The sequence below is a fragment of the Crotalus tigris genome, unplaced genomic scaffold (genome assembly GCF_016545835.1).
Source record: "Crotalus tigris isolate CLP2741 ecotype Arizona unplaced genomic scaffold, ASM1654583v1 scf7180000024277.1505481, whole genome shotgun sequence".
Classification (NCBI taxonomy): Eukaryota; Metazoa; Chordata; class Lepidosauria; order Squamata; family Viperidae; genus Crotalus; species Crotalus tigris.
Window position 1 is genome coordinate 776550 of NW_024100449.1, and position 255951 is coordinate 1032500.

Consider the following 255951-nt stretch of genomic DNA (forward strand, 5'->3'; position numbering starts at 1 on the left):
CAGTTGTGATTCTGCCATTATTGGTCTAGAGTCTGTGGTTCGTGCGCTGTTATATTGGGGCATGCGAGATAGTGCATCTGCCAGGAAGTTCTTTCTTCCTGGTAAATGTTTGAGCTTAAATTGGAATTGGTGAAAATGCTGGGACCAGCGGGCTTGTTTGGGATTGAGTTTCCTGGAAGTTTTCAGGGCTTCTAAATTTTTGTGATCAGTCCATACCTGGAAGGGGATTTTGTTGCCTTCCAGGAACTGTCGCCACGTGAGTAATGCCCAACGTATCCCATAAGCCTCCTTCTCCCATACGGGCCAGCGCTGTTCTGTTTCCGTGAGTTTCTTAGATGTATATGCACAGGGTTGCAATACTGCATCATCATTTTCTTGTAATAGCACAGCCCCCACTGCCACATCACTTGCATCTGCCTGTATTATGAAGGGCTTGTCCATGTCTGGGTGCCTTAGTACTGGTTCGGCAGAAAAAAGTCTCTTTAGTCTCTCAAACGCTGCTTGGCACTCCATTGTCCATGTTAGTGGCTGGCTAGGTTTTACTGAGGATGTTCCCTTCGTTTTTAGTAAGTTGGTGAGGGGCAAGGCTATCTGTGCAAATGAGGGGATGAATTGGCGGTAAAAATTTGCAAAGCCCAGGAAACTTTGTAGTTGCTTTCTTGTGCGGGGTGGTGCCCATTCTAATACTGCTCTGACCTTCTCTGGGTCCATTTCAATGCCCTGTGGGGATATGCGATAGCCTAGGTAGTCTATCCTTTCCTGGTGGAATTCGCATTTTGAGAGTTTGGCATATAGGTGAGCGGCTCGCAGCTTCTTTAAAACCGCTCTGACAAGTTTGACGTGTTCTTCTTTTGTTTCGGTAAAGATAAGAATGTCGTCCAAGTAAACAAGGACCCCCTTAAACAGGTGCTCCCTTAGAACGTCATTGATTAATTGCATAAAGACTGCAGGGCCCCCTTGTAATCCAAATGGCAAGACTTTGAATTGATAGCACCCCATGGGGCAGTTAAATGCAGTCTTCCATTCGTCCCCTTCCTTGATTCTCACGCGATAGTAAGCTTCCCTTAAGTCTAGTTTAGAAAAAATTTTCCCTTTCGATAGGTGTGACAGCATGTCTTTCATGAGGGGCAGCGGGTATAGGTTGCTTTCACTGATTGTGTTCAGGGCCCTATAATCCACGCATAAACGTAAAGAGCCATCCTTCTTCTCTCTAAAAAGGACCGGGGCAGCCACTTTAGGCTTAGCTGGTTCAATGAAACCTCTCTCCAGGTTTTTTTTTATAAATCTTTCCATTTCCTCCTTCTCCTTTGGGCTCATGGAGTATAATCTGGGTTTCGGGAGTTTTGCCCCAGGCTTGAATTCAATGGTACAGTCTGTGGGTCGGTGGGGGGGAAGCTCATTCGCCCTCTCCTCACTGAAGACTTCAGCAAGGTCCCTATATTCCTCTGGTATTTCTGTTAATCTTTTTTCCTCTCCTATGGATGCTTTTTCTATTCTTGATTCTGGTAGCCTCTCTTGGGGTTTTAAGTCCATAGGGTCCCCCTTCGGGAATTTGATTTCTGTCGTCCTCCAATTTACCCAGGGGTTCCATTTTTTCAACCATTCCATCCCTAGAATCATTGGGCATTCCATACCTGGGGTCACCACAAACGTTAAGTCCTCTTCATGGTTGCCCAGGGAGAGGTGTATTGGCAGAGTGGCTAGGGTAGCTGGCACCCCCCCTGCTATGGATCCATCTAGCTGGCCAAATGAGATTGGTTGTTCCAGTCTCCTGGATGGGATGCCCAGATTCCCCACTAGTGTTGGGCTAATGAGGCAGCGGGTGCAGCCAGAGTCTATTAAGGCTTTCACCTTCACAGCTTCGGGCATGGGGGGGATTAATATAGTCACTGTTTTGAAGATGGGTGTGATGCGTCCACTTACCAGGGGTTCGCCTTCCGAGCTGTCATCTGAGGCATCCACCGTCCCTGTGGTGTAGGCTGGAGTTCTTTCCCCTTGGTGAGCAGAGGTGGGGTTTTCTGCAATTTCCATCATTTTCATGGCTGTTTCTTTTGGCTTAGCTGAATACCCTCTGGGTTTGTTGATTGGGGATCTGTCTGGGTTGTGCTGGGGGGCCTTTGAGCGGCATTCTACAGCTCGATGCCCTTCTCTTCCGCACTTGAAACACCCCATCTGCTTCTTGGCTGTATCCGATGATTTCACCGGTTGGTGTGTCAGCTCAGGCGGGGGGCGGCTCCATTGTTTTCCTCGGCGATGCCTCTTCAATATGTCGATCTCTGCTTCCTCTGCCAAGACGTACCATTCCTCAAGTCGATGTGGGTCTCCTCGGGGCAGGCAAGCATCATATAGATCATAGTTTAGTCCGTCTTTGAAACGGCCAAGGAGGATGTCTTCTGGCCAATTCAGTTTGCTGGCAATGGCTCGGAATTCTTGTGTATACTCAGCCACTGGGCGTTTGCCCTGCCTCATCGTTGTTATTCTTTCACGGGCTTTGCGATCAGCCAGGGGGTCTTCAAATCGTCTTCTCAAAGAGGACATGAAACGGTTGAAGTTACTGAGTTCTGGGGCATTGGAGTCATGCAAGTTCACTACCCAATCCGCAGCTGGTCCATCCAGGGCAGATTGCACGATCCGGATGCGGGCTTTGTCGCTGGGGATGTCCTGCCCATATTCCTCCATGTAGCTGAGGACTTGGGTTAGGAAAAACCCCAAGCGTGTTGGCTCCCCTTTGAATTTCACCTCCAACGGTGGACGTCTTGGAATGGATCGGTGCCTCCATTGTGGGTGGTAGTGTCTTCCGTCCAGATTTCCATCTGTGGTCCGGTAGGGGGTGGGAGCTCCTGGATCAGTAAATGTCCCTGGGGTTGCAGGTTCCACGTCCCCCTCGGTGTCTCTCCCTTTGTGGCTCCAGGAACTGGGGCGGGCGTAGGGCTCAGGAATCTCCTCTCCTAGGGAGCTGAGAGTTCTCTTCATCAGGTCAATAGCTCTCTCTAGGATCCAGTCTGAGTACGGCATACAGCTTCCTCCCTCTTCACTTGCGTGCAGGGATTTCTCCATCTCCTGCTTCCATTCTGGTTGCTTGGTCCCCCGTCTCAGGGTCACTTTTCTTGATTCCTTTCCCCACTCGCTTTTCTTTCCAACGCCCATCGACCAGCGAGGCTTGTGGTCCTGTGTCTCCACCACTTCTTCTTCTGAGAAATCTGGCCTCTCGGATCCCAACATCTGGCAAGGTTCCAACTGGGTCAGCGGCTCTCTTTCCAGGGAGTTTTCTCCCTCTCTTGCTTCGTTGTCTGACATGGTAAATTTTTGCAAAATCCCCCGGCAAGGGTCTACCTTCCAGGTGGATTAATTTTGCAAGTCCTGTCTAATGTAAGGACCCACCCCACTTTGCATCTTAAGAAGACAGAACTCTTGGAATAGCTCTTCCAACAGGAATCCTTTATTAAGAGAAAATGGTTGCAGGCATGCTAGACAGGACTTGGGGTTCAAGCTCTCCCATTCAAGGTTTTAAGGGGTTCCCCAGTAGTCCCACCCAATCAACCCCCCTTCCAGTGATAGTTTCAAGTATCACAATTCCATCCCCTTTCTTCTTCCGTCTGGATGGAGACTTCAGATAACTACATGAAAGGCAATTACTCTTCTTTGATATGTTAACGCTTAGAGGCCACAATAAACACACATTCAGTCCTTTGAAGTGTGCTGAAGGAAGTGAGGGCCATAAAGCCCCTTTGCTCTCCCCCTTTTCTCCCTCTTATGGCAGAATCCAGAGAAGGCAGAATTGGGAGTTTCTATGTTTGATAATTAAAGATGAAATATAATTGGATTCTGACAAGAACAAAGATTGAAGTCATTAACAACAAGCTGAATATAAGCCAGAAATATGAGACATTTGCTAGAAGGGCTAACACAATTCTAAGATGCATTAGAAGAAGTATTTTATCAAAGAATTGATAGGTAGTCCTCAACTTATAGCCACAGTTGGAAGTGGAATTTTGGTCATTAAGTGAGGTGGTCATTGTGTCATCATGTGAAGGGAACCAATTTTATGACCATTTTTACCAAGATCATTAAGTGAATCATGTTTGTTAAGCGAATTACATGATTATTAAGTGAATCCAACTTCCTCAAGTGACTTTGCTTGTTAGAAGCCAGGTGGGAAGCTTGCCAATTGCAATCATGACTGCAAAATGCTGTAACTGTTGTAAATGTGAGTCAATTGCCAAGCATCTGAATTGCAATCATATAAATGTGGGATGATGCAATGGTCATGACTTCATGGATGGATCATAAGTCACTTTTTCTGAGACTATCATTACTTTGAATAATTGTTAAGCAAATCGTTGTAAATTGAGGACTGCCTGGAATGAAGTTCTTATTGTCCTTTACTCTGCACTCCTAAGATCACACCTGGTGTACAGTGTATGATTCTGGGCATTATGTTTCCATATTGATAGGACAGGTTGAAAGGAAGGCAACAAAATTGGTACAGAGATTTAAGGATGTGCTATCTAAAATAATCTGAAAGAACTGGGGAATCTTCACTCTGGAGAAATGAGGGCTAAGGAAGATATGATATCAGTGTTGAGATACCTAAAAAGTGTCATAGGAAAGATGTTAAACTATTTTCCACTGCCATCGAAACTAGAATCAGAAAAAAAAATGGGCATAGTGTGTGGTTATTTAGCTTTCATTTTAAATATAAGGAAAAAAATATTGTCAGCCATTTAAGGTAGATAAAACTAACAAACCAATGCCACATAGGTCAGGAGCACTTTTATTGTAACAGCTATTGAAACAGAATCTTGCAAGTCTGAATGTGTGTTTCCCCCACTTCAAATGTACATGTGAGTGCCCAACTCACAACTTGATGTATTTGCCTTACAATATTTTAGCATCACATCACATTCAGGTCCCATCAAACTCAAATACAAACATGTCCCTTGAACCTAATTCAAAGCACATTCCATCTCAGGTCTGATTAAGCTTAAACTGCTTATCCAGTGAAATAAGATAACAAAGATCTCTGCTATATATTCAAAATGGACAGTGATTAATACACACCCACACACATAGCATGTGTATATGTGAGTCAGGTATGTGTATGGATAGATATATACTTTCTTTTGAGAGCAGGAACAGAATTTCATTTTTAATGTGGGCCAGTGTGCTCATAGTAAAAAATGACAATAAGGGTTATCTTATCTCTTAAAATTATGGTGGGATAAATTGCTAAAAACTGTACTCATCTGGAGATTACCAGATTGGGAATGCTACTTCATAATGACAATTAGTGCAGGAAGAGCTGTATTATCATAACAAACCAAATCTCATTGACAGGCAGGTATAATTTACACAAGAAGATACAATGCGGAATTTCAGAGAAGAGAACCTTGAGATTTACAATATAATTTCTTACAGTCCAGCAATTAGAACTTGTATTTCTCTATAGTATATGCTTTCATGTGCTGAACTATCACTTATATCAAGATGTGAACTTTCTTGTAGGTAGTTGCTGCACTTTTCTTTTAAAAATATCTGGCCTCCAAAGCCAAAACATTGTGTCAAAGAAGTCTAAGCACATTTTTCTCCTTTAACCTTCCCCAAATGAGAAAAAAAATGAGTTTGTTTTGAAGGATTTCCAAGTTGTTTTAGTAAAAAATAACACCTTGAATCTCTGCAACGCTTAACACACACATTTTGTGACTTTCTTCAACATAAAAGAAGCCATGTATACGATCCCTAATTTTTCCAGGGGTGGTTTGAGCTACAAAATGGATCATGGAATATTAAGTTGTTGCTTGTGGTCCTTCAGCCATGAATGATAGATTTATGACTTAGATTCACCATTTGATCAGAACAGATCAACTGTAAATGGCACTGATTTATATCATAAAGAAAATGAAGAAAAACATCACTGATCCAGAAGGAGCCTACGAAAGTGAACTAATCTTTACAATGCAAAGGTTATTTTTAAGCCTACTTTGACCAAGTGATTCATCTGGCAATTGTCAAACAGGTACAGAATATAGCACCTAACCTGATGAACAGTTTAGCGTAATGGAACAAATTGTCTATTAAAACAAAAAGGTTATGCTGGGACCTGATCTCATTATTATATTTGGACATTCAAAATGCACAGAGAGAGATGTATTATTGTGAGACTATACAATATGTATATTAGGAGATTATAATATGTTCTTTCTAGGCTGGGAAACATGAGGCTAGATAAGATTGCAATATTCTCTGTTTTCCTTGGATTTGCTTCTCTTGGAAAATATCATTTCATAAAAATTGCATTCAGAAATGTGCATGATTCAAAATATAAATGACAGCAAAACATAATATCAACACAGATCCCGAGTTTGGTATTTCAATAGCTGCATGGATTCATAGAACTGGAAAGAGAAATTTAGACAATCCCCTTCTCAGGGCAAAATCTTAATTAAAACATCCATGAAAGATGTTGTATACTTCGTTCGCGTGCGAATGATGAAGACACATGGCGATGCTGAACAAACACTTTATTCTCCTTCTACAACAACCAAGCAAAAGCAAAAGGCACGCAGGCCTTTTTATATGGCCAGAAGCCCGGACAGTGTCAACCAATAGGAACAGAGCGTTTTCACACCTTGCGCATGCGCACAAGGCTGGCGCCGCTCTGTCTGCTCTCGGGCAGCTTTTGAAATGCCCGGGACCAATGCAACATCCCGAGACTGCTTTTGCAGGCTCAGGACACAACACCCCTCCCCCCTAGATGGAACATACTTCGCGTACACACATGTACGTCGTGCACTGGGAAGAGTGACATACAGCTGCATTATTCAAATGCAAAAAGTGTGGAATCTCAAGTCTGCCCTCAGGCAAACCCTCTTCAGTATTTATTAATACAAATAATGTATCTGAAATCAAAATAATACAAAATAATCTATCCACGAATTACTCCCCTTATTCAGGGGCCTCATGAGCAGGTCCCTCATGATTTGACAGCAAACTCACAAAGTTTCTCAGATGTTTGGGTGGACACATGGCCCGCTGCGACCTTCTAAGGCCCAGAGAGATTGCCTGGCCCACCTGCTCACCTACCAGGCTAGGCAGGCCAGGATGTTGCTGCCTTAAATCCCCAAGTGTCCCTGGTGAGGGTGCCTGGCCTACCTGCTCACCTACCAGGCTAGGCAGGCCAGGACTTTGCTGCCCCAAATACCCGGTTGACCCACCCAGCTGCTGGCTGGCTGGACCCTCTAAGTCCTTGGAGGGGTGGAAGTCCCCAAGTCCACAACGGACCCCTCTTGGGAACACTGTCCCTTGAGCCCAAGGCCAGCAGATAGAGAGGGCTGGGTAGCGGAAGTGCCCCAGTACTCTGTGGCCCCCAAGCACATGCCAGAGGTGCCAGAGTCAGGAGTTGCCTCCATGGCAACCCCCTTTGCTGGTGACTTCCTTTTGGGAGCAATTGCTGAATTAGGCAAGCACCCCTGATGGAATTCCTTTTCTCTTGCTGCTTGTGATTTGTGTGGATACCCCCGGTCAGTCTCCCTGTCTGGAGTAATTTTGGTTGTGTGGGATGACCCCCTATCCAGTGAATTCCTGTTTGGAGCACTTGTGGAACCTTGGGATGAATCCCAAACAGCCTCAGTAGCAGCTAGCGAGGGCCTGTTTGGCATGGGAAACTGACCCAGAATGCATATTATGGTCCTCCTCTCCCCCCAGAGCAGAGCCAGGAGCAGAAGGGTGAGAGTCCAGTCTCCAACGCAGTTGGTCTATGTGTCTGCGAAGAATGCGGCCATCACCCAAGGCAACTTTATATGACAACAGTCCCAAGATCTTGCAGACCACAGCTGTGACCCAGAAATGTCCAGGCCCATAGTTTCTTGCCCAAACGGATCATCCACCTGGAGTCTCCTAGGTGCCTGCGGTTGTGACACCTGTGAAGCCACCTGATCAGGGTGCAGCCTGTCTAGTTTAGTGATGAGGCGGCGACCCCAGCAGAGTTCAGCAGGGTTCTTCCCTGTGGCTGTGCATGGTGTGGTGTGGTGTGCAAGAAGGAAATCAGCTAACCTGTGATGCCAGTTAACTTAGTCAGTTTCTTGAGAGCATCTTTGGTGGTGCGCACCATTCTCTCTGCCAGTCCGTTGGAGGATGGATGGAAGGGAGCCGATGTTGCATGCTGGATCAGGTTGGCCTGAAGAAAAGCCTGGAACTCAGAAGAGGTAAATTGAGGGCCATTATCTGAAACCAGAACATCTGGAAGACCGTGGATGGTCCTGGCAGTAGTAGTGGAGGAAACAGGAACAACCTCTAGCCACTTGGAATGGCTATCAACAACAACCAGGAAAAATTGCCCCTGAAAGGACCCAGCATAATCTATATGCACTCTAGACCATGGGGTTTGAGTTTCCTCCCACCTATGTACTGAGGCCTGAGGCATTTCAAGCCAAGACTGTTGGTACACTTGACACTCGTGCACCTGGGCCTCGATGGCTTTATCGAGCCCAGGCCACCAAAGATGGCTGCGCGCAAGCACTTTCATCCTGATTATACCAGGATGTCCCTCATGCAGAGAGATCAAGATTCTAGACCTCAATGAGGCTGGGATCACTACCCTGCTACCCCATAACAGGCAACCCTTGAAAGTGAAAAACTCATGCTTCTTGTGCCAGAAGCTTTGGAACTCAGTATCTGGGCACTTGTCAGGCCATCCTGACAACACCCATGTCAGCACGTGTGTAAGCGTGTGATCAGTGGCAGTTACTGCAGCCACGTCCCTAGCATTGAGGGGAGACTCAGGCAACTCCTGAATGGAAAGAATATTAATGTCTGGAATAGGATCTGGCTCTAATTGGTTCAGGGGTAATCTGCTTATTATGAACTAATGTGTAATCATATGCTGACAGGAAAATGGAGCATCTCAGCATACGAGAAGAAATGATATGTGGGGTCTGTTTGTTAGTGGTAAACAAACCCAGCAGAGGCTTATGGTCAGTATAGACTGTGAAATGGCAGCCATATAAGAAATCATGAAATTTCTTAATGCCAGCCACTATGGCCAAGGCTTCTCTGTCAATTTGAGCGTAATTTCGCTTTGCAGAAGACAGAGTCCTTGAGTAATAAGCCACAGGGACCTGTGTCCCATCAGCCTTCAAATGGCTAAGTACAGCTCCCACCCCATAAGGAGATGCATCACATGCGATGCAAACAGGCAGTTGCTCATTGAAATGAGCTAAAACAGCATTAGAAGTGAGCAAGGCCTTAACCTTATTGAAGCTCTTGTCATGGACTTTAGTCTACTGCCAAGGAGCCTGCTTGTCCAAGAGCTTGTGTAATGGCTCTGCCACTGCAGCTTTATGTGGGAGAAATGCATGGTAAAAATTTAATAGCCCCAAGAAGGCTTGCAGCTCACTCTTAGACTTAGGGCTTGGGGCCTGCTGGATAGCTTGCAATTTGGTTTCAGCAGGGTGAATACCTTGAATCCTAAGAAGTCAGTAGAAGTGACTCCTGTCTTACATTCATCCTTCTTTAGTTTAAGACCTGCTTTTCGAAAACGAAGCAAGATAGCCCTTAATCTTTCTGCTAAATTTTGAGATGACTCCCCAGCAATGAGGACATCATCGAAGTAGGGACAGACCCCAGGAATACCTCGAAGTGTGCTCTCCATGACACTTTGGAATATGCCAGGGGCTACATTTATCCCAAATTGCAGTCTCTTGACCTTGAAGGCCCCCCTGTGAGTTACAATAGTCTGGGCCTCTGCAGCTGCCTCATCAACAGGTGGCTGTTGATAGGCCTGTGCAAGGTCAAGCTTTGCAAAAATGCGCCCCCCTGAGGGAGGCCAGAATGTGACTTACCACAGGCACTGTATAAGTGTGCTCTTTGCAGCACCTTATTCAGTGTGCACTTATAGTCTGCGCATATACGTATGCCCCATTAGCCTTTAGAGGCATTACTATGGGGGTTTCCCATGGACTAGAATCCACAGGTTCTAGAATGCCCTGCTGGAGCAATTTGTCCAGCTCAGCATCAATCTTACCTTTGAGGGCAAAAGGTACCCTCCTAGACTTAACCCTGATGGGCATGATGGTTGGGTCTAACCGTAGCAAAATGGGAGGCCCCTTGTAGGATCCTAGCTCTGAACTAAACACATCTGCAAACTCCTTGCAAACCTCTGCAAGGCCCAGTGTTTGCAAGCTGTGCAGCCCAGTTACCTGGATTCCCAGAGCCTCAAACCAATCGAGTCCAATAAGACTCATATGTTCACCCCCAACAACCACCACATCTAGGGAACCTTCAAAATCCTTATACTGTACCCTAAGGGTGGCCTCCCCTTAACACACACCATTGAATTTTGAAAATCAGTGAGTATTAGATTCGATGGCCTGAGTTTAACTCGAAGGCCACTACTGCTGCAAATCCTTTTAAAAGTATTAATTGAAATAATGGAAAGAGCGGACCCTGTGTCCAACTCCATCAGTAAGGGAACCTCTTGCAACCTTACGTTAATGGAAAGTTTCTTCTTAAGGGGCTTGTGTGTCCCTGTTCCTAGAATGCTCCTGCGCGATGCGCAGAAACCCACCCTGTTTTGGCTGGGGACCTTGGTACCTTTCTGAAGCAATCCTTCCCGAGATTGAACCTTCTGGCAACCCAAACAGATGGATGCAATGTGGCCCTGCCTGCCACACGCCCTGCAAATGGCAGAGCGAAACCTGCAATCAGCTCGCTTGTGCCGTTCTCCGCACCCAAAGCATTGAAGAGATGCTGGGGCCTTGACCGGACGTCCCTTCTGCCTCCTGTCAGCTGGCTGGTGAAGTCTGTTGACCTCCTCTTCAGGATCCACTTCTGATCCTTCTCGAGTGTCCTCTTGATGGACGGTAGCTGTGTCTGGAGTATTCCTGGCGAAGGGCAAGGCTTTCACAGCCCTGCCTGCTGCTTCCTCAGCTGCCACACAACGCATCTTGGAAGGAGACATCTTCTTTTGCAAAAATCTTTTGTTTTAAGTCTCTGTTCCTTAAGCCACAGACAAAATGATCTCGCAGCCTCTCTTCCAGATCCTTGAACTCACAAGGTCTGGCTGCTTGCCTTAAGGCCACAATAAAGTCCGCAGCAGATTCACCCAGCCTCGGGTCTTTCTGCTCGAATGCGTGCCTCCAAGCAATGACAGATAACTTCGGCTGGAAATGTTCCTTCAACATTTTCTTCAAGTCAGCATATGTTACCGAATCCAGAGGTGCAGAGGCTACCAGATTTTCTGCGATGTCAAAAGCTTCTTGTCCACAGGCACACAAAAGAGTTGCTGCCTTCAGGCCATTTTCTCTAATCTGATTTACTCTGAAGTAGTTCTCCACCTGAGCTATGTAGGAATTCCATCTCTCTGGGTGGGAGACATCGAAATCAGTCAAGCGGCCAATCTTCGACATCGTAAACTTTACGACCTTTACCACTCGCTTCCTCTGCAAGCTGCTGTTTGGGGAAAGGGTCCTTTAGCTGAGCTCACCCTCCAGTGACGCTGTACTGGCAGGCTGGGACGCTGATTTAGACGCCGTCTTCCCCTCTTCAGGACTTCCTGGGTAAGTCCTTAAATCTTTTGTTTCAGCTTGCAAAGGATCCCACCTTTGTCGCCAGTGTTGTATACTTCATTTGCATGCGAATGATGAAGACACATGGCGATGCTGAACAAACACTTTATTCTCCTTCTACAACAACCAAGAAAAAGCAAAAGGTACGCAGGCCTTTTTATACGGCCAGAAGCCCGGACAGTGTCAACCAATAGAAACAGAGCGTTTTCTTGCCTTGTGCATGCGCACAAGGCCAGCGCCACTCTGTCTGCTCTCGGGCAGCTTTTGGAATGCCCGGGACCAATGCAACGTCCCGAGCCTGCTTTTGCAGGCTCCGGACACAACAAAAGATGGTTGTCTAACTCCTGTCTGAATGCATCCAGTGAAGGTGAGACCATCTAATTAGATAATTGGGTCCACTGTTAAAATACTCTTATTACTAGAAAGTTTTTTCATACATTTGGTTAGAATCTACCTTCCTGTAACTTATAATCATTATTTTTTTATTTAAAAAGTTTTTTATTTGTAATACAATTAAAACAAAAATGGACAAGCGTGACATTCCAAAATAATCATTATTTTTTGTCCTGCTTTGTGGAATGAAAGGCATCCTGTCTTTTTATGGTGATGCAATTCAAAATTATATCTGCCTTTTTTGCAGCCATGGCTTATTGCTAATTAATATTCAGTTTATGATCAACAGTAATTTCAAAACAGTTTTAATTAATTATCAAGCTAGATCTTTCCTATTGTAAACTTGTGCATTTGATTAATTTTTCTCTAAGTGAAGGAGTGCATTTGTCCCTTTCAAATTGTTGTTTTCAGTTTTTAAAAACATTATTATTTTTAGGCCATGACCAATCTTTCATTTTGATTTTGAATTTTGTTTCTGTCTTCTAGATATACATACTCTATTAATGATCTAGATAAACATAATATACCAATTATGTATTTGTTGTTATGCTGTTTAGGTTGTATTTTTAAATTGTTGATGGCTGTTCATAGCCATGACAATGCAGCCATATACATTTAAATAAATAAACCCCTCCAATTTTATTTCACTTGCAAATTTCTTAAGCAGATTCTCCAAAGCTGGCTGAGGAATTCTGGGAGTTGAAGTCCACAAGTCATAAAAGAGCCAAGATTGCCTACCCCTGATCTAAATTATTAAGAAAAAATGTTGATATGAAGAGAGCTAGGTAAAAGCACCTTCACATTAGAGAAATCAACTAGTTATTTCAAGTACCAAGAATGCAGATTTTTTTTCTAATGCTTTGACTGAAGCTGTGTGTACTTTTGTTTGAGAAATCCTAGAGAATGTGAAGTAGTACATGAATAAATAATCAAAAACACTGTCCCTATTATCAGGAAGGGGAATTACTGACAAGTGAAACTAATATTTATGCCTGTGAAGATTCTGGATAACACCATAAGGGGGTTGATCTGACACCCTGAAGATAAAGCAGTAAATAGGAAAGAGTCCTATAGATACATTTCCACTAACCTGAAGCTGCAGTCCTACATTTTCAAACTACTCTTCATAATGGCAATGGGATATATATGCTACCATTGCTAGAGAGAATAGAATAGCATTTAAGTAGGTTTGAGCTTTCCTTGTTTTGTGTTAGCCTTTGGTAATTTTTACTTAATAATTAGATTGCTGATTTGTTTCCTTTTATTTTGAATATATATATGTGTGTGTGTGTGTGTGTGTATGTATGTATGTATATGTGTATATGTGTATATGTATGTATGTATGTATGTATATATATATACATACATACATACATATATATATATATATATATATATATATATATATATATATATATATATATAGGTCTTTGGTTGTTCGGGTTTTCTCCCGCGTAAAATTGGAAGTGTCTTGGCGACGTTTCAACGAAGTCCCATTCGTCATCTTCAGGCTGGTGTTTTCAGCTTGCTGCTCGAAGCACGAAGCTGAAAACACCAGCCTGAAGATGACGAATGGGAATTCGTCGAAACGTCGCCAAGACACTTCCAATTTTACGCGGGAGAAAACCCGAACAACCAAAGACCTACATACAAACACCCGCGAAAACCTCATATATATATATATATATATATATATATATATATATATATATATATATATATGGAAGTACTTTTTGTTGCTAGAATCCTTCACCAAACTCTGAATTTAGACCTTTCTGACACAATCTCTACACAACTGAACTACTTGTTTGCATTATACTTGATGAACTGTCTCTCTTTCTACATCTTGTATGTGTCCTTTTTTTGATTTCAATATTCATTAAGCTTTTTGTGTAGCCATACTGTTTTTTTTCTTCTGTCCTTCATTTTTCTGCTCATTGGAATTGTTTACAATTGTGCTTTTAATATCTCTTTTTAAATAATTTATTTGAATTCATTTTTCTTTATATGCCTTACTTTTTGAAGTAAAAGATGATATTCAAATATAGTTTTAGTTTTCCTTAAAAAAGAATTCCAGCATTGCTCCAATACTCCTGCTATTTCCATTTAATAGATAATATCTTTTTTATTGGTTAGCAACAAGTCAAGGACTGCTGATACTCCTGATCTTCCTTTCTGAAGGGCAGCGTTGTCATCAACCCAGATCAATAATTTTCTTGAAGGAGCATCTGCTTGGCAGATCTCAAGCTAATTAATGTCCCTTATCACTACTACTCTGTGTTGCTTTGAAAGATGTATTGATTGCTCCATACCAGCAGTGTAATATATGTAGACTTATTTGTTTGTTTGTTTGTTTGTTTATTGGCATCCATCTTACCACAGAGTAACTCCCATGAATTCAGAATTTAAATATGCAAATTTCAGCTTTGGAAGTGAGGTATCTAAAAATATTTTTAGTTTTATAAGGATCCATTTGTAACTTTTACAAAAGTTACTTTCAGAATGATACTTTCAGAATGATACTTTCTACTGATGAGGAAATTAATTGTAAGGTAATTTCAAAGAAAACCTGGAGTGAAAACCTAAAAAATATAGACTGAGTGAAAAGTCTTTGAACAAAACATTCATAGACCTTGAGCGATTACTCTTTGTCTACCATCAGAAGCCTTCATTGTTACAGGTGCTGAACTTCACAAGATGTAAGCCATCTGAGAATGTACCAGTCTTCTCTTTAGAGATCTTAATCTTGATAATTCTACATTTTATTATTCTCTTCTGAGGTGTTCTTGACATGTTTGATTTCAAAAGTTGTAAGGGTGTCACTTATCAACCACATCTCTTTGTATCCACAGACCCGGATCTGGAGAGAGATCCAGCCTCTTGTACCAGATAATTACTACATGGAAAATGACAAGAACTGATGAACAGTTCTTGTTGTGTCCTGTCAGGGTCAAGATGACACAATGGTGTTCCAAGACAATAGTTGTACATCATACCCAGCAATCTCCTCCCAATCAATTTACTGAACCTTCTATAAATGCTGAGCTTCAGAGCACACTCCTCATCTGATCTTCCAAGGGTCTTTCCATTCATTGGAACATCTGATCCCAAGACTCACTAAGTGAGATCCAAACCAAGCTCATCATGAGGATTGTTTTCCTTGCCTTGGCAGTGCTTCTTCTGGCTGCTGTGGTCTCTGGAGGTAACAGTGAATGGGAAATTACTGTCATGGTTGGGACGTGAGGGTTGAGAACTTGACCAATTTATCCTAAAATGATTTCTGATTTAAAAATTATGTGGCAATTATTTTTTTGAATAATAGCAGTTGGTTCTTCCATGGTGCTATAGCCATAAAGAAATGCAATGAAGGGAAGATAAAGTTGTGCTAAAGCTATGGAGGAGGCAGCCTTGTTGTTATATTAATGCTTTTGTGGGTAGGGAAGCTTTTTAAGACACTGCTTGTAAATTAGAATAGTACTTTAAATTAACTAATGAGAAAGAATATGCAATATCAGGGTATCAGGGTAGGAATGGGTTAGCACAACATGCTAGATTAGAATATTATACAATTGGAAGTTGCATTTAAGATATTGTAGCTATTATTTTATCTTGTTGTAAAAATCAGACCATCAGGTTAAACCACAATTTGGTGCATATATAGCTGGCCTAGCATTCTATGAGAACAGAGAATTGTGTTTTGTTAACTAAAGTTTGGAATGTATGTGATTACAGTTTGTGTGCTTATTATTGTTAACAGCCAGCCTTTACGAACACTCTTAGCAATTAATAACTTTCTAAAATAATTTGAAATCATATGTGGTAAAGGAAAGATAGCAGTGTGCTGAGTGTTATGCTACTTAATGGAAGCCCATAACTGAAAAATAAAGGCAAACTGCATATCAAATGCATATACTGAATAATTTTGATGTGATGTCCACTATAGATTGTAACTAGTTTGGGATTTTCCCCTGCATCTTAGCAAACTTTGGGAATACTGAATGCTGAATATGTGAAATAAATGACAGAATCATTAAAAGACCTCAGCTATCCCAACATTATGTTTGGAGGAAAAAGAAGACTTGTCCTTCCCTATAGAGATTCTGGCCAATAATGGGAATACTAGAGACAAAGAAAGAGTTTCTAAGGATATTTCTTTTTAACTTAACAGTGGAGGCATGGAAAAAAAATTCTGCATAGTTAAAGCCAAAGGGTAACCTTCTCAGCCTTTATTTCCTCCCTACAAGTTGGACTACAATTTCCATTATTTCCTGGAGGGACTGTATATGCTAACAAGGGAAACCAAAACTGGTGCTCCACTACTCAGAAAGCAACAATTGTCCATTGTTGTTTTAATTGTATTATGAATAAAAATTTATAAAAAAAAATAGTTGGATATAAAGTAGTTGGATATAAAGAGTGGAGAAATGCTGAATTATATATGGCTGGCAGAATCCTGGGCACTGGATGTTGTTTTGAAGTACCAGGGCAGTGGTGCCAATAGATTATTTTAGGCTCTGTATTCTTGGGAGGCAGTTATTTGTAGCCTTAGATGTCCAAGACCTATCTAACATAACTCAGCTGGCAATCAAGTAAAAGAAGGAGCCCTGACATGAAGCTAACAAGCAGCATCAGGGATGAAATATAGGAGAGCCTATTCATATTTTCATCCAGGAGGAGGGACTGATCTTAAAAGAGATTGAGAGCCTTAAATATTGACAGTATGCTCAAGTATTTGCTTGAAAAACTTAGAGGATTTAACCATCAGGTTCTGTTCCTAGACTGGCCAACAGAGGAGAACAACTCTAAGATGGTTGAAAATTTGAGACATCTGGGGTTTCTGGCTGTAATATAAATGTAATATAAATGAAGTTAGTTCACAGATTAACAAGGATTACCCATATTTCTTCTTGCAAATCTTTCATAAGATTTATCACTAGCTAACTGTTGAATTTCTCTTCTACAGACTACAGTCATTGCAATGCCCGTTGTTATGGTAACTGTGAAAAACATTGCAGATATGGTGTGAACCATGGTGCAAACTGTGATTGCGCTGCTATGTATGGAAGTAGATATTTTTGCTGCCATTCACCTCCACCGCCTCCACCACCACCTCCGCCGCCGCCTCCTCCACCACCTCCTCCACCACCTCCACCACCTCCTCCACCACCTCCTCCTCCACCTCACCCAAAATACTGGAGACCACACCACAAAAAAGGCTGAATCCAGAAAATTGAAGAAGAGGAGCTTCAAATGTACAACCTTTTCTTTAGATCTTGAGAAGCAAATATTGCTGATCTCCCCTTACTAAATAAACAAGTGCTGAAATTTCAATCTTTGGAATGCAAACAGTGTCTGTTTTATATATATATATACATATATATATATATAATGTTATTCCTCCAAAGTTTTATACCTTGAAAATGTTGGAGTACAAGTCTTAGTATTTTCTTTCAGTGTAGCCAATAGCTAGCCTGGCTAGAATAAGTGGAGCTAGGGTCACTCATATTTAGAAATTATCCAATTGAAAAAGGTAATCTATGTAGAACTGTGACCAGGGACTCTCTTAATGCCTTTGGAGTGTTGGAGAGTTGCAGTGAGCAGGATGGTCATGTGAAAAAGTGAGTACACCCTCTTTGAGTTCTATGGTTTTATGTATCAGGACATAATAAAAATCATCTGGTCCTTAGCAGTCCTTAGTAGATAAATACAACCTCAGATGAACAACAATACATGACATATTACACCATGTCATCATTTATTTTACAACAAGAAAGTCAAAATGGAAAAACCATGTGTAACAAACCAAGTACACTTTATGATAGCTGGTAGATCCAACTTTAGCAGCAATAATTTGAAGTAATCATTTTCTGTTTGACATTATTAGTTTCTGGCACTGTTGTGGAGGAATTTTGGCCCACTCTTCTTTATAAGGTTGCTTCAGTTCATTGAGGTTTATGGGCATTTGAGGTCCTGCTACAGCATTTCAATCAGGTCGAGGTCTGGACTTTGACTGGGCCATTGCAACACCTTGATTCTTTCCCTTTTCAGCCATTCTGTTGTAGATTTGCCGGTGTGCTGGGGATCATTGTTCTGTTGCATGACCCAATGTCAGCCAAGCTGTAGCTGTTGGACAGAGGGCCTCACATTTGACTCTAGAATACCTTGGTATACAGAGGAGTTTATGGTCAACTCAACTCAATGACTGCCAAATGCCCAGGTCCTGTGGCTGCAAAAGAAGCCCAAATCATCACCTCTCCACTACCATGCTTGACAGTTAATAAGTGTGTGCTGATCTGTTGTGTTTGGTCTTCACCAAATGTGGCACTGTACATTATGGCCAAACATCTCTACTTTAGTCTCCTCTTCCAAACAGAAGTGGGTGACAAAACTCACAGATTTCATATATCTGTAGGCTACCTTTGGTTTATCTTGGATTGGATAATAAACTCAATTTCAATCCACAGACTCCGGGGAATTATTTAAACCTGCCTTACTGATGGACTGGGACAGCAATGCTGGCAGCCACAGGACATGGGACATAGTTTTTTTAAAAAAACAATTTTTATTGGTTTTTTAATTTCTTAAAGCAAAGTATTCAGGACACACCGTGGTGCTGGGGTAATCAAACATCCTAAAACAAAACATATATACATAGTACAATCAATACATCAATTATTCCCTCTCTTTTTCCCTCGAATAGCATAGTATATTTAAAATATCCAATTCTAGCTTAAATTTATTCAACCTGAACCTTTTTTTAAGCTTCATTAATTTACAATACCATAATCAAATTAACTTTAAATAATAACATTTTCAATTCAAATATCCCTTCCAAGTATGTTCTACTTTCTTAATTTTATCAAAATCTTATTTATTTCTTCTTCCACTAATCTCCCCTATCTAGAGTAAAATATTAATCTATCCTATACCTATCTAATCCATCAGTTAATCAATCTCTTTAAGCTGAGAAGATAATATCAGACCTTAAATCATGTCAATCCATTAAACAGAAATCAAAGCTCACCAGTCAATTATCATGACTGATAACATCCATATTATCAAAGAATCGTATCATCTTATTAAATTTCAATTGATTAATAATTCAATTCAAATCTAAAACATCTCTTCAATTTTCTTCATTCCATTACATAATAATTTTCATAAAAATAAACCTAACATTCTAAAAAGAACATTCTTAATATTCTAGATTGCCTTTAGTCCATTATATAAAAAATATCCCTTTTTTAAGAAAAATATTAGACTAGTATCATACCTTAAATCATTTCAATCCATTGAGTAGAATTCAAATTTCAACCAGTTAATTATCATAGCTAAACGTCCATGTTATAAAACAAACAAGTCATCTTATTTAATTAACATTCAATTAATTATTAATTCAATCCAAATCTGAGACATCTCATTACTTCATACTCGTAATCTTAGTCCTTACATCAATCCATAGTTCTAGGTTGCCTTTAATCCAATTTATGAAATTTTAAATTTCATTTTTCAATCTTATTCTAGCTTTCCTCTTATGCCAGCAAGGCTTCCCTTCCAGATGATGAATCTCTTTTTGTTACTTGTAGTGTCACTGATTCGATAAAAACCATCTTGATCTCTGATTAGGTCCTCTGTTTCTCTTGTCCATAAAGCCTCGTTGCTTCAGAAGTTCAAAATTCAGTCTTTGTTTTTCCTGGTCTTGCTTGTAGGGCAAAGTAAAATTCTCTTTATTCTCAGTAAAATCCTCTGACAATCTGTCTTGTAGAGTAGTCAAGTGTAATCTGAGAGTCAGTTTTAAGGTTTAAAGTAGGAGTTCTGGCTCTTAGTCCTGTAGTAAACTCTTTTATTGTAGTACATATTTCTTCTTTGGCCTCAAAAGAATTTTTCTTTTTCTTTTTTTTTTTCCTTTTTAGTGAAGGTTACAATTGGACATTATCCACCCCCACAGATCACACAGCTGGCTCAAATTATCTTTTCTCTTGAAAAGCAGTTTGAAGGACAAAACCACCTCATCTCCAAATAGTCAACAATCCAATATTAACTTTTGACCAGTAGGTGTCCTCAGTAAGCTAAAAAGACTTCTTCAAACACCGTTTTTTCCTTTTTTCTATTTTTTAAAGGAAGAATGGAAAAAGAAATACTCTGCCAATATAATACCGCTCCAAAAAAACAACAACATTTTTTTTATAGCTCAACGTAAATAGAGATAAAATATAGTCTTTAAATGAATATTTATTTACTTATTTTCTGTCCTTTTATAAAACGCCTTTGTTTCCACAATTACAAAAGCTGCTTTCTCCAGATGGGGAAATAATTCCAAGGACAAGCTTTTACAGGCAAAAACAGCATGAGGTGAGGAGAGGAACAAAAGGGGTCTCACCCGGATCATCCACAGTGGGTCTATAACGCTTAGATGACGATGTGACTTTCAGCTGGTGCAGCAGGGTGATCGACCATCTTGCAGGCCAGTCTTTGCTCTGTTGGCCCTAAGGAGATAGCTGGAGACACAGGGGAAGCTGCCACCCTCCCCTATCTACCAGCAAGCCTCCTCCTCGGTGGTTACCCCTCCAGGGCGACTTTTGACCCCCAAGGGGGTCTACTGGCGAAGGAAACTCCGGACAGCATGGAGACAAGTCTCTAGGAATGACCGGCATCACCATGTTCCGGAACCGGAAATCTGGACATGGGACATAGTTGAAAATAATTGCCAGGGCAAGTTAATGCTGTGATTAAGTGTAAATAAAGATACAACCTGAGAGTATGGTCATGCTTGCTGCTCATACTTATCCTGATCCAAGCAATATTTTTCAGTTGGCTTTGCTTCCAGCAACCTGATAGTGCTCTTTTTTAAGGAGGGAAGAATATCTTTTCTTGCAGAGCAAAGAGGATGTCAAATCTTTCTGCTCTTAATTTTGAATCTGAAAGCGTAATTTCTTCCTGGAATTTGTAGTTGTTCGTAGTCCATCTTTTGAACAGTAGAAGGGTTTTTATTTTTGTTTTGGCTTGGCAGTGAAGAGGAAAAACATATAGGATTTATATAAAACTTAAAAAAAGTTTTTTTTAAAAAAAAAACCTTGACTATCCTCTTCTCAATATTTGAAATTCTTAAGTATATGTACCTGTGTGTTATATATCACAGTTTTGTAAATGAATTATTTCACTCCTCTGTGTGTATCTTCTTTAATCATGTTAAGGAAATCAACATTGTCTAATTAGGCAATAGCTTTACTAGGATAAATTTAATTGGCACAAAAGAGTGCCATATTTTCCAGAAAGATTGTTACCTAGGTTTATTGGAGCAGATATGCCATGGCATAAAGTATGCCATAAAAGGTTTTTAAGTGTTCAAGATACTCTTCAGGATATTTATATAGCTTGCCAGTTCATACACCCATGCAGACAAACATACTCCAACAATAAAACATTACCAAAAATCTTCTGCAATTACAGTCTAAAACACAAATTGCAACACAATTTTTGAGCTAAAAAATTTAGTTTCAGGGATATTTTAAACTCCTGGGTGACAATAGAAGTTTTCATGTAAAACTGGAAAGACCGTTAAGAAAAGACCAGAAAAGGCTTTTCTGCTGGGTTATTCCACTACCAACAAGCCTTCCCATTAACAGCTATATATGTCTCTGATTTATGAATTTGATGTTTAATCAAGGGGCTGAACAGATTTCTGTGTAACACTAAGAAGGCAGTATTAGTACTCTGTGTTTTTATAAATCCCCAAAGGTTGGGGGCCCCTGCTCTAGATCAGTGGTTCTCAACCTGTGGGTCAGGACCCCATTTGGGGTCAAACGACCATTTCACGGGGGTCGCCAAACAACGCAGTCTGCCATTTTTTCCCCTTTTCCTTAGCTGTGCTACTCCCTTTTATTCTATTGGCTTTTGAAAGCCAATAGAATAGACTCTCTTGAATAGAGTCTAATTCTATTGGCTTTCAAAAATCAATAGGAATTGTCCAGGCTGTCTCTGCCCTGCTGAGCCCACCAAAAGTCCCATTCTGCAAACGGTGCTGCACCAGTTGGGTAGTCCTCGACTTACGACCAGTTGAGTAGTCCTCGACTTACAACAGGTTGGGGGTCGCAGCATTAAAAAGGTTGAGAACCACTGCTCTAGATGGTGCCATAAAGCACTGCTGCAGAAATGAATGAGAACAATCAGAAGGTTCATCTGCACAGCCACCTGAATATGCTGTTCTTCAGTGCAGAAGCATAAAAATATGGTAGCGGAAAATTGTGCTGCTCATACTTCCCAGCAGATGAGCTGCTCTCCCCATTTTCTCCTCCCACCATTTTTTTACATAGGTGGCAGCAGAAGTCCAGCAGGGGATTATGGGTCCTTGCTGCTGTCTGAGTTTGGATGTTTTCTTGCAGACATTTCATTATCCAAATGAGCTAACAACATCATGCTACCATTGATGATGCTTACCTAGTTTGGGTAATGAAACCTCTGCAAGAAAACAACCAAGCTCAGAGAGGGCCAAGGACCCCTAATTTCAACCCTGAGCTACAAATATTCTCCTCTACCAGAATATAATTCTTTTATTGCCAGTTCTTCAGTCTGAAGGAGCAGAGCCATCACCTTTGGGCCTTCTGCTACAAATAACTGGCATCAAACCAGCCATTCCCCACTGTGCCTCTCTTTCCCCTGATGCTTCTCATCATCTCTATTTTGATTCACTCTCAAGACAGAAGAGCAGTCAAATGATGGGTAACATGTTTTATGCCACCATCCTTTTCTGCTTGGTCCTATACCAGAGGATAGCATTTTTAATATTGCTGGGAAGATGATCCCCCTAATCAAAAGTAAAAAAGAAAAAAGCTGCTGCCATGCTCCGCATCAATTCATACTTCTTTACACCCTCCTTTACAATCTCATTTTACAGGAACAATGCCTTGTTTGTTCTCCACTGTAATATATACAGGACTTGTTGAAGCCTCAGGGCAATTAGGTTTAAACTGAGGCTTGAACAATACATCCTTACACTATGTACTGGAGCAGACAAAATTGCAATTAAAGATAGGAACAAGTAAGCACAATTATAGTGAGCCTGCTCTCAAACTACAGTTATCCAGGTGGTAGTTTGGGTTATACATAGGGACTCTATTCTCTATCATAGACACCCAAAAATTCATTCAGATTCATTGTACCCTATCAACATCCAACTAGCAGGCTCCATATTGTAGATGACTGCTCCCCTCTTTTCACTGTTGCCTCTTAATCAGGTTTCTTTTCACAAACTCCTATGGTCCTATTTTTGCTTACCCAATTTCCAGATTTGTATAGGCATTTAAGAGTAATGCACACCCAGATGTTTCACTCAGGAGATGAGACTTCCATCGAGTCAGTCTTTTCTCACGACTTCAGATGAGGAATATTGTAGTTTAACACTTTTGTCAGCCCTCCATGGTTGACTATACTTGGAAACCACACAAACTACATTCATTATAAGATTATAATGACAGAACTTTACAAGTGTGAATGTGCTTTCCCCGTCCCTTCTTTTGTCTTCATGAGAACTAGGGATGGTAATGCCTGAGATGCTTTCTCAAATTATGTTTTTGTCCTGCTATTATCTAGGTTGTTGGTGAAAACAGAATGGCAACATAAGGTTAGTGATAGTTGTATATTCCAATGCTGAGTTAGAAACAGGTTATAATAAAATGCATAGGATTAAATTATGGGATGTCTTGTGCAACTATGGAGCTGAAATGTGTAAAAACAATATATAATGGAAGTTAAGCATTTGTGAAAATAAAATACATAGTAAGTATTCAATACTGAGCAGGGAATAGATTTGGATATATGAAATCCCTTTAATGATTTGATGCAATATTGGAGAAATATATAAGGCATACTAGTTATGGTTGGAGATGTGAATGTGCATGTATTTTTATATGCATATGAAACCTTGTTGTTGGTTAAGCACCCAAATGATTGACATATAATGTTCATTTGCATGATCCAGTGAAGAATAAGGATTTGAAAAACAAAGATAACATTTGAAGATGGAGTAAAGAATTACAAATGGCATAGATGGCAAAAACAAAACAAAACTTTACAGCAAGTAGATAAGTTGGTGCCAACTTACTATAACATTTACTAAAGATGAGAAAATAGATGAGAAAGATAGTGGCATTGCACTGTATATGAATTGATGTGAGGACCTGAATGTTGAATGAAACTGGAATAGTTATGTATGAGAAGGTACTTCTGTCCATTTTATTATATGAACCTCCAGATAGTCCTTGCTTAAAGACCACAATTGGGACCAACAAATTTGTCAATAAGTGATATAGCTATTAAACAAGACATCATATGACCATAAATTATTTCACTGCCAACTTCTCCATTGACTCTTGTTGTGAAGTACATAAACGGTGATCCTATAATTGCAGAATGCTATGATAATTATAAACACCAGTGTTAACGCTGCAAATATTGTATATTCTTGCTTTGAAAATAAGCAGAACTGTCTGGTATTTTTGGGGTTAATACAGAGCAGAAGGGGGTGGGTTAAAGCCCTGGAAAGAAAGAGGAAGGAAATCTTTGATCTTCACACTAATTGGATAATGTGATATATGACAGCTAATTTAGGGAGGGAACATGCTGATAATTTAACTGCTCAGAGGAAGAGAACTTAGATCTTAGCATAAAGACTCCATTATGCCTGTGCCAACATTTTGAATCAATACAAGACTTTTAGGGAAATTAATGCCTGGAAGTTCTTTGAAGTGTTTCATTATAGCCAGAACCATAACAACCAGCTGGTTGGAAAATGCCCAAATGTTGATCACAGGGTGTGGCAGTTGTGAGTATAAAGACTAGCCATAAAGTAATTTTTTTTAGTGCCATCGTAACTCTGAACAGTCACTAACGAGGGCAGTTGTTAAGTAAGCTCTACCTATATTGAGAATTTAATAAATCAGGAGAAAATGCATGCTGTAAATTACTTAAGAGGTGAGTGCAGTGTCAGATCTTTTTTGTGATCTGACAAAGAACTGCTGCAGTAAAAATAGAAATAATTAAAATTAACTTTAAAAGCATACATGGAGGTTATGCTACCTATTATCATATTTGGTGGTCATGTAAAAATATAAAAGCTTTTTGGATTAAGATATGGTGGAATATCCAAAGAATTTTTAGAAGAAGGATAAAATTTATTCCACAATTGTTTTTGTTAGGTATTGTTTCTGATTGTGATAGTAAAGAGACTATATTGATGTTAAATTTAATTACAGCGGCCAGGTTGTTAATAGGGCAATGTTGGAAGAAGGAATCTTTGCCTACGTTGCAAGAATGGTTTCTTAAAGTTTCTTATTTGGCAGAAATGGCAAAGATTTCGGCTTTCTTGAAAGATCATTTGCAAGAGAAGTATCTCCTGGTATGGAAAAGATGGATAGATTTCATACAATATAAGTTGGATATAAAAAAATATTATTTAGTTTTTGAATAATTCATATTTAAAGTTTAAGATATTTTATAGATATTTTTTTTTAATTTTTAATTTTCCTTTTTTATTTTATCTTTTTTTCTGTTTCTTTTCTTTCTTTCTTCTTGTTTTCCTTATATATTGTTGTTAACTATTTTATAATTTGTTTAATTAATGTATTTAGATTTGCTTATGGTTTATATATGTTTTAAGATTTTTTTAAAATTTTAATTAAGCCTGTATTCAGCTCTGGGAAGGTCGGTGGAGGGTAGGGGAGGGTTGGGAGGGTTCGGGGAAGGGAACTTTTTTGTAAAATTTAAAAAATTTTCAATTAAAAAAAAAGCATACATGGAGGTTGAGCAGTTTATAAGCAACTTTCAGCTCAATTTTTAGTGCTTAGAATGTCAGAAAGCTATTGAGCACCACATAGTGGCACAAAAATGTATTTAAAAATTAAAGCAAGAACAACCACATCCCATGCCTATTTTGTTATTTTTATAAAAAAATAATGGAAAAGTCCTTTTCTGCAAATAATTTTAAAGGAATCCCTCCCATAAATATGATGATGGTAAATCATGATTGTTCACAAAATCAGCTATTTATACTGGATTTGGCATTTTTGTCCACTTATTAATTCTTTTCCAAGGATCTGGAATAGGCAGATGTTATTTGATGATGTTAAAGCAGTGCTTTTTTTGTAAAAAAAAAAAAAAGGTACTGGAACTCACACATGTCATACAACCCACCTTGTCTATCCTGTTTCCAATCCAAGGTTCCATCCAAAAAAGGTGCCGGAACTCTGTTCTGAGTGTTCTATGACAAAAAAAGCCCTGTGTTAAAGAATTATTAAACACCCTTATAAATAATCACTACAACAGTGAGATGGTTGGCATATACATTTAATAAATAAATAGATACTAAAAAATGTGAAATCCCAATTGCCAGATCTTTAGCTACTGTTGGCCTTCACATGCATCACGTTTGTTCCAGGGAAGCTATGACATCATCATGTTTCTGCAGTGTAGCTTTATCATTATGCATTTTTTCTAAGTGCTATCATTATTATGTGTGGGTAATCTACAATTAAATTCACAATCGAAAACTGATGTAAACTTAATAAGTCAAGCTTTAACCTAGGACCTAAGAATTATTAAGGCTGCATCTAAGAATATACACTATTCCAAGCAGGGCAGTTTTTGGTTTTTTTTTTTTTGTAAAATTAGGCTCTTTAGGTCCAATAAATTCAGCATTTTCAGGTATCAAGTATGTTCTTTATGTATCACTCTGAAGATTCCAATCCTGGTTGATTTAAAAGAAATTTTTCCATAAGCATTCAATTTTGATCTGCAAGTCCCAGTATTTCACATATTTTTTTCAACTGTTTTTCCTCAAGTCTAGCATCACCCAGAATAGCAATATTAATAACTTTCTTCTTTTCAGAAGTTATATCGTTGTCATATCAGGCATATTTTGAGCAAGATGTCTGTCTATTTAGATCTTAAAGTCCCATAAGATCTTAACCCATTCATTTTCCAAAGCCTTCTCAACTTGATGGTTCCAGTAGTTCTCCAGCATGATTGGATGGAGAATCCACGGATGGGTTGTCTTAATCTTCCTGCTCCAATCAGACTAAGTCTGAAGTGTAGTACCGCCTCTGCTGTGCCATTTGCACCCCAGTTTAGACTTAGTCTCTTTGCTCTAAGGACGTGTTTTTCTTCAGCTCCCAGAGCAGCAGATTACATAGTTATTCTTATTCCTTTCCCTTTTGATTTATATTATTCTGATCATCCTTGGAGATAAGCTAGTTTTTTTCTTGTCCAAGACTGCCTGCCCGGCTGGGCTGGCAGACTCCACACGTTCCTACGTGCCCTCTTCTTTCAATTATGATCCCCCAGAGGCTTTACTCACCTTCTTGAGGACTTCAGCACCAAAGCTTTGAATTGCCACTGAGGCAATCCCCACCAGCCAGCTGATCGTCGGAGGCTTCCGATTATGAAGGCAAGCTCCGCTGATCTCCAGGGAATCCGGAGGCGAGGGTAAGCTCCGCTGATTGTCGGAGGGATCCACAAGTGGGCGACGGACGTCGCACAGGCCTAGAGGGATCCTTTCAAGGACCCTCGGCCACACCGATCGTCAGAGCGAAGGGGGGATCCACAAGCGAAGCACAGGATTCGCTCAGGCCTGGAGGCCTCGCTTAGAGACCTCGGCCTCTCCGTTCCATCGGGAACATTGTGAGTTGACTGCTGCCTCTTCTAATATTACCGCCGCCCAGCTGATCACCGCAATTGCTTTCAGCCTCCAATAGGCCTCGTAGGCCTCTGCTAGGTAGCTCGCTACCTCTGAGGCTTCCCTAACAGAAATTTTGGCGCGCATACAGTTGCGGCCGCCATTTTGAATCAGTTGCGGCCGCCATTTTGAGTCAGCCACCATTACTTAACTGCTTGCAGGAACATTCTAAATGGCAATTCTGGCACACGTGGAGCTGTGGCCGCCATTTTGAGTAACTGTTGTGGCTTCCATTTGAATCAGCCACCATTGCTTGATTGACTGCAAACATTCCGGCTGAACTTGGGGAGGGCAAGCTCGTTCCGTAAGGATGCACTGCCTATCAATTGACCCCCACTGCCCCCCCCTCACCTGGGCCTGACTGTCATCCGACTGGGCTCCTTCAGTGAAATTACAATGCTGAGGGGGGGCGCTTTTCGCTGAAGTTAAGCCCTCAGAGACCCTTATAGCAGCTTGCAAGTTCATCACCATGGCAGAAAAATCTTCCATTGAACCTGCCAAAATGAAGCACACTACAGAGGTGGGGGGGAGAAGTGTCTCAAAACGAGCCAAATCAAACAAAGAGATCACCAGTCAGCATATATTGGAGGAGGAATCCCACAGATTGAGGTCAGTCTCCCCAGGCCAGACAGGCACCAGCACAGTAGGAAGGTCTATCTTTGAGCCCTTTTCCTCATACTATGCCTCAGTTCCAGGGGCCTGGTCTCCCCCCAAGGGAAGTTCCCAAACTGATTTAGTCATTGCAAGGGCAGTTCCAGGGGCACGGGGCAACCGGTCAGGACACTGTTCCATTGGGACCTCAGGCTACTTTCACTCCCACTGCAGTGGGCCTCTGCTCTCCCGAAGCTCAAGTATTGAGTCCTGAGCAGCTTCAGACCATGATAGCCCAAGCCGTGGCTCAGTTAATGGCCTCTTCCACTACACAGCCACCCACAGCACCCCCACAGTCCCTACCTCACTCCCAATCACTAGGTCTCATTGATGATGTCTCATCTGACTCAGAATCAGCAGGTGCCGAACCATCAGGCCTGATCATGTCAGATGATGAAGGCATTTTCCATCTGACCCTGTTCCTCCTGTTGGTCTCTTTGACCACTCCCTTTTTAACTCTCTATTGCTCAAGACCTGCACAACTGCCAATCTTACTCAGGAACAGGAGACCCCACCTACAACTTCATCCAAGGGTCCTAATCCCTATATGCTGAACTGGTGGTCTCTCAAAATCATATTCCCTGCCCTCCATTTTTTCTTAACACAGTACAGAAGCAATGGGACAATTTAGGATCTGTTTCCAATCCTGGAGCCATAGAAAAAATCTTGTTCAATGTGGCTCCTTCCCTGGCCTCCTTATTGGAAATTCCTCAGGTTGATGAACCTCTAAATTCACTGTTCCCCAATGCTAGCATTCCAGGGAACTTAAACAAGGCACTTAAGGCAGAGGATAAAAAAATTGAGGCTGCCTTACGTAGGTCCTATCTGGCATCAGCCTGGGCAACCAAGGCATCAACATCCATGGCCTTCTTTGCCTGGGCCTCAGTCTTATGGCTACGTGAACTCCAGGACATGATTCCTCCGGACCAGATCAGAGTTCACCAAAATCTGGGTAAGTTGGTGGCTGCATCCCAGTATCTGGCTGATGCCTGCTTACACACAGCCAGATATACTGCTTGGATCATCGCTGCGGATATTTCAGCACGCAGACTTCTGTGGCTCAGGAATTGGCGTGCAGACACCAAGGCCAAGTGGCGTCTCACCTCTAAACCTTATGCAGGTGGATATCTTTTCGGTAAGGCCTTCGATCCTTACCTAGTAGAAGGTAAGGACAAACGCAAGGCTCTTGTTAACACAACAAGGAAATGAGATAAGCGTTCGGGGGCCAGTCTATCACAGGGCAGTTACCATAGGCAGCCCTTTCAGCCAGCTTCATCCTGGGACTGAGCCCAGACATCTCGCACTTCCTTCCAGAGACAAGAGTGGCAGCAGGACTGTTCGGCATACAGGAATTGACTACAGGCCCAGACCAAGCGGCCCTTTCAAGATGCGGGGGGGGGGGGCGGTCCTTTAAACGAGGCAAGTGATCTCACAGACTCACCTCCCATAGGAGGCCGGCTGACCCTTTATTCCAACACCTGGGCAGCTACTACTACAGACTCATGGGTATTAGACACCGTCACTCAGGGTCTGAGGCTGGAGTTTTGGTCCAGCCCATCTGACAGGTTCCGCTCTTGCCCTATTCCCACGAGCAGGACTAAAGCAGCTCTCATGTCAGAGGCCATAGCTCATCTGTTACAAATACAAGCAATTGAACCGGTACCACAAGACCAAGAAAGACGAGGATTCTACTCAAGCCTTCGGGGGGCTGGAGGGCAATCTTAGACTTAAAAGGTCTAAACTTTTACCTGATGTATAGGAAGTTTAAGATGCAGTCACTGCAGTCAATCCTGGCCAGCATCAGACAAGGGGATTTCCTTACATCAATAGACCTGACTGAGGCATATTTGCATATTCCTATTCTTCCTGACCACCGCAAATTCCTCAGGTTTAGCTATGCCCAACGCCACTACCATTACAGAGCCTTACCATTTGGCCTCTCTTCCGCACCTAGAGTATTCACAAAGGTACTGGCAGTGCTGGCAGTCCACCTTAGACAATTTCCAATCAGGGTTCAATGCTACCTAGATGATATATTAATACAGTCATTCTCATTCCAGAGTGCTCAGTCAGACCTTGCCCTAGCCATCAAGACATTTCAGGAGCACGGGTTTTTTGTAAATTTCCAGAAAAGCCATACCATACCAACAACTCAGCTTCTCCATCTGGGCACCATTATAGACACAAACAATTGTACAGTCTACCTATCACAGGACCGATGGGACTCCATTCAGGCCCTTGTACGTCGGATCCGAAGGGACAAGGTAGTCACATTGGCTTTGTTATCACAGCTCCTGGGGAAGATGGTGTCCTGCGTGCAAATTGTGCCATGGGGACGTCTCCATGCCAGAGAATTACAGTGGCTTCTCCTTCCATTTCAGAGGCTTCACACCAACGCATCCCACCAGAAGGTCTGAGTTCCGCAGTCAGTGTTGAACTCCCTTCGTTGGTGGGACTACCCAGGGCTGTCACAGGGAACAGAATTCAAAGAACCACCCAGGATCACCCTCACCACGGACGCCAGCCTATTTGGGTGGGGGCACACCTCCAGTCACACTGGGCTCAAGGTCGGTGGTCCAAAAAGGATCTAAAAAATAATATAAACTGGCTGGAACTCAGAGCCATACATATGGCCCTAAAGAAATTCAGCAGCATAGTACAGGATCGGCATGTCCTGCTTACCGACAACATTGCAGCTAAGGCCCATGTCAACAGACAGGGGGGAACAAGGTCCAGGCCTCTCATGCAGGAGGCCCAGTTGCTGGGGTCTTGGGCAGAATTGAATCTTGCTTCCATCAGGGTGGAGCACATATCTGGAGTGACCAATCAACAGGTGGACTCACTGAGCAGAGCCACTGTGGACCATGCTGAATGGCAACTGGACCTGAAAGTGTTCAGAGAGATCGTGGACAGGTTTGGTTCCCCAACCTTAGACCTTTTTGCCTCCCCAACCAACTCCCAACTCCCGAGATTCCTTTCCAGGTTCCCGTCTCCATCAGCGGAAGGGACAGATGCGCTCTGCAATCCCGGGCCCAGGAAACTGCTCTATGCCTTCCCTTCCTTACCACTTCTTCCCGCCACGATCTGGAAGATTCTTCACGAACGGGCAGATGTCCTCCTGGTTGCACCACATTGGCCGAGACGTCCATGGTTCGCCGACCTGATGGAGCTCTCCATCTCCCCTCCGTGGAGAATCCCAGCAGGTCATATCTCCCTCATTCAGGGGGAACTACATCATCCGGACCCTCAGTGGCTCCAGTTAACCATTTGGCACTTGAGAGGCAGGCCTTAGGCCGAGACTCATATTCGTCAAGGGTCATAGCCATGATTCAACAATCCAGGCGACCCTCGATGAGTAGAATATATGATGCCACCTGGAGGAGCTTCTGTAATTGGTGTTCAGATCACAAAATTGACCTCTTGGCTATCTCTGTGCCAATTATATTGGAGTTCCTGATGGATGGGCTGGATAAGGGGCTTTCCACAAACACCATCCGTAGATAGGTAGCAGCACTTGCCATGGTAATTACTTGCGGCAATGACGTTCCCCTGACACATCACCCCATGGTGCGCTCCTTCCTAAAGGGAGCAAACAACGCCAGGCCACCGACTGTACACTGATACCCCTCGTGGGATCTTCACCAAGTTTTACAGGCACTCGTTTCTTCGCCATTTGAACCTACTGACACTTGTTTGTTTAAACAGTTATCGATGAAAGTGGCATTCCTTGTTGCTGTAACTTCGGCCAGAAGAATTTCTGAGCTGGCTGCTCTTTCAGTGAGAAAAGACCTGTGTATTTTCCATAATGACAGGGTAACCCTTAGACAAGACCCCTTCTTCGTGCCCAAGGTAAATTCCTTGTACCATAGATCACAAGAAATAAGTTTACCGGACTTCTGTCCTAACCCTTCCAATGACATAGAGATGCATTGGAATAAGCTGGACGTGCGCAGGGCCCTGCATTGTTACATACAGAGAACCTCATCCTTCCGCAAATCTGAGGCTCTGTTTGTGTCCTTTCATCCTTCGTCATTAGGACAAAAGGTTTCTTCATCCACAATAGGCAGATGGATTAGAGCTTGTATTTCTGTGGCATACCAGACTCAGTCACTGCAAGCTCCTAGACATATCATGGCCCATTCCACCTGGGGCACAGCTACTTCAGCTGCTTGGGCGACCCAGGCTTCCATAGAGGAGATTTATAGAGCAGCGACATGGTCCTCGCCCTCTTCCTTTGTCTATCACTATAAGATGGACAAATATGCCTCCTCTACTGCTTCATTTGGTCGCAGGGTATTAGAACACGCATTAACATCTGACGGGACCCAGGCCCAAACTGCTTCCCCCCTATAGGGACACAGGGCTTTGGTATGTCCCATCCATGGATTCTCCATCCAATCATGCTGGAGAAGGGGCGTTGTCTTACCTGAACGCCTTTTCTCAGTATGATGATGGAGAATCCACTCCCTCCCATTAAGATCAGTTGGCCCTGGTTCCAATATCAGGAAAGCAGACGCATTGGACTAAAGTCTGAGTATCGCCTTAGTCTAAACTGGTGTGCAAATGGCACAGCAGAGGCGGTACTATGCTTCAGACTTAGTCTGATTGGAGCAGGAAGATTAAAACAACCCATCCGTGGATTCTCCATCATCATGCTGAGAAAAGGCGTTCAGGTAAGACAACGCCCCTTTTTACTACATTCAAATCCAAACCTCTTGTTCAGGTTTCCAAGGAATAATTATGGCAAATTAGTCATGGTGCTGCTTTTAATCGGTTTCTGAAATACTACAGGGGAAAAAATGTATATTTGATTTGAAATTTTGTCTGTTAGTAGCTTGTATGTTGTTGGCAAACAGGTTGTGGGTCTGTTCTTTCCAGGTTCATTTCCCTTCTCCTTGTGAATTTGTTAGCCCTGTTTCATTTCATTCTGATCTTTCCAAAACCCAATTCATCTGATCTTCCAACCTTGTGTAGATTTATCAATGGTTAGTCCTTTCCCATTTTCAAGGCTTGTAGAATTGATGCCAATTTGCTCTAAATTGCAAAATCTGGTGGAACTGAATTATTTGATTACTATATTAGTTGCTCGTCTCTGCAATAGTCATTTCACTTTATTTCAATTGTTCTACAATCTCTGTAATTACTTTACTCTCCAGATTAGCTCAGTCACTTAGTTTTGATTTTCTTATTTTTCAAATTTCCTTCAAATTCTTCAAATTGCTATGTAAATTTTCTTTATCTTCAATTCCAATTGCATTTGCCATTTAGATTTTTCCTGTTTAATAACTTAATTCCTTCATATTTTAAGCCTCAATTTTTCAGTGGTTATATAGGCTGTAGCGTACATCTACTAGTTCATTTGTGCTAATGTTTCAGCTGGAAGATTCTTAACATCTTCATTAATATTCTTCACTATTTTCTTGTTAATTTGATTCAAACATGTTCTTTCAGCTCCTTTCATTCAGTTCTTAATTATTTCAATTAGTTCTTGATAACCAACAGTGCTTGAAGTTCTTTAGCAACTCTTCTGGTTTTTCATTAACATCAATAATCTATTCACATTCTACTGTTTATTCTCACTGTGAATTGATATTATTACTATTATTATTATTATTATTATTATTATTATTATTATTATTATTATTATTATTGATCATCGCACAGTCAGCCAGATGTTCAGACTGGATTTTGCATTTTTGTCCACCTATCGAGTCCTTACAAGGACCTGGGATAGGCAGATGTGGATGTTTGATGGTATTACAGATATCGTTACAGTATGGAAGCAGTTCCTAGTAAGGCCGCCTTTTACAATTGACTAATGGCGAATTTGTCAATGACTAAATTATTATTATTATTATTATTAGTAGTAGTAGTAGTAGTAGTAGTAGTAGCAGTAGTAGTAGTAGTATTCTGAATAAATCTGAATTTTGAGTTGCTCGCTGTACCGTTGCTTCCAATTTATTGCTAATAAAGAGCTTGTATTTTAAAATTATGTTTTTTTGGTCCAGAAATCTCTTCTTTTTATTACAGTACTATTCCTTGGGCAATTAAAAGTATCCCAAATAGATACATTTATAGAGCAAAATGGTCTACCATTCTTTTTTTTTTTTCTAGTTTGTTTTATGGAATAAGGCATTGCTGATTTTAAAGTTTCGACTGAGTCTTAAATCAACACAAAGTAGGTCATCTTTATAACTTAATGTTTAATGTGGCTACAATGAAACAAAATTAAAGTATAAGAGTACAGAAAAAATGAGTTTATATAAACTTGATAGGATTACTGTAGAAGGGAAATCCTACCTAATCAGTCTATTTGCAGTAATATTACCTATTCAAATGAGAGTACCATAAGAACATTGTCACTTTTTCATGTTAGGGAGAAGATATCAACTTCTAAACCTGAAATGCAAAATATTATGCAGTCTAAAACACCAAATTCCAAGACCATGGCAATTGGCATTGCTCATTTTGGTTTGAAGGGCCTAAACACCTCATTCTCTTTTCACTCCAAAATTTCACAAGATGTCAAGTGAGATTAACAGAATCTCATGAGATGTCAAAATTTGAAAAAAATATTTTATTTCAGAGAGGGGAAAATGAACCATGATCCCTGTCCAAAGAATTTCCATTTATTCATACCCCGATTCTAATAGTACCCAAAATCCCAATCTATATAGCCGGGTATTTCAAGGAAAGAAAAGAAAAAATGTATAAAAGGGAACCACTAACCGTGATTTCTTAGGATTGGAAATGGACCATGTCCAAAAAGTAAGGGCTATAATTCAGGATAATAATAATTTGTTTGTTTTGGTCTTCATTTCAGTTTTGAATCTCAACTCTCTAGGAATCACAAATGCCATTGTGCCTAGCTTCTTTGCCATTTCTTTCATACAGTGATTTCCTGTGGCATTCACTAATGTGCAGATTAGGAGATGGGATATACATATATGCTTTTATTCTTTTCTTTCTTTCAAGGTGTGTTTGACATTTTTGATCTCACAAACTGTTAAGACACCATTCATTTATCAGTTTCATTTGTTTAAAACTATGATCCGGTTTAGGAGAATAGCGAGTTCCGGCTTTTGAAGATTAGTAAAAAATGGTAGGCATTCTTCCTGTATCCAAGATATGATCGGGAGCAATGAATAGTCAGTCTGTCAAGGTCAAAATGACACAAAGTTCCAAGATAATAGTCAAACACCATCTACCTGTTACCTCTTCCTCATTTCATCAGATCTTCCATAAATACTGGGGCTCCTGACCATGTTCTTCATCTGACTTAGCAGGCATCTTTGCCTTCCTCAGATCATCTCTCATCAAATAAGAGCTGAACCAGCCTCTGACCATGAGGATCATTCTCCTTGCTTTGAATGTGCTCTTGCTTTTTGCCATAACTTCTGAAGGTAATGACATGGGAATTCAATCATGCGTTTCTAGAGAATAGAGGAGTGGGATTAGATCAGAGATGGGGAACTTTAATTCTACTAGATGTTATTGAATTATAACACCCAAATTCCTCACAAGGGTTATGCTGGTTAAAGCTGCTGAAAACATCTGAAGGGACAAAAGTTCCCTTTTCTTGGATTAAATTACTCTGTTACCTTTTGACTCAGAGATAGTTAAATGATAACTGTGCTTCCTTTGGAGGCAGGAATAGCCTTATGGCTACGTGCTTATCTTTATAAAAGATGGAAGAAAATAACTACATTCTTCTATAATGAATGTTGCCATCTTGCTAGAATTTTTCTGGAAGGGGAAGCCAGTGTTAGAAAGTCTAGAGATGGAGATATAGATATACAGACTTCAAAAATAGCTGGAGAGAAATACAGTGATGTGACAAAGTCTTGAAATAGGAATATAAGGAGAGCCATGTTGGTTCAGAACAAAAATCTGTCTTATCTTGAATTCAAAGTGCTAATTCTGGAGAAAGGGGTGAGACTAACATTTAAAGAATCTGAGAGAGCTCTAAAACAGTGGTTCTCAACCTGTGGGTCGGGACCCCATTTGGGGTCGAACGACCATTTCACGGGGGTCGCCAAACAAGGCTGTCTGCCATTTTTCCCCCTTTTCTTTCGCCACGCCCCTGGCACCTGGTGATGTATAAGTGGTTGGGGGTCACCACAACATGGGGAACTGTATTATGGGGTCGTGGCATTAGAAAGGTTGAGAACCACTGCTCTAAAACAATTCGGCACTGCTAAGTTTGATCCACACATGCCACTGGATGAAATAGTCCGAGTTGTAAATTAGCTGAACTGAACTTTTATATTACTTAAATAGGCAATACTCTTGAATGTTCCTCCCTATGCAGAAAAGTTCCTGCAAGATTCTCACAAGTAATTTCATTTTGTATTCTTTTAATTCCTTATTTGAGGGGAAATTTTCAAGTATATTCAGGAAGATTCAGGAATGAGATTTCTCAATAATGCATTCTGAAGGGGCATCTCACCCTTGCTTCCCAGGAATCTCTGTGCTCATTGATTCCTCTTTCTACTTTTCCAATTCTCCTCTTAGCTGACAAATTATGAATAGCTTAAAGAAACAAAGCCACAACATGGGATGAAATTAACAAGGTTCATGGACCTGATTACAGGACAACCCCTCTGTAAACTGTGAGTTTATTAGAGGAGATGTAAGAGTCTTGGGAGGATATGCTGAAGCTGGGGATTTGGTTCCTATATAAAAAACCCACCCAGGTCCACCATCAGGTTCTCCAGCTTTTGCTGGAAAACAGGAGGATTCTCTCGGACCAGATCTCAAAGCTGCTCAGGGACTGAGGAATTTGGGAGAAAAACTTATCATGATCCTTCCTGCAAAAGTTCATTTTTCTGACAGTTTAATGACTGAGACCATCCGAGTCACTTGATTGCTAAATGAAATGACTAATGAATGAATAATTAATCCATTTTCTTTTTCCTAAAATGCTTTGATTCCTAACATATTGCAGCAGGTGGCAGCACTTGGCTGGCCTATCTAATGAGCAAGCTAAAGAGAATTAGACCTCACCTGTGGAGACACTCAAAAAAAGCTAGGGATGTAGCTTACTAGACCAGTAATTGATATTTAAAAAACAACAACAATAAATTATTTCCATTTTGGGGCTAAAATAGGAACATGGATGTGTCTATATAGTCATTAGAAGTCAAGCTGAAGATAAGAAGGAACTTCATCTATTGCTCTTCTTCCTAAAGAGTAGAAATTTTAAAGAGAATGGGGTGCTTTGGGACAAATTGTTCATCTATCCTAAATAGTTTTTTTTCCCTTGTTTTTCCATTGAAGCCAGATGAATTTCTCTATGTGGAAATAATTTCAAAATGATGACATTATATTTTACCTGATTAGATGCTTGAATGGAAAATACATTTGACCTCACTGAATACCAGATCAAAACTGGCTGTAGCCTACTCACATAAATACAATTGCCCAAATCCTTCCTTTCCTTTCTAATGATTCAAAACTATGTTTATGGTCCTTGGAGCTCTCTGAATCTGGTTGTTTTCTTGCAGATGTTTCACTATCAAACTAGATAACCCCACAGTTCAAACGTGAGCCACAAATATTCTCTTCTATCAAAAACTACTTAGCCTAAGCCACAAATATTCTCTTCTATCAAAAGCTACTTTAGCCTAACCTTGGATTTCCTTTTTTACAGCTTATCCAGTGCAGTGTGTTCAAGATTGCTATGGGCGATGTTTTAAAAGGTGTCCACAAAACTGGCTTCCTACATCAAGCTGTGCTTGTGCACATTCATCGAATATTTGCTGTCAACCACCTTTACCAGTACCTCTAGTAGCACCACTGCTACCACTGCCACTACCACTACTGGCTCCTCTTCCTCCACCACCACCACCACCACCACCACCCCCCCCTCCTCCTCCTCCTCCTATATGGCATTACCCACGTCCACCACCACCTCCTCCTCCACCCCCACCACCTCCACCACCTCCACGTCCACCACCACCACCTCCTCCTCCTAAATGGCATCTTCTACCTCCACCTCCTCCTCCACCACCTCCACCTCCACCACCTCCTCCTCCTAAATGGCACCATCCACCTCCACCTCCTCCTCCACCACCACCTCCACCACCTCCTCCTCCTAAATGGCACCATCCACCCCCACCACCTCCACCACCCCCACCTCTAAAATATCATTGGAGGACTCACTAGAAACCTGGAGTTCTGGAAGACCAAAGGAAGAGTGGCATCATATTCAAGAGCTGTTTTTTTAACCCTTGAAAAAAAATTCTCTTGTTGAATAAAAGTATGTAAACAATCAATCATTTTCTTCTTTCATGTTTCTTTTGCATTTTGCCCATCTAATGTTCAAGGAAGGTTTAGGTAAGAAGCAAACAGTTCTCATTAACTGGTCTTCCACTGACTATTTATTTGCTATTATCCGTCCACTCAGGTAAACTACGACAATAAACACAACTAGATGAGCTCTTATTGTTAGGCTATATTAAAATAATTGTGCAAGTCTGAATGTACAAACTTCCCATCACTACTTTTAACTTCTTGATCCATTAGGGTGGATTCTTCCTAAATTTCTTTCTCCATTAAACCACTGGGGGCTCCTGCCTCTTTTGTCTGATTGTTTCCTAGGCAGCATCTCTTCCCCTCACTCCCCAAGGTCAACACACATTCCATTAAGTTATCTCCTTACTTCCAGAGTCACAAGAATAATTTGCTTTTAGCTTCATTGAATTTAATATACTTCTAATGATCTTCCACGGCTATAGTTTATCAGCATGTACTAGATATAATAAACACTACGACACCTAAAGATCAGGAGCATAGAATTATACTTTATGTAGGGGATATTATTGTTGTTTGAGGAGAAGGAGGTGGTTATGGAATGAACTTTCTTGTCCTTACAGAAAATAGTATATGCAGATTTTCAGGTTTATATTTAACCAAAGTTCAGACTGAAAAAAATATCTCACAGGATTGAGACAGCTGGGATTAGAAAGGAGGATGCAAGAAAAGGATGGATTAAGGTGTTATACAACAATTTTTCAAAAGTCATCATGAGAAGAGAGCCTGGGAGCAAAACGGGCTTAACTGCACCTTGCCAAGTCTGGTTCTAGAGGCCATAAATGGACCAACAAAGTATGATTTCTTATGAACAAATTGGTATGGTGCAGTGCAATTGTTTGATTACTCATAACAAGGGAAAGACAAAGGCACAAATTCAGAAGCTTCTCAGAATATCCACTGTATTTACTGAAAAAAAGAGTAAGTTTTCGTGTGGACATACATATGGCCTTAATATTCATTTGACATGTCTGTCAAATATGATTGCTTGTCAAGTCTTCCATTATCAAGAACAACTGAGAATGTGAAAACATCTGAGTGATTCTATACTACTGGCAAACAAAGATTTCTCTGATCAGAATTAAATCATGAGAGTTACAATCCCAAAATTCTAGAAGAGATCAAGTTGCCTTCTTTTGCTTTACACATCCCATTTTGTTTTCTATGTTTTGACAGAATGGTGTAAAAAAATGAACAAGGTCTCATTTGAACAGGTTGTCATTAAGTTTCACAGAACTGATAGTGTGTGAGAACTGTTTACTTTACATTGGGATAGCTTTATATTTTTCTTTTCAGGTTTGTCTTTGGTGGTAAAACACAAACAACACTTTTAAAACAAATTATAGTCATCTGTGGCTTCATCTACTACAATTGTTTCTTTTTAAAAAGAGAACAGGATACCTCTCAACAGGCAGGTGTTAACACCAATGGAAATTAGCCTCAAAGAAAGGAGGATAACCACCACAAAATGGTGCCCAACACTCCCAGACCTCACAGCTTATTCAAAACTGAATACCAAAAGCTGCTGAGAAATCAAGAAACACAAGGATAAGTGCACTACTCCATCTTGGCTCTATCAACAAACATGACTAATGCTGTCTCCATGCTATGACCTCACCTGAAAGCAAAATGAAATAAGTCTAAATGATCTATCTTCTCTAAGATGATATGAATTCAAAGCTCAGCCAAATTCTCAACAACCTTTCCTAAAATTGGAATGTTGGAGATTGGACAAAAATTGTCTAGAATCATTGGATCCAGCTATGGTCTCTTGAGGAGGTAATGCAGCACAACCTTCTTCAAAGGCTGAGGAACAACATACTTCTCAAAGAAATAGATATCATGGATTGGACCCAATAATAGATAATCTCCCAGGCAGTCTTGATCAACCAGGAGTGACCTGGATCAAATAGGTGACTGAGTTCACAGTCTGGACAACTATGTCCACTTCCACAGGTAGGAGTCACATACATAACTTTGCTCCAGATAACCCTACAAGAGTCTATTCCAGGCACCTCCATTTGGGTCTAGGACAACTTAGTGCAGTCAACTCAGGGCGGCTATCTTGCCATGGCCAACTTGCAATGGCCAACTCGCTTCTGGACAACTCATCACGGCCAATTCGCCATGGAACAATTCACTGCAGGACAAGAGTACTGCAGGCCACTTTAGCTGACTGTGTTCAGCAGGTCAGCGGTTCAAATCTCACTGGCTCAAGGTTGACTCAGCCTTCCATCCTTCCGGGGTAGGTAAAATGAGGACCCAGATTGTTGGGGGCAATGGAAATATATATATACATTGCTTACTGGTGTACACCGCTTAGAGAGTGCTTGCACTTAAAGCGGTATATAAGTCTCATAAATAAATAAATAAATAAATAAAGAGTTACACTAATATCAAAGAAATCGTGGAATAGTATCATTTTTAAAAAGGTTGCAAAAGGAGGGACAAAATGAAATGTGAATGACAGAAATTAAAATATTTTGTTAATTATTTTAAATACTTAAATTGAATTGTTGAATTGTCCCACAGCAAGTTGGCCATGGTGGGTTGGTTGTGCAGAGTTGGCTGCACTAAGCTGTTCCGTTCCGCCTCCAGTCCAACTCCAAGCAAATATGAATATTATATCTTCTAGATAGCAATGTAGTCCTCATAATGTTCCTGTGGCTTGTCCCTCTCAATAGGGCATGAGTTACCTTGTCATTCGGCAATTTTCAGTAGATGTATTTAAGGGCAGAAAAATAACGACTTGTTACTTTCTCTTATTGTTGTTGTTAATTGCGAAGTCATGTCCGACCCGTCGCGACCCCATGGACAATGTTCCTCCAGGTCTTCCTGTCCTCTACCATCTTCTGGAGTCCATTTAAATTCACACCTACTGCTTCAGTGACTCCATCCAGCCATCTCATTCTCTGTCGTCCCCTTCTTCTATTGCCCTGTCTCTTATTACCATGATGTAATCCTGAACATGGGCTCTTACTCATGTTTGGTCAGGCTTTCACTTTGTCTTCCTTCACTGATGTTTTATAAATAGCTGTAAAAACTGTCATGGGGGCAGAGGCATTCTTATAAATAGAGCAAATGTTGAAAGTTGGCATTTTGTCTTGCAGCGTATTGGCTTTATATTTAGGAAAAAAAACCCTTTTCCTGCCCCTCCCACACATCCAAAAGCAGGACAAACAAGGCAGCCTAGCAGGCACTAAAGGGAATGGCATCAGGCACATGTTTATTCATAGGATGACAGTCAGCTGGGCACAACATATTTATGGCAATGACTTTCATAATCTCAAGCAAAAGTCTTCCCTACTAGTTATCTGATTCTTTTCAACTGGGAATGCTTGAACCCAGGGTTACCTGCATTCAAAGTATGTGCATTTAGCCAAATTATGCTCCCTTATCTCTAAAAAAGAAATTTAAAAAATTGAACACAAACAACAAAATTCCTACAAGCAATGCTAAAATTTTCTTTGAAAGATGCTTTTATTCAACTCTGCTAAATATATTAGGGAGAAAATTCTATGAGTAGTTTCTATTGCCCAATACTCTCATCTCCCAAGGATACCAGCTCTGTAAAAGCTGACTGTTCACCTTGCACCATTCATCAGGCATGCAGAGAGTGTGAGACAGCAAAGTGTTGCTTTAAACAAGTGATGTCATGAAGTCTCCATGCTACTGCATCATGGCCCCTTTTCTGCTGTGTAGAAACTGAAAGCTTTATCCCTGAAAATGAGTGCTAAGAATTTGGGTTCCCAAATGATTCCAGCACATTACGTATATAAGGCACAAGAGGTTTTGCATTAGTATTTTTGACTCAGGGAATCACAATGTCAAATTGCAAGAAAAAAAAAATGATGCACCTGGAAAACAACAGTGTCAACTGAGGTCAGGAGATGATCTCTCCAGCATGGCAGGCTTCATCATGGCCTTTCCTGCCAGAGAGATCTGCAGGCAGGCTGATAAATGGAGGGCATTTGTACTGGCTTTTTATAAAGGATATTAAACAGCATGGTGCATTCTTTGTACATATATCTTTTTAATATGAAATCAGGCCTCAAATGTAAGTCTTTTCTCCCACATTAGGTGCTAAATTAACATGCTTTCCCACCTGTCTTTGAGTCAGCAGATTGTATTCTTTTTTGACCCCATTGCTGAGTCTGTTTTTTGAATTATATACATTTATATTTTTATTAAGCATTTGAAGAAATGAAAAATCAAAATGATATACAAAAAAAAGAAAATAGAAAAAATAAAGTATTAAGTAAATGAACAGGGAATTTACAAACATCCTAAAATTAAATTACAATTTTCAGTGTTTTATTGATTAGTTTTAAATAATCGACTATACTATAGTGTTTTAAAAGCCACAAATCATTGTTAAAATTCAAGCAAAATATGAGTATTAATAGCAATAGGCACAGTGCAGCAAATGTCATAAAATGAGATAAAATTTACAGTAATTTCTATCTGAACAATTGAAGAATTTATGTTAAGAAAACCCAAAATGTGGATGTGGTACCTGTCCATACATAGTGTTATAATCCAACAAATGCTTTTTGAATTGAATTAGCCGATTAGATGAAAAAGGAGGAAAGCCAACCTGACACCCTACTGAGGTAATGGGACGAGGTTTAATTTTATGGTTTAAGGTTGAACTTGGTCTAGGACACAGGTGTCAAACTCACCATGTCACGTGACGTGTCGCAACTCTTTTTGCATTGCCGGCAATTGGGTGGGCGCAGCTTTGGTATAATAAAACCGGCCCACAGGCAGGCAGTTTGACACCCCTGGTCTAGGAAGACCTAAACCATATTTAATAGAAAAACAGACTTGGAAGGGTCATTAGAGGTCTTCTAGTCCAACCCCATGCTCAGGCAGGAAACCCTATACCATTTCATGCAAATGGTTGTCCAATCTCTTCTTAAAAACCTCGTGTTGAAGCATCATCAACAACTTCTGGAGGCAATTTGTTCCACTGATTAATCGTTCTAACTGTCAGCAAATTTCTCCTTAGTTCTAGGTTGGATCTTTCCTTGATTAGTTTCCATCCGTTGCTTCTTGTCCTGCCTTCAGGTGCTTTGGAGAATAGCTTAACTCTCTCTTCTTTGTGGCAGCCCCTGAGATATTGGAACACTGATACAGTATCACCCCAGTCCTTGTTTTCATTAAACTACACATGCCCAATTCCTGCAACTGTTCATATGTTTTAGTCTTTAGTCCCCTAATAATCCTTGTTGATCTTCTCTGCACTCTTTCTAGAGTCTCAACACCTTTTTTATATAATGATGACCAAAACTGAATGCAATATTTCAAATATGGTGTTACCAAGACATTATAAAGTGATACTAACATTTCACATGATCTTGCTCTATCCTTAAAAAAAGTTGTCCGCCAGCCTTCAAACTAACTTTTCTCAGGATACCATACACCACACTAAAATAATAACCAAAATGCAGTATACCAACTATAGATCTTGCTATGTGACAACTATGCTTTTTTTTTTTTTGGCCTATGTTATCTCAAAGAGTTGCTGTGGAAAAACTGCAGGAGGGAATGATCTGTATTTCATCTTGAGTTCCTGGAATGGTACAAATCTAACAAAAGAAGACTGGATGCACAGGGCAGCACATATCTTTGTGGTGCAACTCATTAAGGAGAAAAGTAATGATTTAGAATAGAATAGAGCTAAAAGGGACGATGGAGGTCTTCTAGTCCAGCCCCCTGCTCAAGCAGACCAAAATTTTACAGACCAAAATTTCAGCAAGTAGTTTGATCAAGTAATTAGATAGAGATGTGGCTGAGATGCCCATGGTTGCCATTGTACATTACGTTAGGGTAAGCTCTCCAGGAGAACAATTAATCAGTGGAACAGCCTGCTTCCAGAAGCAGTAAATGCTCCAACACTGGAAGTTTTTAAGAAGAGACTGGGCAGCCATTTGTCCCAAATTGTGTAGGGTTTCCTGCCTGAGTAGGGGGTTGGACTAGATGACCTCGAAGGTCCCTTCCAACTTTACTACTACTATTATCTATAGCAGTGATTCTCAACCTTTCTAATGCTGTGACCCCATAATACAATTCCCCATGTTGTGGTGACCCCCAAGTGGGTGTGGCCACCAATAAGAGGGAGTAGGACAGCTAGGGAAAAGGGAAAAAAATGGCGGACAGCATGGTTTGGTGATCCCCGTGAAATGGCCATTCGACCCCAAATGGGGTCCCGACCCACAGGTTGAGAACCACTGATCTATAGGTACCATCCTAATGCTTCAACATCTCCTGAATTTCCTAGGATCATAGCATTAAAATTTTATGGCATAGTTTTTCGCTAATTTTGGGCTGGTCTGGGAAACAAACAAATGAAATGTATTAATTCTTCTTTGCATCAGGCTTGATTCCTGGTGACCGTGGAGATAAAACCCATGTGATTTGATTGACAATAACCCCAAACTCATTTGCCATTGCCTTCTTCTGAATTGTCTCCCTTAGTTGCTGTTAAATATGGGTGGGTAGGTGTGGGGGGAAGATTCTATCCCTACTCTAACAATAGTTTTTTTTTAGCTCTGTCTCCTGTAACCCTTCACTTTCAAAAAACAAAATATTAAAACTCCACTCCCCACATTAATTTTTTTTTGCAAAAAGGGATTCGAAGTTCACTATAAATCACACATTGTTTTGTGTTTCATGATATTGAAAAATATAAGAAATGCTGCTACAGAAGTGGCAAGAAATGTCAAAATAGCAGGAGACTGTGAGTTCAAGTCCCATCTTAGCTCGGTAACTTTGAGCCAGTCACCCTTTCTCAGCCCAGCTAACCTCACAGGGTTGTTGTGGGGAAAGTAGGAGGAGGAAGTTGGTTGGATATGTTCACAGTCTTGAGTTATTTGTAAAAATAATAAATGTAGAATAGAACCAAACAAGCAAATAAGATTTGTTTCTTTCTGCCCCAAAGCTAATATCCCTTATAGGGAATGTTCCAGTTTTGATTTCCTAGCTGAAACAGAAGAACGGAAGTAAATAGCAAGAATCTTCCTGATCACAATTCTTGAATGACCACCAACATGCATAACAGAAATTCCCCAGCTGACTCGGCAACAATCTGTTCTGCAGAACTGCAAACCATAAGTACAAAAAGGCTACACTTTACATCAGATTGAGGAGACTTGGTGGGGACTTGACCCCAATGTCTTATCTGTCCCAGTTTGCCACATGTTGTGGCTGATTCAATCCAGCTAATTGGAGGCCCATGCCTGAAAATAGCATTGTCTTCCATCTCTCTATTAAGTTCAATGCATTCAATAGGCAGAAGCTAACATCAGATGTGTTGTGTTTTGACTAAAGAAATATGTTCTTACTCTGTTCTTTCAACAACAAATACTTGATGCAGCATATGGCTGTTTCCAACAGGGTTGAAAATCTACCACCACCCACAAGCCCACCCACTCTTCTATGTGTGTTTGCTAAAAAGTGTTGCTGTAGCAGGGCACTGATCCAGATTCTTGGTAAAGATGCAAATCATCCTTCTAGATGTAACATAAGCCAAAAAAAGTCTGATCACTCAAAGGACTAACTATTTGCTTGTTGGACTACATTCCTAGTTAGCATTTATTCAGAGGACACAGTTATCACAGTAGGCAGTTGATAAAAACCTCTTTGTTCTCCTTTTACTAAAATGATTTTAAAAACAAAACATCCCACTATCTTTAAACGAGAACATGATGGAACATAGATAAGCAATCTGGTATCAACAAATGATTGGAACCAACTTTGATCAACCACAGCCAGCATGGTCAATGGCAAGGGGCTATCCTAACCTAAAACTTGAGTACACAGCCTTTTTTTTTTTGCCTGACATAAAGGTCCAGTAATTTCTCTCCACAGTCGTGGATCTCTCTGTGGGTGCACGGGACTATTTGAAGTTGCCATATATGCATGCCAGCACAAGCAATAGAGAAACAAATGTGAGGAAGAGGGGTAGGACTATGAGGAAAAGTGTAGAGAGGATTGGGATAACATCGAGCTGTTCAGATTTACTGGTAATCAGAGTAGGTCAAAAGAAGCACTTGTGAGGTGACAGACCACTCTTTGCTGAGATTAGTTCAGATTCATCTCTCTGAGATGTTTTAATTGGATTCTGGCTCTGAGCAAGGATTAGACCAATGGGATAAATGGTCCTTTCTAACTACATGATTCCATGATCCAAAAAGAAAATGCAATGATACTGAAATTCAACAAATGCCTGGTAAGGACTTTGGATAACCCCACAGTCAGAGGTGTTAGCTTTGGGAGCTATTTTATTGTGCAAATCTGGGAATAAGACAAAGCTTGATATATTTTACTATAGGGAAGATATAAGATTACAAATTAAGATTATTTCATATTGCAATAGAGCACCATCTGTGGTCAAATCTGTTAGAAGGATCTATTTTGAAAAAGACCTTGTAGCTGCCACTTCTACTCAGGCTAACTTTGAGAATATCTCAGTGCTAGCAACAAGTCCTTCCTGGTATTTTTAATTAATACAGGTAGTTCTCAACTTACAACAAAAATTTAGCCCAAAATTTATGTTGTTACATGAGACATTTGTTAAGTGAGTTTTGGCCCATTTTATGACCTTTCTACCCACAGTTGTTAAGTGAGTCATTGCAGGTTGTAGCACAATTGAGTGAATCTGGCTTCCCCATTGAGTTTACTTATCAGAAGGTCACAGAAGGTGATCATGTGACCCCAGTTGCCAATAATATGAGTAAGTTGCTAAGCATCTGAATTTTGATCACATGACCATGGGAATGCTGCAACGGTCATGTGAAAAATGGTCATAAGTTACTTTTTTCATCGCTGTTTTAATTTTGAACAATCACTAAATGAACTATTGTAAATTGGGGATTACCTGTATATGTAGCCCACTTAATGCCCAGTGCATACAATAAATAGTTTTAAAAATGGTCCAGAAGCAAAACTTAGATGCTTTGAACCATTCACTATTTTCCTTTCTTCATGGACACTTGTGGCTGGATCATTTTGCCCATTTATGTCAGTTGGGTAAAAACCTCAGCTAGTAAACTGTGCTGTTGAGTTTTATGGCGATCTTTCTCTTGTCTTTTCAATTACTCCAGCTCTTTGTTTCCCCTGATTTGAAACTGCCAACATTTGTTATTTGCTCAGATCCTGGAACCTCAGCAAAGTCTGCAGGTCAATGCTACCTCTTCCCTTTTTGGAAATTATTCTATTATTTTCTTACCCACCTTCTGACTCTCATTTTCCCTTTTTATTTTTCCTACTTCATCAGGATAATCACTATTTCAGAAGAAGTAATTCACGTAAGAATTTTCCTCTACAATAATTCCCTGCCATCATAAGCAAGAAATAATGAAGGTCCTATCTATCAGGAGATTATTCTTACAAGGGCAAGCCTTGATTCCATTTTCTTAACAGTTCATATATGAGAACAATGACCTTTCTTTTTAAGCAACAAGCAAAAAAACTAGAACAGCTTACCATATAACAGGTATCACAACTTGACTCTTAATATAACTATGGAAGTAAAAATAGGGGAACTCTCTTTAATATGATTTCACTCTGAAATATTAAGCTATTCCCAAATTGGGAACTGGGTTAACAAATTTCAGATTCAATTCAAATTTGGTTTTGCTATTCAGGGTTAATTCCTGCACCCCCTAAGAACTATTCCACCTCATTTACTCTAAACTACAAAGGCAGCACTCTGTCTCTAAGACATACTTGCCTGGTGGATTGAGTGGCAGTGGCAAGTAAACATGAGGTGAAAGAAGCAAATCTCATGAATTACTCCTGGACAGAGTATTCAGAAGTCAAATAGACTGTTTTTCAAACCTTTAAAGACTTCAATCTTATTTTATTTCATATCAGAACAGACTCATACTCAAGAGGCTATATCTGAGTCTTTTTCTTATACAGCAACTCTTTTTGTGGGTGTGTGGGTGTATATCTGTGGAGAAGCAGATACCTAGAAAAAAAAAGAAAAAGGATTGAAGAGTAGTTTCCATAAAAGATCCTCATTCTTTGAAAAAAAATGTTTTTCTAAGAGAATGAATACTCATAGAGCAAGTAAACAAAAAAAATCATTTTTTTTCTTATCTTCTTTCATCTTCCTCCATTAGATTTGGTTTCTTAATCAAAAGAACAAGTTGCCTCCACCTCCAGATAGTAGGCTTACAAGAACAGATCCTACAGCTCACTCCAGTTAATACAACATGGGTCCTGTTGAAGTTGCCTTCTCCACTTTTGTAATATCATTGTGACTACAGACTGTACACTTAAGTTCATCATAAGGAACTAATACTTGCAACAAATTTCAACTTAATAAAAAAAAGTTTCTTTCAACATGTAAGAAACAAGAACAAAATCAAGGAAATGATCACTCCACTAAGGCAGGGGTGTCAAACTGCCAGCCCGCGGGCTGGTTTCATCATACCGGAGCCACGCCGACCCCATTGCCGGCAATGGCAAAAAAGTTCCGATACGTTGCGCGATGTCACATGATGTCGCGAGTTTGACATGTCTGCACTAAGGGGAGAAGATGGCAAGGTGGTAATGGGTAGGAGGATGAAAGTGGGACTGCTTAATTCATTCTCTGAATTTGTCTTTACATGAAAGGAAAAAGTGATCCAATTATAAAAAGCAGTACAGTTGAAGACAGAATAGGAACACATGCAGTGGTGGGATTCAACCAGTTCACACCAGTTCGGCAGAATCGGTAACTAATTTTTTGTTGCCCAGGCCCAGAATGGACTTCTGGAAGCGGCATCCACACAGAGAACTGGTTGTTCAATATTTGAATCCCACCACTGAACACATGTCTAAATAGGAAGAAAATGATAACAAAACACTAGTTTAATCTTGATGGCTTCAAATCACCAGGCTTCAGGTAGATTGCATTCCAGGATTCTGAAGAAAGCAGCATGTGATCTCAGAACCACTGAACAAAATCTTTCAAAATTCCTGGAGCACCGAGGAATGACCAGAGGACTAAGAAAAGAGCTGATATGGTTCCAGTCAAGATAAGAAAAAATCTTATCCCAGAAATTATAGATTGACATCAATCAGCCTGACATCAATACCTGGGAAAATTCTGTAAAAGGTGATTATGCAGCGGATTTGCATAATGAGCAGAGGGATTACTAGAAATGAGCAAAGGGATTACTAGAAGCCAGCATGGGTTTGTTAAGAACAGATCATGCCAAACAATCTTATTGGCTTCTTTGACAAAGTGAGTAAATTAGTCGATTGGGGATATGCTATAGATACAGTTTACTTAGACTTCAATAATAAACTATAGCTTACATCTTGGTAAGATAGAAAAATGTGGGATAAATAGCATCACCTCCAGATGGATTTTTAGCTGGCTGACCAACCACGCTCAATGTGTAGTCCTCAGTGGAATTACATCTACATGGAGGTAAGCATGCAGTGGAATACCCCAAGATTCTATTTTAGGCCCAGTATTCTTCAACATCCTTATAAATAATTTAGATGAGGGGATAGAAGGAGAACTCATCAAGTTTGCAGAAGACACCAAACTGGGGGAAATGCCAACACATTAGAAGATAGACCGAAGATTCAGAAGGCTCTTAACAGACTTGAGCATTGGGCTTATCCAACAAGATTCAGTTCAATGGTGAGAAAAGTAAGGTCCTGCAGGAAAAATCAAATGCACACATTTAGTACCTGGCTTAATAGTAGTAACTGTGAGAGGGAATCTAGATGTCCTAGTAGATCATCACTTAAGTATGCCAAAAAAAAGGTTATGCAATCCTTGTTGTTGTTAGTTGTGAAGTTGTGTCCGACCCATTACGACACCATGGGCAATGTTCCTCCAAACCTTCCTGTTCTCTGCCATCTTCTGGAGTCCATTTAAGTTCACACCTACTGCTTCAGTGACTCCATCCAGCCATCTCATTCTCTGTCGTCCCCTTCTTCTATTGCCCTCAATCTTTCCCAGCATTAGGCTCTTCTCCAGTGAGGCCTTCCTTTTCATTAGGTGGCCAAAGTACTTGAGTTTCAACTTCAGGATCTGGCCTTCTAAAGAGCAGTCAGGGTTGATCTCCTCTAGGACTAACCAGTTTGATCGCATCGCAGTCCAGGAGACTCGCAGGAGTCTTCTCCAGCACCATAGTTCAAATGCCTCAATTCTTTTGCACTCAGCCTTTCTTATGGTCCAACTTTCACAGCCAGCAACTGGGAAAACCATGGCCTTGACTATACGTACTTTTGTTGGCAGGGTAATGTCTCTGCTTTTTAGTATGCTGTCTAGATTTGCCATAGCTTTCCTCCCCAGGAGCAAGAGTCTTTTAATTTCTTGGCTGCAGTCCCCATCTGTGGTGATCTTGGAGCCCAGGAAAATAAAATCTGTCACTACCTCTGTTTCTTCCCCATCTATTTGCCAGGAACTGAGAGGGCCGGATGCCATGATCTTGGTTTTCTTAATGTTGAGTTTCAAGCCAACGTTTGCACTCTCCTTCTTCACCCGCATCAAGAGGCTCTTTAGTTCCTCTTCACTTTCCGCAATTAGAGTGGTATCATTTGCATATCTTAGATTGTTGATATTTCTCCTGGCAATCTTAATTCCAACTTTTGATTAATCTAGCCCTGCCTTTCTCATGATGTGCTCTGCATATAAGTTAAATAGGCAGGACGACAGAATACAGCCTTGCCAGACTCCTTTCCCAATTTTGAACCAATCAGTGGTTCTGGGTCCAGTTCTCACTGTTGCTTCTTGATCTGTGTATAGGTTTCTCACGAGACAAATAAGATGGTCTGGTACTCCCATCTCTTTAAGAACTTGCCACAATTTGTTGTGATCCACACAATCAAAGGCTTTAGCATAGTCAATGAAGCAGAAGTAGATGCTTTTCTGGAATTCCCTAGCTTTCTCCATGATCCAGCGTATGTTGGCAATTTGATCTCTAGTTCCTCTGCCTCTTTGAAATCCTGCCTGAACTTCTGGAAGTTCTCAATCCACATACTGCTGGAGTCTAGCTTGTAAGATTTTAAGCATAATTTTACTTTCATGTGAAATGAGTGCAATGGTGTAATAGTTTGAACATTCTTTGGCATTGCCTTTCTTTGGAATTGGAATGTAAACTGACCTTTTCCAATCCTGTGACCACTGTTGAGTTTTCCAAATTTGCTGGCAAACTGAGTGTAGCACTTTTACTGCATCATCTTTTAAGATTTTGAATAGCTCAGCTGGAATACTGTCACCTCCACTAGCTTTATTGCTGCTCAGCTTTTCTAAGGCCCATTTCACTTCGTATTCTAGGATGTCTGGCTTGAGGTCAGTGACCACCCCATCATGGTTATCAGGGACGCTAAGCTCGTTCTTGTATAGTTCTTCTGTGTAATTTTGCCACCTCTTCTTAATCTCTTCTGTCTCTGTTAGGTCCCTGCCATTTTGGTTCTTTATCATGCCCATCTTTGCATGAAATGTTCCCTTCATATCTCCAATTTTCTTGAAGAGATCTCTGGTCCTCCCTATTCTGTTGTTTTCTTCTATTTCTTTGCACTGTTCATTTAAGAAGGCATTCTTATCTCTTCTAGCTATTCTCTGGAATTCTGCATTCAGTTGGGTGTATCTTTCTCTTTCTCCTTTGCCTTTTGCTTTCCTTCTTTCCTCAGCTATTTGCAAAGCTTCCTCAGACAGACATTTTGTTTTTTTGCATTTCTTTTTCTTTGGGATGGTTTTAGTTGCTACCTCTTGTACAATGTTGCAAACCTCCATCCATAGTTCTTCAGGCACTCTGTCTATCAGATCAAATTCCTTAAATCTGTTTGTCACCTCTACTGTATATTCGTCAGGGATATGATTTAGTTCATACCTGAGTGGCCTAGTGTTTTTCCCTACTTTCTTCAATTTAAGCCTAAATTTTGCAACGAGAAGCTCATGATCTGAGCCACAGCCAGCTCCTGGTCTTGTTTTTACTGACTATAGAGCTTCTCCATCTTTGGCTGCAGAGCACATAGTCAATCTGATTTCTGTGTTGGCCGTCTGGTGATGTCCATGTGTAGAGCCTTGGATTGTTGGAAAAGAGTGTTTGCTATGACCATCATATTCTCTTGAAAAAATTCTATCAGCCTATGCCCTGCTTCATTTTGTACTCCAAGGCCAAATTTGCCTGTTATTCCAGTTATCTTTTGGCTTCCTACTTTAGCATTCCAATCCCCCATGATGATAAGGACATCATTTTGGGGTGTTGATTCTATAAGGTGCTGTAGGGCTTCATAGAACCGGTCAATTTCATCCTCTTCAGCACCAGTAGTTGGGGCATAGACTTGGACTACTGTGACATTGAATGGTTTGCCTTGGATTCGCACTGAGATCATTCTGTCATTTTGGGGATTGTATCCCATTATTGCTTTTCCTACTCTTTTATGGTATGCAACCATATGAGGAATGGTTGCAGGAACTGGATATGTCTAATCTAATGAAGACAAGGAAAGGGGTGACATGATAGCAGTCTTTCAATATTTGAAGGGTTGTCATGAAGTAGAGGGGATCAAACTGTTTTCCGAAACACCTGAAGGCAAGACAAGAAGTAATGGATGGAAACTTATTAAAGAGACATCCAACTTAGAACTAAGGAGAAATTTCCTGACTGTGAGAACAATTAATCAATGGCATGCTTGCCTCCAGAAGTTGTGGGTGTTCCATCATTGGAGGTTTTCAAGAAGAGAATGGACCACCATTTATTTGGAATGGTATAGGATCCCCTGCTCAACCAGGGGGTTGGACTAGAAGGCTTCCAAGGTACCTTCCAATCTGTTATTCTATATCATTCTATGCTTCCCCTTCCTTGCTTTATCTTTGTGTGAATTAAGAAGGGTCCTGGCATAAGATGTTTACTCAAATTATTTTTGAGGGATAGGCTCAAGTTTCACATCTCACCATTGCCTTGGTAGCAACAATTCCCCCTGTCCTTCAGTGCTGTTCCTTTTGCACTCTACAAGTTGGAATTAAAGGTTAATAGCAGAGGAAAATCTATGAGAAGAAACTAGGAAGACATAAAGCCTTAGAAGTCTTGAGAAATGAAATTAGCAATAGCCTTTGGATAAAATACATTTCTCATGGGTGACTGCAGTTCTGTATCATGGCTCACCCCCACCCCCAAAAAAGACAGAGAGGAGTAAGCCCAATTAAGCAAAGCAAGAAAGGTTTTTTTTAGACTCAAAGTCAAGTTTCCTACAGCTAGGTTTTCAGCACCTGCTTAGAAATCAGAAAAGAGGAAAGGATTTTTCTTACATAACAGAATGAATCTGTATTAGCAGCTCACCATATCTGTACAGAATTACTCTGCTGTGCAGCAACATGTCTCTATTGGAGGGTTTTGTTTGTGGAAATGGGACATTAGAAATAGAGACTTGTGGTGCTATTCATGAGTTCCACATGAGCACCTGCAAAAAATGCTCCATTGGGGGTCTAACCGAAAACTTGAGTATGTTTGATTGAACTGATGCACAACTGATGCCTTCTATACGATACCTTTAAGGCTGTGGGTATTTGTGTGTGTGTGTGTGTGTGTGTGTGTGAGAGAGAGAGAGAGAGAGAGAGAGAGAGAGAGAGAGACAGACAGAGACAGAGACACAGAGAGACAGAATATTGTCTTCCAGCCAACCACTGCCCAATATGTTACTTATTTTATTTGCATCCCACCTTTATTATTATTTTTTATAAACAACTAAAAGTGTTGAACATATCTAATACTACTTCCTACTCTTATTTTCCCCACAATAACAAATCTATGAGGTGAAATCAGTTTTCATACCTAAGGCAGGACTAGAACTCACAGCCTCCAGATTTCTAGCCTGGCACAAACTGGTTTTGTCATCTATGTGATTAAAAGAGCTTATTCATGAGGCTTCATTAAACAACAACACTTTGCAGTGATGGAAGGAAGGAAGGAAGGAAGGAAGGAAGGAAGGAAGGAAGGAAGGAAGGAAGGAAGGAAGGAAGGAAATTCAGAGGAGTTAAGCAGAATTATGAGTGCTAAGAGCATTACGATATTTTAAATTTTAGTTACATGTGTTTTTTTTAATCCTTCAGATTACTAAAGGATTATATCTGTAGGCTATGGTAATCTCTGCCTATTTACAATATACGTGAAGAGCTCCTGAAATGTCCAACATTTTTCCCTTTTCTGTCCGGATCTGTCTTTAGTGGCCAAGACTTAATTTTGCCGGAAACATACAGAAGTGCATCCATTCTTGCTGCTCCTGCTGCTACGTCGGCAGCTGTAAAGCTAAGATTTTTCTGCCTAAGTGGTTTTTGAAAGAAGGAAAGCAAAGCAAAGCGACGCTGATTCGGACTCTGCCGCGTCTTCTACATTGGTAAAATCGATGAGCGAATACGAAAGCTTCCCTTCCGCGTGCCTCATGATAAACAAACCCAGATTCTGAAGAGCTGAAGACGCTCAAATTAGCGGTGATGAGACAGTCATTTGGTGAGTGTTGACGCAGCACGAAAGCAGCCAGCCCCTATTTTTAATGAGTAGTTAATTACCAGCCGTTTTTAATTAGGGGGCGCGCGGAGCCAGGCGCGAGTTTACAAACTTGCCACCCGCTAAACAAACACATGTGCCAGGCTGGAAGCGCTCGGCTGCCTCCCTCGGTGCCGGCCTCTCGTGCCAGCGGAGGAGCGGGAAGGGAGGGGGGACTGCGAGTCATCTCAGTTAGTGCCAGGCGTCCACAGACACGCGTCTCCTGCGCCCTGACCCAGGGATGGTTTCTAAAGGAATAACGGGGATAAGATCCAAGAGAATAGAAAAGCGGGCGATTCCTTTCTTCCCCAAGAAACTGACTTCCAAGAACAATTTTCCCTAGAATTAAGAGACCAACCTGTGTAATAAGTGAGGGAGAGGAAGGATGGGATGACCGACCAAACTGGAGGCACAGAAGGGTGCTGGGAGATGATATCCTAAACCAAGTCAGTTGCAGAACTGACAGCATCAACCTTAATTATATAAGGGGATTTTTATTTTTTATTTTTTGGAGTTGAGGGTATTATTCTACAATCTAGTTGATACAGTTTAAATTTCAATGCATTGTGCACATCCAGAAAATTGATTAATTAAGTAACTAGATTAAGTGCATTGTGTGAATGCAGCTAAAGTCTAATCTCACAATATCCTGGAGCATAGATGTCAGTTTTGGCCTGGAGACCTTTTATAACTTACCTATCAAATTAATAAGGTTGCCCAATTCCATAAAGACTCTGAGCAGTACAACATTAAAAACAGCAGGAGCAATCAGTGACATTAACTAAGAATGTAACATCATGTGTCACTTTCAGTATTTCTATTCCATGCATTGCAAAAACATATGAAGAATGATACAGCAGCAGATCTATCATTGCATGAGCATGAACAGTTTTCTCAGATGGACGTGCTGATTACACAGGATTCCTAACCATGGAGTGTTGATTACAGACTGCTTGCACACTGTATTAAACTGTGATTTACTTAATCATTGTTTACTGACTAAGCTATAATTGGCTGGGCAGTGATCACATACTCTTAAGCCATAACCATGACTAATGAATTATACACGATAATTTTCATGTGATATTATGAAATCAATTTCATACAATGATGCTGTCCTCCCAAAATAAGCTGTTCTTTTCATTGCAAGGTTAAAGTGCACACCAAGTCTCCTCTACTTTAATTTCACCCCATAAACCCCCCCAACCAGGCCCTTAGGTTGCCAACTTCCTTGAAGAGAAAGAAGAGCTAATTCTTTCTATGATGATTTTTTTCCTCATCACATAAAGATTTTTATCCTTGAGTCAGTGTATTGCTGAGGATATTACATTCCCTGAATGTTTTGCTTCCCTTTCCGCATCTCTCTTCTGATCTTTTGTTCCAAGCTTTGTATTTCTTCTTCTCTTTTCTTCTTCTATTTTAACTTCTGTTTAACTTATTATATTTTTATGGGTTTTTTTTATTATCTATCCCAGTGTTTCTCAACCTTGACAATTTTAAGGCATGTGGACTTCAACTCCCAGAATTCCACAGCCAGCGTTGCTGGCTGTGGAATTCTGGGAGTTGAAGTCCACATGCCTTAAAATTGTCAAGGTTGAGAAACACTGAATTCTATCCTGAATGTTCTTTAAACAGAAATGCAGGGCAGGTGTTTTTCTCCAGGAGTGAAAAGGGTTGGTCTCTGTACTCTACCTGGACTGAGGAACTGGCTGTCTGAAAGTGAATCAACTGAAGGTACCCTCGTTAGTCATAACAGATCTTCTGGATCTGTGGAGTTTCTCCTTTGCATTGTCTGTTGGAGTAGGGTACAGGTAGTCCCCGACATACAACAGTTCTTTTAGTGAGCGTTCAAAGTTACAACCACAGTGAAAAAAGTGACTTATGGCCGTTTTTCACACATACGACCATTGCAGCCTCCCTGTGGTCACGTGATCAAAATTCAGACGCTTGGCAACCGGCACCTATTTCTGAGGGTTGCAGTGTGTCCTGGGGTCACCTGATCCCCTTTTGCAACCTCCTGACAAGCAAAGTCAATGGGGAAGCCACATTCACTGAACAACCGTGTCACTAACTTAACATCTTCTGTGATTCACTTAACAACTGTGTCAAGAAAGGTCATAAAATGGGGTAAAGCTCATTTAACAACTGTTTCATTTAGCAACAGGAATTTTGGGCTCAATTGTGGTCGGAACCTGAGGACTATCTGTATTACATAGTCATATATTTAAATGATTTAGGGCCCTAAAATGCAACAATACCTTTTTTGGTCAGTAAAGGAAGATATAACAAAACCAGGTGTCTTCCAAAAGCACATTGTGGCAGCACCAATAGTCCTCAGACTATTTCCTTACAGCTTTTAAAGGGAAGTCTTAACATGACAGAATTAACACTATTCAAGAGACTGGATGGAAATTTTTTCCCAAAAGGTCATAGATTTAGCTGACAGTTCTAGATTTTCAATTTGGCTCTAAGCACTTTCAGATAAGGATTCTGCACCAGTTCAGAGTTTGCTCCAGGTAATGTAGGCTTGGCTACTGTCAAAATTAAGTATCCTGTCTTGTCTGATGGAGATATAGGAAAGAACTGTAGTATGGAAGAACAAGATCATGGCATGATTCACACTGAGGAAAAGGATCAACATAGCCAAAAGGCTGACCAGAGATCAAAAACAATTGAAGCAATATTGTATTTGAAAGAATAGGTGTAGAATATAATCAAGAAGCAGGCTAGAATCCAAACATTTGGGTAACCCGCCTTCCCCCCTCCCAGCTTAACATTTAAACATACAAATAAAAATGGAATATTGTGAGTGATGTTGTTGCTGGCCTAACCAATATTTTTAACAGTCAATAGGAAAGAGTGCTTGAGGATAAATTTTTCCCAAGAAATTCTGAATAAACTTTGAATTGTACATAGCTGTGTCACTCTCACATCACTCTCTAGTGATGCCATTCTTATGGATTTAATGATGTGGAATAATTTCATAATCAAATGATGGGAATATGTCTTCTAAAGGGGTAGAAAGAGATAGCTTTCTCATTAAAACCCCATTTTGTTGTGAGAATTCAAGAGAAAAAATGTATTCCCCTGGCTTCATGGGTTCTTCCTCTTTTCCTGATGAGAACTCATCTGAGGAAACCATTGCAGACCTGATTAGATGGTCCTGGATTTTTCATTGGCCCTATTATGCTTATATCCCATCACACGGTACCTGGGAGCTTATTTCTCTTCCAAAAATGACCAAACCAGAAGGTCCACATTTAAAATATGTAATCACTTATTTTCTAGCAAATTTTACCTTGCAAGGCCATTGTGTTTTAATATGGGACCATACATTTCTTCAGTGTTGGGAAATGGCCAAAAAGTAATAGGATGGGAAGTGTTTGCATAAATCTGAGTGCTACCTCTGTCTAAATTGCAAGCTGGATACAGAAAGGAAATATTATTTGTTTAGGAATAACTTCATCAGAGAAAATAGTTAATATATAGGGCTATGATGTAGTTACATTTGGGTTATATACAGTAGGTATATTTCTAGTCTCTGATTTTCTAGTGATATTGTTTACCTTGGGATTAAGTAATCTGGGCATGATCAAGAAAACTAATTCTAGTTCCTGGCAAATTATTTAAACTAAATAACAATTTCAGAGTAGAATTAGCACCACTATCTCCTTGCTTTTAGGAGCCACAAATAAATGTAGTTATGGAGAGAGGAACCTCTCTTGTTTAGTCATAACTGAAGAGGAATACCAAAGGGTTTTTCCTTTTTCTTTCAGCTAGCGAGACTCAGAGTCCTTCTAAATCTTTGGTTTGAGAGTCACTCTTCTCAACCCACAGCTGATCCCTTGGTTGCTTTCTTTGCACAAAAGAATGCCTCTATGAATCTGTATGAACCTCTTGCTGGATAATAGTGGGATAAGTGTGGAAGCAGAAGCATATACTGTATAGGATAGAAGGCAGTGATGGAATATTGTTAAAGCTAATGAAAAAAATAATCCTGTGAAGCTGCATTGAGGAATATTGAGCTATTCTTGGTTGTATTCTACATTTTGCATCCACCCACAGTAATTTTATGCTACAAATACACTACATTCTAGGATCCCAACCTATAGGGTGTGGAAGTATCTAGTCAATTACAAGAAATAAATTTAAAAACATTGCACCAGAGTGATTGCATCAAGAAGATAGCTTTTGCATAATTTCAGCTGTTTCATGGTGGCTTCAGTGCAATGGAGAAAGTCTAGGGCAGTGAATCTGGCATTAAGGTCAGCAGCAGAGATGTATGTATTTGGCCTTGAGTGTATTACCAATATATAAAATCCGTATTAAATTAATCATTCAATCAGCCATTCAGTCAGTCAATCAGTTTCCTGCAACCAAAACACTGTTCTAAAGCTGCCCTTTGATTATGCAGAATGCTCATACTTATCTCCCTAGCTTTGAGAAAAGTCATCTAGAATTTAATGCTACACTTTAAAGGACAGATTGTTAGGCTAATTAAAGTTATTTATTTATTTGGTAGCTAGTCTTTATATTAAATATAGGACATAACAGCCTAAGAATAAAATATATATGCATTTTGACTGTTATAATTAAAACAGGTTAAACATATACATATGAGCTATCCTTTCTGGAAAAGCAATGCTGTTGTTTGCCAATAGATGGTCCATGGGGATGAAGCTATCTGGGCCTGCATTGTCAAGATAACTTTCATCAATTTTTTCTCATCAGTAAGGAAGAAGGAAATGCCTCTCCAAGCACTTTAAACTCGAGTAGGTCCAGGTGGTAGATTGTGGTTTTCCAAACATCTAATCCCAGAACAATAGTAGAGACTTATAATATAACTGATAAATTAATTATGTGTCTCTCAGTCTGTCTATCTTTAATCCACTCAATATTCATAGCTTCGGGATCCTGAAATCACTGAATATCCAGGATCCGAATAATCATCCCTCTGCCTCACATAAAAGTTACATTATGCAATTCCAACCAAGGTATAATTATTATTGGGTCTAGATCAGAATCAGATCTGAGTGACGTAGAATTGATCACAGCTTAGAAAAGACCAAAAAAAAAGTCAGAAAATTCTGTTCCTTTTCGCGTAAAGGACTCTTGCCCATTTTGCCTGATCATTCATTCTGTCCACTGCGGTGCTCATCCTTCCCAACAAAATGGTAAGTGCACGTCCCCTGCCACCAAAGAGATGAGCACAACATTCTTTTTAAAATTTGAATCAGTTTTAAGGAAGTATCTCAAGTTATAGCATTATGGATTGGCGAGCAGATAAGATGTATCAATGTGAACTACTCTCCACTATGACAATTTCATGCATATTTTTAATAAATCCCAATACCATCACTTAGTGGAGTTTTTTTAAGGGTGGCTGGGTAGAATATTAGTACTCACTCCTGTCTATCGGTCCCAGGCATCCCATAATACAGGAGAAAAAAAACCTCCAATCATACCGGTAGTAGATTCTCAGAATTCAATACAGGTAGTCCTCGAGTCACAACCACAATTGAGCCCAAAATTTAGGTTGCTAAGTGAAACATTTGTTAAGTGGGTTTGTCCCATTTTACGACTTTTCTTGCCATAGTTCTTAAGTGAATCATTGCATTTGTTAAGTTAGTAGCACGATTGTTAAGTGAATCTGGATTCCCTATTGACTTGGCTTGTCAGAAGGTTGCAAAAGGTGATCACATGACCCTGGGACACTGGAACCGTCATAAATATGAATCACTTGCCAAACATTGAATTTTGATCATGTGACCATGGGGATGCTGCAACAGTCGTATCTGTGAAAAAAGGTCATAAGACACTTTTTTCACTGTGGTTGTAAATTTGAACGGTCATTAAATGAACTATTGTAAGTCGAGGACTACCTGTAACCTCTAAACTAGTGAGATAAACCTCACTCATCAGAAACAACATCACCAACTAATATAACAGTCATTTGCTTCTGTACCTTACTTTCAGAAACAGAGCTCAGAAACTGGAGTATTTCAAGAGCTACTGCTGCTTCTTTTGAAACTTCACAGAATTTTTGAACTCCCTGCAAACCATTTATTAAAGGCATCTCCCTCCATTCAGTTCAGCTGCTGCTTTTCATGTTTGGTGCCTTTGCACTGTTCTTTTGTCTGCCTTCTTTCAGTGCTTTTCGCCATACTTGGGTATGACTAAATTTGAGCCACGGCTTGAATGTGGAACTTGTGTAGTTAGAGAGAGACTTTGCTAAAGATGGAAAATTTGACCACTACGTTAGGTGGTAATCCAAAGCTGAAATCTTTTGGCTGGGAATATCTTTTGTTTTAATATAATGTAGAAAGCTATGTTGCATTTAAGGAAAACACTTCCGTAGTATCCCTAACATTTTGGAGAGGTGAAGATGTTCTGTTGTGATACTGATGAATAGATACGCTTTTTCTGCTTTGGCTGATAGCCAATTGTGGTGTTACAGCTACCTGTTACACTGCAGCTCAGATCATAATCTACCTATGGTAGAAGAAGCATCTGTTCAAATTAGGATTATAGGAATGAAGGGCAGCATCATTCTGTTTTGATCCTTATCAAAGAACAATATATATATTGGTCAGCCAGGAAGGATGGGCCTATCACACGAGCAATGAGTAAGCAGTTAGGCTAGCAAGTAAAAAAGAACTCTCCACCCCCTAACCTTCACCCTGAAGTGAATCAGCGAAAGTTGTTTTTATTGTTTTATAATTCTTTTAACAATAAACAACTGGTTTATATCTCTCCTGGAGATCAAGGATTGTGTTATTGAATATATATACATATATACATATACATATACAGTGCTTCTAGGAACAATACATACATATATATTCAGCAGAAAAAGCAACAACTTAGTGGCTGGATTTACACAAAACATAAAATCTGGATCAACATAATCTATTTTTATATAGTATGTTAAAAAAATCCCTGTATAATATGACCCAGTTCACATACAGTATTGTGCAAGTGGCATATTGAGTGACCCCAGATAATATGTGTTAAAGTCTAGTGCTCTCCAGGATTGATCTCTTCCTTTTGGCTCATTCTATTAGTAGCAAAGTACAAAAATGTTTTAAGTATTGTGCTTTCTGCTTCCACTGGTGTTGACTTATTGTGCTCACTCAGAAAGCTTGCCATTACTTGCAACACAAAAGATAAAAATTCTTGAGGATTGGACATCGAGAGCTTGTCATTCTATCTGAAAATGATATTATCAAGTTCAGATAGTAACTGTACTAGTGGGTAAATTTTAGCTTCCTGAACAAATATTAACAAAATAAGAAGAACATTTCTGGATCTATCTATTATATCATTTGCCTCTCACTCTAGCCAACCCAATGTCACTCAAAACACAAGTCTTCTCTTCTTTGTTTCACCAGTAGCTGTTATGTAAAAGTATAATGGTAGTTCTGGAAGGAGCAGATGGCCCTCATGATTATGCCCACTACTAAAGAGATTCTTGTAAGATAAACATTTGTTATCTTTTTCATATGGGTTGAACATTTGTTGAAATTATAGAGATGAAAACTTAATAAAATTTTTTGAATGAAGCCTGTTTCTGATGTTGGAGCAAAGGAAGAACATGTAAGATTGAAGAGTTGATCAGAAAAGTTTGGCTGCAGATTAAAAACAATTAAAATTGAGGCCATTCTGGGTCTAAGAATTTCAAAATAAGACTTTATAACAGCAAAGGAAATATTTGTGGAAGGAATGGCTCTGTAAATACCTCTTGTAATTTTTTTTCACAAGGGCAACAATTAAAATTATGAATTAGATATACATAGCCTCTCCTTGCTCAAGTTTGCTCTGATTTGAATTGTGTTTCTGAGCACTTGCAGTTAAAATTCACTATTGCACTCCTGGCAAAAACAAACTTCCCCTTTTCAATTGTTACAATAGTTAAGTGATGTGTACTAATTGGCTCATGTCTATGTTATCAAGGATAGTGAACATTCTATTTCTTTGTTGATTCCTTTCCCACCCAGAGGTTTTTATACTTATTATCTATATCTGTTTGAAAGTAAAGAGTCCCGTATGGTTGTTTAAAAATTTAATAGAAAAAACATTTAAGACACTGCTTTGTCAAGCTTCTAGTGGTCACTTGCAACCAAGCTAGATTCTTGCAGGGTCTCATTAGTTGTTGCTGTTTTTTAAGGAAAAGGAATTAAATTTCCAAATATTACAAATTAGGTAACTAGGCTTTGTTTACATGGCCTCTTTAATCCTTCTGATATTGAAGGAATGCAAACGTTAATGAACCAATTCTCACAAAGAAGTCCATTACACATTTGTCCCTTTGCACTGAGAGCAAACAGACGTCAGATGAAAATCTGGGGATTGTAAAAAGGAGTGAAAGTATTGTCATAATAATGCCTAGTATTAGTTAAGTCAGTGAAAAGTGAGTGTAGTTGGTGAAAAAAATGGAATTTTTGATTAGAACAAGAGATAGGTTTAGATCTTCTCACTAAATGACCTAGAGTCTATTGCAGTGGTTCTCAACCTGTGGGTCGGGACCCCATTTGGGGTCGAACGACCATTTCACGGGGGTCGCCAAACAACGCAGTCCGCCATTTTTTCTCCCTTTTCCTTAGCTGTGCTACTCCCTTTTATTCTATTGGCTTTTGAAAGCCAATAGAATAGACTCTCTTGAATAGAGTCTAATTCTATTGGCTTTCAAAAGCCAATAGGAATTGTCCAGGCTGTCTCTGCCCTGCTGAGCCCGCCAAAAGTCCCGTTCTGCAAATGGTGCTGCACCAGTTGAGTATCCTCGACTTACGACCGGTTGAGTAGTCCTCGACTTACAACCGGTTAGGGGCATTAAAAAGGTTGAGAACCACTGGTCTATTGTCTCTCAGACTAATCTACCTTAGAGAATTGTTGTTTTAAGGAAAATTTGAGGAAGGAATATTATGTATATCAACTTGAGCTTCTAAAGGAACGGAAGGATATAAAGGATGTACATCTCATTGCTAAAGAAATTAATTTGATGTTGAATTTGATAACAGCTGCAAGGTTATTGGTAGGGCAATATTGGAAGAAGGATTGTTTGCCTATTATAGAAGAATGGATGCTTAAAGTGTCAAATTTAGCAGAAATGGCTAAGATTTCTGCTTATTTGAAGGATCATTCACAAGAAAGATACATTTCGGTTTGGAGAAGATGGATAGATTATATTCAGAATAAATATGGGACTAAAAAGTTCCATTTACTTTATGAGTAAATTTTAGAGTATTATTATTATTAATAGTTTGTTATAGTGGAATTTTTATTAGTTTTATTGTATTGTTCAAGAATTATGATATTAACTTGTTTATATTATGTTTATTCTTAATTTGTTTATTTTTATGTTAAAGGGGAGTTAAAGTGCATTATGGACTTGATTATTTACATAGTTGGTTAATGTTAGTTAGAGTATGATTATTATATTTGTTACCCTGTACTCAGCTTTGGGAAGTGGGGGAGGGAGAGGGGGGTTTAGGGTGGGTGGGTTTTGGGGTGTATATTGTAACTTTTATAAAACTTTTCAATAAAAAAGGATGTACATCTCATAAATAAATTAAAATAATCTCCTAGTACAAGAAGGCAAATATAAATTAATAGACGTAACAGAGACCTGGTAAGATAACTCCAAAAATTGGACAATAGCAATTAATCTATATAATTTGTTCACAAGGAAAGATGCAATAGAGAAGAAGGGGGAGTTAGTTGTTTCCACTCCTGCTCATAAATCTGAGTGAATGGACTTAGTCGTAATGTATAGAATATCTAGTTCATAATAAGTAAAAAAACAAATAAAAACATTATCATTGATGATGTCTACCATCATTCAACCAATCAAGGAAAAATGTGAATGATGTATTCCAAAAACAATTTTTTGATCTTTCAAAGATGTATGAAGTAGTAATTGGGGAATTTGACTTACCCCAACATCTGTTGAGAGACAAACTCTGCTGGGAATGTTCCTTTTAGTGGATGGAGTAAGGCACAAGAGAACCAGTTCTGACTTAAAGCTAACTAACAGAGAAGTCATCATGCAGGTAATTGAAGTAGTGAAAACACTGGGGTAAAGTAATGCTACAGTTCTTGATTTAAAAGAAAACTAAAATGGAGTATAGAGAAACATGTATTTTGCACATAATAAAGCAGATTTTAATCAGAGCAATAATAAGCAGAATCCCACGGCAGCAGACATTAATGGGAAAAGGAGCTCAAGAAGTGTGAAAAAAGCAGTTATGAATGATTTCAATGAGAAAAAAAATGGAGGTCATCAGAAGAAGCCTGGATGCAAGCTAGGCAACCATCTGTCAAAAGTGGTTTAGTCTGGATCGCTGAACTGGGCAAGAGATTGGATTTGATAGCTTAAATGGCCTTTTCTAACTCTATTATTTTATTATCCTATGATTCTATTCTATAATGCAGACACAAACATTGTGATAATCTAAAATGGCCTCTTTTTTCCTTCTCATTCATGGATTTTCTTGTTGATTCTTTTAATTAAGGATTTTTTAAGTCTCAATGCTTTGCTTCTTCAGAGCACTTTTCCTTTGTTATTGAAAGGAAAGAAATGATGGATGTGAGAAAGGGCAAATCTATTGACAAATCTTTTCTCCTCTCATGAGCTTGTACTTAAGAACAATGCAAGGTTAATTTGCTGGCTGTTTCTGAAGAATAACATCACATCCATAGAAACTAAGAGTGGAGAAGCAGCAGATGGGGAAGATGTGTTTAACACTTTGCCCAAACACTGCCTATTTTCCTTTAAATTGCCACTGTAGAGGCTTAAAAAGACTAATTTTGAATGGCCTGATGCCTATCTGTAACTGGGGACTGTAAATCTTGAACAGTCTGTGGAGTAGCTGGGAGACTTTTACGGATTCTTAAAACACTGCCACTGTCACTTCCAAGAGAAGTAGGTCCTGTGTGTGAAGCAGGTACATTAACAAAGGAGGTTTCATGGGGAATGCAGGGCCAGTGCCCCAAAGCCCTGGAAGAATTTGAACCAGTAAGATTAGCTATCTAAGAAATTGCTCATTTATCTTTAGTGCTGCTTGCTCAGTTTGGTATAATTTTATATTTGGTCTAATTTTCTCTTTGTTACTTTTTTTTTCTGTTTGCGTAAACAATTTACTGGGTGCAAGTTACGATCTGCAGATATCAGCTTTATATAACAACCAGAAAGTTTGCCTTTGTAATGGCAGTGTCATGTATGTTTCATATTACATATAAACAAAAAAGAATCCGTTCTTACCTCTATGGGTTATATGTGTCTTCCTTAATTGTGGGTCCTCTGTTGGGGGCCTGGGAGTATGAGGATTCTTCACAGTATCTTAGTTGTTCCTAGCACTGCACTCTTCTGGACAGAAAACTCTGGTGTTGTCCTTGGGATCTGTTGGAGACAGTCTCCCAGTTTAGGAGTCACAACTAACTTCCCCACCATCACTGGGATCACTTCAACCTTTAGTTTCCACATTTGACCTCTATAGTTTCTCTTTTAGGCCCTGGTACTTCTCCAGCTTCTCATACTCCTTCTTCCTGATGTTACTGTCACTTGGCACTACTAGATCTGTCATCACAGATGTGTTCAAATTCTTTTTACTACTACAATGTCTGGTTGATTGGCCAATACCTCATTGTTTGGATCTGAAAGTCTTTTAGGATCTTAGCCTTCTTATTTTCTACAACTTTTGTGGGATCCCTTATCTGGACTTGGGAGGGTATGGCCCATACACTGTGCAAATGTTTCTGTCAGCTACTTGGTTGCGCCATTCAGTGTATGCTGTTCCTGCCTGCATCTTATACCCTACCACTATGTGCTGGGCTGTCTCTGAGGCCTCTCTGCATTGTCTGTATCTTGAGTCCTGTCTAGCATGGCAAATCCCTGCTTCCATGGATCTGCTGCTTAGTGCCTCTCTTGTGCTGCTAGTTTCAATGTCTCAATGTTATCTTTTTAGTCTAACTTTTACCAGCCACTGGTAGAATTTCCCAGTGTCAGGCACCTGAAGTATCTGTTGATGGTACATCCCAAGTGTGTCTTGCCATGGCATTTCCTCTGCTTGATCTTCCTTCCATGTCTGCTGCTGCCTTAGGCATTCTCTCAGCAGCTCACCTTTGGGTGCCATACTGATGTACTCCTGGATGCTCTGGGTTTCATCCAGGATAGTGATGAGTCTCACCAGACTCTGTCCATCCTTTTTCTAGCTGGTGTAGTTTCTTGGGGTAGAAACCTCCTTACATTGTGAGAAGCTTCTGGGTCTTCACATCAGGAGCTGCATGTCCTCCTTTGGCCAGTTCACTATATGACAGGGTATCTGATGACTGACAAGGTATACACATTGCTGGTGAGGATCTTGTTCTTACCATTGAGTTGGCATTTCAGGACTTTTTGTCCTGAAATGCCAGTTCAATGGCATTTTGTGTATGTCCTTAGGCTTTTGGCTAATGCTGTGAGCCTTTGTTTAGTAGCTCCTAAGGGCTTCAGATGGAGTCTGAAGCCCTTCTATTTTTTCAATAGCTGAATCTTAATCTCAACATCCTAACTTCTTTTTGAATTGCCTTGATCTTAGCCCCCAACATCATTTTCGGCGGGAGAAGTGGTATGCACTGCTGTTTTTGACTATGTAGCCAATTATCTCCAGGATTCTAGTGATCATAGCATTTATCATTGGTTTGAGTTATGGTAGTAGTAGGGATTGTTGTGAGGGTTCTATTGGCGTCTTCTAGCATACTGTCTGATATACTTCTCCACTGAGCATTGGTAACCTGTCTTGAGGGGTGATTATAGCTAGTTTATTCATGATCTTATATCTCAAATCAGCTGCAGTGCTCTGTAATAGAGGAGGTGGCAGTGACATTCCAGCTTCAGGTGTTGGCTGTGTATCTAATTGTTCTTCTGGGTCTTCTTGAGTCTAAGATGCAATGTGTAGTTGGTCCATCTCAAGTTGTGAGAGAAGCTTCTTCTTCACTGTTTAAACATTGTGTAATTATCTGTTCTTCAATTAGTGTGAATGCAAGTCTTCTGTCCATCCATAGTTCCCTCAAACGTTTCATATACCTCTGTCAATAGATTTACTGTTGTACTGGTAGTAGCATTCCATCACCCGGGTTCTCTTGTCTGATTTTTGTATATTTGTTCTAGTACCATTTGACATCAAAATTATCTTGGTTCACTGACATCTGAATCAGAATAGAGCTGGAAGGGACTTTTAAGGTCTTCTAGTCCAACCCCCTGCTCAAGCAGGAGACCCTATACCATTTCAGACAAGTGACTGTCCAGACTCTTCTTAAAAACCTCCAGTGATGAAGCACCCACAACTTCTGATGGCAAGCTGTTCCAGTGGTTAATTGTTCTCACTGTTAGAAAGTTTCTCCTTAATTCCTAGTTGCTTCTCTCTTGATTAGTTTCCATCCATTGTTTCTTGTCCTGTGCTCTAGAGCTTTGGAAAATAAGTTGACCTCCCTCTTCTTTGTGGCAGCCTCTCAAGTACTGGAATACTGCTACCATGTCCCCCCTCCACCCAGTCCTTCTTTTCTCTAGATTAGTCAAACCAAAATCTTGCAACCATTCTTTATATGTTTTTGTCTCCAGCCTTATTCATCTTAGTTGCTCTTCTTTGCACTTTTTCCAAAGTTTCAATATTTTGTTTGTAATGTGGTGACCAAAACTAGATGCAATATTCCAGATATGTCCTTACTAAGGCTTTATAAAGTGGTACTAATAAACATGATTTTAAATCTATGCCTATGTTTATGCAAGCAAGGATTGTATTAGCTTTTTGGGCTGCTGGTGCACACTTCTGGCTCATATTTAAGTGATTGTCCAATAGGACCTCAAGGTCCCTCTTGAAGATTACTTCAAGGTTACAATTTTTGATCCAGGTTTCACCTAATCATATCTTTGGTTTTTCCTGCCTACATGTAAAACCTTCTTTTTCTCCACATTAAATTACATTTTGTTGGATAGGGCCCATTGTTCAAGTCTGTCAAGATCTTGTCTTCTGGGGTGTTGGCTATTCCTGCCAGCTTAGTGCCATCTGCAAATTTGATTAGTACCCCTTCTATTCCCTCATCTAAGTCATTTATGAAGATATCTGGTGGTGATGTTGTCTATCCCACTTTTCTAGCTTATCAAGAAGTAGGTTGTGGTCTGCTACAGTATGTTGAGTGCCTTGCTGAAGTCTAAGTAGACTATAACAATAGCATTTCACTGGTCTACTAATTTAGTCACTTTGTCAAAGAATGAAATAAGATTGGTTTGGCATGATTTATTTTTTGAATGTACACATGCTGGCTTTTAGTTATAATTTTATTGGTTTCTAGATGTTTGCAGATCTGTTTTTTGATTATCTTTTTCAGTATCTTCCCAAGTATTGATGTTAGGCTGATTGATCTGTAATTTCCTGGGTCTGTTTTTCTTTTTTCTTTTTTGAAGATGGGAACCAGATCAGCTCTTTTCCAATCCTCAGGTAATTCCCCACTGTTCCAGAATTTTTGAAAGATATGGTACAATGGTTCTGAGATAACATCTGCCAGTTCCTTCAGAACTCTGGGATGTAATCCATCAGGCTTAGTAGCAGTAACTGTGAAAGGGATCTTGGAGTCTTAGTGGAAAAAAATTAAATATGAACCAACAGTCTGCAGCGGCAACCAAAAAAGCCAATGCAATCCCAAGTTGCATTAACGTAGGGATTCAGTCAAGATCAAGTGAGGTACTAATATCACTCTATAAAACCTTAGTAAGACCACACCTAGAGTACTGCATTCAGTTTTGGACTGCACACTATAAAAAGATGTAGAGACTCTAGAATATGGGTGTCAAACTCGCCACGTCACATGATGTTGTGACGTATCGCGACTTTTTTTGCATTGCCGGAGCTGGGGTGGGCGCAGCCCCTGAATGATGCAACCGGCCCGCAGGCCAGCAGTTTAACACCCCTGCTCTAGAAAGAGTACAGAGAAGACCAACAAAGATGATTAGAGGGCCAGAGGCTAAAACATATGAAGAACGGTTACAGGAACCGGGCATGGCTAGTCTAGTGAAGAGAAAGACCCGGGGAGACATGATAGCAGTGTTCCAATATTTGAGGGGCTGTCACAGAGAGGAGGGGATCAACCTATTTTCCAAAGCACCTGAAGGCCAGACAAGGAAGAACGAATGGAAACTGATCAAGGAGAGATTCAACTTGGAAATGAGAAATTTTCTGACAGTGAGAACAATCAACCAATGGAATAAGTTGCCTTCAAAAATTCATCACTATCTTCCATGTTTTAAGTGTCTATCTCTTTTTCTGTGATTTTTTATTTTTTCCTCTTAGATCATTAAGAATTTTAAAAAGTCTAAAGAATTAAAATAAGTAAACTGTTTTTTAAATGTTTAGTTGAAAAAAGAAATTGAAAAATTGAAAAAAATTGAAAAAAGAATTTTAGAATTGAAAAAAAGATTTAAAAATTAAAAATGGAATTTAAAATTTAAAAAATTGAAAATTGAAAAAAGAAATTGAAATTTGAAAAAAGAAGTTGAAAATTGAAAAAGGAAATTGAAAAACTTGCATGGCTGTTGTTCAGGGTCCACCATGCTCCTCTCAGCCACTGGTCTGCTGCCACCTACCTCTGTTTCACTCCTGCTCAGTAGCCTCTGTTTGTACCTCACTGCCACTGCTCATATGCTAGGCTGGGTCACTGGGCCACCTCTACATCTCTCAGCTGGGCTGCTGGGCTCTCAACTGGGACACTGGGACACCTCACAACTGAGTCACCTCTCAGCTGTGCCCTCTCTCAGTTGGTACACCAGGCCACCTCGTTAAAGGATATTTTGTTCCCAAAATTTTAAAAATTATAGAAGTTTATTTTCATAATTCCCAAAATTTAGAAGATTTTTTTTAAAAAAGAAAATTTAAACTGAAATTTCTATTCTTCGATGTCAGTCTTCTAGAATAATAGAGAAACAGAGCTGAAGGGACTTATAATGTTTTGGACAAATGGCTGTCCAATTTCCTCTCAAAAACCTCTGGTGATAGGGCACCCACACTTCTGAAGTCAAGCCATTCCACTAATTAATTGTTTACACTGTCAGGAGTTCTGAGTCCCTTTTGGTCCCTTCTGTGGTTAATGTTGATGTTGCCCTCTTGATATAGTTTATAATCTACAGATGTATTTAAAAAATGACAGATGAATAAAGTTTGAAAAGGAAAACATAATCCCAGCAGAATAAACTTTGCATCCAAATAAATGTTTTAATTCCAAGTTTTATGTTCTCTCCAAGGGCAGATTTTTCTTCCATTCATTTTTTCCTCCTGTGGGTGCAATTCTGTGCAGTCCATCTGGTGTGGACCTTGGGTAACATCCAAGCTGGCATGACCCTCTTAGTTTGTGTCATTCTCATACCCAAATTGGGCAAGCAAAGTATTAGGTTCTTTGTCCAAGGACCCCCTACTGTTCAGGTAGGTATCAGCCAGGACTTGCTACATTAATTCAACAGTGCAGGACAAGTGAACTTCTCAATTTACTCTGAACTTTTCAATTTACCTCTGACAACTAGCCAAAAGCAGTGAGAACAGATCTGATATGGTACTAAATCCTTCTCCTCCTCCTCCTCCCCCCCCCTCCTCCTCCTCCTCCTCCTCCTCCTCCTCCTCCTCTTCTTCTTCTTCTTCTTCTTCTTCTTCTTCTTCTTCTTCTTCTTCTTCTTCTTCTTCTTCTTCTTCTTCTTCCTCTTCTTCTTCTTCTTCTTCTTCTTCTTCTTCTTCTTTGCCTTCACCTTCTTCTTCCTCCTCCTCTTCCTTTTTCTTCCTCCTCCTTCTCCTTCTTCTTCTTCCTCCTCCTCCTCCCTTCAGCCAGATGTTTTGACTGGATTTGGTATTTTTATAACCTACTAAGGACTCAGGACAAGCAGATATTGTTATTTGATGGTGTTAAAAACTATTGTCACAGGATGTAAGTTATTTCAAGTAAATCTGCCTTTTGCAATTGACTGATGGGAATTCTGTCGATGCAGATGGTTCAAGTGGTTATTATTATTGTGTGGTTATCTGAGAAAAAAAAATGCAGAACTAGGACCAATAATGTAAAAGTTTATTCTAAAAGGGGGGTATTGTCTTCTACCCTATCTAAATTCCAGGTCAGTGAGCAACATTCCATTTAAAACTACTTGCCCCATAGAAACTTTTTCTCTGGGAAGAATTGCCATATTGAACAAACTCAGGTAGCCAGATTGGCAATCTCAGGCAGCAGTCTGGCCAGCTTCTGGTACTGTTGGTAACAGGCAACTCTCCACCTTCTCTATAGAGCCACCCAAATATTTTCTGCTATAACTGGTTTTTCAAATCTGTGTACAGATTTGAAATGCTACTTGCTAGGGGAAACTGCTTGTACAGGCAATTTTTGAATGAGAACTAATTTAGTGGGGAATAGTTAAGATGCCTATCCCTATTGCACATCTCCTCACTACTTGCTTTTGAGCAGCTTTTTCTAAAATAGGAGGAGAATACAAATTAACTTCACACATAATATATACGCATATGTTCTTACAAATGTTGCAGATTCTTGGACTTGGTTTCTAGTTAATCAGCCAGTTACATCTAGTTTAGATGACTCAAAGAAGAGCGCACGACATGCCAGAAATGGGTGTTCTAGCATGCAAAAAGCAGCAGCAATTCAGGTCAAGATCCCGGAAATGGCAGGCTAGATCTCAGCACCATGGACAGAGATCAAAAGAATTGCGGACTGAGGGAGGCAAGTGGTACAAGGCTGAAACTAAGGCTGAAAATGCAGCAACAAGTGATTCTGTTGCAGACGGGAGTTGCAAGATGCTTTTCATCAGAATCATTGTTGATTTATGGACTCCATGGTGCTTCTTTGTGGGAGATCCTTCCAGAAGGCCAAGGTGTGGCTAGGACAAAGAAAGAGGCATAGTTTACACAACACTGACTGTGAGTATCTTTACCCCAATTGTTGATGGGCGGTATTAGGGCAAGATAAAGAATGCAAGAAAGCAAAGCAGCCAGAGAAGCAAACTATGCACGTGGATGAGGTGGGGAATATTTCTTTGAGAGAGAAAGCAGAAATTCATTGGTGAATGAGGGTGAGAAAGAAGGTGTCTTTGAGAAACACAGGGTAGTTTATGCAAATGAGAATCTTTCTCTTCTTTTCACTTATCTTTCCATTTTTCTTTTTATAGATGGACCTCTTGAATTCCATTAGAACTTTGATCCCTTTTAAACCCTGGGTTGCATCCTCCATTTTTCAACTCAGTGTGTCCTAACTTTCAACCTGGTCAGTTTCTCTCCTGGTACTTTTCTGGCTCCTTTTACTCCTTTTTTTAAAACTCCTTTTACTGCTTTGTTGAAACTCCTGATAAAAACTTGCCCTCTTCAGACTAGCATCTTCTAATTGATCTGACACATCTTCCTTTTTCTTTTTCTTTTTTTCTTCACTCTCCCAACCTCCTTGAGCACTTTGCCTTGCTCAAATGGTGTGCCTCAGGCAGGGCTGGCATTCTGTGTTTGCACCACACAAAGCACCTCATTTTAATAAACACTTTAGAAATACTATCATTCCAGCTCAAGTGTCACAACGGTCCCCATTCACCACTCTGTCCAACTTCAAATGATCCAAGATGTTACATTCATTATAGGAGGAGGTTATTAGGCTTGATTAATGAGCAGAAATAATGAGACCTCATATGGGTGGTAAGAACTTAAAAGAGCCCTAGACTGGCCAGTTCCAGGGAAGTAATAAACACATTTGTCTGTCGTAGAGGAAAAGTGGATGGGCTTTTGGAGTAGAAGGAATAGAAATCTGGTAGCATTCTATGAGGTGATCTAAGAATGCAAATGCAGAATTGTAGGAATGTTTCAAAAGAGTCAATGCAACCTTATCCTAAAGACTTGCAATTTGTATCCCACCCAACCAGCTTTAAACTGGGACAACAGTTTGCAGCTGCCATAGGTGTGTGTGTGTGTGTGTGTGTGTGTGTGTTTCTGTGAAGAGCGAGGAGGGAGGAGGAGGAGGGGGGGGAGGAGAGGAATAATAATAATCCAGTGGTTTGCTACTTTTGCTGCAGAAGAGCTCAGCCCTGAGAGGCTACTATGATGAGGAGTCAGTGCAGTTTTTGCCCACTAACGTCGTAGTATGCAAGCTGGGCAAGACAAGGGCGGGCAGGCGGAGGTGTGACATAGCTCACAGGCGTGAAAGTCGCCCAGGCGCATCACCTCCAAGGGAAGCAATGGGGACCTCTCAGGGAGGGGGCTCTATGCTGAGACCAAGGATGGCGGATGGAGGCTAAAAAGCGGACGCGGGGCTATGTGCAGGTGGAAGGGAAGTGGAAGCCAGTTAGTAGAGGCTATGCTTGCAGGAAGCCTCCAGTTCGGTAGATTCCGAGCTGAACCAGCGCCTGTGTAAGCTGGAGAGGGCGTTCGGGAAGAGGTGGGGGTGGGGGGGATGAGCCGGGGATGCTGGACCTTGGCAGGGGGAGACCGGGTCGATCTGGTCCAAGCCAGCCAGGCAGGCAGGCGAGGGTGTCCCCCCTCCTCCCCCAATGCCAGCCGCGGTGGCGTGGGCGGACGTGCGGGGTGGTCTCCTTCTCCTTCCCCCTCAGTGGAGCGCTGGTTCTTCCCCGGCGCTGGCACTAGGGGTCCCCCAGCCCCATCCTTCCTGTGCGGCGGCGGCGGCGGCGGCTGCTGCTGCTTGCGGGTCTGGAAGGAGGAGGAGGAGGGAATGGGGGCCCCGGTTGGTCTTTAGCGCCTCCCTCCTCTCCCGGAAGCGGAGGGGAAAGGAGGAGGAGGAGGAGGCGGCGGTGGGTGGTGGGGAGGGCATCCCGAGCCCTGCGGCCGGAGGGGCCCGGGTGGAGGGCGGGAGGAGGGCGGGCGGGAGGAGGGCAGGCAAGAAGGAAGGGAGGACGGACGGGAGGGCGGCGGGAAGCGGGCTGCCGGGCCGGGCAGCAAGGGGGGAGCCTGGTGGTGGCGGTGGCGGTGGTGGTGGTGGCGGCGGCGGCGGCGGCGGCAGGCGGCGGAGGTGATGGCGGCCAAGTCGGACGGCAGCGGCTTCTCGCAGCTGCACAACCTGGACGACCTCCCGCACCATCATCCGCACCACGCCGCCGCAGCCGCGGCCGGCCCGGGCGGCTGCGGCGGCGCGGGGGACGAGGCCGGGGGCAGCAGCTCCATGCACATTTGCCATTGCTGCAACACGTCATCGTGCTATTGGGGCTGCCGGAGCGCCTGCCTACGAAGCTTGCTGGGCCGGGCCGGGGGGTCGGCCTCGGGGGGCCCGGGAGGCGGCACGGACCCGCTGGAGCCGGCCGACGGGCAGCCGCCCTCGCCCTCGGCGGCGGTGGTGGCGCTGGCGGTGGAGCGGCCGTGGCTGGACTGTCTGTGGATCGTGCTGGCGCTCCTGGTGCTGTTGGGCGATGTGGGCACCGACCTCTGGCTGGCCCTGGACCACTACGGCCGGCGGGACTACCTGTGGTGTGGCCTGACGCTGGCCTTCGTCCTCCTGCCTTCGGTCTTGGTGCAAATCCTCAGCTTCCGATGGTTCGTGCAAGACTACACCGGCGGAGGCCTGGGGGCCGTGCAGGGCCTCACCAGCCGCGGCCCTCCCATGATGGGCTCGGTCGGAGGGGGCCGACGGGCTGGCCCGGGACATCACGCCGCCCCTCCCGGCGCACAGCGCCTCTGCAGGCTTTCCGTCTGGATCTGGCAGACTGTTATCCACCTGCTGCAGATGGGACAGGTCTGGAGGTAAGGCGGGAGGGGCAGGAAGGCAGGGAGAGCGAGAAATCAGGCGGCGGGGGGGGGAGGGCTGCCTGCAAGCGATGAAAGGGGTACGGAGGTCTAGGGCCCTGTCGCGCCCCAGGCGGTGGAAGGGTGACCTCCAAGACTGGCTGAGTACACTCAAGAAATGCATGGCTGCTAGAAAGGTGCAAGGCCCCGTCCCCAATTTGCAATGACGAATTGTAAGTGTGGCTACCGGGCGGGGAGATGCCTCCTTTTTCTAGATTGGGGGGGGGGAGAAAGTCTGCGCTCATTTCCCCTACAGAGATTTTGCGGAGGGAGAGGGAGATCGGTGGCAAGGCGAATCGAATCGTTCCAGATGTCCTGTGAGGGAGGATGATTCCTTGGAGAGTGGTCTCTCTCCAGAAAGACTAAATGCATATGCAGGAATGGTCAGGGAGGGGGAGAAGAAGGCTTCCAGTCTCCCAAATCTCAGGCAGAGCTAGGCAATCTCATATTCTTATTCAAAAGCTTATGCCAAGTGACGTAAGGGAATGCTCAGTTGCGTGAAGCAAAGAGCCAGCCACTGAGGCCAAGACAGGATTGCTCTTAAAATCTGGTATGTTGGGGGAGCAGCATTGCATGTGTATGCTTTCTGTTCACACACTGAAGAAATAGAACAATTTAGTGCAATCTGGAGCTCTTTGGATTTATTGGACTTCATCCTCATAATTCTCAGAGAACTTGGACTTACTGGATGATATCTCTGTGTGTGTCTCTCTCTCTCTCTCTCTCTCTCTCTCTCTCTCTCTCTCTCTCTCTCTCTCTCTCTCTCTCCCTCCCTCCCTCCCTCCCTCCCTCCCTCCCTCCGTGTGTGTGTGTGTGTGTGTGTGTGTGTGTGTGTGTGTGTGTGTGTCTGTGAAAGAGAGAGGAGGTGGAGATGTAATCCAATAGTCTGGGTTAGGGAAGTCTCAAATAGAGAGGAACAACTTGTAGTCACTTCCAAGAATGCAGTTGTATTATCCCTGTTTTGGTAAAGAAAACATAAACACATACATATGCACAAGCCAGCCAACAGGATGCTGCAGAAAAAAAGGGAGCTTTCTTGGAGAGGTTTGCCCATTCTGATCTTGTCTACTCTCCTAGGAAACTAATAAGATCATCTCTCAGAATGAACCATGCAGTTGGGACATTTCACGAAGAAACAGTAGTATGCTCTTGTACAGTGTTTTTAGGTCCTAAAATATTTTTCATCCCTGTGGAAAACCTGAAGTCACTCCCTCAAAGCAATCCTGTGGTCAGAATGCCCTTAAATTATTATGGAGAAAAGAAATTTCAATCTGGAATAATTGAGATGCTCAAAGCATAGTCAAAAAGAAATCACAACACTGAGATATTGGCCGAGGCTTACATTTTAATCAGAAAAGATGGTCTGGTTATCCTCTAAAATAGATTTGGTTCATCTTGTACCTTCCAGATGTCCTGGACTCCCCTTCTAATTAGAGTAGCTTTTTCCAGCCTGGTATCTCTAGATGTTTTGCTTACTCTTTACTACGTTCTAAAATTGTTCTGCTAAAAATGAATATGAGGTAGAAAATCTGAATGTTCTCCAGACTCTGGGATGACAAGATAACATAGAATATAATGCATTAGGAGAATATAATCTTAAATCCTTTATAATTGAAAAATTTAACATCCTACATTTTTTTCCTTATATGATCAAGGGAGTTCTCCTAGGACTACATCTCCTAGGACAATAATGTTTAATTCTGGATCACCTTTAACTGAAATGTGCATTTGGGACCAGATCTTACCTTTTTAAATTGTAGGCACACATGTCCCAATACTGATGTAAACTGAGATAAGACCGAGACCTAGTGATGTTCTCCAGACTGGTGTCCTTCAGACATGCTAGGACTGGAACTGCCAAGATGCCTAGGAGTTGTAATCCCAACATGCATGGAAGGCATTATATAGGAGAAGTTACCACATTAAATTGAGCTGTTGACAATCAATAATCCTAGAGTATGTTGGAGAAAAGCAAGTTCTCTTTTTCTTGCTCTATCAAAAAGAGCATGAGATGAGATGAGAATGCAAACTTCCTTCCTTCCTTCCTTCCTTCCTTCCTTCCTTCCTTCCTTCCTTCCTGAGAAGAAGCCCCCATTGAACACAATCTGATTTGTAGTCACTGAATAAATGAGCACAGTAGATAAGGATACACAGGATTTTTCATTGTAGAAGACAATTCTAGACCCTGATACTGAAAGACAGGGATAGAAAGAGAAGATGTAGACATGTATTTGCACTTCTAAAAATAAAAATGAAGAGTAATAAGTGGGGTGGTGGTAGGGGCAGTCTTCCTCAAAAGAATCCATAAAACCTGAGGTGGCTAAATTAATTTTCTAACCTAATATAGGACCAAGTGAAAAGCAATGACTTCCACAACATAACAATGGATAACAAAGTAGAGCCACTGATGAACTTGTTTCCCCAAAATAGTTTTGTTTAATGACAGAAGAATGTTTTTTCATCTGCTCTACATACAGGACTGGCAAAAATAATGGCTTAGGGTTGGGTCAAATAAACAAGATTTATGCATCATTTCCCCCATATATATCAGGTGATGGTCAGGTTGTACCTATGAGACAACTGTCCTGTTTAAATTGATTAGATATATTGTGAAGATGACATTAGACTCCCTCCTCCCTTCTCTTCCACCCAGGCTTCCTGAAGGTAGAATATTGAAAAGAAGGTCAATGCCCATGCCTGGCAGAGGGGGAGCTCTAGAATAACTCTGGTTTCTTTTTCAAGAGAGGAACTATGGGAAAAGATGCAGAAGGTGTCCTGGAGAGACCTTTGCTAAGAGAGGAAACCTTTGCAGAAAAAAGGCAGCTGGGAGAGCCTTTAGCTGCCTCTGAATCTGCTCGATCTGCATGTATGTGCACCTCTAAACATGCACACATGTGCATAGACCATCCAAAACATTTTGCAAAAAGGGTTCACAGCAGGATACCAAAATGAACGAGTATTTTACTTAAGTTGATGTGAAGCCATCAAAGTGCATAAGATGCCTTGGGGATGGCATCAATCCAAAGAGTGGATTGGCTTATATAAGCTAATCAAACAGGATTAAAAAAAGTTTGAGAAAGGAAAGGATTTTAAAAGGATTTAAAATCTCCTTTTGAAGATAGAAATGTGTATGTGTGTGTTTATGCAATGTGCATGTACCCTTGTACATGTATGAATATGCTTATATATATATGAAACTAGCAACAGGAATAAACTGGATCTTTGCAATATGATGGGATTGGTGTTGTATGTGTGTGTGTGGGGGGGGGAGAAATTAAATGGAGTGTGAAGAGAGATATTCACTTAATGATGACCCTTTTCAGTGAAATCATGAGGGTAAAACAGGCCAGGTGGGGTTAAACTGCACATGAGTTGGACCAATTTTCTTCCTCTGAAGACGGGGAGGGAGGAAAGGCATTGCTTTGATGAAAGATGATGTTCAAATGAGTTGGAAGGGTTAAAGCAGTTCCTGAGGAATTTGCTTTGAACCAATTTAAAATGGAGGCAACCAATATGAGTAGCTGGGGGGGGTGTAAAATCAGCTTGATGCTGGTGGGGAAAAATATTCAAGAAAAAAATTGAGATATACAGGAAAGATCAGGGAGGGGGGAATAAGGGGAAGAAAACACCCGCCTAAGCATGTGTGGGTAGCTTGTATGAAACTGCAACCTGGGAAATACGCCGGTGAAGTCATACACTGCAACAGAATAAATTTCTTGCTTTTTCAAAATGTCATTTGCACTGCTTTATGGCAGGCGGTCTCCTCTCCCCCCCCCTCTCTCTCCTCCCTCCCTCTCCCTCTTGCATGTTCTAGCACAGAACAGGATGTATGCAAGCAGGGCAAGGTTGTAACAAGAGATTTCAGTTTTGCCTGTACCATGAAAGATGGATTTGTGCCCAAATCATTTCTCTCCCTCCTTTCCATATACATCCAAGTATCAGCCATATAAGCTGAGGCAGCTGTTAGAGGGAAATGCATGTGTGCCTGGCAATTTACCCATCTCTTTTGGCAGCTGTGTATTGAGATGAGAATTAGAGTGTATTTTCTAAGGGTGGGGGGGGGGTTCTTATACTCACTCTATCACTAAATAAACATATCCGACATACTGGAAGATGCTGAATCATTGGGAAAAGTGGTCTTGGAATGGAAAGAAGCAACTGATTGTATTTGAGAAATAAAACTGCACACATCTTATTCTGCCAAAACAGAAAAAAGGTAGGGTCTCACTTAACCCTTGGCCATTTTTGAAGCTCTAAATGTTCTTTGGAGCCAAAGAAAGAGCTTTGCCAAATCTTGCTCTCTGTAATGAGGCTTTGTATTTAAAATTGGAATATGTCAAACATTTCCTTAAGGATTAAAGCAGAAACATCTGTTCGGGGGGCCTCACACAGCTGTCAAAAGCCTATTGAACAAATACTTAATCACCAACAACCTTTTGTGAGAGTCATTTAATATATTCTTCTTAAATAAATAAATAAATAAATAAATAAATAAATGACACTGTTCCTCTTGCTGCTATGGCCGTCATTTGAATTAGTCCTGAATGCTATGGTGGATTAATCCAGCAAGACAGCATGCCAGAAGCTGAAATATTGCTTGTTGGACTGGTGAAATGTTTACGTTTGGAAGGATTTATTGGAAGGGGGAAGTAACTCACTGTAAAATGGCCCATATCAAGTTGGCTTCCTTTCATAAGAATGGACATAGATGTGGCTCTTATAGTAAGACATTTATGGAATATGTCCTCTGGTCTGTAAAGTTTTTTTGAAAAGGAATAATTTAGAACTGGGGTGTTAAACTCGCAACGTCACGTGACGTGTTACAACGTATTGTGACTTTTTTTGCCATTGCCAGCAATGGAGTGGGCGCGGTTTCACTATGATGCATCTGGCCCATGGGCCAGCAGTTTGACACCCCTGATTTAGAAGAAAGAACAAAAAAAACGAAGTATGTAATAGTGGTCCTACCAGGTGGTAATATTTAGCTGATTTTGACTGATCTCAAAAGCTAAACAGAGTAAGACCTTATTAATCCTTGGATGGAAAACCATAATACCAGGCTTCTAGGCTAGAAGTTGAAAAATATCTTGGAATAAAACAGTGGCAAACCATATACTGTTGTCACAAAAAATTAATTGGATACATCTATTTAGTTCCCAGGGTCAAGTTTGCTCAAAGGTGTCCTTACCTAAATGATGCTAGAGAAAAACTAATGGAACCTTCCAATTTGACCTTGGTTTATTTACTGTTTCAGCAAATGCAAAAAAATATAGCAGAATAGTACTGGAAATTTTTCCTATTCCTGACGCTGATAAGTTAATTGCATGAGGCCAAGGAAAGACCTAGGTAAAAAAAGATAGGCTTTGCACAACATGCCATACAAGGCTAAAATTAGATTGGATAATTTGTATTTCAACATATTATGGGAATTCAACTATTGTTTTATAATGCTATGTAAACCAAACCATCATGTAAAGTCATAATAAAGTTTATTTAGGTACAAAATGCACACACAGCAATTCTGAGCATTAAATCCAGCTGAATATTTCTCACTATAGTTGAAGCATTGTGACTGCTTAGTTTTGGCAAGTAATTTCATTTGGAGTGGAGTGGACAAATTTATGCAAATAAAAAGATCTTGGCTTCAGATCAGACAGTGTCTGGAGAAATTTGAGAATAATTACATTTTATTTTGTGATGCTAACCCTGATTGGACAAAGTGATTTTTCATAATTTTGTCAACTACTTGATTTAGTTAAACTTTTTTTTAAGGTTCTTGGGCAACTACTAGATGGCAGCAAAGATTGGGATGTTGTGCATCTCAGATAATCCTAGTGAATAAGATTCAGAAATGAGATCTGAATGATGCTGTAATTCAGGTGTGTCTGAGACATGCAACCACTTGACACTACATCTAGCAGTCTACTTATTGGAAGAGTTCAGCTGACTTTGGATGAAGTAATGGAAAGAGACAGGATGTCAACCCTGGCCCATGATGATCCTGTTGAACTTGATGGGCTGTAGTTTCCCCTCTATCCCTATGATTTTATCATTTTGCTTCAATCCCAAGGACATGTTTTGGTCATCAGCAACTGTTTCAAATAATCATATGCAAGTTTTTGCAGTTTTGTGTCCTGCTTCTCTGAGGCAACTTTCCCTTAATAAATAGGACTTTGTATATTTATACATTGACTAGAAATATTTTAGTTACAAGTAGTAACTTTTCCCAGCTTTTCCATGAAATCCTGGGATCATTTGCATAAATTTCAGCTTCTTTGTCAGTGAGTTACAGCCAATTTCAAATCTAAGAAGTATATATTGAATCGAATCATCTCAGTGTTGCATAAAAAAATGTAGTGCTTTCCTAGGTTGATAATCTCCAAATACATTGGGCTATAACTTCCATCATTTCCAGGGAACATGAACGTATGGATGTGGCTCCAAAATTTACAAGATACCATATGAATGAAGATCAAACCAAATACAGTTGAAATAGAAGTCTTTCCCACCCTGAGATGGAATGCTACTACCTAAATCTGAGATCTTTTGCTTACAGACACAAGTTCAGCTACAGAACACAGAACTATGACTACAATTCTTGATTCAACTGGCTTTTACTTTTCAAAAGAAGCTTTCTGGTTTTTTGTAATGCTGGAAGGGTTGTTTTTTTTAAATCCTATAGTGGAGTACTCGGAAGATATGTTGCCTATCTTACTTGTGTACCTGATTCAAGTATGTTAAAAATAGATAGGAGAAACCCATCCAAATACTTCAGGCATTTTGTAAATGAGTGCTCCAAAGTCTAGACAAAGATGGAATTATAAGGGATCACAAGGGAAATTCTACTTATTTTTTCTAGATTATGAGATAATTGGAATATCTACTTCTTGCTTATTGACATTTACTTGTTGAGACTAAAAACTCTTTGGATTTTCAGCACCTCTGTGAAGGTTCCCCAGTTTGAGATAGAAGTAGGAGGAGGAAGTTACTGCAGAGTTAAGAGAACACCATGGCCAATTACATGAAGTGAAATAAAGCAAGAGAGTGTATGCATGAATGAATGTACATATGCTGCTTTGGGTCTTGTTGATACACAGGTAGTAACTTGGGGAGCAATTTTGTCAGCATACTTTCCAAAGGAGCAGGCCCACTGGATGAGTCATTTTCCTTTCTGAGATAAAGAAAATATTTCTTCTCCTTCTGCTTGGATTAATTCTGTGTACAAAAAGTGATCAAACCAACATTGCTTTTACTTCAACATGGGAAAACAATCTCCATTATATCTTTAGAAAAAGAAGGTTGGTTTGGAGTACCCAAGACTGGTGATATGACAAGGCTACTCAGTTCTGCAGTGCATCCCTACCATGGCACTCTTCTCAGTGTTTGCCTCTAGTTGCAGTGCTGCATTCTGTCTTAGCTTTCGGAATGGGACAACTCACCACAGCCAACTTGCAGTGGGACAACTCACTGCAAGACAATTCAACAAATACAAAAGTTAAATTAATGTTGACAAAACCATAGACAATGATAATAAAATAAAGAAAGTCAATCCAGAATACAAGTGTTAGAATAATTTTGACAAAAACGTGGTCACCAATAATAAAGGTAACTGAATGAAACAATACAGCATTGTTGTCCCGCGGTGCGTTGTCCCACAGTAAGTTGGCCATGGTGAGTTGTTCCGTGCTGAGTTGTCCTAGACCCGTTTATTTAGGGCCAATCTTGTTCAGCAGTAAACCACAGCAAGCTGATATGGTGTAGCTAAATCAAAATGAAGTAGATAATGTTGAGCCAGAACTAGAAAAGTTAAGGCAAACTAACAGACAGCATAGGGGACAAAAAAAGGATCAGTCATAAGAGCAGAAGGCAAAGGACTCAGCCCAGAATCACTTTGAATGGCATTAAATTAGGAAAACAAAAAATAAGCATGAATAAGTTCTTCTAGCAAAGGACTTCTAACAGGTGATAGGATTGGCCTGTCAGCAGCTTTTCTCTACTTTCTTTTTAGAAAGCTGCTGGGAAGTTAGAGCCAAAGATAGCACAAATGATCAAGGAAATGTAGGTCTGAATTCTGCGTTTAGAGAAGTTTACTAAGGTAAAGGATGGCCAGCTGCCACCACAGAGCTGTATGAGTGGCCTAACCTCTCTCTTTATAGAGAAGGGGAGCATCAAGAGATATAGTGGGCGAGCAAGGTAGGGACGTGCCAGAAATATAAATAAAAGAAATCTTCCTCTTTTCTGCATGCTTGGGAGTTTAAGAGTTTTGAGTGATACTAATATTTGGCCTACTCAAGGATTCATAGTAACATTTTAGATGCTTCAGTATCAGCCTGCTAAGAAACTGTATACTCAATTGCTGGCAGTCGGGCGCTGAAATTCAGCTGCATGGTTATGGCAGCATCTTGGGACTTCAGCAAAGGGATTTGTGACCAGGTACAACTTTAGGAAATTGGATTGCCCACTTTTGAAATGAAAGATGAGCGTAACAGTTTCTTATAAGCAATAAGCAGTACAGGTAGTCCTCGGCTTACAATGGTTTGTTTAGTGACTGTCCAAAGTTACAGTGGTACCAAAATAAAAAGACTTATGACCATTTTTCATGCTTATAATCATTGCAGCATCCCCCAGAGTCATGTGATCAAAATTCAGATGCTTGGCAACTGACTCATATTTATGACAGTTGCAGTCTCCCGGGGTCACCTTTTGCAACCTTCTTACAAGTCAAGTCAATGGAGAGCCCAGGTTTACTTAACAACCATGTTACTAACTTAACAACTGTAATGATTCACTTAACAACTGTGGCAAGAAAGGTCATAAAATAGGGCAAAACCTATTTAACAACTGTCTCATTTAGCAACAGAAATTGGGGTGGTAAGTCAAGGACTATCTTTAATGTGTTTGGGCTTTGTGTGATTTTAGTTGCCATCCTCCATTTATTTGCTCAAAAGTGAACATGTCACATATTGGACAGTTAAGGATGAGACCAAAAAACTCCTTCTTTGTTGAGTATAATTTTGCTTAAGCTGTACCCACAGTGGGCTAGTGGGTCATAATTTGCTTCTGGAAAATGTAAAAAGTTTAGCTAGGAACCAAGATTATATAATGTAATCCTTGTTGGAAAATGATTGCATTGTGGGATATCTGGAGATAGATTCCTAGTTATTATTGTGGTGCAAAACACTGGAAACAATTGTACAAGCTCATGTTCAAAAACTGTAAAGTTCTTATATGCACCCATTTTATGTGCTTAAATCCAGCTTCAAATTGAAATTAGGTTCATGTGTTGATTCTGTTTTATTGTCTCTTACCAGTTATTTACATGCAGGAGTAAATAATTTATCTATACTTTAAATGTGGGCAAACAGAAACTTGTACAGTTTTTCAGTTGCCTTTTCCCATAAACTGTTTCTTCCTTGTTGACAAATGTGCAGAAAGATTTATAAAGTCTAGTGGTACTTTTTCATGCAGTGCAATATTAACTTGTGGAACTCTCCATTGCAAGATGTTTATGGCCACAAATATGAGCTTAAAGTAGAGCATTTATGGAGATTAAATGAATCTTCATGTTCTAATGCAGTTTACCTCTGAACAGAAGCCATTGCTTTGGCTTCCAAACCAATTTTTGTGCCTCTCAGTGATGATGAGATTCTGCACGTTCACTCTGATTCAGCAGAAATTTTCTAATATAGGATTAGTTTGCAAATAATTAACAGGTTTATTTAGGCAGATGAAATTAAAATGCATCAGTACATTATGCAGTATTCCAAACTTTTCTGGACCTCTGTCTTTGCAAGTTTGCTTTCTGATCCAATAATGTTCATTGTATATGGAAATGTACACATATAAATGAAAAAAAAATCCATTATGGAGATTCATATTCAGCATGATCTACCTATAGATGAAGAGCAACTGAAGCATATATATGTATGGATGTAATTTTGTTAAAGAAACATAGAATTAATTATGAACTAAGCCAGGGGTCTTCAAATTTGGTCCTTTTATGACTTGTGGACTTCAGCTCCAAGAATTCCTCAGCCAGCGTGTCTGGGAGTTGAAGTCCACAAGTCATAAAGGGCCAAATTTGAAGACCCCTGAACTAAGCAATGGGGGAAGGAAGAAAATATTTTCTAAGAAACAAAGCTGAGCCCAATGTCTATGGAGATTCTTATCCAAGTCATCCAAGTCATGGTTGTCCCAAAGGTGCTTTTTCAAAAGACAACTGGACTTTCTTTGTTTTTCCTTGAAGACAGAGAGGAAGGGATACAACACTACCTATCTTCTGTTTGCAACACAGTCCTTTCAGCAGTTCCAAGAAGGTTCCACACCCATTTGAAGTATTCAGATGACCGTGAGGGCACCGATAAATCTCCAAGTGGCCTCAACAACTCTCAGGGAGAATGCCCACCACCAGATGGCTACAAGGAATATAAATCCTTCCCCTGTCCCCCATTCAGACAGAAATGAAGATGCTTCTTGGATGAGAAGCAAAACATCTTCAAGGGAAAAAAAAGAAAGTCCATTTGCCTTTTGAAAAAGTACCTTTGGGACAAAGCTGAGCCCAATCTCTCTATGGCTTTAGAGATAATTCAGGCCTTTCAACTGGTCCTGGGTGCAATTAGAATCCAGGGTAGATGAATCAGGATTACCGAAAATAAGACTGGGTTTTATATTAATTTTTGCTCTAAAAGATACATTAGGGCTTATTTTCCGGTTAGGTCTTATTTTTGGGGAAATACGGTGATAAATGTGTCTGTCTGGCTGACAATCTTAACTGGGGCTTATTTTTGGGATGGGATTTATATTACAAGTATCCTGAAAAATCATGCTAGGATTTATTTTCTGGTTGAGTCTTATTTTCGGGAAAACACGGTAGTACAATGTGCTTTCCCTTAGTAATCCTTGTCAATTGATGACTTGTAACAATTGGTGCTTCAAGAAGAATATGGAAATGGACATGTCGCTGTAATCCAGTTGATATAAATTCAATTTGGGAATGTCCATTTGTCCAGGTTAAATGTTGTCCTATATGGCTAAATCACGATGCTGTTTGATGGCTATAATGAGATTGGGGGAAGGTGAATGAAGCATTATAAAAAGTTTTTGAAATAGATTTGAAGAGGGTGAATAAGGAAAAGTGATTCTTTCTTAAAATGGAACAGCATATTCTTAAAATGCTGCTATGGCAGAACCAAATAAATATTTGTTCCCACTTCAAATCATCAACAAATATTTTCATAACTAAAAATTATGACAAGTATAAAATTTTCCTATATAGTATTTTTATGCATTCTTATGTAAATTTTAATAGTATACCAATGGACCAAGTAAGATGCATAATTAAACTGTAGAACTGCCAACAGTATGAATTGCTTTGGAAAATAATTAGGTTTCTTGGCCAGCTAGTTATTCATGGATGGCTACTAGCCATCGTTGGCAAAAATGCAACCTTCATATTGAGAGGTTTTGGCACTCTTACTGCCAGATGTTATTGATTAATGGGACAGTTGTCACTACCTGCACTTCCTATGAACTTTTGCCTTAGTTTTGCCTGCACTTCTTGGAGACAAAATTCTGAGTTGAGTGGACTACTAATTTTGCATGGAGAAGTCTTTTTTCAGAAATAGAATTTGGAGAAGCAATCACAGAACCTACTTGAATACTGTTTGTGTGCAGAGAACATTGTCTTTTAAAGTCTCTGTGTGGCTGTTTTGAAGCCTTTTTTGAACTTTTGACTCTGCAGGTGTGTACATAGAAGGCCTTTCCACTGGGACTGTTGCCACAGCAAAGTAGCTGCATTGAGTTTCAAGAGATTCAGCTCCTTGATGCTCTGAGCAACAGGTTCAGAAAAATGAACACTTAACCAGTTCTTAACAACAATACTACACTGGTATTCTCTGCTGGTGATCCTTTTAATCTTGGGATCAAATGGGAAATTTGACCAAATGGCTAAAAAGGTTTCCTTCCATCTGCATTGTTTGATATTAAACCCTTGAGTCCACACTGGATTTTTTAGCTAACTTAATTTATTTCACCATTGCCATGAGATTCAGACAGATTTTTTTTCCCCACTGGCTTAAAAAAATCAATTTGCATTGGAGGAGAAAAAGAATCTGGGTGTAACAGTGTCCTAGGTAGTAAATGCCAGGCAGTGTGCATAGCAAATCTTCCTCCAATTCTTTTTGTTTTTCCATCATAGAAATGGAACCCTATGAGATAGGACAGACTGAAAGTAAGTGGCTTTACTTACTTACAACTTAATTTAAATTTCATCTCTGTCAAATAAATCTAATATAGTTGTCCCATAAACTCCTATCCCATCCACTTTGGGGAATGTAGCTCCACCATATAAATAGGGTATCAAGTGTGGCCTTCAGGCTGATAAATGGTGTAATTTTCTGACTTTTAGTTTTAATAAGTGGTCTGAGGGTTGCTCTAACATCTGTTACCATTTTCCTTCAACAATTATATAGTAGTTTGTAAGGGATGAAAATGTTTTTCCAGAAGCATCTCAAAATGCTCCAGGATAGTATATTGCCTTGTACCATCATAGAAGACTATGTCAGTAATTATACCAGTAAAATGTGGTTGCCACAGTCATGTTTTAAGAGTTTCTTCCTTGGTACATTCCCAATCATTGCTTTAAGACTGGATTTACTAATTTGAATGTGTGAATGTGTGAGACATCTATCATGTGTAAATTCCTTACCAAGGATATCCAGGAACATGATCAGAATTTATAACATTAGGAGGAATAAATAACCTATTTACCTTGTTAACAATATCTAACATTCTTTGTTCAATGTACAGACATTTTTAGATTTTGTTGTGTTTAAGGTTCTTACTTCATTATCTCACTTGTTAAACTCACATGGTTAATATATAGCTGGGGTCGCACTTTCCTTTTTCAAAAAGTCCAGATATAGGACATTTATATCTCTGATATAAGGAAGATAGTGCAAAGAGAAACTGCCATTTATTTTAGTAAAAGAACCTGAATCATTTATGTATTTTATTTTTATTCACTTGAATTGCAACATGCCCTTTCCCTTCGAGTTCAAGCCTTTGTGCCTCTTGTCTGCATTTTATTTTCATACCAAGACTCTGCAATACGTTAAGTTGACAGATGATAGCTGACCTTCATAGTTGAACATGGGTTTCCCCAGTTCTTGTCCAGTCCTCTTGCAATTAGGCAGGACACCTGTAGTTTTTATTGTAATCTGGGTAACATGAATTAATCTTCGCGTTCATGAGAGATGTGTGATGTGATTTACATTTTAAGGCACAGCTTAGAGATGGCATCAAGATGCTGTATTACTTAACAGTATCTTCCAACTTCATGTTAATATATGGAGAGGTAATTTGCTTTGAAAAGAGAAAGTCCATGGTGAAATTAATGTTCAATAGCTTTGAAACTGCATTTTCTAAAAGCTTGTTTGCTGGTTTGCCTGTTTTGTATTTGAGCCTTGTTATGTGATGGGTGATCAATTGTATTTCGTTCTGATGAAGATAACAGCCAAAACTACAGGGAATGTGGTTACATTTAACCCAGATTATAGCATGACAGATTGACAGCATGACAGATTGGCCCAGGGCAGAGGCTATGTGAAATATAAAATCTGTTTAATCATACAGTAGATATGAAAAACGGAGTTTACAATCTTTTCCATAGAAGGCATGTGCTTAACTTAGTTTCAGCCTTTTCCTGTTGGCTAAATTGCCTGGCTGATATAAATGTCTCCCTTTGGTCAGTCTAGACTCCTGGCAACTTCATAGACAAATCCATGCAGTTTCCTTGGCAGCACTTTTGCATGTGGTTTGTCACTGCCTTCTTCCCAAGCCTGAGTAACTGGTTCAAAGTCACCCAGCTGGCTTCCTGCCTAAAGCAGGACTAGAACTCACTGTGTCTGGGCTTCTATTCCAATACTGTTAACCCCTACACAAACAGGCTCTCATGCTCATTTAATTCCTGTATCTGGGCAAACAGGCTGTAGCTGAGGGGTAATTGTTTGTTTCATGATTACATTTTCAAACAAAGCACAGAAATAAATCATATTAATATGACAATCTATTTATGCATTGTGCTAGGCCAGGATTTTGTTCCTACCATATGCTGAGTCATAACATAATCCAATTCCTAGGCAAAGCTTTGGAGTTTATAGGCATACTGAGAATTTTGAGAACACTTGAGAACTTTCACAAAATGATTGCCAAGGGAGAGAGCTTCTAATGTATTAAAAGGCTGTACTCACTATCCATTTACCAGAAAGCAAACTGATGGGACTAGTATTATCTCTAGCCTTCCTGCCCCCCATATAATCTTTCTTGTCACCCAGTTTACTTCTTTTACCCTTTCTGGTCAGATGTTATACCTATAGTACTGCATCATATTGTTTTTGAAGAAGGTTTATGGTGTTTCTTTGGGCCTAGAGGCATTCTTGATGAAGACACTTCAAAGCTCCTGCATCTGATACTATATCACCTTCTACCCTCATTTCATTTCCAAAAATATTAACAGAATTTTAAAAATATCATCAGAATAGAGCAGTGGGACAATGGTTCACAGAAATACAACAGTCTACCCCAGTTCAGATCTTTGTTCCTTCTAGCACCAAGCTTTCTATTTTGTCCTTCTAGAGCAGTATTCTCAAACTTGGCAACTTTAAGATGTATGGACCTCTATTTCCAGACATGGAGCTAGCTGGGGAATTTTGGGAGCTGAAGTCCACACATCATAAAGTTGCCCAGATTGAGAAATACTGTTCTAGATCATGAAGTCCAGTTTGCTGTGGATGCCAGGACATCTCAATCCAACTCACAAACTCTGTTGCTGGCTACTGCTGTTCTTCCCCTTTTTAAAGGCCAGCTGTAGTAGAAGGGGATACGTTAAAATTTCTCACCATTTTAGTTGTTGTATTTTTTTTTAAAGAGACAGAGGATCAGAGGATCCATTTTCAATAATGCAGAGCTGAATACCCAAGAAAAGCATGCTTCATATAAATGTAATCAGGTTATTTATGGATTTATCTCTCCCCAATTATCTCTACCCATCCGACCTGATCTGGCAGGAGTTGTAATGTTTTGGGTACCATTGGCTATGGAATACCATCAGAAGAAGTGCCCAGAAGGAGCTCCTGCCTTTTGGAACATCATTTGAGGTTAGATTAGCCTTGTTCCTGCTGAAAACTTGGTTTTATGCCCAAGCCTGAGACCCTAATTCAGTGCCCCCCCCTTTGGGCACAAGGGACCAGTTACATGGAGAGAGGTTTTTCCATGGACTGGAGGGGGCATGGTTTAGCTTGCAGCCTGAATCCCATGGATTGGGCTTTGCTTATTTACATGGTGCAGTTTCTGGCATGCTACAGCCTGGTACCAGTCCACGGACCAGGTGTTGGGGACCCCTGCCCTGAATGCTCAACAGAGCCTATCTCCTGGCTGTGTTGATAGTTGGTTTTTGTTGCTTGTCTGCTACGTGTTTTATTTTTTTATGCTATATATTTTATCTATTTTATTGTAAGCTGTCTAATGTATGTAAAGTAGGGGGCTATATAAAATGAATGAATGAATGAATGAATGAATGAATGAAAACATTAACCCACCTTCCATTGCATGTATAAATCCAACTCACCTATTCAAGCTTGCAGTATCATAATTAGCAAGACTAGAAATCAAAGAATGGGCAGAATTATCAATATTATGTTCTCCCACTTTTATGTATTCATCTGTTTGTTTATTTATTTATTTGAAAACCTTTACTCCCACTGTATGAAGAAATTGGCTAATTAATTATTTGAATTCAGTGATAAATTTGCTGTAAGCCATCTGTTGATCAGCTAATTAATTGGAAAAGTAAGAATGGATAAGAGTTACATATAATTGAAATTTACTTGGACTAGAGTGGAACTGCTATTATCTGTGCTGGGGAGCCTACATTCTCCATGAGAATCTCCACCTTCCATATTTCAGAGGACAGAGCATCTGAAGATCATAATCCTGAAATTTCAGCTGCATTAATTTTTTTATAATCTTAACAAAAATGGCTGGAAATTTATATTTGATTTCTATTCCGACTCCTACTGAGATGACCACACATAGCTGGGAATATCATTGGATCACCACACATATCTCTTGCTCCACCAAATTATAAAAACATGTAACAGATGCCCTCCCCTGAATTAAGTGAACCTTCAGTCTGATTGATGAAACTGTTATAATTACACTCAGATGGGTAGTTACTATCTAAAATAGTCTTGCTTTTAGTAAGTGGATCATTCCAAAATTCTCAGCAATGGTCTTGCTGGTTGGTGAATTCTGGGAGATAAGGTCCACACATCTAAAGGACACATAGACTGGGGGAAACTGTGTGAAACACTGTGGGCATAGTATACTTAGACTTCAGCAAGGCAGTAAGCAGTGTGGTACCACCAGGTTCCATCTCAGGCCCAGTATTCTTCAATATCTTCATAAATGACTTAGGCAGGGAATAGAAGAGTAACTCATCAAATTTGCAGATAACACTAAGCTGGCAGGAATAGCCAACACCCCAGAAGACAAGCTCAGGATCCAAAACGATCTTGACAGACTTGAACAATGGGCCCTATCCAATAACATGAAATTTAATGTGGAGAAAAAGCAAGAATTTACACCAAGGCAGGAAAAACCAAAGGTACAAATACAGATTAGGTGAAATCTGACTCAAAAACAGTAACTGTGAGAGGGAGCTTGAAGTCCTAGTGGATGATCATTCAAACATGAGCCAGATGAGTGCGGCAGCAGCCAAAAAAGGTAATACAATCCTTGGTTGCATAAACAGAGGCATAGAATCAAATTCACATGAAGTATTAGTACCGCTTTATAAAGCCTTAGTAAGATCACACCTAGAATACAATTTTGGTCACTATATTACAAAAAAGATGTTGAAACTTTGGAAAAAGTGCAAAGAAGAGCAACTAAGGACCTGGAGACAAAAAAATTATGAAGAGCAGTTGCAGGAATTGGGTATGGCTAGTCTAGAGAAAAGGACTAGGAGAACATTCCAGTATTTGAGGGGCTGCCACAAAGAAGTGGGATCAATTTATTTTCCAAAGTACCAGAAGGCAAGACAAGAAACAATGGGTGGAAACTAATGAAGGAAAAAAGCAACCTGGAATTAAGGAGAAACTTCCTAACAGTAAGGACAATTAACCAGTGGAATAGCTTGCCTTTAGAAGTTGTAGATGCTTCATCAATGGAGGTATTTAAGAAAAGACAGCCATCTATCTGAAATGGTATAGGGGGTTGGTCTAGAAGACCTCCAAGGTCCCTTCCAGCTCTATTCTGATTGATCGACTACTATGAAATCTCTGCTGTAAAAAATCTGTTGAGATAGTTTGAACCATTTTTCATCCAAAGGTTTTCTATTGTGGCCATCAACTCAGTTTTATTTCTTAGTAGTCACTTAAGTAGAACTTATACAAGATGATCTATTTCCAGCCTGGTTTTCCAGATCTTCCAATGGTATATAATTGCCACAATAATGAGATCATCCATGTTGCTACTACTTATCCTCTTTTTCCTCTTCCCTTTCACCTTTCCCATCATTATGGATTTCTCAAGGGAGCTGGTCTTTATATATCCAAAATATGATAATTTGAGCCTGGTCAATTGTATCTCACATAAAACTCTGAATTGATTTGTTCTAGGCCTCATTTGTCTTTTTTTTCCTTGGCTATCCATGGTAATCTCAGTCTTCTCAACATGAAAGCTCAAAAGCATCTATATTTTTTCATGCTTTTTAAACTTTCACTTTCATTGTGTCACACAGAAAATTCATCTCCTGCATTATTTTGATCTTTATAGGTTTATACTCAACACAGCATTTAACTGCATTTTCCAAGATGTCCATTGCTATACTATTCAGTGATGGTCTACAATGTATTTCTTAACTTCTGCTTCCTATTATTGTTGATAGTTCACCCTAAAAGGCAGAAGATACCCACCACTTTGATATTTTCATTGTCAGTGCTAAGGCTGGTTGCTGAACTTGTTGTCATTACTTTTCTTCTTTATATAAAATCTTAGTCCATTTTTTTTCAATGTGTTCCTTGACTTTGATCATTACAGCTTTCAGAGCATTTTCAGCTATTAGAGTAATGTCATCATCATAGTGCAAGTTATTGATGTTTCTTCCTCATTGGCTATCATTGGCTACAGCAGACCTTCCTCCCTTACTATAGGGAATTGTCAACTTGCAGAAGGCTTTAATGTGTTCTATTATAGATTTGAGAAGAGATCACCAACCATAGCCAAATCTCCTACACCTACCTTCAACTCTCTAGCCCCCCCCCCCAATCTCTGGTGATCTTAGAAAAAGATGTGCAAGACCTGTTTCATAGATAGAAGATTGAAAAGGCACCAGGTCTATATGGTGTAACTCCTTCTTGCTTGAAAACCTGTGCTGATCAACTGGCCCCTATCTTCACACACATTTTTAATAAATCACAGGAGATATGCTATGTCCCTTCTTGCTTCAAATGCTCTACTATTATCCTGGTTCCCAAGAAACCCTATATCAAGATGCTGAATGACTACAGACCAGTTGCACTGATATTTGTAGATATGAAGACCTTTGAGAGGTTAGTGCTGATCCACTTGAAAAGCATCACAGATCCACTGTTAGATCCCTTGCAGTTTGCCTGCCAAACAAACAAATTGGCAGATGATGCTGTCAATATGGCACTGCATTACATCTTGCAACATCTTGAATTCCCAGGGACTTACGCGTGGGTCCTTTTCGTAGACTTCAGCTCAGCATTCAATACCATCATTCCAGAAAAACGTCACTTCAAATTGATTCAGCTGTACCTGTCCATACTCATAAGGGGATTATTAGCTTTTTGACAAATAGGAAGTAACAGGTGAAACTAGAGGAAATCACATCAACACCCAGCCAATTAGCACAGGCACCCTCTAGGACTGGGTGCTGTCTCCATTGGTCTTCTCTCTCTACACCAATGACTGGATTTCTAAGGATCCATTTGTTAAAGTACTGAAGTTTGCAGATAAAACAACAGTCATTTGTCTCATTCAAGATGGTGATGAATCTGGATATAGGTGGGAGGTTGAACAACTGGTGCTATGATGCAGCTGGAATAATCTGGAGCTGAACATGCTTAAAACTGTAGAGATGAGAATGGATTTTAGGAAGAGCCCTCCTGCTCTACTGCCTCTTACTATATTTGACAGCACAGTATCAGCAGTAAAATCCTTCAAGTTTCTCGATTCTATAATTTGAAATAGACACCTAACATTAGAACACACCAAAAAAAAAAAAAACCACAACAAACAATGCTCTTCCTGCATCAACTTAGGAAGTTCAGACTGCCCCAAGAGCTGTTGATACAGTTCTACAAAGGAATTATTAAGTCTGTCATTTGTATTTTGATAATTGTCTGGTTTGGTACAGCAAGTAAATAGGACAGGTACAGGCTCCAATGGGTAGTTAGATCTGCAGAAAAAAACAATTGCAAACAGCCTACCTTCCATTGAGGACCTGTACATTGCACAGACCAGAAAGAGGGCTGAGAAAATACCTACGGACCCCTCACATCCTGGACATAATCTATTTCAACTACTCCTCTCAGGACAGCACTATAGGGCATTGCATGGCAAACATATAGACACAGGGATAGTTTTTTCCCTTGTGCCATCACTCTGCTGCTGAACACCTAATCCTCACAGTATTGTTTTATGTCTAAATATATTTATACATGTTGTATCTTTTCATCTTCTCTACTACCCACTCTTATTAGTATTATATTATGATTATTATTACTCTGTGGCTTTGCATGTATTTTGCATGTACTTTCTGCACTGGAGACAAATTCCTTGTGTGTCTAATCACGATTGGCCAAATAAAGTGTTCTGTTCTATTCTGTTCTGTTCTAGTTTTAAAACCATACTCATCCTTTTTACCTTTTACTCCCTCAATCTATTGTCAAATTATAAATAAGAGAGTTTGGTTTGCCAATATTCTATCTGGACTATAGCTCTCTATCTATGTCCCCACAGATCACAAATGAGGTCAATGAGATGTCCTCGGACTCTCATTTATCAAAGCACATTCCACAATTTGACATGGTCAACATAACTGAAGGCCCATACTGAGTTTTCCTGGACTTCTTTGAGTTTTTAAATTAGCCAGTGTTTATTAGCAGCAATGCTTCTTGTTTCCTGGTCTTTTCTAAAATCAGATTGAATACCTTCTTTTCCATATAGAATTAATCTGTGTTGGATAGCTTTAAGCATTAGTTTGCTACGACCTGAAATTAAGAAAATCCTTAATGTACAATATTTTGAATATTGTCTTAAGTCTCTTTTCTATTATTGCTATACAGACTGACTTCTTCCAACCTGTTAATCACTGTGTTATGTTGTAGATTTTCTGGCATAGTTTTTGCAGCTTTCCAACTTAAAAACGACTGGAGAACTGATCTAACTTCATTTTCTAGTACTAGAGAATCTTGTAAGTAGGAAACATTTCCTAAGGTATCTTTGAAGTTGATCTCTCTACTACCAAGTTTCCTTGAAAATATTTATTTATTTTTTGTTTCCAAAAGAGACACCTGGTCTTATTTTCGTGGGGCGGTGGTGCCTTTTCCACTCACTCTGGCACCAACAGCCCCGCCCAGCCAGCCCACTTGTTCTGCAGCAGAAGGAGCAGCTTCATTCTGCAGGTGAGAATGGTGCTCTGGCTTGCATTTCACAGTCAAAGGCTTTTTCGGAAGGCCACTGCAGCTGAGTACCGAGCTAAATCCATAGCTTAGTTCTCAGCTGCAGTGGCCTTCCAGAAAGGCCGCTGACTGTGAAATGCAGGCCTGGGGACATTGCAAAAGAAGTAGGCTGGTGAGGAGAGGCCTGAAAGATAAGTGAGTACGGGGTTGTGGAGCTACACAGCCCCACCCTGCCCTAGCTTGATTTTTAGGTGTGTGCCTCACCCCAAAACTAGGGCTTATTTTTGGGGTAGGGCTTATTTAGGCCCACCCCCAAAAATCAAGTTAGGGCTTATTTTCAGGGTAGATCTTACTTTTGGGAAACACGGTACATAGAATTTCAGTGTATTCCTTCCATTTTTGTTTGATCTTCTTTAAATCAGTTACTATCTGTACATTAGTGTTCTTTAGCATATCAGTTCGAGGTTGGAACCTCCTGAATTCAGAATACTTTTGGAAGATCTTTTCCATGTCTGTTTCCCTTTTCAATGTTTTTACAGATTGGATTATAATATTGCTTCTTGTCTCTTCTAACAGCTCTCCAAAATCATTTGTTAAGTTCCTTCTTGAGACCTTGGCCACAGTTTCTTTCAGTTTCCTGGCAATTTTCACCATTTGTTCTGATATCCAATTCTCTTTCTTCTCTTTCTTCGCCTTTGGCAGTCTCTTTTCTCATTCATTCTGAACAACTTCATTGATTTCATTTCAGAGTTCTTCTAGTTTCTTATCTGTGAGGTTCAGGATATAAAAAGAATCCCCGGTGTTCTACCTGAAAAATGCTGGGTATATGTTCAAGATTATATTGTGAAATATGGTTTTGTTCTTCAAATTTAGTTTGATTTGGAACTTAAACATGACTAGTTTATTAGCTGTTCCACAGTCAGCCCCTGGCTGTTTAGCAAAGAAGTTATAACAGATCTTTTATCTCTTTATATCAATAATGTGATCCGTTTGATTTCTGTATATTTCATCTTATGATTCCCATGTGATATACTGACTGTAAGAAGGCTATGTTACCAAAGAAGAAATCAGAGGGCTGTCAGAATCTGATAAGTTGTTCTCCACCTTCATTTCTGCTCCTTGGGCTTAAGAATAGTCCAATCACCTTTCCTGTTTACTATTTCCAACATTGGCATTCCAATCTCCAAACATAACAGCAAATCTTGTTGCATGTTCTGTTGATTTCAAATTGAATTTGACTTTAAAACTTGTCAACCTCCTCTATGTTTACATTGATTGAAACATGAACTTCAATAAATGTCATATTAAAAGGTTGTCAGCAAAGTCTAATTAATATTATTCTGTCATTGACTGTGTTGTATTAAAGCCCTGTCTTTGCTATATCCTTCCTGGCTATGTAAGCAATGCCATTTCTTTTTTGTTTTTCACATCCTGAGTAGTATACAGTATGGTCTTTTGATGGAAAATGTTCAGTTCCAGTCCATTGCATTTTACTGTTGTCAATGTGTAGTCAATTCATTTCACCTTTCATTGTGTTGAACTTTCCCATTTTTACTCTTTTATATTGCATAACCCCAGTTTAATTCTGTCTTTTCATCTTCATATTTTCTTTTCTTAATATTTTTGATCTAGTTGTGTCATAAACACCATTAATGTCAAGTGCCCAGGAAATCAGGCAGTTCAAATAAGTATAAAGATTTATTACAAGCTTAAGCTTTCTACAAGAATCTGTCCAACTGGCTGTTAAGGGAAATGCGCAGGTGATAAGAAAGGCATTCAAGGTGGGCCAGACTTCGATCTCTTGCGGGCATGCAAGGATTCGTGACTTATAACACATTTGACCTCTCCCTCGGGCTCAGATTAGCCATCTCCTACAATTAGCACTCTGAAATATCATCATCTCTTCCTCAGTTATCATCCAGCACTGTCATCAATCTTGTCTCTCCATGTGTTTTCCTTGGTGAAATACTGGAATTTTCCCTCATTGTCTTCTATCACACAACATAACATGAACCTGTTCCCACGATCAGCTGCTTTCAGCATTATCCTGTGCAATCTATGTGCCTTCCTGCTTTATCTGGGCAGTTTGGATACCCTGCACACCTTGAGTGAACCTTCTGAGAATATATACTTCTCCAGCACTGGAGATGGATAATCCACGCAGTGGGTTGAGACTGTATTCCTGGCCAATCAGATTAGTCAGCCAAAGTTGCCACGCCCCGTCTTGGACCATGATCCTTAGTCTTGACTGATCTGGCCATGCAGACAGACCTACAACTTTGGCTCCTGGGCAGGTATAGTTCCTTTCCATTGGGGGGGATTTTTTCTAGTAGCGGAAATTGCTTAGTTTAAAAGTTAATTAGAGATAATTTAATTCAATTTAATTGATTACTCAAAAATTTCCTTGCTAAATTGTAAGACTCAGGAAGTCAGATTCCTACAGGGGATACCACCCCCACTTAAAAGGGGGAAATCCCTAACTCCCCTCCCTAACCAACCCCAGCCACCTTCCAGCAGCCGGCAGCCGCCTTAAACAAACGGGGAGGCTCGGGCAACCCCTTGTGTTTAAAACAAACAAAACAAAAAAGACAGAAAGGCAAGCAGTTAGCGAGGGAAGCGGAGGACAAAGGGGACGCATGCTGGGAGGGAGATTGATTAAGGGAAACAGCTGGCGTGCGAAGAAGCAGTCTTTTTCACTCCAGGCTGCTCAGGATTTTTTAAACGAGGCGCCATTGTCTGCACAGCTGGAAGCACGCGCAGCTCTTTGTTACAACCGCATGTGGCATAGGCAGCCTTGTTAACACATGCGCAGTAGTCTCCTGGCAGCGGCGGCCATATTTTTTGTCCAAACAGGGGAGTTAAAGCTCCCTGAGAAAGCTAGGTTCAGCCGCTGGAGTGAATTAATAGGCAAGCAGTACTGGGGTACTAAAGCATCTATTATTCATTCAAAGACATTCAAATCAGACACATAGCTACTGGTTCCAGGACTTGGTGTCTTCTACCTAAAGTAAATAAGAACCTTTCATAACTAACTGTGTTTAGTTGCCTTTGGCTCCTTCCAGACTTCGGGTCCCCCATTAGTGGCCCGTACGCTTCTGGATTTAGTGGTGGGTTCCAGGCATCCCCAGTCGCGTGCCTGTCCTTACCCACCATAGTCAAGCCGGGTTCCAGGCATTCCCATTAGCGTGCCTGTTCTTATCCGTGCACAGTGACTAACTCTGACAATTTTGCAGAGTCTGCTCCTGAGTTCCAGACGCCCCCAGTAGTGCGCCTGTCCTTACTCAAAGTTGGAGCTCTCCTACTACCTGGGTCCCCCCTATCGCGGCCCAGCGTTAGTGGAGAATGGAGGAAGCAATCATTCCCTCCACTGGAGCCCTGCCTTCATCCTCTGGAGCACCTGCTTCAGAGGATTCGGAATCCTCTGCAGCCCCTAGAAAGGCTGCAAGGAAGTCATCAAAGAAGGCTGACAAACAGGCAATCAGAAGACACCAAGCCCTAGAAAAAGAGTTCGACAGAGCCCAGAAAAGGGCCAGAATTGAAAATAGGCAGAATGGGGGAATAGGTCCTGATCTACCGCTGGGTCTCCCTTCATCCCCACGGGCCATTTGGTCATTAGGGAACTCATCACAGTCCCAAACAGAGGGTGGGATAGGCGAATTCTCATCGCTCTCCCGATCCCCCTCCCCACGGAGGTTACAGGAAACCCCGAGGACCATGCTAACCACAGCACCTGCAGGGTCGCAGGCAATGGTCACTCCTCCTGCATTGACAGGGGATCTGCTAGCTACCCTAATAGCACAGGCAGTGGACCGTGCATTTGAGGCCAGGGCTCAAACTTCAAAAGCCAAGCCTCTAGGACTTAGAACGAGGCATCGGGAGGAAACGGAGGACCATCAGGACCTCTCCTCCGTCTCAGACTCGTCGGTCTCTGAGGAAGCTTACCTGGACCAGCCAGGTACGTCACAAGGGATTCAAATGTCTGAGGAGGAGGAGGACACCTCACCTCAAGGGCCGTCCTTCAGCGGCCTGTTTAACCCTTCTCTTTTTGTTACTATTCTGCGCAAGGCTGAGGCCACAGCCCATCTGGGGCATGGGACACCAGCGGAGCCTGTCACAGTTGACACGGAGGCTGAGCCGACGTTCGCCGAAAAGGTAACCACTCAACACCGCATACCATGCCCGACCATGTTCCTAAACACAATAAGGAAACAGTGGGCAGCGCCAACCTCCCTACCGCTTCCTAGCAATGCGGAGAGGAAGCTATTTAACGTAGCAAGGGAGCTAGAGGGAACATTGGAGGTGCCGGTGGTGGACGAACCCATAGGTCCCCTGATATCGGACACGGCCATATCAGGAGATTTTGCTGAGGCTCTTAAAGCCGAGGACCGAAAGAGTGAGTCCAACTACAGGAGAACGCACCAGGCAATAGCTTGGGCTACCAGGGCATCTACCTCCGCGTCCTTTTTCACCAGAGCCACACTTTGTTGGCTCCGTGAGTTACAGGGCCGGGTTCCCATGGAGGATATACGCACTCACCAGGAACTCAGCAAAATGGTAGCGGCCACGGAATATGCGTCGGACGCAACACTTTTAGCGACCAAGTTTTCAGCCAAGGCAATGGCGGCAAACAACACGAGCAGGCGCATCCTCTGGCTAAAGAACTGGCAGGCGGATACCAAATCCAAGTGGAAATTGGCTTCGGCTCCGTACCAAGGGGCAAAGCTGTTTGGTGAGGCACTAACGCCATACCTGACAGAGAACAAGGACAAGCGCAAGGTCCTTAAACACATGCTTAAAAGGCAGGACAAGAGACCCGGCTCCTGGGGAAGGAAACAATCCTTTCGTACGGAAGCCAGGGTCAACTACTTTCAAAATTCCCAACCCTTCCAAGCTAGACAGGATAGGGAAAGACAGGGGGACAGACAGAACACAAGACATAGGCAAACACAGGGAAGACGGCCCTTTCGGGGGAACAACCGCCCCTTCCGCCGTACCAGATGACTCCCGCCCAGACCTTCCCATAGGGGGCAGACTAGCAGGGTTTGCTCCCCAGTGGGAAGAGACCACCACGGACGTATGGGTCAGGAACACCATACGTCATGGTCTATCTCTAGAATTTCTCTCAAAGCCCCCGAACCGCTTCCGCCCGTGCCCCTGTCCCACAAACCCAACAAAGAGAAGGCTCATGAACGAGGCCGTTCAGCACCTTCTAAACATACGGGCCGTAGAGCCGGTGCCTATGAACCAGAGAGACCAGGGGTTTTATTTATCCTCTTCGTGGTCCCAAAACCCTCGGGGGGTTGGATAGCCGTTTTGGATTTGAAAAGGCTAAATTTCTACATAAAATACCGCAAATTCAAAATGCAGACACTACGCTCCATCCTTGGAAGAGTAAGGAAAGGGGATTTTCTGGCATCAATCGACCTCACGGAGGCATACTTGCACATCCCTATCTCTCTGGCTCACCGCCGCTTTCTACGGTTTGCCTACAGGGGGCACCATTTTCAATACAGGGCACTTCCATTCGGCCTGTCATCAGCGCCCAGGGTGTTCACCAAGATTCTGGCGGTTCTGGCAGCACACCTAAGAAACGTACCAGTCAGAGTCCAGTGCTACCTGGACGATATTCTAATCCAGTCATCGTCCGCCCAGCAGTCTCGGGCGGACCTAAAGTTAGTGATAAAACTGCTGCAGGACCACGGCTTCTCGGTGAACTTTCCAAAGAGCCATCTAACCCCAACTACGAGAATACTCCATCTGGGAGCGGTCATAGACACAAAGGAATGCAAGGTGTACCTATCACAGGAACGCCTCAGCAGCATAAAGAAAGCCGTAAAACAGGTAAGCCGCGGTCAGTCAGTGACGCTGGTCTGCCTCTCCCAGCTGCTAGGGAAGATGATATCGACCATAGCAATAGTTCCTTGGGCAAGGCTGCACTCAAGAGAACTGCAGTGGTTCATGCTCCCGTTTCAGAGACAACAAATCAGTGCATCCTGGAAGAGGGTAGGCATACCTCTGAGAGTACGACACTCCCTCAGGTGGTGGCTATCTCCAGCTCTCCTCAGGGGGTCCCCCTTCAGGGAACCAGACAGAGTAGTAGTCACAACAGATGCGAGCTTATTCGGCTGGGGAGGCCACTTGGGGACCAAGTGGACACAGGGCCGCTGGTCAGCGGTGGATCTCCGACACAACATAAACTGGCTCGAGCTGCGGGCTATTCACCTAGCGTTAAGGCATTTTCACAGCAGCATAAAAGGCAGGCACGTACTGGTCCTGACGGACAACGTGACAGCCAAGGCCCACATAAACCGTCAGGGGGGCACACACTCTCGCTCGCTCTCGGCCGAGGCCCTCCTACTGGGGGCCTGGGCGGAACAAAATCTGGCCTCCATAAAGGCCGACCACATATCGGGGGAGGCAAACATCCAAGCAGATCTGTTGAGCAGATCAACAATAGATCACTCGGAGTGGCAACTACACCCGAGGATCTTCAGGGAGGTCTGTCACCGCTTCGGGCTTCCCCAGGTGGACCTTTTTGCCTCTCCTTCCAATGCCCACCTAACTCGCTTCTTCTCCCGATTCCCATCCAAGGGAGCAGAGCAGACGGACGCGTTACGGAGCCCATGGCCAAGGGGGCTCCTGTACGCGTTTCCACCCTTACCTCTCCTTCCGGCGGTAGTACGCAAGATTCTGCGGGAAAGGGCCGAGGTAATCCTTGTGGCCCCTTATTGGCCAAGGAGACCTTGGTTCGCAGACTTGAGGAGTCTCTCCCGCACGAATCCATGGCGGATTCCTCCGGAGAGGATCTCCCTCAAGCAGGGGGAGATCTCCCACCCAGAGCCACAATGGCTACAACTAGCCGTCTGGCTCTTGAACGGTCAATTTTAGCCAAGGGGGCTTGCTCACAGGGTGTAATTAGGGTCATACAGGCATCAAGGCGCCCCTCCACGAACCGTATCTACGAGGCCACGTGGAGAAGCTTCCAATCATGGTGCTCTAAACAGGAATTGTTACTCGAAGGGATCACAATTCCCAAGATCCTAGAATTTTTACTAGATGGCCTAGAGAGGGACCTCTCGCCAAACACACTGCGCAGGCAAATCGCCGCCCTCTCAACTATACTTTCTGCCAGCCCCGGTGAATCCTTGGGCAAGCATCCCTTAATACGATCCTTCCTCAAGGGGGCTGCAAACATCAGACCGCCAACCGTGCACAGGTATCCATCGTGGGAACTACCACGAGTACTACAAGCTCTTACCAGAGCGCCCTTCGAACCACTCAAAACATGTGACATTCGCTATCTGACCCATAAGGTAGCATTCTTGGTAGCCATCACGTCAGCTCGGCGGATATCCGAGTTAGCTTCTCTCTCAATGAGGAAGGACCTGTGCCATTTTCACAGGGACAAGGTAGTCCTAAGAATAGACCCTTCATTCATTCCAAAGGTCAACTCCCTTTTTCACAGATCACAGGAAATAGTCCTACCAGACTTCTGTCCAAACCCAGCTCATCCCCTGGAGCAACAATGGCACACCTTGGACGTACGAAGGGCACTAAGACATTACATTTCGCGCACAGCGGAATTCCGACGCTCGGAAGCGCTTTTCATATCCTTCCACCCCGCTACTAGGGGCCGGAAGGTCTCGTCCTCTACCATCGGTAGGTGGATTAGGGCATGCATCACTGGGGCATACCAGGCGGAGTCCTTGCAAGTCCCCAAGCATATCACGGCCCATTCCACAAGGAGTGCTGCCACCTCAGCAGCATGGGCCATGCAGGCTTCTATTGAAGAGGTATGCAGGGCAGCCACTTGGGCCTCGCCCTCTCCATTCATTCGTCATTACAAAATCGACAAGTACTCCTCTGCAGAGGCCTCCTTCGGTAGGAGGGTTCTCCAGCAGGTTCTAGACCAAAGTTGCACACGGGACCAGTCTATTCCCCAACCCAAGGGACAATAGGCTTTGGTATGTCCCACTGCGTGGATTATCCATCTCCAGTGCTGGAGAAGGGGCGTTGACTTACCTGAACGCCTTTTCTCAGCACGGAGATGGATAATCCACACCCACCCTTATAGACTAGGATAGTAGGGTATATTTAGTGGAGCCAAAACGTCTTACTGTCAGTCAATGGCTGCGCTCGAGTCAAGACTAAGGATCATGGTCCAAGACGGGGCGTGGCAACTTTGGCTGACTGATCTGATTGGCCAGGAATACAGTCTCAACCCACTGCGTGGATTATCCATCTCCGTGCTGAGAAAAGGCGTTCAGGTAAGTCAACGCCCCTTTTGGCATATACTCCTGGTATTCTTTGCTCATCTCCCCCAGGAACACACCATCATTACTACAATGAGGCAGCATAGCAGGACCTGAGGGATTATAGTTGTCTCACAAATATGTATTAATAGCCTGGCTTTTTCTTTATGGTCTCATTGGATGTGCATGTGTTCCTCTAGGAGAAAGCACACATGCTTAATCACATCAATTAAAGGCAATGTGCAAAGCCTGGTTGGTATTAATTGTGAATAGGATTTATGTGTGGGTGGGGGAGAGAGAGAGAGGGAATGAGAATATGGCTTAGCATGCTACATGAGCAAAATCTGTTTGGTTATTTTATGGTTCAATATATTGCACCCAGCCACCCACCCAATTGATTAATTCAGTAACTTTTGAGTATAGTTAATTATATATTCTCTCCCTGTCTTCCCCAACACAGTACCTTACAAATATATTGGGATGGTATAGGAGTGGAACATGCCCCTCATTTAAAATCACAGTAAAATGAACTTTGATTAACAAAAAAATTGAAACACACGAGGGTTCAACATTTTGGATTTTTGAGTGTGTGGGTGTGTGTGTATGACACTGCTGAGAACAGAAAGCAATCAGATTTGCCCTCTGTAGCACCTATATCAAGTTAGCTAGCAGTGTTAGAAACACCACCAGCCCACAGAACGGCAGCCCTACCAACTATGGATGTCTTTAGGCTCTGGTTGGACGCTATCCCAGTTCTTTCTAAGCTGAGGAAACACTCAACAGATTGTTTATAAACAGAAAGCTTTTGACAAAATGCACACACAGTCTGACGCAAATGAAGAGGTGGGAGTTGTTCCAAGAATAAAGTATAAAGTAACTTTGAAAAATAGAGTAAGATCCAACTGAAATCAGTTGATATTTCAATTCCAGATGAATTTCTAAAGAGCCACAGGATCCAACCAGCAGCCATTGTTTTGAATGGTCAAATCCAGGATGCCTTGGTGAAGATCATAGGGCTAGAATATGAGATCTTCTGCTTGCAAATGCTATCGCTAATGCTTGAGTGTAAATACCTATTTAAAAGCAACAATTCAAGATTCAGAGCTTTTTTATTAAAATAGAAAGGGTTTGGATAAGATTGGTGATAAGTTGTGTAAGCTTCAGTGCTACAAGAAAAGAAACAAGATTATAGTTGATACCAAGTTCAGCAAGGTTTGATATCATATGGAAAGAAACAATTCACTTAAGATTGTTACTGAATCCTGGAAGCTTTTGTGCCAAAGAAAGAAATTATTTAGATGCATTGTATTTTGAGTCTCATAAGTTTTTGATTTTATAAAGAAATAGTTTTGATATATTTGGTCCCATGAGCATTTGACAGTCATAAAGAAAGAAACTGTTGGTTGGTTTCCTTTTGGCTCTGTCTGTCAAGGAGAAAGGAACAATTCAGACAGGACCAGTAACTCTTACATACTCTGAGGAGAAAAAATATTTTAAGAGATGATTGGTGTTGTGTTTTCTGAACTTTCAACATTAGGCTTTGGATTGAATGCAAAGCTTCTGCATTCCATACCCTCTCCTGTGTTCTGGGGCCTCTTGTTTTCATCAGATATAATTTTATCAGATCATATACCCAGCTTCAGATATAGTTTATAGCAGATAACAAAATCAACAAACAAAGAAATGCTAGTTTTTTCTATTAGAGATATGCCCCTTGCAGTCTCACTGCATCTACAACCCTTTCCCAGTGCCTCCTTCAAAGTTGTTGTTGACCTCAGGAGGAGGAGGAGACTGTTTTCAATAACCCATTGTAGATATTTAGGTTCATGGTAAAAATACTTGCCTACCTTCCTCATATCCAAAATCAAGAAGCTGAATCTTGCACCTACCCTTATTAGATACTGAAACACTAGAAAATAGATATATATATAAAAAATAAAAATCCAGTGCATAACTTTTTGATAAAAAATGTTTGCTTTACAAATACATCCCTAATTACAAATAGATACCAATTGCAAGCAAGATAATAACAACTCTGCAGATTTTCTGATGCAAACTATCATTTCTTACATAAAATAACATAATTTTTATCTGAACATTTTTAATATGAAATTTATCGTAAAGAAAAATAGCATTATATAAGAGGAGGTTTGGATTTACAAGATATTTAACTCACTCCACTACTCTTCCATTAATTTTTTAAAATATTCTGTAGTTTAGATAACTAGAGCCTGTTTTGTTCTGGAGGTCTCACACTACAAAAATTGCTAGAATATTTTTATAGTAAATACATACTCAATGTGTCATGTAGATCCTGCTTTTGAAGAAAAAAGCAAGATAACTGTTTTCATGGTATTTTGCTTAGTATTTTCTCTTCTCTTTCCTTCCTTCATTAGTACTATAATTAATGGTATCTGAAGCTAAAAATGGAGTATGGAGTGTGATGTATTGTTTAGAGTACTGGATGAGGATTGGGGTCACTTGGTTTTTAAACCATCATCAGTTATAAAAATCAAATGGTAAGTTTGACCAATCAGTAGCTTTCAGCCTAATTGCAAATTCTAGTGGGATTAAAATAGATGAGTTTATTTGTCATGAAACTAACTAAGCAACTAAACATTCAGTTCATCAGTCCATAAACTGTCCTGTTTTAATTTGATAGTTTGCAAAGACAGCAGATTATATCTGAACCCACAACTATATCAGATAGCACACTCACTTCCTAGTCTGCTGGAAATAAACTGCACTCCTCTCCAAAGACTCAGCAGAATGTGTGGAAAGGTTGGGTTTTTTATGATCAACTTGTCCTAGCCACTGACCAATTCTTGAGGCCTGGAATGTTGTCCTCTACACATACCCAGACCACCAGGAAGGCAATTTATACTATTTTTCAGCTACATGTCAATCATGTTTCCTGACTTATCTGAAGTTATGCTGTCCATTTTGCTTGTTGAGCTTCATTTCATTGTAGGCAAACTACTGCAGTCCTATTGAGTACTGTATATTGTAGAAATAATACCCTTTACTTTTTATACAATAGTCATTTCTCTCTATGACCATATTCTTTTCAAATTTACCAGTAAAACATCTTTTTTGTAACAAGTTCATTGATAGACCAATAAAATGATGGACTTGTTATTAAATCCTCTTCTAGTCCATATGATAGGAAAAATGACAAAACTGTGGCCTGTCTTCCTTCCTTCCTTCCTTCCTTCCTTCCTTCCTTCCTTCCTTCCTTCCTTCCTTCCTTCCTTCCTTCCTTCCTTCCTTCCTTCCTTCCTTCCTTCCTTGTCAGTCTAAGAGGAGTAAAGAAACGGGGATCCTGTTTGAATGCATTTTGTACAGAAGATTAGGCCATTGTTGATACTAAAAAAGAACAAGGGGTGGAAATCCAGGGATGTATAGGATGTATACTTCCTTCTATCAAATCTGCTCATTGTTCTCAGATAGATTATCAAATTACTTACCCAGTAAAACTGCTAAATATAACAAAATTCCACTTAAGCCATAAACTGGGAGATATAGCGAGTAGAACTTTTGCAAGTGGAGAAGCAGCTGTTTAAAGATCACAACTCCATAGTAGTTTTTAAATAGAAAAAAATAGATTTAAATGAAAGGATGCCATTTTAAGTACATTGCAACTAAGCCAGAAATAAAGTAATTCAATTTTCAAATATAGCTGATACTGTGCAGTCATAGAAACTAGAAGCTCTTTCTGAAATGGTGCAAACCTGTAGTTATCCTATGTACACACAGATGCATGATGAAAGAATTACAATTAAAATATGTAAAGCAAAGACATATTTTCTGGAAAAACATATTCTGGAGTTTTACAAAATTATGAATGATTTGGACAAAATAGACCACAGGACATGGCCGTTGTATTACTCAGAAACATCTGGCTGGCCATTACTGCAAACCAAATACGGAATGAAACATACCACAAGATGGCTAGCGAAGCAATTTTAGATTTGCCTTGATTTGCTTCTTTCTTTCTACTGATGTTTCATTTATACCCTATTGGGCCTTTGGTGAAGAATATTAGTATGCATACTTTTGAGCTGTTGGGAAAGATAGCACTTTGTTTGCAGCTTGCTGATTGAAGATGGTTAACAGATAATGATGTCCAATGATTCATGTGCTTTGATTTGGTTTGATAAGTATGAATATGCTTTTTTTTGCATCACTGAAGCATAAGCAAAGATACTTAACATATCTTCTTTAGAATCTACGTAGAATAATAAAGAACTCAAATGTGTATTTTTCTTCTATAAATACAATTTTAGACTTCTGAGAATGGAACATTGTGATATGGCTTCAATTTGAATCCTTATTAAATATCTTAGGGACACTGATTGTAAAGGAATGTAAAATCTATTTTCATATTTGAATCTTTTCCTTATAGTATACCTTGTCATCAACAAAAGGTTTCTTAACTTGGTAATAGAGTGTCCTTTGGGAACATCATTAATTGGATATGTGAATTAATTGTGGACTAAATTTCATTAAGCTGCCATTATCATTGCATTTATATTCTTTCTGTCCTAAATCCTTCGTTGAAATATCTGTTCATCTGCTTGAACAAACTATTTTTCAAGAAGCATTTTCATTGTTAAAAAATTTGAATTCTGCTCTTAGATATCCAGGTTGCAAGTGATTGATCTATCTATCTATCTATCTATCTATCTATCTATCTATCTATCTATCTATCTATCTATCTATCTATCGCGAGAGAGAGATCTCCATTCCTTCTGCCACTACTTGGAGGCAGCATAATTTTAATACAGTAGGAGGGGTTCAACAGCACATTCATTAATATAAATGTACTATCGGCTTTTGGAATAGAGTAATAAGATTTTGCAGTCCAGATACAGTTTTCATGATTCTTTACCATTTTGGATGTGGTTGAGGATGGTCCAAAGACCTGTGGATTATTCAGTTCCAATTTTAATCAAGCAAATAAATGTACATTTTGATGCAGAGACTAATGTTAAGGTCATACCGGTGATCAGAATATCATATACTTGTTTATTTCTTTAAAAGATATTAACCTTATGTCTTCTGAATAGTTCAACACAAATCATTATAATCATAACATAGACACATATTTTGAATCCTATACATCTCATTAGCTCTCTTAGGATTTCTGGAATCTCTGCTTTATTTTAGTCCTTAGTTTTTCCATTGATACACTTTAGGGAAGTATCCACAGGATATGATCAAAATATAAAGGAACACACATGAAAAACAGATGGAGTTTGATAGCACTGTGTAACTACCCTCTTGATCTTTCTGACCATACCCTATGGATATCTCTACACTCTATCCTTGATAAAAACTTTATTAGATTTACTAAAACCTTTTTAATTTAAATCTATAAGTTGATTCAAATCCTACATTTTCAGACAAGCAAAAAATGGACAACTATTCCAATGAAATATTCTTAACTTCTACAAAATTCAAAGACCATAAAGTAGACATAAGTAATCTTTTGCCTGCACTGATACTATATGCAAAGTAGGCCAATGTGAGGTTATTGTTGAACTTCAGTCCCGTTATTACTGGGTTACAGTTTCTTTCCACCCTAGCTATTACAGTTGGGAATAATGTAACCCAACACATTTGGAGAGTGACACATTATGAAAGACTAATTTGTAGTATCTATCATCAGCAGAGGTCTTTGGCAGAACATCTGGAGAACTCAGGGGTTATGGCTGGCTGGAATTTAGTGTTCCGCCACTAAACAATCACCCTTTCCTTTCAATGTATTTTGAAGATACCAAACCCACAAATATCAAAATAGGAAGAAAATAGCAGATTCATGCAAATATATATTTTCTGCAAAATTTGCAAATAGTGTTCATGTTCCTTGGGAATTCCTAGGTTTGTCACTTCTTTTGTAAATCTAATTTGATATGAGGGTTTTTTATTACTTTTTTCTTCATCATATTATGACCACTTTTTGGCTATCAATTATATTAAATTATTAAATTATTATTAAATGGTTTGATAAATTGGTACTCTATCTTTCTGCCAACTGTTGCTCATGGTTGGTAATAACAATAATTTAAATGCTTTTAAAAATACAATAACACTTAAATAAAAGACAAAATATGTAAAAAAAAGGCACATAAACATCAGTTCAAAAAAAATGATGTAAAACCAATTTATGGTCCTAATCAGCAATTTGGATTGTGTCTGGAAAAAGATCAGCAGCCAATGTAACTGGCATAAAAATAGGAATCCTGATATTTAACTTCAGTCAGTAATCTGATTTCGGTATCTTGGAGCTGATGAAGCTTCTAAATGTCCTTGAAAGGCTGTCGCACATAATATAAATGAGATGTAACTCAAGCATGTGTCATGGTGGCCAACTCTGGTGTTTCTAGGATCAGGCACAATTTGTGCATGAACTCTGCTTTATATACTAATCATTATTTAACAAGATCTCTTAGCTACAAACTTTGTTGCTTACAGAATACAATGTACATATTGTTCTCTTTTAATATCATAGATCTTCTCATAATTCTAATGGAAAAATGGAAAGGATAATATTGTTTACCTTATTGAATATATCCTCCATGATTTGAAAAAAAAAATGCCATGAAAGTCATAATTTTATCTCATGACCTCCTGTCCTGTCCTAAGGATCAGAATATTTTTTACAAGTTATGTAGGTGCATTCATTGATATATTGCAGCATGTTTTAGACAATTGCAATATATCATGTAGTAGCTGCCCTTGAAGACTATTCAAAGTTCAAATAATAGAAAGTACAGTTTTCCAAGTGGGTGTGAATTTGAAGGACCTTATTCCCTCTTATAAAAATTGCAGTCCTATTTGATTATTTCTGAACAGGCTTTTAATTAGATACATTTCATTTGATTTATTTCCTATACTAAGTTAATGGTCACACAAAGAGAAAGAATTAAATACATTTTTCTGCCTAGTGTGTTATGTTTCTATTTGCAAAAACTATTATTTTCTTTGTGGTAAAGCATCCCCCATTCATATTTGCAAGCCCTCTTCCCAATCCTATAGTTTAAAAGAGTCCTGACCAAGAACACTTTCTTGCTTAGTTCTATTAATTTTTTCAAGTGACCTGAAACTATTTTAGATATCTTAGTTGAAGCTATCCTAGAATGATCTGTAATGAGTTAAGCTGTCCCACTGAATAAATGGATATATTAATAAAAATTATTAAAAATAAAATGAATGAGGTGGGAAGCTTTAGGTCTGCAGTGACAATCACAACTGAAGCAAATCAGCTCATTTGAATTAATAATGTGGAGATTCACTATAACAGTGCTTGATTATTTCATTAGTAGTGAAAATGCATTTGCAAGCTTGTAGTTGAGTGGCACGGGATTCAACATGAATAAGGTAGAGGGATGTTTATATATGATCTGGGACAAAATAAGGGGGCAAAGGACAGATTCCAACAGTTTCTGAAGTGCCTATTTTTATACCCTTTTTTTTTTTTTTTTTTGCAAATGCTCTCCTCATACCCTATCAACTTCTGTCATTATATTATGCTAGGCCAAGGGTAGGCAACCTTGGCTCTTTTATGACTCATGGACTTCAACTCCCAGAATTCCTGAGCCATCTATGAGTCATAAAAGAGCCAAGATTGCCTACTCCTATGCTAGGCATAATGTGTTTGTGCACATTATGCACACATTTGTGCAATTTTGCTTTATGCTTAGCATTTTGGGTGATCTTAGTCTGTATATGTTTACTTTTTAATAAACTTTCCTGCCTGAACTGAAAAAATCTAAATAAATTTTGTTCTTTCAGTTAAAGATGTAATCAAATAAAAAACTTGAAGAATATATCAGATTGTTCAGATTATTAACAATTCAAAATAAACTACTGAGTGTCTCCTTAAGTCTCAGTCTCCAGGTGTGTCCTGTAGAGAGGGGCGGGATGCTCTCCTCCCTAGTAGTTGAGCCTGCCTGTGTTGTTCTCTCCTTCTCTCCACTCTCCCTGCTCTAGGATCAGGAGGGGGTGGCCCTTGCTCATCACCTGAGCTCTGTCTCTCATGTTCATCCTGTCCCAATCCTGAAAGGCCCTAGCCTGCCTCGGCCTGCTCTTCCCCACATTCCTCTGAAGCCACAGACACTTCTCCCTCAACCTCCATAGGATCTCGTTCCAGCTCAGCTCATTTTCCTCAGCAGATTCAGGCTCCGACAGAGGCATGATAGAATGCTTAGGTGGCTATAGTTGCTAAGAGTGTCCTTTATCAGTTTTAGCAGATATTACACCTTCACCTTTTCCAGCAGAGAACAAATTTAGCATCAGCTTCTGTGCTTTAGTTATTATAACACACTTTGTATGGAGCTGGTTTTGAAGAAATGCTGGGAGCTTCAGGAAGATCTAAAATGAAGCAAGCACATTTTTATCTGACAAACCTCACAGCATGTAACTTCCATCCTAACAGAAACTCCCAATAGTTTTCCGTTTTGGAACAAGTCTGAAGTTTTAAGAGTTCAGTGGCTTGGGACCAGGCTACCCTAGCTTACTTGGAAATTAAAGTCTATGTCAGCAGTCATATTTTCAGAGGCACTTCAGACAATTCAGTGAGGGTCTTCTCTGTGATGGTGTCAAGAGACTAAAGTGCCCTTCTATCTGAGACTAATCAGCTTCCTTTTGGCAAGTGTTTCACCAGATTCTTATAATAGTTTAACATGTAGGTTTTCATATGTAGCATTCTTACTTTATTAGCTGCCCAGAGTAATCTTGTAGGGTAGATGAGCAGGATAAAAATATAATAATAAAATAAAGTATTATTTGTTTTAACATGTAATGTCATTTGTTTCTACTATTATCATGAAATTTAATTTTGCTTTGCTATAAGTGTTGGTTGTATTTATTTACAGCTTTAAAATATAACAATATTTCATTATATAATTTTACAATTATGTTGATCACGAGTTGAGGTTTTTCATATTCTTTTTTTTTCTTCCCTCAAATGATTAATAAGACTGTTTTCATAAAATGTGATAATATCTATTTTTGGTTTTGGATGAAGTACTCTGTCTGCTTTTGCCAGTTAAGTGATGTTATTTGTTTGTTTCCATAGCTTATTGTTGATATATTTCCGAACCTTCATTTTTGTGGCGATCTCATTAAAAGACTCCAGTCCACAAAATATGGAACTTAGGGTTTTGTTTTTGTTTTATTGGAATTATGAATGCTTTCTAAATGTTGGAAAAAATCTGTGTATATTGTATATAATTGTTTGTAAGTCATTTCTTATAGTACTTATAGTATGGTCCATGTTGTTGAGTGTTCAGTATGCCACTATAATTGCACCAAGAGCTAGAAGATCCGGTATTCCATTAATATTTATCTAAGTCTAAGAAACAAACTCATTCAGATAGTACAGGGGTAGGCAACCTTGGCTCTTTTATGACTCGTGGACTTCAACTCCCAGAATTCATAGAGCAAAGGTATAATGTATGCTCTCCTTGGGGCAGACATAACTGTTGATGCACACTCAGTTAAAGCTTCTGGATGCTCTTCAAGGGCAACTTCAGGTAGAGTATATTAAAACTAATCCACTCTGGAAGCCATGGATGGGGCCCTGGGCACACAGAGAAAAGAGTAGAATCACTATAGAAAATATTACTTCAGGGGAGGAAGAGTAAAATGTGAGAAAGAGACTCAGAACAACACTGCCTTAATTATACCAGGTATATGTTGATCTGGAGAATTGCTTTGGCAGACTCACAAGATTCTGTCACATTATGTTATCCTACTGGCAATCAAGTTTGTTCCAGAAATCCAAACAGTCCTTGTTTTGTGAATTTCCCAATTTTGAAGGATGTGACACACAACAACCCCCTCCCCTTATCATATTGCTATAAAAAGGTAAGAAGAACTGTGTGGATTAGATAAAAGGTCAATCTAGTGACTAGACTGTAGTCAAATAAGATGCTTCAGGAAGGCTAGAAGCTAGGCCTAAAGGCAATAGAGCTCTACAGCTATTGCTTCCCATCAGGTGGTATTCAGCTGCAAGCTAGTGCCATTGATAGTTTTATCCCTCATTAGTTTAGTTCTGTTTTGAACAGCAAATGACTGGAGACCTAGAATTATGGGTATATTGAGATTGGAGAGCTGTCATTAAAGGCCTTTGTGTATTGTACTTGGGAATTCTTGGAACAAAGGAATTTGGGATAACCTCATTAACCTAATCAATAAAAGTAAGAGGGCAAGTGGAAGAGGAGGATATACAAGTCTATTACAAATCAGACTTGCTTAACCTGGCAAGCTGTTGTGTCAATTATATTGGAGATATAGCAGCGGTGAGGTAAAGAAAAGAGGATTTAATTGCTGAGGAAAATGTAATTTACATAGCATTAAAATCAAGGATAAACAGTTCTCCAAGGAAGCAGTTCTAAATCTTATGAGATGATTCTGGCTCTCCTCTCTCTTCCCCCATTCCCCACAACTTGTGTTTGATATACTGATCACTGAAGCTTTGTTCTAACATGTTTAAGTTTCATCCAAGTTACAACTTCTGTTACACTGCTCTTCCATGAGTTGCACTGGCTGCCGATTTGCTTCCGGGTGCACTTCAAGGTGTTGGTTATTACCTATAAAGCCCTGAATGGCATGGGTCCAGGTTATCTGAGGAACTGTCTCATCCCAACGGGATGATGGGATCTGCAGCAGAAGAGACATGCTGCAGATCCCATCAATCTAGGAATTTGGGCTGGTGGGGTCCAAGAGAAAAGCCTTCTCTGCCATGGCTCCTCCCTTTGGAACATCTTACACACACACACACACACACACACACACACACCTCCCGGGCTGAGATCTGCTCCCACCCTTCGGACCTTTGGTAAGGACCTGAAAACCTGGCTCTGCCCAATGGCAGAAAACCACACTGGAGATGGTGGATGGACTAATAGCAGATCCCACCTCACCCCCTGCATACCTTCTTCCCTCCCCATCTTTCTACCTTAACTGATAATTTTTGCTATATATATATATTTGTATTGTTTATTGCTTTTAACTTTGTAAGCCACCCAGTCACCTTGTGGTGAGGTGGATGGCAAATAAATTTAATTAATAATAATAATAATAATAATAATAATAATAATAATAATAATAATAACTTCTATGCATGTGTATTGTCCGTTGTGTTAATTTTTTTTCTAGAGAAATGAAATCTGTCATTTCAGAAACCTATAATGGGTTGCTTGTAAAGACATTTTGGCCATTTCTCCTGCTTTTCTTTCTCCTTTCTCATGTGAAGCCTACCTAATCTCACATGATATACCTTTTCCTTTTCCTAATTGTAAGAAAATGATAAATCAAAGATCTGTGATCTAAAAATGTGGATATATTGTTTTTAACAATCATGAAAAAAGTGATTCCATATAACCAGTATAAATAATATTGGCATACAGCTATAATATTGTCAGCATTTTACATAACAACTGTAAATATTCAAAATGATTCACATATCCCAATGTGCTCCATTGCCATCCAGATGTATGCATTTGAATGAGGGGAATGAAAATTTAACACATCTAAGGTAGCAGAATATAAATTATTTGAATTGAACTGTTGGTAGTATCATATGTAAAATATTTGCATCTTCATATGTAAAATATTTGCACCATTTCTGAGCATTTTCATAGAATCATAGAGCTGGAAGCAACATCAGAAATCTTCTGGTCCAATCTCCTGCCCATGGCAGGAGTCCCAGTAGCATTTCAGGCAAATAGTTGCCCAGTCTTTTCTTGAAAACCTCCAGTGATGAAGCACCCACAATTCTGGGAGGCAAGCTATTATACTGCTTCTGACAAGACTGGAATCACTGTCTGGAAATCCCTCCTTATTTCCAGGTTGGATCTTCTTGCCAGGTTGGATTGCTTCTTGCCAGGTTGGATTGCTATGGAGAATAAATTGAGGCCTTCGTCCCTGTGGTAGTCCCTCAGGTATTGGAAGACTAATATTGTGTTTCCCCTCAGTCCTATCTTCATTAAATTAAATATGGCTAGTTCCATTAGAAGTTCTTCATAGGATTTAGTTTCCAGATCTTTTATCAGCTTTTTTATTCCTCTCTGAACTCTCTCTAGGGCCTCAGCATCTTTTTTGTGTTATGCTGATCAGAACTGGGTGCAGTATTCCAAATGCCTAGTTTTCATGCATGTTTTCCTGACTAGCTAGTATATCAGCAAGACTATAGTAGTCACATCCCTACTGCTCTTGATTAATCTCTGTAGGGTAATTTGGGAATAGAGGGCTCAAGGATAGCATAGGTTTCATATAGGCGTATGCCTACATGAAGTTTATTCATATAGACTTCATTCAGACTGAAGAAGATTTCTTGCACTGTCTATCTCCAGCTAAGTAAACTACTGGGATTTATTTTGGGGGTGGGGTGGAAATATAAAGACCTTTGCCCTAGAAAAGTTGGATTACATATTGGTGTGTGAGAAATTGCACTTGCTGTGTTTTATTTGCAGGCACATAATGTAAAGGTGCATATTATGCATTTCTGTAAGACTGCATATCTGTTGCTAAAGCTGCTCAACTTATATAGCTGCAAATACTATTAGTACAGTATAGGTTTGATTGCTTTGTTTTGCTTTGCAGATATGAGCATACCCTGTGACCTGGTGATGTTGAGTCTCAAGATTCATTTAAAGGTGTAAAGCTTCTCTCTTATTTATTTATTTATTTATTTATTTATTTATTTATTTATTTATTTATTTATGAGACTTATATACCGCTTTAAGTGCAAGCACTCTCTAAGCGGTGTACACCAGTAAGCAATGTATATATATATTTACATTGCCCCCAACAATCTGGGTCCTCATTTTACCTACCCCGGAAGGATGGAAGGCTGAGTCAACCTTGAGCCGGTGAGATTTGAACCGCTGACCTGCTGAACAGAGTCAACTAAAGTGGCACGCAGTACTGCACTCCAACTGCTGTGCCACCTCGGCTCTTGGTTTGGGCTCATTTGTTCAACTTTGGTACATATGTATGCATACTCTGCATGGTTTTATATCCTATTATTGAGCTTTCAGGGTACCTTTAAAAATGAGAAGATTGATTGATCTCTGTTACCTGGGATTGTCAGAGTTCTAGTTCTCTCCTTTTGTCTTGTGCTGCCTAGAAATGTGTAATTATTCCATGAGATCTTCAGAATATATTTTGTTTGTTGATTGTAATACAGTATATATTATACTATCATATCATGGTACAAAGTTATATTAATGCAACAATTGCATTAATAGAATAATTCATAACTTGCACTATTAATTAATACTTAATAAATTGCATTAGGTGTCATAGCAGCAGAATTAAGTTATGTGTAATCTTAAAAAAATACAGAAAAAGTACAAAGAGAAAATAATTGTGCTGCTTCCTTCCAGGAAGGATATAGTATTTTATTTATTTATTAAATTTATATGCTGCCAATCTCATTCTGCAAATTGATTCTGGGGGGCTGAAACACAACATATATTAGTATACCTGATACTCTTTAAATTTCTTATTTTAAATGTTAATATAAAGGATGTTGTAGATAAATTAGCTTTTCCTTGTTAATGTGTTGGTTCAACACTTTAGGGGTTTACTAAACAAAATGAAATACTGTTGACCACAGGGATGGGAGTTTTAAATCTTTGCTTCGATAAATTTTATTTCAGAGGATCTTTAATATTTTAAAATTGTTCTCTTAAAAGCATACCATTGTCTTTTTTTTTTTTTTTTTTTTTTGCAAGCTGGGAGTTTAATGGTTATCAGCATGAATTGCTTTCCCATCTATTCTTGATACTTGGGTGAAAAACAAGGGAGCAATAGACTTGCCTCAAGTTTGCATTGTTCCCTATGGAATTTTTCAATTATTCTGATGGAATATGAACAGTCAAACTGTTTGAATGTTGGTTTGTTGCAACGTTGCAATACAGGTTCCAGTAGCATTATTTTCTGAGCTCAAAACATGTTTTCCATTTTGGACACAGTGTTATTATTAGTTTATCTTTGCACTATAGAAAAGAATCAGGGAGTCTTTACCATCCCTTGAAGCAGAGGCAGAGAGAAGAAGTTGGATCTGAGCTGATATGATGTAGGGTCAGTTTTCTTCCTCACATGAAACTCTTTGGGTCAGAGTTTAACTCTATGGCCATTATCAGAAGGAAACAAGGCTGAAACATCACTAGCATCCCCATTTTTACACACACACACACACACACGTATATGTATATGTATATAAAGGAAACTAGTGGAGAGAAATCCAAGCTAAAAGTATTTTTTCCTGTTTTGTATTTTTAAAGGTCTATTCAGCTCAGATTATAATAAGAGAGGAGGTGGTAGAAAAAGGAGCATAGAAAGAAGCTTAGAGATGACACCAAGCTGGCAGGAATAGCCAACACTCTAGAAGATAGGCTTCTTGACAAGAAGGATCTTGACAGACTTGAACATTGGGCGCTATCTAACAAAATGAAATTCAGTGGTGAAAAAAGTAAGGTTCTACATTTAGGCAAGAAAAACCAAATGCACAGGTATAGTATAGGGAGTACCTTGCTCAATAGCAGTAACTGTGAGAGGAATCTCGGAGTCTAGTGGACAATCACTTAAATATGAGCCAGCAGTGTGCTGCAGCTGCCCAAAAAGCCAACACAGTGTTAGGCTGCATTAACAGAGGATAGAATCAAGTTCACGTGAAGTGTTAATACGACTTTAAAATGCCTTGGTAAGGCCACACTTGGAATACTGCATCCAGTTTTGGTCACCATGATGTAAAAAAGATGTTGAGACTCTAGAAAGAGTACAGAGAAGAGCAACAAAGATGATTAGAGGAGGCTAAAACATATAAGGAAGGGTTGCTGGAATTGGGTATGTCTAGTTTAATGAAGAGAAGTGTTAGCAGTGTTCTAATATCTCAAGGGTCGCCACAAAAAAGAGGGAGTCAAGCTATTCTCCAAAGCACCTGAAGGCAGGACAAGAAACAATGGATGGAAACTAATCAAAGAGAGAAGCAACCTAGAACTAAGGAGAATTTTCCTGACAGAACAATTAATCAGTAGAACAACCTGCCTCCAGAAGTTGTGAATGCTCCAACACTGGAGGTTTTTAAGAAGAGACTGGACAGCCATTTGTCCGAAATGGTATAGGGTTTCCTGCCTGAGCAGGGGGTTGGACTAGGTGACCTCCAAGGTCCCTTCCAACTTTACTATTATTATTATTATTGTTATTGTTAAGTTGCCAGACTCTTGCATTGGTTGACTTCATGGGATTCTTTTAATTAATAAACATTTTATCTTGCAGTGAAAGGAGTAATCAAATTCTCCCCATTTCAACCATTGCTTGAAGTCATTTTTTTTTTTTAAAGAACCTGAGTGCTGGGAAACCAACAACTTGCAAAGTGGAAGGAAGAAAAGCTTGTTGAGAACAGGAATTGCCATCTTTCTGTGTTTCCCCATAGTAATTGCTTCTAGCATTACCTGTTTCTCCTTTAAGAAAAGAATAATATCAAGGAGTGAGCTAATTTAGACTCAAGGAGAGAGGATTCAGTGATTATAAATCAGCTACTGATCAAAATATGGTTCGTGGATGCCATAGAAACATTTATTTATGAACTAACTACATATACTTTAAAATGCACAGGTGTTCCAGAAGTAGTAGGCAAAATGTTTTTACCCAGGGAAATATTTCAAGTTAGCATGGGCATTTGGGAAGATTAGAATAGTAGAACTGCAAGTATTTTAGGCAATTGACTGACTCATTTCTATATCTAGATAATTTTCCTAAAGAAATGCTGTCTAGTGGTGTTGGCCAGCACATTTGAAAGGAACCAGCTTGGGGAAAACTGATCTAAATATTTAATTCTAGCAAGGTGGTAGGTTAATTGTAGGTACAGTAATGTTATTGTTAAAAGTTAAAAGTCCTCTGCCCTCTGATTCTGTTATAAACTACTCAGATTCTATAAGTTTTACTCATAAAGAAGGCTTATATACTCATCCTGGACACAATAATTCCAAAATCCTGGAATTTTACTTGATTCATTTAATAACAGAGTTTTATGGCATTCCTATGCATTTTGTTTCTTGCATTATCCCTTCCTCCCCCCCCCCCCATTCTCCATTATCCAGTGTATAGAATTCCTTTTTTTTCTGACTATAGTAATACATTAGGATCACTATATTCTCCTTGAGAATAGAAAGCAATACCAATTAGCGCAGAACAACTCTGTATGTTAAACCCTGGTAATTGTTGGAACAGAATGAATCCATCATGCCTTGATGGAGTGTGGAGTTGCCAGTTTCCCTTTTTCCTCTCCAGTTTTTCTGAGCATCTAATAAATTGTTCATCAGCAGAGTCTTGTAAAAATGAACTGTGATTGCCTTTTATCAGTCCGTAATGTAGCTTTCATCATCCAGAAGAAATGTGTGATTCTGATATTAAATTGGTCTCCAGAGAATTCTTGAAAGATTGTTAGTGTTTCTGTATTTAACAGCACCCTGAATTTCCCCTATTAAAAGATATGAACCCCTTTGTTAAAGGAAGAAGACAGATGGGTAGCATCCTCAAAATGATATTGGTTATAGTGAGCAGAATTCTTTTATTTTAAATTATTTCTCTTTGGAATTTTCATTGTGGTCATTACTGCTCCAAAATATGTTTGTGAAATTTTGAGGTAGGTGTTTAAACAGAACAAACATGTTGATTTTTTGCAATGCCACAAAATCAGGTATGAATAACTTGTAAGTATAAGGGTCAATAAGGTAGCTATGTTCAAGTAATCAAAGATCCCATGTAAGTGATAGGATTGTTATTCTAGATGTTGACTCCAAATCACTGGAATCAAATGTTAAAGAAAAGAATCTTGCCTATTTTTAAAAAGAACTTTGTTGTTGTTGTTTTTTGAAAAAAAATTATTTTTCATTTTTCAATACATTTGATACTTTCAATACATTATAAAAAAAATACCTTTGAAGTAAATACATATAACCTTAGGTGTTGCTTGTCCATCTCTCCCCCGACTGCATCCGCCCTCCCTTCCTTACTTCCCTCCTCCCTCTCTCCTCTCTTCATCTCTCTCCCCTCATCCCTTCCTCCCATCCTACTTCCTTCCATCCCTTCCTCCTCCCCTCTCATTCCTCTTCGGATACAGTTCAGGGGAAATACCTGAGCGGCACCTCTCTCTAAATTACTCTACCTATTTTATACATTAATATTTCTGTTTATCTAACCTACTTAATCCCACCCATCCCCCCAGCCCCCCCACTTCCCAGAGCAGAATACAGGGTTATTGTAAACAAAACAAACACAATCTATAACTTTTAAAACAAAAAAATTATACAATAAAGAAATTCATACTTAACCCTTAACTCCCTCTAAACTTTAAGATCATAATAATGTAAACAAATCTATTATAAATCATTTATTATAAAATTCTATAAATAATAATAATTATTTCTTTCAAGAAAAAATTTAAGAACTTTGTTTTTAATTAGATTTTCAAGCAGTTTTATTGGTTACCTGCCAAAGATGTTTTTGCATGAATACAGGTTAGACTAGCTATTTGGGGGGATTTCTTCCAACTCTACAATTATATCCCCAGTCTTTTTTATGTTTCATATCGTATCACTCTAATGCTTGGAGTAATATTTATTCTAATATTACAAAGAACTAGGCAATCCTGGTTTACTTGTCTTTTAAAAATAGGTATAGTGGAATGTAACATAGCAATTTGTTTGATATGGCTATAACTAATAATTAGATTACCAAGACCTGAATTCATGTTTTGCTCAGCTGTAGAACTTGAACCACTTTCCATGTTCCTCTTCTCTATAGCCTAAGGTGGTTGGGAGAATAGAGGAGGAAAGAAACCATGTATGCTTTCCCAGAAAGACCAGAATAAAAATGGAAACATATTAAGATATCTCAGAATGCTAATAGCTTGGAAGAAAAAAGCAGGCATAGGTCAATCAGATGTCAGTCAGGTGATACATAGTAAAAAAGAAAGCCAGAGATTGGCCAGGAGGTCGATGAGAGTGGAGGACATGAATAGTTGAACTATTTTATAACATTACAAATTCCAAAAAAACATACAGTGTTCTTTGTAATTCCTTTATTTGGAACTGATAATTGTGAGGTCAACAAATATATTTGCTGGGAAACATGAAAAATTTCCACTTTTATTTTTAGATTCAACATTTCAGAATTTGTTAAAAAGATTCACCACCATGTCTCATGGATTAAAGAAGGACCAAAGTTTCTAATCACTGTACTGTACATATTAACCAGGTAACCCATGCAAGAATTTCTGTTTTGTACTAACTGTTTTTGCACAGCTGCTATTTATAGGTAATTATCATTCTCTCACACCTCTTTTTACCACTAGCTTCTTCCTCTTACCCAACAACAAAATGTATTTATATTTCCTTCCTCAGTACATTAAACTTGATGAAGGGGATAATAACCACAAAAAGTTATCCAATAAACTTTTTAGACTTTAAGGCATCACAAGACTCTTTGTTCTTCGTGCATGGGAGATTAGCAGGCTAGATTCCCCCCCCCCCCATTCCTCCACCGCCCCAATTTGCCAGTCTGTCTTTTCAGCTTTGGGATTTTGTGATGGATTCCAAAACAAGTATTAGAGCTTTTCAAGGTCAGCTAAAGTCAGCTAAGTGTTGTATCATATCAACAGATCCTGTGAAGTTTTCTCATGAGTATATTCATTTAGTAATTTGTTTATGTTCTACCGACTTTTGCCCCACAATCCCTGATAAATTGAGGAGGCAGTGGTGAAACAGAATGTCCCATGAAAATTGGATTCACTTCCAGGAAATAAAATTATGGCATATTCATTTGGAGGTAAAGATATCTTTAAAAATGAAGGAGCTGCAGCTTCAAACAGAAGAAGAAAAACAGCTTTATTGCTTCCTTAACTGATAGTACTCAACAACCTGGAGTATCCTCTTGAAATTGGAGACACAATACTGCAAGGTAACAATACTACATCCTGAAATAGCATCATTACAAATACTACTATACACTACAATTTGGACAGAAAGATAGGGAATGGTACATTCAAAAAATAAATAAAGCATGAGAATTTTTTTTTAAAAAAAAATGATAGCTGTCGTATCAAGAATAATATTGTGATTTAACATTATTCCCTTTAGGCATTTTGTCCCAAATTTCAAAAGAGAGTGCTGACAGGCTGTTGAAAGCACTTTCAAAGGTGGCAAAGCTGTTATATCTTGTTAAGAAAAAGAAAAAAGAGATAACTTTATCTTTAAGTTAGCCCAAATCTCTAAGGAAATGGAATTCCCTGTCCTCCCTTTTCACACACACACACAATCACGCATATGCAGCCCTTGCAAAATTAGCAGACAGATTTTAGTCTAGTTTGAATTCTCTCAAAGCTCTTAGAAATTCTTTTCTGCAAACGGAGATGTGTTTGTTAGAATGTTAGCTGTGTTTTAAACGAATTTGAATTTAATAGAATGAAAGGAATGTTTTATTCAAATTGTAACAGGAGAAACAAGGAGGAAAAGATTTTTTGGGCAGGGAGGGGAATGCATTAAGTGTGTGCATGACTCACAGGGATCTGTTTTCAAGGTTTACAGAATTTGCTTCCAAAAGTTTGGCCACCTTGCAAAAGATTGTTAACAAACTAGTGTGCCTGTGGTGACTTTGAACTTTTCAATGCAGATTTCTTTAATTCTTATCAAGCAAATGTTCACTGATTGGAAGATAACTTCAATTTATGTTAATGTTAAACACTTATTAGAAATAGGTAAATCTGATCATTTAAAATCACAGGGAGATATTAAACTAGCTCTGTATTTGACATCAGCTGTGCCCCTATATGATTTTGAACTGTACTGTTTCATGATCAAATAATATTTGGCACCCAGTCAAAGTTTCAGTAATTTGCCCAGTTTGAGCATGACATACTACTTTTATAAATATGTAGAATGTTCTACCTGGCTTTGAAGAACCTCGAAGCAGTGGTCCATTTGCTAACAGTGCCCTTCTAATGATTAACATGAACCAGACATATTTCTCCATCTCCCTACAGAACAGAATAAATGGGACCTGAAGTTAAATGATTCTACATCCCTACAAGATCATTTCCCTAGACAGGAATGGTGCTTTATTTTGTTGTTACTGTTTTTCATACTTGCAGTCACAAAATTATCAAATCCTTATATTTGTTAGTTAGTATGGATCCTCGGATGATTAATTCATGCTAGCTTCAGAGCATTTCACTTTTCTGAGGTTGGTAAAATGAGGACCCAGATTGTTGGGGGAAATATGCTGACTCTGTAAACAGCTTAGAGAATGCTATAAAGCGCTATGAAGCTGTATATAAGTCTAAGTGTTATTGCTATTGCTATTTGAACATGTCACAAATAGTATAAATAGATCAAGCCCCAAAGGGGTAACCAAAAATCTTAAAAGACAGAGTGTGATGACCCAGAGCATGGCACAGAGGCAACACAGTCAGCTGACAGTTCAAACTGCCCCTTTATTGGTCCAATTGTTCCCCAGATGCTCCCACATTTCTGGCAAGTCTCAGAGCAAGTAATAAGAGATACACACACACACACACACACACACACACACACCTTCAGCAGCCTCTGGCTGCCTGTAGTTTCAAAAGTTTTTCACTCTCTCAGGCAGGAAAAGTGTGTATATGGAACAAGCAGTCCTTTTTCAGATTTCGACTCACAAACAGTTGCTAGATTAGAACAGTAATTTATTCAAGGCCAAGTAGATAACAAAGAAAGGATCATATATCAAAATATAACAAGTCTGTGGAAATACAAGCTTGCCTGAGTAATTTCAGAAGAGAAGCCAAAATTCAATCTGGAGCACCAAATTTAAGTTTGTCAACCAGTCCAATGGTCAGTGTTTCAGGGTTTACAAGTAGAAATCACAACACAGAACAGGTCATCAGAGAGTTGTTTCCAACATCGGCAATGGCACACAAATCTCCAATAATTCAGCCTTTGTTCCCGACAAATGCCCCTCTCCACAGCGTCTCCTTAAGTCTCAGTCCCCAGGTGTGCCTTGTGGAGAGGGGTGGGGTGCTCTCCTCCTGAGTTGTTGAACCTCCCTTTGCTGTTCCCTCCTTCTCTCCACTTTCCATGCTCAAGGATTAGGAGGGGGTGGCCATTGCTCATCGCCTGAGTTCTGTCTCTCATGTTCATCCTGCTCCTGTTCCTCCCTGCCTTCAAGACGTCCCAATCCTGAAAGGCCCTGGCCTGCCTTGGCCTACTCCTCCCCATATTCCTCCGAAGCCAACAATACCTCCCCCTCGATCTCCATCAGCTCTAGTTCCAGTTCATCTTCCTCAGCAGATTCAGGCTCCGAAGGGCATGACACAGAGATGCATATGATGGGATTACTTCGCTCAAATTTGGAAACGTATGTAAGACATTCTTATGAAAACTCAGTGGGACCGCAAGAAATAGTTGAGTCTATAGAAAAACTCTAGAGCAACCTGTTAGAGATATTTACTTTCAGAATGATGTAGTAGATCATTAGCAGATAATGTCATTTGTGTAGGCTGTGTCAGTGCCTTGTAGTGGAACTGTAACTCGCTGCCAGCATACATTCTTTACTTGCAGAAAGTCCAATTCCTGCTGTTTCCAAGTTAAACCACGATCTCTCATGTGGTGGGGATATATGAGGGACCTGTACTGGACCCCAGGAGAGCTGCTGCCAGCCAGAATAAACGGTTCTGGGCTAGACCAACAAAACAGATGGCTTAAGTATAACACCATTTCCCATCTGGCTAAATGGATACAGATTAAGCAGCGAAATGGCAACTTCAGGAAATCAAGGCAGTTTCAGCTTCCAGGGAACATTCTGTTCAACCTGTTGACGCAGCTATCCTTTGGCAGTAACAAACATTTCAAAGAATGTTGAGCTGGAATTCATCAGCAAATGTTTGGACTCCGTAGAACTAGGGGTGCTCAATGAACAATAAGTACTTATTCTTGGTGTTAGGTTCTACTAGCCTTCTCCAATCTGGCTTATTCCAGACTTATTAGACTATGACTCCTACCTTTATACACGCACACACGGATGCGCGCTCACGTGCGCCCACACACAAACAAAAACACATTTTTATTAAGATTCCTTTTAAAATAAAAATACAGAAAAAACCAAAATGTTAGAAAACTAAGAAAGAAAGAGAAAAGTGCAAAGAGAAAGAAGTGGTGGTTTCTGGCTTTTTTTCAGTGCAGTAAAATTAAAAAAAAAAAAACCAAAACCCTCCAACCTCAATCTTTTGCTTTACATTTCACAACAGTTCATGCCATTTCTACAATAACAAAATTATTCTAATAATCAAAACCTAAGATCAACATTTTTGGCTGGGATTTTTTGTTTTTGTTTTTTAGTTTTGAGCAAGAAGTCCAGAAGTGATTTCCAAGTAGAAAGAAAACTAAATAATTTTTTCTTTAATTAAAACAGTTTTGACATCTCTGCTAACTATCACTTTACCATCTCTTTACCTATCACTCTTTCATTGTGGGAATTAACGTGTCTCTCCATTTTTGAGCATATAAGATTCTCACTACTAGACTACGACTCCTATCATCAATATATAAATACCCATAGCCATGATGAGCATAATAGCTGTGAATCCTTCTTAACTCAAAGATTTTTCCAGCTAATAACCATCATTACCTTTCATGGTAATGAATCCCACTATTGGATAGCTGTCATTTTAACTAATTAAGTAGTTTTTATTCTGCCCAATAGACTGATCTGTTTACCATGGCTAAATAAGTATGAACTTGCCAGGCCAAGAAAGCAGATTTGGCATCCAGAGGAAGCAACCAGGACTCCACTCAAAGAGTTTTCCAGAACTATAATTAGCACTCAGTCATTACAACTGGAGGCTGCCCTTCCCAATTCCCCAAAATAGCACTACTATATCATTGCTTCAGAGTACCATGGGAAATTAAAACAGTGCTCCCTTAAAAATCTGAGACCTGTTATTAGAAACATTCACAATGCTCTCAGATCTGGCTGGTCAGCATAGACCAGTGTTTCCCAAACTTGACAATTTTAAGGCATGAGGACTTCAATTCCCAGAATTCCACAGCCAGCGTTGCTGGCTGTGGAATTCTGGGAGTTGAAGTCCTCATGCCTTAAAATTGTCAAGTTTGGGAAACACTGGCATAGACCAAACTGTAGCAGCTACCTGGTGGTATCACTGATATGAAATAAGGAGGGCAACCATACCTGAGTATCCTTTTCCATGGATGTTGTCTAAACTGAATCAGACCATGGTATTCCTTTGCTTTTGTGCTCAGGTTTTACAAATTTGGCTTTTCTGTCTATATCCAGGAAACTCCACCAAGTCTATTTCAGGAAACTCCACCAAGTTTGTGACATGCAAGATGGCGCAGCAGTTAGAGTGCAGTACTGCAGGCCACTTTAGCTGACTGTTCAGCAGGTCAGCGGTTCAAATCTCACCGGCTCAAGGTTGACTCAGCCTTCCATCCTTCCGGGATAGATAAAATGAGGACCCAGATTGTTGGGGGCAATGTAAATAAATAAATATATATATATATATATATATATATATATATATATATATATATATATATACACACACATTGCTTACTGGTGTACACCGCTTAGAGAGTGCTTGCACTTAAAGCGGTATATAAGTCTCATAAATAAATAAATAAATAAATAAATAAATAAATGCTGTGTTCAATGAAAAATTGTGCCACAACATATTAACCCTCTGGTGGTACCATAAAGGCTCCTTTACACAAACTCTGTTCAGCCAATAGCGACAGGGGCTTGCCTGATGAATACAGAGCAGAAATAACATTAATGGGAGATTCTCTGTAACAGCTATTCAAAAACACAGCACCCAAACCACAACACACCACACAGCTGACCATCACTCAAAAACTGACCCTACCATACAAAAAAGGGATGTCAGAAATGACAGCCAGAATTCTTCAACCCCTAAGAATAGCAATAACCCACAAACCCAAAGCCACAGTCCGCCAGAACCAAAGACAAGAAACAGAAGGATGGATGAAACAATGTAATCTACAAAATCAACTATAACAATTGCAACCTATTCTACTTGGGACAAACATGTCAATTAAAACCAGGATCCATGAACATCAGCTGGCAGTCAAACATCATCCCAAATCCTTAATCTCTACCCACACTGACACCAAACAACACCAGTTCGATTGGAGCAACACTAAAATAATTGCCCGTGCTACCACTCACCAGGCTTATGAGTTCATCAAAGTCTAGCACTCCACAAGCAATCCCATCAACCGACCTACAATCAGCCTACGAACCGCTCAGAATCCAAATCAACTGCACAGCCAACCAGAGACAGCACCAACCCTCAACCAACCCAGGCAAGCCCCCTCCCTGCCCAGCAGTTCACCTTCCAAAGACCCTGATCTGATATAACCTCCCCATCACAAGACTCATCACAAGCCTCTCACTGATGACTCACACCTGACTCATCACAAGACCCTCACTTTACACACCCTTACCTGAAGCCCTTATAAACAGAAGAACATTGACAAAGACACCCCCTAAACGCCACTGAAGATGTTACCTAGCCTGGTAACGAAACATTCAGAAACCAACCCACAAGCTTCGAGATCGAACCTTCACCCTCATCCTACATCCGAGCTACAGATACTGTATTCACCACTATTGCAAACCAGTAATATGACTCAGTGTCCTAAATGCTGATGGTCATAGCATTCTGTTGCCTTAAATTAAGTCCCAAGCTGGCCATTCAGTATTTGCTTTGAGGAAGGAGACTAGAAGAGGATTTCTTTTGTTTTGGGAAAGCAAATAAAAAAAAAAGGTCACTGTAATCAATTTTTTTTAGATGAAATACTCATAAGCATGCTCTTTCTTAGTGGGATCAGTTTGTGAAATCGAGCACAATGTAACATTTTTATATATAAATATTTTATTGGTTTTTAACTATAACAATCTCCAGTGCCTGGTGTAATACAGCGTATTATCTTGGTTTATATTTTAACAAGAAAAAAGGGCAATAATAGCTAATTAACAATCAATAATGATTAAATTTGATAATTTCATAATTAATATATTAATTAATGATATATTTCTTTGATCTTCCCTTCTCCCACATGTATTCTCCTTCTTCAACCTTAGCCACAATATAAATGATTAGATATAGGCATTTATATTTATACAAATAATAATAATCTCTCTATATAACCTTTTTTCCAGCTTATATTATTCTCATAACCATCATCTCATTAGTTCAGCATGCATCCTATTTTTATAATTTTTGTTTACGCTTAAATTCCCTTATATTCAATCAAATTCTTATCAGTCATAATTTCTTCATATTAGTCATCTAACTGTCCAAATTTTCCCATTTAGGTACATCATCCCAATATTTTATGTCATGCATTATAAAAATATTATACTTTTTATCTATCTTATAGATAAAACATCCTTTTTAATCAGTTTATATTTCATTTATATTAATAAAAGTTACATCAACCTGCTACTTTAATATTTCATATATTATAGAACATACTATATTACTTAAATCTCTTATCATTCTTGTTATAAGGCCCCTTTATGTTCAAAATTCTCTATTCTTTTAGCCATATTCAAACAAATGTTTATTCACATAATAACCCATCTGGTAGTGCAAGTCAAATCTCTTGTATCTGTCTCTGGTCTTCTTCTTTTGCCAAATAATTTTCCAAGTTGATGTAATCCGCTTACCCGGCGTTCCTGTATTTTTACAAATGTTGTTGGGGATGCAAAAGATTGAGTAAGATGAATACTTTCTGTCTCCCAAACTTTGATGGTTCTCCTGATAATTCTGTAGTCCACTGCATTTTTCTTGTTGTATCAGAACCTTGTAGATTTTTTCCTGTTTGTGTCAAATTGTAATTCTTTTTCTTTGTTATTTCATCAATTTGATCATACTCTTCTAATTTGTAGTCTGTTATCTGATTTATTTGTTCATTTGTTGTTATTTCCTGGGTGGTTTTTAATTGTAGATTTAGATTGGAAATATGTTTATTTAAATCATCAGAGTTGTTTCGAATTTCCTCTTGTTTGAGTCTATTTTCATTTGTATTTGTCCTAACATTACATATATTTCCTCCTGGAAAGTATTTATCTTACTTTGAAGTATTGCTTCTAGAGGCCCTTGATTTTCTAAGCTAAGTCCTTCAGGAGAAAATATTGAATGTGGTGTCCTGTCATTTTTTGATAGATATGTAATATCCATGTTGTCTCCCCTCTTCAAATAATCTTTCATCAATGTTTTCATTCAAACGTCAATTTATCAGTCAGTCAAAGATTCTCCTCTAAAAGATTAGCCAAAAACCCAAAGTTTTTCTTATCCATAAACAGTTCTTAGATTTAAGTAACAGTCTAGGTGTTGTTTTTTTCTTTCAGATACTTTTTAATCTTATATCTGGCTCTTCCTTTGTTCCCAGCTGTCTTCAAGGTTATTTGCAATTCAAAGGAACAGCTTTTTCTTTCTTTCTAGGTATTCTGCCAATTTCTGAGTCCTTATTGTTAGTATTCTATTCTCTGATTCTCCACTAGATGTCAGCAGTTATTTCTTTTTTCAGTTTTTTTTTCAATCAAAAAGTTATTTTTGTGATATATTTTTATAATTCCATCAAAAATTCTTTAGGGTATAATCTTGACAGTTTTTTAGTTCCTAGAATTGTCCAGACTGTAGTATTTTAAATCAAATTTTAATATATCTCCCTCCTTTTATATTAATTCAGCACTTCCGTCTGTAAGGGAATGGGGATATAGTCCCCTCCCTTCACTTATGGAGGTTTTTTGCTTTGGGGATCTTTTCAAGAATTTAGATAGTAGATAGAAGAAAGAAGATCAGTATTCTCACCAATTCTGAGCACGCTGTTCACCAATGTTCAGGTTCATGCTCTGAAACTTCGACTGCAAGTAGCTTGGGCTAGACGCTGATCTCATGCTAGCCTTTCTCCTGTCAGGTTTGGAGGGCTTTCCCCAGATCAAATGAAGTGATTGCCATTGCTTTGTGATCAACGGGGCACCCCTCCTTTTTGGTCACCTCTTCGGGGCGACTTCGGACCCATCTAGGGTCCCCCTGGCAGGATGAAACTAGCCATGGGGAGTGGAGGTCCGCTCTTATGCAGCCATGTGCTATGGGTGCAAAACCAGAAGTCTCAATGTAACAATTGTTGTTGTTGTTGTCTGAAGCAACCGGAGAGTTCTGGCTATTAGATAGCCTAGAAATAGAACACTTTTCAAGTGAAACAAACCAAACTTAATTTATTTTTATTAAAGATGCTGCATTGTACTGATCCTTCGTTCTTTTTATATCAGGAACTAAAACTATGAGGATTGCATGAAAAGGACACATTTTATCACATAGCATAACTTTCTGTTTCTAATTGCAACTGCACCCACCTCCCATTACAGAAAGAAGGATATTATTATTATTTGTTCCTATATTTTATTTTAAGTGTAGTCTTCCAAAGCTAAATTTGCCTGCAATTCTGGGACAGTTCGGCAAACCACAGGAGAATAGTTCTTAACTGATAGTTAATAAAATTTCTTGTAAAGTGAACATTCATCTACAGTGGCCCCACTGAATTGTATTTTATGTGACTTGCTGCCAAAGCATTTATTGAACATGTCCAAAGGCTGAATACCAAATATTGGCATGCTTTCTTCTCTGTTGTGGGCAATGTATTACTCCCTGCTCAGTCTGAAATCCATAGGAGAAAATGAAAGATGATAGGAATTAGATATGATTCCTATGTTTTTCATCAAAGCCACCTCCATTTCCCATATCCTCCAATTCCATAATCATGAAGGGAGATGGGCGGCAAAACAAACAAACATAAAGCATATGGTGATTTTGAAAATAGTTTTGAATGCATTCTCCATGCATGCCTGGCCCCCACAACTGTAAATTATTTTTAAGATTACTGTATTCTTTTATTAGTACTCATCCAATTCAGTCCAAGATACTTGTTTTCTAAATTTCTTTCAAAAAACAATTTTGGTGAAATTGCATTATGTCATGTGAATATTCTGTTGCTCTGCACCAGGTCTTGTTTAAAAAAATGCCAAAAAAAATATATCAAGGGGAGAAATAAATAATTCCAGGAAGCTCTTTCATACTGGGATTATGAGAACCATGAAGTTTCAGGGTATTGAAAAGATATATACGGAAAACAAGTACCATCTCCAACCATACACCAGACATTCAGAAAACATCAGAAGACAAAATGGGGCGGAGGAACCCCTTGGAGAAATGTGTTTCAGCTAAGCATTTCAAGAAAAGTCCTACATTTATGTCAATGGAACAGTTACTCAGAGGACTTTTTCTACTAGAGCTATTTAAACCAAGTTATCTTTCAGAGATATTGTAGCTCAGTCCTACAATGACTACAGAATTAATTTAGTATTTTTCTTGGATTCTTATAATAGAGAAGGAGAGGCTGAATACGGAAGTCATGGCATCTATGAGAATTTTCTCAAATTTTATGTTAACAGACGCAAAAAGAGAGAAATCCATGCCTCATTCTAGTTGATCAGAATATGTGACATTTTCTGTGACGTATATACTTGTGTAAATTAGACAATCCTGCATTCCTGATAAGGACATCCTCCAAGCTACCCTTGTTTAAGAGCTTGTTTTTTAAAAAACAAATTACTACCAGAAAATTAATTATAAAAAAATCTTAAGAAAATATATTCAAGTGTTTAGCCAATACAAATCTATTTCAATCATGTATGACCTAAAAGTAGTTTCAAAATGACTTTTTTTTTCATCTTTAGGATGCCTAGCTACCTGACAACTAGTAATTGAACTTTGAATTGTAAATCTTATGTTGAACAGAGCTTTGGAACAAATCAATGGCTCTCATTCATTCATTCGATTTCTAGATTAGCAGATCTTTCCTTTCTTTCCTCCAAACATCTTTCTTTCTTTCTTTCTTTCTTTCTTTCTTTCTTTCTTTCTTTCTTTCTTTCTTTCTTTCTTTCTTTCTTTCTTTCTTTCTCACAGGATATAACAGCCATACCAATGATTTAAAAGCTCTAGGTCTACAAGCTGTCCTTTTATTAGAGTGGATGATCTCCAACAACCTTCCTACTTCTACAACAGAAGAATTGAAAAGAATAGAATTATTTCTTTTCAACTTTGTCAGGCTTTCAGCCTTATCCTGATTACTTGGGTGTCATCATTCTGTTTCTTATTCTTTGAAAGGTCTAACAAATAAATTCATTCATGTGCATATTATATGTATTTATTCATATGGTATACACTCATTTGATTCTGGTTTTGCTCTAATAGTGATTCTTCTTTGTAGCATTTGAAAATGTATTATTTACTAGTTTGTTGTTTATTACATTTAATGTCTTATGTGCTCTTTTGAAATCCTAAGGTATCAACGGTTCTTCTTATCCCATTTCATTCTAATAATATCTTTGTGAGCAGCAGGTCAGTTCAAAAGACCAGCCAAAAGCCATTATTTCTGCATCATGGTTGAGTATGGATATAAGTCAAATTTTCTCCAATTCCAACCATTGTCACTCTCATCATTGGTTGAATCTGTCTCTCTGTTAGCAAATACAATATACTTCTTAGCACTTGAATAGTCAAGGAATAGTGAAATAGCAGAAGAAATAAGGTGCAAAATTAAATTCAAGTGGGGCTTATCACAGCTGATTGGTCTCTGCTTAAAATGAGCAGCTTTTCTCCATAGGAGATGATTACATTTCAAGTTTTGGCATGTTGCAATTTCAATAGCCTATACTTCCTTGAACAATTTTGGGGAAATACAGTCCAAACATCTTATTTTTATTTCAACTTTAGCCTTTGTTACCTGCCTTGTACCAGGAAGAATTATACCCTAGGAAACCATAATGCTTCGAGTTTAAATAGGATGTTGTTTTCCCCCTTGAAGATATAAGTGTTGAACCTTAATATATCTGGATGCATGTGATATTTCATCCAGTTCTCATATCCCAATTTAAGTCTCAATACTAGTCAGACAAGTAGCTCAAAATGAAGTCTCTTGTTTCATAAAATAGATTGCTCAAATACAAATAAAGCTTTATTTTTGTTGATTGTGGTGTTGATTGTAAATGAGTCTTTAGTCTTAAAATTATTTTCACAGTCCTCTAGGGAATTATTACCTGCTTTGTAATTTTCTATAATGAAATGTAAAAAATCCATTTGTTAACAACTTGTTGGATAAACAGGATCATTTATGAGTTAATCTATATTTATGGATCCTTTAATTCTTCCTAGCTGTAATTAGCCATGTTTTTGTATGAGGAGTCATCATGGAGTCACTAAATATGCTTGTTTTTGGTGTGTGTATGTGTGTGTTTCATTCTCCCCATCACAGTATAAACCTTACTTGCAAAGTGAGGTGGCCAAGTTGCTCGAGGGATGCTCCCTGTGGAATAACTTCACTGTTTTCAATAAGTTTTTCTGCATGTTAAGAATAATAATGCAAATTAATTGGACTTCAGAGGGTACAGCTCTAGCTCAGAATAGGCAAATGAAAGGGAGGAAAAGGTCAACTGAACTCCACCCTTCCCTGGATGATCAGAGATCCAAATTATTCTCTTTTGAATAATGTTTATTGGTTTGATTGAAGGGATGAAAATAGATCAATCTGGATTTTCTGCAGATTTTTGCTACAAAAAAGGTGCCGGAACTTCGTTCTGGGCATTCTGTGAGAAAAAAAAGCCCTGAATTACATAGTGAAAAACAAATGGCATTGATTTTTGTTGATGCTCAGAAAGCGTTTGATAATGTCAAATGGAATTTTATGTCGACTCAACTTAAACAGATGGAATTTGGGGGAAAATTTATAAACATGTTTAAAGCAATCTATTCCAAACAAGAAGCAAAAGTAATCATAAACGGAGAATTAACAAATAGCATCCAAATACAAAAAGGTACGAGACAAGGTTGTCCACTATCTCCTCTATTATTTAGTCTTTCTTTAGAAGCACTCACAGGAATAATTTGAAAAGATAAGCTGATTAAAGTATTAGAAATCAGAAAAGAGACATTTAAATTACAGGCTTATGCAGACGATTTAGTTTTCATTCTGGAAGACGACTTAGAGTCTGGAATAAGGTTATTACAGGTGCTGGAAAACTATGGACATGTCGCAGGGTTGAAGATCAATAAAGAAAAAACTAAAATGTTAGTTAAAAATATGTCCAATTTACAAGAAACAGAGCTAGTAGAGAAAATCAATATCCAGACATCTAAAAGAGTAAGGTACTTGGGGATCCAACTGTCGGCAAGATGTATTACACTCAAAAGAGAAAATTATGATAAATTAATAGATCAAATTATAGCAGACTTAGATGGAAAAATGTGCAGCTCCCCTTTATGGGGAGAATAGTGACAATCAAGATGAATATACTTCCCAAATTACTCTTTTTATTCCAATGTGTACCAATTAAATTAGACAAGGATTTTTTTTTGAAAATTTAAACAGAATTACATCCTAGAAGGCCATGACATGCAAATAGGGTGGCATGCCATAATGTGAGACGGGAAATATAAGGCTCATCAGTATCACCATATTAGATGGTCACTATTAGATGTGTGGATAAAAATTAAAAAAAAATTATACAAAAATTCCCAATTGGCTATCCATATTAGAGATATTCATGCACCCCAAATTCATAAATTTAGGAAAAGTAATCACATATAAAGATATCTTAGACGAAAATGGAGACCTGAAAACAAGGAAAAGATTATTAGAAGATGGTATAGAGTTGGAACAGTGGGCATACTTACAAATACAGTCGCAAAATAGAAAAGACAAAAAAGAACCAGGGATAAAATTAGAGCATACACAATTAGATAAAATCCTTCTAGGAACAGAAGATCAAATGATTAAAAAGATATATCAATATTTATTAGAACAAGATTTGTTAGAAGAACAGGTAAAAGAAACAATATTACTCTGGAGCAAAAAATTTGGTTACAGTATTGACGTAGATAATTGGCAATCATTATGGGACAGAAACAGGAGGTTAACGCTAACCACCTCATATAAAGAAAATCTGTACAAGGTGTTTTATAGATGGCACCTTCCCCCTACAAAGCTAGCAAAAATAGATTAAAAAACCTCACCGACATGCTGGAAATGTAGAAGGCTTCCAGGGACTTACTATCACATGTGGTGGGAATGTTCAAAAGCACAAAATTTTTGGCATCAGATAAAATATTGGTCAGAAGAAATACTATTACAAAAAATGATTATTAGTCCCTAATAAGAAACCTTCTTATTAGGGATTATTAATGATAAACTCAGCAAAGCATCTTTTACTTACTATTGCATATTTTAACCGCAGCAAGATTGGCATATGCCCAAAAATGGAAAAGAAAGGAAACCCCACTGAAGAAGAAATAATAAATAAAATCTTATCCTGCGCTGAAATGGACAGGTTAACTCTAGAGATTAAAAATAAAACTGAAACAGGGTATTATGAAATTTGGAAAAATTTGTACGATTGGTTAGAGATGAGGATTGCTGAGATGATTATCATTTCATTAGTTGTTATAAGGACTGCTTATTAACACCTATATTAGGACACAACTGAAAGATATGTAAATATAATGTTGACGACTGAAAGATGGTTTACCAAAATATTTACAGATGTTATATGTACAGTTTGTTATACTCTGTCCTGTTATAGAATGTATTTTAAGTTTCTGTTTTTCCTTCTGTAATATAAGGTAATACTAATAGCAGTGTTGTAGCCAGGGAAGTTGAATCATGTCCACTTCTGTTTTTAAATGTACATTTAATAAAATTTGAATTTAAAAAAATGGTTTAAAGGTTCTACTAGAACCAGAAAGACATAAGCATGGTAGCAGAGGATTCAAGGAGTTGAAGTCCACACATCTTAAATTTGCTGAGGTTGAAAAATTACCAATACAAATAGCCTATTTCTGCTTTGTGGAAGTGCAGTTCTGGCTTATTGTATGTGCTTTCACTCATCTAAAATGAGTTCTTAAAAGACTTCTTTGGAGTTGAGAAACAATGGGAGCCAATGAGGCTTCTGTAATTCTGATCTAATATGATCCTAATCTCAGCTCCAGGAAGCTTTTGCTACCATATTTTGTACCAACAAGCTTGGATGAGAACCTTAGGCAATGAGACTCAAACTAATGGGGTTAACTGTACCAATTCTATCATCCAGGCTTGGGCAACCCAGCCAAGGTGAATTAAAATGGCACCAGGATGACTATTGAAGTTGAAGTTTGACAAGTGCCAAAATGTTTCCTTGTAAGGAAGAATACTTTGAGAATCAACTACATTGCCATCTTGAACTTTGACTAAGCCTCAGATTGGTTTGGGTTTTTTGTCTTCTGGACTGGCTTAGCTAGTTTTGATCCCACTAAGTAATGATATAGTTGATTTGTTTGGTCACAGCTCATTATCTGAATACTATTGAGGGTGAAGGTTCATTCTCTGAGTTGTGGGTTGGTTTCCAAACATTTCCTTACCAGGCTAGGTAATATCTTCAGTGGAGTTTAGGGGACGTCAGTATTCTTTTGTTTAAAAGGGCTTAGTGTGGTCAGTAGGTCTTGTGAAGCGTCAGGTGTGAGTCATCAGTGAGAGTTTTGTGATGGGTCTTGTGACGGGGAGGTGAAGTGATGGTGATGGTCATTGGGAGGTGAAGTGCTGTTGGGGGGGCTTGCATAGGTTGGTTGAGGGTCGGTGCTGTCTCTGGTTAGCTATGTGGTTGTTTTAGATTTTGAGGGGTTCGTAGGCTTTTTATAGTTCAATGTGTGTCTGTTGATGGAATTGCTTGTGGAGTGCCAGGCTTCAATGAACTCACGAGCATGGCAGGTGGTAGTATGGGCGATGATTTTTGTGTTGCTCCAATCAAACTGGTGCTGTTTGGTGTCGGTGTGGGTAGAGTAACTTTATTAAAGAAATTTCAATAGAATAAAAATCATAAAATTTTGAACTGAAAACAAAAGGAATAGAGAAAAGTAATGAGAATTTAAAACAGAGGCAAGGCAAAAGAAATAGAAAAAAAGAGAAAAATGTAACTTCCCCCCCCCCTTTTTTTCAGCTAAAAGTCCATAAGAAAAGTCCAATGTCTAGTCACTAATAAATATAGTTGTTGCTCTTTCTCTAAACAGGTTTGCCATCTCTGATAGAGATATCATATTTATCAACCTCTGCTATGGATATTTCCAGATACTTTTTTTTTTCAGTTAAAGCTCACTCTTTGTGGCTGTTAAGACAGTGCAGTGTTTTGGATTTAGTCTTGAAAAGGGGCTTCAGAAGACAGGAATATGAAGGCTACACCTATCTATATGTAAGGACCTGCCTCAATCAGTCCTCCCAAGAAAGAGGAACTCTTGAAAGGAACATCATTTCAAAAGGAACTTTTACTGGGAGATGTTGACAGCAGGAATAGAAAGCAGGATCTGAAGGTTTCCTGTGTGAATCAATAGGTCAAAAGAATCAAAAGTAACCCCACCCCAACTGTCCATCTGGATGCTTCAAACAGGCCACACCACAGGTGTGAAAACGCTGTGGGAATGGGGTGATAAGGCACCACTTCCAAGGCTGTTGGGTCTCTGTGCCACTTCTTCCATGCTCGGAGATAAGGCAGATGGCCGGAGGCACATTCTCATCCCAATGGAGAAACATCAAAGAGGATAGAGCAAGGGACAGAGCAAAAGAAAATACACATCAGCAACCCCAAGCTTCCCCCTCCCCCAGGAGAATGGCAAAACCCGAAAAGAAAAGACCCCATGCCGCTAGAACAGTGATAGCAAAACTTTTAGAGTCCGAGTGCCCAAACTGCAACCCAAAACCCACTTATTTATCACCAGGTGCCAGGTGGATGTGGCCCACTGGGTGGGCGTGACTGTGGTGGTGATGTCAGATTGGGTGAGTGTAGCCAAGGTGGGCATGATCACTTTGACGTTGCTTGCGGGGAGGGACGTCTGTGGGGGCTGGGCAGGGTTGGGGAAGACCAAGCGGGTCTCTGGTAGGTGGGGCGGTGGGCAGGAGGCTTGTCCTATGGGGTGAGGTGAGGCAAGGCTAGGCAGGGTGGGGGTGCCATTGTCACAGAGAAAGGTGAGGTAGGGGCCAGGGCGGCTGCTGCCTGATACCATCGGCCCCTGTGCACAGAGGCCATATGGAACCTCGGTGAGTTAGCGGGCAGCTGGTTGAAGAGGGACAGTTGCCATCTCTGGGGCATGGCTCACGGGCCCACAGAGAGGGCTCTGAGTGCCGCCTCTGGCACGTGTGCCATAGGTTCGCCACCACTGCCCTAGAAGCATGGGATTCTGACACTATGACTCATTAAAGCAACTTCAAACATTTTCAGGTTGGATGCTTGGTTGTGTGCTATCTAAAGTGTCCCTTCCAAATCAAATTAGAACAGTCCTAATAACTATATTTTTATCACTCCTATCTCTAAATCCAGGACAGGATATTACAATATATATTATTGTGGCCAGAAGTCTGTTCAATTGCTATAGAATAAATAGATGTATTCAGATGGAAATTAGGAAATGGGTCTTTTTTCCATTTCATTTCCCTTTAAGCTGTGGTCAACCATAAGATTCTTCTGTCCTTTTTAATATTAATTTGCATTTTAAAAAACCCTTGTGTTTAAATCTCAATACTTCACTTGTTTTCAGGTCTAAAGCCATATTTGGCTTTTGCACGGAATACCTTACCATCAAATCTACTTAGAGATTCCTTTCTACTATAGCTAATATTAAAGTATAGTATTAACATAAAATTATTATTTTTCTGAGTATAATTAAATAGTTCTAATATAGGTTTAATCAGTGCTTTTTTGTAAAAAAAAAAAAAGGTGCCGGAACTCACACGTCATACAACTCGCCTTGTCTATCCTATAAGGTTCTATCCAAAAAAGGTGCCGGAACTCCGTTCTAGGCGTTCTATGACAAAAAAAATCCTGGATTTAATAATTCTGAATATAATTGTAATTAAATTTACTAAAATTACAATAAAATAATGGTATGCAGCTTACATAAGTAATTTTCTGGCCTTACTGTGGCCTCCTGTCCTATGTAAGATTTTTATGAGGATAATGAGTTCTTTTGGGATTCCCATTTTGCTGAACATATCCTATACCTTAAGATGATCAATAAAATTAAAGATTTTTCTATATCAATGAAGCATATACTGACCTTTTTGGGGAACTGATTTTTTCCCCCAATTAATGTCTCTTGTGTCTTGGCCTTTTCTAAAAGTGGCTTGAATATCTCCAGTTTTAGCAGGCCAATGAGTCTTTTGACATGCCAGTTCAAGGTTGGTATCTCCTTCCGAGTTCAGAGAACTTTGGGGAAAATTTTCTTGTTTTTCCATGGTTGTTTTCATGGTACAGATATTGCTCTTGTCTCTTATAACAGCTCTCTGAAATTCCTTGTAAACTTCCTATCTGATATTTCTGTCTTTCTGAGCTTTGGCTTCTCTTCTCTTGGCAATTTCCACCGTCTGTTTTGACATCCAGTTTACTTTCATTTGTTTCTTGATTTTTGGCGATCTTTTTTCATATTCATCCCTAACAACCTCTTTAGGATCATTCCATAGTTAGCTGTCAAGACAGGTCAAGACATCGAAGAGATTCCTGATTTCTCCCTGAAAATGAGGGATATGTGATCAAAATTGCATATGGACATTGGTTGGCTTCTGCTTTTTAGTTAATGAACTTCTCATGTGCAAGTTCCAAGTTATCTGTTCCATAGTCAGCCCTGGACCATTTCTTTATTTATTATTACTCTTCTTCTTCCTTCTTTTAGCATTAATTTAGACAATTAGATTTCTGTGCATTCCATTGGTGATATGTATGTGTATAGGTTCTGTGGTTGTTTGAAGACTGTTAGCAATGAAGAAATAATTGGATTTGCAGAAATTGATAAGCCATTCTCCTGCTTTATTTTAGTTTCATAAGCAATACAGTTCAAATACATTTTCCTTTTTAATACTAACATGGCATTGTGGTCTCCAACAACTGGCAGCATATCTTGTTTGATTTTTCTGTCAATTTCAGATTGAGCTTCATTAAAAAAAACCTCTTCAACTTATAGTATTCTTCTTCTGCATCAGTGGTTGGAACATAAACTTGGATAATTATAATATTAAAGGTTGTCCACAAAGTTTAATTGTTATTATTCTGTCATTGACTATATTATATATAGCCAAGTACTGTTACTGCTATATCCTTTCTAACTATGAAAGCAACACATTGCTTCTTTGATTTTCATATCCAGAATGATCTTCTGACACAATAGCAATAGCACTTAGACTTACATACCGCTTCACAGTGCTTTACAGCCCTCTCTAAGCGGTTTACAGAGTCAACCTTCCAACAATCTGGGTACTCATTTTACAGACCTCAGAAGGATGGAAGGCTCAGTCAACCTTGAGCCAGTGGGAATTGAACTGCCGAACTGCAGGCAGCCAGCAGTCAGCAGAAATAGCCTGCAGTACTGCATTCTAACCACTGGCCACCACAGCTTAAAGTGTCAAAAGTGTCTAATTCCAGTGTATCTTAATTTGCTGATTCCCAAAATATCAATGTGTAGTCAATTCATCTCATCTATCAATGTGTTGGCCTTTTCCCATGTTCATGCTTTTCATATTCCATGTTCCTACTGTAAATTCTGTCTTAGAAACTTCAGGTTTATTTTTTCTGCATGACAACACCAGGAAGTAGATGTCCTAATAGTGTTTATGATGTCCACATCATAAACACTATTAGTACTCTGAAAGATACTCATGTCTTGCTCATTAGTATGGTGATTACCATCCAAACTGATGGCCCCATCAGCCAGCGCTATGTTATCAATTATTTTATATTTTCTACCCATGTCATTTCCTTGGTAAAATACTGGTTCCAGTGCTTTCTGCCATGCAATGTGAAATTATGTCTTTGCTATTGTCACTAAATTGATCTAGAAACTTATATTGCTGCTGCTCAATATAGGTGTCTTTTTGTTTTAGCTATGCAGTTTGGATGACAATCATGTCTGGGATGACCTTGCTGGGAGTATTACTTTGTGCATACTTTCCCATACTTACACACACACACACACACACACACACACACACACACACATGAACACACCACAGCATGGCAAGAGTTGGGAAGGTTCCCCTTTAATTGTGTTTTAAAAACTATATTTTAATGCCACCTTTGAGAGGCATTCTGAGAGCCATATCCAAGGCTTTAATAGATTATGCATGCCCAATCTACTCTGAAGATTTATTTAAATTCTCCTAATTCATATTTTACAGTACTGGGGGAAAGGGTTCATTTTATTTTTTTTATTGGATTCCATGAGGTTAAACTTTTTGGATTCCAAGATTTTGGTTAAACCTTTCAATAGTCTCGATGTTGTGGTTCCGGCTAATGAAACATTCCAAAGAACTTCCAGTTATTTATTTTCCTAAAAGTCTTTTATTGTTACAAAATGTTGGCACAGGCACAACGGAGGGATGCTAGGATCTAAGTTCTCTTCCTCTGAGCAGTTAAATTATCAGCATGTTCCCTCCCTAAATTAGCCCTCATATCTCACATTATCAATTAGTGTGAAGGTCAAATGTTTTCTTCCTCTTTCTTTCCCAGGCTTTACCCCCAACGCCCCTTCTGCTCTTTATTAACCCCATATTTACCAGACAATTCTGCATATTGTCAAAAGCAAGAATATACAGTATTTGCAGCGTTGACACTCGAAGCAAGTGGATAGCTGAGTTTTGATCCACAGTTTAATCAAGAAATTCCATTTTTATTCTTCAGTTTTCTCTATATTACTTTCCCCTGAATTCTTGACTCAGCCAGGCTTCTATGTTATCTTCTATGTTTTAACTAAAGTATACTAATACTTTCTCAAGAAAATACATGAATTAATTGCTGACTAAACAGTTTTAGCCTCCAGGTCTCAAAAATCAATTAATTGTAACTGTAATTGTAAGGGTGGGGGACTTAAAATAATAAATGTTGTGATCTTGTGGTAGCGTTGGACAATTTGAGTTTCATAGCAGCTCATTTGCAATAGTTATTAAAATCTCCCAAACTAGTAAATTTGTTTCCTGTTATTTTCTGCATATTTTGGTTCACAACCTCCACCATTCTAAGTTTATAATGACCAATAGATGTGCTTGTTGAAGATTATGAGATGTCATTTAACACATTTGAAAGCATCAGATTAAAAAAGGCTGATCTAATGTCAATTTCATACAAGAGCTTGAGAAATCCAGGCCTGAACCTGGACTGAAAATCCTTAGATCAGTTATTTATCCTGCCATATAATGGCTGGATTTGTACGCCACTGGAATCTCTCAGAATATTCAAGCACTAGGCATGCTAATGAATATCTGAACTTCCTTGTGGAAGAGTAGCTTCCAAGGCACAAAAATATCCCACATATTCAATGTGACCAAACAACCAATTAACGTGGGTAGGCATAATGGAGAATGGAAATAATTGCTGTAGCCCTTATAATTCAGGCATGCTTGACTCAGATCCTGGAACCTGAAATGAGATGCTCAGGGCTGAACTGAAGACTCTCCTTCAAAGGGAAAGGCCTCTCTAATGACAATATCTAAGACATGATTCAGAGCTTTAGAACATGGCCAAGAGAATGAGGTTTCATTCATATCAGTAGTGAATTTACAGATTACAGTTTTGAGGCAAAAGCTCTTAGGGCCAGTGTCCCTCTCTGGGACAACAGCAATATTTCGTACAATCTTTCTCTTTTGTGTACAGGACCAACAACTATCTTTATAGGTGCTAATCCTCTAGCAGCCACAGGGGACTTTGACTTTCATTTTGGAAATTACCTTAATATTCATGAATTTGGCTTGTAGTACTACAGATTATGGGTAATCAATGTTATGGATTGGAGAGGCAATCTCATATCAAGTTCTTCAATTTGCCTCCTTTTTGCTTAGATAACAAGCACCAATTCATGTTTTGTTTCAGGAAGTCTTTCAATGATTATAAGTAGTTTCATCCTACAAATGGTACCAGGTTTTACATACTACATATTTACATATTACATATTCCAGATTCAGAATCTTTGCCATTAAAGATGATCATCCTACCATTTTCTTTGCATTAAATATGTGGCAGCTATAATGGCAACTTCAACTTGACCAAAGCTACAATATTTTAATTAAGTAAAGAAAATAAATAAATAAGAAGGATCAGGATTTACCCTCAGGTAAACATCTGGCTTATTATTACTATTGCAAGAGAATGCCTTGATTGTTATTTATCCTTAATCAGTGCTAAACTCGCTGGGTCTTTTCATCAACACACATATACAAAAATCCATCTACTTTCCTCCTAGAGCTGCTATTCATTAGCATCTATCTGATGCAGGTGACTTTATTCCAATGGGCAGATACAGCATCTTCTGTCATTTTGATCAGTCAGGCCATAGTATTCACCTATTGGACATTTGGCCTCAATGATATCTATCACTTCTTTGAAATCATGTTCCTGCTAAGCATTATTCCCTTACATGACAGGTTTGGTTATAAAATTTTAAATAAATTTAAAATTATCATTGTGGATGTTATTGTTTGTTTCATCATACTGTTCTTTGTTCTATGTTAACTACCTAAAGGCTCTGGGTGATATAGAAATGCATTCAATAAATATTTACACCATTGAAAGCAGCCTAAAATATAAGTCAATAAATTTGAAAATATCAGCAAAAGTAGAAAGCCTTATGCAAATCAAAAGTAGGCTTCCAATCATGACGTATCACTAACATGACCCTGAAATCACCCAAGCCTCCTCTAAAGGGAACAAATTGTTGGAGTGAGTCACGGATGGTGGCAGCTGAGTCCTTGAATCTCCAGCACAGCCACTCATGATTTATATTGTTCTCTTCTTTCACTGCATATCTAAGGATGATTTATCACTGAGCTCCTCAAAATGAACAAACTACTTGGGGCAACAGAGAAAAGGGAGATATCTATTTTTGATGTTAAAGTTCTACTGATGTGGGAATTGCAACTGTTGTTCATCAGTTGAATTCTATAGGATGTGAATCATTTTGAGTCTGTTACTTACAGGAATATAAAAAGCTGCCTTATATCAGAGTAATTAGAGTTACTCCAAAATTGTCTTTGATGGTGTCTTGGGCAAATGATAGTCCATCGCTTTCTACTTAATCCCTTTAATCTGAAGTGGATTTTAAGTGTTCTTCCCAGAGGAAGAACACATAAAATCTACTTCAGATGTTATGTTCCACCCCAAATATGTCACTGTATTTTCATGAAGCATATAAAATTACCTTCCACTGAATTATGATAGCATGTTACTTGTTCAGAATGGCAGGAACTTTCTAACATCTTGATAGCAACAGTTTCTGGAACCACATTAAGGTTTTTCCCAGCTCCTGAACTCTTGTCATTTTCCACAAGCTTTAGGCCAAGGGTCTTCAAACTTGGCCCTTTTATGACTTGTGAACTTCAACTCCCAGAATTCCTCAGCCAGCGTGAAGTCCACAAGTCATACAAGAGCCAAGTTTGAAGACCAGGCAATGGTTTAGAAATGTTCTTCCAGATGAATAGGCACTGATCTGGTGTCCACATGGGAAACAATTGGGAGCCCTATTGAGCTGTTCTGTGAGAGAATTACAGTTTGGGGGATAAATATTAGGCTCCCTATATAAGGTGATGATGAGACAAACTATTCAAATCAATTTTGAGATGAATCTGGAAAACTGATACCTGATTAGAGAACAGTTGTTATTTATCCCAAACTCAATCCTAAATTCAGATGCTACTATGGCCTCAGTTCTCATGAAGTTTCCCAATATACTTGCTGCTGTGGTTTTGATGATGAGCACTAAGATGATCATTCTAGAGTCATCTGTGTGAGGTCTCCTTTGCAAAAGACTAGAATCCACTGAATTAAATGCTTTGGAGCCTGGAAAACACAATTTCCAGACTACCCCTTTAAGGCTAGGTGCCCAGAAACTATGTACTCATGATCTCCTAGACCAAATGAAAGAGCAGCACGTAATATCCATACCACCTGAGATAACAAAAGGTTGATTAATAGTACAGCAGTTGATAAATAGTTCTGACACTGTGGTACCATTTCAACTGTGCTTGCCATTATTGAGCATGGTATAAAGGGTATGCATGTATTAGCCTCAATGAAAAGGAGTCATGTCTGTCTGACAATCTCTGTCACTGCATGTGACAGTTTCACAGAGCCACCACAGGTCTCTTTTCTCTGGTATGCTGTGGAAAACCCCTTGTGCTCCAGAAAACCAGCTGAGCAGCTAAAGGTATAAGAGGGTTCCCCTCCTTCTGCTTTCAGTTGTGGTGACTTAAGAGCGCATTGCAGCTGACACAGATTTGTAGCTGTTTCCATGGTTACCAAACAGCAAAGTTATATATGAAGCTTGTATATTAAGTTTCTAATTTCAGAAGAGCTTGCTGGATTATTTGATCACTAGAGAGAAAGGGGAGGAGTATTCAATCTCAGCTTTCTGCTACTTTTTTTTTTAAGTCCTCATCTGGAATTTGTCATTGAGCCAGTTCTAGAATGGCAAGTATTTGATAGTGCATACACATAGTGGCTGATCAACCACGTTCAACATGTTGTCCTCAATGGAACAATATCTATATGGAGGGAATGCACTGGGATACCTTAAGGTTCTGTTTTGGGACTAATGCTTTCAACATCTTCATAAATGATCTAGGTGAGGGGATAGAAGGGGAACTCATCAAATTTGCATATGATTCCAAGCTGGAGGCAATTGCTAACATTTTGGAAAATAAACTCAAGATTCAGAAGATAGACTTGAACATTGGGCCTTACCTAAAAAGATGCAGTTCATTGGTGAGAAAAGTAAGATTCTGCACTTACGGAGGAAAAATCAAATGCATGGGTATAGAATAGCAATGCCTGACTTAACGTTAGTAACTGTGAAAGGGATTTTGGTGTTCTAGTGAACCACCACCTAAGTATGAACCAGGAGTGTGCTGCAGCTGCCAAAAATCCTAGGATGCATCAACAGAGGAATAGCATGAAGATCATGAGATATAATAGTACCGTTTTACACTACAGTAGTGAGTCACATTTAGAATATTTGGAATTTAGCTGCTCAGAGTTGAATTATGAAATGGGAAGCAAATAAATTTGATAAATATAATACTGTGTCCAATTCTGGTCACCATGATATAAAAAAGAGGCTGAGAAGAACAACTAAGATGTTAAGAGCTCTGCAGGATTAAACTGTACAAGGTTAAAGGATCTAGGTATGTCTAGCCTATTGAAGAGAATAATTAGGAGAGACAAGATAGCTTTCTTCCAGTACATGAAGGACTGCCATAGAGAGGTGGGTTTTGATTTATTCTCCAAAGCTCCTTGGTATAGGAGAAGAAACAATGGTTGGAAGCTTGTTAAAGTGAGATCTCATCTGAAATTTTCTGACAGTGAGAACAATTAACCAATTGAACAGCTTGCCTCCCAGAGTTGTGGGTGCATCACTGCTGGAAGTTTTCAAAAAAGATTGAACAACCATTTGTCCAGGATGATATAAGGTCTCCTGCCACAGGCAAACGATTGGACTAGAATACCTCCAAGGTCTCTTTCAGCCCTATGGTTCTATGAAAAACCCAAGACATTTGGTCAGCTTATGGTTCAGTGGGTTGTATGAATCCATCAATTGATTAATCCCACGAATAAGCTAAGTATGTTGTGGAAATGCAGCTATTGAATGCCATGTCTTTTTTGGCATTAAAGTATTTCTTATTACATGGCAAGTAAGACCACATCTCTCTATTTTGAGGTGCTTGTGCTTTTTAGCTTCTATCATCAAGGGGTTTTTGTTGTTGTTTTTTTAAAGCCCTTTACTTAACGCTTTGCAACTCTCTGACTTCATGTGTTATGAAAGCTCTGACTTTAAATGAAATATTAAAATGAAAACGGAATATTTCCTTAGCTGCTGCTTCTCACCTCTAGTGTTACAATTATGAATAAAATTTTATTTGCCAGTTTATCTCTTTAAGATATTGATTAGAGGTGTGTCTCATTAGGGCAACTTTGGGAGCATTGCCAAAAAATCCACATCAGAAACACTTATTAAAAAGGAAAATAAAACACTCAAGAGCATAGAGGGATATTCATAGGGAGCATCAAGCTGGATAACACAAGGTCTGTAATTTTTCCTTTACCTTTTTCTTTCTTTTGCAGTATATTGAACATCATGGAGTCAAAATACTCCAAAGAGTCCACACCCCATAGAGAAATGTCAGTAGACTTGGGTGGTCTTCCTAAACAGTGCAATGAAAGCTGGGGGGGGGGATGATGATGGGTGAGGAGAGAGATGAAATCAAACTTCACATAGAAAACAATGGCTAGGTGAATAACCAGACCAATTTTTAGGAGTCCATATGACAGTGTTTTGTTGCAGATTCCTTTGGTCTGTAGCAATTATTTTTGCATTAACAGATAATACCCCTGATTAGACTTCTGCAGTCATAAACCAACAGACATGAATCCCTTTACACAATTCCCTTCACTATGAAATAAAGAAGGCATTGGCAGCATCTTTTTTCAGTATGGATGATACGGAGAGGGTGACAATTCAGGTCTTATGTTGTCCAGCCAGGGAAGCATTGTTTTGCCAGATTCTGGAATATGTCATCTGTCTGAGAAAGCACCCAATAGCTGAACAGGGCAGGACAGGATAATAATTGATGAAAGAATACCAAAAAAATTATATAGTTCTAAGTTAGGCTGGGAAGAAAAATAAAAGTATCCTGCAAGATGACAGTGGCAAACCATTCCTGTGTTACTGCCAAGAAAATATCCAAGTAATCCTCAGCAACTGCACTTGACCCAACGGAGTTGTTACTTATGGGAAAATGAAAAGAGAAATCATGAAGTTTCCTGTTTCCTACCCAGTCACCACCACTGCCAGCTTCTGCAACTTGATGCCTCAGATTGATTTGCCTTGGGAATGAAGGATAGATTAGAATCAGTGAAAGGAACAGGCTTCTTTTCTTTGCTAAGGTCTTCCTGCATAGGAATTTCAGATCTAAATTCGGTGGAAAAAGAAGGTTGTTTGCCCATCTACTCTTCTAGAATTATCTTTCCTAAGGTGGTGATTCTTGAAAGAATTCTTATTCCTATCTAGCTCTGACACCCAGAGAGAGTGGAAATTATCATCCAAGATGTTTGGAGAAGAGGATTCTAGCCCAAATTGTATGGTTGATACACATCTTGCCTTCTCCCCCACACCCCATAACACCCATGCAAGTGTTGTTTTGCAGAATCCAAGTAATAATATCCAGATATGTGTCTTAGCGCTACTTGGAATATGCTTAGAAAATTGAATTATTTTCATGTAATGTGACCCTCTTTAATGTCAACTACATAATTAACAATAAAATATTATTTACCCTTATTATGTTACTTGTAGAACTGAGTGACTCAATGTGTCAGCTGATGCTGGATCTGGGTTAGCATTTGCCAAAGTTTCCAGTCCCTGATGATTTATTTCTGATATTTTTTTCTCTCATATGACATGGATTTTCTTCTTTCTCCCCTACAGATTTACATAGTGTAAGCTTTCATTCTTAGAGATGAACTGAGTATTCACAGTGAATTTCAAATTCAATTAATTTCATAAAGCCTCATGGGTATACACAGTGGAATGCCAAATTCTTCTTTCAGTGTTCAAACAGGATATATTTAATGGCTGCATAGTATTAAACTAGGCTACTGACTTTGATGGGTTAAGGAAGGGATAAGTGAGAATTTTGGATTAATTGGTTCATAGATTTAGCTGTTGGATTGTTGCACTCATGTAAAGGAAATCTGATTTATTCTATGATTTTTGTGATTGATGGGTCAGTCTTCCTTTTAAAAGTGACCTTGTGTTCTATGGATAGAAGCTGGATGTTATACTCCTAGCAGTGATGGTTCTTTATTTTTTTCATTGCATTTATATTCTATCTTTTCCCTTGGAGTTCAAAGTTATGCTCGTGCTTCTCCAATCCCATTTAATCCTCAGAAGACTATGAGCTCAGACTGATTTTATGATGTCCCCAAATCCAAATACCACATTCTACTACTACTGTAAAAAGATTCTTCACCTCTCTTTTTTCCACACAGCAAGAGATCCAATTCCAGGAAATAGGATTACTAGGGTGAGGCCAAATCTCAAATGAGGGACACTAATATTTCTTTATTCCATTAATCATGAGATGAGGGAAATGTAGACCAGGAGTCTTTGATTTTTATTACATTTGTAATGGATGTTTTAATTAGCTACTTGTTTCATTGGATTCCTTTAAACTGCCATGATTTGGCAGTAGATAAACTTCCCTTTTGACTTTTCCAGCACCAGTGGCATGGCCACCACAAAGGGGAAGTCTTGTCCTTGTGACGTTTTGGAGACTGTTTTTCTTTCTCCCAAAGAAATTGTCCATCCAATTCCTCCACCTACAAATATGATGAATAGAATAGAATAGAATAGAATAGAATAGAATAGAATTCTTTATTGGACAAGTGTGATTGGACACACAAGAATTTGTCTCCAGTGCATAAGCTCTCAATCAAACAACAAAGTAATAGATCATAGATCATAAATCAGTTACAATCATTAATCATAAGATACAAACAACAAGTGATAATCATAAGATACCAATAGAAGAAGATAGTAGGAAAGATGACAAGATGAGAAGGATAATAATAATACAGCCATACTACATGGGTAAATATGTTTAGGCCTAAAACAATGCTGTGGGAATTAGGTGCTCAGCAGAGGAATGGCACGGGGGAAAAAGCTTTCTTTGTGTCTAGTTGTTTTGGCATTCTGAGGGGAGAAGTTGAAACAGTTTATGTCCAGGATGTGAGGGGTCTATAGATATTTTCCCAGCCCTCTTTCTGGTTTGTGCAGTATACTGGTCCTCAATTGAGGGCAGGGTGGTTGCAATTATTTTTTCTGCAGTGCTAACTATCCACAGCGCTATCCTGTCCTGTTTAGTTGCTGTGCCAAACCAGACAATTATTGAGGTACAAATGACAGTCTCAGTAATTCCTCTGTAGAACTGTATCAGCAGATCCTTTGGCAATCTGAGCTTCCTGAGTTAACGCAGGAAGAACATCATTTGTTGTACCTTTTAAATGATGGTGTTAAATGTTAGGTGTCCATTTCAGTTCCTGGGAGATAATAGAACCCAAAAACTTAAAGGTCTCTACTATTGATACTATGTTGCCTAATATTGTAAAATACTAGTAAGATCTACTATTTGAATGTTGAAAGGTTACTTGTACCCCATCTTTGACTAAAAAAAATGCTCTGAATCTCTGTAAGTTAGGGCCTTGGAAAATATTCAGCAGACTTACTGACAGCTTAGGAGAACTTTTATTCAGCAAATGTCTTTATAATAGACAGATAAAACCTTTATCACTGTTTCTCCTAACATACATTTTTTGTATGCATGTTTTTGATCATTAATTATGAACATGCAAAGCTTGATATGAATACATTTTATATAAGCTACAGCTATGTCTGTTTGGAAAATGTGAATTTGAACTTGTCAGTACTTGAATAAACTTATCTAGGCTTTGTCATACCCATGAAGTTACTAGGAGTCAGAACTGAGTGAGGTGTAAGAACAAAAGTATATAGATTGGCAAGTCTAAGGTAAAGTTTGAACATAAGAACTAGTATGGTATAATTAACTCTTATTTTGGCTTAATTACATTATTTATTGTCTGACTTTGAGTGAGTTATTCTCTACTGGTGTAGCCTACCACAGAGGATTCTTATTTGGGTAAAAATGGAGAAGGATAAAGCTGGATGAAAAATACTCATAAATCAAATAACGATTAAAAAGATTCTGTTATCTGCAGAAGACAATGGCATTGAAAACAGTTATAGCTGAAATACAGCTTGTTTAGTTTTTCAACTATAAAATGTAAAGAGTAATAGAGATTGGCCATTGATTGTCCCCTAGTCACCATATTACTGCACATTATTTCAACTTACTAGAGTGATGAACTGAGAATTAGCTAGTGTCTACAATATTCTCAGCTTTCTTCTGGTAGTTTATAATCTCTCAGAGGATACCATCGAGAATCCATTAAAACCCTGGAAATAGTATTGGATTTTGTGACCCCAGTTCTCTCTTGTCTCCCTGCTTTGATGCTTGAATTATTTTATTCTGCCTTTAAGTATGACATTAATTTAAATAGATATGTAATGGGGAGGGGTATTTTAATATGGTATAGAAAAATGTTTAGAAAAAAAGGCCAGCAAGGGGCAAGAGAGATACAATTATATCTGATGTATAATAGCAGAAGCTGGGGTCATTTTACAAAGTTGAATAGCAGGAAATTCAGGACGGATCAAAAAAAGTACTACATCACACTTTTGTGTTTGTGTGTGTGTGTGTGTGTTGGAGTTTTCTGGGTAAGATTTCAGAGGTGATTTCCCATTGACTAATTCCTAGGGCTGTGAGAAAGTGACTGGCCCAAGCACAATCTGCTAGGTTCAGTGTCTAAGGTGGGACTGGAATTCACTGTCTCCCGGTTTCTTTGCTGGTGGGAATTGTGGAATTTACTACCATTTAGTGTTCACTGATTCTTAGTGCAGCCTTTAAAGGCAATTAGAGAAATCCATGAAGAGAAAAGTTATCAGTGATTCTTACTCATGACACTTTTCCATTACAATCAGCATCAGAGGCAGTTGCTTTGGGGGACATGGAAGCAGCTTCTGCTACTCCAATCATGTCTTATTTAAAAGGTTTCCAGTAATAGCTTCCTGGGAACAACATATCCTCAACTTGCTAAGCCAATGTCCTGCCTGTGGCTACTCACTTTTTCCTAGATTACACTAGGAAATTTTTATTGGCTTCTTTTCAGCCCCTTGTCTTGCCCAACTAGTTGAAGTTGTTCAGAATTCCTTCTGGATATTTACTGTGATTGACCACTCCCATATAATAGAACAACCAGCATTTCCCGCATAATAGTCTCTGGGTAAGAGTGACTATGATTTGGTTTCAAAATGCCAAAGGCATCCAATAATTTTTCCTCTTTGTTTTAGGTGGCCTTTTGATTCATCTGGCATCTATTAATGTTTCCTGCGTGGATTCTGCCTCCAAAGTGTCTTCCTTGGGAAACTTCTTATCACCAATGTGTCAGTTGAATGCAGGGTGCAAACTAAGAATCCCCAGGATTTTAGAGTGCAGTTCTATAAGATACATAGGGGTATGTCCCATTTGAAATCTGTTGTGTAAAACTGTAAGCATGTTTTAATACCAGTTGGAAGATATTTTTTTCCCCTGCAGTAGGAGCCTTGTTTTACTGCCAGGTACTGCTTATTTATTTTTATTTTTCTTGTAAGTATTTGGCACTGATACTTCAGGGTATAAACCTCAATGAAATAAAACAATAATAGACCCATTCATAGTATTAAACTAAAGAATATTATGGGAAGGTTGATAAGTTATTAAGTGAAAGAGATACTTACAAATGAAAATACTCACTGGTTCTTTTTTTGCATCTTCTGAGCAGGTTGTTTCAAGAGCCAGAATTGCTAACCCCTGCCCCTTTAAAACCAAGACTCTGAGAGGCTCTGCAGCTATGTCGGCGGCCCTTGACACACTCTTAAAAACGCTAATTGTATGTCAGTTAATCCACCTCACACTAAATAGATTCTTTTCATTTATGTTCACTATCCCCAAGCTCTCTACAATCCAAAGTAGTGAAATTAAAAATAAAAACAGGGAAATCTATTTTGCAGTGCAATCACAGTTCAGTAGTGGAGTTCACACTTTGCAAACAATATGCTGCTAATCCTTAATTTTTATTTTTGCAATATCTTGAAAGAAATATGTTCCTCTTCATCTACAGTTCAAAATCATAAAATCCTAGATTCATAGAATTGTGGAGTTGGAAGGGAACACAGTGTTCATCTAGTCCAACCTTCTGCAGAACACAGGAAAATCAATTAAACCCTCCTCAAAAGAGAACTGTGCAGCCTCCTCCTGATTCATGTGTTTGCAAACCAGTAGATAGTGCTTATCCTCATTTATAGCGACATTTGACTAACCCTTTGGCAGCCTATAAGCTCAGGAAATCAATAAATTACACTATGAATCATGAATTGCAAGGGGCAGAAGCAAACTGGGCAAGTAGGAGGTGGCAGGGCTGAGGAGGTTACTATGGATATAGAAGTTGGATAAATTTATGGAGATGGATGAAAAATGTCTCATGGGCATTGATTCTTCCTAAGACTCCTTTTTACTAGTTACCTTTTAGTATAATCATGTCAGTGTTAACTGTGGATTTCCTGAAGTCTGAAATTTTCTGCCTCCATCATGAATGTGAACATCCTTTTACACAAAACAAGAGGATATCCTCTTTGATGAAGGATGAATAACCAGCCAGCTGCAGTGAGACTAGATTTCTCTTTAATAATAGACCTGTGAGTCATATTGCAGGTGTGTGGGAGACGACTGTTGATCATTGTTCATATTTCATAAGAGAAGTTAAAAGGGTTTTCTCTACTCTGATGGAATGCCCAAGCCCATCTCTTACGAGGTTATAGTAACTTTGTAAGAGCAATAGTAAAGCTCGCAGAGAACATTTCTGTTTCGTGAAAATTGAGTGGAGGAAAGAGGAGAAGCTGCTGTTTTTATTAAGTTGCGTCTTCTGCCCAGTTGTCACCATCATATCAAGGCAGAAGAATGACCATTTGTTCAATGACCATTTGTAACAATATTGTTGGGCTCTGTGGTAAAGAGATTTTCTGATTCTCAATTTAGGCTGTTCACTACTTTAATATATAGCTCTGATAGTAAACTCCTTGTGCTCATCAGTTTATGTTGAATGCTTCCACATAAGACTTTCATTGTGCATTTTCTGCTACAGTGAAATATGTTTTGTCTTTGTTGGACTGTTTTGGATTCACCCCTATTTTTGTATTTTAGAAAAATACAACATCTTTTTTTACATGTCACTTGTGCAAGAATTGAGGCTCTATAAAGATCTGCTTGTGAAAGTAATCACAATAAACTCAAAGGAAATTAGTTGGAATAGTACATAATGCATTGGCGGTAGGCTCTGGGCCTCGGTGCTGAATTCATTACCCAGATATATCAGTACAATCATGCTGAACAGCTAATGAGTCTTAATGCTTGAAAGATGTTGGGAGAAAAATGCCTATCATTGCCTAGAAGTGAATAATAGGTCTTCAAAACTGTATTTAGATTTGTATATAGTTATACCGTACATATTGATGTAGCAGTACATGGTTACAATGACTTATTATTGTTTGCCTTCTAATAAAATATCAGAAGGACAGGTATTTGTTTGAATTAATTATTTTATCCTTGAAGAAAGTTATGACATCACAAATACCTTTGACTGAACAAGGATCAGAAACTATTTTCTTCAATAGATAGTCATAAGATAATAACTTCTGTGCCTAAGAGAAGGTCAGAATTCATGGTCTTCTGGTTTTTAGTCGAGCATCATAACCATTACATCTAATTGGCTCTTGAATGGACTTCCTAGATCAGGGGTTCTCAACCTTGGCAACTTTAAGACTTGTGGACTTCAACTCCCAGAATTCCTCAGCCAGCAAAGCTCGCTGAGGAATTCTGGGAGTTGAAGTCCATAAGTCTTAAAGTTGCCAAGGTTGAGAACCCCTGTCCTAGATGAATAACTCCATCAGAATTGAACAAAGGACAACCCAACTTAGATACAGAATTGGTGTGTTCTATAGCCCAAATCCCCAAGTTTAGTGGTTTAGGATGGATTTTGGAGGATAAATTCTACTGTTAAGGTAGACTTTAAACTTTCCATGTTGTCTCAGAAATTCTTTCTTTTGCATTCTTTTCAAGTATCTCAGTTAATAAATAATTGCAGGCATAAGCAATATGTGACATTACATATGTTGCTGTAGTCCAGCTCCCATGGCCTTAAAAAAGTAGCAGGATGGTGTATTGGGCACTATAATTCGGTAACATCCAGAATGCTACCAGTTATCTGCCCTTGCAGCTCAATTATTATTTTAGGCCATCACAAACTTAAGTTCTGTTAGAGACTCAGAGCCATCTAAATATGACTGTGTTTTCTGTAAAGAGGAGCCCTAATTTTCTGTAAAAGGGCCCTACCTTCTTTTAAGGTGTTTCATTTCTACAGGGCAAGAAAGTCAGTTTGATTTTGAATCTTTAGAGACAAAGATGGACAGTCTAAACTTGTAAGCTGCTTGCACAACAGGTTTCGATTTTGCAGGCATTTCCAGGGTAGTAGGACCATCCCCAAATGATTTAGAGAACAGATTTTCTCTCCCACTCTAAACTCATAGGCTCTGCTCTAAGGAAAGTGCTATTTTTTAAAGGTAGATGCTATTAAGAATGCATTGAGAATATGCCAAAATGTGCTTTAAGTTTATGATATAACTAGGAAGGATCTCAAGGTTACACTATCTATTTGTTTTCTTATTAGAAGTCAATAGCTTTTGAAATGTTGATGTATTAGAAGTTAAATGATCTACCAAGGAAAAAAGTGATATAAGAGTTGGTCTGGAGACAGAAGCAAAATTCCTATTCAGGAAGTAGAACCACTTTCCTATTTTGCCTTACAAACTGCATGGAGCAACCTAGATGAAGAACCAAAAATCTTTATCTGTCTTAGTCTATGCTAGTTGGGGAATTTGGGGAGTTGAAGTCCATGGATCTTCAAGGTGATGACAGTGAGAAAAACTGGCATAGACTATAGCTCAAATGACAGCCAGCAGAATCATCTGGGCAAAGACAATAATAGAATTCATTGAGGAATACCATGGCTGAGGAATGTGACTAGTCAGGCGTGTCAAAGAATGTTGCTTTCTTTGTAATTTGACTTATTATTGTGAAATGATTGAGAATCAGAAACCCTTATTGACGTACTGCAAATCACTCAATAGTCAACCATTAATGCCAATCTATTTTTAGCCAATTCCTCCCTTATATGTAATGCAAGACCCTGAAAATCTACAGCAAGACCAGGTTTGTATGCATTTTGATCACCATCAACATTTCAAAAGCTACTGACTATTTACATTTATTTCAATTATTAATAGAGCCATGAAGGAAATCCTGTGGTTCAGAAGGACATTATTCCTAAAAGAATATGCTTTCCCCTCTCCCCAGATTCTCGTTAGCATCTCATGGTCTGCTCCACTGAAAGTGTCTGTGTTTCGACTATCACAGATCGTGCAGTTTTGTAAACAGTTATTTAAGTGGGTGTTTTTAGCAGTCTGGCAGATGGTTAACACAGCTGCCTCCTCCCCCTTCCCCCAATTACATACCTCCTCTACAATTACAACTCCTCATTATTTTTCTCTGTTGCTTTTGTTTCTGTTACTTTTTTAATTCATAAAAGGCTTTATAAAAGGAATAAGTAGCCAGCAATTGGCAATAATCAACACTCTACAGTAGAATGGGGCAATGAGCCCTCAGTCCAGTGACTTAAATCCATTCATTACCATGGTCAATCTGAACCTTTGCTGCGGTGTTTTTAATTAATCGTGTATCCATGGTAGGCACATCAGGTATAGGTATCCCGGCAGCTTTCTGATCCAACACCTGTTCTTGGACTGCACTATTGCTTTTCAGCTTCCTACAGTTTTGAAGTGAGGACCAAATAAAAAACTAAACCTAAAATGGCTTTAAGAATCCCACATTCCAAAAGGAAAATCCAAGTTCAACAAACATATATGTAATAATAATAATAATAATAATAATAATAATAATAATAATAATAATAATAATAATAAGTTGGAAGGGACCTTGGAGGTCATCAAGTCCAACCCCCTGCTCCGGCAGGTAACCCTATACCATTTCGGACAAACAGCTGTCCAGCTTCTTCTTAAAAACTTCCAGTGTTGGAGCATTCACCGCTTCTGGAGGCAGGTTGTTCCACTGGTTAATTGTTCTAACTGTCAGGAAATTTCTCCTTAGTTCTAGGTTGCTTCTCCCTTTGGTTAGTTTCCACCTGTTGCTTCTTGTCCTGCCTTCAGGTGCTTTGGAAAATAGCTTGACTCCCTCTTCTCTGTGGCAGCCCCTGAGATATTGGAACACTGCTATCATGTCACCCCTCGTCCTTCTCTTCCTTAAACTAGACATACCCAATTCCATCAACCTTTCCTTATATGTTTTAATCTCCAGTCCCCTAATCAACTTTGTTGCTCTTCTCTGTACTCTTTCTAGAGTCTCAACATCTTTTTTACATCGTGGTGACCAAAACTGGATGCAGTATTCCAAGTGTGGCCTTACCAAGGCATTGTAAAGTGGTATTAATACTTCGCGTGATCTTGATTCTATCCCTCTGTTAATGCAGCCTAACACTGTGTTGGCTTTTTTGGCAGCTGCAGTATACTGCTGGCTCATATTTAAATGATTGTCCACTAATGGCTCTATCCATTTATGTTAGTGTGGTACCGTACATGCTACAGCTCTTGGTCTCCCCAAAATCCATTAGCTGTGGTCTGTGGCTTACAGACAGTTGCTTAATATATGTCATGCTTTTCAATGAGGATACACAAGTTGTCTAACAAGACTGATATTTTACAAAGACATATTCATTAGAGTAAGAATCTTCAGGAATACACCCTGAATTATTTTGCAACTGGATATAGTGAACTGAACCAATAGTTCCCCATTTATTGATGATTACTGATAGTCCACAAGGAGACTGCAACTGGGGTCTGGCACAAAAATAATACTGAAAACAAAAAAAAAGTAACCAAATTCTCATGCGATCATTGAATCCTGCAGTGAAAATGTACATCCTTTTTCCTTGGTGCCTGGAAGGATGTGAGAAGAGAAAGTTTTCCGAGATTCCCAGTGAGTGATTTTCAGGTATTTTTCATGTGATGGCAAGAAAAAACCCGAAAGATATGTCTTTCTCCTCTCCATCGTTCCCACCATTACCAAAATTTTTCAAAAGTCATCTGGACTTTCTTTGTTTTTCCTTCAGTTCTGAAGAAGCTTCTAGGTGAGAAGTGAAATGTCTTCAAGGAAAGACAAAGGAATTCCAGTTGATTTTTGAAAAAGCACCTTTAGGACAGCTACAGTTCTGATTTGACATATTTAATAAAATATGTGTAATTCACCTGGGAAAAGAACAGAAGAGGATAGATAATGACTGGAGCTAAAACAACTTCTGTCTCAGAAAAGGCTAGATTGTTTTGGGAAAAAATTCCAAATTTGCTTTGGAAAAAAGGTGACTAAGGTGTCTTAGCTGAAGTGTATAAAATTATGAATAATATGGAGAAAGGGAACAGGGAGGAGAAGCTTTCAACTCTCAAACACTAGCATATCCAACAAAACTGATTGGAAAGCGGTTTAGAACAGACAAAAGTAAGTCACCACAGAGCCTTAATTAACCTGTTGAATGCATTTCTACAAGATGTATTTGTTTCTTCATTTAATTTTAGTCCAACTTAAGTGATTCTTAGAGGCTTACAGTCAGTAATTTGTAATTAAATATCCATTTTATGGGAACAGGTATTGTGATAAACTTGGATGGGTTTAAAAAGAGATTGGATCAATTAATGAAAGACAAGTCTATTAAGTGTTTTTAGTCTTGAAGACTCAATGTTACTCCAGTTGGAGTCCAGAAATGAAATATCATTTATTGGGGAGCAAAAGGAGAAAGGGGATCTGTATCCATCTCCTGCTTATGAGCACCCAAAAGGCAATTGGTTAGCTACTGTGAGAAATAAATATTGGAATAAGATGCACTTTGGCCTGATCTAACAGGATTTTCTTATTTTATAGATTTTGCATGGTGTTTACTTATTCACTCTTGTATAATGCTATAAGTTTAAATAACTAAAAATAAATTTTAAAAGTGGCCAACATTTCATAAAATTGCTTATTTTCAGTCAAGAGAACTTGCACAATTTCACGTAAAAATTGTCCTCATCTAAAATCTCATGAAATCTCATGCCTACAAAATTCTTACAAAATTTGTTTCTTTTTAAAATTTAAGTGTAGAATTCTATGACTGTCAGCAGAATGATTCCCAACACTTGCCAGAATCTATTGTTGATCAAGGTTTCACCTTCTTGGGTGGGTTAACTTATAAATCACTTGTGTTGAGGGCTGCCTGATTTTATTAAAAGGAAAATTGTACGGTCTAATTCTTGCTCAAAAAAGCTGAAAATCCATTAGCTGGTGTGGAGGAAGAGGGGGATCTAAGAAAGATTCCCACTTAGAGGAAGAGTCTTTTAAGAATTTAAGGAAGTTGGAACTGTTTCTCTTACTGAAGATAGAATGATACTGAAACCAGACAATGAATGTTAAGATTTTTTGTAGAAGAGCAAAAATAATATCCTGGGATAATAGTGTCTGCATTCAGTTCACATATGTTTTTACCACCAGCCAATACAAAGTTAGGGCAGTCTTAGAGGGGTGGGGACTGCAACTCAGCCTCTTACTCATTCAGAGAGCTGCAGGAGGTTATCTGATAACATGCTGACAGCACATAAAGGATGGAAGTGAAATTTGGACCCTGTTTTTTTTGGGGGGGGGGCAAGGATCTGAAGGATCAGAATGTAAACCATTACTTTCAAATAGAAGCTCTCCAAAATATTTTGTTTTCAGGAATTGTTGTGTATTTTGTGGAAAGATTTTAAGGGTTTCCATGCTACCTTTATTTTGGAGAGAAAATGAAAATTCACCCTGAATTTTGCTTGTGCATTTTGCCACTAAATTTTGGCAGCCCCCAATCTTTCTGGCAACAGGGACCAATTTTAGAAGAAAACATGTCTTCCACAGCCTGGGGTGGCTGAGGGATGATGGTTTCATGCACAACTTAATTCCATGCATGTACAGATGAAGCTTAGTTCACTCACCCATCACTTGCGTGACCCGGTTCCTAATAGGCTATATATCAGTACCAGTCCACAGCCCAGTAGCTGGGGACCCCTGCTGTAGTACTCATAAGTACAGTAGTTAAAAATGATGTGTTGGTACAAATCTTGACTGAATACTACAGATGAGAACTTATAACATTTTTCACAGTAACAGAACTGAGTTCATTATCTTCACAGAAAACATCCACTCACTTTCTACCCAGAGTTTCTTGACTTCAGCAGCCTAATTTAGGTAAGAGAAAGGAGAGTGGGGGGAAATTCTTTCCAATTGCTAATAAATCTTCCTCTGGATGTCCTGCTGTATCTCATCTGAAAGCACTGTCTTCTCCAGACCTGAAGTGCAAGGACTTTTTAACTGAAGAGGCTGAGAATCACACCTGGGGCCTTTTGCGTGCAAAGCAGATGTTTTATCATTGAGCTACAGCCCTTCCAGGTTCCTGCGTGGATAACTAAGAGCTTTGTTTGATCACCAGAGACTAGCTTGGATTCTGTTTTCTGGCTTGCTGCCTAGTCGATTTCTTTTTCCCCAGCCCTACTTTCTATGAATAAACCAAACAGATTTGGCTGAGTGCCTAAAAGCTTTTATCAATGGAATCAACAGTTTGTCAGATCAGCAGCAATGATGAGTCATGGAAAGATCCTGTTACCTCGTGTGAATGTCTTGGATTGCAAGAGTCACCTGGCTCAGAGGTTGCCAACCTATTTGCCTAGATTCAGGAGAAAATAGTAAAGCTGCAGCACATCTGCCTGTTTGCTTGATAACAGTAACTTTGGTCAGTCTGTCTGCGGGTATTACAGTGTTCTCCAATGTAATTCCCTCTGGATCTATTGGACTATAACTCCTATAATGCCCAACTATGGATCTGTGCTGATTAGGAATTATGTTTATTGTTCAATAAATCTGGAAGTGGCTCGTGCTGGGAAGTGCTTTTTCATATCTTTAGAAACCATAACAAACCATTGTTTCCTGTGCTGTCCCAGTGATCCAACAAGTGGCAATAGAAGTTTCAGTCCAGACTTATCTCCTTCTCTCTGGAGATTTTAAGGCTTGAATATAGGATTGTGTTCTAGTACCAAATTAGTCTTCTCAAAGCAATATTTTAGGAATAAGAGAAGCTGCCTTCAAATAAATGAAAAGCTATTCCATCCAACAGCAGCAGTCCAATGTTCCAGGCTGGCAGAGGCTTTTCCCTGACCCATGAGACTATCTTCCACAAACCTTGGCATTCAATATTAAACAAGCATGAACTCTGGGGGGGGGGGTGCAGTACTTGTTCCAAAGCAATATCATAATTTGTTCTTATTATCTCTAAAACAAGTAGTTTGGGGAAATAATGTAGTTCAGAAACCTTGAAGTGAAACCAGAAATCTTGAAAGACCCACAATTGTTCTTTTACATACTAGTACCACCAAGAGCTCCTGGAAAGACATGGGGAGAGGGGAGAGGCAGTGGTGGGATTCAAATATGTGAACAACCAGTTCTTTGTGGGATGCCGCTTCCAGAAGTCCATTGTGGGCCTGGGCAACAAAAAATTAGCTACCGGTTCTGCCAAAGTGGTGCAAACTGGCTGAATCCCACCACTGGGAAAGAGTAAAGTATTGTACTAACAAATGCATATGTGGAAACATGTTGCTTTATTACACAGTGCAGTTTTTATTATTTTGACAATTCCTCCTTTCAATACAGCAGGACTGGGTGGAGAAACACTATTCAAAACTGTGATTTAAGAATCTCTTTCCAGAGTAATCTGATCGAAGCTGCTACCTAGATTGCAGAAAGGCTGATGGAAAAAAAAAATACAGAAAATTAGAAAAGATCTACATGTGTATGGACATGCTTGCTCAGGTTGTCTGCTGTTCAGTCTAATCATAGAAATTCCTGATAGAGAATAGTCTATTTTCTCTATTTCTCTGAGGAAGTTGAGAGCCAACTGCATAAATAGTAAATATCTCATGAGACTCTGCCAGAACCATCTCCTCAAACTGAATATAATGATACTATTGAAACTGCCATTCATTCTCACTGAATTACCTGAAAGCATTTGAAATATAAAGATAAATAGTTGAAAGCCTGAGCTATATAATACTGCAGTGATGCTTATTACTTAGAGAAACATAGATTTCATATCATATAGTGCAGGGGTGTCAAACTGTCAGCCCACAAGCCGGTTGTATCATGCAGAGGCCACACCCACCCCAGCTCTGGCAATGCGAAAAAAGTCACAATACATTGCAACACCTCACGTGAAATCATTACAGGGCATGGGACTTATCTATATCCAGCTGGAGTAAAGAATATTTGTACTTCTTTATGACAAAGTGCTTATTTAACCTCCTAGGTAATATATCTCCAAACCAGAAGTAGTGGGCAGAAGATGAATCTTGATCAAGTGGTGGACTTGTGGATGAGTTGTAGAAATAATTAGGTATTGTTAACAATACATTAAAAAAAAGGTTACCCTATCTATTTGATTCACTGTCTGTGAATTCAGTGCAGTTCCTCTGGTCAGAAGAAATTGTTGGAATGAATTTTAGTTTATATGAGCATTTTGCACCTGGCTTCCATGTGTAAAGTAATAATCAGAAGAGAATTTAGTCCTCAAATAGATGATCCTCCAAAAACCAATAGGATAATCAAGTATTTAGGGACCAATTATCTTCTGACATTATTATCTATGGTTTATTCATATTCAGCCTGATGTTTGGATTGGATTTGACATTTTTTTTCCACCTATCGAGTCCTTCACAAGGATCTTGGATAGACAGATGTTGTTTGATGGTTAAAGGTATCATCGCAGAATGTAAGCTGTTCCAAGTAAAGCTGCCTTTTGCAGTTGACTGATGGTGATTTTGTCAATGCCAGTGATGTTATTATTATTACATGGATCTTAATTCAAAAATTAATGATTTGATAAAAATCAGTAGTATTTTGAGACAGCATGGGGGGGAGGGCTTGTACTTCCATAATATTTAGGGTGATACTTGTTAAAATAATCATATTTCAATAGTAGAAAATGATGTAACTAAGAAAGGGAGTTTTTTATGCAAATTTCTCTACCACAGTGAAACTGCAACTGATTCATTAATAAGTTTATCGTTCTTTTGATCACTTCCATCATAACTAACTTGGCCTTAAGGAGGAAATAAAAAATAAAAAAAATCTGCGACTATTATAAGTTTTTGCCAATAAACTAAATTCCAGTGTCACCATTATGAAATATCTAGGTCTGGAGGAACTCATCACATTTTTCTTCTTATGTAAATAGAACGTGCTCAGCGCAGGAAGAGGAAAATAATTTTACATGTCTGACTTCATTAAATAGCAAAAGTTGCCATGAAATGGTTTATATTTGAGCCAGTAGGAATATTTCAAAATTCGGGGTCATATTATGGGTATTGTTCAGAAATGACTGCTATAGAGGGCATGATTGCCCTTAAAACAGCCATTTACCATACTGGCACATTTTCAAATAAAGAGTTTTAAAATGTTTATTTTCTACGAATGCCTCCAGGGTTTATGAAAAGCCCAAAGCATTTTTAGACATCAATAACAGGACTGTGTAGTGATTCAGATTTAAAGGAGAAAAGTTGATTTGGAGTATGGGCAGTCATGCATATAGCACCTACCAATACAGGGAATCTGCAGCCAAATTGTACACTTCTGGCTGCCAACTTGACTTTTTAATCACTTTTCTCCCCCATGGAACCTCCAAACACACATTTTCCTGATGTTGCATTGCAGTTGCAAAAGGCAGTTGTGTGAGCTCAGGAATGTATGCAGCTTATTTCCTTATTCATTAGGAGGTGTGACATGAGTGGTATCTTATGCATCAAATCATTTTTTCTCCTTTGAATCTGAATTATGTCCTATGACCTTGTATGTTGGAAGCTAGTGTTAATGTCCTATAGTGTGTTAACCTTCCATTTTCTTTTAATTTTTTCCCCCAAAGATGAGGTCAGACAGATTGGAAAGACCTCTAGGAACAGAACTGCAAATAGCAATAGCATTTAGATTTATATAGCGCTTCACAGTGCTTTACAGCCCTCTCTAAGCGGTTTACAGAGTCAGCATATTGCCCCAACAATCTGGGTCCTCATTTTACTGACCTCAGAAGGATGGAAGGCTGAGTCAACTTTGACCCGGTGAGACCTGAACTGTCGAACTACTGGCAGTCACAATGCTCACAGTATTGAACTCATTTTCTAGGATCGTTCTAATTAATCATTCTAATTTTGACACAATAAAGTTTTCTTTTTAAAAAAACATACGTATGCATATAATTTCAACTATAAGCTTAGATGGACATACAATACCAATACATTTCTTTCCTCTTCTCTCTCTCTCATGCCATGGAACAATTGTATATATGTCTGGAATGTGATTTAAATTGCATTGATATATAATATTTTATTTTAAATGATATTCAAATGTTTAAGAACATCTACAGTATTATGATACCTTGCTAATATCTTCTTTCAAAAGACAGTGCAGGATGGGCTAAAATTGCAGGGAAGAGTGACTAGCAGAGAAGAAGGGACGAAGCAGTTCTCAGCCAAAATTGTTCATTTGTGCAAAGTGAGAAATTGAGTTATTGGGGTTTTGCCTTTGATGGTCTGAGTGAGTGATACCATTTATACAGTGTTAACATGGATAGAAAAAAAAAGGTCGGTCTTTTCACCTATATTATCTAAAGCTGAGGACAAAGCCCAGTAAAGTTCTCACCAGAGGGCTAGCCTCCTTAAATATTATTTAGAGACTGCTCCTGAACTAGAATACGTCTTTCTGGTTTGTAGCAGATTATAGCTACTATAATATAAAAATACCAATGCTTTCACAGTTTTACTTTTTGGTGCATTGCTTTTTTTTTTTCAGACCACAACGCAAATTCTTTAGATCATCTGCTTTAAAGAACTAAACAACCTATGATCAACTTATGTCAACGCTATGTTGAACGTTCTGGCCAAAGTCTTGGATGCTGTATAGAAAAAAAGGCACTTTCGATTGCAGGGAAAAAAGATAGAGAAGGGTATTTAATTATCAGTCAGACGCCACTTGGCAAACTGGTTATCTGTACAGGTAGTCCTCAACTTACGACCACAATTGAGTCCAAAATTTCTGTTGCTAAGTGAAACATTTTTAAGTGAGTTTTGCCCCATTTTACGACTTTTCCTGCCACAGGTGTTAAGTGAATCACTGCAGTTGATAAATTAGTAACACGGTTGTTAAGTAAAACTAATTTCCTCCTTCCTGAATTTGCTTGTCAGAAGGTCACAAAAGGTGATTACATTACCCCTGGACACTGCAGCCATCATAAATATGAGTCAGTTGCCAAGCATCTGAATTTTATCATGTGACCATGGAGATGCTGCAATGGCCGTAAGTGTGAAAAATAGTCATTGTCAGGCCCCTCAAATCATTTTTGGGGTGCTGCCATTCTGTTGGGAGGGGGGCGGCTTCTCCTCTATTGGGAGGGGGGAGGTAGTGGGTTCTGGATGTGTTTCTTTTGCTTTGTTCTCTCAACCTTTGAAGTATCTCTTTGGGTGTGAAAGAGGGGGAGGAATGTGCCTGGGACCATCTGCCTTATCTCTGTTCTTCTGAGAAGAGGAGGCAAAGCCTGGGAACAGAGTACTATCCTCTTTCAACTTCCAGTTCCCATAACAACTTCACACCTGTGGATTGGCTGGATTTGGAGTGGGCAGTTGGGCACCTGGGAGTGGTTTTGAAGAGAGGGATTTAATGTGACGTTTTGCACGGGAATTTTTCAGAACTTGCCTGGCTTTTCTGTTTTCACTATATCTCAATAAAAGTTCCTTTGAAATAATGCTAATTTCAAGAGTTCTGCTTTCTTGGGAATATTAGCTGAGGCAGGACCTTACAGTCATGTCACTTTTTTCAGTGAGGTTGTAATTTTGAATGGTCATTAAATGAACTGTTGTAAGTCGAGGACTACCTGTATTATTATTCCTATGTTTAGGAAAATCAAATTCCTTGGTGCTTCTCCACCTTTCTCATTTGGTGAATTGTTGTGTTAACCTTTTCTTCTCAACTTTTTCTTCTCTTTTCTTTTGTTTCTTCTTAATGAAATAAAGGAGGACATAAACACCTGAGTAAATTAGTCCTAGGTAGGTTATCTGTAATTACCATCTATGGGACACAATTTTTAGTTTATAATGTTTTTCTATTTTCCACATAATTGATATGTGGCACACTGTATTTAGAATTGTGGATCACAGTTCATTTGTCAGATGCAAATATTGTAGATCTGTGTGTGTCTCCATACTTTAAACAAGTTTTTTTCTAAATTAATCTATCTGCTGAGGGACCTATGAGGGCATGTTGTATAGAAGCTTTCTGCCATCTGGTGCTCTTTGGATGTGTTGGAATTACATCTCCCAGAATTCCTAATTACACATATCTAGAAGGTAACAGGTTAAAAAAACCTATCTTAATGTATAGGGAGAATGGTGGTGGCCAGGTCTATCCAGAATTTTTTTATGGCTTATTTGCTGGTGCTGCAATGCAACACTCTGCTCAGATTTTTCTATGGTAACTTCTACAGAGTGATTGTGATATTTAAGCTGGCTTTAGAAGAAAACTTTCATTGAGAGAAATCCAAGTTAGGAACATAGATGTTCCATACATCTATATCATACCACTGCTTACATTTTCTCCCAAACTACATACTCTATCTTAAGTAAGGAATAGCAGTTGTCTTCTGGGTTCTCGTTCATTTTGTTGTCATCCTTACAATAAATCTTTCCAGTCCATTCTTGCTTTAGAAAGAATAAAACGTAAGTTATGGAAAGCATGAAGTGGAAAAGATGGTTTCTGGATTTTTCACCCCAACCCTTTAATAGCAGTCATGTGGCTGGAAAGGAAGAGAGAGGATGGCTTAGAATAGAACAGTTGCCAATATTCCCACAGTTGCCCAACTGCCCCTTTCATAAAGATTCAGTGGGGGATTTTTATCTGCTCCACCTCTCAGCTGGATACAGTCCAATTATTATATCGTTTTTTCTTTTCCCCACTTCTCCTCCCACACCAGATTTGATCCTATTCTGTTCAGTTTTCAGAGAGTTACCACTCTAACAGAGAGACAGAAACCTGTGCCATTTACCTGTGCCAACATTTTGTTGAGTTCAAGAGAATTAAAAAAAAAAATAAAACCACTGCTGAGAAGAAGCCCATTTAGGCAAGCTTGTTCCCTTCTTACTCCACCAAGCAAGTTCCTTTCTTGCATTCAAATAATACAAAACACTACTGGATGACTTTGTGATTCTCCTTTTACCCCCATTCTTTTGAAATATACAATGTTAACACTTCCCAAATTCTACAAGATAAAGCACCATATACATCCAGGCTGCTGCTTCACCAATGGGCCAGCCTTCTTATTTTTGCAAACTGTGCATATGGGCTTTTGTGGGAAGCTGTTACATCACCCAAAACAGGGATGCTAATTAGATTAACATATCACTGTGCCTGCATTAAGATTTGAGTTCTATAACCCCTCCCACTCACACTATTACAGCCTAGCGATCCTGTCATTATCTCACATTATGAAGCTTATCTTAGGAGGCAAAAAAATTTCATTACTTAATAAAGAAGATTTGGAACTGGTGTCAGAGGAAGGCCTTAAAGGGGGAAAATGGGTTGGAGTGATATTGTGGATGCTTTTTAATTGAATTGTTAAGTTTTCCAAACCTCACAAAAGTAAGCTCATGCATATCAGATAGTAAGAGAAGAATACAGGAATCAGATATCCTAGCATTTACTATATTTATTTAGTTCTACAATCAAGGGGTTCCATGCAAAAAGTCTTGAGTGAATTTCCAGAATCATTGAAACTTGATATTAAATTGTAATGTTGATTGTGCCAGTAATGGAAAATTATTAACTGGATGGAAGGAAAATATTCTACTATGTAAAAGAAGGAATAGCAGAGCCTGGGGACAGAATGAAAAGAAGGATCAGCCTAGAATCCCTATGTATCCACAAATGAACTAAGTCCAATCGTCCTAGAGTGCCATTGACTCTTATCTGATTGTAACCAATCAGATCAACATAATAGTAATAGTAGTAGTAGTAGTAGTAGTAATAATAATAATAATAATAACAATAACAACAACAACAACAACATAACACCCCAGACTTAACAATTGTCGATAAGAAAGACAAAAAAGTCTGGATAGTGGACGTAGCAGTGCTGGAGACAGCAGAATAGATGAGAAAGAACTGGAGAAGATAACAAAATACAAAGACCTACAAATAGAAATAGAAAGTCTGTGGCAATAGCAAGCAAGGGTAGTACCAATAGTAATAGGCTCCTTGGGTGCAATCCCAAAACAACTGGAGCACCACTTGAACACCATTGGCATTGATAAATTCGCTATTAGTCAATTGCAAAAGGCGGCCTTATTAAGAACTGCTTCCATCCTGTGACGATATCTGTAATACCATCAAACATCCACATCTGCCTATCCCAGGTCCTGGGTAAGGACTCGATAGGTAGACAAAATGCCAAATCCAGTCTGAACATCTGGCTGACTGTGCGATGATCCATAATAATAATAATAATTGGAAGGGACCTTGGAGATCATCTAGTCCAACCCCCTGCTCAGGCAGAAAACCCTATACCATTTCAGACAAATGGCTGTCCAGTCTCTTTTTTAGACTTGAACTGTGTCTTTTAATACAAGCCTTTTACACTACACTGGCTTTAGTGTAGCATAGATTTTTATGGGGCATAGGTTTTTAGCAATAAATCAGCTTAATTGAACTGTCATAATAGGGATCAAGTCTTTCAGGCCTGACAACTATGATAATCATATTAAACAGTCAGGATTGGTCCATTCCAGTTGAACTATCTGGTATTTTCATTACATTTAAAATCTACTTTTCCTACGGAAGAGATAAAGACATGACCCTTTAGACCTGAACTGTGCCAGTTTGGTTATTCATTCATTCATTCATTCATTCATTCATTCATTCATTCATTTTTCACATGTGGGAAATAGCATAGCTGTTCAGGAAGTTGTAATTCTGACTCAACTGGACAGCACAAGGCTGGACATGCTTAGCTTGCCTCACATATTAAAATGTGTGGAAGACAATGGGAAATATTTCCCAACCATACCATGTTCAATAGTGTTTTTCAAATTAATTCAAGTAGAACAATCTGGAGAGGACTTATGAGACTCCATAGATGGCTTTGGACTTTTGTCCCAATATTGCTGGCCTTCAGATTCTGTAGCTGAAAATAGTTTGCCAATGTAGCCAGTGCCTGGAGCCATCACTGTGTTTTTAGCACAAGTCTATATGTGATACATAATTGATAATAGTTATTCCTGTTATATCTGTCTTTGTAATGTAATTTTAATGAGGATGAAGAAAAAGAGGGGAGGTCTTATTTTACATCTCCCTCTCTATAAATATGCTGCATTATTAAATGCAGACATTTCCTGCTGTCCCTGCACTTGGCTCTGATCAAGGGCATGAGTTGGGTTTTTCAATAAGCTCACCTGGATTGCAGCATCTGAAGCTATTGGTGCAGCATAGAGCTATTAATGATCCTACCCATAGAGCCAATGGGATATCTATTCTCCCATGGCCAGAGAGCTTAACTACTGACAGAGAAGAGCTTCTTGGAGGTGACTGAGATGAAGACCTAAAAGAAATGGTGATAGAGAAAAAGTAGACACTTATCCAACAAAATGAGTTTCAATGTGGAAAAAAGCAAAGTCTTACATTTAGGCAGGAAAAACCAAAAGTACAAGTACAGACTGGGTGAGACCTGACTTAAAAACAGTAACTGTGAGAGGGACCTTGGAGTCCTAGTGGATGATTACTTGACTATGAGCCAGCAGTGTGCAGCAGCAATCAAAAAAGCTAATACAATCCTGGGTTGCATAAACAGAGGCATAGAGTCAAGAGCACGTGAAGTATTAGTACTGCTTTATAAAACCCTAGTGAGACCACACCTGAAATACTGCAGCCAATTTTGGTCACCATGTCACAAAATAGATGTTGAGAGTTTGGAAAAAATTCAGAGAAGAGCAACTAAGATGATCAAAGGCCTGGAGATTAAAACATATGAAGAATGGATATGGGACTTGGGTTTGGCTAGTCTAAAGAAAAGAAGAAATAGGGGAAACATGATAGCAGTGTTCCATTATCTGAGGGGCTGCCACATGGCATAGGGGGGCAGGTTGTTCAACAAAGGACCAGAGGGAACGATGAGAAACTATGGTTGGAAACTGATCAAAAAGAGGAGCAACCTGGAATTAAGGAGAAACTTCCTGACAGTGAGGACAACCAACCAGTGGAACAGCTTGCCTCTAAAAATCGTAGGCACTCCATCACTGGAGATTTTTAAGAAGAGACTAGACAATCACCTGTTTGAGACAGTATAGGTTCTCCCGCTTGAGAAGGGGACTGGACTAGAAGACCTTCAAGGTCCCTTCCAGCTCTATTCTATTCTATTCATACCCTACTGAGAACATTTCTTCATCCTCCCTGTTCTCAGCAGGCTTTCCTTATTTTGCTGATCTTACAAGGAGCACATGAGGCTTATGTTCATTTCTTATTCTATTCTAAGTTTCCCAGAGTTGTGCTAAGTCATTCTTTTTATGGTTGAAAATTTAAAAGTAAGTAGTATTTTACAATTTACAAAAATGAAGTTTTGTCAGTTTGAATGGGATTTGAATCCTGTGAACGATGCGAGGGTGTTGAATATTGGTGGAAGGGGAGACTCAATGCCCTCCTCTTTTTCCATTTCATCAGGGCATGAGATGGTAATTACCAACAGTATCTTCTACTCTCTACATGCTGCAACATAGTTTACATTTGCCACCCCCAAACCATGTTTTAGAGGTGTATTTAGAGATATATTGAGATGTCAAGTTTCCATACCTCTGAAGGGGGCCCAGGTTGGAAATGGCTATTCCAAATAATACTCTGGATTTACATTCTCCATTATGAAGGAGAGATCAGAAACTCCAATTCTCCCTCATTTCAGCCCTGGATCAAACCAGTTGTTATATCATCTGAAACGTCTGTGCCAGTCCATCCAAAAACTGGGGCACACGGACTTAGGGGCAGTGTCTGATGGACTAAGAAACAGAATCTGCTGCATTTTTTTAAAAAAAATAACAATAGAGGCTAAATTCACACATCCAAGGAGCTTCCAGTGCTTTTTCTCTCTCTCTCTCTTCCTCCCTGCCTCAATATTTTGTACCCTTGATTTCTACTGCTGTAGGATCCCCAAACTTCTGGAATCAATTTAGCTAGAGCAGAGGATTACAGGGTAGGGATGACACTCACTCTGCAGACTGATATTGTTCCATCAGCAGGTTGGCACAGGGGGATACCAGCTAAAGAGACTAATATTATTATTCCATTCACTTATGGCATGAAACTTATATTATTACATTTGCATTGGTCTCTAATTGGTTTCTGAACATATAGGCTTGTTTAAAAAAAAGGAATAAGATTATACAAAATAGAAAACAGGGGAAGCAAGATCAGCTTTGTGGAAGTTCCTTACCTACTCGTGTGGATTGGTCTCTCTGTTTCAAGTTTTAATCTCTTCCTATGGCTATCCGGAAAGAGAAACTGTGCCCCTAAGTATTAAGGTCATGCTTTATCCTTGATAAACTGGTGGTGCTTCTCCTGCCTATTCATTTCCCCAGTGCTGTAGCTATGCATGTGGGATGTTTGCTGTCTTTGAGCCACAGACCTTTGTGATCAAACGCCATCTCTTCAGAAAGTTTCAGTCTCTCATGTTGATATACTATAGAACACTGCAAAAGGTTCCCTTGATCTGTTTTTGGGCTGGGTGCAGAGGAATATTTTGCATTGTAGAGGCCTACACAGAGCATTGGTTGCCATGGCAACCGTACAACCGTTAAAAGAGGATGCAAGAGGGTTGTGCCATGCCTGGGAATGGGAAATCATATATATTCTCTGCCATGTTTTATTTGTAGTACCATCAAGTGACAGCTACAGGTTTTTTAATCTTCCCCTCCTCTTCCTTGGCACTTCATGAAGTGATTCTGAGGCCTGGGGTGACTCCTGCCCTCTATAGGAAGCTGAGCAACCCATATAGTGCTCCAAGAAAAGGCTAATTCTATGCTCAAACTGTAATCTAAATGTTTATAGCAGCCTGCTCACAATGTGAATGCTTTCAAAAAATGGATTTCTTTAGCAGAGACAGAGGGAGATAATAGGTCCCTAGCAATGCAAACTAGAAATGTAGTTCTTTATTATAAAAAAGACATTTTAATAAATATTTTCTTTACTATAAATATTTTTATAATAAATATTTTTATAAATATTATCTTTATTATAAAAAATAGAGAAAGACTTTGCAGAGAGTGCAGAAAAGAGCAACAAAGATGATCAGGGGACTGGAGGCTAAAACATTTGAATGGTTGCAGGAATTGGGTATGTCTAGTCTAGGGAAAAGAAGAAATGGGGCAACAATAGCAGTGTTCCAATATTTGATGGGCTGCCAAAAAGAAGAGGGGGTCAACCTATTCTCCAAAGGACCTGAATGCAGGACAAGAAGCAATGGATGGAAACTAATGAAGGAGAAAAACAACCTAGAACTAAGGAGAAATTTCCTAACAATGAGAACAATTAACCAGTGGAAGAGCTTCCCTTCAGAAGTTGTGAGTATTCTATCATTGGAGGCTTTTAAGAAGAGACTGGACAGTCACTTGTCTGGAATTGTATAGGGTCTCCTGCTTGTGCTGGGAGTTGGACTAGAAGACCTCCAAGATCCCTTCCAACTCTGTTATTTTTTTTTAAAAAAAAAAGCATCTCAGGAAATGTATGTCCTTTCAGACCACAAATTAGCTTTCACCTATAGAAAAGTTTACATGCAAATGAGAAACATTCAGATTCCTTTACAGTATGATTACACTCTTGTATTTCTGCTCCATATTCCACCAAAACATATCACACCAGGATTTTGATGCCACCAGCAACAAGTGATGTGTTCTTGGTGGTAGCGCCCAGAGCAGTGGTGGGATTCAGCCAATTCGCAGCACTTCAGCAGAACCGGTAGCTAATTTTTTGTTGCCCAAGCCCAGAATAGACTTCTGGAAGCGGCATCTACACATAGAACTGGTTGTTCACATATTTGAATCCCATCACTGGCCCAGAGGGATATTTCAGGGTAGTATCATGCCCAGAAAATGAATTACAGGCTTCTTTGATACCCTGTTTGGTTTACTTTCTGACATTGAAAGAATCCTGGCAATGTCAGCTTTGTAGGTTAAAGTGGTTAAGATTGTGATGGGTGAAATATCAGTAGAAAAAGAACAAAGCTCTTCGGAGGGAGTACATGGTCACGCTTCCTAGACATTAAATTTATTTATGTATTAATGTACTTGTTAGATTTATAGCCAACTTTTATCTAGATATTCTCCAGGTGTTTACTACCTTCTTCCCACTTTTTCCTATAACAGAAATCTTCAGAGACTGGGATCCATGTTCTATTTACTAAAACCACCCAGTGAATGTCTGGGCTGAGGATTAAACCTGGGCTTATTTGGTCCTGATTCTAATCCAATACTTTAACTGCTCTGTTGCATTGGTTCAAATTTCAGTAAAATCCAAAACACCTAGCTTTCCTTTTCCTCTTGTACTTCTTTCCATCAGTAAGCATTCTTTTATACAGGAATAAGTGAAGGTGATGCTGAATTCATTGGCAGCAAGGTAAGGATCCTAATAATTGAGAATCAAAGCTGTGCATGGCTCCATCTTCCCTCTGCATAACCACCTACCACTTTCTGCTTTTAGGTCACTTTGCAGTCAAGAGGAGCATTGACTGAGGGAGGGAATTGCAATTTGCTGTTACCTCGATAATTATTCAATATAGTTTCAAAGCACAGTGCTGAAGATTTTGATTCTAGGCTTATCTCACAGGGGTTTTAGAGAAAGACTCATAAGCTATATGCTCTCTTTACCTGAAGATATCCCATGAAACCAAAGAGAAGGCAGCATAATGCAGACATGGTCAATAATGCTCTTGGTGATAGAGACCCATCATTTTAATCTTTGATTTTTAATATTTGAAGCACATTGCACTTGGGCTGCAGAATGCATGCTGTAACCACAGCAGGAAAGAAGTCAGTCTAAATAATGTGTTCAACGTACCTAATCATTTACCTGGTAGGTTCTCTCCCAATGCCCAAGAGAAAATCCAAGTGTTTAAAGCTTTATGAAAGTCAATAGTGTCAAGGCCATCTGAAACCTGGGGATAGGAATCTGCTGTTCCAAAACGCAGGTATTGCAGCAAAGAAGGCACACCTCCTAAGTCCTGTTAGATCAGTGTTTCTCAACCTTGACAATTTTAAGGTATGTGGACTTCAAGTCCCAGAATTCCACAGCCAGCATTGCTGGCTGTGGAACTCTGGGAGTTGAAGTCCACATGCCTTAAAATTGTCAAGGTTGAGAAACACTGTGTTAGATGATGCCTGTCCCTCCTGTCCTTCAAGGCCATCCTTTTGTCTTTTACAATGACTAAGTTATGAGTAGCTGTAGGCAGGATCACCTGATCCAGAAATGAGTGCAAGTAGCATATAAGATGGATTTGTGTAAAGAGCCTCTTAGATACAGCTACTAACAGCTGCAAAAGCAGAAGCTGTTGAAGAGATCTCGCAAATTGTGCACCGGGCCTGTATGGAAGAATGTCATTCCATCAACAAACAAAAATGGAAAATCTGCATATTGGAGGAGGGGTTGCAAATACACCCACTTAGCCTTGCTTTGGTTGAACTGAAGTCAGCTCAAGTCCCTCTACATTCTCACAGCCTTCAGATACTAGGAAAGACTATTTTGGTCAGCCAGGCTACAGATGTATAGATGTGTGTCATCAGTTTTATTATGGGTTTTTAATTTTTCTGGCTGTAATTTCTCATACTTAAATTCTATTAATCCAATAAAGGATAAATTTTAGTTTTCTGAATGGACTGGCTAGAGGCTATTTATTAGGATAGATAAGAGTAACCTCCATCTTCAGTGGGAATTAATGTTGGATAAGAATTGTTTGGGGGACACACAGAAAGAAAAGCTATTGATTTTATGTCTTAAGTAGCTTTTGAGACTCCTCAGAAGCATCTGGTTGTTCATTATGAGAGGATGAATACTGGACTCGATCAACACTTATGTTGACTGAGTGATTATATTTTCTTTACTATGTGATTGTTATTTTAACATTTATTTATTGAGGCTGAAACCTATGCAGATAAATTTAAAGTCTTCCAACAACTCTGGGTACTTTACATTATAAATCAGTATACGCATAAAAGAAGAAAGGAAAGTCCTTTGGAATAGGATCCTGAGGTCTCTAGTTATGAATTTTATTTTATAGGCTGAAAATAAATCAGCCTGGTTCTTCTCCTCCCACTAAGAAAACCACAGAAAAGGAGAGCAAAGATCAAGGAAATGTAAATCATTACTATATATGCAAATATAACTGATGGTTAAAATAAAGGGATTTGTTTATTTTTATATGCTCTACTGCAACAGAAACTGTAACAAAATACATGAAACTGAAATGGACTAGATTTGAATTTTTGACAAGCAGAACTTTCATGATTGCTTGAGCATATGGAAAAGATAGAAAGTTAAACATGGGACTAGAACTGTCCGGAGAATGGACATATAAACCTTATAAGTTTCTTTCCATTCTTGTTATCTATTTTTAGGTTAAGTAAGCTAATACTGTATGGGCAAAAGGAGACTTGAAAAAAAATAAGAACTTAATAACATTGCTAAAACAAAGAACAGGCTGTTGATGTCAATCCTTTGTTAACATTTGAGTTGATTCTTCTTCAACAGGAAAGGAAGAGATTTTTCAAACTAGTTCATTAATTTTTCTTTAACTTTTGGTCAGTTATTATATACTTTCAAGAGTCTCCCCTGCTCCGTGCTTCAATTATATATTTCATGAGAGACATTCAGGAAAGGAAAGGAAAGGAAAGGAAAGGAAAGGAAAGGAAAGGAAAGGAAAGGAAAGGAAAGGAAAGGAAAGGAAAGGAAAGGAAAGGAAAGGGTGATGATTGCCAATTATGAGATTGAAATTCTATTTTAGATGTGTCATGCAAAGATCATAAAAAGAGGGCAAGGCTTTCATTACATTATTTCTGACACACACACACTCCTGCAGATGCCCCTGTATTGCATTACATAATTTCTGGGTTTTCATAACATGCTGAACTAAGAGGAAGTAGGATTGGATTGTTAGTGGTTCAGTGTGTTCAAATCCAGCAATTGTTTTAATAGATTAAATGAACCAAATCATTATACACCAAAATCTCCCAATCTTTGTGAACTGAGGGGTATATTTGACATTATGAGAGCATGTTATGGCCTTGCACACAAAATGGTGTGTCCATTTATAAGACACTCAGTTATCAGAAAGCAACCAAAATACTGAGTTGGAGTAACCTACTTTATAATGTATCTTTGGAAGGTGGGTAGTGAGAGGTGACCCAGAAGCATTGCTGAAAAGACAAGTTATGCTACAGGCTAATACTTTCCTTTGCAGAATGCTAACTTCCCATTTATTTTTTAAATAAAGGAAAATCCTCAAATAAAATTAGGTAGAACAAGGAGCTTAGTACCAAGGCACATAGTTACCTCCTGATTCCAGATTAGGCATCCAGGTGTTCATTCATAAAATGGATTATAAAATGCTATGTGAAAACATTAGTTGTTAATGCACTTTTAATATTTGACATATCATTGTCTTCAGAGTTATTATTTGTTAAATTAATATTTGAATATATTATTATCAGTATTTGTATTTTCTTTTTCTCTTATACTACTGGGCTTGGTATGTTGGAATCACATTTCAGTTTGACTTTTTCAAATGGCATAACTTTGATGCCATGTTTGCTTTTGCCCTACAGAGTTCTTCAAAGTTAGGTTGTTTGCTTGGTGGCTCTTGTGGAGGATTTCTGCAGGACACGTAATATACATGTAATAATATTCTGTAATGTTGCAACTGAACTAGTTATTGTATTATTTCAGTAATGTAACTGCAGATAGGTTAAAAAAGATTTGCTAATCAATCACCTGTTCTATCTTGAAAGCATTTCCAGTGCATCCCAATTGCCAAATACCTTTCTCCCACAAGCAAATCCCAAAGATAAGTTCAACTCCTTGCTCAGCAATGAAGCAGAAGGTGTAACAGGCAGTCAATTTCTCCAACTAAAATGTGAAGGGCAGGATAGCATGTGGGAGCTCATGCCATTTGCAGAGATAAACTTGTTTTCTCAGGAGTTGTTGGGAGTTGGAATTTCTTGTATGAAAGGCATTCTAGCTGGACTGCAGCCATCAGCATCCTTATACTGCTGCTCTGGAGTGGATAAATTAGGGGTAACTGAGATAAGAGTGGAACATCAGAGAATGTTCAGTCTCTGGTATCTCCAGTTTAAAAGATTATCTGATAGCAAGATTGGGAAAGGGCTTTCTAAACTCTAGCCAGTCCAGATAGATAACTTCAAGAGATAAAGCCAGCTGGGTTTTCTAATGATGATTTTCATTTGTATAACCTCAGCTGTATTTGGAGGGTAGGTATGGAGGATATCACTGATTACTCATGTCCTCCATCACAGGGCAAATATTATAACTATTGTGTTAATTTTAATCATTATAACACCAAAATCATGAAATATGTATCATGTTAGCCTTTTTATTCCTGAATCATGGTGTTGTAAGTACTTAAGGACAACATCTGCCTTACGTTACAATGCATGTTTCATCCCTTGCCCCAGTAATGCCAATGGTTCGTTCTTCTGCCCTTTGTGATACTCTGCCATTGCAGTTGGTGAAGATTAATGAGGAAATGCCATGCATTCATCGTGAAAGATTGAATTTCTTATTCCAGGGCTGACATCAATCTGTGCTACTCTTGGATAGTTTTTGAGACCCTAGCATGCTGGGAACCCACTAACATCACAACTGCCTTAATATAATGCCAAGATGTCAGGTCTGCGAGCCATCAGCTTATCTTTATCTGTCTTCACTGGTTTCTGAGACACTTTGGTTTGAAATCTACCATGTTATTCGCATGCCTTTTCCTTAGGCAACACACTAGTAGGGATACTGCTGGGATGGCAGCTCTGAGATTTGACCAACAGCAGGTCTTACCCTATGCCAACTATGGGTCTGTTTTTCTTTGCTGTTTTATTTATTTACATTATTTGTATACCTCCAACTTCACAAGGACTCCTTGTGTGCAAAAAACCCCCAAACCCCTGAAACATAAAATCCATTAAAACAGCAAAACAATAACTTGCTGCCCCCCCCCAGCATTCACATCATAAGCAACTCCCCAGTTAATTGTCATAAAATAAAAGCCCTGCAAACTGCTCCAATTAGTTTGCCTTTTGAAATATTATTGGGAGAGTGCCACCTACAGTTTGGGAGGTAAATTGTTCCATAATAATGGTTCAACCTCAGAGAAATAAGTTAATAGAAGTCCCTTCCAACTCTGTTATTCAACAGCTTGAACTTATTCCCTTCTCCCACTCCCTTGATCTCACAAGGAGATAATTTTTAGAATCCCAGTCTGAGATGAAAGCATTTTAAAAGTAAACAGTCCTGCAGCTAACTGGGCACTAAGGCTTTACGTATAATATTAATTTCTAACATGAAAAAGGAAAAAGTCTCAGGATCTGGCACAGAAAAAACTCAGAAGGTGTCAGAATCCAATTATATTTCATCTTTAGTTATCAAATATAGAAAACCCCAATTCTGCCTTCTCTGGATTCTGCCATAAGAGGGAGAGAAGGGGGAGAACAAAGGGGCTTTATGGCCCTCACTTCCTTCAGTATACTTCTAAGGAACTGAATGTGTGTATTGCAACTTCAAAGAGTTTGAATGTGGTTAGCACCAAAAGGCCTTATCATAACAAAGGAGGCTATTTACCTTTCATGTAGTTTATCTGAAGTCTCCATCCAGACGGAAGAAAGGAACAAAGGGGTGGAATTGTGATGCCTGAAACTATCACTGGAAGGGGGGGTGAGTGGGTGGGACTGCTGGGGAACCCCTTAAAACCTTGAATGGGAGAGCTTGGACCCCAAGTCCTGTCTAGCATGCCTGCAACCATTTTCTCTTAATAAAGGATTCCTGTTGGAAGAGCTATTCCAAGAGTTCTGTCTTCTTAAGATGCAAGTGGGGTGGGTCCTTACATTAGACAGGACTTGCAAAATTAATCCACCTGGAAGGGAGACCCTTGCCGGGGGATTTTGCAAAAAATTACCATGTCAGACAATGGAGCAAGAAAGGGGGAAAACTCCCTGGAAAGAGAGCCGCTGACCAAATTGGAACCTTGCCAGATGTTGGGATCCGAGAGGTCAGATTCCTCAGGAGAAGAAGTGGTGGAGACACCGGACCACAACTCTCGCTGGTCAATGGGCGTTGGAAAGAAAAGTGAGTGGGGAAAGGAATCAAGGAAGGTGACCCTGAGACGGGGGACCAAGCAACCAGAATGGAAGCAGGAGATGGAGAAATCCCTGCATGCACGTGAAGAGGGAGAAAGTTGGGCACCGTACTCAGACTGGATCCTAGAGAAAGCTATTGACCTGATGAAGAGAACTCTCAGCTCCCTAGGAGAGGAGAATCCTGAGCCCTATGGCCGCCCCAGCTCCTGGAGCCGCAAAGGGAGAGACACCGAGGGGGACGTGGAACCTGCAACCCCGGGGACATCTGCTGATCCAGTAGTCCCCACCCCCTACTGGACCACAGATGGCAATCTGGATGGAAGACACTACCACCAACAACGGAGGCACCGATCCATTCCAAGACGTCCGCCGTTGGAGGTGAAATTCAAAGGGGAGCCAACACGCTTGGGGTTTTTCCTAACCCAAGTCCTCAACTACATGGAGGAATACGGGCAGGACATCCCCAGCGACAAAGCCTGCATCCGGATCGTGCAATCTGCCCTGGATGTACCGGCTGCAGATTGGGTGGTGAACTTGCATGACTCCAATGCCCCAGAACTCAGTAACTTCAACTGTTTCATGTCCTCTTTGAGAAGACGATTTGAAGACCCCCTGGCTGATCGCAAAGCCCGTGAAAGGATAAAAACGATGAGGCAAGGCACACGCCCGGTGGCTGAATATACACAAGAATTCCGGGCCATTGCCAGCAAACTGAATTGGCCAGAAGACATCCTCCTTAGCCATTTCAAAGACGGACTAAATTATGATCTATATGATGCTTGCCTGCCCCGAGGGGACCCACACCAACTTGAGGAATGGTACATCTTGGCAGAGGAAGCAGAGATCGATATATTGAAGAGACACCGCCGAGTAAAACAATGGAGCCGCCCCCCGCCTGAGCTAACACACGAACCGGTGAAATCATCGGCTACAGCCAAGAAGCAAATGGGGTGTTTCAAGTGCGGAAGAGAAGGGCATCGAGCTGTAGAATGCCACTCCAAAGCCCCCCAGCACAACCCAGACAGATCCCCAATCAACAAATCCGGAAGGTCTTGAGCTAAGCCAAAAGAAACGGCCATGAGAATGATGGAAATTGCAGAACCCCCCACTTCTGCTCACCAAGAGGAAAGAACTCCAGCCTACACCACAGGGCCGGTGGATGCCTCAGATGACAGCTCAGAGGGCGAACCCCTGGTAAGTGGACACATCACACCCATCCTCAAGACAGTGACTATATTAATCCCCCCCATGCCCGAAGCTGTGAAGGTGAAAGTCTTAATAGACTCTGGCTGCACCTGCTGCCTCATTAGCCCAACACTAGTGGGGAATCTGGGCATCCCATCGAGGAGACTGGAACAACCAATCTCATTTGGCCAGTTAGATGGATCCATAGCAGGGGGGGTGCCAGCTACCCTAGCCACTCTACCAATACACCTCTCCCTGGGCAAACATGAAGAGGACATAACGTTTGTGGTGACCCCAGGCATGGAATGCCCAATGATTCTAGGGATGGAATGGTTGAAAAAATGGAACATCTGGGTAAATTGGAGGACGACAGAAATCAAATTCCCGAAGGGGGACCCCATGGACTTAAAACCCCAAGGGAGGCTACCAGAATCAAGAATAGAAAAAGCATCCATAGGAGAGGAAAAAAGATTAACAGAAATACCAGAGGAATATAGAGACCTTGCTGAGGTTTTCAATGAGGAGAGGGCAAATGAGCTCCCCCCCCCCACCGACCCACAGACTGTACCATTGAATTCAAGCCTGGGGCAAAACTCCCGAAGCCTAGATTATACTCCATGAGCCCAAAGGAGAAGGAGGAAATGGAAAGATTTATTTAAAAAAAACCTAGAGAGAGGTTTCATTGAGCCAGCCAAGCCTAAAGTGGCTGCCCCGGTCCTCTTTAGAGAGAAGAAGGACGACTCTTTACGCTTATGCGTGGATTATAGGGCCCTGAATACAATCAGTGAAAGCAACCTATACCTCTACCCCTCACGAAAGACATGCTGTCACACCTATCGAAAGGGAAAATTTTTTCTAAACTAGACCTAAGGGAAGCTTACTATCGTGTAAGAATTAAGGAAGAGGACGAATGGAAGACTGCATTTAACTGCCCCATGGGTGCTATCAATTCAAAGTCTTGCCATTTGGATTACAAGGGGGTCCTGCAGTCTTTATGCAATTAATCAATGACGTTCTAAGGGAGCACCTGTTTAAGGAGGTCCTGGTTTACTTGGACGACATTCTTATCTTTACTGAAACAAAAGAAGAACACGTCAAACTTGTCAGAGCGGTTTTAAAGAAGCTGCGAGCCGCTCACCTATATGCCAAACTCTCAAAATGCGAATTCCACCTGGAAAGGATAGACTACCTAGGTTATCGCATATCCCCCCAGGGCATTGAAATGGACCCAGAAAAGGTCAAAGCAGTATTAGATTGGGCACCACCCCGCACAAGAAAGCAACTACAAAGTTTCCTGGGCTTTGCAAACTTTTACCGCCAATTCATCCCCTCATTTGCCCAGATAGCCTTGCCCCTCACTAACTTACTAAAAACGAAGGGAGCATCCTCAGTAAAACCTAGCCAGCCACTAACATGGACAATGGAGTGCCAAGCAGCGTTTGAGAGACTAAAGAGACTTTTTTCTGCCGAACCAGTACAGACATGGACAAGCCCTTCGTAATACAGGCAGATGCAAGTGATGTGGCAGTGGGGGCTGTTCTATTACAAGAAAACAATGAAGGGGTATTGCAACCCTGTGCATATACATCCAAGAAACTCACGGAAACAGAACAGCGCTGGCCCGTATGGGAGAAGGAGGCTTATGGGATACGTTGGGCATTACTCACGTGGCGACAGTTCCTGGAAGGCAACAAAATCCCCTTCCAGGTGTGGACTGATCACAAAAATTTGGAAGCCCTGAAAACGTCCAGGAAACTCAATCCCAAACAAGCCCGCTGGTCCCAGCATTTTCACCAGTTCCAATTTAAGCTCAAACATTTACCAGGAAGAAAGAACTTCCTGGCAGATGCACTATCTCGCATGCCCCAATATAACAGCGCACGAACCACAGACTCTAGACCAATAATGGCAGAGTCACAACTGGCAGCACCAGTAACTACAAGAACCCAAGCCAAATTAAAACCACAACTGGACAGCCAAACTGGAATTGAATTCAGAAAAAGTTTGGAAACAGATGAATGGTTCCAGAAAAACAAAAATGTGTGCACAATGAGAGACGGGTTGCCTTGGGTAGGGGAAAAGTTATATATACCAACAACTCAAAGAGTCACTTTCATGCACCTTGGCCATGACACAAAATCAGCAGGGCATTTTGGATTTGTAAAAACTTTACATTTAATTAAACGGCAATTTTGGTGGCCATCCATGAAAAAGGACATAGAAAGTTATATTGCCAGCTGCCCAACATGTGCATCTGCAAAGAGGTTGCAAGGGAAATCGCCAGGGCTATTACAACCAGTGGCAAATCCCTCAGCCCCCTGGAGGGAAATAGCCATGGATTTTATAGTGGAATTGCCAGAAAGCAATGGGAATACTGTTATCTGGACAGTCACAGACTTGTTTTCCAAACAGGTGCACTTTATCCCTTGCCAAAAGATTCCCACTGCAAAGGCCTTAGCAAAACTTTTCATCCAGCACATTTACAGATTGCATGGGGCACCCCAACGCATCATCTCTGATAGGGGAGTGCAATTTATGTCTGCATTTTGGAAGGAATTTTTATCCCTCTTAGGGACCACTCAGGGACTGACATCTAGCCATCACCCTCAGACAGATGGACAAACAGAACGTTGTCATTCAGTACTTGAGCAATATTTGAGATGTTTTTTAAATTTCCAACAGAGTGATTGGACGGACTTACTCCCTTTTGCAGAAGTTGCCTACAATAATGCAGTCCACTCCAGCACAGGCTACACTCCTTTTCAAATAGCCAACGGTCAAAGTTTCAGCCCCATGCCAGAATTAACCCCAAATGAACCAATGATCCCATCACTGAAAGAATGGATGGAAAAACTACAAAACACCTGGCCAATAGTTAGAAAAGCACTAGATGAAGCTAGGCAGGCATACAAAGCACAAGCCGATAAAAAAAGGGTTGAGCCTACACCATTCATTATAGGAGAAATGGTGTACTTATCTACAAAATACCTAAAGTCCCTACAGCCCTGTAAAAAACTTGGACCAAAATATATAGGACCTTTTCCAATTAAAAGAATCATAAATCCAGTAACAGTAGAATTAGAATTACCCAAAAATCTCAGGCAAATACACCCAATTTTTCATTGCAGCTTGCTGAAAAGAGAGCATCAGTCACCTCTACGGCCAAAAATCCCCCCCCACCACCTCCAATCATGGTGGAGGGCGAACAACACTTCGAAATAAAGGAAATCCTTGACTCTAGGAGATATCATGGAGCAACTCAGTACCTAGTTGCCTGGAAACACCTCCCTCCCTCACAAAACGAGTGGGTCCATAAACATCATGTCAGAGCCCCGAAGCTATTGAAGAAGTTTCACACAGAGTATCCTAACAAGCCTGACTAACTTTTATACCTGTTTTGTTTCTTCCAGGTGGATCTCTCTTATTTTTGAGGGGGCCGGATGTCAGAATCCAATTATATTTCATCTTTAGTTATCAAATATAGAAAACCCCAATTCTGCCTTCTCTGGATTCTGCCATAAGAGGGAGAGAAGGGGGAGAACAAAGGGGCTTTATGGCCCTCACTTCCTTCAGTATACTTCTAAGGAACTGAATGTGTGTATTGCAACTTCAAAGAGTTTGAATGTGGTTAGCACCAAAAGGCCTTATCATAACAAAGGAGGCTATTTACCTTTCATGTAGTTTATCTGAAGTCTCCATCCAGACGGAAGAAAGGAAAAAAGGGGTGGGATTGTGATGCCTGAAACTGTCACTGGAAGAGGGGGGTGATTGGGTGGAACTACTGGGGAACCCCTTAAAACCTCGAATGGGAGAGCTTGAACTCCAAGTCCTGTCTAGAACGCCTGCAACCATTTTCTCTTAATAAAGGATTCCTGTTGGAAGAATTATTCCAAGAGTTCTGTCTTCTTAAGATGCAAAGTGGGGTGGGTCCTTACAGAAGGGCTCTCAGTTCTCCTGAATTTACTGCCATCAGTGAGTGGATTGTTCCAGTTTATAATGTTCAGTCCTTCACCCTAATAAACTGACAGCTTGGAAGAACAAATGCAAGAAAAATCATTCATGTAATACTATAAACTACACAAGTGATTTAGTACACCTATTTTCTATTAAACTAAAGCTTAATAAGTTTCACTCTCCTTTAATATGTGAGTTCTATTCTATTGATTCAAACCATACCAATCTGCCCAAGTGAATTTTCAATCTCAGCAAAATTTCATAGTATGTTACAGTGCATTCCTGAATCTTCAAGTATCTGACTTTTTTAAAAGGCTTATAAATTAATGAGTAACATTAAATGCTGCTAATACTCATGTATTTATTAAGCTATGTCCAAGGATCATTAAACAGGCACACCAGGTAATTAACTCTCTTTTTTTTTACACATTGGTTCTAAAGAGTTTGCCTGCAAGATAACGTACCCCATTGCTTTGAGTAGAAATCACTGGAACAAATGCCTTGATTAGAAGCAGGATAGATAGAAATTTCTCCCTGGAAAAGTGCTGGTACAAATATAAGAAGCAAATAGGTGAAATTTGGGTCGCCAAAGCAACTGGCAGATACGTGCAAAATTCTTCTTTGTGATAAACACTTTTTTTCCCTTTTTGCCTATTAATGCAGCAGCAAAGCTGTTTGTTTCTTCCTATAATAATCGAGAGATTGTACTTCGGGCACTGTAAGGATAAGAAATTCTGATACCAGTGGAAGGAATTGGAGATAGCCACCATTTGCTCACAGTGCCTCAGGAAAACCAACCTGAATTCACATAATCCATTTTTAGCTTTGTTAAGTTTTTAACTTTGATTTTTACTTTTAACTTTTACATTTTAACTTGTACATATTTAGCTGTGCTTTTTAATCACTTTTTTTACTTAATGATGCTGTTTCTAAACCACACAGAGTCGCTTAGGAGAGATGGGCAGTGTACAAATTTGATAAATACAAAAAAATAATCAATTAATTGTGCTACTGATGACTTCATGAGCATTCCAGGCACTAGACTTCTCCATAGAGACCTTTTGGAGTCTGGATATGATGTCCTATTTACTCACTGATGCTCTCTAGTTGCTGTTCCAAGTAAGCCATTCCAGCTTTACAAGGCTCTTACTAGAATTTCTGAGAAATACTCTTTCCTCAATTCACCTTCCCTTTTGTGGGTTCCAAACTGGAAGGTGGAAGATGGAAGGACTCATCTCACTATTTTTTTTAAAAGGTATTGTATTTTCATCATTATGGTGGTGCAGTGGTTAGAATGTAGTATTGCAGGCTGACTCTGCCCACTACCGGGAGTTTGATCCTGACCGATTCAAGGTTGAGTCAGTCTTCCATCCTCCTGAGGTCAGCAAAAAGAGGACCCCAATTTTGGGGGGCAATATGCTATAAACTCTGTAAACCAATTACAGAGTGCTGTAAAGCACTATGAAGCAGAATATAAATCTAAGTGCTATTGCTATTGCCTTTATGTTTAGCTTTATGTTTAACTAAAAAAAAAACAAGAAATAAATAAAAAGGGAGCTCCCACCTGAATATGGAAGCAACATAATAGAATTCTATGCTGCACAGGATATTCCGGGGCCCAACAATGATCAAGAATCCTTGGATATTGATTACCCCAAGTTGGAATTGAAATCCACTTGAGCTTAGTATCAGTCTTTCCATAAATCTGAGTTCTACTATTGATAGATGGGTGTTGAGGACATTGGATCGAGTGTATGTCCTACTTTGTGAAATCTCACTTGTGCTGAAAAGAATCACATCCCAATGTCAAATTCATAAACTGGATGAAAAACATAGTTTAGGAAAGGCTTCACAGGACAAACTGTTTACAAACTTCTTCTTCAGCTATGCAACATACCGAATGGTCTGACTTGCTTATTTGGCATAAAGGTTTTCCCTAAAGAGAACATAGCAAAATGACAGGAATATACACTATGTTCTTTGACATTTGCTTTTCCTTAAGCAGATGGCTTTTCCTTAAGCAGTTTGACTCCAAAACTGCTTCTGAGAATAAATAAATGGAAATCCATTATATTTGGGAATCATAGCTAGCTTAAAGACTAGGAGTCAGCAAATAACTGGGGCACCCTTCTTGTTTGAACCAGCCTGAGCCATGTAGTTTAACTAGAAAAAAATTGGAGAGATAGAGGAGGTTAGGGAGCCTAGCTAGGTTGACCCAGATCCCCCTTTTTTTCCAATGGCACAGCTAATTGGAAAAGGGCATCCTTCACATTCACAATCTCTATCCTTGAGTTCCTTAGTTTCTTCCCTAAAAATCAAAATACTATAGAAAACACAGTTAGCTATAACAAAGAGTAAGATACATTTAGAAAATACAAAGCTAGGGAGTAACTGAGAGAAAAAGGGGGATGTTAACTTTCCAAATAGATCCAGCTAAAGCTGAAGTTTGAGTACTCTTGAGTCACAGGTTTCAGCTGCTGGTACATTCTCCAAATTCTCCAAATTTGTCTATTTAGAAAGAGGCACAGTTTGCACTGAAAAACATAATGATATATATATTGTATAATGATTTCCTTCCTGGCATTGTCTGTTGACAGGATTGATGAAGGGAAAAACCTCCTTCCTGTGTGAAACCCTCAGGCGTTGCTGGCAGATCACACAGACTGAAGTGTGCTCTGACTCACCTGTTTCTCTAGTCTAGACAGGAGATGATGCATGCCCTGAACCCATTTGCAAGGGCCATTCCTTGCACTGTGGTGTGCAATGAAGATGCATTCAAGAGAAGCAGGGAGCTTAAATAAAGAAGTAGCACTTGAGACTTGGCTGTGCTACTGCCCTGCTGTGCTCATGCGGCTGCTACCTTGGCTATCTGCCCTTTGCAAAGCTGCCGTTCAGACAGTGGCTCAATGCCAAGAAACACTTGATGTAGGGCAATTCCAATTCCCCCCCCCACTTTTCCCATATGCATCTGTTTCCAAAATGCTCATGACTGAGTAAGGAAATTGGATGAAAAGTGTCTCTCTCTGTATGTATCTGCGTCTGCATACGCCTACACTGATAGCAGACCTAAACAGCACGTGGATCTTCTTGTGTGCATTGACATTTTCAGCCAGCTGCAGAACTGCCACTTAGAAATGGATTGTTTCACTTCATGGATTCCATTACTAGCTGCTCTGTCTGTAATACTTCAGGTGTGTTACAAGTCTTAAGCAATGTGGGTACATTTAAAACATTCACACACAATAATAAGTACAGCATACAATATATAGTACGATATCCACCATTCAAAGTTTAAAGCAGCCAAACATCAGCTAATACCAGCAGAACAATTTTAGTATCTCCCAATCCTTCAGTAAAAAAGGGTAACTTATCCGAAAACTGAAATTGAGCAAAGCTCATGAGAAAACCTAGCTTACATTGAAGGCATGAAAGCAACTATAAATATAAAGAGCTGTGGTGGTGCAGTGGTTAAAATGCAGTATTGCAGGATAATTCTGCCAACTGCCAGCAGTTTGATTGTAATCAGCACAAGGTTGATTCTGCCTTCCATTCTTCTGAGGTCTGTAAAATGAGGATCCATATTGTTGTGAGCAAATGCTGACTCTGTAAACCGCTTAGAGGGCTATCAAGCACTATGAAGTGGTATATAAGTCTAAGTGCTATTGCTATTTTCCGTAGTGGTTTATTCCCAAGGTGTAGTATCCCAAAAACATGGCTTCTGAACATGGATTTTCTGTCTAGCTTTGTCTTTATCAAGTTATTACTCCTTCTGTGATTGTAGCCATACTTTGGGCTACTACAAAGTCACATATAAGGATCAAGTTAAAGGCCTTTTTCCATAATTATTTTTTCACTTTGACCAACAAGATGCCCTTGGGAAGCCTTCAGATAGGCCCTTGCATTCAATATTACATTACTGTATCTCTGAAGGTACACTGAAGCTGGTGCTCCATACTGAATGCGTGAAATCCACTTAAGGTGGTAGCCACTATCATCTCACATCAGTGATGAGTTTTCAGTTGTCTCCTTTAATTCATTCTCATATGGTACAATGGAAATCCAAACACACCTTCTGCTATGCAATGCTTTTAAAATATGCACGTTGTTTCATTTATGTGTGCCTCCTGGCTCTGTCCTTCATGCAGAAGAAAGCAGAAGGAAGGGATCAATAGCTCTAATACAAAACAAAACAAAACAATGACAAAACAGTTATTTATGAAATTGATCAAGATATATGTACTGGGTCACTAACACACACCCCACAGATGCTTTCCTTTGTGCATCTTAGGCTTTATGACCTACCCACTTGTAATGTTTCAATTCTTTAATTAACAAAGAACTATACAAGGGAACTTTCACTGCAAAGGAAAGCCCCAGCTCTACACACTTTTATTTCGAAAAATGCATTTGACCTTGCATACAAAAGCAGTCTAAGCACACAGAAACAGTAGAGAATTGCACTTCAATGCCTTGTTTTGAAGCGTGCCCACTCTCCTGACAAAAGGCAGAGCCCGGCTTCTTAGCTGGCTAGAGAGATATTGAGGAGGAAACCAATATCTTTTCTTTCTGGAACGTCTGCATCAGTTTCTCACAAGTCCAGTTGCTCCTGCTATCTCGAGAGGATTGGAGACATCTAATTTAGAGTACTATTCTATGCCCAGAAGAGACTGGCCATAGCACATTCCTGCTTATGTTCCTCTGCAATTGATATTCAAAATGTGCTACCTCTTTAATTCATGAGGCATTCATGAGTCTGTGTGCAATCATTAATTGTCTTTTCCTCCAATAGGCAGTGAATGTCACTATGTGTAATTGAGGCAAAATCGCATAGTTTCCCTTTGCCTTCTCTGAAAAACTAAGTGATCTGCCCTATATTTCCTATAATTCCAGTTTACGTTTCTTTACCTACATGCTCTACACCATATAATTGTATATATCTCTATCACGTCCTTCCTTGCTTGCCTTTTCTTCCTAAGCTAAAAAGCCCAAACCATTATAAGATTCCTAATGGGGTGTAGACAAAACAAAGGACCAAAATGTCGAGGAGCACAGGTGGAGGTGAGTTGTGATAAAAGAGAATAGGCATCCTTTTCCTCATCTGCCTTTTTCTCCAACTCCCCTTCTTAAACTCATAGCCATGTACTATAGAAAGGTGATGGTGTATTGTGTCTGTGCTTGAGACACTTGCAGTAGCTGTCCATTTTTTCTTGGCATATAGTAAATTAGGGTATGCTTTTTTATCTTCAAAAACCCTAAATAGATTTAGGCTTGGTTATCTGATGGAGGTTTGATCTCAATATAAGTATGTAGAAAAAATCCCCATTTTGGAATCTTAATTTTTCAAGGTTCATCTATCACACACATAGCAGAGAGTTTTCTCTTATGATATTCCCAAGAATATGCTCTTCCGGGACTTATGCTCAGGCCACAAACTCTCTCTTTTTAGGAAAAGCGTTGAGAGTTTAGCACGGTCTTTGACATTTTAATTAACTTAATAGTGATTTTATCTGCTTTTAATGACATTTAAAACATTAAAACAAGTTTGTTTTATCCATGTTGAATGCCATGTGGGAATAAATTCTATGTATGCATGTATGTAAATAAAGCCTCTTTCCCTTGCTGTTACTTTTGTAAAATCTGCTCTTTATTTTGGTTCTTTTGGAAAGATTTGGACTTTGAAAATCTCAATTCAGCCCCAAAGGTTCTTCATGTTCCGCAAGCAGAAAAAAAAAAAAAAACTTTCTGTTCCACTCCAATCCTTGTCATTCCCCCTGTCAGCTGTTTACTGCCTGTTCACAGCATGGATTCGGGCAGCTAATTGTGTAATAGATGATCTTGTTTGTTGGGCTTATTGTCAGCCTTGTTAACCTCCCATCAGGGGTTTATCTCATTTCTCCCTAACTGCATTGTGCCTCTGGTTTAGCTATCCTAGCTTGGGGCCTTTCCTGCATAGTCATTTATTTGCTCAAAGAGGCTTCTTCTTAATTCTCATTTGTGGTGCTCAATTTAGCAGGTCTATCTTCAGCCTTTCCCAGCAACACCTACCAGAGTGTGAGACTATGACTCTTACCATTCGTAGCCAGGCTTTTCCCATGCCAGTTTTATATGCAAGCAACTGCTGTCTGAAATCTGTTTGGGTGCAGGTCACAAATTGAATTGTTTTAGTTGGACACTGAGCATAAAGGGGCCTGTTAGTATTTAGACTAACAGCTAGCCCAGGATCCTGTTTTAAAAGTGAGAATCACAATTTCTTATAAGCTGAACATGGGCATATAGAGCTTTTACCATACTTTATCTAATATTCTGGAAGCATATTGGTTCTGAATTAGGTATGTCAAAGAATTTTGTTTTATTATCATTTTTAAGCAGATCACCCAAATGTTCATATCTTGCAGTACTTTACAGATTGGGACACTTGCCTGGATTTTGTTATTGCATTCTCAGCTGAAATATTAAAATATATCTATGAAAAAGTGTGTGTGTTTGTATGTTACACGCACACTCTTTCACTTTGCCAGAACCGGAATACAAAAGACATAACTCTGTACTAACACAGAAACCTTGCTTCAAAAAGACTCCAGGTTTGTTTCTGGCATATTTATTGAAAACCTTCTTAGCGCGTCACATCTGGAAAAGAAGTGATTGCTACCTTAATGGTCTACTGTTGTCTTCAGTGTAAAAGAATTTCAGAATCTGTACTTCTTCTCCAGATGTTGTTGAGATTCCCAACTTTCCTCATTTTTGCCAGCCTGATAATTGTAACAGGTAACAGAAACTAAGTATTTGGAGGTCCACTACTTCCTCATTCCATTGCCTTGCAGAAAATCCTTCTTAAATGATTATCTTTAACAACGCCATAATCAGAAGGTTTTGTAGAGAGCAGCTTTTCCACAATTTTTTTTAACTGTTTCTCTATAACAGGTGTTTGGTATGTATGTAAAGTCAAAGGAGGGCACTATAGTATGAAAAGATTGGAAGATCAGACTACATAAAATCCATGAATGAGCCAAGAGTATCATAATTATAAAATTAAGCTTGGCAAGAAATATTCCAGTTTAAATCATTGATTCCTCCTGTTGATTGTTTATTCTAACGTTCCCCAATATTTTGCCTTTCAACTGACAATGCTGCCAGTTAGAGCTGTGCTGTGCTGAATTATAGCACCACTTTAATAATGCTGAGAGGCAAGCATGACTTTAAAATATGATTAAGTCTGGAGGGTCTTCTCTTAATATTTTCTAACTGAGTTGTTGCTTTTAAGAGAGGATAACCAGAATTATGATAGTTATTCCTACAAATGGCCTTCAGGGAACAGCTGCAGATCAATAAATTCAGGGACTGATGCTTCAATGTAGGATTGTGCAGTTCATATCTTAAGACTTCTTGGCATATAGGTTGTGAAGTGAGCTGTTGGTTTTTTACTGTGCTGGACCGTGTTTCCCTGAAAATAAGACTGATCCCAAAAATAAGACCTAGCTTAATTTTGGAGGGTGGGCTTAATATAAGTCCTATCCCAAAATAAGCCCTAATTAAGGCCCCGCCCACCTGCCCACCTCTTCCTTTTCACTCCCCTTCTGGGCCAGACTGCTGGCGCTTTTGGCCCCCTGGCCCCCTTTGCATCTCTGCCCACACAGCCACTGAAGCAGCAGGTGGAGCCCTGGAGGGTCAGGGAGGGTGCTGAAGTCAACCGGCATCCTACCTGCAGCCCCATGGCAGTTGCCCCTTCCCTGCCAGAACCAGAATGCTGCCACATTTCAGTAGATGGCAGCCTTCCCTCCAATGGGTCTGGGTAGCTTCTGAAGAGAGATAGGCCCATTTCAGTGCCTGCTGCCCTTGAGGTGGGGTTGCCCTGCAACCTGCTTTCCAGCTCTGAATGCATTTTTTCACCGCTGCAGAGCTGGAGAGCTTGCCACACCACTGCCCAGATGCCCTTGCTTCCCCCAAGCATTTCTTCACTAACCTGATTTCCAGCTCCATCACATTGCTCCATCACATTTCTCCATCGCATTTCTCTGCCACCGCATGCAGGGAAACAAAAGAAGTTTGTGGGAATAAAAAAAAAGTTCAATCAAATCTTCCAACTTCTCATGAAAAAAAAATCTTGTGAAGTTGGAAGGTTTGATTGAACTTTTTTTTTTAGTCTGTTTTCCTGCAAGCGGTGGCGGAGGAACACAATGGAAAAACATGACGGATCTGGAAATCAAGTTAACAAAGAAATGCTTGGGGCATCTTGGCGGTGGTGAGGCAAGCTCTCTAGCTCTGCAGCAGCAGAGAAATGCAATGGAGCTGGAAAGCAGGTGGCGCGGGGAGTAGATCAGGGGGGAATCTGCCAAACCTCATGGCAGGATCACTGGTGCACACGACACACGATTCAGCATCCTGCTGCGAGCGGGCAAAAGTGGCTGCAGAAGAAGTGGGATGGCAGCCATGAGGTCCGCCATGGCAAGGTGAGACAAGTGTGTGGGGAGGCTAAAATAAGACACCCCTCCAAACTAAGACCTAGTGCCTCTTTTGGAGGCCAAAAATAATATAAGACCTGGTCTTCAGGGAAACACGGTAGTTCGGTTCTAATGTTTCAAGTCTGCCAGATCATATATTACATTTCCATTTACAGTATCAATTGAGACAACTGTGTTCTTTAGGAAAGTTAAGACTATTTCTACAGCAGGATCCTCAAGATAAGAAAAAGCCTGAGGGGCAGCAAATGCATCTCTCTTTGTAGTTGTCAGCCCACTATGTAGACCAGACTAGGAGATCAACTTCACATTACTCAATAAAATTACTTTTACTGAGATTGGCTGTATAATAGAATCTTGCGAATCTGATTACTCTGTATCTTTTCTGCCTTCTTATACTTCAGTAAATATAAGGAGGTATGTGTCTGAGCTGCTTCCAAATGTTATCTCATTTTGAACTTTCAAAATGTTTCATCTCCTTTTGTCTATGTAACAGTTCCTGTATATTTCCATCAAAGTCATCCTCCTTACTCTACAATAGCAAAGTTCAGATATCTCTTAGAACAAAATTCCTAGGCTATTCCAATGAAACGCTTCATTTTTAGTACAACCAATATTCAAGAGTTTTTGGCTCATATTAAATTCTCATTGATATCTATAGAAAAAGCCAAGAGGTCTGACAGTGAGATGGGTAGAGTTGCTTACACTTGTCCTATCTGAAAACCAAACTGTCATTGAAAAGTCAGAACCAAAGTTCTGGATGAGGAAGCTTGGAAGAGTGCTGGGTTGCAGCACTTGCTATCATCTCAGGACTCCAGACAGTAACTTCGCCACATGTGGTCCATTCAGTTTCCATCCAATTAACTCGTTTAATGTTCAGCTTAACTCTATTGAATAGGATTTGCGGGAAATGTTGACTGGATCATCTCCTTTGTAATGTGGTGTACCAAATGCCAGGTCTCAGTAGATTCCTTTTAATTCTTCTCTCCCTTGTATTTTTGATGTCAAAAGCCACACGGAATTGTCTCTTCCTTTCTCCTTTTCTCTCATTTGTGGTATCAAATAGAATATAGCATATCCCATTGACTCATTAGAAAGCAATGCTCCAAAAAAAAATTCAGGAGAGTTATATTTTATTAGAGCTGTACCACCTTTTTGTTTTGTTTTGTTTCTTAACCAAAATTGTATTATTATGATTGGTCCCTCCAGTATACAGTAAGCCTTTATGGTATTAATTGTTTATTGTTATGTGTGGGTACTCTACAATTAGATTCATAGTCTAAGACTATTGGAAATTTAATAACTCAAATCTAACCAAGGAGCTAAGAATTATTAAATGAGCATCTAAGAATATATGCATTCCCAAGCTGGGTGTCTTTCTGTAAAATTAGGGGGTTCAGGACAGATCAATTCAATATTTCCAGATATTGAGGAAGTACTTTAGATATCTCTCCAAGGGCTCCAATCACAATTGGTATAGCAACAGATTGCTTTTTTCCATAAGTGTTCAACTTCAATCTACATGTCCTTTGTTGTTGTTAATTGCGAAGTCATGTCCGACCCATCGCAACCCCATGAACAATGTTCCTCCAGGTCTTCCTGTCCTCTACCATCTTCTGGAGTCCATTTAAATTCACACCTACTGCTTCAGTGACTCCATCCAGCCATCTCATTCTCTGTCGTCCCCTTCTTCTATTGCCCTCAATCTTTCCCAGCATTAGGCCCTTCTCCAGTGAGTTCTTCCTTCTCGTCAGGTGGCCAAAGTATTTGAGTTTCAGCTTCAGGATCTGGCCTTCTAAAGAGCAGTCAGGGTTGATCTCCTCTAGGACTGACCGGTTTGAACGCCTTGCAGTCCAAGGGACTCGCAGGAGTCTTCTCCAGCACCATAGTTTTAGCATCACCTGATATAGCAACATCAGACTTCCTTCTTTTCAAAAACTGTTATGACATGAATGTTGTGAACAAGATGCCTGACTTTTTGGATCTTAGTCCCATCAAATCTTAACCTGCTCATTTTGCAAAACCTTCTCAATTTGGTCAACCCAGTTGTTTTTGCTATGCTCAAATTTAAAGTTCCGGGACATTTCCAATGAATAATTCTGGCAACTCAGTCATGACGCTGCTTTTTATCAGTTTGTGAAATTTTGCTGCAGACACTGATCATATAGTAAATTATTTCATCCTTTTCACTTCAAAGGTGATGTTTGTTGTTGTTTGTTACATATTGGAATTTTTACCTTCATGCTAAATTTAGTTGGCAAAGTTTGTTTTGATGCTCTGAAATAAAGTTTTCAATTCCTTTCTTTAATAATATAGATCTTAACTAACTTCATGTGAGTTTTTTTTATCAGCTTTTCCTTCTATATTTCTCAGTTATTCACCACATATTGGTTTGTTCTTCCAATTAACAAATTGGTTTTCAATTGTTTCTTTTCTATATTCAGCTTTTTTTTGTTGTTTTCAAGAGCTTTCCTTGATTTAGTTCCTTCAGCAAACTTTCCTGGTTTTTCTTACTGTAGTCAATAAGCCATACCTTTCTTCCTTCATGGTTTATTTCACCTATAGGAGTCCTTACATCTTTTGGCTCTTGCCAAATACAGCCAATCAGTATCACTTTCTGGGTGCCAAGTATGTTGCATACTTGGCACCCAGGGATTTTTTTTTTAGGGTTTTTTTTTTTTGTCTTGTGATCCAAGTTATCAAATTCCATCTGGGGTCAGTCAACTATTCCTGCTGTATATCCAATAACAGGAAGTGCCCAGATATTAGTTGCTTTAATTATGTTACCACCACTTAACTTGGATTTCAAAATTTTCCACACCCATTTAATATATTTTCTTTAACTTTTTTATTTTTATTGAAAATTTTTAAATTTTACAAAACAATACGGTTCCCTTCCCCGAGCCCCCCCAACCCTCCCATGCCCTCCCCCGAGCTTCCCAGAGCTGAATATAGGCTTAATTAATATTTTTTCAAAAAGTCTTAAAACAAATATAAACCATAAACAAATCTAAATACATTAATTAAACAAATTGTAAACTAGTTAACAATAATATATGTTTAAAAAAACAAAAATACAAAAAAATACAAGAAAATAGGAAGAAAGAAAAAGGGAAAAAGTCTATAAGATATCTTAAATTTTAAGTATAAGTTATTGAAAAGCTAAATAATATTTTTTTATATCCAACTTATATTGTATAAAGTCTATCCATTTTTTCCATACCAAAAAATACTTCTCTTGCGATTGGTCTTTCAAGAAAGCCGAGATCTTTGCCATTTCCGGCAAATAAGAAACTTTAAAAAACCACTCTTGCAAGGTAGGCAAAGATTCCTTCTTCCAACATTGCCCTACTAACAACCTTGCCACTGTGATTAAATTTAACATCAATATAGTCTCTTTAGTATCACAATCAGAAACAATACCTAATAAAAACAGTTGTGGAGTAAATTTTACCCTTCTTCTAAAAATTCTTTGAATATTCCACCATATCTTAATCCAAAAAGCTTTTATATTTTTGCATGACCACCAGATATGATAATAAGTAGCATCCAAACATCCACATCTCCAACATTTAGGCTGTAAGTCAGGATACATACGAGACATTTTTTGTGGATCAAGGTGCCATCTATAAAACATTTTGTAAAAAATTTTCCTTAAATTTTGGGCTTGTGTAAATTTAACATTCCTCACCCAAATAATTTCCCAGGTATCTAATAGAACCGGTTCATCAAAATTTTGTGCCCATGTAACCATACATTCTTTAACTAATTCTACTTCTGAATCCAATTCTACTAACACCCCATAAATTCTCTTAATATGGGTTCGTCTTTGATCTTTTATTTGTTTTAATAAATTCTCATCTTCTCTAAGCAAACCCACATTACGATCTATCTTCCACCTCTCCACTATTTGTCTATAATAAAACCAGGAATAAATAATATTTTCTTGTATTAAATCTTCCAAAGATTTTAATTGCCAATTTTTACCATCCCATTTAAGTAATTGTGCATAAAAAACGCTATCCATCTTAACTCCTCTCCTTATCCCTTCTATCGCATGCCCCGGTATAGCCCATAGTGGAATTTTAAAATCACTTCTATAATATTTCCTCCAAACCCAAAGTAAAGAAATCCTTATAATGTGAGATTTAAAGACCCTATCAACCTTTTTATTAAAAATTAAATAGGCATGCCATCCAAAAAGTAAATTCCAACCCTCTAAGAGGAGTATTTCTACATTTGTTAAATTAACCCAATCACTTATTAATGTTAAAACCACGGCATCATAATAAAATTTCAAATTCGGTACCTTGAGTCCACCTCTCTCACGAATATCCTGTATAATTTTAAGTTTTACTCTTGGTTTTTTCCCTGCCCAGATAAATTTGTTAATACCTTTCTGCCATTCATTTAAATTAACCTCATTCTTTAAAATAGGTATCATTTGAAATAAAAAAAGAAACTTTGGCAAAACATTCATTTTGATCGACGCAATTCTTCCCAAAAGGGATAATTGCAACTTCTCCCAATTTTCCAAATCTCTTTGTATATTGACCCAGAGCCTTTCATAGTTATTTTTGTACAATTTTGCATTAGAAACAGATAAAATAACCCCCAGATATTTTACCTTATTGACAACCTCAAAATCTGTTAACTTAACCAAAGTCTGCTTATCCAGATTAGTCATATTTTTAGGCAATATTTTAGTCTTATTGTTATTAATTTTAAAACCCGAAACCTGTCCATACTGATGTATCAATTGTAATAACTCTATTACAGAATAAGTAGGTTGAGATAAAGTAACCACCAAGTCATCTGCGAAAGCCCTTAATTTATATTCTTTTTTATTGACTTCTATTCCTTTTATTTGCTGTGATTCTCGAATTTTAATCAACAGTATTTCCAAGGTTAAAACAAACAGCAATGGTGACAATGGGCAACCCTGTCTAGTCCCCTTCTTATTTTCTTTAACTTTATTCTGTACTAAATTGGAAGCTTTAATGATTCCCAAATATTTATAACTTCCTAACTGTGGAACTGACTGGCATGAGTAATGATGGATATTCTTTCATTGGAAGTCCTTAAGTAGAGACTCCAAGCATGGCCATCAGTCAAGGATACTCATTTGCAAGACCCTACACTAAGCAGAGGGTTAGAATGTGTGTGACCTCCAAAATAGTTTTTTCTTTGAAAATTTGGTGATAATTCATATTATTTTGTTTACCTGTTAAAAAATTCTACAGATAAGCATTTCTGTAAATTAATATTTTTGTTGGAATGACCAAGTATGCAATGGCCTGAAGATACACTGTGTGCTGTGCTTTTGATTTATGCTATGGACTAGTGCCACTCAAACTCATCTGGTTCTATATATTCAAAAATAATGGGAGGAATTATAGAGAATGTGGAATAACTTTGATATCATCCTTGTTCTTGCCCCAACCAAACAGAATTCTATTTGTTTGACATATTTTCAGCAGGACAATAAACAAGGCTTACTTCATTGTATCATTTGAACAATTATGTGAGATAGGTAGACTGAATATAAATGACTTACTGAAGGCTCCATAGTAGACTTGATAGTTCAGGGTTTTTAAGTGAGACAAACCCTAAAGCTACTGTTATTACTGGTATTTCAAAAGCAACTTCAACTTCAGTAGAAGACAGATTGAATATAAAAAGAGAAAAGAGAAAATGAAAGACTCTCCTAAAGATTTACCTCACTTAATGTCAGTGACAATATTAGAAACAGTTTGTTTTATAAAAGGCTAGAGATCTTGTCTCTTAAAACTGAATTACAATTCTCTTGCTCTGAGATCTGAATAAAAATGGAAAAATATTTTTAATACATGAAAAATAAACTAAATGTCCATTACTGGCAAAATTAGCTGGGTCTATGGAAAGTTGTTGTACAACATTTGCAGAACCATAATATTCCCACCTATGTTGTAAATTCAAGAAATTAAGCTGTTTTTGAACATAAGTTCCATTTCCTGAATCAAGATGCAACTGTTCTGGATTCTTTGTGTTTAAAACATCTGTGTATTTCCTACTAGAACAGAGACCTGCTTATAACATTAATAAATATGTCTCAATGTTTGAATTGTGTTCCATGTACTTAAAGAATCTTTCTGGTGACAGGAAGGGAATGTGTTTTTTGGATCTGCCCTTATTCTCTGCCACCAGAAGAAATGATTAATGATAGGCATGATGCTATAAAACCTCAGATGATTGAAACGGTTTCTTAATTATTAAGGTTGTTTAAATAATTTGATAAGACACTCTAAGATTAGCATGGCTGCTTTGAGGCCCTCTTTAGATCTTCTAAGCGTGCATTTTCACCAAATGGCTAAGGGAAAAGCAGAAATTTTAACAACACAGGTATACAAAATTACCACAATGAGTCATGAGTTTACAAGTTTTACAAGAAGGTTGGGAGAGTTGCAGCCCTATAGATGTTGCTAAAAGCTACAGCCCTGTGTATCCAGAAAACATTTTCAGTAAGTTATCTCAAAAACATGACCAGACTTTGGGAGGTCATTGCATAGAACCTTTGGAAGGTATGGCCAATCTGTAATTTCAAGGAATAAAATTAGGACACCTACTGCTATGGGGCAATGTTTTAAAGTAATAATCTCATCTATCTTCCAGGGGACTTCTTAGCTAACCTGTTTTCCCTTATGTCAGTGTTTGAAAGAGAGAGAGTGTCACAACCTATGCTGGCTATCTAGCAATTAAAACATGAACATGCAGGAAGTGAAATAGTTTCTATAATGCCATATTCTGGCCATGTAGCATAGAAGCTAAAGTTCTGAGAAATGGACAAATCTTACAAGAGATAAAGAGAATGAACTTTATTTTAAAATACATACTCCTTTTTACTATAAATATCAAAATGTAAAAAGTTAATGGTAAATGAGGTAAAATACAGAGATGTTCAGATCACAGACAGTTTAAAAAGCCATTGTAATAGGGAGGGAAAAAACTAAAAACTTTTAAAAATATAAAACTTTAGTCAGACTATGGAGGGCATTCTGGCAGGATTTTAGAAGAAATTCTGCAAACATTATTATTTCACATCATAACATTACAAATTATATTTTCATACACTTGTTTGATTTGTGCATAAAAGAATGTTTACATAAAATCCCAACTTTGTATCTTACGCAGAAAATTAAAGACAATGAAATAATGAGACAGTAACACAGTACCAAAAAGCAAAAATTAAAATCCTAACACAAACTCTTTGTTAGACTTTTTGTTATAGTAGAGTCACCTTGAAACAGACATTCCACCTGTAACAATCACCAGGGCTTCTCAGTTTTAATCAAATGTTCACTTTCCAAACTCTATCCATACCATTATTCCAGGGTGGCCCTTAGTTTTAAAATGTTTCTCTTTCCAGCAGAGGTTATTTGACTCTATATGAAGAATATGTCTAACTCATAGGAATGTGTAGATCTGCACCTTTGGGAATGGGTGTTTGTATCTGAGCAGGTAGCTTCAAATCTTCTGAAACATAATTCTGCATGTGTGATCATAGAAAAATTAAATAAAAAATCTTTTATTGTAAACTGCCTAGAGTCACTTAGGTGATTTGGACAAAGTAAAAATGTGATGAATAAATAAATAAAGGAATCATAGACATTTTGCCTTGATTGCAGAGTCCTAGTAAATACAAAACAGAATAACATTCTTTATAAGAAAATACTGAATAGACGTGTATATGTTTGCAGGTATGTGCCTTTTTGAGACTCCAGAAACTCAAAGACACTTTGAGACTTAGACTCAAAGAACACTATTTATCAATGCTTGATACTTTATAACTGCCCTCCCCAATCAGGTCCTTGTGGATGTGTGGAGTTACAACTCCCTTTAATGAAAATCAAAATGCCCAATATAATCTCTTAGCTTGTCAAATCTGGAAACTTAGAGAAGCTGGAAAGCTGCTTGTTTGTGAAATTTTGACGGGTCCAATTAAGATGTAGATTTGGCTTTTTTGTTTTTCTCCAGCATGGATAAATTTGGTGGCAAAGCATCAGTTTAAATAGCTTTTCATAAATGTATTCTATTTCTTTTTCAATCTTTAACACAAAACGGCTGTCAGCCACCTTTGCACTTGGTACTCCCACTTAGCACTTGAAGCTCTCCTGTAAGAAGTGCTTCACAGCATCCCCTTTGTTTGCCAACTGCTGGATGGTGTGAACTCCAAGTGCCTGCTCTCTTACCAGCCCCTCCTTTTCACAACATTTCTGTTCACAACCCATGACTGCTAAGAAAACATTGGCCTCTGTGATGTATTTCCCGAAGCAGCCGGCAAGAAAAGAACACATGTCACTTCAAACACTTCAAAAACGGAGGTAAAAGTTAGAGGTTCTCTTCTTTTCTTTAAAGCCAATATTGTTGAAGCTTTTGGCTTTCTAGTAATACTCTATTAAATAGGTAATTGACCATCTGAAGTGGAGGCCAGAACTATTTCTACCTAGGCTAATAGTTTGTGCTGATATTTATTAGACTTACATCCCACCTTTCATTCTGGAACTTAAGACAGCACACATAGGGCTCCTTCCTATTTCCATACAAAACAATCCTGTGAGGTAGGCTAGACTGAGAGAATGACAAGTCTGTAGCACATCCTGTGTACTTCTAGAACTGAGGGTAAGCTAAAACCTGGATCTCACCTTTCAGAGTCCAGCACTTTCACTGCTGCAGTATGGTGACTCTCTAGTATACATATCTCCTTAAGTGCAGAAATATCAAAGTGATGTTTTTGCAGTATTTAGGAAGGAATGAAGGAATTCACAATTACACAGCAGAGTGTAGAGAACACAGACAGTATCCCAAAATAATAACTATTTTGGTAGTTGCTCCTCCCCCCCTCCTTTTTTCTGTTTTTTAGTGATTTTATTATATACAAGTAGGCAATATTACAGACTGGATTGGAAATGTTTTCAATTCTTTGTATTTTATCTTCCTCTGTCTACAATTTTTCTTAGAGTCACGCTTGTCAAAGCAAATTTTACTGCATTCAGTGACTATCTCCCAGTGCTACAGGAAAACTAAAAGTAAAAAAAGTGTTTATGAGTGTGTCTGGAGGGCGGGGATTAAAAATACAAGTTGCAGTGTGCAACTTACAATTTATTCTTGCCTGTGCCACCTCCACTGTGGAAGAAGCAAACTCCAGTGTATATACATTGATGTTAGTTCTCATGATTTTGTCACACGTGAGCGCAACGCCTTTATAGTAATTCCAGGTTTTTATTACGCAATCATCTTGCCTCATTAGTGGGATTTCACAGGAATTCACCCATGCTTTTTCACCATTTCCTTTTCTTTTCCCCTCCACAAATAAACCCATTAAGTCAATATAGTTGCACAATTAGCTACAGAAATTTTTAATATGACAAAAAGGTTAAAGAGGCAGTCAGGAAAGGAAATAATCTAAGGAAAATTGCATACTCTACAGCTGCCATCATAATTCAGATGTTTTGCATGCCATATGCAATTTCCCAAAAGTCTGGGACTACAACTCCCATTATTACAAGCCATTGTTCTTAGTGTACCATTCAGGCACCAGTTTCCTCTATCTGCCTTGATAATACTGCCTTGACTGCACAAATGGCAGATCTCGCCCTGTTTCCCTTGATACCTTATTTGGTTTTGCTTTGTAATTCTATGATAATCAGTTTGAGTGAATGAAATACTGTTTCACATAGAGAGAGACATAAGTCTTTATGTTTTTTAAACTCTACATTGCATCCCTCCAACCCTGCATGAGCTGGTCAACTTACCATTTTATTGGGCTTCAACTCTATATTGTGTGTTTTGATCAAGGCGGCGGGAGTTCTGGAGGGAAGAGAAGAGTTCCCCCATGAATAGGAGAGTTTCATCTCAACTCTCCTGTGCCAAAAATAAATTCTACAAGCTGCTCATTAAAGTGAGACTGGAAAGTGGAACTTGCTAATGACTCCTGGCTATAGAGTAGAAGTGCTTTGCGCTTTTGTATTTTGTATTGTTAGACAAAAAAAAATGAGTTCACCTTTGATACTTCATGTTTTTTTAAAAAAAAGGAATCCCAGAAGCAAAGATAAAAAGAGAGAGAGAAGGGGAGGAAGAGATTTGATTCTACTAGAAAGAGGACAGTGGCAGACCATTTTTCTTTTGCTTCTTGAACTCATCTTAAACAAGGCCTGATATGTTAGTTATTGGAAAAAGTGACATTTTGATCTTTGACCTAGGTATCAGACAGGGTTTATGCCCCAGATGGACAAATAACAAATTCCTGATGAAATTATATTACCCTATAGGGCTTACAGCTGAGCTTCTCAGCTGAAGAGCTGACAGCCCAGGTTCCAGACCCAAGTTTCGCATAACAGAGTGAGCTCCTGTTACTTATTCCAGTTCCTTCCCACCTAGCAGTTCAAAAGCCTGCAAATGCATGTGGATAAATAGGTATCACTTCAGTGGGATGGTAATAGCATTCCATGTGCCTTTGGCATATAGCCATGCTGGCCACATGACCATGGAAATTGTCTTCAAACAATACTTGGCCAACAAATGGAGATGAGCACCATGCCCAAGAATCAGACACAACTGATAGGGAAACATTTACCTTGACCTTTTATAGGGCATATTAGACTCTTACAGCTTCTAAAGATGGTGGACATGGAGTAGGGTTAGCAGATGTCTGGCAAAAGGAAGACCTTTTTTGTCCTCATGTTCTCCAAAGCAGGGATATTCCTAAAGTCAAATATTACCCCTTTTTGAGTGCTTTGGTGGTCTCTTGGGACTGTAAACAGTAAACAACATGTCCTCCTTCCTCCCAGTTTTTTTTAAATAATGTTTATAAAGGATTTTCACATAAAGTATAAAAGACAGCAGAAGTAGAAAAAAAGAAAAGATAAAAAAGTTCCCACTTTCAAGTTACGATATGGTTCTCTTCTTTCCATATTTATTCCCTTTACAATTAGTAAATCCATTATTTCCCCAATTCATTTTTTTTCTGTTTCAACAAAAGTCCATAAGAGGTTTCTAATCTTTTATAACAATACTGTTTGTCTTATCCCTAATCAAACAGGTAAATTTTGCCATTTCCCAAGTTCTGCCATCTTCATGATCCACTCCTCCCTTATAGGCACACTTCAGTATTTTCCATCTTTTCTTTATTGGGGAGTCTTTGGCCCATTTGTAATCCATGTTAGGTATTTGAAATCTGTACTTGTGCTCCTCTTAGAAAAGTCTATACCCATGGTACCAATAAAGGAGAATATTTGTAGCTCAGGGTTGAAATGAGGGAGAGAAATGAGAGAAATTGGTGCTCTCTGAACTTGGTTGTTTTCTTGCAGACATTTCATTACCCAAACTAGATAATATCATCAGTGCTAGTAGTCTATTCTTTTGGTGCTCAACATAATAGTCTCTTCTTCAGTATCTCTCTATGTTAGTTGAACAGCTCCTCTTTTTTTAAACCCCTTGCATTTCCTCCGGTTCCTCTTTAAACCTTTTGAAAAAAGTCATTTGAACTGAGTTAAATCAGAACCTCTGATTTAAAAGGTTTGTCCCAATGAAATGATGTTTAGGTTTGTCAGTCAAAAAGATATATTATTTTCTCTTATGCAGAATTCTGATAAGTATTTCAATGAGCACAATTACTTCTGAATTATTAAACCTCAGTTTAGGATTAACATATTGTTGAAGACAGTTCTGTCTTGACTTTTTTTTCTGATGAAGTGCACAGCTTTTGGTGTATTTCTTAACTTTGTATATCCTATGTTAATTCTGCATACCTTGTCTTTCTGTATCCATATCTTTTCATTCAATTCCCAAAAAAAATCGTTAGGAATTGAACAACCCTGTCCCTGATATCTTCAATAGGTTTCTCTGGGACTGCTCTCAGGTTTAAACAAAATTCTTTCTCTCTTAATTCCAGTTGTGTCAAATTATCCAATTTTTTTTTCTTTTTTCTGTTTATGACTGTCTTTTCCAAAATGTACATTTTTTTTTCTTTAAATTGTTTAACCTCTCCTTTCATCTGTATAACATGTTGGTTAAGTTTTTTATTCATCTGTTTTTCCATCTTCCCTTCTAAAGAAGTCAAATCTCTTTTAACTGAGATAGTCACATGAGCAGTTACAGCCTCATTTACTGATGCTATCACTAGTATTATGACATTCTTTTCCATTTCTTCTAACAACTTTTGTAAAATTTCTGGCATAATTTCTTTCTCTATCATTTGCTCTGTTAATGACCCTCTTCTCCCTTCTGAAAGTTTTGCTACTTTCCTAGTAGTAGCCATTCCTCTTTAATCTGAAATACAGAACAGAGAAGTAAATGTAAAAGAGAGGCTTTGCCCCCTTTCTCTTTAATATTAACTGTTTATTTGGCACTCTCTAGTTTAATAGTTACATGGTCTTTCCCTTATCTTGTTGTTTAGCAATGCCAATCAATCATCCCCTTCAGCAAATCGAAACACTTCTCTTTCTCAAGGAGGCATGTATTATTTAATTAATTCTTAGTACTTAACAGGAATTATATTTCTAATTCACCTGTCTTCTTAATTTATTTTAAACTTTTTTAGATCAAATTCTTGGCAAGCTTTTTGCTTTTAAGTATTTTTACATCTTTCTAATTGTCTTTTTACTTTTAACTTTAATCCAAGTTGAAGGATCATTCACCAGATGGCTCGATCACTTTGCTACTTGAAAGCTCTCTATGACTTTCAAATTTTTTTAAACTCCAATGTACATTAGAAAGGAGAGTGGGTGAACTCAGTGTACTTTAAGCAGGTTTCACTTGAGGCTGTGAGCTTCATCTTTCTTCCTCAGCTCCTGGTGTTCAAATTACAAGTCACCTGTAAGATAATTCTGTGGGTTTACTTACAAAGATCTGCCTTCTAAAGCAGAGTTCCCAATCTTTCTGAATTGGCAGTTCAGCGTAGAGGGAGGGTGGTTTTGTGTGAAGGGCAGGCATGTGCATCTGCTGTTCATGTGAGTGGGGCTGTGAGTGCCAGCACCTGCCACTCAAATGAGTGGCCCGGTTGTGAATAGGCCGCAGCCCACAGGTTAGGACCCCTATTCTAGAGCACAGATGGGTAGTTTCATGGCTTCTCTTTATCCAGAAGAGCTTTGCAGGTTCAGCCTGGTCATCCACCTCCTAAACTCCACCTCAACATCATCCCTGCAATATGAAGATGTGTTAATCTGCCTTTTTCTCCATCTATAAGCCATCTTTCTTTCCAACTGTCCGTGTCCTACATTGGTAGCCCTAATGTAGAGAGACTTCTAATGCTAGCAACTTTTCTTACTTATGGTTAGAAATATTATCACATGGCTTTGGATGTCCAGACAGTGTCTCCTTAAATTTGAGGTGAGGGGTGAGGAATGCAGGTCAAGATAGTCAAAGATTTGGTAAGAGAACACCCACCTACTTTGGACAAGTTCAAATTTCCTAGACCAGATTATTTATATCCCAGGGTACAAGTTGGCAGATGTGATTTCATAACCACTGAATAAAATCTTTCAGAATTCCCATAGCATGGGGAAACTGCCAGAAAGAGCTGATGTGGTTCCAATCTTCAAAAAGTGGAGTGGGGGGGGGGGATCCAGGAAATCATTATCTGAGAAAACCATCACGAAGCTTTTCAAGAAAAGATTAGACAACTTTTTTAAAAAAAAGTTTTTATTGATTTTTTCATACAGTTCAGTAGTACTTGTTCAACAAACATGTTGTCTGAGTTTATCATTCACTATTTAAATTCTAATCGTTTATTCTTTTCTCCAGTTTTATAGGTATCGCTTGGGATAAAAACATTTTTGGGTAATATATTCATTTTCATCACTGGAGCTTTTCAAGAAAAGATTAGACAGCTTTTAAAAAAAGTTTTTATTGATTTTTTTTTCATACAATTCAGTAGTACTTGTTCAACACAAATGTTGTCTGAGTTTATCTTGTAAACATTTATACAACTCTTCCAGTAGCCCATCTGGTCCCGGTGTTTTTTTCATTATTATTATTGTTGTTGTTGTTGTTGTTGTCTTTTTATAGCCTCTGTCAATTCCATCATTGTTATTTTTTCATTTAATATAGTTTTGAAGTTTTCTGAGACTTTTGATAAATTATTTTTTTCATATAGTTAATCATTTTCTCCCATGAAATTTCTTCTATATCATACAGTGTCTCATAATATTCTTTAATTATCTTTTTTATTTCATTTTTAAATTGTAAACAGCCCTTTTTGTCTATTAAATTGTTTATCAGTTTTTTCTCCTGTTTTTTTAAGTTTGTAGGCTAGCCATCTTCCTGGTTTATTTGCATTTTCAAAAAAAGTTTTGTTTTGCTCTTTTTATTTGCTGTGCCAATTTTTCTGATTCCATTAGATTTAATTTACGTTTTATTATTTCCATTTGTCTTTTCAGTATTTTCTTTTGTGGATTTATTTGTAGTTCTAATTCTAGTTTTTTGAATTCTTCCCTTAACAATATATGTTGTTGTCCTTTCTTTTAATTTTTTTTCACCATATATGTTATAGCTACACCTCCTAAATATGCTTTGGCTGTATCCCATATATTTTTTAATGTTGTATCTTCTTTTTTATTTTCTTTAAAGAAAAGCTCCATTTCTTTTGTTGCTAATTCTATAAATTCTTTTTCTTTTAATATGGATTGGTTCAAGGTCCATCTTAGTTTTTTTTTTTTTTTTTTGTATTCCTTTCCACGTCATTTTTAAAGGGTTATGGTCTGCCCATGTGCCTAATTCTATCTCAATCTCCTGCATGTTGGTTCTTAATTTAGATGTCATCCAAATAATGTCAGTTCTGGACCACGATTTATGGCTATTCGAATAGAATGTGTATTGTAGTTTTTCTGGATTAGTTTCTCTCCAAATATCTTGTACCCCAATTTCCTCTAACATGTTAGAAAAAGTTTTAGGTAATCTTTTTCTTCCTCTTTTTCCTGTTTTGCTACTTTTATAGTCTATGTCCCATCTACTATTGCATTAAAACCTCCTACTAGGCATGTATTTTGGTATTCCATTTCTACTGTTTTTCTATGAAGATTTTGATAAAATTCTTCTTGTTTATTGTTTGGTGCATATATTACTACCAAAAATATTTGGTTTTGATGTAAAAATATTTCTACCATCACAATTCTTCCTTCTTCATCTGAATAAATCATTTTAGAGTCTATTGTCTCTTTAACGTATACAGCTACTCGTCTGTTTTTTTTGTCTGCTGATGTATAATAGAGTTTCCCAATTTTGGGGTATTCCAAAAGTTTATAGTATTGTTTTTTTATATGTGTCTCTTGCAAACAAATTATATCAATATTTAATTTCTGTAATTTTTTTAAAGATTTTGTTTCTTTTGATGGGGAATTCAGTCCATTTATGTTTACTGAAAAAAAAACCATTTTCTTTCTTCATTTAGTTTACTTATATTTAGCTCTTGACAATCTCGTGGTCCTCAGCTCTTTTGCCATTCCCTCACCCTCTTGATCTGGCTTTTCTTTCTCTCCTTTTGTTTGTATAGTTGTTTCCTCTGTTGTTTGTTCTATCTGTTTCTGGCCTTTTCTATCATCTTGTTGATGCTGTACTCTTTCATCCAGGAGTGCTCTGTTTCTTTCGTCAAAGTCTTCTGCCTTTCAAACTCGGTATCTTGTATTGTTCCAGTTTATTAAGATCCCTTCTGGCATTAACCACCTAAAGTTTACACCTTTTGCAATTAACTTTGTAATCAAAAAGTGATATTGTCTTCGGGTGTCTCTTATTCTCTTAGGGATCTGCTTCAACACCACAATTTCTTGGTTTTTATATTGTAATGGTTCATCTCTAACTCTTCTCACTATTTCATCTCTTATTGTTTTCTTTATAAATCTTACATGGATTTCTTTGGGTAATTTGTATTTCTTCCCGTAGCTTGAATTCATTCGGAATATTTCATCTATTTCCATTTGTATCTTCGTTCTTTCTGTTTTTACGTCCTCCGCCAATAGATTAATAATCACTTCTGTTATATCTTCCTCCTTGCCTTCAGGTATATTTTGGAATCTAAGGTAGTGTATAGCTTTCTCCATTTCCAAGGCTGCAACTGCTCCTTCTAAGCTTTGATTTGCTTGTTCTAATCTTTCATTTTCTTCCATTAATGCCTCCATTTTTTATTAGTTTCTTCTGATTTGTTTTCCATTTTCTGAATTCTTTGTTCATTTTTGGCAATCATTTGTTGATGGACATCAAATTGTGTCTTTATGTCCAGCATTTACTCATTTAGCTTATCAAAGTTGTTTTTTGTCTCTTCATGATTTTTCTGTATTGATTCTTGAATTAGCTGTAGTGTGGCTTGCATCTCTTTTTCAAAGCTGTTTGTTTTTTCTTGCTGCAACATTATTTCAATAGATCCCTGACTTGCTGGGCTGAATGTTCCAAAAGAGGGTGCAAAAGAGGGTTTTTTTGTAATTTGAGTGACATTTGGTGCACTCATTTTTCAATTGAGCAAGTTTTGTAAATCCACAAAGAGAAAAAGAAAAAGAAAAAAAGCCAATTGCCTTAGGCTATAATCCAGCCGTGAAACAAGCCAAGTGCTTTAGGTTAATCCAAATGTTCCAGTTAATTTAAAGATGTAAAAGCCCTCTGTTTCCTAATGGTTTCTATCATAGTTATATCCAGGGTCAGAAGATATGATTGCAGAGAGTCTTTTTCAGCATAGACTTACATAATTTTTTTGTTTACAACAGGTGTTGTTTCAAGGTCAGGAGCTTCTCTGGTTCTTTTAGTATTTTAGTATTGTTGTAGTATCACCTTTCACACTAGATGTCCTTATTTACTGTATTGTCTGTATCCAGTTTGGAAAAATTCTTTTTAAGTTGCTTTCTCACAGAAATTAGATAAGAAATTTTTTTCCACGCCGTTAGAGTTAATCAAATTTTCTTTAAATCAATCCCAATTCCATTTTTGTATAATCTTTTGTATTCTTTAATTTCGTTTCCCCATTTAAAATTTTTCGCTGCTTTTAACTCCCTTCTTCCCAAATCTTCCTGGAGTCTTTGCTTTGGAAGTTTTATCTAATCAGGGGATCTCTATTTCCAAGTCCATAAGAAAGAGGAAGAAAAAGAAACAGTCTCACCTAGTTCTTAGCACGTTGTTGACAATCAGCTGTTCAGTGGCATGCTGTGGCATGCCATGGTTCTCCACTTTTTTCCCGCTTGTCTATAACTTGGGCTGCCTGTGCATTCCTCCATCTGTTTGACAAGTTCCTCAGTTCATTTGGACTGACTTCCATCTACTCCAAGCTCCCAAGGCTTCCCTTCTTCTTCATCGCCTATCCAGGACAACTTTCTGACCCCTTGGGGTCTCCAAATAGAGCAAAATCAGGCTAGGAAGCCGGAACTTCGGTTTCTTTCACCCATCTCATCATGACATCAAGCCAGAAGTCCTCAAGATTAGGCAACTTTTTGTCCAGGATGGGCAGGGGATTATACTAGAAGACCTCCAACATCCTTCCAGCCCTATGATTCTATAATTCTGTGATTGGAAAATCTGGCAGAATGGGACAGAAATTGATGAAGGTAAACATGTGTTTACTCCAAATATTGCTGCCTTGTAAATTTAAATTTACCATTGAAATGATCTGATCCTTTCTATGCACAAGTAAAAGTACTATTTATTACATTTAACAGTCAGAGTTGTTTCCTTCCATGTGAATCATTTTTTAAGGTCAAATGATAAAGACTCTAAAGTATATGTAGAGAACCAGATTAGTGTAATGGTTAAGGTACCACGCTAGAAACCAGAAGGCTGTGAATTCTAATCCTGCCTTAGGTATAAACCAGCCAGGTGATTTTGAGCCTCTCTCTCAGCTTTAGGAAGAAGGTAATGGCAAACCACTTCTGAAAAACCTCACCAAGAAAACTTCAGGGACTTACTCAGACAATCTCTGAGAATTGGATATGATTGAATAGAAAAAAACCTTTCTTGCACAATGCTGAAAGTCACATGATTGTGGTAAAAATAATAATTCTCACTCATCCTACAGAATCTATAGTCATTCCCAAGTCTGAGCACTTTGCTGCTCTGCAAATAAGCACTCTACAACAAAATAATAGCAGTTTGCCTTCACACTCTTAATAAGGATGTTTCTGCTCAGTTTCTAGCTGCTAAATCAAACATCTTTCAAATATTTTTGAATTATAATGTAAACCTGAAGTTACCAGTGTATGACCTGCTACAGCTAGGCTATCCCTGACAAGAAAGGATGTATTTGGTCTAACAGAAAACTGATATTTGGCATTCCTGATCAAATTTGCCAGTTTCTGACAAAAAAACAATATAAGAATATATTGATTTGCTTAATGACTGCAGTGTTTGCTCAACAACCAACAAAAACAATAGTAAAATTGGCTCCGGGCATGTGGGGCTACTTTCATGACTTACAACCATCATGACTTATGATGGAAATTCCAGGCTCCATTATGAGTCTAGGTCAAGGACTACCTGTATTTAGAACATGAAAATTATGTAATTCTCAAATCTAGAAGCCACCATCCCACAAGGATTGCCATGATCAGTTTTAGTTTGTTTGTCCTCAACTATCCCATCACTGCATCCAAGCAGTTGGGAATATGCGCAGCCTCTCCCAATTCAAATGTGACACAAAAGTAGAGATAAGTGTCAATTTCATATTGGTGATACCAACTCTAAACTCCAGATGATGATCCCCAGAGGCGTCATGGATGTTCCATATAGCTCCATGAACAAAATAGTGCCTCACAGCACCCCTAGAACCTTATAGAGGTATAGTCAGCTATTACTACTTATTGAGACTATCCTGACAAGTAAGATTGGAACCATTATATTACAGTCACTGAATTTCAATTATTTGGAGATGATCCAGGGAAATAGTGTGATCAAAAATAAAAGAAAGCCATTGGGGATCCCACAGAATCAACAGAACATAGAATAATAATATGGTTGGAAGGGACCTTGGAAGTCTTCTAATATAACCCCAGAGTTGTATATTCTCTCTCTTTTCCATGCAGGAATGTATATGTCAGAACAGATGTGGTTGATTCTGAATGAGAGAGCTGACTATACACATATTACATGTTTACTGAAGTATCGATCGATTGATTGATTAGGTGCCATCAAGTTGTCATTGACTATAATATTAGCCACCAAGATAGGCAAGATTAAGAAACAGACACAGCAGAGATCACAGGAGTGAGCTATTACTGTAGGTAGGATAATATGATCTTGAAAACCTGTCCAAGTTTATCTTCCCATCTTATACTAAAAAAAATCAACATGGGATTTGTTTGATATTTTTTTCTCATGCTTTCCTCCCAGGACTATGTAATCTTTCCTCAAAATCTCCCTTAACAGTTTGCTTATTCCTTCCTTATTCCCAAGGCCATCCTTTACACTGGTCCAGGTTAAAGTTTTGATTATAAGGCCCAAACAACTTGTAATCACAATCCTAACAAATTCCCCTTCATTGTTTTAGATCAAGATGGGAGATCCTTGAACACATACTGTTACTGAATACCTGCTTGCAGATGATATTTCTCAATGGCAGGGTCATGTTTTAGAACAGTGAAGATGAACCTGTGACATGCATGTCAAAGCTGACATGCCATGATGTTTTGGGTGACCACCTTGCACTTACACCAACATTCATCAACACTTGACAACTATTCTAGAAAGTATGCCTCATTCTCATGATTCGTGGAGGCTGCAGAGGCTGCACGCCAATGAGGTTTGTTCTTGTGCAGCCTCTGGACCCTCCATAACTCAACGTGAGAGAGCATGTCCCCGTGCAGCCTCTGGAGCCTCCAAAAAACATGTAAGAATGGGGCGTTCTCTCATGCAATTTTCAAAGGCTATAGAAGAGCATTTTTTAAAGCTGCTTGACAAAAATGGCATCATGAGACCCAGAGCAGCCTCAGGTAGGCTGTGAACAGAAAGAGAACACCACTGGAAGGTAAGGGGCGCATGGCAGATTTTGTGGCGCACTAGACCAGGGGGGCAATTGGGCCATTCCCCAAAGCTTACACACCTTGGGGAATGGCACAAGGTAGCCTTTTTGAGTGGCAGCAGTAGAGCTAGGGCTAAAGTCAAGGCCCTGGACCTCTATTTCAGGCCCATTTGCAGTACTGCTGCTGAGTGTTGTTGTCCAGGGTAGCCCAGACAGGAGAGAGATAAAGAATTGTTTGTGTGTATGTGTGTGTGTGTTTGAGAGAAGAGAGAGAGAGAGAGAGTTAGCAGCAATGTCTCATACTCTTTGTCTTTACCTGATACTTTGTCTTTACTAATGGTAACGATGGAGGGCAGGAGGTGTTGGTCTATGTCAAGATGGTCAAAAAAATATTCATTACAGATTTAGCAGCACTCTCCTCTACAGTATTGTGAGAAACAATAAAAAAGAAGAGCTTGGGGCATAGGATTATTTCAGCCTCTTCAAAGATGAATGCATTCTCTCTCTATCCAGTGTATACATACACAGCACCAAAAAATACATCATTTTCAAGTTTCAATCAGTCTTTAAATGTGCTGGTATGTTTGCATCAAGATCTAATCCTTCAAGCTGCAAGGGTTGCAAAAACAAATTCTGCTTGAACATGTAGACATCATCTCATCTCCTCCTCCCTCCACGCAGCCATTTTCTAAACCAGAAAAAAAAATGGAGATGGGGAAGAAGGAACCCTTTTTGCCTCTCTAGAAATGATGGTCTTTGATGCCGGTGTGCACTGCTCTCGCTGAGTGTAGAAGAAAGATGGCCGCTTGCTAAGAGATGCAGTGCTCCTGAACTAAAAATAGCAGCTATCTCAAGCTGCACTGTCCAGATTTCACACAGTTACTTCCCTGACAGTTATTTTTGTACCTAGGGCAGAATTAATTTTAATGGCATAGGGAGGAATACAATCACAGAAATAATTTCTTGTTTGAAAACCCCATTTCTCTATTTAAAAAGGACAGCAACTGTACAACCCTGTTTTCTTGCTTGATCACTGCTACCTGTAAAGCAGATAACTCATCCTCCCCCTCCTTTGAGGAAGGTCAAAAAGCCAGTTCAGAATTCCCAGAAAGCCTTCTTGGGAATGCAGTCACTTTGGGAAGCAGAAGTCTACTCTCTCTTTAAAAACAAACAAATCTATCTCCATGCAAATGGAAAATATTTGTTTCTCACATCATTCTTAATTTTCACATTAGGGCCACTAAACTCCATTGTTAACCTCTTAGAAAAACACAACCATCTACATGCCATTGAACAAGTGTGAAAATAACAGGAAGCAATTCTCAGAAAAGGGAATTTGTTTCCCCTAACTGAGAAACGGCTCAAGTAAATGTGTCCAGAGGTACAGAGTCCCTCTTTCCTCCAAACTGTTAATCTTGCAGCAGTTTCAAATACATCATGGCTTAGTTAAAAATAAACTGACTAATTTGCCAAATAGGAACTTCTTGGGATTACTGGGCTATACAGCTGATCCTAGGGCCTTTCCACTTTCTTCTTTATGTTTAACTTTTCAACCAACTTGCCTTTTAGGCCAATAGAAAAGCTCAAATATCATATATTCTGGATGGACTCAGACTACCAGGAACCATGTTGTCAAGCTTAGCAGAGTTAGTTTGGGTTGCCTGAATTCATTTATTATTCAAAGGGCAGGATTTCTGTGATTTCCTTCATCTATAGAATTTTCTTAATAATACAGAGTATATGGATTGGAATGGACTAATAGGTCATCTGATCCACCTCCTGTGCACGGCTGAAATCCACTAAAGCAATGACAATGATTGTGCTTCTATTCCTACTGAAAACTTCAAGTAAAAGAGAATCCACTATTGCTTAGGAAGACTCTTCTGTTGTGGTAGTTCATATTATCCAGAAATTCCACTGAATATTCAGCTAAACTCCTTATTTTTAATTTCAGAATAACAGAGTTGGAGGCTTTCTAGTCCAACTCCTGCTCAGGCAGGAAACCTTATACCATTTCAGACAAAGGCTTATCTCATTCTTGGTTTCAGTAGGGCAGGTCCAATCCCTTTGGAGGGTTAGAGTTAAGTTGACACTATGTTAATTTTAGTAGACAGCTATCACATTATCCTTTACTTTTCTCTTTTAGAAGCTAAACTTGCCCCACTTTTTAACTGTTCTCATACTGCTAGACAACTTATTATTTTGGTTGCTCTCCTGTTCCATATCCCTATAGTGCAGTGCCAAAACTAGAACTAGATACAGTAGTGCAAGGATGGTCTAAGTATCATAGAGTACAATGGAGTAATTATATTGTTTAATCTGAATGCAGTACTTTTGTTAATGCGGCCAAAGATTGCACTATCCTTTTTAATTATTGCTTCACACTACCTATTCATTTTTAGTTGGTGGTGCAATAACAACAACAAAAACAACAACAATAATAATATAAACAACAACAACAACAATAATAATAATAATGGGACTTGGAGGTCTTTTCTGCTCAGGCAGGAAACCCTATACCAGTGGTGCCGAACCTATGGCACGGGTGCAGAGGCGGCACTCAGAGCCCTCTCTATGGGCACACACACCATCGCCCCAGTCCTAGGCCTTCAGCTGGGTTTTATAAAACCTTTTCACTTTAGGCCTCCGCCACCGTGTACAAAAAAAATGTTCAATCAATCAGTCAATTTCAACCTCGCGAGAAAAAAAAGATCTTCCAAAGTTGGAATTGATTGAACTTTTTAGTCCCACCCAGTCTGCTGTTACCACTGCAGCCACGCCCACCTAATGGGCCACACCCACCGGGCACCCGATGATGCATAAGTGAGTTTTGGGTTGCAGTTTGGGCACTTGGTCTCTAAAAGGTTCACCATCACTGCCCTATACCATTTCAGACAAATGGTTGTCCAGTCTCTTCCTAAAAACTTCCAGTGTTGGAGCATTCACAACTTTTGGGGGCAGGTTGTTCAACTGATTAATTGTTCTAACTGTCAGGAAATTTCTCCTTAGTCCTAGGTTGCTTCTCTCTTTGATTAGTTTCCATCCGTTGTTTCTTGTCCTGCTTTCAGGTGCTTTGGAGAATAGCTTGACTCCCTCTTCTTTTTGGCAACCCCTGAGATATTGGAACACTGCTATCATGCCACCTCTCATCCTTCTCTTCATTAAACTAGACATACACAATTCCAGCAACCATTCTTTATATGTTTTAACCTCCAGTCCCCTGATCATCTTTGTTGCTCTTCTAGAATCTCAACATCTTTTTTATATTATGGCGACCAAAACTGGATGCAGTATTACCAAGGCATTGTAAAGTGGTATTAACACTTCACGTGATCTTGATTCTGTTCCTCTGTTAATGCAGCCTAGCACTGTGTTGGCTTTGTTGGCAGCTGCAGCACACTGCTGGCTCATATTTAAGTGATTGTCCACTAGGACTCTGAGATCCCTCTCACAGTTACTACTATTGAGCAAGATACCACCTACACTGTATTTGTGCATTTGGTTTTTCTTGCCTAAATGTAGAACCTTACTTTTCTCACCACTAAATTTAATTTTGTTAGATAGTGCCCAATGTTCAAATCTGTCAAAATCCTTCTATATCTTAAGCTTATCTTCTGGAGTGTTGGCTATTCCTGCCACCTTGGTGTCATCTGCAAATTTGATGAGTTCCCTATCTATCCCCTCATCCAAATCATTGATGAAGATATTGAAGAGGACTGGGCCCAGAACAGAGCCTGGGGCACCCCATACACACTTCCCTCCATGTAGATGTAATTCTATTGAGGACCACATGCTGAGTACGGTGATGCTGTCTAACCCACATTTTTCTATCTTATCAAGCAGTAGGTTGCGGTCTACTTTATCAAAAGTCTTAATGAGGGCCAAGTAAATTATATCCACAGCATTTCTCTGGTCCACTAATTTTGTCACCTGATCAAAGAATGCAGTAAGATTGGTCTGGCATGATCTGTTTTTGACAAACCCTTGTTGGCTTTTGGTTATGACTTTGTTTGCCTGTAGGTGTTCACTGATTTGTTGCTTATCTTTTCTAGAATCTTCCCAGATATTGAGGTCAGACTGTTAGGTCTATAGTTTCCTGGATCCATTTTTCCTCTTTTTTGAAGATGGGAACTACATCAGCTCTTTTCCAGTCCTCTGGTAGTTCCCCAGTACTCCAGGATCTTTGAAAGATTTAGTTCAGTGGTTCTGAACTTGTACTTACCATTTTCTTGCCTATTTTAACTTGTATTTCTATTCTGTTTTTTATAGTACTGTTTTTGATAGGTTGGACTGGTTTTTCCCTTTGTATAAAGACAGATGCAGAAAAACAAGTTATGTAGTTCTGCTTTCTCCCTCTTGTTTGTCACATTCTTGCCACCTTCTCCCACTAATGGACCAATCATTTCCTTAACTTTTTTTTGTTTTTTATCTGTTGAAATAAGCTTTTTTTTGTTATTTCTGACTTTTGTCACACGCCTTAGTTCATTTTGAGCCTTAGCTTTCATCTTTGCAGGCGCGGGCTAACTACCTATATTCTGCCTTAATTATGTGCCCCTCTTTCCACTTTGTATACTTGTCCTTTTTGTCTTTCAATTTATCAGAGGGTTCTTTGTGCAGCCATGCTGGTTTCTTTTGAGAGCTGTTATTTTTCTTCTTTGTTGGTATTGTGCTAGACTGGGCTTTTACAAACTCACTTTTCAAAATTTCCCAAGCTTCTTGAATTGTTTTCCCCCTGAGCATTCGCATCCATGGAATCCTTCCCAAGCTCTCTCTAAGTTTATTGAAATTAGCTCTCTTAAAGTCCAAAACTCTAGTTTGAGTATATTCTATATTATATGCCAGTATGCCAGCATGACAGATTTCTTCATCCTGATATCTGTGCATTAGATTTTTACAACTGAGGTGGAAAACCTTGTACCTGACACAGTTTAAAACAACATAGATAATAGATTTGGTCCAATCATCAAGCCTGTTGAGGCTATTTTTTTTAATCGTGAATTTGTTCTCTAAAATATTACTCAATCCCCCTAACATGGTATCATCTGAAAATATAATACTTATGTTTTCCATTCCCTAAGAAGTTAACTAGCATTAGGCGAACAGGAGCCTTAGGAATGCCATTTGATTCTTCCCACCAGGTTGACTCAACTATTTATGAGCAATCTTTAGTGTGATTATTCAACTAGCTATAAATCTAACAGAGTACTGTAACATCTAATCTATTTTTATCCATCTTCTAGTCCATGACAATATTTTATGAGACTTTGTCCAACATTTTGCTAAGATCAAGATATAATAAATCCATAGCTAGTCTTGCTGTCATAAAAAGTTAGTCTAACAACCTTTTCTGAACAAACCTTGATAATGGTACCATTTTAAAAAAAAGTTCACAAACTTAATGCTAGACAATCTAGTCTAGAACTTGCATACTGTAGCAGAGACATTAATCTAATAGATGAATTAGTTAGATTCTAATGAGTCTGTAGTTTCTAAGATTAGCCCTCTTTTCCTTTTTGAATATTGGGATTATATTGGCTGTTCTCCAGTCTTCAGCACCTTACTAGTTTCCTGTACTTTTTAAAAATTGTTGTCGGCTATTCTGAGATTATGTCTGTCAGTTCTTTTACTATTCTGGAGATAATTTATTAGGCCCTTGAGGCTTGAATTAATGTAAGATAATAAAGTGAGCTTATACTAAGCTATATTTCTCCCCATTCCTCCTTGTGTTAATAATAATAATAATAGTAAAATTGGAAGGGACCTTGGAGGTCATCTAGTCCAACCCCCTGCTCAGGCAGGAAACCCTACACCATTTCGGACAAATGGCTGTCCAGTCTCTTCTTAAAAACTTCCAGTGTTGGAGCATTTACTGCTTCTGGAGGCAGGTTGTTCCACTGATTAATTGTTCTCACTGACAGGAAGTTTCTCCGTAGTTCTAGGTTGCTTCTCTCCTTGATTAGTTTCCACCCATTGCTTCTTGTTACAAAATGTTTTCCTCCCTCTTCTGAAAGAAGACAGACAAACAAATCAGTTTCATCTTCCCCATTCCTCCCCCTCTCCAATTTTACTTCTTCATCTTCATCAAGCAGCACACTAACAGCATCCTTGATTCTTAATTATAACGTATCTCCCCGCCACAAATCTTATTTTTCCTTTTCTTATTTAAAAAATCCATTGCTAATTTTTTAGTTGCCTCTCTCCTTACATACTTGGCTACTAATTTTATGCCATCTTTTTCTTAGTTGCCAGTACTGCACCTACTTCTGTTTCCGATCTCTTTTTTGCTTCTTAATGAGCCAACTCACTGGAATAATTTATATTTTTGCTTTCAATATCTGATTTTTATAACATTTTATCTTTAAGATTTTAAACTATAATAGAATGTTCATCTTTTGCCCAAGTTTAATAAGACCTTCTTTATAATGTCCCATTTACAAAATTAATTTATCACATTACTGTTGTTTTTGCTTTTCCCTAGTTGCCTTGAAGTCTAAAATGGCATAGTTTCCCTCAAGGAATTAACAACTTCAGCTCATTAACCAATGCCTCTTGATTGATAATGCCTCTTGATTGGTCAAAATAGGACGAAGGAAACCTGACTTTCTTTGTTTCCTCATCTACCTTCTGGAAAAAAAAATATCATCAAGAAAGTTCAGAAAATTGGATGTTTCCAGCTGGGTTATTTTTTTCAACTGACATTAAGATAATCTTCAATTATTATTATAATCTCCATTCTTGAAAACTTGATGAATTCGAGAAAGGTATCATCCACATCTTCTGCTTCGCACTTTGCTTTTTGTTTGTTCCCCATAGTTTATTCATTGGTGTACAAAGACTGGAGATGTCAGGGTTAATTAGTCTCCTTACATCTGTGTGATTCCTAAATAACTTTCCTGAGTAGCTATAGGTGCCATTTTTCTCAATGGTATCATCTTCTTTCAACTTGTTCTCATCCAGGATCTTACTTGTTCTTCTTGTTCACTGATTACGAATAGAAAATGCACAGAAACTTTACTTTTGCCAGCAGCTCCAAATTAATCCAATATTCAGTACTCCCACTGGAATGCCTTCTGCCTCTCTAGGCCTTTCTTTATGGTATCTCTGCTGCTTCTGGACAATTTCCTCTGTCTTTGGGGATCTCACTCTGCTGGCTTTAATGGAGAGGTCTCTGTGCGATATCTGTGCATTCTTCATTTTCCCTAGAGAGTTTTAAAGAAGAAAGAGTAGCCTCCAGAAAAGAGGGACATCTGCATTGTCAGCAGGCATAATTAGCTACAAATTCAATGCCCATCCTTTTGGCAGAACCTAAGGCTATCTGGTTGTTCTTCTCATACAATTCCCTGTTGGTTTGCACTGGTTGCTCCCTGTCTTTTTTTTTTTTTTTTTTTTTTAGGGCTAGGTGATAGCTATGGAATAAGCTCCACCATTAGCTGACTACCTGATCAAGAAGTCAGCTATGGCTTTAATCCTTTTCCCTTCAGACTGACAATGATGCAACAATAAATTAGTGCAAACAATAACAAATGCCCTCAGCCAAAAGAAGCTGCACAGCCTTCTTCCAAATTCTCCATATCACTCCATAACAAACCAGCTCCCTCGCAAAAACTCCTCTGTTTCTGCTTGCTCTTCTGTTTTCTCACTCTGATTTGGTTGCAATTTCACAGTTGCTTCTCCTCTTTCTAAAGTCTGTCATTCTCCTCCCTTATGTTTCTGAATGCACTGAACATCTCTTTTCCTGCAAAAAGCTGGCTGACTCTAATATAAAACTCTCTGGGGCCTAAAACATTCACAGGGATCAAATTGTTCCCTGAACCTCCCCCACATTATGTTCTCCAACTCTGAACTTTAACAAGCTGTAAATATGATACCACTGAACATTAATAAAAAACAACAGTTGGTCTATCAGATATCCCTTAGTGAGTATGACATCATAGATTATGTTTACTTATTTTTACATGGATTGTCCAATATTTTTTGCATATATGGCTACACCTAAACAACGTCCACACAAATCTTCAATGAATTCTATATGAATATGATTTCAGTTTCCCATAAACATTTCATGTAGCATTACTCAAATGTTCCTTTCTCTCTCATTCTCTTTTTATCCTATAATTTGTTTATTATTTACTGTTTCTCTATGGGGATAAGAATACTCGGTGTGGTTTCTGAATATTGACATCAGAATACAGAGATAAAAGGATCTTGGAGGTCTTTCCCCACTCAAGCAGGAGACCTTATACCAGTGGTTCTCAACCTGTGGGTCGGGACCCCATTTGGGGTCGAACGACCATTTCACGGGGGTTGCCAAACAAAGCAGTCCACCATTTTTTTCCCCTTTTCCTTAGCTGTGCTACTCCCTTTTATTCTATTGACTTTTGAAAGCCAATAGAATAGACTCTCTTGAACAGAGTCTAATTCTATTGGCTTTCAAAAGCCAATAGGAATTGTCCAGGCTGTCTCTGCCTGCTGAGCATGCCAAAAGTCCCATTCTGCAAACGGTGCTGCACCAGTTGAGTAGTCCTCGACTTACGACCGGTTGGGGGGTCGCAGCATTAAAAAGGTTGAGAACCACTGCCTTATACGATTGGACAAATGGCTGTCCAATCTCTTCTTAAAAACCTGCAGTGATGGAGCACCCACAACATCTGGAGGCAAGCAGTTCTATGATTAACTGTTCTCACTGATAGGAAATTACTCCTTAATTCTAGATTGGATTTCTCTTTGTTAGACTTCTAACTGTTACTTCTTGTCGTACCCTGGGGTGCTTTGGAGATTAGGTTGACCCCCTCCTCTCTGTGACAGCCCCTCAAATATTCGAAGACTGCTAGCATGTCACCCCTGTTAGATTAGATATTCCCCAGGACTCCCAGATCCCTTTCATGGCTTCTACTATTGAACCACTTATTCTATACCTGTGCATTTGGTTTTTCTTGCCTAACTGAAAACCTTCCTTTTCTCACCACTGAATTGCATTTTGGTTGATACGGCTCAGTGTTCAAGTCTGCCAAAATCCTTCTGTATCTTGAGCCTATCTTCTATTCCCCCCAGCTTTGTGTTGTCTGCAAATTTGATAACTTAGCTTTCTATCTTTTCATCTAAATCATTTAAGAAGATATTGAAGAGGACTGGGACTAAGACAAAACCTTGTGGCATCCCACTGCATGGTTCCCTGTAATTCTATTGAGGATTATATGTTGAGCGCAGGAGGTTGGACTAGAAGACCTCCAAGGTCCCTTCCAACTCTATTTTTCTGTTATCTTAGCATATGAATTGGGCTATCATCATCTTAAGCAATGAAAGGGGTTTTATGGTTTGGGCAGGAAATGATATGTAAACACAGTGCTTGTCTGACAGTGAGAACAATTAATCAGTGGAACAGCCTGCCTCCAGAAGCAGTAAATGCTCCAACACTGGAAGTTTTTAAGAAGAGACTGGACAGCCATTTGTCCGAAATGGTGTAGGGTTTCCTGCCTGAGCAGGGGGGTGGACTAGATGACCTCCAAGGTCCCTTCCAACTTTACTACTATTACTATTACTATTTACCTGAGTTATGGTTTTAAACTTTTAATTATCATTATTATTGTTATTTATTGTTTTAAAGTTTACTAGGTTTTAACGTTTGTAAGCTGCTCAAAGTCGCCTCTAGACAGGATGGGCGGCACACAAATCTAATAAAATAAACAAACAAATCAATAAATAAACTCAATCAGTGTTTTATTGACACTGAAAAAGTATATCTTTTTATCACATCAGAAAATCACTACTAATAATGATTTTAAATTTAATTACAGTTTTAAAAATGAGTTCAAAATTTGCTTGAGAAATCAGAAAAAAAGTCTTAACCTGATAATGGAAGGATTATAAAATTAGCAGCCAATGAGCTTCTCTAGTATGAATAGCCAAATTTGTCAATTTTGATTTTGCTTTACTTCTTTTTTTAACATTATTTATTTCATCCTATAACTTTTAGTTTGCGGGGCTTTAAATGTCCATGTAGCATTAATATGCACTTTTCCCTACTAGGCATTTTTGTGCTTAATTTTCCTAATTTATATATTTCTTGGTCATAGTTTGTCCTTAATATAATGCATTTTGTATGCATTTTAAAATACAGGAATGTATTATCATTGCATTCTGGTTTGCACATAGAATGAGATATGTAATTTGAGTAAATTACACAACCAAATTCTCTGCAGTCTGCATCCCAGTGACAAGGGGCTACTACTAGAAAAATACATCCCTCCGAAGAAAGGATTTCGGAGAATAACCTCATGATCCAGGAAACTCTATGCAGTAGAAAGTTATGTGGTCCCAAAATTGCATTCCTCTAGATTGCCAGGATACATATATTTGAGGTTTACATGGGAGTTTGCTCATATATCCTGAGGATAGGGTAATGTTGGTGGCACCAAAGGCTAAAATAAATCTACTGTTGATCTACTTTGTGGCAGGGTATTCTTGGTTCAATATCTATGGCTTGGCATACCCGTTTATCAATGCACTGTGCTTGTTACTTGAACTCTGAGGTTACCATTACTCCCATCTCTGTTGGTAGAAACCACCATGGGAACTTGGAGAAGAAAGATGATAAATAATTCCAGTGCCCTCTAGTGGATTTCAAAAAACTGATTCTAGTAGCCTTCAGTCTTAAAAATTCAGTAGTTTTTTTTTTTTTTCTGGCTCAAATGGAAGCTGATCTACATATCCTACAGATGGATTCTTTTCTAGTGCATCTCTAACACACTCTGTAGCTGTTGAGACTGACGTTGCTGTTTTTGGAGGCAGGAAGTCAGACAGGAAGGAAAGGAGGAGGGTAATTTAAGGTAAAACATCCAAACTGAGCAGCATAAATAAAATATCCAAAATGCTGTTTGGTTGATTCTGTTATTCTTATGAACAGCAATTTCGCAAGATTAATATCTTATCTGGAGCAGTGAAGTACTGACCCAATTAATGGGAGTGACCAGTGGGACGGGTCTTGAAGTGCAGCTTAAATTGAATGAAGTCAAGAGGTAGAGCTGAACAGAAATTATTGCATTAAGTTATACTGTATAAATCAGTGTTTTCCAAACTTGACAATTTTAAGGCATGTGGACTTCAACTCCCAGAATTCTCATGCCTTAAAATTGTCAAGTTTGGGAAACACTGGTATATATAAATAGGTAAAAACAAGATGAGAGAGCACAAAAAGAAAATAACACCATCCCAGATTGTAAAAAAAATATTTTTCTGTTTAGAATTGTTCTGAAATAGGATAGCTTCCAATTCTAATAAAATAAAAATTAGTTGCAGAAAGTAATCAGAGGACTAAACAGATGATTCAGCAGAGAGAAAGATAAGTATTTGTGATTTTCTTAAATGTATTTTTAATAAATGTATAAGGAACATCTATCTATCCTGATATTCTGTCAATGTATTTGCACCTTTTTATATAGCCAGTGCTATGTTGCAAATGATGTGTAGCAAATAGCACAGTAGATAGAAGTAACAAGAACTATGGATTGAAAAAATAATGTATCATAGACAAAGTTAGACAAGGAAAATAGACTGAATTATTGCAAGATGTACATGTATAGTAAAACACTAACACAAATACATGACTCTGTATATCTGGATAGACTATTTATTTAAAAAGGGAAGAGATGGACAGGTTTTAAGATGTACAACTGCTGGTTCAAAAGTAGTGTGTAGTGTATGGCCCATTATTTATTATGAGGAATGAAAATTTGTCAACAAGCCAAAGTGACTTCCTATACGAATGTACTTCTGCCTACTTTATTACAGGAGAATCAGAGATGAATTTGTCAGGGAAAAAAATGAAAACAGATTGAATGCTGTTAGAATTAAGAGGTATGGAGATGTAGTTAAACAAGAAGACATAGGTCAAGAAAGAAGGATGAATGAAGATGGATTGAATACAAAATTAAAGAAAAGGGGCAATAGATTAAATGATTTAGGGATGTAATGAAAGTAAGGATAGTTTGCAAGGATAGAAAGCTAAAGTTAGCTACCTTTCTTTTAACTCATGCTTTAATTTCTTTTACTTTTTATTCTTTACTCTCTTTCTGTATTTTATATAACACTGTTTATCCTGAAAAGGAATATCATGACAGGTATGTATGTATGTACATATGTATGTATATAATTTGTGTGGCTGCCCATCTCAACAAGTAACTCTGGGCAGCAAGCAAATTTTTTAAAAAAAATAAAACAATTATAATAATGCAAAAATTAAAATACACAGCAGTCAAAAAATGAATCACTCACCATAATCACTAAAATAACTAAGAAAAAGGTCCCTGTACACACTTTCCTCTTTTTTAACAAATAAAATAAATTGATCAACCAACCAGAGTATATTGGAGTTGAGGAATGAAACTCTTCCTACTGCTAGCTGGCTAAATCTCTTTGAAATCACCTATTACTAACAAGATTATGTTTTTGCCTGGAAATATAACTTCCTTCTAATGCTGATTTGATATTTCTCAACTGATTTCCCCAGTCAACTTTTCAAATCTAAGAAAGGCATTCCAGTTTGACTCTTGTGAACAGGGAGAAGAATTTTACATATGCTCAGAGAAATTCAGGATTAGTTGCCACACTTTCATTAAATAAGGGCAGCTACATAAGTTGGAAGCACTGATACAGTTTTGTCAGAACTGCATTTAACTTCCTGCATACTGGACAAGAGTTCTCTTTCTCCTTACTGCCTTATTTGAAACTCTCGTGCAGTTTTGCTTCTTGCATTGAATGTGAACCAATCCACTTGAGTTTACAGATACATTTGTCAAGCCAAGTCTAGACACTCTGCAAACATTTGTTCCGGGACACAAACATTTGCCATTTACTGCAAACTGCTGAGGAACAAGGTTAGCTAACATTTAGAATCACATTAGCTAAACTCAAGTTAATCACTCATTAATTAATCCAAGTGCAAACAGAGACAGAAAAAAAAACTGCTTAAAAAAACCCTAAAGAAGGAAACAACACATGGAGTAGTAAGAGAAGGGAATGTGTTGATACAGTCCTCAAGCAGAGGAGGACTATACCACTTTTAGCCAAAACAAAGAACATTCTGCTCTAGCTCTTTCCATGCTGTATGCAGTTACAAAACTTGAACAACTATGTGAAATGTCAGGTGTTTATCTGTTTTTGCCCTTTCACCCTTGCTCCATGTTCTGACAATCCATATTTCTACTTTTGATTGAAAGGTGCTGTAGTCACTGAGAAACTGATGATGAGGAAATGTTTCCATGGTTTGTACAGGATTTAGCTCAAGATTTCTGAACTCTAATGGAGAAGTCATAGAGAAACTTCTCTGAAAAAACATAGAAAGTAGAAACCAGGAAAATACCCATCCAGGTTTATTTTTATTTCCTAAGCAAATGTAACATTTATGAAAAGAGGGAATTGGCATTAGTTGGAGTTTACTGGGTTAAGGGGAAAGAGAAACATTTGCCCTATGTGCAGTTTCTGTTTGCTTTTTCTCTTGGTGAGAAAGATCCCCCTTTTAATGTGTAATTAATCAATTAGGTCATCAGAATGATTAACACAACCACAATTTTAATTTTACAAAATATTACTTTGCAGATTATACACTTTTGGAAATGATGGCTAAAGTAACTGGAAGTGCTTTGAACACTGAAAGGTGTTTTAGGCCAGTATTTCCCATGTGTTTAGCAACTTTAAGAGGTATGGACTCTCAAAAATCCCCAGCCAGGATTGTTTAAAGTTCACACATCTTAAAGTTGTACAGTAGAGAAACACTACTTTGGATGAAAAATAAGGACTTTTTTTTCTTCCTACATACCCGCCATGCTTTAAAATCTGTTCTTGCCTGCTCTGTTCACCTGGACATAACTAGTTTGGGTTTGAGCTCATTCTGCCAACTGTTTTCCATGTCAGGGCTGGCCCAGATATAAATGAGGGCACTTCTGATTGTGGCTGGAAAAGAAGTTATTCTGTATTTGTTTCTAATAAATCCCATTCAGTCTGACAAAAGAGAAGTGCTAGAAATTCATTCAGATAATAACATTATACAGAAATTCTTGGGGATGGAATAAGGTATTCTTGCATTTAGTCACAAGATGGTTAACAATTATATTTTTCTCTAATTAAAATATTCTCCATTCATCTTTGAGCTGGCAAAAAACTCAATGTGAACTTTGCTGTTTCTACTGCCAGTTCCTCTCATACCTCTTTTTGCTTATTTCAGATCACTTCAATCGTTTGACTTCAGGTTTCAAAACCCTTAATTTTGCTCTTAGAGGATATCAGAATAAGAGAGGAGACTGCTTCAATCCTGAGGCAGCTAAAGATGACTTAACTCTGTCTCATTCATAGACTGGAGATGAGATAATGGCAACATGGAAAAAATGTTGCCAGGGCATGCTGATGCCATGGTTAGGTTCAGGTAGGGACAGGCCTTCTGCTCTATCATTAATTGTAATTAAACTCCAGGGAATCACATCATGAGTGAATATTTATCATAGTTCTGTTTTTTATAGTGGTGCTATTATCTACACTTAGAGGTAACTCTTACTTTGTGTGAGATATTATTGGAGAATGTATTCATCTAGTGTTTCTCCTGACAAACATGGTGAATTTTCAAACAAATATTTGGGCCATGACCAACTTCAATTTGTGCAATGGTTCCTTCCACTTTATAGTGGACCATCCAATGCTGAAGAGTAGTAAAACTAAAGTGGCTATGTCATTCTTCCAGTGTGCTTCCTGTTCTCCTCCAGACATCCCTTTATTCCTTCAGACTTCATGTTGCTATACCCATTCCTGAGTCAGATTAGGACTTTGCTTTTTTACTGAAGGCTTCCAAGCATCTCTGCCCACTCGTTCTGTTAACAGGCCTCCACCTTCTTTCTCCATATGTCTCCTGACATCCCTGAACCAGCTTTTTAACTCAGATGCTGCTTGAGTTCACCATCTCTAGATTTATTCTCCTGGCTACATTTTTTTTTCATTGCTCTATCCAGCTCTGGCCCAGCCTTTTAGTTCATTGCAAACTTTGCTTTCTATAGCTGTTATCTTGCAAAGATTCTTGGATCAAGTCTCAAAATACATTTACATTTTAGAGATTGACATCACACTTCCAGGTACTTAATTGTTCCCTAACTATGGAGAAAGGTTCTCTAGAAGATGAAGATTGGTCTTGTTCCCTATTTCTGTTCAGGCAACCATGGTGCCCCAAACACTTGAAGAAATCAAGCGTGATTGATAGCTCTGCAAATATAATTATCTTTATCCAATTTGATTTATAATTCAGCTGTACCAAGGGAGAGTCAAATGAATTTGTTCAGAGGTGTAAATCTGGCATTCATTGGCGTCTATTTACTGTAATGGAAACCTGTGACTATGGAGCATTTACACTTCAAAGAGAGCTGCAACTGCATGCTGAGAAACCCACTAGCATATAGTTTTGCTACTTTTTTTGCCAATATTTTGCACTCTTCTACAACCATCAACTACAATTTCCCCCCCTTCCCCCCATCGAAATAATCAAGGCAATGTTTTTCTTCTTGCTTGCTTGTTCAATCTTGTATGCAGCCATATTTCAGAACAACTCCTGGTGTTTAGCAACAGAACAATACAATAAAACATCCACAATAAATTAATAATTAAGTAATTAAATGAAAACATCTACAATAATAATAATAATTAAAACCATAAATAAAAGCCAGATCATTGTAATACAACAGGCAACAACATCTTCTAGGCCCCTGAAAGTTCAGTGAAAGAGCTTTATCTTTATCATCTTCCAGAATCTGATCAAGAATGGAGCAGGCTGTTCCACAATATCGGGATTGTAATGGAGGAGCCTCCTGGTCTGAGTCTCCCTTATTTCATGAAAATGAGGAAACATCAAGTTTCTCTTAGGGTAAGATACTGGATGAGAATCAGTTGGTCTAGTGGCTAAGGCATCAGGCTAGAAACCAGGAGACCATGAATTTTAGTCTCGCCTTAGGCGTAAAGGAAGTTGGATAATCTTGGGCCAGCCACTTTCTCTCAATCCTAGAAAAGAGGCAGTGGCAAACCAGTTCTGAAAAACCTTGGCAAGAAAACTGCAGGACATATCCAGACGATCTCCAAGAATCAGACACAAATGAACAAAAGAAGAAGAAAACAATATATATCGGACAGACTGATGCCAGTTGATGAATACTTTAAAGTTACTTTGAATTATATAAGAAATCTATTAGCAATCAATTTAGATGTAGTATCTTCTTGAGGTCTAATGCAAGCTAGTAAATAACCTGGTTCTTAGTTTTCTCCAATGATACACAGTTAACTAGTTGGGATGCAAAGTGGGTAGATATTAATATATAGATTTACAAAGATTTACAAAGGCTGACACATTTGCAAAGAAATGCACATTTACTTAGCCATCTATTTATATCCTACAGGCTGAACTTGGGCAAAGTGGCTTAACTATATGACTAAAAGGATATAATTGAATTAAAAAACACCAGTACTATATGGTAAAAACATTGATGTTATCTAAACTATCTGGGCAATGGGGTCTATACTCATTCTTACTCAGAGTAAATAATAATAATATTGATTTATTAAACTTGTATGCTGCCCAACTCTGGGCAGCTCACAACAATAAAACAAATAAATGACAATAAAACATAAAAAATAAAAGAAAAAAACCTAAAGTCATAGCCTTTCTTTGCCTTCAGTGTTGACACTGAGGTTAATGGAAGAGTTAATATGCACTGTGATGAAATTATGATCACAATGTCAACTCTAATTCATAAAGATCATAAGGTGAAATGGGGATTTCAATTTTTTTAAAAAATATTTTTTCTGTGCAGTCTAGGAGCAATTGCTTTTTACACAAAGGGTTAAAAAGAAGTGGGAATTATAGGGTTGAAATAAGGGGTCCTTGGTGCTCTCTGAGCTTGGTTGTTTTCTTGCAAACGTTTCATTACCCAAACTAGGCAATATCATCAGTGCTAGCATAGACTAATAGTGATGATGTAACCTACTTTCAGTAATGAAAGGTCTGCAAGAAAACAACCAAGCTCAGAAGAGCACCAAGGACCCCTCAGAAGTGGGAATTCTTCTGATATTTCCTCCTGCTCCCACTGCTACTTTTACAGTGAAATCGGGTTGTTGTTTTTTAAATTGTAATGTGAAAATGGAATGGAAAGTAGAATCCTGTTTTTACCCAAGGTATAGGTTTACAACCTAAATATCAAATTTTGTATAATAAGAGCATATTGCCATCTAGTGTCAAACCTGAGTCACTTCTTGCTCATTCTTTTAGAAAAAAAACAAGATTTCCAGGCCATCCTGCTTCATTCAGAGTTGACCTTATTTTGCTGCTATTACTATAGCTATTGTACAAGTCAGGATGAAATTTTTGAGCTTCATCAAAACCATCTTACCATACATGAAAGACAACCATCTTTTTTATAGTTGAAAATAAGAACGGAATAATTTGCTTTATACCACAGTTATACCGTTTGTCTGAAATGGTATAGGGTTTCCTGCCTGAGCAGGGGGTTGGACTAGAACACTCCAAGGTCCCTTCCAACTCTATTATTATTATTACTATTACTATTACTATTATTATTATTATTATTATTATTATTATTATTTGTTCACTCTGATTGCTGGTGGTTCTCTGAGAGAGATTGCAAAGCATACATTCTACCATGGAACAATGGCCCCTTCTAAAGTTCTGATAGTGTGACCCAGCTGCTCTATCCCAGTCCTCTAATCAAGTTATCTGCTTATTAATTTTATTACATTTATTAAGGCCACACAATCCAAAAGAGTGACTGAATGGGTACCAATCCTCACATTGTACATTGAAGAAAGCTTTTATGTATTACTTTCATTCTTTCTGCAATCATTTATTTTCTGAAGTAAGAGGCATCCGTCAACTAACCAGAATTGTCCTTTTATTCATTTATATACAGCACATTTTTCCATTCTTAATTTATGCATGATTTATGGAGTTACTGCCATCTCCTAAGAAAATGATGACACCATTAACCTTGAATGAATTAAACAATCCATTTGTTTAGGCCACTACACTGAGCATTATCAATGTGTTTGAACTTTAGTGTTGGAGAATTTTTTTAAGAATATTGCTTTGGATGCTGACAACAGGATTGCAAGTACTTGAAATCAATCAAGTTGTAAGAAAGAAATGAATTTGATGATACTGAGGTGTAATTGCCAGACATATTAAATAGATGAAAATGCTATAGTGCTAATCTGACTATGTATATAAGTCAGCCAACAATATTCATAGTACAGTCTTATATGTATGTATACCCAAAAATGCTCCAGTTAGATGACTTACTTCAAGTAAGACTATGTAGATTTGCCCTCATTATTACTACAGTATGACAGTCAGTTTGAAAGATTTTGATAAAATAAGCAACTGTTCCTCTTTAATTGACCTATAAGAATTATTCCCCATATTAAAAAAGTATTTATATTTTTTTCCATTTTAGAGAAGGAACTCCATTCTGATCACTGGAGAACAAGAAATACTGCTTCAAATTGATTCTTTGTTGCAATACATTACCTGCATCCTCCCCAAACAACGAACTATGCTAAATGTTTTCATTTAAGAAAATGTAAGAAAATTCAGTACATAGAGCAAAGAAGTAATATCTCTGACTGTACAGTTTAGAAGAATGATAAACCTAAATGGAAAACATGGGGGCTAGGGGGAGAGACAATGAACTGATATGGATGAAGGAATTACCTTTCACCTGATCCTCTCACCACTTCATATTTTGTCCATACTTTCCTCCTGTCTCCAGATATATCCGAACCATGTATCTGGGGATCCAAAGCCAGAGGCAAAAGGAACACCAGCGGCGCTTTTACTGGGCTATGATGTATGAGTATGCAGATGTCAACATGCTGCGCCTCTTAGAGACTTTTCTCGAGAGCGCCCCACAATTGGTGCTACAACTCTGCATAATGATCCAGAAGAACCGTGCAGAAGCTTTACCATGTAAGTGATGTGACTGGTGCTCCTCATTTTGGAACAGTTTGGCACATGTTTGAATTTCTCACCCAGGTGGAAGATTTAGTGGTTGATATGCCCCTTCACATTAATCAAGGGCAATTCCCCCAACTGAAAAGAATATCTGTTCTTTAGGGTAGAATTGTGGAGTCCTTGGTGCTCTCTGAACTTGGTTGATTGCTTGCAGACATTTCATTATCCAACTAGAAAACATCATTGGTGCATGGCCCTGATGGTTAGTAGTTGGGTAATGAAATGTCTGCTAGCAAACAAGCTCAGAAAGCACCAAGAACTCCACAATTCCCCCAACCCTGTACTTCCTTAAGATTAAAGAAGGTATAGCACAGAATTTCTGAAAGCTAAAAGGCATTTCCTAAGAAGGTCTATGAGAAGGCTTCCATTCCTGCTTTTGCAGAATCTCAGTCTACTTTCCCCTGCCTGCCTTGCAGTGAATATCCTTGTGAAACATTAGAGAGGAAGTTAGGTGTCTAGCATTTGCTTTTTTATTACTACATATTGATTTTCCAAGAAGGAAAATCATATGTTTCCTTCTTGGAAAAGTTCCTAGAAAACCATAGTCAAAGTGATTTAACAATAATAGTGCCATTTCAACAATGGAATTTTCTTTTGCACATAAATTATTGTATATAAATTTAGAAGAAGGTAATAGTATAAAGTAAATAGAATCGGAAGAATTCTAACCAGATACAGTACAATGAGAAAGAAAAATGTGTAGTAAATGTTGGCCATTAATAATGACTGGTAAAGCACTATCTCTCTTGCCCATAGTTTGCCTTGGCATAGATAAGTAATCAGTTCAGTCCCCTGGCAAGAGCAGTCCCGTACTTGCTGGATAAAGAGATGAGGGAAAAGGAGGGAGGGAGGACAGGAGGCAGAAGAGAAGAAGAAAGAGAAGAAAAGTATTAAAAAGAGAATATAAAATATTCTAACACCCTGTCCTTAGCTTCAGCCTTTGATTAACTCTGAAGGAATGGAAACTCAGCAATTCACTTCTTCTAGTATAACACATCCCATTCCCATGATTTTGTTTATAAATTAAGTCTTGGCAAAGAACAGGATTTAGCCCCATTCCGTTAATCCTGGACTTTCTTCTACAAACTCATGGAAAATTCTGATTCCGAAATAACTGCTGATGTGGCGCAACTATTTTTTCACTATGTTTTAAAAGGACTTGGAGAATTCACAAACTCTAAAGAACTGTGAGCTAAGCTAGCTTCTAGCCACAGACCCTGAGGCCTTTGATTTAGGCAGAAAAGAAATCTCTGACAATTTCTAATTTTTCACTTTTTGCAATGGATATCTAATTAAATGTTTTTCAGTTTTCTGAATTTAGATCACTATTTCTCAAATTTGATAAGTTTAAGATGTGTGGACCTCAACTCTCAGAATTCCCCAAGCAGTGCTGCCTGGGTAATTCTGGGAGCTGAAGTTGACACATCTTAAAGTTGCCAAGTCTGAGAAGTACTGGTCTAGATAGTGCCAGCAAGCATAGAATGCAATTGTTTGTTTTCTTTCTCTCCTTCTCTCTCTTCTCTTTCTCAGATACACACAGAGATATATATACACACACAACACAAGCATATACTAGGAGGACATGTTTATCTGCTGTTTCAATTTCTTGTTATTGTTCTAAACTGGAGAAACAATACTATTATCTCATATGGGATCATGTCATAAGCTTTGAAGCATTCTAGTGTCCTTACCCCTAAGACATCTTAAGAGCTCTTAGGGTCTTTATTTCTGCTTTATCCACTGTTTGGAGAGAATTAACTCAGCAGGAGTTTAATCTTCCTTAATAACCTCCAGAAACACTCAGTGGACCAAGGCATTTTCAGAGAGGAGATGAAAGTGTTAAGATGGCACCTGAAAAGAGAGTGGGGCTTCACTCGCATCATCACAATTGCCATTTTGATTTTTTGACACCTGCCCCCAACTAAAGATGCTCCTCCAGTGAATGATAGGAAGGTAATATACTGTTGTTAGGCATCTTTGGCTGGCATCTTCAGAAGCAAGGTGATCTGCTATACAGACCAAAGGCAGCTGAGCAGGATTGACTGGGGTCCTGCCTTTATAGCCACATGTCCTGACTTCCCAATCAAGTGTTATAGTCCATATGCAGGATGATACCTGTAAAAGACAGGCTAGACTGTAGAGATAGGGAAAAGAAGTGGAGAGGTCAGGATCAGTTATCTTTAAGAGACCAACTATAAGCTTGTTGTTAAAAGGCGATAACTCAGCAGCAGAGCATTAAACTGAATAAATTAATGACCTAAATTCTGAAATTTACCCACTTTGTTGTGGAGAGATCACAATAGAATAGCACTTGTATATTTTCATGATTCTCTAATTCCCTTTTAAAATAAACTATTGTAACCTGTGGCTAGTGGACAAAACTACACTAGTGCCACTTTCAAAAATTTCTTACCAATCATGAATCAGAATATAAACTAAGCTGAGACACCTATCTGAGAGCACATGTAATGACAGAACACACAGAAGATCTTGGGCCTATTTTGTGCACAGATGACTTCAATGAGTGTCCCTCAATGGCAGGATTTGAAATAAGAGTGGAAAAAGTTCACAATTCACTTTTTTTTCTGGACAACTTTAATTCATGAAATTAGAAATCATAGTCACTTAGGCCATTATCTAACAAAATGAAATTCAATGTAGAGAAAAGCAAGGTTTTACATTTAGGCAAGGAAAATCAAATGTACAGGTGCAGATTAGGTGAAACCTGGCTCAAAAGCAGTAATTGTGAGAGGGATCTTGGAGTCTAGTGGACAATCACTTAAATATGAACCAGCAGTGTGCAGCAGCATCCAAAAAAGCCATCAGAAACAGAGGGATAGAAAATCACGTGAAGTATTAGTACTGCTTTATAAAACCTTAGTAAGACCACCCTTAGAATACTGCATTCAAGAATACTGCATTCAGTTTTGGTCAACTTATCAGTGACTCTGGAAAGAGTGCTGATAAGTTGTGTTAAGTCTAGTGAAAACAAAGATTGGGGGGTGACATCATAGCAGTGTTCCATATTTGAGGGGTTGCCACAAATATAAGGGGGTCAACCTATTTTCCAAAGCACCAGAAGGCAAAAGAAGAAACAATGGATGGAAACTAATCAAAAAGAGAAGCAACCTACAACTAAGAAGAAATTTCCTAATCAATGGAACGAGTTGCCTTCAGAGGTTGTGGATGCTCCATCAATGGAGGCTTTTATGGACAGCCACGTGGGGAATGGTATAGGGTCTCCTGCCTGAGCAGGGGGATTGTGCTAGAAGACCTCCAAGGTCCCGTCCAACTCTGTTATTCTTTTATTCATTACCTGCTTACAGAGAGGCTATTAGCAATTTAAGAATTAAGTCCTTTTATTGATAGGCAATGAGATCCATCATCATAAACCATAACTGCATGTAAATTATAGTTGCTGTTTCTGTAGGTGATAAAATTATGCAAATGGTAGTCAGTATTTATTACAGGTGGGATCATGTTTATGCTTATTTGTCTCTCTTTCTTTCTCTTTCTCTCTCTCTCTCTCTCTCTCTTCCTCTTCTAGATCTTTTTCGCTAACCTGACTCACATTATAATCATGTTTCACACCTGCCCCTCAAGAGGATGATGTAAGCAACTGCGTCCTTTCTCCTGTGTCTCCAGTTTAACTCTGTGGATTTGTGTGTGTTCTCCCGGCAGGTGTATCCTCTGTGGCCTCCCTGATGTCCCTGGCTTGGGTGCTAGCCTCCTATCACAAGCTTCTCCGGGACTCTAGGGATGATAAGAAGAGCATGAGTTATAGAGGAGCCCTTATCCATCTCTTCTGGCGTCTCTTCACCATCTCATCCAGAGTTATCTCTTTTGCCCTCTTTGCTTCCATCTTCCAGCTCTATTTTGGGATCTTTGTCGTGGTCCACTGGTGCGCCATGGCCTTCTGGATCATCCATGGTGGGACAGATTTCTGCATGTCTAAATGGGAAGAGATTCTCTTCAACATGGTGGTAGGGATTGTGTACATTTTTTGCTGGTTTAATGTCAAGGAAGGGCGGACCCGATACCGAATGTTTGCCTATTACACCATAGTCTTGACAGAGAATGCTGCCTTGACGCTCCTTTGGTATTGTTACAGAGATCCCGACACTACTGACTCATATGCTGTGCCAGCGCTTTGTTGTGTCTTTCTTAGCTTTGCTGCTGGGATAGCACTGATGCTCTTATATTACGGCATCCTGCATCCCATGGGGCCGAGAGCTAAGATTTTTGCCAGCTCCTGTTGCGCCGAGCTGCTCTGGGGCATTCCTTTGCCCCCTGACATTGAACCCATGGCTCCTCAAACCCCTGGGTATAGGGTGGCCCAGGCTACGCCTCCCAGAGCGGCCACGGAGCAACAGGAGGAACTCACAGCTGACACATGCTTACCAGTTTTCCAAGTGAGAGCTATGGTGCCATCAACTCCGTCTGGGAGACCATTCCACCCAGAAGGCCCTCTCATTAAGATAGACATCCCAAGAAAGAGATACCCAGCTTGGGATGCTCATTTTGTAGACCGAAGGTTGAGAAGGACTATAAACATTCTCCAGTATGTCACCCCCACCGCTGTAGGCATTAGGTATAGAGATGGACCTCTCTTGTATGAATTGCTACAGTATGAATCTTCACTTTAAAAGCTCCTTTAAATGCAAATGCCCCTACACACACACACACACACACACACAAAACACACACAAACAGATACACAGAGACATGCACACTATTGCAAATAAACACCCACCTATTAAAAGAGGGATTTCATGGGTGGGGGGGGAGACGTGGGTTAACTGTTTATGGTCAAGACAGTTCTGAAATAACCTTCCAATAAGTTTTCTTTCTGGTTGCTGTATGTATTTAAAGGAAAGAGAGATCCTCTATGTTTTATAAGTAAAAACGAAATGGAAAGGTTTTCTTTTGTTTTTTACACACAGGAGAAAACAAGAACAACAACACAAACCAACCAGTATTGCAAACTTCCACGATTCAGAGGTTGGAGAAAAATTAATTACTTCACCTCTGAGTTTTATATCTTACACCAAGTGTAGGACATTAATATAGGGATTGGTGCTGATTGAAAATAATAATACTAATAATAAAAAATAAAACAAACAAACAAAAAACCTACAACTGCCTTATGCCCTTAGGTGCTGAGTTTCATTATGTACTGTCATCTTCCTCATGCAAAATGTTTGATTATTTTAATGACATATAAATAAATAGCTAGATATAGTGACACACACACACATAGCTGTGTGTATGTGTTTATACATAATAAGAAATTGTACAAAAGAATCAGGTAAAAAGGAAATGCCATTGGTTTAGTTAGATTGGCACAATACAGGTGAAAATGATTACCCTTCCACCCCCTAGTGAAGGAAATGCCAAACTAAGTTTGAAGAGGGTTCATGGCTGTGTTTTGACTGGCGTAAAAGTTACTTTAATTTGATATATTTAAGTTCCACTTCCTCATGCCACTTTGAATGAGACTGTGCATTAACTACATCCCTGCTACAGAAAAAAGGGGGTGATTCTTTATGATTCACTATATTAAGCTTGAATCTCAGGGTATAATCCTCTTTCCCCCCCCAAAAAGCAATGAAAACCCAGATTTTGACTTGCATCTGTTGTACAATGACCCAACAATTAGCATGGTTCAGAAGCACAAAAATATCCCTTCTGGCATAGAGTCTGCCCAGTTCATTGAAATGGGAGATGTTTTAAAAAGTTCATGCGCAAAGCTGCTTATTTACATTGAATTGAATAGGGAAAGCATTATATCCATTTACCTATCTTCTTATCTGAAAAAGTTGAACCAAGGTGCAAGTCTCCAAAATCAAGTTATTTCATTGGTTTTTAATGCAATTGTCATTGGTATCTTTAAACTTTAAAGCATAACTGGTCTATTTGATTTCTTGGAACACCTTTTAGATTACCTTTAATTTTAAATTGTACCAAAAACAAGCATGAGAGAAAAGAAGTAGTATTTGAAGGAATTTATAAAGTATTTAAAAATTCCATAACAATTTCTCTCCTCCCCTCTCCCAATCATTTTCAGTCTTAATAAAACTCAGCATAGTAGCAAAAAGAAAGTCCATTTAAAGGAACATGCTTTGATTGGAAATTGGGCTTCTGACTACAGGCATCATTTTAAGGCTACAAAGATGGATATATGAATTGAATTTGCAATGATGCAGCTTGTTTTTGTGTGAGCCTTAAAGTGATCTTATGGCATTCTCTGGTTTGTTTATGTTTTTCTATTTTCTAAGGAAAAGAGGAAAACAAAAAAAATGAAAATGGAGGATTGAATCTCTGTATGGAAATAACTCATTACTGATGTGTTTCTGGTGAAAATTTGGTGCTTAATATTTCTATTGTTTCTATAGTTGTCATGATTTAGCCAAGAATCATTTGACTCTAATACCATTTCTGGGGAACTACAAACACAGACTTGTTCTGATGGTGTCCTCCACTGAATGTATGTAGAAAAGAAACCACCATCCAAACAACAAGAGGACAGATTAGTATAGAATTTCAACCTCAACGTTTCAGATACCTGCTCACAGGAAAACTCTACAGCTAGACTCTGCATAAACCATTTGATGTCCGAAGGTTAACATTTTGCTTATTTTCTTCTTTGGCTCTCAGCTGGAATAGCAGACTGTGTACAATATTTCCATTCATGAATTGCTTTGTTAAAATTATTTTTCTCTTGTCTAGGGCATCTAAGATTTCAGGCTCTTGTCACCAATACAGAGGGACAAAAAGGGAACAAGTGAACCATCCGAGACCAATGCCAGTTTTGGGGTATGGGTGAAAATGTAAAAAACCGGCATAGTGATCCAAACCAAATAGATATCTTCAGAATAGAAATCCAACAAGGGAGAATGGGTGGAAACTAAACTGGTGGAAGCATTTGAAAAAGTCATACTAATTGTATATTTTAAGCTGAAAGTTCTTTTCACCTGAATATACCTGACAGTAACAGATTTTTCAGTGATGCAGGCATTGTTATCATTATTATTACCAATATGCTTCAGAAAAGGGTTGAGGATTTATTAGGGTAAACTCCAAATGCACAAAAGTCTTATTATTTTTAAAAAACCAAATGTTTACTAGTCTCAGGGCAATTAATAATTCTTTTAGATTTAGCAACTCTGGGCTTCTTACTGAAATTTGTCGTATGGCTATCTTTTTATCCACTGTCATATTTTTTATTTTTTCTTATTTACTGAGGATAGTCTTATTTCAAGCATCCTATTTTTAATAAAGCACTGTATTCATTTTTTATTGGAGGGCAGATACTAAAATTGAAATTCTATGCCCCTACCCAGAACCCTGGCTGTTTAAATATACGTAACAGATACCTTCTTGTATTTATTTATTTAAGAAAATTTGTATGGCTGCCTACCCACTCACTCTCAGTGACTGAAAAATTAGAGAAAATATTTTTGCACAGGCAAAAAATGCAAAAAAATTACAAAATGTTTGGGTCAACATAATAACACTATCACTATTAGCAACCCTAATTTAATAATGAACAGGGTTTCCCTTTCTGACTTTTCCCCCATAGAAATGAAAACTGGTAGACTCACACAGCATTTCACCTGTAAAATTAAAAATGAAGGTTTTTGGTAGAAGTACTCATTATGTGTAAAGAATTCTACAAATGATTTGTCTGTAACAAAATGCTGCCACTGTTCTATTTTTAAATTTCCCCTCCATTACCTCTGAATCCAAATAATAAATAGCAAATAAGACTGACAAAATTTGCCATGCAGCAAGTTTATTTTAATAAACCTGATTATTAAGGCATTTTCTTTTTAGGATATAGTATTGAAGAGAAATTAAAGGAATAGAGAAGAAAATGCAAATATGTCTGAAATATGCAGCACTGCTTCAGTTCTCAAATAGAGTAGTATAAAATATGTGTTTAAATCAAACAGTCCCAATGTAATATCCTTTACTTCATGCCATCAACCATAATAGTACATTCTTCTACATAAAGATGAATCACTCTATTGATTGATTAATTTATCATAATAAAAGTAGTCCAGCCTTTTCATAGTCATTATGGGACTGTGCTTTGTTAGACTTCGAATTAGATAGCAACTACTATCTGAAACCAGCTAAACATTAAAAAAATGAAAACAAATTCAATGAACAGAAAAATCTTCATATCATGGATATCACTTCATATCAGTTTTCTACTACTACAAGTAATGCATCATATTAACAAAGGTCTCCTTGTCATGACAGTTATTGATCTAGAAGGCTTCAGATAATTCTCTCTATATATTTTTCTCCTTTTTACACATTCTTTAATTCTCATCCCCCATCCCAAGACAAATACTTCCAAACTGAAAATAGTATAGGAGAGTAAGTCACTGATTTGGTTATTTTCTGGCTGCAGGGAGAAAAGCATTCAGCATGGGATATCATCTTTATTTGGCGCTACAGAGGCCCCAAGACTTTCTTGCCAAAATACAAAGGATGGAGGGCTCTCTCCAGTATTCAGTTTCAAAATGAGCCTGTGATCCAAAGAAAAAATAGTACTAAATAAAACAAACCCTCAGAAGAAGTAGTAACATTACCTTCCAATAAATGGCTGTTTTGTGATTAGCTAGGCCCACCTTGGCAGCCATTTTAGGATTAAGCATGATAGTCCTTGTAGCAGCTTGTTTGTCAGAATAGCCATAATTTTTCACAATGGGTCACCTATTCCAAGGAATTGTTTACTATGGGAAAACAATTCCTTTAGTTTCTCAGCAATAAATATTATTCCCACTCTCCCTTGAAACTGCAGGGCAAAATATCTCATTTATTGTTCCCATGATATTGTTTGAATTGGATATAGTCAGATAGGATTAATGTCAGATTAAGACTAGGAAGACTCAGGATCAAATGCTTATATTCTTATGAAACTGACTGAATGACATTATAATAGTTATCTTCTCTTGGCCTAACATATTAAAAACAGTTTTAAAGATCATATAGTGTGTGTGGGGGGGGGGTGTAGAAAAATGGATACCTGGCTCTGAGATCCTTGAAGAATCTTGGAATATAAATGTAATAAATTATCCATCCAGGAACACAGCACTCTTCTGCAACTAATTAAAGCAGTCATAATTTTATTCAGGCTTCTATATGGAAGCTTATAAAAAAGAAGTGATTGCTATAACGAAGAGCAAAGAGCTTCCATCCTTCTGCTTGTATCAAATCCAAAACGCTTCTTCCATTTCAAAGCTTGTTTGGCCCACATATATCTCTGTTAACTTTTAGTTCTATGTGTAATTGAAAGGTAAGATATACACTTAATAAATCAATAATGAATTCCAATTATGACATTTCATCATTCTGGAAACTCACCAAAGTCTGAGTTAAAACTTTAAAGTGTGCTTCAGTTGTATGCAGGATAAAATACCAGAAATAGATCTTTACTAAATCCCTTAAATGATCATGTGTCACTAGTTCTTAGTCCACCTCACAAGATTATTGTTAAGAAAAGGAAGCTTGCTCTTGAAAAAAATATATAGAAATTAGTGCTATCCTTTATGTTCCCTTTTTGGTTTCTTTTGTTTGTTATTTTTATGGTTGGTTAGTTGATTTGGTTTTGTTTGTTTCTTTATGGTCTGTTGAATTTTACATTTTTTTTTTTTTTTTTTTTTTTTTTTTATTGAAAATTTTTACATTTTACAAAAACAAATCCCCTTCCCATACCCCCCCCTACCTCACCCCCCCCCTTCCCAAGCTCCCAAACCCTCCCCTGGACTTCCCAGAGCTGAGTACAGGCTTAATTAAAAAAAAAAAAAAACTTAAAACACTTTTAAAACCTAAACAAATTTAAATACAATCATCATTCTATATAAGCTCCCTCCAAAAACACAAATTTAAACATTACTTTCTTTGAATATCTATATCTATAATATAAAATCTAATTTCTCCCTCTTTCTTTATCCTAAAACGAAAAAATAAACATACAAATCTTTGTTATACCATTAAAGCTAAATACTCTTAAAGAACTTAAAGTAAGTACATATTTCCTTCAATCTTCATAATCTTCTCTCCTATCCAAAAAGAAAAAAAAAAAAAAAACAAAAACTTAAAAAACCTATAAGTCCTAAACAAATCTAAGCACATTTAATTAAACAAATTATTTTGTCTTAAAAATATTAATAATAATATTTAAAAACTAAAAACACTTTTAAATCCTAAACAAATCTAAATACAATCATCACTCTATATAAACTCCCTCCAAAACCACAAATTTTTAAAATTTAAAACATTAGAATCCACTCACTAAAATAAGCAAATTATAATCCCTTCAAAACACAAATTTAAACAATATTATCATTAAAGGTTCAAAACTTAAAACAACAAAGTTAATAAACACATTAAACATTTCAATCTTCACCAATAACTAATTCCATCCATAAAAAACTACATCCTTATCAATCTCAATTATATTAGTATTATTAATTATTCACATTCCAGTTTTTTCCATTCTCCATTCTTCCATTCTTCCATTTCCCTTCTCCATTCTTGTATCAAACTCGTAAGAAATGCTGCAAGTTCTGCCTTAGGAGACTGCTCCAAAATTCCTGAATCTCCCATCGACTCCGAAGCCAATAAGGGTTCCTTAAATTCCTCCTTGTATTGATCTTTACAATTGTAAGTTGTACAAGTTATCCTCTGCCCATTCCTCTCTTGTTGATGCCCCTCAGACTGAGATTTCCCAGTTTCCATTTCAGGCAACAATTCCACCCTTAAAGATTGCTCCAAAGACTTTGTAGGTCTAACATCTCCCAGAGATTCAGAAACCACTAAATATGAAACTTCCTTAACCTTCTTCTGTTGCTGCTTTTCTTTGGGATTATATACTGCACAAGTTGTCTTCTGCTCCTCAACCTGGACTTGTTGAGGCCTCTCACACAAAGATTCTCCAGTTTTCATAAATATAGGCTCTTCAAACTGTGATTCTACATTCTTTTCTTCCAAAGCTTTAAACTTAATTGATGGCGATGCACATACCCCCAGGACCGAAGTATAAAAATCTTTTGCTTGAAAAACAGTATTAAGTCTATAACATGTCCCCAGGTAATTCACCACCATTCCAATCGGAACATCCCATCTGAATGAAATTTTTCTCTTTTTAAGTTCATTTGCTAAAAAAGCAAACTCCTTTCTTCTTCTTAAAATTTTAGATGGGATCTCTTTAAAAATTATAACATCTTGTGAAGCAATTTGAAATCTCTTCTTATAATAGGCTTGCACAATTTCATTGCGTAAAGATCTTTTACCAAAGTAAATTACCACATCTCTTGGCAGATTCTTCTGTGCTGCCACCACAGAGTTAACCCTAAATAATTTTTCAATTTCATTAAGTATTCCCTCTTTTTCTTTATTCAAAATCAATGCAAAGTCCTTTGCAACCATCTCCTTCAGATCTCCTTGCAAAGACTCTCCCAGGCCTCTAATTCTTAAGGCATATTCCATTTGTCCATATTGAAGCATAAGAATCTCATTTTCCATTTCTTTTTCCATACTTTCAATTTTCCCCTCCATTATGTCCACTTTTTCAGCTACCTCTTCCACATGGGAGTTCACCTTTTCAAGAACAGAAGCAACACCTTCTAAAGCCAAAACAAAATCTTGTCTCAAGATCTTATTGTTTTCCTCTAAAATCTTTTTCATTTCTGCCCTAATTTGAATTATAACATCTCCCATCATGTCTTGCAAGTCCTTCATAGTTATTAGCTGACCCCCAGAAGAGGGTGAAACTGTTGATTTAGAAGCTGTAGAAATCCCTGGACGCTTTGGAGCCATCTTAAAGAAAAACCTTTAGTCCTTCTTAAGAAATTATAAAAATTCCTTCAAAAATCATAACTCCCTCCAAAGAAGGTCATTATAATAAAAAGAAAAAAGGGAAAAAAAGGAAGAGAAAAAGAATTAAAAAAAAGTTTTACTCCTTCTTAAAAATTACAAAAAATTAAACAAAAAAAAAGTCCTTCAAAAAAGGGTCATTACAATAAAAAAAAAGGGAGTTCAAAGGAAAAAAAAAGGGAGAAGAAAAAAAAAAATAATAATTAAATAAAAAAAGTCCGTTCCAAAAAAAATACTTAGAGATACCAAAAACAACCATTCCAATCATAAGGAAATAAAAAGAGAAAGGGAAAGGAAAGAAAGAAAAACACCAAAAAGCCTGCCGGTCAGCATTCTAACTTCCAGAAAAAAAAACACCGAGGAGTTTGCCGATCGCCATTTTACTTTCCCTTTCAACAAAGAAAAAAAATAAAAAGAGAGAATAAAAATAGAAACAAATCTTAAAACTTAAAATCCAAATAAGTCAAAGAAAGCAAAAACTAAATCCTCTACTCAGCTCTGTCCATTTAAAAAAAAAAACTCACCAGTTCTCTTTAAGCACGGAGGTGTTTGCAGCGGCTCGTTTTGTCCCTAAGGACAAAAACAGCTGGGAAGCGGAGACAAGTCTGAACTCCGTGGGAGCACTCCTTTCACCCCCCCAAAAAAAAAACTTGGGGGGTGCGAAAGAGGCTCTACCACTATTCAGACACTCTCTACCCCCCCCCTTTGCCCGGGAGGGGGATTTTGAACCGCTGAACAGCTGGTGTCTGCTGTTCATAGCGGTTCTTACACTTACCCAGGAGGACGGCTACAAAGTAGCCGCCATCACGCACGCAAAATCCACCGGAAGTCTCCGAATTTTACATTTTAAATTGATCTTTTTTGATTACATTTTATACTTAAGTGGTCAGCATGGCATTGAAATATGCATTAAAATAATTTAAATTAAAATAATTTAAATAGATTATGATTGATATAATTGGAAAATGAATGAATGAATGAATAAATAAATAAATAAATTGATATTTTTTTTCTTCTATTCTTTGGGACAAAAAAACAGCTATGGTTCCTTTCCACCCCACGTTAGGCTAATCAGTTAAGATGAGCATTGATGGAGAGTTAACATTGTATATCTGAAATTCTTTAGTTTCTGCTCAGAAACATTTTAATCTCCACTCTCCTTTTACTTATGGCAGCAATATCTATTAACATTGTTTTTAGTGTGTTCAGATGGTTACTCTTTTAATTTTATTCCCAACCATGCTATGGGAAAGAACAGGCATGAAGACAGTATTGAATAAGTCACAGCTATCTAATATAACTGATGAACAAATAGAGATCTGGCGCTGCTGTCCTATACTAAAAAACTTCACTTTGAGCTGATTATCGCTTTTGCAGACCTCTACCTCACCCCTATATCAAAGAATATTGATAGAGACTATACACAATTCAACTTTACTATCATAGTAAATAACAAGAGAAGACTATGAATAAAATATAGGGGCTTCATCAACAGGTATTTGCATATAATTTGTCCACAAATTACCCCACCCACAACTTTTAAATGCTACCATACTTGATCAATTAGGAGAAGAATGATCCCCAGTTGTAATGTGGCCTCTGACACAAACACATTAATCTTAAGCAAAACTAGGATGCCTGTGCCTTATGTCCCTGTATGCTACCCTTCCTCTCAAATGTATAAGGTTTTCTGAGAGAAAAAAAGTGAACTAAGATCAACTTTGGCACAATTTTTGTGGAAGATCAATTCCCAGCAAAGAGTTGGGTAGCCACTCGTTTCCACCAAAACCTATGTAGACAGCATCTGCTCCATAAATCTGAAATATTAAATATGGTTCTGTTATATCACATATACTGTAACAAATAATTCTCAGATAGGATTATCCATAACAGAAATATGGAAAGTTTAAAAATTTGGTGCTAAAGCAACTTTTTTGTCCTGGCATATTTCAACAGAATCCCAGAGGTGCTTGGAGTAAAAAGAAATCACAAAGCTGCAAGCACCAAGGCATGGCTACCATTTGTATACCTGCATATTTATTTTGGAGTTGGTGATTTGCTAGTTTGCAACCTATTCTATTACAAAAGCCTTCTTGTGCCTGTTTTGCTGTGCCATTTTTGGCACAAGGCCTCAGATTTTTATCAACACGTCAGTAAAAAAAATTATGCACTGCTGATTCTGCACATAAAACCCAATTCCAACATTTTACAAAATGAAACCATGGTAGCCTACTTGGAACATTTCACACAAAATAAAGGAAAACATTTCTGTTTCAGAAAATTGTGGGAAATGTTTCCATATTTGTCTGCTGCCTTAGACATTTTCAGGATGGCCTTGACTGTTCAGTGCATGGAGGCTGAAGGAAAAGATCAGTATTTATCTTTGTATCTCAGGTATATTCTGGTGCAGGGAAGCTCGGCTAATAGGACATCTCAAGGCTACCCCCAAAGCAATGTGGGCAAATGTTTCATTGAGGCATTCTGCCACAAACTGTTTCAGTATTGACAGGTCTGAATAAAAGTTTACAATACAATCACTGGTTTCTGCTAGAAGCAGGGTTTAAAAAAACAGTGAAGAACCCGCCTACAGAATCACCACTAAATATTAAGTACCAGTACTAGTTTGTACTAGAAGATTCTGTGACCTCCAACAAGAAATTTAGGAAATGGAGGTGACAAGTGTCTATGTTTCCACAGGATCTTCTTTGAGCCACAGCCTAGTTTATTCACAGAGGTCTCTTGATGGCCATATGATTCATTACAGTGGGAGAGTCAAAGCTGAATGTAGGAAAAGATTCCATTGAAAAGCATTGTGTTGGTATGAAAGTTGGCAATATGAAAAGACACTCGCGTTCATGTGCAAGAAGTATGTCATCATTTGGTGCTGTTTAATCATAATTTAAATGATGGTCTGCATAAATGAAGCAGTCTGTGGAGTAGAATAATTATAGCATGTGGGAAAGAGGTATCTATGGACTGAGAGCACTCTAGCCATGAAATCGTCTTTGTTCCCCCATGTATCTTGTGAATTTGGTGAAAGAAAAGGGGTTTGTGTGTATGAGAGAGAGAGAGAGAGGAGGGGAGAATGAATTTAACAACACCAAGGATAATTTTGTATTTTCCAACAGTTTTATTATGCCATTGTATTTTTTTGAACACAAAAAGGACTAACTACTTTGGTATATATATATATAGATTTCAGGTTTGTTTGATACCAGTGATAATATTGGGGTTGTGATGTTGGGGTTGTGATGAAGACTGTTCATTGGAAACTGTGGGTTTCTATTTCTGTTGTAGAGTCTTTGAACAATGTGAAGTCTCTCCGTAATAGGTTTTGTTGTGTCTTCAACTTATCTATTTGTAAATTATTTGTGATTAACTTGACCTACCTCACAGGGATGTTGTGAGGCCCAGCTAACCATCTCAGAAGCTGATGGACAAAAAGTGCTAAATAAGTGTTAATCAATTTATAGTTTAGTTTTATATTATCACTAGCTGTGAGGGTGTTTAGTTAATCTGAAAGAGAAAATGTTCTCTGCTAATAATAGAGGCCAATCTCTTTCATAAACGGTCTGAAAAATAGTTTATCCCTCTGCACAATGTTGAGGCACATGTGTGTCATGAGACTGGTTCATGCACATATATATGTAAGCCTGATTTACCTGATGACTTTCATCTGATTGTGTGAACAGGTTTCAGTGAAAAGCCTTATGGTGAGCAACTACAATTTCATGTGTGATATTTGATAGCATGTTCACATACACAGACCATCTCCTGCTCCACTCCTTGTGATAAAATTGCATGTGTGAACCAACCTTTTATTGATCCTCAACTTTCACCAGTTCTTGCCATTTGATAAACCTGAGCAATGTCCTAACCAGTATGATAACAGTGGTGTGATTCTTAATGTTAGCAATCTTCTTGTTAAATCAGTGAAATGCTTGCTCATACTTTGGGGAAAAGCCTTGATTTAATGAGGAAAACAGTTGACAGTTGTGTATGAAAAATTCATCTTTGCTTGAGTCAAATGGGTTCATTTGATTGCCTTTGAGTTTCCTGACTGCCTAACCTATGAATCACAAATGGAATTTGTTACTTGCGTAGGGTTTTTTTTCCAGGGTGTGCAACTGTTATATGTTCTTACTGTTATTTTAACTGCATGATGTTATGCAAAGACTGATGGCAGTGGTGACAATGGAAGATCGAAAGAGATGTCAAAACTCATCAGAGATTTTCAGCTATTCAAATGCAGCAATTCCTCCTAAAACCTTGAGAATAACCCAGCAAACTGTGCATTTAACAGGACTGGGAGGGACAAGGTGTTCTGTGTTATATCAGCAGATCCACCTTTCTTATCATGCAATGATAAGGAACAGTGATCTTACATTAGAGATCCAATGGATAATCATGGTTTGATCTGTTGAAATAAGTAGAGCCCAGGGTTGCAGTGGAATAACTATAATCTCTGGGATTAAATTGGTTAATGGTTATCCTTTATAAATGTTTAAAACCTGCTATGAAAATATACAATGACAAATAAGATGGGAACAGGAAGAGAACAAAAAGTATTTCCAACTCCTTTATTTTTCCCTTTTCTTCTGGATTATATTTCTCCCATCTAGCTAACATTGTTTATATAGCACTATTCTGGAGATCAATGAGGAGAAATAATTAATCTTTGAATATTGGAAAAGGAAGATATTGGATGTTCTTGATTCTTGCAGGTTTAATTCAAAGAAGCATTATTAGCTGTCCAAAGAATAATGTGATTACATTTAACCATGCAAAGGACATGTAAAACATGTAGAATTGTATGCAGTAATCAGATCAATGGTTTTACATTGATCAAATGTACATCTAATAGGAAGCAATTCTGTATGTAAGATTTTGTTTTCAGGGAATCACTAAGGATTATATTTACATAATATAATTTATCACAGTGTATTATAATGGTTAGAACATTGAATAGGGTCCATTAAAACCAAGATTCAAATCCTTGCCTAACCATAAAGCTCCCCTGGTCACATGAGGCCATTCATTATCTCTTAGTGAATGTCATCCTTTTAAAGCAAGAAAAATTACCATACCCTCCTTAAAAGAAGGATTGGATTTAAAATATTAAATAATTCTGAAATAAAAAACAGGGAATTCTGGTTTTACTTGGCAAGGGTAAGAAAAGCGGTGCCTTCCAAATTTTCCTATATTAAGATTATTTTTAAAGCCTTGTATAGTAGGGATGGGCAACCGATAAGCCATTTGGGACCCTCAGCACCCCACTCATACTGCTCAGAACCTCCTAAAACATGTGAGAGCAGTTTTGATGGAGGGGAGCTAAGGGGAAAATGAGTAACTTTAACTGTTGCGGAGGTTTGATGCACCCTTAAAACCCCTGAAATTACATCCCTTAAAAATCCCCAAATTGGACAAATGTTTCCTTCAGGAAGTGTTACAAAACAAAAAGCATTTATTTAAACATTAAAGAATTATTTTGCTATTTGAATCATCCCTCCCAAAAACACACATAAATTCTTCCAAAATTACTAACCCCTTCAATGACATCACAGCATCAATGATCAAATTCTTATGATCTCAGAGAGAGCAACTTGTCAGAGTGTCACAAGTAGCTCTTGCATCTAAAAAGGTTGCTCACCCCTGACTTATAAGGATCTATTCCAGTCATGGAAACAGTGATATTCTTAAAAACACCTATTTTTTATGCAAGAACTTGATTACTAGAGTTCAAAGATGGGTGCCATAGTGAAACTGTTGCTTCATTTATTTGCTCAGTTTAAAATCTGTAAAATTTTCCTATAGTGTAAGGTCATGATTTCATTGTGGCAGAAATAAATAAGGAGAAAAGAAGAATTCATAATTTTAATAACTGAATGCTATCAAAATGCCATCCTCATAGACTCTGAAAACTATTAGAGATAAATTGTATATTTATGAATACAGTCATCATGTCCAGACTGTCTTTTAATCTCTAATTTCTTCCAGAATTTCCTGCTATTTTCAGATCTCTCATTAGGTTTGTGTCTGACAGTAGGATAAGTTTGTGTTCCTTTTTTGCCCACCAAAAAGTTTTGTTCAATAGGTAATGTCCACTTATTTTGTCTGGCTCATAGTTTTTTTTCCCCATCAAATGGGTTAGGTTTAGGCTTCTTGATCAATGGTTGACAGTTGCCTTTGTGAATTCATGTATCTGCTCTTTAATCCCAACAAGGATATTGTATCCATCGATTACACAGCAGGCAAAAACAGTTTTTTCACTAATGAAAGACCAAAAAGGAACCAAGACTCCCAAGATATTAAACTTGAATATTTCTGAATGTTGAATACAATGATAATTTATTAATTACTTCCAATCCCCTAAGTCTATGGTGGTGTCTATTTCAATGTTTTCATGAAAAGAAAATATTCCTGGTTCACCAAGTATTGGCTGAAACTGTACAGTGTTGAAGATCCCACACTGTACCTGATTGCATACAAAATATTAACATTTTAATTATAACAATAGTTGTAACTTTTTCTACTTGTAGTACCTGTTGCACAACTTGGCTGCACTTTCAGTATGTTATCAACTCCATCCTAGTGTCACTTTATACAAAATGGGCTTGTATATCAATATTATTGCAGGATCCAATCTGAGTCAGTCAGCAGGATCAGAGGTTTGTTCTTCCAAGCTTTCAGACTCGTGGTGGACCCCATGCTTCGAGATGGACTGGAGATTGAGAAGATCCTGAGGATGGGTTCCAACACAATTCTGAAAGCTTGGAAGAAGAAACCTCTGTTCCTGCTGACCAACTCAGATTGGATCCTGCAACATTATCCAGGGACATGTATATTTGCCTTCATTCGTAATCAATATTATTGAAATTACAACCTGAGATATAACCTAGCCCATTTCCATGCTTCAAAGTGAGTTAGTGGAATCCTTCTTCCAACATGCAAATTCCTGTCTGATTGCTCTTGTTAAATAGTGGCACCATTAAAATGCATGGCCTTGCCTAAGCAATTTTAAGGTGTAGGCTGAATAATGAAATGGTGCTTAGCAAGTATAAATTAAAGAAAATCTACTCATTTCTATATATAAATATTTTTGAGAGAATAGTCTTCTGGTCTAACTTGATTTAATAGTCCAAGAAAACTAGCATGACAAAAAGAAAGCTGAGGTAAAATCTTAATTCTGTCTTGATAGTGTTTTCTGTGGACAGAGCATTTCCATATTGAGGAGAATATAATTATGTGTGTTTCTATTCCTGCAATCTGAAATGTTGCAGCCCAGACCCAGACTTATCATCTTGTGTTTTAGATCAAAGTTGAAAGCTATCGGTACAGAAATTCTATGAGCTGGTCCTTTATGGATGCTTGCTATGGCTATTAGAAAAATCATAGTCTAGAAAAGACAAGGATGATGAGCTACAGAGTTGCAAATGAAGGAAATAAATGAATAGTAGCATAGTTTAAATAGTGTTTTACCCCAGGAGGCTATGTATCAGTTTTCCTCTCTGAACATCAAAGTAAGTATAATAACTCCGCATTGAGGTTTCTGGTCAGTCATTCTAACTGTGTTGTACAGATGAGCATTGCCTTGTTTGTATTTTCTTATGATCATGCTATATAGGTTGATTGGGAGGCCTCTTTGGAAAGTCTTTTCAGCATGCAAGTAGAAACAAACATTTTTTTTATTTTTATTAGGTACGTTCTATTATTAGAATGTGCACTGAAATGGCCACTGATTCCATGTCTCTCTTTCCATATCCACAAATGAATAAGCTCTAGGAGATTATAAAATAAAAGTAACAATTTAAAAAATTTGGTAACATTTGTACTATTTCCTGTCAGTTCATATCAGTTTAAATAACATGGGACAACTGCAGAATGAAGGAGAGACCAGTTTGTTATCATTCTTACGCAGTTGTTGGGACTTCAGTAGATTCTACTACATATGCCCTTCTTTCCACTGCTGCCATCTTCAAATAAGCTGGAGTGTGGCTTTGGTATAGAAAACAATGTTGTGCCAAATCTCGAACCTGAAATCTAATTTGGGAAGAAGGAAGGGAGAGTGCATTACATACACTTGAAGATACAATTTATCTCTAATTTTCTGTGCAAGCTAGTTAGAAAAAACATTAGCTCTAAACAACAGTTTGGTTATACACATAAAACAACCCCTTCCCCACCCCTACACACTCACTCAAATCATAGTACTCATTACCTATTGTTTGCATGTATCAAGGGTGGCAGTGTAGAAGAACTATGATGGAATTGCCAATAAGAATTTGACTATACCTGAAATGGCAAGATCAAGAACTACATATATTCCAAACAGAGAAATTATTCACCATTGTTTCCTAATTTTATCCCTTTATACTTTGATAACATGGAAAAAACTGAAACTGCTATCAAAGACTTTCTTAGTTATTTAGAAGTAAACCCTATCATATTCAATGAGACTTATTCCAAGTAAAAGTAAGTATAGTAGCATTGCTATACAGTATATTGTAGAGGAGCTCAACTGGATCCTAAGCACTTTGTGGATTGGTATATAATTTTTTCCCCAAAGGTGCTTTTTTTCAAAAGGCAACTGGACTTTCTTGTTTTGCTTGAAGAAAGTCCAGTTGCCTTTTGAAAGAAAGCACCTTGGGGACAACCGTGACCAGGATGACTGAGAATCTCCATAGACATAAAAAAATCCTCTTATTTTACTCTCTGAAGTCATAATGAAAATTTTATAAATGGGGAAATTATTCCATATATGTCTCTTTCATAGGACAGTCCATGCACAGTCTTTGTGGTGAATGCACAGATGTTTTAGATAACATAGTGAGAGGCTCCAAATTGATGATAAGCTCCAATTATTTATTGCAGATGCATAATTTATTTTAAAATGTGTTTATACTGCATTTTTGTGCAAAAGCCATACAGAGACTTTTGAAACATACATAAATTAATACAATCTAAATAGACTGAACAAAATAAATAATCCAGCTAACTCATATATCTATAATGAAGGAATAGAAGTTACTTCCAAATACAAATTATTTTGCCATTTTTAAAAAAAAAATAAATGAGAAGGAGGCGAAACCACATTCTTATGGTAGAAAATTTTCCATCATTGGGTCAATTAAGAGATAATCCTGCTTCTAATAGACTTTTCAAAGGATGGAATGAGGTTCAACCAACAATATTAATGCTGGATGTGGAAGATTTCATAAATGGCAATGTAATCTACATATGAAAATAAAATATAATAGTATACTCATACAATATATACAGTTTTCTACTGACATATTCATGTAGCAAATTCATCATGCAAAGATATCTTTATGATTTTTTTTTCTATTTTATATTTCATTGCACATGCATATATTCACATTTGGTTCCAGTTTAATCATTTCCATCCTCCATTAACGTGTACAACACAAAACAAGGAAATATAAAATTTAAGACAGAAATAGAAGATAAGTCCAACTCAACTTATGGAACTAGGCAAATTCTAAAACTCCATCTCAGTCTTTTCTATGTTGACTTATTTAGATCTGAATTCTTTGATTTTTTTTAAAAAAAACTGTATAACATTGGTGCTTATTTGTAGATTGTAACAATAATCAATTTGATTGATTTTTGAGGTAACTAGACCAGTGGCCCCCAACCTTTTGGGCACCAGGGACTGGTTCTGTGGAAAGAGGTTTTTCCACGGACCAGAGGGGGCACAGTTTTGTGTGCTGCCTGCATTCCGTGGATGGGGTTTCACTTGTTTGTGCAGCCCAGTTTCTGGCACGTCACGGCCTGGTGCTGATCCACGGCCTAGGAGTTGGGGACTCCTGGACTAGACAATGATTTCAAGAGGGTTATGTCACTGAAAATAGAATAAATCTGGGAAAGAAATATGCCCTTAATCTGAGCCAAAATTGCTGAAGTTTAAGTTTTGGGGAATAACAAACAATGGATGCTATCTTTTAGTACAATGAGACTTATAGCCTTATTTTACTTTTTAAAAAAATGATGCAAATATTTTGAAAACTATTTTTACACATCTTACAATAATTATTAGTCGTCATATTTTCACTGCAGGATGCTGAATGCTCTGTGTTATTAAATTGAGTCTGATGTACTACCTGATCCTAAGCATA

At 38.7% G+C, this 255951-nt stretch overlaps 1 protein-coding gene and 1 pseudogene across 1 annotated transcript; both read left to right on the forward strand.

Moving 5' to 3' along the window:
* Positions 1-30922: 30922 nt before the first annotated feature.
* LOC120299093 lies at positions 30923-33496 on the forward strand (annotated as a pseudogene).
* Positions 33497-75173: 41677 nt separating this feature from the next.
* Positions 75174-243561, forward strand: XKR6 (XK related 6). The gene is made up of 3 exons (XM_039323535.1): positions 75174-75895; positions 233682-233878; positions 237605-243561. The coding sequence occupies exons 1-3, from the start codon at positions 75174-75176 to the stop codon at positions 238567-238569; spliced, it is 1884 nt and encodes a 627-aa protein (XP_039179469.1). The 3' UTR covers positions 238570-243561.
* Positions 243562-255951: the final 12390 nt, after the last annotated feature.

Coding starts and splice junctions, on each gene's coding strand:
- XKR6 (XM_039323535.1), top strand. CDS start 75,174: ATGGCGGCCAAGTCGGACGGCAGCGGCTTCTCGCAGCTGCACAACCTG. Junction 75,896..233,681: donor CAGATGGGACAGGTCTGGAG/GTAAGGCGGGAG, acceptor TCCTGTCTCCAG/ATATATCCGAACCATGTATC. Junction 233,879..237,604: donor CCGTGCAGAAGCTTTACCAT/GTAAGTGATGTG, acceptor TTCTCCCGGCAG/GTGTATCCTCTGTGGCCTCC.